Consider the following 285,615-nt stretch of genomic DNA (forward strand, 5'->3'; position numbering starts at 1 on the left):
GCAGCAGTCCTGAAGGGCTGGTGTCTGGGTGCATGCCCGACTTTCCAGCAGCCTGTCTGCTCCCTCCGCAGCACACACAGACTCTCCTTATTCTCCTGGCGGCTGGCCAGCAGCCTGCCTGTCTGCCTGGGTGACTGTCCCCACATCACTGCTCAGCTGCCCTCAACAAACCTTCAGTGCGGTTTTGTTCTTGTCTGTTTTCTGAGGCAGGGTTTCTCTGTGTAGCCGTGGCTGTCCTGGAACTCACTCAGTAGACCAGGAAGATCCACTTGGTGTCGGTGGTTTACCAAGCCAGGGGACACAGAAGCTGGCTTCTGAAAGGCACTCTGGACTCAGGCTCAGATGAGCATGGTTCTAAGCAAAGTCAGCCTCTTCAGCCCATCCCCAAACAGCCGCTCGCCTGGTGAGGGTGCCAACCTCTCACCGTCTTCACCGATGCCCCACATGGAATACATTAGCAGGAACAGACTCTGCTCCAAAGTCCCATGACTGTAGGAGCCTGCAGGTCCTCTCTGGTCTGCCAAGTTATCTCCCAGACTGTGGGCATAGAGTTCATCTCAGCCATCCGAATCTGTAGAGAGCTTTGCTGCCAGCCCGATCCCTTCCCCAAATCCCTGTGCAGAAATGTCTCCTGTCTTCTCTGACTTTTTTTTTTTTTTTTTTTGAGACAGGGTTTCTCTGTGTAGCCTTGGCTGTCCTGGACTAACTTTGTACACCAAGCTGGCCTCAAACTCACAGAAATCCGCCTCCGTAGTACTAGGATTAAAGCCATGTGCTACCATGCCCAGCTTTCTCTCAGTCTTTTTTGTTTGTTTGTTTTTGCTTTTGCTTTTTGAGACTGGGTTTCTCTCTGTGTGTAGTCCTGGCTGTCCTGGACTCGCTTTGTAGACCAGGCTGGGCTCGAACTCATAGAGATCTGCCTGCCTCTGCCTCCCAAGTGCTGGGATTAAAGGAGTGTGCCACCATGCCCGGCTTCCCAGTCTTCTTAAAAGAGGCCCTCTTGGCTTTTTTATCCTGCTCAGAGCCTGTTTCCTTCTCATCTCAGATTCCTTAGAGCTGGGGTGTTACCCACCTCACCCCACTCTAAATAGACTATAGTCCTTGAAGATGTGCCCTTCGTTGGTTTTCCCATTTCATGGTATTCTGGTGGAAACACAGCCATGACCGAATCAACTCCGTAGTCCTTTCATTTTCCATTGAGGAGGAACACAGGGATATTGATATTAGTAAAGTGTTTACAGACAGGCTGGAGACAGCTGTGATGAAGGGTGTGTGCTGCTATTCCACAGGACCAGTTTTCTCCCCACAATCACATGTGACAGCTCACACCTGACTGTAACTTGGGCTACAGGGGTTCTGCTGTTCTCTTTGGGCAACCGCATATACATATGCCCAGAGACATACACACATAAAAATATTTTTAAAAAATATTTCTGGGGCTGCAGAGATGGCCCAGAGGTTAAAAGCACTGATTGTTCTTCCAAAGGTCCTGAGCTCAATTCCCAGCAACCACATGGTGGCTCACAACCATCTATGATGAGATCTGGTGCCTTCTTCTGTTGTACAGGTGTACATGCAGGCAAAGCAATGTATAATAAATAAATAAATAAATCTTTAACAACTATGTCTTGGCTGAGCAGTGGTGGGACACACCTTTAATATTAGCACTCAGGAGGCAGAGGTTCAAAGGCAGGCTGATCTATGAGTTTAAGGGCAGCCTGGTCTACAGAGTTCCAAGAAAGCCAAAGTTACACAGAAAGACCCTGCCTGGAAAAACAAAAACAAGCCAGGCACAGTGGCATATGCCTGTAATCTCAGCACTCAGGGAGGCAGAGGCAGGTGGACCTCTATGAGTTTGAGGCCAGCCTGGTCTACAAAGGGAGTCCAGGACAGCCAAGGCTATGCAAAGAAACCCTGCCTCAGGAGAAAAAAAAGAAAGAAAGAAAAAGAAAACCAAAATTTCTTTAGGAAGCTGGAGATGGCTCAGCAGTTAAGAGTGCTTGCTTGTTGGGGTACGGTGTGCAGGTTTTCTCTGTATATTCAATGTTGATGCTGTACCGGCGAGAGCAGGGTATTGTCCAGACTTTGGTATTGCTATTCTTGTGGCTCATACCTGGATCATATTTTGTAAACACTCTTTCTCCCTCACCCACTGATTGGCTTAATGAGGGAAGGTGAGACTTCGGGGCTGAGAAAGGGTCTCTGAGAGAAGGATCAGATACGGGAGGGAACATTCTGGGGCTAAGCGTGAAGGCTAGGAATTGTCGGGTTAAAACAGCTGAGAATCTGCCCAGCTACCGTGCCTAAGCTTTTATAAATAATTATAAGTCTCCATGTCTTTATTCATCCCCTGGCTGGTCTAAGAAAGTCCCGCTACACTTGCTGCTCCGCCAAACAACAGGACATGTGCACCAGGAGCTGCAGCAGCCTTCTGCATTCCTGCTTCAACCAGACTCAGCCCAATCCCCAGCAGCCAGCACCCCAAGTCCTATCTCTATCAGACCCACTAACATAAACATTGTTCTGTGAGCCAGTGAGATGGCTACGTGATAAAGGGTGTCACAGCCAAGCCTAATCATTTGACTTCAACACCTGGAATCCATTCCTTAGATTCTGCAATGTAGAGCCAGGGACCTGACTCTCATAAGCTATTCTCTTATGTACACACACACATTTGCACACACACACACAAATATAAGATATAAAAATAAATATAGTCATAGCTGTTGTTTCATTTCTTACATGTTCAGTACAAAGCCAGGCATGGTGGCTTATGACCTCCTCCCAGCAAGCTGAGGCAGGAGGATTGCCATGAATTCAAGGCTAGCCTGGGCTACTTACCCAGTTCTGCCTAGAACAAACCTTATATACAATAAACCCCTGAGAACAGTGAGCCACGGATGACGGTGGCACAGCACGATCACAGACCACTTAACGACCCCACAGCCTTGCTGTGGTCCAGCCGCATCCACAGCATCCTTCGCCGTGAGCCAGGCATCACAGCACTGTGCTACCCGACCATGGACCGCTTTCGCCCTCTCAGGCGCACCTCATCTAACTTCTTCAGCACCGGACTGGACTTCTTGGACGAGGCGCCGTAGCTCTTCAGAAAGGCTTCGAACACAGGCTTGGTGTGGGGGTGGGTGCTGAGGAAGGCCTTCTCCAGGACGTAGAGGTCGACACCTTTGTCTTCCGCCAGTCCTGACACGAAGCTCAGGCCAAAGTCAATGAACACGATGTGCAGCTGCTCCGGGGGCCCTTTCAGGAGCATGTTGGAGGTGGTGAGGTCCCCGTGAATGAGGTTCTGGTCATGCATTCCAGCCAGAACCTGCCCGATTCTCCTGGCCAAGCCCAGGATGCCCTGTGGGTCCTTTTCAGTCTCCATAGTGGATTCAATATAATCCCGAACAGTCATGGAGTCTTGGATTTCTTCCATATACAAGCAGTTGGAAGCATAGTCCACAAAGAAGACAACCGGGGCAGCGATCCCTGCAAGGGACACCGCGTTAGTGCACACGCACTTTAGGAAGGCAGGTGATCCCTGCAATGGACACCCGCGTTAGTGCGTGTGTACTTTAGGAAGGCAGGCTTCACCTTTGGAGCAGGGTTTAGGAATACTGTGGGGAACGAGACAACTCATCCAGAAGCTTGCCCTGCTTAAGGCCTTCCAGACTATGGCCTGAGACCAGCCCAGGCTGAGTCTGGAACTGTCAAAGCTTGCTCCTTCTTTCTCAAGCCTCCTTAGGGCTGGAATTCATTGCTACCCCCTAAAAAACAAACAAAACAGGAAGCCAGAAGGAAAGCATCCTCCAGTGCGAGCAGTTTCTACCTGACAGGGATGCAGGCAGGAGGTTAAGCGTGTGTCATCCATCTCACAGACTCTAGGCTGCGTGGGTTCAAATCCCAGCTCCCTCCTTAGTGGCTGTGAAACTCAAGGTCCCACTAGGTATTCTATGCCTCAGTTTCCACAACTGTTAAAGTGGTAACAAAACCTCCAGTGAACTCCAGGAGTCTTTCCTGAATGTCAACCACGTTCCAGACAATTTCCTAGAAACTGGAGACCTGTCAATGAGATTCCAGGTAGCCACCATCGCTCTCTGATGAAACTTACAAAAGGTAGCTAGCCAGGTGGTAGTGGCGCATGCCTTTAATTCCAGCACTCAGGAGGCAGAGGCAGGAGAATCTCTGTGAGTTCGAGGCCAGCCTGGTCTACAGAGTAAGTTCCAGGAAAGCCAGGGCTACACAGAGAAGCCCTGTCTCCAAAAAACAAACAAACAAACAAACAAAACAAAATGAAAAACCTTACAAAGGGTGAAACTGAAGGAACCAGCCCCCTTAAGGACCCCCATTAAGGCCAAAGTCTGGGAAAATGTAAAAGTTGGCCTACTCAGTCCTCCCTTAAAGACCCCCATTAAGGCCAAAGCATGTAAATTTCTAGAGGGTCCAGCTTGAACCAAGGACAGACAGATATCAGATCACTGTGTGTATGTGTGTGGCAGGGACAGGAAAAACCTTGAAGAGTCCAACTTGACTCAAGGTTTCAGTCTTACAAAACAGAATATATGACTATGGCAGAAAACTATCAACTTGTTCGTTGCTGAGTTTTCCCAGCCTCCTGGCTCCTATCAACCACTAAGGAGAAACCTGCAGAAGTGTAAAAGGCCCGCAGTTCTGAGCTACAAAGCCACATCGGGCATTTTCCCTCTTTGGGTCTCAAGTTACTCTAGAGGACAGAGCTTTTTGGCGGGGGAACAAGTGTTGTTTATAATAATAATAATATATATATTATATAGTAATTATATTATATATAATAATTATATATTTATTATTTTTTTTTTTAAGCTGGGAGCATTGGCAGGCAGATCTCTGAGTTCGAGATCAGCCTGGTCTACTTCCAGGGAAGCCACAGCTACAATGAGACCCTGTCTCAAAACAAACAAACCGAGATAATGATGTCTGACGCGCATTGAATGTCATGTCAACATACAAACCTATGTATGTGCCTTCTCTAACAGTCACAGCATCCCTGAGAGGCAATCGCGACTATGATTTTCCATTATGAGGAGATTAAGGCAAGGCAATTCACCAAAGGGCCACGGGGGAGCAGCGCTCAGCGAAGATAAATCAAGAGAGCCTGGCTCCAGACACTTGCTTGTCGGGACACCTGCTGCTTTTAAAACTACCAAATGGAGAGAGGACTGCAGCGAGTGGAAAAGGCAGAAGTGGAGAAAGTGAGGCTCCCAGTGCAAGACGACAAGTTGAGAGACAGCTGCGGAGCCGTGCGGAATGGCGTCCCGCGCGACGCCGTGAGCGCTTCAACCTTGCCGTCCCGTCCCTCTGGAACTCGGAAGCCGGTCCGTCCGGTCCCGACCCGTCCGTCTTCCCGCGCCCCGTCCCGTCCCGTCCGCCTCACCCGCGCGGCGGCAGCGGAGCAGCGCGCGCGCCTCCTGCACCGTCCGCCGCCGGCCGAGTCGCGCCTCCAGCGCCGGGTGCCGGTAGCCCTTGGGGAAGCGGTGCTTCACCACGGCCGCGCGGCCCAGGAAGCGGCCGCGGAAGACGCGAGCCTCGGCGCCCTGCTGCACCAGCTCCAGGCCGCTCAGCAAGAGGCTGCGGCCTCCGGCTCCTGCTCGGCGGACGCGCCAGCCATGCCTTCCGCTCCTTTAGACTCTGCCAGGCGCTTCTGCTCGCTTCGGAAATCCTCTGGCCTCTTCCGGGAGGAACACCGCGCCCCCAGCACACTTCCGCTCTGCGGGAATGGCTGGGCCTGGCGTTTATAGACACCCAAATTAGCCCTCCCGTCAGCATCTCGTCCAACTCCTTGAGCGCTCATCAACTTCCGTTCAACAGCTTTTCTCTCTTTGGCTCTCTCTTGAAGCCCTTTGATGATGCTTAGGGTTTGGCATCCTTTTAAAATATTGGGGATGCTGTGCTCCTTTTTACTAGGATTCTTTCCTTTTTCTTTTTCTTTTTTATTTTGTTTTGTTTTTCGAGACAGGGTTTCCCCATGTAGCCTTGGCTGACCTAGACTTACTTTGTAGACCAGGCTGGCCTTGAACTTACAGCGATCCACCTGCCTGTGCCTCCTGAGTGCTGGGATTAAAGACATGCACCACCATGCCTGGCTCCTTTCCTTTTTCTTAAGACAGGGTCTCACTGTGTAGCTCAGGTTAGCTTTGAACTTGTGCTCCTCACTCATCAATCTCTGGAAACAAACTTTGTAATCTGAGCCGGAAGAACAGGTTAGGCAGAGTTTTCTACCCATCTATGTTAACTGGTGCAGCAGCCAGCACCATCTCTCATCTTCAGAATGAGGGTGACTGGTTCTGGTGGGTCGAGGGCTTGCTTATCAGAACTAAATAAGAGGCTGATTATGGGCTGGAGAGATGGCTCAGAGGTTAAAGGAACTGATTGCAATTCCGGAGATCCTGAGCTCTATTCCCAGCAACCACACGATGGGCCACAACCATCTATAATGAGATCTGATGCCTCCTCCTGGCCTGCAGGCAGAACACTGTATACATAATAATAAATAAATCTTAAAAAAGAAAGAAAGAAAGAAAACAATAAAAAAACAAAGCCAGGCATGGTAGCATACACCTTTAATCCCAGCACTCAGGAGGCAGAGGCAGGCGAATCGCTGTGAGTTCGAGGCCAGCCTGGTCTACAAAGCGAGTCCAGGACAGCCAAGAGTACATAGAGAACCCTGTCTCGAAAAATAATAAAATAAAATAAAAAGGCTACACACCCTGACCCTTACTTGACCCCAAGACCAAGAAATACCCGTCTATTCTTATGTGACTTCAAACTACAGGACGAAAGGTAAGTCACGTTGGCAGAGAGGTTTTATGTTTAGGTCAACCGGAAATAAAATGCTTTGGATTCCATCCAAGGTAGTAAGGATCAGATTTGACAGAAGGAGGCCTCCTACAGATCTTGGTTACAAACACAGCAACAAAGCAGGTAATTTGTATGGCTGTTCCTGTTACTTGGGAACAGCTTTGAAAGTGGCCGAGGGGGCTGGAGAGATGGCTCAGTGGTTAAGAGAGCCACCTGCTCTTCTAGAGGTCCTGAGTTCAATTCCCAGCAACCACATGGTGGCTCACAACCATCTATAATGTAATCTGATGCCCTCTTCTGCAGATAAAGCACTCATATGCAATAAATAAAATAAATCTTAAAAAAAAAAAAGAAAGTGGCTGAGACACAAATATCTTTGCATAGCTAACAAATCTTGTTGGCTACAGAATCCTCATGAGTGTTTAGCACATGCCATCCTTTCTTATGACATGGGTGGAGATCTATACTGCAGTCTGGTCACAGTCCAAACTAGCTTATATAGAAAGACAAATGTCAGCGGGGCGTGGTGGCGCACACCTTTAATCCCAGCACTAGGGAGGCAGAGGCAGGTGGATTGCTGTGAGTTCGAGGCCAGCCTGGTCTACAAAGTGAGACCAGAACAGCCAATGCTACACAGAGAAACCCTGTCTCAAAAAAACCAAAAGAAAGAAAGAAAAGAAAAAAGACAAATGTCTTTCTCCTGCTCATACAAAGGGGAAAAATTTCTTTAACATCTCTTCTCACTGTGATTCCATACATATGGAATTGTAGCACTATATATTACTTGTAAGAAATTATGTTGGGGGCTGGAGAGATGGCTTAACAGTTAAGAGCCAGAGGTCCTAAGTTCAATTCCCAGCAACCACATGGGAACAACCATCTATAATGTGATCCGATGCCCTCCTCTGACCTGCAGGTGTACATGCAGGCAGAACACTGTATATATAATAATAAAGAAATAAATCTTTTTTTAAAAAGTGAGCCAGGTGTGGTGGCGCTCTTCTTTAATCCCAGCACTCAGGAGGCAGAGGCAGGTGGAACACTGTGAGTTCGAGGCCACACTGGTCTACAAAGTGAGTCCAGGACAGCCAAGGCTACACAGAGAAACCCTGTCTCAAAAAACAAAAACAAAAACAAAACCCTCCCACCGGCTCACATGTTGGTCAGCACTGTTCTGAGAGGTTGCAGCACTCCTAGCACTGTGGCCTAGCTAGTGGAAGTCAGTGCAGTACAGCCAAGCTCTGCTTCTGAATTCTCCAGGATATGAGAGGAGCTCCTGACACATCGGACTGGCCCACTCCCACCATGCTGCTCCCCCCACTCCCACCCCTGCCTCACCCAACTTGGGTGCCTCCCCACCATGGTGGACTGTATCCCCTGAAACTATAAGCCCAAAATAAATCTTTCCTCTCTTAAGGTCCTTTCAGTAATTTGGTCACAGCCACAAAAATAACTAACACACTTTGCCCTGCAATAATGGATGTGCGGTGACTCTAGAAGCAGTTTGCCTGACATTAAGAGACAGCTGATGCTAGCCCCAGGACCTCTGTCCAGCAGCCATACTGCACCTATGAGTCCTGCCATTGAAACGCAAGTTGCTGTCAGAGGCAACAGCAAAGGCACCTGGGTCCCTGGCATCCTGGAAAGCCAGGCTGAGTCTGGGGAGTACCTTAGCTTTCACACGAGACAGGACCCAGCACTTTTTTTCCTTGTTTTTTTCCCCTTGCAGCTGACCAGTAGTGGACTTGCCCACAGGATCCCCTGGGCCCTGCCTTCCTGAGGAATGTCTCCACATGGCAAGGCAGCAGTCCTGAAGGGCTGGTGTCTGGGCGCATGCCCGACTTTCCAGCAGCCTGTCTGCTCCCTCCGCAGCACACACAGACTCTCCTTATTCTCCTGGCGGGCTGGCCAGCAGCCTGCCTGTCTGCCTGGGTGACTGCCCTTGCATCATTGCAACAGTTTGAAAATGGATTTAAAAAATCTCTCTCTCTCTCTCTCTTTTTAGATTTATTTATTTTATGTGTTTAGCTGTTTTGCCTGCATTTGTAAATGTGTCGCATGTCCTAAAGAGGTCAGGAGGGGGTGGGTATTGGAGACCTTAAAACTAGAGTTACAAATGGTTGGTAGCTGCAGGGTGGGTGCTGGGAACAGAGCGCAGGTCCTCTGCAAGAACACGTGCTCTTAACTGCTGAGCTGTGTCTTCAGTCCCCGATGCAGTGTTTTTGAAATGTGTGGTTAAGGCAAGCCTGAAATTTTTTTTTTTACGGGGGAGGGGGTGGGGTGGGTTGAGGCAAAAGCTTCATTAGGATGGGCTCCACCCAGTTAGGAGCATGAATGGATTTGGAGATCTTCCCCAAGGCAAGATAGGTCTGTTCTCTATCTATCCATCCAGCCATGTATGTATCTATCTGTCCATTTATCCACACATCTCCTTGTCCATTCACTCACCCACCCACCCATTGGTCCAAGTGTTTTTGGAGTGAGGGTAAGTGTACATGAGACATAAGAAAAGCTCTGGAAAAGGAGGCCCAAAAGTACGCATGAGCACTGCCAGAAGCACTGCCAGAGCTCCCCTTTGTCAGGGCTAGAATAGGAAAGGAAGCTATTACCCCACCAATTCCATTTTCTCCACCTCAACGCCATTTCCATGGTGTCCACCAGAGGGCACAAGCGCCACGGAGTTCCTGCCAGCTCCCTATCTGGTTTTATAAAAAGGGCTGAAGGTTCTGGCTTTATTCTCTTAGCGCCATCTAAGAACCAGAATGAAATCTGATATCACATCACGTGTGAGGAGAGGTGTGGTATTGACCTGTTCAGTGCACAGAACCACATCTCTCCTAGTGCCTGAGCCTACTCGTAGTCCAGGAAACGGACATTTAGTGATCCTGAGCCCCTACCCTTAGGTGAGGAGCCACGAAGTGTGATCCTGATACTGGTATTTTCTCTAGGATACCTGTGCTTCAACAGTGACCTGTTTCCCCCATCCTCAGGTCCCTGGAAAGCCAGAGGTTGATTCCCTCACCATGATGTCAGCCTCAGTTGTCTCCCACCGCATACCCCCAAGGGGACTTGCAAACTTGAGGGGAGGTACATGTCCCTTGGAATGTCAGCTGCACCAATGTGTCTTCCTTTTGTCCTCTTAGAGTGACTCCAAAGCCCCGCCAAGTCCCTCCTCCATCTGCACTGCAAGTGCAGCCTTGTTGAAGCCTTGTAAGCTCGTTGGACTGAAGGGAGAACGCCAAACCCCCACTGTCTTCACTGATGTCCCAAATGGAATACATTGTTGGCAACAGGCTGTTCTAGAAGTCCCAAGACCTTAGGAGCTGCAGGTCCTCTCTGGTCTGCTAAGTTATCTCCCAGACTGTGGGCACGGAGTTCATCTCTGCCATCCGAACCTGCAGGGAGCTTTGCTGCCAGCCGGATCCCTGGCCCCAACACTGCATGCAGAACTGTCTCCTGTCCTCTCTTGAAAGAGGCCCTGCTGGCTTTTTATCCCCACTCAGACACTGAAAAGGGCCTGAAGGCAAGAACTACTTCCTACATCTCACTTAGAGCTAGGGTGTCACCCACCTTGCCCCACTCTCAGTAGACTGTAGTCTGTGAAGATGTGCCTGCTGTTGTTTTTCCCACTTCATGGTACTTTAGGGAAGACACAGCCATGTGGCTGCAGTTTTATAAATGTCAAGTGCTGTTTCATATTTTCATTTTCCATTGGTGCAGTGATATTGGTGTGACTTAAAACATTCTATTGTAGAGGCTGGTGATGTGGCTCAGTTGGTGGAGCCCTTGTTCAGCATGCAGGAAGACCTGAGCTTGATCCCCCAAGTTCCCAGAAAACTAGTCTCGAAGGCACAGGCCTGGAATCCCAGTGCTGGACCTCGGAAGCAGGATCACCTTCTAGGTCATCTCTAGCTCCACAGAAAGCTTGAGGTGAGCCCGAGACGCGGAAGAGCCTGGTTACGAGGAGATTCTATTTAAATCATCTTTTGAGACAAGATCTCCCTCAGTCCTGACTTTCCTCAAGATATGTGTCCAAGGCTGGCCTTGAACTCCAGATCCCCCTGCCTCTGACTCCCAAATGCCCTGCTCTTACATATTCTTTTATTGTGAAGTACTAGTGCAAATATTTTCTTTCTTTTTTCTTTTTCTTTTCTTTTATTTTATTTATTTATTTATTTATTTTGAGATATGTTCTCCTGTAGCCCTGGCTGTCTTGGAACTCACATTGTAAGCCAGGCTAGCCTCAAACTCACAGAGATCCACCTGCTTCTGCCTTCTAAGTACTGGGATTAAAGATATGTACTACAATGTTCCAATAGTACAAATATCACTGTTTGTTTTGCCCTAAGCCTTTACTTACCCACATAAAAAGTAGGTTGGCCTTCCAGGCATGTGCTTTGTTTTTAGGACTTGCTATTAGCCTTGAGACATCCAAAAGGCTAGAGACTGTTGTTCCTTGAAGCCTAGCACAGACCACAAAGAAAAGCTGATGTTAGAATCCACTGGATTAGGGCTGGAGAGATGGATCAGCAGTTAAGGGCAATGGCTGTTCTTCCAAAGGACCCTGGTTCAATTCCCAGCACCCAGATGGCAGCTCACAAATGTCTGTAACTCCAGTTTTAGGGGCTCCAACACCGTCACACAGACATACTTGGAGGCAAAACACCAATATACCTAAAATAAAAACAGAATCCTAACTAAAAAAAAAAGAGAGCTGGGTGTGGTGGCACACACCTATAATCCCAGTACTCTGGGAGGCAGAGGCAGGCTGATCTCTGTGAGTTGGAGGCCAGCCTGGTCTACAAAGCAAGTCCAAGACAGCCAAGGCTATGCAGAGAAACCTTGCTCGAAAGACCAAAACATGTTGGCACACGCCTTTAATCCCAGCACTGGGGAGGCAGAGGTAGGTAGATCGCTGGAGTTTGAGGCCAGCCTGGTACAAAGCCAGTCCAAGAAAGCCAAGTCTACACAGAGAAACCCTGTTTTGAGAAACAAAAAAAAAAAAAATTACAAAAGACCAAAACATAAAAAAAAGTAAGTTGAAGACATCCAAAGTTGACTTCTTTTACACATAGGCAGAAGTACCTGCCTGTATACACACCACAGAACAACAACAACAATAATATAATATAGACAAACAAAAAATACCTGAAAAGCAAACCCTGCTGCTCACAGGTTCTAAAATCTTTGCCTGTTCCTTAGATAAAGTGTCCTCATGGCCTGGCTGGGCTGGCTTTCTGGGTCACTGTACGGCTGTTGGTGTCATCGTGTCTGCACAGCCCTGACTCTACCTACTGTCTAGGGAGATCCTGAGGTCTGAAGCTGGGGAAGAGGCTCCTCTTCTCAGATGTGCCCTGGGGACCCAGAGGACTTGGACTTATGGGGCTGGTGAAGTGCATGTCACCATGTTGGTGGTGGCACTGCACGCAGCCAGCCATTCCTCCTTCTCCTGTCTGTCCATTCACTCCCTCATTTGTTCCAGGAGGCATGGTGACACAGGGGACACAGGCAGAAGGGACCTCTCTGTGGCTACATGGCACTGTGTTTCCCTGGAGACTTTCAACTGTGTTTGGAGGTATCTCTGCTTGTCCTGACTGTGGCGGAGCCTGTTACAGCCGTCTAGCGGGGAGAGCCTGGCCTGCTGCTGACCTTCAATTAGCAGGATGCCTTCCCAGCAAGCATCGGTGGTGCCGTGGTGGTGGAGGAACTGTGTGGGGGAGCAGCTGTGCCCAGTAGACGGTGGCAGGACTTCACTGAGCCAAAGTGCAGTCTTGGGCACAGGTATGAAGACACAGTTTGCCTTGTTTGTGTCCAAGGATGGAGAAGACTACAAAGGGCACTTGGTTACCCTGGAGCTCAAGTTACATGTGACTGTGAGCTGCCCTACGTGGGTACTGAGAACCGAGCCCAGGTCCACTACAAAAGCACTAAGTGCTCTTAACAGCTGAACCATCTCTCCAGCCCTGATTAGAGTTAAAAGGGTAAGGGATCAGGATCTTTGGCCTAATGGATGTGGAGTGTTGGGGGAAGATGGACCTGTTGCAGAGATGGACAGTGTGGCTAGGAAACTATAGGGCCAAGAGAGTCTTGAACGGCTGGGTGTGGTGGCGCACGCCTTTAATTCCAGCATTTGGGAGGCAGAGGCAGGTGGATCGCTGTGAGTTCGAGGCCAGCCTGGTCTGCAAAGCGAGTCCAGGATAGCCAGGGATGTTACACAGAGAAACCCTGTCTCAAAAAACAAACAAACAAACACTAATTATTTTTTCCTTTTTAAACCATTGGGTTAGGTCTTCTGTCACTTGCAGTCAAAAGTCCTGGCTGTCAAACATGCATTTCCACGGCTGGGCGCTCTGTTTCACGTGTTACCAAGAGTTCATTTTGATTTGTTATCATCTCCCATGGAGCCAAATTCTAGTTAATGACCAGGTATCCGATCAGAGAAGCCGAATCCGGGTGGGTATTCCAGCAGGCAGGGTGTAATTCAGGGGTTGTCCCATGGGTGGCAGAAGTGAGGCAAACAGCTTCCCTACCAGCTGAATAGCCATAGTGGGAAGACACTGCTGCCCTCAGGTGGGGAAAGTTGGGGTAAGGTGGGTGTCAGAGACCACAGAGAAGTTGCAAAGCAGAGCTAATCTGGGGTCCTGTGATGGAAGCTGGAACTTGAAAGAGCCTAACAGAGAAGATGCATGGCTGAATGTGTGTCAGAGCTGTGACACAGCAGCTACTGAAGCACACACACACAATGCTCATATATGCACATGCACACACACAGATGCACACACAAACGCTCATATCTGCCTATGCACAGATGCATAAACACATGATGCACATTTATGTACACACATGTCTGTATGAAGAAGAAGAGTGTGTGTGTGTGTGTGTGTGTGTGTGCGTGTGTGTTTTGAGACAGAGTTTCTCTGTGTATCCCTGACTGTCCTGGAACTCACTCTGTAGACCAGGCTGGCCTTGAACTCAGAGATTTGCTTGCCTCTGCCTCCTGAGAACTGGGATTACAAGGCATGCACCATCACTGCCTTGCTTGAGTCAAATATTTATTTGTTTTTATGTTCATTGTTGTGTTGTTGTTGTTGCTGGTTTTGCCTGCATGTATGTCCCTGTGAGGGTTACAGATCCCCTGGAACTTGGGTCACAAAGGGTTGAGAGCTGCCATATGGGTGCTAGGAATTGAACCTGGGTCCTCTAGAAGAGCACCCAGGACTCTTAGTTGCTGAGCCATCTCTCTAGCACACCCCCCCAGGTTGTTGTTGTTGTTGTTTTTTTAGATGTATTTATTATGTATACAGTGCTCTGCCTGCATGTACATCTGCAGGCCAGAAGAGGGCGTCAGATCACATTATAGATGCTTGTGAGCCACCATGTGGTTGCTGGGAATTGAACTCAGGACCTCTGGAAGAACAGTCAGTGTTCTTAACCTCTGAGCCATCTCTCCAGCCGCCCCCCCCCCAAGGCTTTTTATTTTAGATGTATGTATGTATGATGTGTGTATGTATATGGGTGTTTTGTCTGCATGTACATCTGCACACCAGAAGAAGGACTTGGATCCCACAGGACTATAGTTATAGATGGTTGTGAGCCACCATGTAGGTGCTGGGGATTGAACTCAGGACCTCTGGGAGAGCATCCAGTGCTCTTAACTGCTGAGCCATCTCTCCAGAGAAGAGATGAGCACCCCCCGTAACCCCATCCTCTCTCTTCCTTCCACCACTGGCTAAGTACCCTCAAAACTATGGACTCTCCACTGGAGCTGTCTCCTCTTTGCTTTCTGTAAGCCCCGGGGGAGCTGGGAGCTGCTACTGCTCAAATTCAACTCTGGAAAGCATCTCTTCCTGAGGGATGCAGTGTTGCTGCTGGCGTTGGCCCTGCAGGATGGGCTGTGGGGCTGGACCAGCTGATGCATGCAGCATACACAGCTGTTAGTACACAGCAAATGCTCAATAAATGTGCCTCATGACTGCCGCCCACAGTAGCATTGCTGCCGTTTATGGGCCCACACTGACTGGGCCTTCATTAGATTTAGAGTCCAAATTCTCAACATGGGGAGAACCTCCTTTCAGAGCTGCTGTTGGTTGTCATGCACGGGGGCGGGGGGGGGGGGGGGAGGGGCCAGGGAGCTGCTGGTGTCTACAGGAACCAAGGATGTGGTGGCCAAATGCTCCAATCCAGGACAGCCACAGAAGGGGACTTGTCTGGTTTCTGAAGTGTCCACAGGTAACATAGTGTGGAGAGTGCTTTGGATACCAGCTCCAAACCCAAGGAACTTAAAAGGGAGTGAGCCACCCAGGATTACACTGTCACAGACCACACTCTTTCCAGGGCCCATCCCCTCCACTGTTTACGCACAACTTGGTCCTCAGCAGGCAGCCGCCCTCCCTGGAGAGAGCCCCCCTCTCCCCTGTCACAGCCGTCACTGACCACACTCAGCACTTCCTGTTCCTTCCCCGTCCTTTCAATTCCCCACTGACTTTTTCTGGGAAGCCTTTCTTTCTGTTTCTAGAATGGCAGGCTTGGAGGGTCCCTCCTCAAGCCGGGGGCCCTCTGCAGGGAGCTGAGTGCAAGCTCATATGATCAGTGCAACAACCCTGCAAGGGGTTGTAAAGATGGAGACTGGTCAAGGCTCAGAGAGGCAGAATGAATCCCCAGAGTCACACAGCAGAGGAGTGTTAAAAGTTGGGACTTCGAACCAAGGGCTGTGTGAACTGCAGGAGACTGCGGGCCATCCCACCTAGCCAGGAACCTTCTCACCTCTGAAACCCTCCTAGAAGATTTAGAAATAGAAATATGGCCGACCTCGTGTCCTTTACCAGCCACTGGACAGTACCAAGACTCACCTTCCCAGAGCAGCTGAGTTTGAGATGCTGGGACTGTTTGGGGGAAAGGGATCCCTGCTTAAAGGGGCTGGGATTGAAGCTGAAGGAGCTCAGAGGAACTGCCCTGGGAGTCTCTGTCAACCAGAGAGGGAGGGGCTTGCTGTCTGGCAGCGCTACCCTGGCATGGATGCAGCACCTGGCAATCAGGAATGATGCTCACCTTCTCCTAAAGGGAAGGGCAGCTTTGGAGAACACTAGCTGGGCCCCAGAGTGGTGGGAGCAACAGGCTGCCCTTACACGTTGGAGGAAGGAAGCAAATTCTTACCTAGCAGGCCTGTTCTGCTCAGGCCCCCAGGGGTGGCTGTGCTTCTCTCTCTCTCTCTCTCTCTCTCTCTCTCTCTCTCTCTCTCTCTCTCTCTCTCTCTCCCCTTCTCTATCTCTCTCTATCTCTCAGGGGATGTGTGGGTGTGTGGGTGGCAGTTCCGGGGATGGGCTAGCAGGGCCTGTGCAGAGCAAGGTTGAGAGTAGAAAGTCCCAGCGCCAAGAGAGGTTCTCAAGGCTCTTTCTCCCCTGGCCTGTGGCACAGTGCCACCCAAAGTGAGTGTTTGGGAGAGTTTGGGTAGAGGTGCCCTGGAGCTGTTGGACAGCCAACTTCTCTCCTGTTTCGGCCTTTTCCCTCCTTGGTCCAAATAGCTAGTGCAGATCTACCATAAAAAACACAAAAACTTGGGAGGCAAAGGCAGGTGGATCACTGTGAATTCAAGGCCAGCCTGGTCTAGAGAGGGAGTCCAGGGCAGCCAAGACTACACAGAGAAACCCTGTTTTGGAAAAACAAAACAAAACAAAACAAAAAACCACCACCAACAAGAAGAGACTTGATACCCTATGAGCATTTACCAGGGGGAGGAGGTCCCCCTCAGTCATAGTCATAGGGGAGGGGAGTAAAGGGAAAATGGGAGGGAGGGAGGAATGGGAGGATACAAGGGACGGGATAACAATTGAGATGTAATATGAATAAGTTAATAAAATATATTAAAAAACACACCCAACACCCCCCCCAAAAAAACAACCCCAAAACAACAACAACAAAAAAACCATCCCAGCTGCTTGTACTTTATACCTGGGTATACTGTAGTTTATCTGTCAGCTCCCGCTTTGGGGGTACCTAGCGTGTCTTCCGTTTATTGCCATCACAAAGTCACTATAAGCAGGACTTAAGTGTTCATGTTTCCCAGGGTGACAGGAGGTGAAGTAGCCCAAAAGTATTCGTCTTGGCTGCATTGCAAGTTTGACCTCAACCTGAGCTACATGAGACCCTGTTTGTTTGTTTGGTGGGTTTTTGGCTTTGGGGTGTTTGTTTGTTTGCTTGTTTGTTTTTGAGACAGGGTCTGACTAGGTAGTCTTGGCAGGCCTGGAACTCAATACGTAGACCAAATCCTATAGAGAACCACCTGCCTCTACCTCCTGAATAATTGAATTAAAAATGGGTGTGTTGGGGCTGAAGAGATGGCTCAGAGGTTAAGAGCAGTGGCTGCTCTTCCTAAGGTCCTGAGTTCAATTCCCAGAAACCACATAGTGGCTCACAACCTTCTATAATGAGATCTGGTGCCCTCTTCTGGCCTGCAGGTGAAACACTGTGTACACAATAATAAATAAATAAATATTTAAAAAAAAAAACTGTGTTGTCGTGCTTGCCTGGAATCTTGTCTTTAAGAAGAAACAAAGTCTTGGAGGTGGCTCAGTAGTGAAAAGCACTGGCTGCTCTTAGAGAGGACCTGGATTCCGTTCCCAGCACCAACACAGCGGCTCAAAACTGTAATTTTAGTCTGAAGGGATCTGACACCCTCTTCCTACCGCCACAAGCACCAGACCCACAGAGACATATATGCAGGCAAAACACCTGAATGCATAAAGTAAAGCTAAAAAAAATTTTTTAAGACTTATTTATTTATTACAGTATTCTGCCTGCAGGTCAGAAGAGGGCACCAGATCTCATTATAGATGGCTGTGAGCCACCATGTAGTTGCTGGGAATTAAACTCAGAACCTTTGGAAGAGCAGTCAGTGCTCTTAACCTCTGAGCCATCTTTCCAGCTCCCACCTCAGAGATTTTTTTTTTAAAGGAAGAAAGAAAGAGAAAGTAGAGTGAGGGGAGGAAAGACCACAGCTGAAGGGACTGCAGTTTTAATTTCATAAAACCAAAAATTTCCCACCAAGAGATGGTGTCAGCTTACTGGAGTTTACGGTCTTGTTTCCTGCCTGTCGCTGACGTGTGGCAACGTGAACTTCCACAATGTGGATTTCACAACCTTCAAGGCCGAGGCATCTCATGTGCCCTCAGCCATCTGCTCTCCCTCTCTGTGAGCTGCCTGGGTCTCTCCTTCGCATCCTGCCGTATCTGGGCGTTTGCTTCTTTATAACACGAATCTGCAGCTATTGCTTTCAAGCCAGCGGCAGACCATCCATGCCCCTCCAAACAAAGCCTGTGGTTCTGTCTGTGTTTGGGGGCGTTATTTTTTGTCTGCATTAGATGCTGAGTTTTTTTTTCCAGTTCTGTCACTGTCCAGTGTGGTTCTCTGGCTTTTCTCATTGCTATATGGGATGTATTTAGAACACGTTTTTAAGGAGACAGCTACAGATGGATCCTGGTCCCCTGCCATAGGGCTGCCTCCCCAGCCTTATTTATAAAGTCCCCCTGCCTCCTGACTTTAAGACAATATCTGACATAGCCTAGCCTGGGCGTGATCTCACTAAGTAGCTAAGGTTGGCCCTGAACTCCTGATTCTTCATCTTCCATTCCCATGTGCTGGGTTATTGCGGTGCATGCCACCAAACCTGGTTTTATGAAGCGTGGAAGGCTGAACCCAGGCAAAGCAGCACAGCAACTGAACCACGCTGCAGACCTATGAATACAATTCCCAACAACAGTTGCTGCCACTGTTAGCAGCGGTTAGCAGCGGACTACGGCAGCAGTGACTATGTGGGTTGAGCCTCCTGCATGCAAATGTCTCCCTGAGGGGCCAGACTTCATGTGAGGTATTGGTACAAAACGGCAAGATCTGTTAAAAGAGCCATACATACCTGTAGAAATCAAAATGGACGCACCCCAGGAAAGTACTAACATTTTAAATCAAGACCCTAGAGTGCTTTCCACATATTGCCTCTCAGGACTCAAAGATGGGATAATGGAGATGTGAAAGGGTTAATTTTCCAAAGGTTATACAGCAAATCAGTGACAGAGCTGGGACTTGAAATTAGGACTAGGGCTCCAAAATCCATGCTGTTTGTCATGTGACTTTGGGTAAATCACCTGCCTTCTCTCACGTTTTTTCTAGCTTCTGTGGCGATTTCTACTATACCTGTTGCCAACGCTTGTTTGTTTGTTTTGTTTTGTTTTGTTTTGTTTTGTTTAGACCAGGTCTGATGTGGCCCAGTCTGGCATTGAACTCACTGTGTAGACAAAGATGATACCGACCTCCTCCTGGTCCTCTTGCCTCCACCTCCCAAAAGCTGATTACAGCTGAGTGTTGCCACATCTGGCCTTGGGCTGTTTCTCATGTCTTGTCCACCCAGAGGTACCTGTGCATCTGTGTCTGGCTTTAAAAGCTCACCGAGGTTTCAGAGAGATGCTCCATCGAGGTTTCAGAGAGATGCTCCGCACCTAACAGATTTTGCGAACTGCACAGTGCTGTGCGCAGGGAGGCACAGTGAAGCAGTGACAAGCACCATGGGTCTTGGGTTGTAACCCAGCCCTGACATCCATTAGCTGGATAATTTTCCGGTTGCTCATTTAGCCGGTCTGTGTATCGGCTCCCTCCCCTATAAAATGAACCTGATAATAGCTCCTTCAACGGCTTCTGGGAAGTTCTGTGTTTAAAAGGTGTGTCCTTCACTTCTAGCCTTTACTCGTCTAAATGTGCACTGACCGCAGTGCAGCCCAGCGCAGCCTGGGGCAGAACCAAATAGCCAGCATCCGGGTCTGTCCCTGAAGTCCTGGCCCACAGTCTGTCCCTTTGGGGGATTGGTCTCAGCTGGGCTTAGCTTCCTGGATGTTCCATGGCAAGGCCCCAGGGAGACAGGCTGTAGGTCAAACAACCATTTCAGTACATGCTTCTGGGGGTCAGATCCGGCTGAGCAATGGCCAGCTGGGGGCCGTCGGCTCACAGAAGACAGGTCCTGAGCATGGGGAGTGGAACTGGCTTCTCTTTTCTGGTGTTGAGCAAGTGGCTTCAGTTTAGGGGGAAGGAAGTGAGAGGCTCTGTCTGGGCATGACCAGTGTCTGGAGGCTAAGCAAAAACTGCCATGCACCTGGCCAGACTCTAGAGGCTTCTGGAACTTCTGCCAACATGCATTTTCAGTAGCCGATTTTCTTTAGGCTCGTAGCAAGACTGGGCAGTCAGTCTAGAAAGTCCACACATGCCACCCCACTGCTGAAACCTAAACGTCAGAGAGATCCAGGACACCACGAGGATCACACAGTGACACAACGTAGTCACTGAAAGTCCGTGTGTAGGTGAAGGTCCACTCTGTATAGTGTATCCTTTTGTTAAAACATGGGCAGCTGGGGCTGGAGAGGTGGCTTCACCCTAAGAGCTCTCACTGCTGTTCCAGAGGACCTGGGTTCAATGCTCAGTACCCACAGGGTGGCTCACAAGCTCCTGCGACTCCAATTCCAGGCAATCTGGTGCCCTCCACAGGCATTTCATGTATGTGATGCCCACACATGCATGAAGGTGAAACACCCAGACACATAGAACAAAATAAATAGCGAATAACTTTTTAAAAAATGTGGACAGTTTCCTAGATGTACCTGCTATCCATCCTTGCACAGGGACCATGAGAGTCTTCTCTGAATTGTCCCAGTTTTAGTGTGCATGCTGCCAGAGTGAGCATCGGAGTTGTGACTTCTATGGGTTCCAACAAATGTATAATGGCAAGCTGCCACTGTCAGTGAGTGGCCGCACATATTTATCTTTCTGCTTTGGAATCCTCCACGCTGCCAGGCTCTCGTTTTTTTTGTGGCGGGTGGGGGTGGGGGTGGTGTTGGAGGTGGGGGTGGGGGTGGGGGTAAGGGCATAAATATCAAGCCAAAGAATATAACTGCTGGCTGAGTGGGATGGTACAGATATGCTTCATTATGTAAAAAGCTTCTAGTAAGGCGGTGGTGGCGCAGGCCTTTAATCCCAGCACTCGGGAGGCAGAGGCAGAGGCAGAGGCAGAGGCAGAGGCAGAGGCAGAGGCAGAGGCAGAGGCAGGCAGATCACTGTGAGTTCAAGGCCAGCCTGGTCTACCTAGTGAGTATAGGCCAACTAAGGCTACATAGAGAAACCCTGTTTTGAAAAAACAAACAAACAACCCCCAAACCAAAATCATCAAATGGGTTTCTTCAGTGGCTTTATGGTTCTGTATCCCGCCAGCAGGGAAAAACATTCCAGGGGCTCCACAGGCCCAGCAGCATTCAGTGGCATCAGACAGCATCTTCTAGCAAAAGCCACCCCACACTCATGCCTTTCTTCCCGACCGATTACCCATACCCTAAGTGGTAAGAATTTATTTATTCCAGAAATATTTACCATGCACTTGTGAGGAGACACAGCTACTGCTTCAGGGCCAGGAGAGCCAACGACACAGCACCACGTAGCTCCAAGAGCCGTATCCACTTGGTGCAGGTGGGCTACCATAGCCCTGATGACGTCGGATAAAGTCAGGCTCCTGGCTGTGAGGTCTGGATTTTATTCCGTTGTTTTTTCAGGGAACCAAAGTCAGGCCAGACAAGTTCATCAGCAGGGAGCTGTTCCCCTCAGCCCCTCCTCACCTTCTTGTGTGTTATTCAGTTCCCTGAAACCTCGCTGGGAGGTGCACCAGTTCACTGAATGCTTGACCTGGGAAGGGGCGGGGCTTCCGCTGACCCCCACCCCCGCGGCTCCACCCACAATTGTAGGAGCCTGTTATATAAGGTTATATTTGCGCTGGACCAGAAGCAGGGTCAGCCTATAAACCTCAACTTCTACCTCTATAGCCCAATTCTACTAGCGGGGCTCCATGTCAAAAAGGTTCTGCAACCTCCCAAAGCAGTGCCAGGAGATGGGGACCAAGTATTCAAACACATGAGCCTGTGTGTGTGAGGGCATTCCAGACTCAAATCCTAATGGGAAGGACTACTTAATTAACTCCACTTTATCTATTTATTTTTACTTATGTTTGTGTGTGCGCGCGCATGTGTGTCACATGAGTGCGGTTGCCTGTGGAGGCCAAAAAGAGGGCATCAGATTCCCTGGAGCTGGAATTACAGTCAGCTGGGAGCTGCCCTGTGTTGGTGCTGGGAACAGAGCTCAGGTCTTCTGTAGGAGCGAGCAGCGAGGCCTCTTAGCTGCTGAGCCATCTCCCGCCTCATCTCCATTCTATGGATGAGGTAACACACGCACAAAGAGGCTGAGGGAGTTGCCTGAGTTTGACCAACTGGTGAAAGTGGGCATGAGAGCCCAGCACAGGTGGACTGACTCTGTATCCTGTGGCTTTTTGTCCAGATGTGCAGTTAGGGCAGCGGGGCTTGCCTCGTGCTGTTCCAACAAAATTATCAATGGAAAATCCCTAGATCTTCTTCCTCCTGCTTTGGGAGATAATTGTTGTGGTCATTCCACATCAGGCTGCTTGAAACTTTGTGCATAGGAAGGTCTCACAGCTGCCTTATAGGAAATCCCAGCATCCAAAGAGGCTTTAAAACAAACAAACAAACACCCTGGCTGAGTACTTTTGAAAACATTCCATCCTGCAGCTCCCAATCAGAGACCCATGGGATTTATAAACACAGCAAACTGGTCAGAGAAGCTGTGCAGTTTTTGTGTGGTGTTGTTTTATTTTGTTTTGAGACAGGGATACACTATGTAGTCCTGGCTGTACTGGAACTCACTCTGTAGACTAGGCTGGCCAGCTATTCGATTCGATGGCTTCTGATTTCTGAGTGCTGGGATTAAAGGTGTATGTCACCACCGACTGGCTAAAGCTGGCTAAAGTTTAAACAACAACAAACCTTTCATCTTAGCACTCAGGAGACAGAGGCAGGCAGATCTTTTTGAGTTTGAGGCCAGCCTGGTCTACATAGTGAGTTTAAGGATAGCTAGGTCTATATGGTGAGACCGTCTCAGAACACATTCACACACACACACACACACACACACACACACACACACACACACTCACACACACAACTTGTCCATGAAGGTTTATGATATTACCCATTAGAGCCCCCAATTATAAACCACCCACATACGCATTACCTGACAGCTAAACAGTAGAAATATGAATATGAAGGACCACTTAGTTGTGAGAGGCAGGGAGCACTGGCCTACACTCTGAGGCATCAAACCTTGAAGGCATTATGCTAAGGAAGGAGGCAGCTGCACAAGGCCAGGATTCCAGAACTCTACAGAGAAAAAAAAATGCTGTGGGGGTGGGGTGGGGTGGAGAATGGAGAGTGGGGTTGTTGGGGGGGGGGATGCCCCAGCTGAGTGTGGAAAAGTGTGAGGTGCAGAGAGCTCCGGGGAGTGAGCATACAGACCGTACAGTGTTCTAAAATTGGGTCACGGGGAACCATCAAGTGGTGTGCCCTTTCCAAGAGTGAACTTAAAGGTATGCGTGGCATCTCCAGATAGAAGTTAAAAACACATCAATAAATAAGGAAAGTGGATTTTAAAAAGGCCTAAAATACGGGAGCGTAATCACGATGGAAACCTCTTGTCAGTTGAACTCAAATCAAGTTTATGAAAAGGAAGGTTTTAAAAGCAAAGAAATTGCTGCATAGTTGAACTTTTTATTGTAGAACAGAGTGAACTATACGACAAAATGAAGGCAAGGGCCAGGCGAGCCCGTGCCCTTCACTGCTCAGTCTGGTGGCCGCCGCTGCCCGCCCATCTGCTTCAGCTACGATCCCACCCACTCCCGCGAGCTGAATTTTTGAAGTAAATCCCAGTATGGCATCACCTCGTAATTGCAGACATGCTGCGTGAATGTCATGAATGTCACTCCCCAGTGCCACGTCTTCCTCACTCAGCCTCTCGGGGGTGGGGGTGGTAGGAGACGGGGTGGGCAGTTTCCTTCCCAACACTTGCTTTGGGGAAATGACACCTCTATCTTCCCCGTGTAATGGATTTGAGATATGTATCTCTTTGCCTTTGGTCGTTGGCAGCCAGATACCTTAAAGGTCCCCGGGGAAGACAGTCTTGTGAACCAGCTGAGATCCTGGGCTTCATCTCAGTTTTTCCTTTTGCAGTTAAGACTGAGTTCTGAGCAATTATAAGTACACACATGCATCGAAGTTTAGGGGCTAAAACAATTTAAGAAGGTCCTTTAAGGGGGGTTAGAGAGATGGCTCAGAGGTTAAGAGCACTGTCTGCTCTTCCAAAGGTCCTGAGTTCAATTCTCAGCAACCACATGGTGGGTCACAACCATCGATAATGAGATCTGGTGCCCTCTTCTGGTGTGCAGGGGTACATGCAGGGAGAACACTGTATAAATAATAAGAAACAAAGAAATCTTAAAGAAAGAAAGAAAAAAAAAAGAAAGTCCCTTTAAAAACTGGATGGTAAGGATCTGGTTTTCCTTGCTGCTTGAAAGGCAGCTGCAATTGCTGGAGCAGCCGTAGCCCTGTAGAGGTATGAGGTAGGACTTAATGGTGATGTCACCTTCTGAGAATAAGGGAAGGATTTAACCGTGTCCTCGACCTTGTGGTACTGCTGTGATTTCTCCCTCTAGATTTAATTTATGCAAGAGAAAAATGCACAACTGTGATGTTAAGGCCTCTTTGACTTCTGGTCTCTCTTAGCAACAGCTGAACATAGTAGCCCCAGCTCTCCTATTTTAACTTCTCCCACACATCGATTTCCCTCTCTCTATATGTGTGTGTATATATATATATACATATATATATTTTATAACCCATTTAAGCCTTTTATAGACTTAGAGTTAAACTAAATAATTTATTGAACAACTGCATTACACAATCAAGCCCTTGGCTTCTGGTTTCAAAGACTGACAGCAGAAAACGCTTCCAGACCGAGAGTGACAGTGTGCCCCGAGAGTCACAAAACTGGAGTTTGCAGGAGAAAGGAAATCCGTCGCTCATTACCCCAAGATGGGCACCACATGGGGATCCAATTTGCAACAGAGTGAGTTTTTAAAATTCAAAAAGCTGAACAAAGGCAGACCATATGTCCCATCATGGATGAGGGCAGCCAGCCAGTGGGCAGTAAAACAGAGACTGTCAGATCACCACTCAGTGTCTCGGTGACACCGAGGGGCCTCGGGGCTGGACATGGCTCTGTCACCACTGTGCATGATCAAGACTCTGGAGTCTTTAAGCATCACCGGAGAGTCCCACAGTGAACAGGGGTTCGTGACCAGCAGGAGCTACAGCACAGGAACAGTTGCTAGTTCAATGTTTCTATGTAAATGTGTTCATTCCTTCTGAGGACCTTGAGAGCTGGACCAGAGATGAATTTAAACACATGGGGGCTGGGGAGACAGCTCAGTCAGCAACACACTTGCCCTACAGCACAAGGTCTGGGGTTTCAGCCCCAGATCCCCTGGAGCTCATTGGACACGAAGTCTAGCTGAGTCAGTAAGTGACTTTATCTCAACAAATAAGGTGGAGAGCAGTTGAGGAAGAGACACTAAATTCTGCTTTCTATATGGATCAAACACAAACACACACACACATCTACACGCTCACACTTGCACACATAGGAATGTGTTCACACATATACAAACACACCCAGGTAGCATGGACAGGAAGACCAGGAGGCCTCTGCTGGGCCCTGTGTTAACCTGTTAGGCACTTCACCATTGGTTGGGCACATCTTGGAGAGCAGGGAGGTAGACGGCGGTTAGAACAGGGCTGAGTCAAGCCTCAGCCAGAGTCCACCATCATGAATATATCAGGATTCGAATAACCTGTGTGGTCACACTGTCATCAAGTGAGAATCAGCCCCAATCCCACAAGTGTCCAAACTTTTTGTTTTTCATAAGTAAATATTTTAAAAGTGGAAACAGATTTGAGTCTCTGTGTGGAAGATGAAATCATAAAATATTAATAATAATGACTTCCATTTGGGGGGAGGGGTGCTCCGGCTAAACACTTTGTAGTTCGTGGTCTCATGTAACCCTTGTTGGGCTGTCCTGGACAGGGTTCTCCTGGTTACAAAAGACTGAAACCCATCTCAAATTGACTTGAGGAAAGGAGGGACCCTACCAAGATGGAGAACAGAGGGCCAGTGAGACGGTGAAGGTGCTTGCCACGAAGACTGATGACTTGAGTCTGATCCATGGGACCCACAAATTGTTCCTTTAACCCCCATGTGTGCACTGTCCTTTGAACACACATAAATAAATAAATGTAATAATTTTTTTAAGAGAGACAACAGAGGCCGGGCGTGGTGGTACATGCCAGCACTCAGGAGGCAGAGGCAGAGGCAAGCGGATCTCTGTGAGTTCGAGGCCAGCCTGGTCTACAAAGTGAGTTCAGGACAGCCAAGGCTAACACAGAGAAACCCTGTCTCAGGAAAAAAAAAAAAAAAAGACAACAGAAAATTCCAGTAGGCTTCAGGCACAGTGGAGTCCATGGTCTCAAAGCTGTCACCAGAGTTCTCTTTCTTCCCCCCTGGCTCTGCCCCCTCCCCCCAGGTGGCTCTCTCCATGTGGCAAAGGCTTTCATCACCTTTCAGTGTTCTCAGCATAGAGAGTCTTTTGCTTATTTACTTATTGTTATTATTTTGAGACAGGGTCTCATGTAGCCCAGGCTAGCCTCAAACTGGCTATATAGCCAAGGATGACCTTGAATTTTTTTTTTACCTCCTGCTTCCTGAGATTACAGGTGTGTGCCACGGTGCCCCGTCTGCCTGGTGCTGGGGATTAAACGCGGGCCCTCTACCTACTGAAACACATCCCTGGGCCCAGAGCTTTTATTTTCCTAGTAATCCCAGCTCTGGCCTCCCCCGAACCAAACACAAGCCATTCAGAATACTTGTTGCTGTGTGTTCTCATTGGCCAGGCTTGGTCACGTGTTCATCTCTAGATCCGAAGTGTGTTAACACTTCCTGGAAGACAAGGTGGACAGGGGGCGGTGTGTCACTAAGTTGTTAGAAAACCTGGGAATTCTGGGAATGTGGGCAGACAAGTGAGTGAGATATTCCCATTTTATTAGGAAGCAAACCAACGGTCTGGCTTTGCCTGGCTGTTTGTGGGTCCGTGAGAACCACAGGCTGTAGCAGAGCGGTAAGGAGCAGAATGTGGGGGGCCAGGCCAGACAGGACCCGCTGGGGTAGGACTCTCAAAGGGAAGACTTCGGCAGAGCAGAACAGAGAAGTGGTTTGAATGTGATCTTTAAAAAGTTCTAAAGCAGCCGGGCGTGGTGGCGCACGCCTGTAATCCCAGCACTTGGGAGCTAGAGGCAGGCGGATCTCTGTGAGTTCGAGGCCAGCCTGGTCTACAAAGTGACTCCAGGACAGCCAAGGCTACACAGACAAACCCTGTCTCGAAAAAAAAAAAGTTCTAAACCAAGCTGGGCAGTGATGGCATGTCTTTAATCCCAGCACTCATTGAGAGACAGAGGCAGGCGGATCTCTCTGAGTTCGAGGCCAGCCTGGTCTACCACCGAGTGAGTCCAGGACAGCCAGGGCTACGGAGAGAAACCCTGTCTCGGAAAGCAACAACAACAAAAGTTCTAAACCAGGTATGGCAGCACAAGGTTGAAAACGGAGGCAGGAGGACCAGGAGTTTGAGGCCAGCTTGAGCTATGTGAGGAGTTGAAGGCCAGATTAGGCTACAGGAGACTGTCTCAAAGTACAAGGGCTGAGGAGATGGCTTACAAACCAGAGGACTGGACTTCCCACCTCAAGAACACATGCAATGCCAGTGGACATGGTGACTTCCTTATAACTCCAGTATCAGAAAGGGAAAGCAGAGACAGGATTCCCCAGCAATCTGCCTAGAAAGACTATCCCCATCAATGAGCTCTGTGTTTGATTGAGAGAACCTTTCTCAGTGAAACCCTTTCTCTTTCTTTTTTCTTTTTGTTTTTTGACACAGGGTTTCTCTGTGTAGCCTTGGCTGTCCTGGACCCCTTTTGTAGACCTTGAACTCACAAAGATCTGCCTGCCTCTGCCTTCCAAGTGCTGGGATTACAGGTGTACACCACCACACCTGGTGAGACCTTTTCTTTTTTTTCTTTTTCTTTTTTTTAATATAAATTCTATTTATTATTTTAACAGAACTCTCCTACAAACATCGTAAAGCACATACTTCTAGATACTTCAACATGTTCTTAAGACCTTTTCTTAAACTTGGACCTCAACATGCAAACTCACACACACATACACACACACTTATACACATATGAACATGCAAACACAAATGCACATATACACATGAAAGTAAGACAGAAAGAAAGGAAGAGGAAAAAAGGTAAATAAGCCCCCAAAAGGTTATTCTAGCTCAATTGTTCAGTAAAATGCTTTACACTGGACCTCTAAGCTTTTGTGTTTGTTCTAGTAGCGAGAGACATGAACAGAGGCTCAGAAAGACCTGCCCATCTGCTGCCCCTCCCACCATGGGTTGGTAAAAGCCCACATTACTCCAGCTGTAGCCAGGACAAGCCCTGCCCCCAAAACTATGGGAGGAAAGGAATTCTATCTGCTGTCCCTGCTAAGAGACCTCACTATCAACAGCCACATGGAAAGAGACTCTATTTGGGTGTGAGGCCAACATTACCAGCAGAGGGGAAAAAGCACAACTTGCTTAACTCCTGGACCCAGTCATGTCCGAAGTCCTTTCAGCTCTCACTTCTCAGTTTTGTGACTCAATATATTTCACTGTGTATATGTGTGTTTGGTGTACGCATGTACATGCATGTGTTTTTTGTGCATAGTGAATATGTGCATTTGTGTGTGTATCAGTGTAGAGGTCAGAGGTCAAAGCTGTGTGTCTCCCTCAGTTGCTCTCCACCTTCTTTTTCTGCAGCAGGGTCTCTCACTGAACCTGGAGCTCACTGGTTGGCTAGACTGGTTTGTCAGTGAGCACTAGGGATCCTCCTGTGCGCAATGCCCCCAGCACTGGAATTAAAGACACTCACTGCTACACCCAGGTTTATGTGGATGCTGGGTTTGAACTCAGGCTGTGCCATCCCTATTCCCCTCATTCTTCCTTCCTTCCTTTCCTTCCTTCTTGCTTTCTTTTTCTTTTTTGTTGCTTTTTTGAGACAGGGTTTCTCTGTGTAGCCTTGGCTGTCCTGGGACCAGGCTGGCCTTGAACTCAGTGACCCACCTGCCTCTGCCTCCCGAGTGCTGGGATTACAAGGCGTGCGCCACTACAGCCTTGCCTGCACCCCTCACTTTTCAATGCATTCTTTTTGAACTTTGTTTCTCCTACAATGGAAAGTCCTCAGTAAGATGATCTGGACAGCGGACCTCTCTCCCACCTTCCCTTCCCCAGTGTGTAGCCCAGGCTGCCTTCACACTCTTGACAATCCTCCTGCCTCTGCTGGCACGACAGGAGTATGACACCATGCCCAGCTCATCCACCCCTGTCTCCTGCTTAGTTCTGTGACGTGTCCTAGCCGCCGGAAAAATCGAATCAGGGTTCCCCTGAAAGAGGGAGTGGGGATTGAAAGTAGGGTACAGAGACGCGAGAAATAACGAATCAAGTCAGGAAATTTCTTTTTCTTCTTCTTCTTTTTTTTTAAAAGATTTATTTATTTATTATTTATTGTATATGAGCGTTTTATCTGCAGCAGAGGGCATTGGATCACACTATAGATGATTGTGGGCCACCATGTGATTGCTGGGAATTGAACTCAGGACCTCTGGAAAAGCAGGCGGTGCTCTAAACCACTGAGCCATCTCTCCAGCCCCCAAGTCAGGAAATTTCTGATCAAGATTCCCTTTAATGCAGACAAGTAAGACTTTATATAGCAAGACCACTAGGATCTATTCTGATCCCTCTCTCCCTAGCTCCCAAGGCAAGAACACAGTAGTCTGAGTAGCTCCCTGTAAGAACTTCCTATTTTGAGTAGCTCCCTGAAAGGACTTCCTTAACCCTCCAGGTGTTTTCTCAGTAGGGGCTTCCCTACTTCTTTCAAAGGTAAACAGTCCAAGGATGGCCTGGAACACAAAGACCTCCTCTGGCAAACCTCAGCAACTGGAAGGTCACAGCATGCAGCCTAAGCCCGGGATTTCTGACATGGCTCCCCACAGTTCTGGACTTGGAGACTGAGATGGTCTGGCTCCTAGGCAGCTTCAGCTGCGTGAGGGAGCGAGATAAAGAGCTCTTGTAAACAAAATACTTCTGTGCCCACTAGCCTTCCGTGTGTGTGTGTGTGTGTGTGTGTGTGTGTGTGTGTGTGTGTGTGTGTGTTTGCACAAGTGTGCACAGGTGTTGTCTGAGGTGGGTGTCCAGTAGCTTCCTTGGTTTCTTTATCTTATCTGCTGAGGCAGGCTCTCTGCTGGATGCAGAACTCAGGAATCACAAAGTAGCCAGTTTGCCCAGCGGTTGCATCGCCAGCTCCCTTGTGCTGGGGTTACAGGAGGATCACCGCACTCACCTGGCATTTCTTTACCTGGGTGCTGAGGAGCCAAACTCCAGTCTCCACACTTTTCCCTGCTGAACCATCATCTTCCTAGCCATAGGCCACAGATTCTTTATAGGAAAGACAGTACTTTATTTTCTAGACCTTCCTACGTGTACATACTCCGTTACAGAACTGTTTGGTGAGTGCTCCCCAAGCAATGCTCATCGCTTAGCCTGAAGACAAAATATCCAACAAGGTAATGTTAAAGACCCAGGTTGGGAGGGAGACCTGACTGCTTCCCAGTCTGCGGGCACACCTACCCCCCCCCCCCCCACACACACACACACTGAGCAGACCCCTGCTGACAGCCAGCCAGGAGCCAGAAAAGCGAAAATAAGGCAGGCTCTAATTCCTCTTGGTTCCCAGGAGGAGCTGGCTTAGTGAGATAAGCCCCTGGCAACCACAGCCATCTCTCAAGTTGCCTTGAGTTCCAGTTTGTCCTCTGCAGGGTGGATCCCACAGTCTCCAGAGGCCTCAGTGACATCCTTCCTACCCACCTGAGGAAGCAGGTTCCAACCTTAGTCTCCGTAGCAACCAGTGAAGGGTATCCTGCCTCCGGGTGAGGGATAAGATTACCGAATCTGTGGCCCATCTGCCATCTCTACCTCCCCAAAGGTGTGTCTTTGTGTGGAGAAAGAGTGAAAAGAGTCCCGAATGACTGACTTTAGTCCCCTGAGGTGAGCGGGCACAGGGGGTGGCCTTCTGCCATCTGCCCTCGCTGTTTCCCTCGGTTCCCTTTCTCAAGGAGGAGCACTACCCCAGTGCCCCAGGCCTCCAGGCCTCCAGGCTCCATCACCCTCAATGCACTGGCTCCCCACCCTTCCCCCACCCTTGCTCAGCCAAGTCTTCCCCAGAAGATCTAGTTTACCTGTCACCTTGTGAGGCCTTCCAAATCCCCACCTTCCCCCCTTCTTCCGCTGCCCGGCATCCTAACGTGGCACACTTTGCTCTGTGTTTAGGGCCTCTCAGGTTGTGTTACTACAGGTCCCGCCGCCGAGGAGGCTGGGAGGGCAAGCGCTCTAGCACTGAACTCTACCTCCAGCCCAAACCTTGAATTCTAGTTTTTGTTGTTTGTTTTCAGACTGATTTGCAGCTTTCCGGGAGCCTCCTGCGCCCACCTCCTGAAAGGTTTTTGGATGGCACCCAAAAGGGACACTGAGATGTGCTGGTTTAAAGCCTCAAGTCACGAGGAACTGAGTCAGGCCGTCTGGGCAATAACTCCTAGACATAAAGAGGTGCGTGGCAGCCCCCCCATCCTCTTCACCCGCAACCCAACCCCCACAATCTGCTTCACCTGTAGAAACAATCAAGTCACAAAAAAGCAGCTGTAACTTCCGGTAGCTCTCTATGCGCGCACACACACAACATGCCCCAGGCCCACCAACTGCCTCAACCTTCATCCTGAAGAAAGGTTGGGGCTCCATCACTGCTCCAGTAAAGCAGCCCCAGGCTGTTGAAAAGATGGAGGCTGTCTGCCTTTCTGTCTCATTTTTTTTCTTACAAGATGGTATGCTGGGGAGTAAGGAGTTCATTAGAAGCGTTAATACCAAGCTGGGCAGTGGTGGCGCATGCCTTTAATTCCAGCACTCCACAGGTAGAGGCAAGTGGATCTCTGAGTTCGAGGTCAGTCTGGTCTACAGGTAAGTACAAGACAGCCAGAACTACACACAGACAAACAAACAAACAAACAAACAAAAAAGTGTTAATGCGATGGACAAACAGACAGGCAACAGCATGACCCCAGCAGCAGAGACAGACAGCACAGCAATCTCTATAGAGCACAATCAGAGGCTGTGATAAGAAATGGGATCTGTTCTTATACCTTTTGGGATGGGGGTGGGGGGTGTCACAGCACAAGCTGGGCTCTCTGATTCCCAGGCAGGAGGCAAGGGAGTAGGTGGGAGCCACATGTGTGATTTCCAATACCCCTTTGTTGTGAGCCACTTCCCAGGTGAGAGAGGTCCTGGCTCAGGGAAGCCTATTAGCTGGGGACTCCCAGACAACATCTCAGCAGTGTGTCTGTGGGAAGGGAGGGGCCGCCGCACAGATTGTGTCCCAAGCACAGCTGAACCCCAACATCCACATTCTCTCCACCTTCCAAGCTCTAGGAAGACAGAAGTGAACCGTCGTACATACCGAACCGCTAAATTCTGAGTTCCCAATTTCATACCTGAGGTGACGCAATACAACCAGAGTCCCCGCACATGACTCACGGAGGCTGCCCTAGTCAGCCACGCATCCTCAGCGTGTCACTCAAAGAGACAAACAAGAGTGAAAAAAAAAAAAAAGGAGATGTGGTTTAGTGTTGGCCACATTTGGAAGAGGAGCAAATGAAGGGGTCAGGGACCCCACCCCCACCCCAAGTCTATCTTCTAGCTTGACACCAAGTTTATGTTTACGCTGAGGGCGGCCATAGCCAAGCAGTCTGATCAAAACTCTCTCATCACTGACCCACCACTGTCTCCTCTGCAAGGTGGCTTAATAAACTGTCTGAACTGTGTGCAAGCTCTTCCTGGGAGCAACCCCTCTAGCTGGCGGCCTTCTCCCCAGGGCAATTTTAATTCTTTGGGGTCCACCCTATTAATGGCTCCATAGCACAAGTCTCTTTCATCAGGACAGTGTCTCCCCTGCCAGGCAGGACACGGCCTTTTACCTTTTCTTTCTGTGCTTTAGAATTTCACATAGCTCAGGCTAGCCTCAAATGTGCTACGTAGCTGAGGATATCTTTTGGTTCCGTAATCCTCCTGCATCATTTCCTAAGTACTGGGATTCCAGCTGTACAACTAACTGTAAGCAAACCCTGGTGACTTCATCCTCCTGTATACAAAGGGACAAAGCAGCCTTCCTGTGGTCACATAAATGTGCCGTGACCCCGGGCATCAGCTGTGGCCAGCATTCTGCCTTCACCCTTTTGGAACTCAAGCCCCAGCCTGCTGCCTCGCTTCCTCCTCTGCCGCCCCTCCCCTCCCCAACCCATGCTCCTCCTGGCCCCTGCTGCTGTCCCTTCCTGTGGTGCTCAGTTCCTTCCCCCTCCCCCTCCCTTCCCCTTTCCCCCATCTCAAAGGTCTCTCATTAGCAGTCCTTTTTGTTAATCTAGATTTTCTCATTTTTCATCTACTTCACACTCAGCCTCAGGTTTTGCTCCCATCACAAAGTCCTCCCTGACCCCCCACCAGTCTAGATGACACCCCAGTTTTGTACTGACTCCTCCCTTTGTCCCTGATAAACATGGCTTTGGGCATCTTTCCCCACAGCCACCGCTTTCTAGGACGTGTGGCCTCCCCAGAGCCTGAGCAGGGACACAGTGATGCCTGAGTTTTTCTTGGGTCCCCAGTTTAGATGAACAGATAATGACACTTCCTGCCACTGCCCCACTGTAACCATCAGATCCTGCTTTGTCATCTGACCATTCGAAGGGAGCTCCTGATTTCCTCAGCTGTGGCAGGGTGTGAAGAGCGGCTTTCCCCCTCCCTGTCAGGTCTCCCAGAGCACCTAACAAAAGGCCTGATCATAGTAAACACACCCTTTCTCACCACAAACACACTGCCCTGTCCTACAGCATACATGTAAACACATACACATGCACGCACGCACGCACGCAAGCACGCATGCGAGCATGCTCCTGTCCCTTTTCTGGGGTCCTAAAGAAGGGATATGGAGCCATATTATGGTTTGAATGAATATGTCACCACTGGCTCTTGTGTTTATCCCAGTTTAGGGGAAGTTGTAGAACCTTCTGGAGCTGAGGCCTGATGGGGAGATAGGCAGCCATAGGGGTGGGACTAGCTCAGCATTTCCTAGCTGGCCCCATGTGGACAAGCTGTGAACCTGCTTCTTCAAGTTGCTTCTGCGTGGTCTTTGGAGGTATTTGGTTACACTGAAGAGATTAATGAGTAAATGCTGGTGTTGGTTCTGTGGTACAGGCAGCATCATTTTAACTGGAGGTAGTTTTGGGAAAGGCCAGTGTTTAAATCCTGTTTAGCTCCTGAAGAGACCGGCAAATGTTTTCACCCAGAGGCCTCATGTACGAGGGAGGAGCAGCACTGACTGACCGGGCATTAATACCTGCCACTCAGGGTGTGTGCCACAGGAGCTCACCAGGTAACAGCCTCAGCGTGGGGAACTCTTTAGTATGACGCACTCTGAACTGTAATAGGGCCCTAAGGTGGGGATGGGTGGTGGCTGCTGTGTGTGTGTGGGTTTAGGCCACCCACAGTCCCCAGTATTCCTTAGTGTCCCCAGTCACCAACACTTCTTGGTGTCCTCAAGACACCCAGTGTTTTTGTTGTCATGATCGTTTTGCTTGCTCAGGCTAAGTGAAGAGGAACACATAGTCGTCTCCAGAGTTGTTGGGCCCAAGCCTGTTTATTTGTTCCTTTCCCAAAGTGCCACACTGACTAAAGCTTTTTTCCATGCCCTTAACATGCTGCTTAAAGAGACAAGTTGCAGGGAAAGAAGGCTTATCCAGTGTGGCACATTGGGAAAGAAATAAAAAAGAGGTCCAGTGACCTGCCCCTCCCCCCAGTTCTTCCTTGGGGTCCCATTGTGAGGGTTAGGTGTATGTAATGGGCAAGAGTCTGCAGAGCTAAGGCCAAGGTCTGGCCCCGCCAATCAGGAGTCACCAAAGTTGGTTCCTGTCTGATCTATGGGAAGTATCATTCTGGAAGACAAGCTCCTCTGCCGGTGCGCACCTTCTCCCAAGTAAGACTCCTGGAGGAATTCAGGTTTCATGGAGTCCATGGTCTCCACAGTTCGATAGCCAAAGGGAAACACTCATCCCGTAGCATAAAGTGTCTCTTTAGGACATCTTCAGTCCCCCGGGATGGTTACACTGTCACACATGCCCCTAGCCAAGTGGTGCTTCTCTGCGTGGCGCAGCAATGTGGAACTCCATACTGCAACTGTGCACATCAGAGTGTTCCCACGGTGCCCCAGCTTTTCCTGAAAAAATGTCAGACTCTGCCCCTGTGGGTAGAGACCGAGCCCTAGATCTCGTTCCCTCTAGGCTTAGCGTGACTCTGCTGACCATACTCTGTGTGTTCAAGTTTGAAGCCGGAGTAGGCTGCAGTCTGAGACTCTTGTCCCCACTGTCCTGCTTGCTCGCTTTTGCCCATGAGTGGCTGGCTTGCACCGGGCCTCTTGCTCTCTCTGAGCCTCTCCTTAAGGGAGCAGTCTGAAGTGGAAGATCTCCCGGTGGCTCTGGGCACCACTTCTTCCTTACTCTTTTGTTGTTGTTGTTTTGTTTGTTTGGGTTTTTTTTTGTTTGTTTATTTTTCAAGACAGGGTTTCTCAGTGTAGCCTTGGCTGGGCTGGACTCACTTTGTAGACCAGGCTGGCCTTGAACTCACAGTGATCCACCTGCCTCTGCCTCCCGAGTGCTGGGATTACAGGTGTGCGCCACCACGCCCGGCTTTTTGTTTGTTTTCAAGACAGGGTTTCTCTGTGTAGCCTTGGCTGTCCTGGACTCACTTTGTAGACCAGGCTGGCCTCGAACTCACAGTGATCCGCTTGCTTCTGCCTCCTGAGTGCTGGGATTAAAGGCGTGCGCCACCCCTGCCCGGTCTTCCTTACTCTTGGAGTGGTTCTCCCATCATCATCTGGGCAGAGTCGCAGCGGGTGGGGGCGGGTGCAGAGCAGAACCCTGCATTCATGGTGGGCTGTGTGGGTGGCAGTGGGAGTTCCCTTTTCTTTCTTCTTAAATTTCCTTTTTTTTTTTTCTTCTTTTTTCTAACCAGAAGTTATTTTAAACCCTAAGTAGGGAGCTGCTAAAAGCCACCGCCTCGGGTCTCACGTGTTATACTTCTTGTGGAGAGAGTTCTCAAATCTTGCTTTTTGCTCTGCCCTCAGCCCAGGGAGAGGTCACACCCCCCCCCCCCATCTATCCCTTGCGTAGCACAGGGGGGCAGAGTCCACAGTTCTGGCCCTGGTCACCTTTGGCATGTGTGAGGGCTACAGTCACACACCTGGACATGAACTTGCCTGGAATGCACCTGGACACTTTCTTAGTGAGAGTTCTGGTTCTGTAGGCCTGGGAGTCACCCAGCTCCTATGTATGTGACCATCATGAGCAGTACAGCCTTGAACTTAGGGTGCAAGTCGCCATTAGCTCAGAAATCACAGCTGGAAAATTGCCTGGCAATCATTCACCAGACACTGCTCATTCCGATTTTGCTCTGATCTTTTAGCATAGATAATATACACTTTTTGTTTGTTTGTTTTTGTTTTTTGTTTTTTGTTTTTGGAGACAAGGTTTCTCAGTGTAACTTTGGCTGTTTAGGACTTACCTTGTAGACCAGGCTGGCCTCAAAGTCACATCAATCCACCTGCCTCTGCCTCTGGAGTGCTGGGATTAAAGGTGTGTCCCATTACACCTGGAAAATAATATGCTTTTTAAAAAACTGATTTTGAGCCGGGCGTGGTGGCACACGCCTGTAATCCCAGCACTTGGGGAGGCAGAGGCAGGCGGATTGCTGTGAGTTCAAGGCCAGCCTGGTCTACAAAGTGACTCCAGGACAGCCAAGGCTAACACAGAGAGACCCTGTCTCAAAAAACCAAAAACCAAAAAAACGTCTCACACACACCTCCTCAGTTTTGGTTGAAGCATTTGAGAATTGTGGGATTTTAATTTTCTGCTTTGCGCTCTTCTGTATTTTTCTAATCTATAGCTGGTGTCGTTTCTAGAAGAGAAAGTGATTTTTAAAAAATGACAAATCCTAGCTGAGTGTGGTGGTGTACAACTTTAGTCTCAGCACTTGGCTGGCAGAGCCAGGCCAATCTCTGAGTTTGAGGACAGCCTGGTCTATAGAGGTCCAGAACAGCCACGCCTACACAGAGAAACTTTGTTTCAACAAAACAACAAAGACAATAAACCCTAATTTATAATAGTGAAAGTTTGGAAGCACCCAAGATACCCTTCAGTAGGCGGATGAAGTTTGAAAAAACAAACAAACAAACCTGTTTCCTGCAGGAATTCAGTGAGGCAGGTCACAGACTATGCCAACATCAAGCATATCCTTGGGAGTCAGGCATCTGCAGGGAGGGAGGATGGGCAGGTAAAAGGACAGGGAACTGTTCTGAGTGACAGCACATTGGTGACAGCCATAGGCTGTGTGAGCAGAGGCAATGCAAGGTATCAGTGGTTAACTGTATGAAACCAGCCCATCCATGGTCCTGCAGGAAGTTTCCCTCGGAGAATTAGAAACACTTTCAATTTTTCTGGAGATCTAAATGGCACCTATAGACACAAAATGAACCTTTGGGCTTGCACTAACTTTTCTGCTTTTTTGGTTTTTTTTGAGACAAGGTTTCTCTTTGTTACCCTTGGCTGTCCTGGGCTCTTTGCAGACCAGGCTGGCCATGAACTCACAGCGATCCACCAGCCTCCGCCTCCAGAGTGCTGGGATTAAAGGTGTGCGCTGCCACGCCTGGCTCACACTAACTGTTTCTTAGAACCACTTACAGCAGACAGAGAGAGGTCTCCAATTCCTTTGATTCTTAGGAAGAACGAGCCACATACGCCATAGGATTGCCAGGGGCTCCGTGCAGAGCTGAGGCCTAGGGAGAGGAGGTGCTGTTTCTGAGCCAGGGGCTCTCTCAGCCTTCCCACCCTGCCATGGGGCCTCCACCTCTATCCTCTCTTTCTCTAATATGGGCTTACACGGTACCTGCCTCCTTGGGTTGATGTGAGGGTTAGACATAGTACGCCTGTCACATAGTAAGTGGTTAGTGAAAGCATTGGTGACCATCAAATTATAATGAAGAGAGAGAGGAGGATACAATGCCAGCCTCTCTGTGTTTTCTTTTTAGTGTTTTGGGGGAGAATTCTAAGGCTTTAGAAAGGACAATTTTCAGCCGGGCATGGTGGCACATGCCTTTAATCCGAGCACTCCGGAGGCAGATCTCTGTGAGTTCGAGGGCAGCCTGGTCTACAGTCCTGGAGTCCAGGACAGCCAGGGCTACACACATAGAAACCCTGTCTTGAAAAACCAACCAAACAACCAAACAACCAAAAGAAAGGACAGTTTTCTAAAAGTGAAGAAATGTTGTGTATGTGTAAGTGTGTGTGTGTGTGTGTGTGTGTGTGTGTGTGCGCACGCATGTGTGTTTCTGTGTGCAAGCCCATGGAAGTCAGAGGTAAATGTTTGGTATCTTTTCTTTTTTTAAAAATTTATTAATTTTTATTGTATGTGCATTGATGTTTTGCCTGCATGTATGTATGTGTGAGGGTGTCATCTTGGAGTTACAGACAGTTGTGAGCTGCCATGTGGGTGCTGGGAATTGAACCCGGGTCCTTTGGAAGAGCAGTCAGTGCTCTTAACCACTGAGCTGTCTCTCCAGCCCCATTGGTATCTTTCTTAGTTGCTTTCCATCTTGCTTCAAAGTCTCTCACTGAACCTGAGCTCAGGGATTAGCTACACTGGCTGGTCCATGAGCTCCAGGGAGCCTCGTGTGTCCACTTCCCCAGAGCTGGGAGTACATGGGAGCTGGGGCTAGAACTCAGGTCCTCAAGCTTGTGTGGCCAGTCCCTTATTGACTAAGGCACTTTGCAAGTCCCAGTAAAGTAGTTTGATTTTCTGATGGGGCTGGAAGGGAGATCATTGGTGGGAAGTCCCTAGGGCAAGGTCCAGGGGTTGGTCAGAGAACTCCTCCCCCATCTCCCCGGGTATTCCAACAAACATACAGAATAAAGTCAAACTGTGGGGTATCAAGTGGGGATCTCCCTGCTTGGAGGAGACTGTAAAGTCTATGAGAATGAAGCCTGAGGGGGGAAAAAAAAGAATGCTCTGAGCAGAAAACCCCAGGTGTTTCTAAAGAAATCTCCACTCATAAGACACTGACTGAGCTGTCAATGATGCTGGTGACATCATTTTGTCCAATGCAGAAATACTCAGCCACATATGAAATCCTGGCAGGGAAGGTCAGGTCTGTGTGGGAAGTTTCAGGCAGCTTTGGGACATGGGCCTCACCCAGCATTTCCAGATGGAGACTTCAAGCTATGCAACATCAGTGGCTGGGCCTTTCAGTGAGATGGCTCCCAGGCTTTATTTATTTATTTATTTATTTATTTATTTTTTTTATTTTTTTGGTATTTTGAGGCAGGGGTTCTCTGTGTTAGCCTTAGCTGTCCTGGACTCACTTTGTAGACCAGGCTGGCCTCGAACTCACAGCAATTCGCCTGCCTCTGCCTCCCGAGTGCTGGGATTAAAGGCATGAGCCACCTACGCCCCCTGGCTTCCCATGCTTTATTTAAGTCTAGAGACATGCCAGGGCCTTGATGGTTCTAAGTCCTGGGCAAGTTCTAAAGATGGGGAACTGAGGTTGGTGGAGACAGAGTGACCTGTGAAAGGTCTCTCACGGAATCCAGAGCTCTCTGATTCCCCCAGACTGCCTGGCCAGAGCCCAGAGCTCCTGCCTCTGCCTCCCAGCACTGGCATTAGAGGCACCCGTTCCGGCACTCACCTTTATTTAAGCTGTGCGATCTGACCTAGCATCCTCATGTTTGCATGGCAAGCACTTTGCCCACCAAGGCAATCTCCCAATCTTGCCTTTTTATGTTGGCAGTCCAGTGACATTAGGTGTTTGGCAGCACTGGGCAGTGTCCTCTTCCCCCATCATTCACTTTTAGAATGCCTCATCTTGCAAAACCAGAACTTTACATATTAACAGCCAGCTCCCTGCCCAGGCTGTTTATCTCCAGCCGTGTCTGCATCTGTCTGCCTGTGACAGCTTTGTTTCACTTAGCATCAGGCCTTGCAGGTTTATCCACACTGTAGCCTGTGGGAGAATTTTTCCTTTCATTTTTCAAGGATGACTAATATTCCTCCTATATAGAATATCCCAGTTTGTTGATGGACCCTTGGGTGGCTTCTCCCCTTTTGCCTCTGCTCTGAACACTAGGGTCCAAATCTTTGCTCAGATGCCTGATTTCAGTTCCTTTAGGTTTGCACCCGGGTGGCGTGTGCGTGTGCGTGTGCGTGTGCGTGTGCGTGTGCGTGTGCGTGTGTGTGTGTGTTGCTGGTCAGCTCTATATTTAAGTTTCTGAGGCCCTCTCTTGCAATTTGGCCCTGCAGTTGCATGCCCTTACCCCACCCCCACCCTGACCTCCTCCAACATTGCATGAGGGTTCCTCTTCCCCCACTCTGTGCCCCGGGGTTTCCTTGGGGTAGTTTCCCCCTGGTGTTCTTGGAGACAGAACCCAGGGCCTCCATATGCTAGGCTGGTGTCATACTGAACCATGCCCACCCGGATGCTGGGTTTTGCAGCAGGCAACATAACAGGTGAGAGAGAGATAAGTAAGTTGGGTTCTTCAGGAAGTAGTTCCTAGGGTTTGGGGGTGGGAGACATGCCTCACCCTGAAACCTGCTGGTGAGAGAAGCACACATTGGTTTTGCTTTTGTTTCTATCCTAAGCAACTGTATTGGCCTGCAAACACTCATTACAACAATTACCCACCACATTTTCTAATTTTTATTCTCGTCTGACCTAGAAAGTTAAGTTGCAACTGTACTTGGTACTATGAGGGAGCACACAGTAGGTGTGTATATCACACAGCATAAATGTGCATATCAGGAAGACTTCAGTTGCCTGAATCTAAGAAGGATCACACCAAGGAAGGTGCTGTGCGAACTGATGGTGCTGCTGCAAGAGTTGCCAGCTACCTTCAGCTTCTCTGCTGGAGCCTGTCTCTCACCTCAGAGACCAAGAGTGAAGACCGAAGGCTCTGGCACAGGGCTCTTGGGACAGGCTGATAAGATCTACAGGCCATGTGGCCTGAGTCCTTTCTGCTTTTGTATTCGAAGTGCAGTCAGAGTCACTCCCAAGGCTGGCTCTCCCTCTCTCTTGTTTTTTTAAGACAGGGCCCCAGGAAGCCTAGGGTGGCCTCTACCTCCCTGAGTGGCTGAGGATGATCCTGAACTCTGACCTCTGCCTCCCCAGAGCCTCAATTCCAGGCACACACCACCACACCCCGTCTCTGTGGTTCTGGGAATGGAACCAAAGGGCTTCATGCACCCTGGTGAGCATCCACCACAGAGCCACATCTTTGGCCCCTGTCCTCTCTCCTGTTCCCACCATCTGCTGGCGCCCTGCTATAGTGGATGTGGACTCTCAGAAGCCAAGGTGAGGAAGAGCTCCAGGAGTGTGAAGAGAGTGAGGAAGGCAGTGGGCTTGTGAAAGTCAGTGTGGAGTCACATGACAGCAGGAGGCCAGGAGGAGTCACAAACCACCAAGCCAAAGCAGGAACTTGGCAGAGGAAGTACCATGATGTGCAGACACTAGGGGGGCCATCGGGGAGCGAGCCTTGAAGTTCAATCTGTCCCTAATTCTGAAGCCAGGCTGTGTGGCCCTGGCCTGGGAATGGGCGCCGTGCATGCCACGTGCGTGCTAGGCCTTCAGGCCTGGCCTCTCTGATCTTGTGTTCAGATTCACCTCCCTGCCTGATGTGCTCTAGCCTCCCAGCACCGAGCTCTTCCCTACCACAGGACCTTTGCACTGGAACCATCTTCTAGCCTGGCTTTCAGTATGGCTACTATGTGTGTGACAATTGCGTTGTCACCTCCCCAGGGCCCTTCTTCAACCTCCACTAAGTTCTTCCAAACCTGTTTTATCTTTTTGTTTTGTTTTGTTTTTCGAGACAGGGTTTCTCTGTATAGCCTTGGCTTTGTAGACCAGGCTGGCCTCGAACTTACCCATAGCTCTGAAACACTCCTGCCTGTTTACTAACTCATACTTGTTTATGATATTTTCTTTTTTTAAAGTTTTATTTATTATTATTTATACAGTATTCTGCCCACACATGTGCCTGCCCACCACAAGAGGGCACCAGATCTCATTACAGGTGGTTGTGAGCGACCATGTGGTTGCTGGGAATTGAACTCGGGACCTTCGGAAGAACAGATGGTACTCTTAACCTCTGAGCCATCTCTCCAGCCCTATGATATTTTCTTTCTCCCTCCTTCCTTCTCTCTTTTCTTTCTTTTTTTTTTCTTTTTCTTTTTTTCAATCTGGGTCTCCTGTAGCCCAGCTTAACCTCAAACCCCAACTTGCTATGTGACTATGTGTCCAAGGCTGACCTTGAACTCCCAATTCTCTTGTCTCCATCTTCCAAGTGCTGGGATTACAGGTGTGTGTACCATTCCTGACTATGCTCATCGTCATTTTCTTCTAGAAAAATCAAGACTAGTCCCATTAACCCCAGGAATTTTAATGACTCTGGGCCCCTGTTTCCTCATCTGGGGTCAGGGCCATGAGTCCAGCTTCTTCTCTGCCTCCTAAATTAAACTGAGTAGAGACTCAAGCAAGTTAGATGGGGGCCTGGAGAGATGGCTCAGCGGAAGAGAGCACTGACTGCTTTTCCAGAGGACCCGGGTTCAATTCCCCGCACCCACATGGCAGTTCACAACTGTCTGTAACTTCATAATCGGACACCCTCACACAGACAAAACATCTATATACATAAAAAATGAATGAATAAATAAATAATAATTTTTAAAAAGGAAGTTAGGTGGGAATAGGGTGGGGGTGGAGGGGGGGTAGGGACGTGGCTCCAGGGGAGCCCACATGCCTGGCTCCTGTGAGGTCCTGGGTTCCATGGCAGCACCACAAAATCAAACCAAACCAAACCAAACAAGAGTGAGGATGACAATCTGAGAGGTTGAACCACAGCTCAGAGAGAATTTTCCCTGCTGGTATCTCCCAGACAGCCCATGGGGTGACTAGCCTCACCCTCTTACGCCCTAGGGAAATGGGAGGTTCTTAAAAACAAAGGCCCTTTTCCACCTGGGAAGAGAGTGGATCAATACTGTCACAGCCTCAGTCTGCTTTGGAAAACTTGGCTCTATCCAGAACTCTCTTTGTGACCTGAGGCGGGCCTCCTCCCAGCTCTGGGCTCTGCATTTTCCTGCCCTCAAATGAGAGGGTGAAAACACACACGTCTTCTCAGCCCTGGCATTTAGACTGACGTGGACTCACTTGCCAGAAGGGAGGAGAAACCGCGCTGTCCCAAAGTGCCCGGAGCACAGGCTGGCCAGTGCATTCCTTACTGACACTCCTCCAGGCCCAGCTCAGCCTCCCTGGGCACTTTCCCATTCATTAGCTTTGGAGGGAGAGCAGTTCAGCCGGCCTCTGTCCTCATTCCAGCCTGGTAAAGAGAGGTGAGAAGCCGGGCCGTTCTTGACTGTCTCTCTGTGCTCAGTTCCTCATTCAGATCCCTGGTTTCCACCTCCTGGCCTTTGCGTGACACCCATCAGTCTGCGATACTCTCTCCCAGGGTCCTCACACTACAAAGGTTCTCTTCTCAAACTTCTCCAGGAGGCCTCCTCTCTTACTCCTCTCTGCACACACATAGATGTGTCTAATAACTTTAATATATATATATATATATATATATATATATATATATATATGCTTTTTCTTTTTTAGCTTTATTTTTATGTGTGTGAGTATTCTGTCTGCGTGTACGCATGCGTACCACATGGGTGTGGTGCCCACAGAGGCCAGCATGGGCATCAGATCCTTTGGAACTGAAGTTACTAATGGTTGTGGGTGGCCATGTAGGTGCTGGGAATTGATCCTGAGTCCCCTGGAAGAGCAGCCAGTGCTCTTAACCACTGAGCTATCTCTCCAGCCCCTCTATTTTCAGATAGGGTCTCATGTAGCCCAGGCTTAACACAAACTCATTCTTTAAGCCGGGCGTGGTGGCACACATCTTTAATCCCAGCACTTGGAGGGAGGCAGAGTCAGGCGGATCTCTGTGAGTTCAAAGCCAGCCTGGTCTACAAAGTGAGTCTAGGACAGCCAAGGCTACACAGAGAAACCCTGTCTCAGGGGGAAAAAACCAAACCAAAAAACAAAACCTCATTATTTAGCCAAGGATGGCCTAGAGTAACTATTTGATCCTCCCTGTGCCCCGTCCCTAAAGCAGGAACACATCTACTGCTGTGCCTAGTTTATATGGTGCCAAGGATGGAACCTAGGGCTTCGTGCCGAGCAAGCATTCCACCAACTCCACTCCCACTCCTTATGTTTTTAGAGACTTTATTTGGAACAGGGTTTCCTGTAGCCCAGGTTGCTCTTAACTTGCTATGTAGCCGAGGGTGGCCTTGAACTCCTGATCCTCTGGTTTCCATCTCCCTTGTGCTGAGATCACAGACGTGTACCACCATGCCTGGCTGCTTAGTGTTAGACTTTTCTCTGTGCCATTTCAGTAGTAAGCGCTCTTTCTTACTCAGGGATCCATCTTCTCTAGCCTCCTGCTTCTCCAGGCTCTCCTCTACCACATCCGCTTTGTAGGACGACTTCTGTCTGTCTTGTCGTCCATGCTGTCCCCAGTCCTCAGCAGGCACCTAGCAGTTCCCAAGGGATGCAGAGGTGAAAGTGGCTTTGAAAGACACACCTCCAGGCCGGGGTAGGGGGTGGGGGTGGCGCATGCCTTTAATCCCAGCACTTGGGAGGCAGAGGCAGGTGGATCACTATGAGTTCGAGGCCAGCCTGGTCTACAAAGCGAGTCCAGGACAGCCAAGGCTACACAGAGAGATCTTGTCTTGAAAAAACAAAACAAGGGCCGGGTGTGGTGGCGCACGGCTTTAATCCCAGCACTTGGGAGGCAGAGGCTGGCAGATCGCTGTGAGTTCGAGACCAGCTTGATCTACAAAGCAAGTCCAGGACACTCAAGGCTACACAGAGAGACTCTGTCTCAGAAAAACCAGAACCAGAACCAAAACCAAAAAAATAAAAGAAAAGAAAAACCAAAACAAACAAACAAACAAAAAAAAACAGAAAAACAAAACAAAAAAGAAAAGAAAAGACATACCTTCTTTGTCCCTTCAGCCACTGGGTAGGCCCAGGGCCATGGTGGACCTCTTCTGTGTGACTCTTAGCAGAAACCAGGTTTTTTAAAGCAGAACAAAGTGAATTCCTTGTGATGAACAGCCGCATACGCATACTGTGTCCAGGGGGCTGCCTGCCTTCTCACAGAAACAGTGGGAAATGGATGAGGGGAACCAACCACGAAGAAGAGGTGCTCAGAAGATTGTTCAGTGGGTGGAGTGCCTGCTGCGCAAGTGAGTTTGAACCCCAGCGCCTATGTCAAACAGGGCACAGTGGTGCACACTTATAAACCCCAGCAGAGACAGGAGGCGTCTGGGGCTCACTGGTCCAGCCAGTCCAGCAGAATTAGTGAGCTTCAGGTTCAGTCGAGACCCTGCCTCAAACAAGAAGGTGCAGAGTGATGGAGAAAGATACCTGATGTCAACTTCTAGCCTCCACACAAGTACACACAGACACACAAAGAGTGGGTGGGGGGGGAGGAAGCGGAAGAGGAGAAGCAGAAGGAGGAGGAGGGACTTTATTTTTTTTCTGTCAAGTCTAGAAATCTCATTGTTCACCTCATTTAACCGAACCGGTGAGCAAAGCATTCGGGGCATCCTGGGGAAAGCCTGGGAGGACTTCAATGTTGTCATCCTTTCTAGGGCTGAGAAGGGGTTTTGGGGTAGGATTTGTCTGACCCTGAGCTGTGTAACTTCAGGTGAGGGGACATATCTGATATCCACCTGCATGTTAGTTAGGATGGGGGAAGGGTCACCGAGTCGAGCCTCTGTGGAGGTGAGGTTGGAGGCCAGCACGTGCAGTGCTTGGCATGTACTAGTTATTTTAGTGGCGCCCTTTTGGGCGTGTTGAGTATATCTCTCTGCCACTCCTTACACACAAGCCTGCATATACCCTGTGGGCTTCCTGGAAGAGGAGGTATGACTGCATCTGTCGGCTTTTCCTCCCCACCTCCAACACCGTGTTCTCGCCGTAGCCCCACACCCAGGTCAGGTGCTGCCGTCTGCCTGTGACTCAAGCCTGACAGCTGAGCAGATGGGAGAGCGGCGGCGGAGTTTGGCAGGGCTATGCTTCTCCAAGCAGCTGCCTCAAGCAAAGGTCAAGGCGTTGGGTTTCCGTCTTCTACACTTATCCTGAGGGCCCTGGGAGCCTGGGCTAGGGCCACCTCACCCCCACTCTTCCTTGTAGAGCGCTCACCTTATGCCCTGGGCAGATGGTGAGGGATTCTGTCACTCAGAGCTGCACTACTCGGTTGAAGCCGGGTTCATGACTGCTGCCTCCTGAGCCTGGGCTTGCTCTGTTGATTCACAAGGATCCGTGGTGGGTTTGCAGAGCTCAAGCTTGTGTGCTTCTCAAGCACAGGGGCAGACTGTCCTCAGATCTCACGCATGGACAGTGCACATAGGGGTGGCCATGGGCAATGACCTTCCTTGAGACGCGGCAGTCCAGCTGTGCTAGTGGTTACTCCTCACCAGACCATTATTTAGATGGGGTGATGTGGGGCTTGGTGATAAGGTGCAGGCCCGTGATGCCAACGCTTAGGAGGTTGAGGCAGGAGGATCAGGGATTCAAGGCCAGCTGCTAGCCAGTTGGAGGTCAGCTGGGCTACATGTGGTATGACTTTATTTGTATGCCGTTGTAATTAGGTTGATAATTTATCTTTATATGTGTGTGTGCATATGTGTGCGCATGCGTGTGTGTGTGTGAGTGTGTGTGTGTGTGTGTGTGTGTGTGTGTGTGTGTGTGTGTGTGTGTGATATAGTGATATAGCCCAGCTTATTCTAGAGTCCTGGCATGCTGGGATTACAGGCTTGCATTACCATACCTGATTTTTGTGGTGCTAAGGATCAGACTCAGGGATTTGTGACTGTCAGACAAGCACTCTACTGAAGAGCTGCATCCCCTGAGCCCTCATTTGTTTTTGAATAGGTGTGTTAGAGTCATAGAATTGAACATCTGAGTAAGTATGGTGGCTCCCTCTCTCCTGGCCACTCACACACTCCGTGCTCAGTGGCCCCTGTCTTCTGCTGGGTGACTCTGTTCTCCAAGTCCATGTGACCATGAGTGTCTCTTCCCTGCCTCTGTAACACTTACCATTCTGTTCCTCGTTGTTGTTGTTGTTTCACAGGTAGGCAGAACATTGTATATATAAAAATAAACAAATCTTTAAATATGTATGTGTGTGTGTGTGTGTGTGTGTGTGTGTCCCCTAATGATCATTCCATCCTGGTATATATAAACATTGGCCTGGATGCTCTTCAAGACCTGTAATGCTCTGAATTTGTGACTGGTCCCCCATGGATGGACACTTAGGTTATTTCCAATACTTGAAATTACAGGCTATAGTACAATGAATCGTTGGGGGTTGGGCTGGGGGTTGGCTCTAGAGTGTGGTTGTTCAAAATATCCCAGAACTATCATCTGGGAGAGTTACTAGCACCTCAGAGCTAATGGTTCTGCCCCGCCCCTAGATCTGCTGGAACCTCAGTGCTAATGGCTCTGCCCTGCCCCCAGATCTGCTGGGTTGGGTTTTCTTCTTTTCAAGACAGGGTCTCATGTAGCCCAGGCTGGCTTTCAACTTACTAGGTAGCTAAGGAGGACCTTGAATGCCTGATCTCCCTCCTGTCCTTACCTCCTGAATGCTAGTTCTTTATGTCCCACGGGCATGCCCAGTTTATGCAGTGCTAGGAGATGGGAGCCCAGAGCCTCATGCATGCTAGGCAAGTGCTCTGCCAACCTAGCGACATTCCTGGCCCCTGGAGTCTACATGTTAAAATGATGTCCAGAGGACCTGTATTCACACTGGGGTCGATGAGCTGAGAGCTAGGTGCATATACAAATTTGGCAGGTGCAGGCAAATTGATGCCAGAGCACATCAGTCAGTACACACTCCCATCACATTTTGAGAGAACCTTTTAAGACCTCCATACACAGCTTGGGCACTAGCTGGTGGCATTGCCTTGGGAGAGCAGGAAGCTTTAGGGGCAGGGTTTAGCTGAAGGAAAGAATGTGATGTGGAGGGGAGACTACCGGGCTGGGAGGCTCTCTGTCTCTCTGCCTCTCTGTCTCTGCCATCTCTCTCTCCCTCTCCTTCCCCCTCTCTCTCTTTACTCCCTGGCTTCAAGAATGGAAGCCCCTTCCTTTATGGACACACTCCTGCTGCTGTGATGCTCTTGGCCTTGGTGGGGGGGAGCCGATAACTGGGCTCCCATGCCTGCAGAGGTGGAGTCTGTGACTTACCTGGTCTCCAAAGGTCTTTTTTAATGTTCAGGAGGGCAATCCCACACAGCCTGGTGAGGTCTGCACAGCGATGAGAGATCTTGGGGGATCAAGGTTCTCACTGCATAGGTGAGAAAACGGTGCTCAGGGTGGACAACAGGTGGGTGGCCTCCAGTATTTATATATTTAAAGTAACCAGATCAGGCTGGAGAGATGGCTCAGCGGTTAAGAGCACTGCCTGCTCTTCCAAAGGACCCAGGTTCAATTCCCACATGGCAGCTCACAACTGTCTGTAACTCCAAGATCTGACACTCCCACATGAACGGACATAAATTAAAATTAAATAAAATATTAAAAAAATAAAGTAACCAGACCAATATTCATGACTAATAGGTAACCAGTTCAACGCAGGCTTAGGTCCCTAAGGGAGAGAAGGACAAACATGTGGCAAGCAAGTGACAGCCAGGTCATAGGTTAGGATAATGAGTTGGTTACTGGTCTCACGTGGTTCAGGGAACCAAGGGAAAGTCACAGTGGAGACAGGGCCAGAAAAGATGCTGGTTTGGTTTTGGTTCAGTCCAAGCAGGGATTTAAATCTAGGCTCAGCACACAATTCATGTGAGGTGCCATGTATCAAATATTTTGTATGTTGTATGTTGCCGGTACATGGTCTCTGCTCCAAATGCCCACTTGAACCCTTTTAGCGCAAAGACAGTCCCAGATGGTAGGTAAGCGAGGGACCATGTGCCAATAAAACTTTATTTATGGACACGGAAATTTGAATTTCATATTGTGTTCTCTTGTCACAGAACTCTTCTGAATTTTTCTTTCAGGCATCTGAAAATGTAGAAACCAGAAACCATTCTTAGCTCACAAGCTGCATAAAACTGGTGGTAGGGCTGCATTTGGCTGGTGGCCAAAGTTTGGGACCCCCAGAAGAAGAGGGCGTAGGAGTAGACAGGCAGGTCAGCATCAGGAAGGGAAGGGCAGGAAGGGTTAGGGTAGAAGGTGGGATCAAAAATGCCAGTCTTTTGGCCTCCACTCCAGCCCCACCCCAGTTCCTACTGACTCAGGAGATATCTCCCTTGAAATAAAAATTTCCCCTAACTACAGGCAGAGCTTTTTATCCTGAGCAACAAAGCCTCAGGGCTGGGGGATGGCTCTGTCAGTCAAGTGCTTCCTGAGCAGTCATGAGCACATGAGTGTGATTCCCGGAACCCTCAGAAATGCCAGGCTCACTGGGGAGCCTGAGGCGGACAGACAGACAAGACTCATGGGCTTGCTGGCCAGCTAATCTAGCCAAATGCAGCTCTAGGTTCAGTGAGAGGTATTTGCTGCCAAGCCTGTTGACCTGAGTTCAATCCCTGGAGAAAGATTAAGGAAGACATTTTACCTCTGGCTCCCATATATAAACACATATGCACATGTGTGCACATACTAACACACACGTGCACACATACCAACACTCACACAAACACAAGTACACACATGGGTATATACACTAGCACTCATGTGAACACACTAACAAACACCTGCACAGATACTAACTCACATGGGCACACTAACCCAGGTGCACACACACCTGTATGTACTAACACACATTTGCACACATAATCACCTTCACAGACACCTGCACAGTAATGCATACCCACACACACCTACACACATACATACACACAGTAAGCTATAGGGTTGCATGTCTAATATTCTTTCCCAAGTGTTTATAGGGTGGCCCACTCTGGGGTGGACACTGCTCCCAGCACCAGGGTTTCTCCCTAGTCATGCTAAGTTCAGAGGTAGGTAATGGAACAGTATGTCATAGCTGGAGAGACTATAACAGGAGGTAGTTTTCAATTGGTGTGGATACTCCCTTCCAATCACATGATGTTTCTGTGGGGACCTGGGGATCCTGGGCACCAAGTGATTACGCAAAAACAGTGGTTCTCAACCTGTGGGTCGAGACCCCCCATAGGGATGTTGAAAGACCCTCTCATAGGGGTTGCCTAAAACCATCAGAAAACACAGATGTTTACATTATGATTCATAACAGCAGCAACATTATAGTTCTGAAGAAGCAATGAAAATAATTTTATGGCTGGGGGTCACCACAAGAGGGATTGTGTTGAAGGGTTACAGCATTAAGAAGGTTGAGAACTTCACTTCTAAGTGTTTGCTCAAGGAAAATGAAAATTTAGCCAGTTGTGTTGGTACACACCTTTAATCCCCGGTGTTCAGGAGGCGGAGGTAAGTTGATCTCTGTGAGTTCAAGGCCAGCCTAGTCTACATAGTGAGTTCTAGCCAAGAGCTGCATAATGCAACTCTGCTTCAAAGCAAGTGAGCAAGCAAGCAAGCAAGCAAACAAACAAATAAATAGTAAAGAAAAAGAAAAGAGGGGCTGGAGAGATGGCTCAGTGGTTAAGAGCACTGACTACTTTTCCAAAGGATCTGGGTTCAATTCCCAGCACTCACATAGGAGCTTACAAATGTAACTCCAGTTCGGGGGGACCTGATACTCTCACACAGATATACATACAAGCAAAACACCAATGCATGTAAAGTAAAAATAAATAAATTATTAAAAAAGAAAAGAAAAGTAAGAAAGACAAACAAAACTCTCCATGCTGTGAATACCAAATACTTTACAAGTGTCTGGCCCAGCCCACAGTGGAAGCAAGCTAAAAGATCACCCCAGCGCAAATGGTTGACACTTGCTTGAAGGAATACAACTCAGTAGGAAAGAGGACTGAGCCCCACAACTGCAGAAAAAAGTACACGCATTGCTCTGCTACTCGGGAGTGAAAGAAACCAGATGGCGGAAAGTGCGTGCTGGGCCATGTGATTCCAATTATGTGACAGGCAGGACTAATCTATGGTGACAGATATCAGAAGGATGGATGCTTGTGGGGATTTAGACGGGGCTGGAAGGAGACTCCAGGGGGATTTCTTGGACAGTGGCAATAGTCTGAGCTTGCTCGGGGGGCCATACACACAAGGTCCCGGGAATCCGTCAACACTCTCTAACCACACCTGCAGACCTGCCCATGTCACTGTAAGTGAGCCTTACCTGTGTAACAAACCAGTGCAGCAGCTGCAGGGCTGGCAGAGGCGGCTCGGCAGAGGCAGCCTCGGCAGGCTGTGCATGCTGTAGGTGTGGGTCTTTCTTCTCCTTGCCTTTCTGGGTTTTGGAAGGATTCCGAAGCCGTGCACACGTGTGCCTCCAGAGACCAGGAAAAAAGCTTCTGAAGTCACGCAGCCCCCGTGTTTATGGAAAAGAACTCGTGGATGCTTTTCTGTATCTTTTGTTTAGTCTCTGCAGAAATAATTTTTCCCTCTTTCTTTCTTTCCTCTCCTTTTTGGTTTTGTTTGTTTGTTTGTTTGTTTGTTTGTTTGTTTGAAACCAGGTTTCTCTGTATTTGCCTTGGCTCCTGGAACTTGCTCTGTAGACCAGTCTGGCTTTGAACTCAGAGATCTGCCTGCCTCTGCCTTCTGAGTGCTGGGATTGAAGGCGTGCACCACCACCACTGCTTGGTTTTCTTTCTTTTAAGGAAATGAGAAAGAAGCTAGTGCGTGTTTAGGAGTCCTGGCTGCTCTTCCAGAGGACCTGAATTTGGCTCCAGCACCCACGTCAGGCAGCCCGGAAACCTCTCATCACTCAGCTCCAGGGGATTCCATACCACACACATACACATGCACACACGCGTGCACGCACTCTCGCAAGAGCTAGGCATGGTGGGTTTTGCCTGTAATCACAGCTCTTGGGAGGCCGAAGCAGGACTGCCGTGAGTCCAAGCCACACAGCGAGCTCTGGAATGTCTTGGAATACAGAAAGAGACTGTCTTTAAATTAAAATAAAACCGAAAGCCCAGAGACACAGCCCAGTGGCTAAGAGCGCTGCTTGGTCTACAACAGGAGTTCTCACCCTGAGGGTCACGACCCCTTCAACAAAATTCTAGCTCCAAAAATATTTACATTACAATTCATAACAGTAGCAAATTTATATAAAGTATTTGTAAGAAATTATTATGAAGTAGCAATTTGAATGATTTTATGATTGAGGTCACCACAATATGAGAAGCTGTATTAAAGAGTCACAGCACTAGGAAGGTTGAGAACCGCTGCTTTAGAGCTCCTGCCTCTGCCAGCCTCATCTCCAGCCCTGGAGGACAGGGCACTTTCCTTAAGTCCCTTACTGTCTTGTCACTACCAGGTCCCCTGGGCTGATGAGGAACTGAGAGGTGACCTGCAGCCCCCAGGGGGCAGGAAGATACCCAGGGGTATTTTCAGAAAAACCCCCACCATCCTGAAAAAGGTCAGACGCCTTGGTTTTTTCCCACAGGGTCACGGGGCTCCACCTGCAGCTATAAGGCGCGTGGGGCCAGCTTTGGCCCACTGCACAGAAGTTCTGCGGGAGCCCTGGAGTTTGGAAGTGTGGGCTGCAGAATGGCAAAGGGTAGGGAGAGCCCAGAGCTAGCCCCTGGCCCCCACTACGGGCACAGTGCCAGGGTGTTCTAGGAGGCAGGACGAGGCTCAGGTGACAGGAACAGTGGATATGCTGTAGGATGGGGGACAGCAGGGACACTTCCACATATAAGATGTTCAGGAAGGCCCAGAGGAGACCATAGAGACAGAAGCCACTTTGGAACTCCAGCCCCGCCCCCGCTCCCTCCCCCCCCCCTTGCAGAAGAAGGAATCAGAAGGGACAAAATATCCCCTATCACACCCCCACCACTGTTCCTTTTTGTTTGTTTGTTTTTGAGGCAGACTCCCACTGTGCAGTCCCCAGATGCCTGCCTCTGCCTACTCAGAGCTTGCATTAAAGGCATGTGCCACCATGCCTGCCTTGGTCCGTCACTTTAAATGCCCCTGCTTCAACCTCCTCCTGCTTGCTGGGATGACAAGCTCATTCCATCTTCCCATTCCACAGCTCACCTCCAGGTTGGGGAGGTCACAGGTGTCTCACTTCCAGCTTTTGTCCACAACGGGGGTGTGGGGGGGGGGACACACAACAGAGACGCAGTGGTCTTTTGTCGTGTGTCCCTGGTGGGGCATGAGGATGGAGGGTGGCTGGAGGAGCCTTCCTATGTGCCTTGCTTTTGCCTTGTGGAGATCTATGATATCTAGGCCACAGCTGGCTCCAGGAGGTTCTCAGCCCCTCACCCCCAGGGAACAGAGGGGTGCGAGGAGTTAGGGGACTTGCCTGTGAAGCAACCCTAGCCAGACTTTCTGTGTTAAGAGGGAGTTTCTGTGGACACCTGGTCCTGAACCCAGATACACACTGAGATGGGTCAATGAATGCCCTCCTCTGCCAGTCCTGGTTTGAGTTGCATTTTTGCCATCTCATCATTAGGATCTTAGAATACTGCAGAAGCTAAGCAGTAAGAAAGGTGAGGGTTCTGGATGTAGGCTGCCAAGTGTTGACCTTGGAGGTATCTTCCCACAGGATGATAGATCTTCTTGAGATCAGGCTGGTATGGGAGGCAGCCATCCATTCATTTATCCAACACACAGTTGCTGAGCACTGTTGGTCTGTGTTCTGATCCTGTAACAGAACACCAGAGACAGAGCAATCTACAAGTAACAGAGAAGCCAGGACAGTGGCCCATGCCTTTAAGACAGAGGCAAGCGGATCTCTGTGAGTTCAGGGCTAGCCTGGTCTACAAAAAACAAGTTCCTGGACAGCCATGGCTCTGTTACACAGAGAAACCCTGTCAGGAAAACTCAAAAAACAAACCAACCAAAAACCACCAACAGACAGTGCTGGCATCGAGAGAGGACTTCACCGCTGTGTCATCCCAGGAGATCAGGAAGGATTGAATGTGCTTTATGTCTCTCTCTCTCTCTCTCTCTCTCTCTCTCTCTCTCTCTCTCTCTCTCTCTCTCTCTGTGTGTGTGTGTGTGTGTGTGTGTGTGTGTGTGTGTGTGTGTGTGTGTGTGTGTCTGCCATGTGTGACAGATGCCCAGAGAGGTCAGAAGAGGGCAGCAGATCCCATCGAGCTGGCATTGCAGGTGGGTGTGATGTGCCTGACTCGAATGCTGGAAACTAAACTCAGGTCTTCTGCAAGAACAGCAAGCGCTCTGAGCTGCAGAGCCATCTCTCCAGGGCCTAGCACCTTCTGTTTTGAGGCAGCATCTCTCCTTGAACCTGGAGCTCACTGATTCTGCCAGATTAGCTGATCAGAAAGCTCCAGGGGTCCTTGTGTCTCGTTCACATAACTCTAGGGTTATAAATGTACATGGCCACACCTGCCTTTTTACATGGGTGTCAGGGGTCCCAAGTCAGATGCTCAGGCAAGGACATCACCCCTGAGCCATCTCCCCAGCCTGTTTTTGTTTTGTTTTTTGAGACAGGGTTTCTCTGTGTAGCCTTGGCTGTCCTGGACTCACTTTGTAGACCAGGCTTGCCTTGAATTCACAGCGATCCGCCTGCCTCTGTCTCCTAGTGCTGGGATTACAGGCTTGCACCACCATGCCCAGCTTGTTTTTGTTTTTTATTTGTTGGTTTATTTGGTTTTTGTTTTTTGTTTGTTTTGTTTTTGTTTTTTGTTTTGGAGAAAAAATGGATTTGAGCTCCTTAAGTAGCTAGATTGTCCTGCCTCCACTTCCTGGATACTAGGATTACAGGCCTGTGCTACCACCTGCCATTGAACTTTTATGACAAATCAGTCTATGGTCTAGGCCCCTCCCACAAGGACATTATCAGTCCATGCATGAGCACAGGGTTTTCTGGAAATGACCTCCTCTTACATTGTCATCGCCCTAGGGATAAAGATTCCAGCACAAGGCCTTTGAGAGACACACACAAGGCCGCAGGTCCCTTCAGGCCAAGTTCCGTGTTGGGGCTCAGATGCAGCCATGAACATGAACACCCCTAGCACATTTAGTCAGTGGCCTGCCCAGGAGACACAGCCTGCATCTGCTCCATTACTGTGATGATCAGTGCCCATTTATACACGCAGGAACACAGGCCCCAGACATGAAGTCACACAGCCAGCCAGAGGCCAAGTGCTGATCTGACTTCTGATTTCATCATTTCCAAGTCAGCTGTGTCTGCCACACCAGGCTGGATCGAGAAAACACAGCCACGTGGAAATGACCTCACAGTCCTCCTCCTCAAAGCCAGCTAGGAGTTGATTGGAAGGAGTCAGCCTGGACTGTGTCTGCAGAAAGGCGGCGGTGGCAGAACACACCAGGGCAGCTGTGTGGTCCGCAGGTCATATGATTCATAGGTCACAGTAGTTTCTGAGCCGGGCTTTAGGATCAGATTAATGAAGGTCAGGCATTTGAAGAAAGGAAAAACATGCACAAGAGAATGTAACATGGCTGCCTGTGCCGATATATGTCTCCACATCCTCCACCAGATACAAATTTTTGCCTCTCCTTTATTTATTGGATGCTGGTGGCATAGGCAGGGAAGTCTGGTTAGCAAGACTTGACAGCTTCTGTCGTTGCAGCTGAAATCGTTAGCTCCCTGCCAGCAGCACCCGGACCTCCAGGTCTGCAGGCAGGAGATAGACACACAAGGATGCATTTGAAAACACTCTCCTCCGGCAAAGAGCTGTGACTCACCCTCGTTTCTGCTGGGACAAATGAAAATGCCGGGAGTTTGGAGGATGGATTCGTCACTCGGAGCAGTTTCCCTTTGAGAACTCAGCCCCCTGTGGCTGCCCTCCTTCGTTAGTTTGAGGAATTTGGAAAGCAAAACCTTCAGCTGATGTGTGGTGGGGTTGGGCGTGGGGAGAGTGGGTCGTCTCCACGGAGCAAGAATGATTCTCTGTCGTGGGCTGGACTCTCCTGGTGCACAGAGGCTTGTTGTTTAGGTTGTGGACAGGGGACCTCTTCTAAATGAGATCCATTCATCCATTTACTCTCATTCATTCATTCATTCATTCATTCATTTATTCTATGATGGGCTAAGGAGGGTGTTGGGCTCTGTGTGGCTACTTTTTGTGTAGGTAACAACAACAACAACAACAACAACATCCAAAATGCTTAGTAGCAGCTAAGACCAGGAAAACATGGTCTCCATAAAGATATAAAGAGAGGAAGATATTCTCTCTCTCTCTCTCTCTCTCTCTCTCTCTCTCTCTCTCTCTCTCTCACGCACACACACACACACACACACACACACACAGAGCTTCGCAATCACAACTGGGCATTGTTTTTGTGAATAAAGCTTTATTGGAAGCTGGCCGTGCCCATTCATTTCCAATGGCCCTTAACGCGACAGAGCTAAGTTGTGGAGCAGAGGAGCAGAGACTGAAGACCCACGGAATGCGAACGGCCTGTTGTCTGCTGTTCATGGACGCTAGTGGCCTCCAATTCGCCATAGAGGAAATAAGAACGGTGTGGGTCAGAATGCCTGCCATCAATGGTCTCTCACCAACCACATGTCCACACAAGGCAACCTGAAAGCCGGAACCCTCCGGTGCTGTGGTCGGGTAGGTGTACTCTATACACAAAGAGGGCCACCTTGCTCGCCCGTGGATGGGCTAAAGGTACTTGCTCACTCATACACAGGAAAGCAGACATGGGGAGGCTACCTGGGGAGGCGATCTAATGAAGAACAGCAGATGTTGCTTCCAGCACTGGGGAGGGGAAGTGCAGAGCACAGCTCTCTGGTTGAGGGTGACCTGACCTACTGTGACCAAGGTAAGGCACCCACTGGCTTGTGACTGCCTCGCTCACCTCAGTGAGATCCTTTCAGACCAGGAGGCTGCTGCGGTCCCACCCTTGGCTTCTGGAGGTCACCAAAAGGGCAAGATGGAGAGTATGTGGGAAGGCTTCAGGGCCTTATCCTAGAGGGCCAGGCACATAGGTCACTACAGGCCTCCAGGAACTTAAAGGACAGGCCTGTGGCTCTGCCCACTTGCAAGGGACTCTGGGAGATGTAGTCCTTAGGTGTGCTAAACAAAATAATGGCTGTACCAGGTGTTTCAGGCCCACTATGGAACCCTAAATGATGCTCACAGACAGGAACAGAGGTGACAGACACACAAGAGAGAAGACACTAAGGAAGAAAAAGGAAAGGATCACGGTGCTGCATCTTTGACATAGAACAGAAACACATGAAAACGGCCCAGCATTAGGTCTTTCTCGCTTTTGTATTTTCCCTTATGTCTGTTTGAATACACATATATCTAAACAAATGTATGGCAGATGGGCAGAAAGAACATGCTTTAAATACACCCAAGTGGGTGTCTGTGGAGGAGATGGGACTTTGAGGAGTGGAGATGGGAAAAGGCAAAAATAGGACGTGAAAAACAAACCAATCCAAGGCTATAGTCCAAGCTGTGGTGGTGGGCTGGGGCAGCGCAGGGGTTCAGCAGATGTCCAATCAAAAGACAGAGAAGTCTGGCAGTGCTATTGAATTCCTTTGAGCTTAGCACTGGGGAGGCAGAGGCAGGTGGATCTCTGAGTTTGAGGCTAGCCTGGTCTACAAAGTGAGTTCTTGGACAGCCAGGGCTACACAAAGAAACCCTGTCTTGAAAAACAGAACATAAGAAAGCAAAAAAAAAAAAAAAAAAAAAAAAAAAAAAAAAAAAAAAGGCAGGGGAGAGGGCTAGGTGCAGCTCGGCGGTAGAGGCTTGCCTAGAATATAGGAAGGTCAAGGTTAATGAGGGGAGGGAGGAGCAATGAGATGAAGAATAAAAATTATGTCCATCATGGAAAACTTGAGAAATTGTATAAAGAAGAAACAAATATCCATAATCCACTCTACAGATGTGACTGCTCTTTAAAGAAAAACAAAACAAAACATTTTAGTGTGTGTGTGTGTGTGTGTGTGTGTGTGTGTGTGTGTGTGTGTGTGTGTGATAGCACACGTGTGGAGGTCAGAGGGCAACTTGTAGGGGTCAATTCTCTCCTTCTACCAAATGGGGCCTGAGGACAGAACTCAAACCATCAGGCTTGGCAGCAAACCCCCTTGCCCGCTGAACCATCTCATTCCCCACCTCTTGTTACTTATTTATTTATTTATTTATTTATTTATTTTAGCATTCCTCACTGTCTTTTCTACTTGGATATATAGTGTGTACAGACCAGTCTTCATACAATTTATTTATTACATATATTTTTCATTCTTTTCCCATTTTTCCATGTCTCACAACTGTTTTTCCCATTCCACTAGGTAATTCTTTGAGCAGATGGTCCAGTGGCTGAAGAGTTTCCATGCTGCGATTTACTGTACTGTGTTTAACTGTTTGCTGACTTGTGGGACTCAGGTTCTTTCTTATGTGGGTTAGCATAGGGGACACCATGATGAGCGGGCAGCCGCTTGCCTGGACCGGTAGTTATTTCTGCAGTGTATAGATAGCCGGAATGAAAATAATTTGGTTGGGCTGGAGAGATGGCTCAGAGGTGAAGAGCACTGGCTGCTCTTCCAAAGGTCCTGAGTTCAATTCCCAGCAACCACTTGGTGGCTCAAAACCATCTGTAATGAGATCTGGTGCCCTCTGTACATGCAGAAAGAACACTGTATACATAATAAATAAATAAATCTTAAAAAAATAATTTGGTTAAAGAGCAAGAATCCAAGGGTATATGTATTTATTTTTAAGGCTTTGGGGCATTTTTACATTAGGAAAGGGAAAAAGCGCCCTTCCTTCCTTCCTTCCTTCCTTCCTTCCTTCCTTCCTTCCTTCCTTTCTTTCTTTTTTTCCTAGACAGAGTTTCCTTGTGTAGCCCTGGCTTTCCTAGAACTCACTTTGTAGACCAGGCTGGCCTTGAACTCACAGAGATGCACCTGCCTCTGCCTCCCAAGTGCTGGGATTAAAGGCATGCACTGAGCCTGGCTGAGAACCCTTTCTTTAAATAAAAATGCTAAAAGGATATGGGGCTGGCAAAATGGCTCAGTGCGTAAATGAGCTTGTTGCTAAGCCTGCCCACCTGTGTGTGGTCTCTGGGACCCACGTGTGGAAGGACAGAAGTGGCTTCCAGAGTTGCCCTCTGACCTTCACACACACTGTGTTACACCCTCCTCCCAAAAATAAATGTAAAGAAAGAAAACAAAGAACACAAATGTAATGTATCATGGTAATGTGAATTCACATGAAGCGCACATGCACATCTCCAGCCCTGAGCCATGTCTCAGAGGCTCATCTGAATCCCAGACCTTTCCCAGCCTCAGACAAAAACCAAGCTCACTTTGCATGTCCTTGTACTTCTTGTCGATGGCCAGTCACTTGTCTGTTGCTGTGATAAAATTCCCTGACAAAAGCAAATTAAGGGAGAAATGTATGTTCTGCTTCATGGTTCAATGTATACTTTCTTTCTTTCTTTCTTTTTTTAAAATTTATTTTTTTTAAAGATGTATTTATTATTTATACAGCATTCTGCCTGCATGTGCACCTACCTGCCACAAGAAGGCACCGGATCACATTAGAGATGGTTGTGAGCCACCATGTGGGTGCTGGGAATTGAACTCAGGACCTCTGGGGGAACAGCCAGTGCTCTTAACCTCTGAGCCATCTCTCCAGCCCCACAAAGTATAGTTTCTTATGAAGGGGAAGTTAAGATGGCAGGAGCACAAAGCAGCTGGCTCCACCATCGTCATACAGAGATTAACGCAAACTGGTCCTTAGATGGCTCTCTGGATATTATTCTGTTCAGGGAACGGTCCCATCCATAATTAAGACAAATCTTCCAAAATCTGTTAATGTAATCAAAATACACCCCCGAGTCATGCCCAGAGGCCCACCAAGTTCAGGGTTAACACTGTCACACCCTCAGAATGTGTGCCCTTGGCCACCACAATCTTGCCATCTGCCTCTCAACTCTTCATGCATGTATTCACCTGTCACATGATTTTTTTCCTCTCTCTTAAGCTTTATTTCGGGGCCAGCAAGACGGCTTGGTGATCCGTGGGGCTCACTGGTGGAAAAAGAGAACGAACATCCGCAAGTCCTCTAATCTTCATGAGGCCTCCACGTTAAGTGCACCTGTGCTATCTTCTGGGAGCTATGTCACCCCCTTCATTAGCTTTGACCGTCACTCACCCTGTGCCTCCCTTGGGCCTCAGAATCGTGCGTGGGAGGTTTAAACGGATGTCTCTAATACTCAGGCTTCATCATCCCCATGACTGGATCAAAAACTGTCTGGCGTACTAGAGAGGTACACGCAGGAAGTGCCTGGGAGGATGGTTCCAGAAAGGGTTAATGGATACCTGCCCTCGAACTGGACCAAGTACAAAGGGGGTGAGCTTAATGCGCCCAAGTGCAAAGTGCGAGAAAGTCCACTTTGCACCAGCAATCCGGCCTTGGCTTTCCCGTGCCCACCTATGTGAGCAAACAGACTCGTGCACCATAGGCTGAGCTGCCCCTGCTGCGACGGATCAAATTCTTTTCGAACCCAGAGCCAAATAAAGCCTTCTTATCTGGTGTATTGTCAAAGCACAAAGCAGCTCACACAGAAAACGCTGTTGTAGAGTGAATGACCTGACCAACTGGTTTGGAAAAGAATGTGGACAAGTTTAGAACTGTAGGCTAGAGCGACCCTGGAGTCCTGTGTGCGGCCTCACGGGCCTTTCTGGCCTGAGTGCAGAAGACCAGAACGCTGATAGGAATGGGGATAGTACACACTGTCTTCATGTGGCCTCAGAGGGAAACAGACCCAGGAGGGATCCGGCTAGAGACCACACATACAGTAGTCCGACAAAGACTCTGGCTATGTTCTGGCCATGTCCTTAAAATCTGAGGAGGGTTGGTTTAAAAAGTAACAGGCTAATTCATTTGGTAGAGGAAACGTCAACACAGCAAAGCAGCCAGGCAGTGGTATGGTTATAGCTTATGGCTTTTAGTCAGATTTATAATGTTAAACAGAGTACAAGGTTCTTGGGAGGCAGAGGCAGGTGGATCGATGTGAGTTCGAGGCCAGCCTGGTCTTCAAAGCGAATCCAGGACAGCCACGGCTACACACAGAGACCCTGTCTTGAAAAACAAAAACAAAAACAAAACCCAAAACAAACAAACAAACAAAAAAACAAAACTAAAACTAACCAACCAAACAAAAAAACCCACCCAACCAAACAAAAACAACCCCCACCCCACCCCCCCAAAAAGTACAATGTGAAACAAAAGGAGATTTAAAAAATAAAAACAAAGTTTTGAAAACTTTGCTGAGTGGAGTTAGCAAGGTTGAGAAAACAGGACAAGGAACCCAGCTGTTACTGTTAAATGAGTGGTACACTTGAGGGGAAATCTCAAGTTCTGTACAGGAAAAGGTGCCTTCAGGTGAGCCGTTGCTCATCAGAAACATCCAGGACATAGCAATGCAAATTCATTTGAAAGGAGAGTCCCGGAGAAGAAAAGGCCTTCAGGGCATCCAGAGGAGAGCAGATGTTTAGGGAAGTGCCTTCCCAGGTTCAGTTGCAAAAGTCGTACAGACATGTAAACCGGGGGCCCCCAGGGAGGCTGGCATCAAGGTTCTGGAAAGTCACCGAGGGCCAGGCAATACACAGCAGGGCCAGAACTCCTGCAAGAATCCTCCAAGAAGCTCTGAAGGTGAGGGACCTTAGAGACAACTGAGGAACACTGTGGGCACAGAATGGAGCCAGCCCAACAGAGAGGCTGTGTGTTCTGCAGGTGGCAAAGCTGGACAGGCAAGTTACTCAAGCCCATTGGAGCCCAGTGGTTTGTTCCCTCATGAGCCTGAGGTGCCAGACATGGAGCTACAGGCTATTCGGTGTTTGTTCTCCTGGGCTTCCATCTTGTTTGTGCTGATCTTTCCTGGCTGTGCCCCCAACCCTCCATTTTGGAACAAGCGATGTTTACTCAGTGACATTGTATACTAGACATATGTTTCTTGCTTTTTTTTTTTTTAAACTTACAGGGGCTAACAAGAGTTTGCTTTTAGCCTCAGAAGGTTGGGGCTATTAAAGACTATGGGGATTTTGAAGTTGGACTGAGTATCTTTTGCACTGTGAGATGGCCATGACCCTGTGGGGTTCAGAGGTGGGAATTTATGGTTTAAAAATTATGAACTGGAGGTACTGTGAGTTCAAAGCCAGCCTGGTCTACAAAGTGAGTCCAGGACAGCCAAGGCTACACAGAGAATCCCTGTTTCGAAAAACCAAACCAAACCCAAACAAAACGAAACAAAAATTATGAGTTGGGCTGGTAAAATGACTCAGTGGGCAAAGTGCTTGGTGTGCAAGTTCACCCACCTAAATTGGATATGCCTAGGACCTACAGTGAAAATGGAGAAGTGACTCCTGAAAGTTGTGCTTTGACTTTCACATGTATACTATGGCAAGCTTACACACACACACACACACACACACACACACACACACACACACACACTATCTCCTCCTCCTCCTCCTAGTACTTTTAAGACATCCTGTGTTGAGTATTGAGTTTCTAAGGGATAGATAGACTTGTGAAGGTTGAGCGTCACTGTCAACTTGATTGTTTTACAAATGAGCACCGGTGAGGCTTACCTTTGGATACTCCTTTAAGGCTGTTTCCAGAGAAGGTTGACTGACAAAAGAATTCTCATGCTCAGATGTGCTACAGCATCTCATAAACTGTGGTCCTGGACTGGATAAAAAGGAGAAAAGGAGAAAGCCAGCCGAGCACCAGTGTCCCCTTTCTCTGCTTCTGAATCTGCCCAGATGTGAGCAAGCAACCTCATGTTCCATACATGTTTTCTCCAACTCCATCATGATGAACTGTGTCCCTTTAAAATGTGAGCCAAAATTAAACTGTCACTCCCTAAGCTGCCTCTGGTCAGGGTTTTGGTTGTGGCAATGAGGAAAGTTAACTTTTATGTTTTGGTTTGTTTGTTTTGTTTTCCTTTTCCTTTTCTTTTTTTTAAATTTTAATGTATGTGCATTGGTGTGAGGGTGTCAGACCTTGGAGTTACAGACAGTTGTGAGCTGCCATGTGGGTGCTGGGAATTGAACTCCGGGCCTTTGGAAGAGCAGGCAGTGCGCTTAAGCACTGAGCCATCTCTCTGGCCCCTGTTTTGTTTTTCAAGAGAGATCCGTTCTATCTGTACAGTCTTGGCTGTCTTGGAACTCCATCTGTAGACCAGGCTGGCCTCAAACTCACAGAGATCCACCTGCCTCTGCCTCCTGAGTGGTGGGATTAAAGGTGTGCAACCACCATTGCCAGGAAAGGAGCGTTAACCATTACAATATTGAAGATGTCCAAAACTGAATTCCCCAGCATCCTCTCTGTCTAAGCTCCCCCCACTGTAATTTTCTCTATTCCCATGTTAATCTTCCAGGGGTCCAGTCTGAAACCTTGGAGTCATATCAACTCTAATTTTCACCCCCAGATTCTCTCAGCAAATCCTGTCCACTCTTTGGAGCATTCCCAGATTCAAGCATTCCATTCCGTCCTCTCTGGTGTCACTCTTGTCCACTATTACCTCTTGCCTGGACTATCTTAGTGCCCTTCTCCCAGATCGCCCTCTTGTGATCTCAGTCTCCATCAGTCTATACCCAAGGAGCCACAGAGGGACCCTGTGAACTTAGGTCACATCATAACTCTCCTTTGTTGAGAAGTTCCGCGGCCTCCACCTCTCTCAGAGGAGAAGTCAAGGTCACTCTCACTCTATTGTGAGAGCTTGTCTGCAATACACTGTCCATTTGGGCATGTATGGAGGCCAAAAATGGATATAAAGATGTCTGCATTGTTTTCCACCTTACCTTTTGGGAAAGAGTCTTTCACTGAACTTGGAGCTGACATTCCAGGTAGTCAGCCTGGCCAGCCAGTCCCTGAGATCCACCTGTCTCTTCTTCCCAACGTTGGGTTACAGGTGTGCACCTCCATGTCTGGCTTTAACACAGATGCTGTGGATCTGAACTCAGGTCCCCCCAGTTGCTTAGCAAGCACTTTGCCAACCGAGGCAGCTTCCCAGCCCCAGATGTCCAAGTCTTTATGATCGTGCAGTGCTCATACCTGGCTCCTCTCCCACTCGTGGCTCCTCCTACAGTGATCCCTCTTGCAGTTCCCTGAACATGAGGGGCCAGCCTCCAGCCTCTACAACTGATGTTCTTGATGCTGGGCCGCAGGCAGCATCTACTCCTGCTTTACTGGCCTTTTCAGACATAAGAGTGGGCACCTTACTGAGGTTCATTGCTCTCTGTGCCAAACATTCCTGATGAGATTTCTCTCAAGCTGCAAACCAACTTCCTTCCTTCCTTCCTTCCTTTCTTCAATCATCCATCAATTCACCTGTCTGGCTAACATTGGCTTGCTGGTAATGTTCCTGCACAGAAGTCACGAGCTTCCCACAGGCCACTGGTGGCATCTAGGAGGTGAGAGGTGGTGTGGTATGGACGTGGGTTCAGACACCCGGTGGCCAAGTTCATGGAGGTAGGCACATGAGAGGCTTCTGGTTTCCTTCTTTGAGGACCAGACCCTCTTTCCCAGAATTTTGTGTTGATTGGTTTGAGGTATTCTGCTGGCTAGTTTGATACCCATGGCTACTGGGAGCTTGGGTCCCCAGTGCCTGCTTTAGGGTACTCTTGGCATGGCAGGTACATAAACTTCTGTTTAGTTTTATTTACTTTTTTGAAACAGGGTCCCACATTGCCTTGTACTTTCTATGCAATGAGGATAACTGCTGAGCCTCCTGCTTCCAACTCCCAAGGACAGGCCCACACCAGCGTGTCCATATATACGTGTATGTGTGTGTGTGTGTGTGTGTGCGCGTGCGCACACACACACACACACACACACACACACACACACACACACACACTTAAAGGAATGTTCCATCATGCCCAGCATAAGCTTCTTTTGAAAAAAAAAAAGTCTACTATTTGTGACTTTGCACATTAGCAAGCTTATACGAACCAACTGACACAGTGACCCAGTTCAGGCTTCTTCAAAGCCTCTTTTCTCACCTGTGAATCAGGGATGTTCCTGACAATAACCACACAAAGGGAAAGGGGGCAAATCGGATGCACGTCTTAGTAATGCCTGTTGCATAGTGCAGACCAGAAACACCAGTGATGAGGCTGGGGTCCCAGCCTGAATAAGGGGCTGGGGACAGTCTCAGCGCAGCCAAAAAGAAGGGGGGAGGGGGAAAAAGGTAACTCTGTCCCCAAACCACTCTCTTTTCAACAAAGGCTCCAGGAACTAGGTTTGCCTTCAAATTTTGGTAACCAGCTGCTGCAAAAGTGGTATTTGAAGAGGGTGTGGCTGTTTGTATGGAGAAAACTGTTGGCCTTTGTCAAAGTTGCCACGGGGCACTGATGGAAATCTGGGATTGGACTTGGCAGTCCTAATTTTCGAGCTTTAGATCCAGGAAACAAACTGGGGTGGGGTGGGGAGCCAGACTTGTAAATGTGTGGCCCTACATCTGTGGAAGCCATTGGCAGGCCCATTGCAGAATTCAAGATGCGAGCCCGTCAGCTTTGCTCTCTGGGAAAGTGGTATTCTGGGTATCAGCATCCCTGTGGGATGTCTGCACTGGGGGCAGGTAATGTGACTCAGTAGACAGAGTGCCTACTTAGCATGCACAAAGCCTCAGGTTCTAGCCTCAGCCCTGCCTAAAGCAGGTGCGGTGGTGCACACTTACGATCGTAGCGCTCGGGAAGTGGAGGCAGGAGGATCACAAGTTTAAGGTCATTCTTGTGTTCATAGTGAGTTTGAGGCTAGCCTGGGGTATTTGAGACCTAGTTTCAGAAACAAAAAAGAAGTGTGTGTGCGCGCGCGCGTGCGTGTGTGCACGTGTGTGTAGATGATGATGGTGGCCATGTGGTTCAAACTGGTTTGTTATTAATAACTGTGCTGATAGCTGGGCGTGGTGGCACACTCCTTTAATTCCAGCACTTGGGAGGCAGAGGCAGGTGGATCGCTGTGAGTTCGAGGCCAGCCTGGTCTACAAAGTGAGTCTAGGATAGCTAAGGCTACACAGAGAAACCCTGTCTCAAAAAACTAAAAACCAAAACAACAACAACAAAATTGTGCTGATACAGTAGGCGTGGCCTGGGGTTGACTCGTGCAAACCCCAGCTCCTGCTCACCAGGAATAGAGGAATCGGCTCATCTAAGGGTGGTGGTGGTAGGGGGAGCAATTGGAGAAGTGAACTCATGTCAATTAAAGTGTTGCAGCTACAGATCAAGGCAACTGCACTCAATTAGCTTAAGTAACAAAGACATTAAGTTTTTAAAAAAATATAATACAAGTGGTCCAGAGGCTGCATTTCTGTAGTCTGTTAATTCAGGAAGTCAGCGACATCGAAGATAAGAGGTACTTTCCCATCTGTCATTTCGCATCTGACCAGTGCACATTCAGCAGCGGTCTTCCTCGAGGTCTCCAGAGGGCTGCCATTCCTCCAGGCACCATGGCCTCACTCAATTAGAGCAGTTTGGAGTTAAGGGATGATCCGGCAGCGATGTAAGCACTTTGGATACCAGGCATCTTAATCTACACAACGGCCCTGTGAGGTAAGACACTCCTATTGGCCCAGACTGGAGCCTCGAAGCTCAAAGACAGTAAGACATTTGCATGGCCATGTTCTGAGTAAGCCTTAGGAACAAAGCTCTGGGCCTTTTCTGAGAAAACAATGTCCTTTAAGCCCTTGCTAGCCTGTGTTTTCTTCTCCTATGGCAAATCAGTCCTAACAGTCACGGACACCCCAATCAGCCCATGAGTGGAATCAGTAAAAGTCCACACTGACTGCATGCTCAAAGCCACCTCCTTGTATTAACTCCCGCATGGGTGACCGGTGCACTGGTACTCACAGAAAAGCCAGCATGGGCCTAGGTGTGGATACACACACTGTAACCCCAGCACTATGGGGGCTGGGGCAGGAAGGTGAGGAGTTCAGGGGTGTCCTGGGGTACATGAGACCCTGTCTCAAAAATTCCAACAAAGCAATAAAAAACATCTACAAGAAACTCAGACATGTGTGCTAGGCAGTGTCACTGTCCCAGGGTGGGGAAGACACAGAGACATATCTCAGAAGTCTGAGAGGGAGGAAGAGGATGTGAGAAAGGAGTGAAAGGTACCACTTGTGTGTGCATTTGATGCTACCCTTGGTCACAGGTGGAGAAGGAGATTGTCACTCACCGAGCATCTACTGTATACCAGCTGCCTGTGTGGTGTGTTTCAATGGTTCTCTGGCTACCTTAGGAGACACTGACAGCTCATGATTGCAGATGGGGTGCCCCTGGCACTCTGTGGGTAACTGTGCACTGCTATGCTCCTACAACAGAGAACTACCCTAATCCCAAATGTCACTCATCCTGGGTTTGCTCCCTCAGACTCTCATCTTACAGATTAAAAAAACAGAGCTTCCCAGAGGTGAGGTGCCTTGGCCAAGGTCACCCAGCCAGCTGGATTTGAGTGGCACAATGATGCTGCCACCAGCTAGGGAGTAAGCAACGATTTCAAGACAGGGGCCACTGAAACTCAGAAAGGTGCTGGATGCTTCTATGGACAGAAGCAGGGTTATGCCAGGGCAGCTCAGGAATGACAGGCTAACGACCTTTCAGAGACATTGCTCCATGACCCACAGCTGACAGGCTCAGTGCTTCACATCCATCTATCCAGGATGCCATGCTCATGCCAAGGCCCACGTCAAATGTCACAGGGCCCAAAGGCTCTAAAAGAACAAGGTCACGAGTGGCAGCAGCTACCACACTCTCTTCTATCCTTGGGCAAATGATAGTTTTACTCCAAGGCCCCAGAGAACTCTTCTAGGCATCTTGAAGGGAAGTAAATAGGTTAATATGCTCCTAATGCTCCTGCCCCAGAGATGATGACAGTCCAGAGGGACAGTTATGTGAAATTCCACAGGAGACAATAGATCAGCTACCTGCCAGGTAGGGACTGAACGTGTGGTTTAGACAGGGGCCAGGTCACGACGCCAGCTGACAAACGCAGGCATAATTAAGAGTGGAGATAGACTTTTTGGCTGTTAAAATCACTTCCCAGGAAGTACAGTCCAGCCTTATGCTGGTCCCTAAAAGCAAGGCATTATTGTTCTTCTCTTTGTATTGAGGCAAACGGAAGAGCTTTAGATGGGGGACACCAACCATGGTCACCAGTGACGGGTTGAACGCCAGTAGCTGACTCGGGGTCCCAGTGACTCTTGAGGGTCCACATTCTCTGTAAGGGAAATGAGCACGTGAGCTGAGCGTTTGCAAGATCAAGGTCACACGGAGCAGCTGGCTGGTAGCAGGGTCCCCATCTTGGCCGCATCTAAGGTGGGGACCGGGCTTCCTGCAGCGCTCACCCAAGTGGGCACCTTTGCTTGGGTATGGAGAGCGCCAGGGCAGCAGGCGCAGAGCTCCGACGAGAGAGAAACAGAAGAGCGGAAAAAGATGCAGTCAGAGTTCTCCTTTCAAGGTCGCGGCAGGCCCAGGACGCAAGTGGCCAGGTCAGTAGGGCGTCCCTGGAAGAGCGTGGTGGTCGCTGGTCCGATCCCTACGGATCACCCACAGAGTGTTCCCTAAGCGTGGGTGGCGCGAGGACCTATGAGTGCACTCACGGAGCTGCTGAGTAGGACTTAGCAGAGCCACGACCGGTGCGCCCAGAGCGATGCGTCTACAGCCCCGAACTCTTGCTGCCCCGAATTCTGGCTGTGCCGTGAGCGCTTGAATCTGCTCTTAGCCGACGCTCCCTGGCAGAGGGATGGAGGCTCCGCCCAATCCCCATTAGGCTCCGCCCAGTCCTCCACCAACCTCCGCCCCAGCTCCAGCCAGTCTCCATTAGTCTCCGCCCAGTTTCCTCACAAGGTCCCGCCCTCGTCCCGTCTATTTTCAACAAAGCCATCCCCCACGCCCACTCTCTGACTGACCCCGCCTCTTCCCCCTCCTAGCCCCACCCCAGTCTCCTCCACCAAGGCCCCGCCCCTCTCCGCCATGGCTCCGCCCAGGTCCCGCCTCCGCTCCTCCTGCCGGGGGCCCGCTGAGCGGCGCCTGTCCGGGATGAGGAGCCCGGACGCCTGAGCCGCGTCGCGACCTCGGCGCGGGAAGTTCGGGCGCCGCGCGGCGATGGAGGCGCCCGGCAGCGGTAGCGGAGACGGCGGCGGGGACCCAGGCGGAGACGGTGCGCAGCCCGACGCTCGCGGCCCCAGCTCCGGGCCGTGCGCGGCCGCCCGCGAGTCGGAGCGCCAGCTGCGCCTCCGTCTGTGCGTCCTCAACGAGATCCTGGGCACCGAACGCGACTACGTGGGCACCTTGCGTTTCCTGCAGTCGGTGAGCTCCCGCCACCTGTGGCCGGCCGGCCCGCGCTGCGCTTTTGTCTGTGAAGCTCCTCGCCTTGTGCATAGTTTGAAAATGATTACATCCGCGCGGCCGCTGCCCGGGGCCCCGCTGGTGGCCGGTGTAGGGAGAAAAGCCGGGACAGGGGCTCTGAACACTCTTAGTTGCCCCAGGGCCCTCTGCGCTCCTCAGCCGTGTCCCCAGCTCGAAATGCGGAGACACAGCCTTAGATTGCAAAACAGCATCGGAGTGCGCCCATGTACCACGCACCTTACATGGGTCTCAGCAGGCTGAGCCGTTACCCGGCTCATCAGTACCGCGCTTATATTTTCCGATCCTTAAGACCCGGGAAGAGTTCGCCTCGAGAAAGGATAAGTCCCTTGCTCTGGATAGCACAGCTGGCTACGTAGGGCTGGATGCAGGGCTGTGTGACCCAGGGCAGCACCGCGGGGGCTTTAAACCACGGTGCGTAAGCTGCCCTGGTGTTTCTAATGAGAATGAGGAAGGGGCCACTTCCCTACCCTCCTAGGAAGTGAGAAAACAGGAGGGGGTGGGATGGGTTGGTTTGGGAGACCTGAGGGCTTTAATCTCCGTGCCTCCTGCTGGGGCCGCTTTAACTCTTGGGTTGGAGGAAGTCTTAACCTTGCTTCAGGAAGGGCGCGCGCGCGCGCGCGCGCGTGTGTGTGTGTGTGTGTGTGTGTGTGTGTGTGTGTGTGTGTGTTGTTTCAGAGACCCCTGAACCACACTGTAGCTCCCTACTTCTGGGAGAAGAGACATTCTGGGGGTACAGGGGAGTCTGTGTGAGGTGGGGGGGGGGCAGATTCCTACTCAGGGAGGAGGGAGTACAAAATGTGTAGAGGCATTGAAAGCCATTTGGCCCAGGGATCTTTCTGGAAAGGATAAGACAGGGTTGGCTTTCTTTCCCATTTCTTCCTTTCACAGGAGAGAGAGAAAGGGTGGGGGGGGTAAGGAGAGAGAAGAGAGAGAAATCGCCTAGCTTGAAGCTGACAGTTCCTAAATGAAAGATGCAGCCACTCTGGCATTGCTGAGCAATGCCAGATTCTAGGGAACTCCTGACTTCCCCCTCTCAGAGCCTTAAAAAGAAACAGGAAATGTAAACCAGTTTTTATATTAATGGGGAAAAATACACCCCCCTCCCATCTGCACCCCTGGTTGTTGTGCTGGGTCAGCTGCGGTTTTAAACTGTCCATATGCAGAGTCTGGGGAGCTAGGATAATGGAAATTGACTGGAGTCCACATTCTTAGAAGTAAAACGGAAAAAAAAAAGTTTTCTCTGGCTTTCATGTCATTTCCAGGACACCTGTCATTTGTGGACAGCCATTCATGTGTAAGACTGGTGCTTTCAGAGATGAGCCAGGCTGGCTTTGATGTGTCTTGAAGCACACGGGGCCACCTCTGCTGACCTCAGTTTCCCCACCTGTACAAGAGTAGGGAACCCTAGGCCGCTTTTTCTGCGTTGCCCTCACTTGAGTCCCCAGGCCAGTGGCAGAAGTGGAGGACTGATTGTGTAACCTGAGTAGCATGCCCTGCCCTGTGAGCCCCGGAGGCCACCTCTGGCCTCTGGGGAATGGCCCTCGGGCAACCCGAGACCATTTAGTCCTGGAAGCCTGGAGTGAGAGCTGCAGGCTCATCTCTGCCACCAAGGCTTGCCTGCCTGCAGCAGGCGCAGAGAGAGAGACTGGCAGCTCTCCTGGGGCTCTCTCTCTCTACCTCAACTTGTCAGCTTTTGTGCACCCTGACTGAAGGGTTCCCGTTCACCTGGCTCTTAGGGAGGAGCCCGTGTAGTTTACAACGGCAAGATGGGTTCTTTAAAAAGTCCAGACTTAGGGCTGCTGGGATGGCTCAGAGAGTTCAAGGCACTTCACTTGTCCCTAAGCCTGAGGACCTGAGTTTGATCCCTGAGACCACACCATGGTATAATATCGGCCCCCAAATAAACAAATAGTAAAACAATAGCTTCAAATTCAGAACCAGACTGTGTGGTGTGAGGCCTTTGCATCTGTGGCTTTAGGCAAGCCGGCTTGATCTCTTTGGTTGTGGATTCTCGTGTAAAATGGAAGAGGACAACAGATCTTGTTCTGTGTGTTTGTAACTTATCTAGAGCCCTCTAAGCGTTGCCTGCAGGCACTAGCTCTGCAAATATCAACTGGAATTATGAGTTATGTGACAAGTAATCTTAGAAGTGGGTAGGGTGGTAGGCTCAGCTTCCACAGAGCAGGGTGGTCACAGGGGGCTGCCTGGAGGAAGTGAGGTCTGAGTCTTCAGCAAGAGAAAGCCTGGGGACTTTCAGCGAGTTCCCCTTTGACCTCTGAACTCCAGCCACAGAAACTAATGGGTCTGTTTTGATCCCCTTCTGGGGCTTTGGGGCTCCTTCAGTGTGTCCACACTGGATTTGGGCTGAGCCCTTCCTCATCTCCTAGGGAGTTCCTAGGACCTCTGTTTAAGAAGCAGAAAGAGGCAGGGATGTTTTGTGAAGATGTTGACACATCTTAGGCCGCTATAGAGGTTGAGTGACCATGCTAGGGGTGGTGAGGTGTGGTGTGGCCAGATCTTGGCTGGGAACCTTGGGTCTCAGCTGTGAGGTCTTGGGCTGTCTTGGGCAGTGCCAGTGGGGACAGTAACATGACAGGTATCACCATGTAGGAGCTGACCCTTGTCATTTACTGTCCAGCATTTTACGTGTGGCAGCCACTTAACCCAACTTGAGAAGGGGGCTCTTGGCATGCCCCTGGCAGATGAGGAAACTTGAGGCGGCAGGTTGAAAAGAGCTCCCTGGTAGCTCGTGTCCTCTTTTGCTCTGAGTCTGTTGATGATGAAGGTGGGGCTCTCGAGTTAGGCCAGACATGGGTTTTCCTCCATAGACCAACTTGTGCCATGCCTCAGTTTGCACATCTGTACTGTGGGTGTAGCATAGCACCTATTTGATAGGGCTGTCATGAAACTGGAATGGACCTAGTTAGCTCCTACTGCCTGATACACAGTAGCTGGTTGGAGACTGACGATGGTGTTCTGGGGCAAGAGTTGGGGTAGGTGGGCTGAGGTAGATGTGATGTCCCTTTAGGGCTTAGAATCTTCTCAAAGGAAGAAGCTGAGTGAGTCTTCACCCCCTGTGCCTTGGCTGGATTGGCTAGAGTCTTGGCAAGGAGGCAGACACTGCACAGTGGGCAGAGAGATCTGGTGGGGTCCATCAGCCCTATTCCAAGGACTCCCCTTGGCTAAGGACAGAGATCTGCCATTACTAGGCACCCAGAGGGTCTTCTCAGAACTGCCCTGGCTGGGGTCCTTGAAAGGAGCTAGGATTGTGGGCACAAAGCTCCCAGAATGCATCTGGTGGTTCTGCTTTTTGGGGGAGGAGACTAAAAGATTTTCTCTCTGGAGCCTGCTCACCAAAACAAGAAATTGTGGTTTGCATAGTCACTGCTTGGTGTTTTTTTTTTTTTTAAAGCTCTTGTTTTCCTAGCCTTACCCTAGGGAGAAGGGCTTGGGCTGGGGGTACAGGGCACATTTTGGGTTCTGCAGTCATCCAGTCAGAACAAGTACCTAGTGGCTTTGGGCCTCTTCAAGTGCCTATGTTTGGAAAAGTAGGGTGCTGGGAAGTGTGTGCAGAGCAGTTCTGCTTTGGGCATGTAAACAGTAATTGTGGGGCTGGGGAAACAGCTCAGTGGAGAAAGCACTTGCCTTGCAAGTGTGAGGACCAGGGTTCAGCTCTCTAGAACCCACATAAAAGCTAGGCAGGTGTGCTGGTGGAGGTGTGATCCTTGGGGGCAGTGTGACTAACCAGAGGGAAGGCTGGGGGCTCGATCAGAGACCCTGCCTCGGCGGTCTATAAGGAGGAGAGAGATCAAGGAACACAACTGGCATCAACTTTGGGTCTCTATATTCTTGTGCACACATGTGGATGCAAACTGGGCATGGTGGCGCACGCCTTTAATCCCAGTACTCAGGAGGCAGAGGCAGGAGGATCGATATGAGTTCAAGGCCAGCCTAGTCTACAAAGTGAGTCCAGGACAGCCAAGGCTACACTGAGAAGCCATGTGTCAAAAAACAAACAAACAAACAAAAAACAAAAAAAAAATTGCATGCACATATACACATACATGTGCACCTGCACACACATAGGACAGAGAGCCTGAACCAGAAGTCAATGAAAACTTTAAAAAATTTAGTTTATAAGTTTATCATATTTATTTATTTTTTTATTTGTACGTGTGTATGTACACATGTGCATGCATGTGTGCACACACATATGTGCTACAGTGCATGTGTGAAGGCCAGGGGACAGTGTGAAGCAATCTGTTTTCTCCCCCCTACCATGTTAATCCAGGGATCAAACTCAGGCCATTAGTCCTGGAAGCCTATCCTTGCCCACTGAACCATCTTGCCAGCTCCCCAATTTAAATTAATTTATTTGTGTTTGAGAAAATATCTTATGTAGCCCAAGCTGACAGTGGAGGCTGACTTTGTCACGTAACGAAACTTCCTGGAGAGGAAACGTGCTCATCTACTCATTCCAGATAGGGAGCCCACAACAGACCAAAGTATGGACACCACCAAAGTCCAACTTGGTGAACCAGTAAGCTTTACTGGGGTTACTTACAGGAATATGGGTGAAGGGTGATTTATAAGAGCAGAAATGACTCAAAGACAGCTGCATCACCAAGGCACACCCCAGCATGAGTGACAGCTCCCAAAAGCCGGGAAACCTGGAGTGCACTGCATGGCCTGCAGGCAGCACAGCAGATGGGGGGCTGTCCCTCTAAGTACCTCAGTTGGTCTAACCCTCTTCCAGCAGGTTGGCTGGTTTCTGTTTCTTCCAGGCAGCTTGTCTGACAGGAAGCTAGTGGGCCTAGTGAGTCTGCTCAGTTTCGGGGAGTTCCTGAAGCGACTTTGTTGTTGTTTACCTCCCTGCTAAGCTAAGGAGCTCCCCATGCTGAATGGGATGTTTTCATCTTGGAGGAGACTGTTACACAACACTCCACCCCTTCCTCTTGTTCTTACGTCCTTCCTGCCCCAGCTCCCGGCCATGATCCCTGTGCCTCTGAGAGGGGTGACTATGGATGTCCACCTACGACTTAGAAATAGGCCCCCATGCCCCAGGAACGTCACTTGTTCTCAGGAGCCTTACCAGTGGGTATGAGTTGGGCTGATAACAGGTGACCCATGGGTGTAAGCACATGTTTAGAAGGCTCATCACATCCATCTAGTAAAACCATAGAAGTTGCTCAGCCAGTGGGACTTAGCGCCTCCAAGAGACAGATTTGGGGCTGGCTTACAGTACCACATATAAACTCTTTCTTGTGGAGTTGGCCTTAAGTCCATTTGGAAGGCTGGACTCGCCGCGACAGCTGAGCCACCACTGCACAAGCAGGTACAGCCTGCCTGGCCTGTCAGTATTTTAGCTCGCAGGGTCCGTAGCCAGGCAGGAGTGTTGATCGCAGTTCTTCTCCAGCAGCAACTTGCAGGGCCACCTCTGGTATTATAAAACATCATCTAGGGGCTGGAGAGATGGCTCAGTGGTTAAGAGCACTGACTGCTATTCCAGAGGACTGGGGTTCAAATCCCAGCACCCACATGGCAGCTCAGAACTCTCTGTGGCTCCCAAGATCTGACATCTCCACACAGACGTACATGCAGGCAAAACACCAATGCACATAAAATAAAGGTGACTAAGGAAATAACTAAATAAAGCCATCTGGTAGGCAGGGAGTTTCCACCTCAGCTCCAGCTTAGTCTCTTCATTTCTTACAGTCATAGCACGGGCATGTGGCGTCTTCAGCAATAGGGTCTTACCTTCTAGTTTTGGCATACAACCAACAGCAGTAGCAGTGACCTTTATGGTTTGTGGGGCCTTTGGGACTTCCCTGGCCGACAGCCTATAGGGAGGCAGCTCGCCCTTTGGACTAGGGGCTTCATTTAGTAGCCTTATGGCCTCTGGAAGTGCCCTTTTGGAATTTTTTTTTCCCCTTTCAATGAACCCAACCCCAGTAAGGTTTTTGAGGTCAGTGGAAGTACTGTTGGCTTTCCCAATCAGCAAAACACTCAGAGGCTTTGCAGCATTACGTCGTCTATATAACAAAAACCTTTTCCAGATGATGGACAGGACAAGGCAACATCCCAAGCTGCCATCTCATAACAAATTGTGGGGCCATTACCAAGATGGCCTTGGTGAAGCTCTCCGGAAGTCTGTTGTCATCTGCTCTCACTGCCGGGTCATCCCAGAGGTTCACACCTGAGATACTAAAGGCGAACATAAGCAAGGTCTAATATAGCATGGGAGGGTTCCATTAAATTGGCATCAGTTGCTTCCTCCGCAGCCCGCGCTTGGGTACAAAGCGTGGAGAGGTGGATAACTTAATTAGCTCCCTGTAATCCTTAAGTCATTCTCTCTGAGCCATTGTGTTTCCATATCCCGGAGCTCTTCCACAGAGCCTCTGCGTTTCTGCACACCTGATGAGCTCAGTGAGCCTGACTTTAAATCTGCTCAGCTCTACTCAGGACAGAGAGGGAATGAGGCCCTGTTCTTCCCAGTGGCACCTGCTGGCTTTCTGCGTCAGAGCTGCCCAGAGTTGGCAATGTGGATGTAGCTGTGTCTGTTGGTACTCCATCTACTGTACCTGGTTGTTGGGGGATTTCCTGACTGGGAAGAACATCTCCACCCCTAGTATAAATATACCTAGGTAAATATACCCTTCTTAGACTGGGGCAGGGGGCGGATAATTACCCACCCTTGGGACAGGCATGATCGTCTTCACCTGTGTTGTTCTAGAACATGTCTTCTGTGAACTGCTCTTCGGGCTTTTTTTTTTCCCTCTTAAAGATTTATTTATTGTTTATACAGTATTCTGCCTTCACGTGAGCCAGCAGGCCAGAAGAGGGCACCACATCTCTTTATCGATGTTTAGGAACCACCATGTGGTTGCTGGGAATTGAACTCAAGACCTTTGGAAGAACAGCCAGGCTGTTAACCTTTGAGCCATCTCTCCAGCCCTGCCCCTTGGGCTTTAAAGCCGCCCAGAAGCCCCTTAGCATGCAGTTTGCCTTTATACCAGTTCTTCCCTTAGAATTCCAGTTTGATACAAATCTTGCCACATTTGTCTTCCAGTAACCCAGACAGACCTCTTCCTCTGCTTTACTTTTTACTGTCCCTAGGATGCTCTCTCTTCATCACTTAGTGAGCTCTCATGCTGGTCTAGTCCCTGAGATCTGCCAAAAGCCTTTCCTACTTTAGAGAGATCTTGCCCCACGGGGCTGGAGAGGTGGCTCAGAGGTTAAGGGCACTGACTGCTCTTCCAAAGGTGCTGAGTTCAGTTCCCATCAATCACGCAGTGACTCACAGCCATCCATAATGTATGATCTGATGCCCTCTTCTGGCCTGCAGGCATACATGCAGGCAGAGCACTGTATACATAATAAATAAATCTTCAAACAAACAAACAAAGATCTCGCTCCACTGAAGGACTCTGCAAAGCCTAATGCTTGCTCCATACCAGTTCAAGGTCCCTGCTGGGTTAGTCTTTCTTTAACTTCTCTGAACACACTTCTATCTGACTCAGTGAACTGGGGATCAAACACAGCTCCTCTTATTCCTAATCCTCTCAATAGCGCCTGCCCGATGCCTCCTCTATGGTCCCTCTGCTGGGGGACCTCAGACGGAGATAACCAAGTGCTCATAGTGGCTCTGGTAAACCAGTCCGTCAGGGACTGGTTTCCTTGATGCTGTCTCAGGTCATGCAGCCTTTGCCTTAAGGTGGGATGAGAGGTCACATCACTCACTCAGTTTTCCTGTGTCTACAGCAGCCGGACCGGTTCCATCTGCTCTCATGTGTGAGGCCCAAAGCCTCATAAGCCACAAGCTCTTTCACTGCTTGCTTAAAAGTCTTCCCTAATTCCAGCAGTTTAAGTGACGAGTATTTTCTGATCATGTTTTTTTTCATTGGACCATGGTTAAATGCCCCTATCTGCATTCTGTATTACAGATTTTTTTTTATTTTTCTACTAAAGGTTGGACTTGAAGATATATTTGATTGCTTCTACCATCTCCTTTCTCATCCTCTTGTTAACCTAATTCAGTTGCCAAAGCAGAGGCTAACGTGGCTAGCCACATCTCCCTTCCTTGTTGCAGTTGCTCCTTTATACAAACAAGCTCCTTCTCAGCTTCCATATCAGCCTCAAGGCATGCATTTCTAACAGTACACATCAGAGGCCAGGCAAATAGTCTCAACTTTTATGCACTATGCAAAGACTGCAAGATTTCTTCTAAGCTTTTAACTGTGTTGAGTTCATATGGTGGACCCCACTCATCAGGCAGTTGCGCTTCTCCGTACCACACAGACTAAGACTGCCATCCTCAGCTTCCTCCCACAGACACTACCAATCCTGATGGCTCAGCCTGAGTTGCATGTGTCACTACCAAGGACCATGCAACTGTTGTCATAGCACAGAGGCACACTAACCTCCACCGTACAGGAGAGGATGACTCTATTGGGGTTCCCCCTCAGGGATCTGAGCCTCAGTTGCGTCCCTTACTGTCCGCAGTCAGGATGATGCACTCACTCCTCCTCAACTCATCTTTGGTTCAGTCATGTCCCTGTTTGGGCACCAATTATGTTGTGTGACAAGATTTTTTCCTGGGGTGCTGAAACACATTCATCTACTCACCCCACAAAGGGAACCCAAGATAGACCAAAGTATGGACACCACCAAAGTCCAACTTGGTGAACCAATGAGTTTTATTGGGGTTACTCAATGCATATGAGTGAAGGGTGACTTAGAGGAGCAGAAATGACGCAAAGACAGTTGCATCCCCAAAGCCTGCCCCAGCATGGGTGACAGTTGACAAAAGCTGGGAACCTGGAGTGCACTGCAAGCTTGTTGGCAGCTAGCTCCACAGGTTGGAGAGTGTCCTTTCCGGGTGCCTCGGATGCCCTGAATCTCTTTCAGAAGAAAGAAGAAGCTGGTTTCTGCTTCTTCCAGGCAGCTGGTCTGGTCTCAGAGTCTTCTTTGCAGCTGGCTCTGCTTACTCTGGCAAGGAGGGGCCTAGTAAGTTGGCTCAGTTTCAGGGAGTTCTTGAAGCTACCTTTTTTTTTGTTATCTCCCTGCTTAAGGAGCTCCTCTGAAGGATGGAATGGTTTAATCTGGGAGGGGACTGCTATGCTATTTCTGGTCCTCCTCTCTCCTGTTCTGAGTGCTGAGATTACAGGCATATGCTACTGCAACCCATTTATATACTGCTGGGGATCGAACTCTGGACTTCTTGTATGTCAGGCAAGTACACTACCAATTAAATTACTCAATTGCTTGTATATTGGGGATGAGACCCAAAGGTCTTGCACTTGGTAGAAAGCTCAGCAAACTTTCTACCACCGAACCATATCTCTGACCTTGTTGAGAACCCTAGGGATAACATCTCAGGCGTCAAGGTTCGGTAGCCCCATTTTTTTCCCATGGTCGTGGCAAGCGGAGCCCTGGACAGACGGGAATGTGGGCACTGACTACATTTCTCAGAGCGCAGGTATTTATGAGATGCCTGCTGCCCCTTCCAGACTGTGAGCCGGGCTCTGGGAGTGCAGCTGCCAACAGGGCACATGCGGCTCTTGTCCTTCAGAGGACGGCTGCGCCTAGGAATGAATGGCTTTTTCTCAGACACAGGAAACTCATTCACCATTATCCTCACGCTCTTGTCCCGGTAGCCACGGATCCTGTCACTCCAGGAGAGATGGATGGTGCTGCTGTTCCTGGCCTGGGCGACCTCAGGGCAGGGCCACTAGGCAATGCTCCCTTGACCAGGCCAAGGAGCCAGGCCCTGCTGGGCTGTGTGCCTCTCTCAGGCTTTTCCCTCTGAAGGGTGTCTTTGGAACAGTGGAGCCCAGCCAGCATCAGATAGCATTTGTTGATTGCTTTTTGTTTTCCTGGAAGGCAGCTCTCTGGGTAGAATCATGACAGAGGGGACTTACCGTGATCCAAGTGTGTGGTGTCCCCTGGACTCACTACCTAGCCGTGAGCCAGGGTAGAGTGGGCCCTCAGCCTGGTCTTCAGAAGGCTCTGCCAGCTAGAGAGTGAGCTGTGGGGCATGGGCTGAGCTTTTTGTTTATAGGTGAGAAGCTATGCTCTGTGCTCCATGTGAGGGCCAGTGGCCCTGGGGTTAACCAGGGTTCTAGCCTCAGAGCTCTGGGGGACTGTCAACTCAGAATCCAAGGTTCCAGGAAAGGTCCAAGAGGAGCCATCTGTTGACAGGGCACTCCGGGCTGGAGTCCTACACAGTGGGGCCACTCTGCATTGTGGGACAATTGTTAGTGTCATCTGTCATGAGCTAGATGCTAGGAACAGCCACTGCCCAGTGGGGACTGACTATCAGGAAAGTCTCAGAGCTCTCCAGATGTCTCATGAGGGGGCGGTGTGAACAGAGCCTCCTGATAAGAACCACTGGGCTGGGCTCTCCCTGGCTTCCAGCTTTGGCTTCCAACCTTTGGGTGCTCACGCACACCAGTAGCAGTATGGTAACTGATGGCACATGTATCGTGTGTGTGTGTGTGTGTGTGTGTGTGTGTGTGTGTGTGTGTAGGTAAGGACTTAGTGTGTTACGATTCTCACCCAGCGGTGTGGCCCCTGTGTTCTCTCTCTCTCTTTATGGATAAGAGCGCCCACTCAGGGTCTAGGCTCACCTTTTGACTCTGCTCCTGTGACCTTGAGCCTAACCCTGCACCACGGTTTGCCCATCTATGAAGTGTGCCTTCTTGCAGTGCATCAGTGATTTGCCCTCCGGAAGGTGCCCAGTGCTCGCTGAGTTTACACTGCAGGCTCCCTGTTGTCCATGGAAGTTGGGGGGTGGGGAGGGACCTTCAGCATAGGAAGTTTCGTGTGCTTCCTTTACTCTCCTTTGTCTTGTGGCTGGCACTCAGTATGTCTGTCCATGGCCTGGCTTCTTCCCTAACGTGGGTGGGACTGATAGGGATCCCTTGACTCCTGGCTGAGGGTGCCAGGCTGTTGCAGACTGGTGTTGGCAGGTGGCTGTCAGCCTTAGGGCCTGGGTTGTCTTCTACTGTTTGAAGGACCAATATGGAGGGCAGAGAAGAACGCTTCTACTGAGAGCTTTTCTTCATGAATTCACTTCCCATTTAGCCAGTGGACACAAAGTATGTACTAGGTTCCATGTCTGATGCTGGGTCTTGGTGTGTGCCTGGGACATGATGAACAGGCTGCTGTCTCACAGAGTCCTCAAACACCACAGAAAGAGAACACTTGAAAATGATGAGTTGTTAGAGTAATGACAAGAGGCCCTACTGTGTGCCAGGCACTACAGGATTATCACTGGCTCTTTGCATATACTCCTGTCGACACCACCACACTATACACACACACACACACACACACACACACACACATATTTTTTTTTCCCCCTCTGTTTTTCAAGACAGGTTTTTTTTTTTTGGTGTGTGTAGCTCTGGCCAACCTGAACCAAGCTGGCCTTGAGATCTGCCTGCTCCTGCCTCCTGAGTTCTGGGATTAAAGGCGAGTGCCACCATCACCTGGCTCAACCACACTTATTTTGCATCTGAGTCAATGATAGTGTTCCGTGGGGGTGTGGTAGAAGGCAGCTTGTGTGGAGGTCTGTGGAGCCTCTTCCCTCCTTTGTGGGTAGGAGGGAGGTGACACACTTGGCCCCCTCCAGGCACACCCCTTCTGCCCTCAGGCTGCTGTATGTCCCAAGGTGGTTCTCTTGGCCAGGTCTCAGCTTCCTTGAGGGTCTGGCCAGGTCACAGGGGTTGTGAAGGGGGCACAGGGGGGAGGAGTTTGGGCCTTTTGAAGCCAGCACGAAGATGAGGTGTGCTGGTGGCTTGCCTTCTGAGCCTCTTAAACCAGAATATGATGTGTGTGATGGGCCCAGCTTTCCTGTGACAGAGGAACACAGCCTTGTTTTCTGCTCAGGAAGTTAGTTGCCTGATTTAAAAAACAAAACAAAACGGTCTAGTGGCACCTCGGACCCCACCCTGCGCTCAGCCGTCCTAGTGTCATAGCAGGTTCTTTGTGTTTGTCTTGAGGTTTGCCCCCCTCCCCCACTCCTTCACTGCTGTGTGAACCCCTGGGCTGGTGGTGTTCAGACCCACTTCAGGGGAGGGACTCTGGGGACAGGAGGCTTGTCCAGAACCTCAGGTGGCTTCTCGGCACCAAGGTATCATCCTGCAAGGGCTGCTGTGTGGTCTCAGCCCTCCTCTTTCTCAAGCTGTTCTCTTTAATTGAGATATGATTCAGGTGCCATTGCCCTCCCTCGCCCTCCCTCGCCCTCCCTCGCCCTCCCCGCCCCAAGTGTGCAGCTTGTGGTTTTGAGCTTGTCGGCGAAGTTGTGCAATTCTCATCTTAGCCCTATCACCTCCTCACATCTCATCCGTCCTTTCTGAAGTGCACCGTGTGTACCACCCTTGGGGCCTTTGCACTTGCTCTATGTGGTATACTTTCCTCCTAGGCCCCTCCCCCGACCCAGGCTCACTCCTTCACTTCTTTCAGGCCTTTGCTCAACCCCCTCATCTCCCCTAGGTCTTGTCTGACCTCTCACCACCCCACCTCACCGCTTCTTGTCTCTTCTTTCCCCTGTGTGATTTCCCCAGTGGCTGACACTTCTGGTATTCTATTTAACGAGTGATGTCTTTCCCTTTCCCCAGAATGTCAGCTGGACCCAGATGGGAGTATTTCTGTTTCATTCACTCCTTTCTCTCTCCTTCAAGACCGCCACCTGGTGCAGAGTAGATACTCATTAAAGTTTTGTTGAATGGAAAGCCTTGCCTCTACGCACACACACACACACACACACACACACACACACACACACACACACACACGCCTGCGCTGTTACATAATATGGTGGGTTTGGATTATATAACTGCTGGTATTTTTGTGTAGACTTTGGGAACCTGAGATTAGAACAGTCTAGTGTTTTCTAACGTAGCCAAAGTTATGTGTGGGTGGGTGTGGGCAGAGGGGATTTGGTGCACGAGAACGTTCTACTGTATGGCATCCTGCTTAAGAGATCCTAAGGTCTGGGCCAGTCCGTCATAGTCAGACTTATCCCTGCCTCTGGGGTTGTGTGGACTTAGGGCAAGGAGCCATCCCTCTCTGGGCCTTGGTTCCCTTGCCTGTGAAATCGTTCAGGATGCTCAGTTCTGTGCCTGGAGGTGGTTCTTTCCTCTGGATTATGTTTTCTGTTGCCTCTGTTTCCCTCCTCTTTGCAGGAGGACAGAGGCTTGAGGAAAGCAGGACCCATGCTAAGTTGGTGGTTTATGGCCCTCAGCACTTGGCTCTCTGAGAACAGGTACCTGGCTGGCATAGCTGCCCACGGAATGAGAAGCTGTTCCCCAGTTGTTGCTCCAAGGGACCCCCAAGACTGATGAAAAGAGGAGTATTTTCCTCAGACACACAGCAAAACTGCTCCCCTTCCCATGCTGTTGTGGTCGGGGCTGGAGCGCTGCTGTTGGCTGCTGAGAGCTGAGGTCACTTGTCAGGTCCTGCAGATGCTCGGTCTGTTGTTGTTAATGAGTTACAGTAAGTTCAGCGGCTTACAACCACCCCTGTGTATTTCTTAGGGTTTCAGTGGGTCAGAGGCTGGTCGGATGCATCATACTGAAGCTGCAGTACAGGTGTCAGCCGGGGCTGGGATGTCATCTGAGGATGGGGAGGGAGGGGCTTAGCTTCGTCAGTATTACTATTGTTATTTTCCTGTGTGAGGAGATGGCAGTGCACACAGGGTTTTGGATGTGACAGGCAAGCTGTCTACCACTGAGCTCAGCCGTGTACCTATTGGCTGAATCTAGGCAAGGGCTCTACCATGTGTTAGGGATTTTAGGCGAGTATTGCTGAACCACACCTTGAGGCTATCCCTGGGAGGGTTCGAGGCTAGCTTTCCCTTGCTATGCCATGCCCCTAGGCTGTGCTCTGTGTTAGTCCGTAGGCAGAATTCATGTTTCTGTTTTATAGACCTGACATTCCCCTTTCCCCGCTGGCTGCGGTGACCATCATCACGTTTTTTTTTCTCCCGGTATAACCCGGCCTCTGTAACATGGTACTGAATATTCAGTGTCTTCTGTAATATTGATTGATTGGGTTGTAGGGCTGTAGAGATGAGCCCTGCCCATGGTACCCTTCCACTGGGGACTTTAAGCTCAGACCTGAGGGTAGTGGGGTGGCTGCCTGACTGTCCCCTTACCCTCAGATGCCATCTGCTCTTCCTCTGTGGATTGATAAGAGCTGAGGAAGCTATTCCAGTTGCATTGGTTTCTCCATATTGGGGCTTTTCCAGGCAACTTAACCCGCAGTGACTTCTGATTGAACTCAGTGCTCAGAGTGTACACTGGGGATTCTGAACCATTTGTACTGAAATGAAACTTGCTCCGTGACCCAGCCTAGGCACTGACTGATTAATCAACTCTTCCAGATGCATCAGAAAAGAACATATGTTCTGCCATGTTGAGCTGATGGTCTGAGGATGAGGTAGTGTTCTGGGTTTTTGCAGCCTTCCTGGTTTCAGTACCTCAGGCTCCGTTGATCACCGAGAAGGGTGTGGTCACCATTGAGGATGGACATGTGTCTTTCAGTTTTCACCACGTGCATTTTGTTCTGTGCTATGTGACTTTGCTGTTCTGTCTTCCTGAGGAGGTGATGACCCCTTTGTCATCATGGAACACATCTCTTTCCCCCTCCACACTCCTTATTTGGAAGCCTATTCTGTCTGTTACCACGGGCTACCACTTTTTCTTTGATTTCTACACCCTGTCCCAGTCTCTTTGTGTCTTGTTATCCCCAGTATATTTCTTTCTTCCTTCCTTTCTTTCTTTCTTTCTTTCTTTTTGAAGTTTTTCGAGACAGGGTTCCTCTGTGTAGCCTTGGCTGTCCTGGAGTCGCTTTGTAGACCAGGCTGGCCTTGAACTCACATCGATCCGTCTGCCTCTGCCTTCCAATACATTTCTAACAGGCACCGTACAGTTAGGCCTGGTTTTTCAAATCCATTCCAACAGCCACTGCTTTTTAATTATACAGTTTAGCTCACATATGTTTATTTTGATGATTGACATGGTTGATTTTAGACCCAGTGTCTTGACTCATCCTTCTGGTTTGAAAAAGGGTTCCCAGCCGTGCATGGTGCTGCACACCTTTAATCCCACCACTTGGGGAGGTAGAGGCAGGCTGATTGTTGTGAGTTTGAGGCCAGCGTGGTCTACAAAGGAAGTCCAGGACAGCCAAGGCTATGCAGAGAAAACCTGTCTTGAAAAACCAACCAACCAACCAACCAACCAACCAACCAACCAAAAAACCCAACCTGCTGGAAGTAGAAGGAATGGAAAGTGGAGGTGAATTGAATCTTAGCACCTCAGTGTGGTGAAAAAAAGGATCTACTCTACTTCTTTCTTCATTCACCCTGCTCTGGCCCCAGCAGCTTCCTTTCTGCTTATGACCTCCTGAGTCTTGCTGAGTCCTTACGACCAGCCCGAGTCTTTTTCTTTTGTTGTTCTTTCTGCATGGAGCACTGCCACCCGCTCTGCCTCAAGGGTCCCTACCAGGCTCATTTTCTGATGCCCCTTTATTGTTTTCTTCAGATTACTGCATTTCTAGGGACCCACATAGCCAGGAGTCACCTGTGTGTTCATGCTTCAGACTCTCCACATCCTGTCTACTGCGGCATGTCATTCATTGGCACATCCCTGGTGTCGGGCGCATGACAGGGACCTGTTGGTAGTAGAGGAAGGAGTGGATGCGTGAGAAGGGCACAAATGGCACACAGTGTGAAAGAAGCCTTCCCGCCTGTGATTTGTGTGAGTGTGCACGCTGCGGGAGGAGTCCCCCACCCGGCTCCTTGGTTTCTCACTTCACCACACCTGGCTGTCAGAAGGTTCAGGAGCCCTGTGCAGCCCTGGCCGCCAGCTGAGGTTAGCAGCTGTGGATGGGGTGGCTCATAGAGTCACGGAGGAGTACCACAGCAGAGGCATGCTCCCCACATCCGCACAGCGTGCCTGGCGGCACGTTCCATTTGCTATGCGCACAGGTGTTAGCACTTGAGCCAGGTGTGCCGTGTCTCCACACAGGGTCCCAACGCTTCTTTATTCTTCCTGCCAGCCCCACCCCCAGCACACACATCCTTATTATTGCTTGGTCACTCTCCATTGGGGAGTGACTGTGGACTTGAAATATATAAGCCTGAGTTCCCCAAACAGGAATATTCCCAGGTAACTACAGCTCAGTACCCAGTCAGGAAATTTAATCTAAATTCCCCTCATTTCCCCAGTGCCCCTTTTGCCCATTTTCCCTGTTCTGGTAGCTTTAATTGTCAATTTGACACAACCTGAAAATTACCTGGGATAGATTCTCAGTTTAGAAATTGCCCTAGATCAGATTGGCTGTGGGTGTGTCTGTGGGCATTGTGTTGTTAATTGACATAAGAGGGCCTAGGCCACTTCGGGCAACACCATGCCCTAGGCAGGTGGTCCTGCGCTGGGTAAGACAGCTAGGTGAGGATAAACCTGTCTGCCAGCCAGCTAGCAGAATGCCCCTCCCCCACCCAACCCCATGGGTCCTGCCCTGCTTCTTTGGCTGTGAGTTCCCTGGTCAGAGGTAGTGCTGTGTGGAATAGCAAGCAGGCCTGCATGCACATTCCTGTTCCTGACCGTGACCAGGAATGTAAGTCACATAAACCCCCTGTCCTCAGCAACGGAGATGAAGCTAGGATACCTCCCTTTGCACTCCACGTCTAGGATGCTGTTTCTTCCTCTCCCTTTGGGGGCGAGTGCTCTGCATCTGAGCTCCACTTTGGCGACTCAGGGGCCCTTCTTATAAAACTCACTGAGATTTGTCCCTGACTGCCTCTGTGACCTGTGGACCATTAGCTCTTGTGCCTCAGTTTCCTCAGCTGTAAAATGAGCCTCTGGTTCTGCCTCTTAGGGTCCTTCATATTAGTCACGCTTACTTTTTTTTTTTTTTTGAGCACCTGCTGTGTGCCTGGTGATGTCTTAGACACTGGCTGCATCATTGTAGGATGGATAGACAGATTCCTGGCCCCTTGGTGTTTCCCTTCTGGTCTCTAAGAGGATGATGTGGCTCACTCTGTTCTTCCCCTTCTTCTTCTTCTTCTTCTTCTTCTTCTTCTTCTTCTTCTTCTTCTTCTTCCTCCTCTTCCTCTTCCTCTTCTTCTTTTTAAAGATTTATTATTGTGTATACAGTGTTGTCTGCTTGTAGGCCAGAAGAGGGCATCAGGTTACGTTAGAGATGGTTGTGACCCACCATGTGGTTGCTGGGACTTGAACTCAGGACCTTTGGAAGAGCAGGTGGTGTTCTTAAGCACTGAGCCATCTCTCCAGCCCCTTCCCCTTCTTCTTATGTCCAGTCATTCATACATGTTGGTGTGTCTTGCCTCTTCTGTCCTAGACGAAATTTTGTGTGTTGCTACGAAGAACTCTTCATCCCCAGGGCCCTTGATGGCACCTAATGAAAGACAGAGGACTGTGGGTCCTCACTGTCCAGTTTAGGCTCTGGCCGCTTACTGGCTGTGTGACCAGTTGTTGCTGTTTCACCTGGTTCTGATGATGCCGAGGACTGATGGGGGTGGGGCAGACCAGGGAGGACCTGCAAGTCTCTTAGCAATAGTGTGCCCACACAGTAAGCATTCTGTATGTTAGCTGTAAATCATAATAAAATGATTATGCTGGTATATAATACCATGCTAATGAAGTTTGTATTATTATTCAGCCATTCTTCTTACACTGGGCATGTGGGCAGTTTTCGTTTATTCAGAGCCAGCAGCTGTATGTATCTTTGTTTAAGTGCAGGAGTGCGGTCGCATGTCTGTGAGCATGCATGTGTGCGTAGACCAGAAGATGGTGGGTATCTCAGGTATTTTCCAGGCTAGGCAGACTATCCAATGGGCTTTAGGGATCCTCCTCTCTCTCTCTTCCAGTGCTAGAAGGCAAAATTGGTCACCACACCTTTCTCCCTTTTTCTCTCTCTCTCTCTCTCTTTCTTTCTTTCTTTTCTTTCTTTCTTTCTGAGACAGGGTCTCTCTACGTAGCCCTGGCTGTCTTGGAACTCACTAGGTAGACCAGGCTGGCCTCTGACTCAGGGATCTGCCTGCCTGTACCTTCTGAATACTTGGATTAATGGTGTGTGCCATCACTGTCTAGCCTCACATCTAGCTTTTAAAACATGGGTCTTGGGGGTTAAGCTCAGGCCCTGGTGCTTACAAGGCAAGCTTGTTATCAACCAGGCCACCTCTCCAGCCCATGCCAGCTCTTTGACAGTTTAACAGGACAACTCTTGCATACTATGCATTGGCACTGGAACACTGGATTCTTAGAATGAGATCAGGGCCCGCTGAGGCGGACACAGCACCTTATCTATGATTTCATCTTTTCTAGGAAGGGAAACGGAGGTACAGAGCTGCTCAGTGACCGAGGGTTACCATGTGAGTTGGTGGCTGAGATGGAACTGAAACTCATGTTTCCTGACTCTCATGATGACAGTCTGCTTTAACCCTGTTGCCAAGTGCCTTTGAGTACCAAGGGGGGTGGGGCAGGAGTCGGGGATGACTGAACCTTCTGGCTGAGTTGGAGCCACTGTGTGTTTGGGAAACACAGTGTCTTTGATTTTAGTGACTATGGTGGGAGGCTGGGCTGTGTGTTTCTTGTAGGAAGTCACTGTTGGGTTGACATTGTGGGTCAGGTCTCAATGTAACTAAGGAGCTGTGATCAAATTAGAGGTCCCCCTTGTCCCCCATCCTTCATGGGGTTCTTCAGGCCAGATCAGGTTCTTTTGACCTGCACAGTGTTTTAGATTTTTTTTTTTCTTGCCAACATTGAAAAAAAATTATATTGAACCAGGCAGTGGCAGTGCACACCTTTAGTACTTGGGAGGCAGAGGCAGGCTGATCTGTGTGTTCAAGGCCAGTCTGGTCTACAGAGTGAGTTTCAGGACAGCCAGGGCTACACAGAGAAATTCCATCTCAAAAAACAAGCAAACAAACAAACAAACAAAAAAGTTTCCTTTTTGATTAAAAAAAAATCTATTTTTATGGCTCAGGTTCCTGCAGGCAGCGCTGGGCACAGGCTTTAGTTTGCCACAATCTTCACTTTTCCCTCTTGCTCTCCCAGCACTTAACAATATCTCTTTTGGTTGTTACTGCATTTACCCTGCTTTTTGTTTTTTTGTTTTTTAATCGAATCATTAAGAGGATAAAGGAACAGTTCTTCCAACTTTCTTCTGTGAGACACAGGAGGAATGGATGTTCCTGAGGAGAGGCAGGTTGTTTTGAGGGACCATTCCTTGGTCTCCTCTGTTCCTGGTGGGCCAGGGGCATTTGAGGTAGAGGTGCCTGTCAGCTCTTGGGTGGTGGTTCTCGGTCCCTGAATGGAGAAGAGAGAGAAGGTTGTCTCCAGAGGGGCGGGTGCTGTGGCCCAGCCTCTACTACTGCGGCCTGTGGGCAGCCTCTTGTGCAGTGTCAGCTGTGGCACAGGATGCTCTCACCTCCGTTGGCCTACTTACTGTGCTGTGTTCGCTGGGGAGGTCCCGATAGAGACTCTGGTGAGGAAGCGAGGGTTCCCCTCAGGTGTTGTCATTCTTTCTAAAGGGCCCCCGCTGCCCTTGGCACTCCCTAGTTCAGTGCTTTTGGAACAATAGCCACCAGCAGGAGCTGTCTGTGTGTCTGTCTTTGGTGGCAAGGGACAGGCAAGCCTATCCCAGCTGTCTTCAATAAGAGCAAGAACTGGGGGCTGGCAAGATGGCTTAGCAGGTAAAGGCGCCTGCTGCCAAGCCTGCTGACTTGATTTATTGGATTTACATATTGGAAGGAGAGAACCTGCTCCTGCAAGGGTGTGCAAGGCACGCGCGCGCGCGCACACACACACACACCCTCATTCACACCCTCACTCACTCTAAATGTAATTACAAATACTAAGCAGGGTGTGGTGGTATACACTTTTAATCATAATGTTCTGGAAGTAGAGGCAGGTAGATCTCTGTGAGTTTGAGGCCAGCCTAATGTACAGAGTGAGTTCTAGGATAATCAGGGCTACGTAGAACCGACCACAGACAGACAGACAGCAATAACAAAAACCAGGAACTGAGAGGCCTGAGTTATAGAAGGGTTCATCTTGTCCTGGGTGTTAGGATTCTGCTTCAGTCCACCTACCTGTGATGTCATTGCCTATCTCCCACTGGGTGTGGCCTTACCTTAGATTATAAAAGGGCAAACCCTCCTTGTGGCTCTCTCTCATCTCTCTTCTTCCTACCTTTCTCTCTCTCTTCCTCTCTTCCTCTGTCTTTGTCTCTCTGGGGTACCCCTCCCCCTTCCTTCTCTCTCCATGCTCATATAGTAAACTCCATATAATATATTATCTGTTGCCTGGCATCTTAGTTTTTAAATTTCATAAAACTGGATGAGCTCTAATTTGCTACTGCAGCATCCTGTGCCCATGTCTGATGCTTCACTGTGACTCAGATGAAGACCACCCATTGGAGGCGGGGGAGGGGCAGTTCCTCAAAAGAAGATTCCGGAGCACTGGGACCAGAGAGGGTCCGGGTGCTGAGGCTGCTAGCCGAGCCTGGAAGTCCTTGCCTCTCTGGAGCTCTCTTGCTGTCTGCCTACTTATTTTCAAACCCATAGTCCTTTCCAACCGTTGTGGGTCTTTCCATGGATCTCATAAGCACCTGTGGTCACAGGTCTGACATGCTGTGCTCCAAGCACAGTGGCCTCCCAGGAACCAAGCGGGAAAATGTTTCCCTGTCACCTAATCGTAAACGAAAGGATTTGTAACCTGTCCAGAGTCACAGGCTCATTAGCTGCTGTGTGACCCAGGTCCCATCAGCCCTGTTTGCGAATGGCGTGTCAGTGGTGTTACATTCTTGGGTTGGAGGGGGATGAAGTGTGAAGATGGCTTCCAGTGCCTGGCCCAGCCTGAGCTCACAGCCAGTGTTTGTGGAGCGAACTAGCAAAATCAGCAGGGGCTTGGAGCCTTCTCCAGGCCTGCTGAGAAGTCCAGGCCTGAGGTCAGCCCCAGTGGGAAGCATCCTGTTCTGTCCTCCCCTCCCCTCCCCACACACAGAGATCTGAATGAACAGAACCCAGAATGTTCCGGCAGTGCTGGCTCCCTCTCTAAGTGACAAAAGCATCTTTGTCCTGCCCGGGTGTGAAATCATTCCAGTGGGGCGGGAGGGGGGGGCATGAAGACAGAGTAGACTCTGGAGCCAGCTTGCCAGGGCGGGAGGGGGCTGGGCTAAGGTGTCCTGTCTCATGCGGGCCCCTGTAGCGGTGCAGCGGATTCCCTACCTACCCCTGCTTTTATCTGGGCCCCAGTGCTTTTTTGGGGGGGGTGGGGCGGAGGAGAGGATAGACCCTAAGTGTTTGCATATGCTAGACAAGAGCTCCCTCACTGAGCTGCCTTCTCTTAGCAGTGCCTCCTCCCCCTTTATTTATTTATTGTTTTGAGAGTCTTGCTGTGTCGCCCAGGCTGGCCTCAAGCCCTTTCACTGCCTTAGCCTGCTGGAGTTAGGACTGCAGGTGTGCGCCTCAGTGCCCAGCCAGCATGCTCTAGACTGGCTTGTCGTGGAATGAGGATGATGCGGAGCTGCCATTCTGCCGAGGAGCCACGTGTCAGCGTCAACCTTCTGTCCTTCATACTTCATGCGTTCACTGCAGCTGTGATACCAGGCTGGCATGGCTGCAGGGGACAGGCGGAGCAGCACAAGTGTTAAAATAGCTTGGCAGTGGCTTTAAAACATCTCAGCACCCTTGGCTCTGTTCCCTTGGGAATCTCTCAAATAAAATCAAGGGGAAAAAAAACCCCCCAAAGCATGTGAGTCTGGTGAGGTGGCTCAGTGGGTAGGAGCACTTGCTTTGAAAACACAAAGACCTGATTTTGAACCCCCTATATTCATGTGAAAAGCTAGCCAGGCTTCAGGAGGCAGAGGCAAGTGGATCTCTATGAGTTCAAGGCCACCTGGTCTACAAAGAGAGTTCTAGGACAGCCAAGGATGTTAACACAGAGAAACCCTGTCTTGAAAAACAAAAAACAAACAAACAAACAAACAAAACAAAACAAAAAAAAGAAAGAAAGCACACACAAAAAGGCTGTCTGGGTGAACGTGTCAGTCAGCTTTCTGTTGCTGTGACAAAGCACCAGAGAGAGTCAGTTTTAAGGAAGCAAGGTGCATTTTTGGGTCATGATCTCTGAGGTCTCAGTGTTTGGTTGGTCCATTTGCCTTTGGGCCTGTGATAAGGCAGTCACCATGGCTGTGGGAACAGGTGGATGAAGGCTGCTTACTTGAGGGTGGCCAGGAAGCACAGAGGGAGAGAGAGGGAGGGGCTTGGGCCCTAATCTCTTTGCAGTGAAGTCTCCAGAGAGCTGACTTCCCTCTGCTGGGCCATGCCTCCAGCAGCACCCAGGGTGGTGACTGAAGCTTTTGAGAGGGATGGGCTTGAGGCCTAACCTACAGTCAGAGATGACATGTGCTTTGGTCATCCGGGAGCTGGAGGAGATGGAGCAGCAGCAGACTGTTCTTGAAAAGAACACTGTAAGCCATAACAATGCGGAGAAAGCTACTGTAGGACGGGCACCAGGGTGCCGCCGTAGGTGGCCTCAGGCCGAGAACGGGGAGAGGTTTGTCTTCATCTTTGCACTGCTACATTAATTATAGTTAAGACATTTTCAAACGAGTGCAGAATCATTAATAATAACTTAAGCTATCGCAGCACATAAGAGCTTGGAGAAAGCTACTGTAGGCTGTGTACCAGGGTCTTCTTTGAAATGCTGAGGCCTGAGGCAGGCTTGGATTTCCTGCACTGCTGTTTGGCACACATGTGCTTCAGCAGGTGATGGTAGTGTGCGGGGGTCCTAGTCTTACAGGGTCAGGGATCTGTTGTGTGCCGAGATCGAGGCTATCCTCACCCTGTCGCGGGCTCTGCTGGGTACCTTCTGTTGTTCTTGCTCCCATCTCTGTACTGTACCCAGTGTGGCCCTTTATTCTTCTGGCCCTGCCTCAGCACAGCTTAGCTCCATCTTCTGCCCCACTCTGCTGGGATGTTGCTGCTGCCCGGGATGGCCTTTTCTCTGTCCCACCCGTGTGCGGAGGGATTGGCCCACTGGGTTCTCATCCACTCTGCGTGTTTCCAAGGAGCTGTTCCCACACCCTGGACATCTGTGGCCCTCCTTGTTCCCGCCCCATCACTCCATTCCTATGGAACCTTTTGTCTGGTACACCTTGGCCTTGGCATTGCAGATGTTGAGCCCAGAGCCTGGCTCATAGTGGGTCTTAAGGGTGCTTCATGGTCCCTTGTTAGAGAACTTTGCAGACTGAAGGCCCAAAGTATGGAAACTTGTTTCATCCAGCAATGTGACTTGGGAGCAAGGCATATCTGTCTATCTGTCTATCTGGCATCTATGTGTCCATCTATCTGTCAGTCACTTATCCTTTGGGTTCTCATGGTTATTGTTGACAGAGCTATCTCTCCGACTCCTGTTTATCATTTTGAGCCTTAGCTTTATTCTTCGTAAAGTGGGAGCAACAATAATTACTCTCCCTCCTCTGATCGTTGTCTACCTTCCGCCTGGACCAGGGCAGCATTGCAGCAGCTGTCCACTCTGCTGCTGGGCGGGTGGCAGGTGACTCATTAATGATAGGCATTACTAAGGATAACAAGCCAAACCTGTAGTTTAGAATAAACAGGACAAACAGAAACAAGCCAAAAAAACCAGGAGAAAAAGAAAGGCCCTTTAGAGAATACCCAGAATACAGCCCTGGGTTCTATAAACCACTGATGGGCCTCTGTAACCATGGTGACGAGCGAGTGCACAACTGTTCCCAAGTGAGACCTGTTTCGCCTACCAAGGGACATACAGAGATGCTGTGGCACTGGGCTGTCAGGACTGGGTACTTCTGGTGGGTAGCACAGGGATGGTGGGAGGTATCAGGCTGGGGAGATGGCTCAGCAGGTAAAATGCTTGCTGAGCAAGCATGAAAACCAGAATTCAGATCCCTAGAACCTACAAAACCCCCAGGGAGATGCAATGGCTACCTGTAAACACAGAGACAAGATCCCGGGACAAGTGGACTGGCTAGACTCAGGCTGGTGGGCTCTGGCTTCATTGAGACCTTGCCTTGGAGGATCGAGTGGAGCAATAGAAGCAGAGTCGATAACCAACTTCTGTCTCTTTGCTGGTTAATTTTATGTTAGCCTAATCCAAGCTAGAATCATTCGAGAATAAGAACTCTCAATTGAGAAAATGCCCAAAAAAGATTGGTCTGTGGGATGTTTTCTCAGTTGATAATTGATGTGGGAAGGCCAAGCTCACTGGAGATACAAGAAAGCAGGCTGAGCAAGTCATGGGGAGCAAGTCAGTAAGCAGCACCCCTCCATGGCCTCTGCTTCGGTTCCTGCCTTGAGTTCCTGACCTGAGTTCCCTCAGTGATGGATTCTGATGTGGATGTGTAAGCCAAATAAATGCTTCCCCGTGGTTTTTATCACAGCAGCAGAAGCAAACTAAGACAGCAGGTGTGTGCACATGCATTCATGTTTATCCCACATATAAATATGTGTGCTAACAGACAGACACCTGATGGACCCACAGGGAAGGGTCTGGTCAACAAGGCTGGCTCTTTTTGTTTGTTTGAGACAAGGTCGTGCCCTGGTCTACAAAACGAGTCCAGGACAGCCAAGGCTACACAGAGAAACCCTGTCTCGAAAAACAAAAACAAAAACAAAAACAAAAACAAAAAAAAGAAAAGAAAAGAGACGAGGTCATGCTATGTGGCGTTGGTGGCCTGGAACTCACTATATAGACCAGGCTGGCCTTGAACGCATAGAGATTAGCCTACCAGGATTAAAGGTGTGTGCCACCATATTCTTACCAGTACATGTGGTTAGAACTGAGAGATGTCACTTGCCTCAGGTGACAGTTGATAACTAGGGTACTTTAGTGTGGAGCAACTCCCTATGGATGAGGTGATAGGGACCGGCAAGGTATCACAGCCCATTACAGGCTTCTGTTATCTAGGCGTAGCTGGGACTTGAACCTGGGTGCAGTGCTCAAATGCTGAGCCCTGAGTCAGAAGTGCAGCAGCCAGGAGCTTGTGGTGTGTGACAGAGTGCTCAGAGAAGATGACAGTGACATTCTGTGTAAGTCCCTGTCTGTCCTGGCTGTACAGGTTCCTGCTAGTCACCACAGTGCCCCCACCAAGACACCTTCCCACCCTGCACTGTCAGGTCTTTGATAGCCTTGGAAGGTGGCGGGAAGAGTCTCTGCTGCTCCAGGCAGATAGCAGCACAGTGTCTGCAGTCCCTACCAGCCCAGCTAGCCACTCCCTGGTCCTAGTTTCTGTCCTGGTCCTCTGCACTAGGGCTGGGAGAGAGCTGATGGCCACCCTGCTTCTCTCTCCAGTGCAAATCGCACGTCTGTAGAAAGTCACTGTGTGGGAGCAGGGTCCTGACATCCCTCCCTCAGCACAGGAGGCTGGGAGTTGTGAAAGTCTAGTGACGGGGAGATAGGATGACGCTTTCTCTCAGGTCCTCATCGCTTTTACATTCTGTGGCTGGTGTTGTCCTTGGTTAACCTTTCCCCAGATTTACATCTTCCCACACTGACTTCTGTGCCGACCTGGGCCGCTCTATTTAGATGACACCAGACAGGTCTGTTTGGGTGTCCAGCAGACACCGAGAGCCACCGTTTCCCCCACTCTCCTTGTAGCCCCACTAGCCTCGGTATGGTTTGCCGCCTCTCTGGCATCTCTGTCCATTCTTCCTCTCCAGCCTGTCCCAGCCTGCCTTTTCACCTCCACAGCAGCCACAGGCTGGCCTCACCTCACCTCTTTCCCTCTTGCCTCAGCCATACCCCATGGCTATGGCCTTAGCCTTCTTTGTCTTCACCAGGAAGGTGGCAGTAGCCTTCACCTGGCTTCTGTTCCCAGCCCTAACACTTAGCTCTCTCCAGGGACTCACTCAGCATGGAGTCCTGGTCTTGTTGCAACCCTGGTTGCTCTACCGGTCACTTCTATTCTGTTTCCACTGCTCTGACCTCATCTGCACGAATGGCTGACATCTCCTCCCTCAGCGCCTTAGCTCATCCTTGGTCTGAAATGCTCCTCAGGTACCCACACATTCTTCGCCTTCAGGTTTTTGCCAGGCATCTTACCTGTGGGTATCCTGCTCTCAGAAGCCCCGGGGGGTGGGGTACCCTGGCCCTGGCCTGTCTGATGTGTTAGCTTCTCCGTGTCCTCTTCAGACTCACTCCCCGACCTTTCTGACGCATTAGCGCCTCTGTGTTCTGTCTTTACTCTTTCAGGCACTTCTGCTTGTTGTGTAGGTGGAACCAAAGCTTCTGGAGTTCAGAGGTCTCGTGTCCCGTGTCCCCCCCCCCCCCCCCCCCCCCGTCATTGTCACCTGTCCCTTTCCATGATCAGAGGTGATCCATGGTGTGTGTCTTGTCTAGAAGAGACAGGGCATGCAGGCTATTATGACACCTTGCGGTGGTAAATGCTTGAATGGGTATCCAAAGAGAGACTGTTTGCAGAAATCCCAACTCAGTCTTCCAATAAAAGAAGGTTTCATGTGTCCACTTGACTCACACTTGGGCCTCAGGCACAGCTGGATCCAGGAGCTCCTTTGCCTGCTCCCTGTGTCCCTCCATGATAGAACCGTTTTGTTGTGTGTGTGCGTGTGTGCATGCGTGTGCTGTGTAGCACTGTGCTGATTGGCCAGGCTGGGCCACCTACCTCTCCCAATACTCCTCCCAAACTGGTTGTACCAGGATAGTACTTAAGGCTCCACTTTCAGAAACTGGGAACACTGGGGGCTCTGGAAAGGGGTTTGAAATGGGTAATGTTGCTAATGGGGGAGGGGAGTTATGGGCTTTGATGACAGGCAGCTTCGCCTGTCTCCCACCCCTACCTCAGTCTTGTTGGGTCCCCTTCCTTCATCATGAGGGGGCTCCAGATGGCTTGGCTCACAGGGAGTCTGTCACTCCCATTACTGTTGGCGGGTGTCCCCCCACCCCCCTTTTCTGCATATGTCACCTCTGGGCCTCGAGGATCTTGTTTCAGGACTGAAAGAGAGGATGCTCTGGAGGGCCTGACTGGTCCCCATTCTTTCTGGCAGGTTGGAGGGGCTGTTCTGTGGAAGTGTGGGGCTAAAGCTGGTCTCACCAGGGCAACTGGAGCCTGTTGGTTCCCAGGGGGTGCCCCAAAGACCAGCCATGCCTGTCTTCCTCAAGCTGGGGCCCATGCTGGGGCACCTCAGTTTTACTCTCTGTACTAGTGTGGGTTCTGGACCACCTGTGTATCTAACAGGGTTTAGGAGATAAGGACAGACAAGATGCTGCTGGTCTGAGATACACTCCTGTTCTCAGGGAAGCCCTCCTTCGTTCTCTCTGTTCCCGCTTCAGCTTGTTAGAGCACCCGTGATACCCTCTCAGGACCCCTGTCTTCTCTCAGAGTCCTGTCACAGAGGAGCCTCCTGAAGTCTAAGTGTTTTAAGTACAGCAATCTTGGTTTCTCTGTCCTGATTTTAAGACTCAAGATTTCCATATCTAGGGTGGAGGAGATGGCTCAGTGGGTGAGAGTGCTTGCACAGGGACCTGTGTTTGAGTCTCACACACCCACATAAAAAGCCAGGCACGGCTGCATATGTCCCTGTAACCCCAGTGCCGTGGATGGTAGAGCTGGAACTTGTCGGTTGCCAGCTTAACTTCAGGTTCAGTGAGAGACAAATTTGGCTTTGGGTCCAACTCTGGGAAGTTGTGTAACGCAGAACATATTACTTAGCCTCTCTGTGCCTTGGTTTCTTTACCCATAAACGGGGACTGACAGGAGGATCAGTGTGTGGTTTCTGTAAGATGATGGCATGGGGGGTTTGGTGGGATAGTTTTGTTCTAGTTGCCCTGGTGAGGCCTGCTTTAGCCCCACCTCCATTCCTCTGTTGGCTAGACCCCTGAGTCAGGCTGGCTCCTCCTCTACCACATCAAAGTGCAAGCCCCCTTTTGTGGGACTTGGCCCCTGGCCTAGAGGCAGACTAGAGGGGAATGCTGTCTGTGGCTGGAGGTGTCCAGCAGGAGCCAGGCCTCAGCAAGGTACAGTTTAGGGCATGGTCCCCCACCCCTCCCAGAAGGGCTAGACAAGGCCCACCTCTCTCACCCCCTCTGCTCCTCTCTAAAGTAGAGCTCCGCCTATAGGCACATAGGGTGCCAGGGCCCCCTCTGTATTTGGGTACACGCTAGGGAAAGTGTGGTCCTTAGACTGAAAAGCTCCAGTTCGAGCAGGTGGTACTGCTGTGTGCAGACTCCAGGGCAGTGCCACTGCAGCTCGGAGTGTCTCCTGGGATCTGCAGGAGCTGCCCTGGCTCGGGAGTGTACAGGGCAGAGGAACTTACAGATCTCTCCATTTGTTTTGTCAGATGATTGTGATATGAGGTAGCTCCATGCAGCCAGCCCCTGGGAACTGGGTACAGGTTCTTGAGAAATCTGTGGAATAAAATATATATGGAGTAGTTACTGCTTTCCACAGCGACTTGTTTCTGTTGACAGAAGGGTCCTGAATGAAGGTGAGGAAGTTCCCAGGCAGTCCCTGAAAACAAAGAATTGTTTCCAGTTCCCTAATTCTGGCAAGTGCTAGTCAATCACCTGCTGGGAGCCTAGGTGTTTTCTGCCCCTGCTGGCCCCAGGTGTGCTTTGGGGACTGGTAGCCCCACCCTTAAGCGCCTCCTCAGGGGACATTGTAGTTTGCAGGTGGTCAGGCCAAGAGGGCTTAAGTCTGAGATGAGGCCAGTGATTTGGCCAGCAGCTCAGGGCCTGCCGTGGAGTTGGAACAGGACTTCTGGTGAAGTGGGGGTGAGAACAGATGCTGTGAGGGCTTTAAGCAGGTAGAAGGGTGGGGGCGGTCTACCTTGTGCGTCTCTGTAGTCCCCTTGGGTCAAGTGAGGAGCCCGAACTAGAAAAACAACAAGGCTATTGGGGTGCTGTCAGTCAGAATCTAGCATGGGCTGGTGGCACCTTGAACCAGGTGTCTTGGCGACCAGGAGACCAAGCAAAGCTGGTCACGGCGGTAACGGGTTTGGGGAGGTGGGCAGATTGGAAGGGAAAAAGAAGGGTAGGGGTGAGGCCTGTCTGTGGAGGACAGTTACCTGGAAGACTTTCTGAAGATGGAGACTTTCAAGATGTGTGTGTGTGTGTGTGTGTGTGTGTGTGTGTGTGTGTGTGTGTGTGTGGTCAGGCTTGAGGACATTCTGGAGCCGGGGAACCCAGAAGTCAGGGTGGAGGTGCGCCTGGGAAGGATGGGAGAATGGCTTACTGCTCTAAGGGCTGCTAAACTGAACAGGAGCTGATCCAAGGCTTTGGTTACCTACCTGCTGAGGTGGGAGCCAGGAGGTGGCCTAGGGAAGGGGAACCTGGGTGAGAAGTCTTGCTGTTGGGAGCCGTGACTGCCTAGTTTCCCTAGGGGTCAGCGGGGTCAGCGGGGTTACGGTGAGGAGTGAAGGAAGCATGCAAGGCTCAGAGCACAGGCCATCCTTGAGGCACCTATGATCTGGGATGAGGAGGACAGGATGGCTTGGCTTGCGAGGTGAGAAAACTGCCTGGGGACAAAGTGGGGTGTTGGGGTGGCTGTTTTCTCATCTCTGGGCAAAGATCATAGCACAGAGGGGCTGGGAACAGAGGCCATGCTGTGCCGCTCTTTTTGGGGGGATGGGGCCCAGGAGAGGGAGTTGGGTCAGCTGTGTGAGCTACTTAATACCCATGAACTTGCAATTAAATGCGGAAGTAGGAGACAAGAAGGGCGGTAAAAGGGAATATTGTTCCCAGCTCCCTGGGGAAGTGGCCAGCCTCCAACATGAATGGGCTTCAGTGTCCTGGGGGGCTGGGGTACCCCCTCTGCCCGTCATTTGGCTCTTTGTCCTGTTGTGTTGGATCCAACCACAAAGGCCAGTTTGATTCTCACTTGTTGCTTTCTTGGGGAGCAGTAGGGGGCTTCGTCCCCAGTGGAGACCTCTCTCTGGGAAGGGGGAGTGATGGAATTTGGGGGCTGTCCATATATCCTGTCCACTCTGATCAGCTGCCTTTTCTCCATAGCATTTAAATGTTTGGCTCCTTTAATAAAATCTTATGTGCAAAATGTAGTGTTAAGTAAGGCTTGTAGACTTTTGACACAATGTCTAAATAACTGGTTCCCAGTTCTGGGAGGGAGGGTCACCAGCCAATAGGCTAGCCCTTCTCTTTCTTCCTCCAGTACTCACAATTCTGATTTGTTGTTTTAGAGTCCCTCAAGACAGCATCTCGTGTAGCCCAGGATGGCCTTGAATTTACCACGTAGCCAAGGATTACCTTGAACACTTGATCCTCCTGCTGGGATTCTAGGTTGTAGGTTATGCACCTGCTTGGCAGGGTGCTGGGGACCTCCTGGATGTTGGGCAGGGTGAGGGGAAGCCTCTACCGATTGAGTCACAGCCCCAGTCCTGATTTCTGCCATCGAGTATTAATGGGATCGCAGCTACCTGTGTTCCCTTGTCCCAAGACTGGCCCTCTGCCTGGGCAGGTTGTCTTCCTTGACAAGTGCGCAGCTGTGGGAGGGATGCACATGGAGTGGTGAGGATGGGAGGGACATCTGCCAGCTAACTAACTGTCTCAGCCAAACCAGCCCTGGTGATCAGTGGGGTGACAGATGTCACCACCAGATGACCCTCACATCCCCTCTGTGTCTTTTAACTGAAAAATTATCATAACCATTTTTATATAAGATACACTTGTATATAAAGCTAGATAGGGTATAAAAGACACCTTCCACGTGGCTCTCTCTCTACTTCTCTACCTCTCTCTACCTCTCTCTCTCTACCTTCTCCCTTTCCTCTCCTCCCATGCTTATCTAATGAATTCTGTATAACATTAAAAAAAAAACAAACAAACTAGATAGGGTAGCTGGGCATGGTGTACTCCTAGCACTTGGCAGGCTGAAGCCTGAGGATTACCGTGGGTTTCAGGCCAGTTTGGTATATACAGTGAAACCCTGGCTCCAAAACACCAGTTAGTCTGGGAGATGGCCCAGAAAATCAAAGGCATAAACCTGAAGACCTGAGTTCAATCCATCAGACCTGCAGGGACATGGGCACTCCCTGACAACAACCCCCAGCCCCCCCATACCCCTCCCAGGCACAGACACAGACATACACATACACCTCACAAAAGCAAAATAAAAAAAATAACCAAAATTAGCTGGGCCTAACATTCTAGGTAATGTTGAGGCAGGATGTCAGACGTCAGACGCCCACACCATGTGTCAGAAGGTGACCAGTGAGTGAGGGTCAGGAGATGGGAAATTCACAGCTGTGGAACCACCCGACACCTGATGGTATTTTACAATGACAGTGGGTGTGGGAGGGTTTCCGGTTCCTCAGGGATGGCACCCAAGAGTTCTTATGATTAACTTGTAGAGTTGCTGCTGAACCACCTGTGAGACGCTGCTGCCCATGTTATTTTTCCATTGCACATAGGGAAACTGAGGCACAAAGATATTAAGTTCTTTGCCAGGAAGTCACAGAGCTCAGAGGTTTAAGAATCCTCTGTCAGCCGGGTGTGGTGGCACACGCCTATAATCCTAGCACTTGGGAGGCAGAGGCAGGCGGATCTCTGAGTTTGAGGCTAGCCTGGTCTACAAAGTGAGTCCAGGACAGCCAAGGCTACACAGAGAAACCCTGTCTGAAGAACCAAAAAGGGGGAAAAAAATCCTCTATCATGCTGCCTCTAGGCAAGTGGTTCTCAACCTGTGGGTCAAAATCCCTTTGTAGGGGGAAGGAGGGTGGTGGTGCCTATCAGAGATCCTGTAAATCAGATATTCCATATATCAGATATTATGTTGTGATTCATAACAGTAGCAAAATTACAGTTATGAGGTAGCAATGAAATAACTTTATGGTTGGGGGAGTCGCCACAACATGATGAACTGTATTAAAGGATCACAGTGTTAGGAAGGTTGAGAGCCACTGCTGTAGGTCCACTGATTGTCCTGTCCTGGGGAGCTCTGACCGTCTCCTATCAGGTGAACATTGCGGGTTGTGGGCAGCGAGAAGTCAGAGCCAGAGCTTAAGGTTTGTGCCAGTTGCAACCAGGGCTTAGAAACCATTAGTTTTGTAGTTTGTCTTTTGACTGTGTGTTTTTGGTAACTCATTTTTATTGCATTTTACGAAAGTACCAGTCTCAAATGGGTTAGGTGTTAAAAGAGAGAAAGCTGTTCTTTTGGGAGCTAGCTTGTCTCAGGAAGAGTGTACCTGAAACAGATCGGTAGCCAAGTTGGTTGTGTCCCTCCCACGCCTGCTCTTTGTCCCCCAGAAGCTGGGACAGCTGAGGGCCTCCATCTACTGAACAGATGGAGAAGATCGAGGCTCAGGCAGGTGAGGTCCTGACACATGGAGCAGGTGCCTGGACAGAGCTGAACCTGCATGCCCTCCTGAAAGGCTGCCTGCCCATCAGCCATGCTGAACTCCTGTCCAGTACAGAGAGCTGGGCTTCCCCAGGGACCACCAGCAGCTGGGGCCCCTCTTGGGGGCCCTGTCCTAGCCTCTCCTCAGTCCCTGTCTTTGTCTCTGTGGCCATGGCAACCTGGCCGGCTGCTTGGCACTTTCAGACCCAGCCCCCAGCCTGGAGCAGCTTCCTCCTCCCACGGAGCTGGCCTGGGAGCTCTGGCCTGGGAGCCACCTCCCACCCTCACTGCTAGGGGCTGCTGGATAGGGCTTCCACCTTCTGGTCTCTCCCTTTTCTCTGAGGTTGCTTCTTGATTTCAGTCTCTGGCTGGTCTGTTTCCCTCCCCTTCCTTTTTTGCATGGCCTCCTCTGCTCTGGGTCTCTGCCAGCCTACACTGGACTTCCTTACCCACTGCCCCTCTCAGTGCCTCCCCATCTCTGGCTGGGTCCCAATATTTCACACATGGCTCCTGCATCTGAGGATGGGCCCGCTCAGAGACTTGCCTGTCTGACATCCAAGCCCCTTTCTCTGCTCAGAGGCAGGCCCTTGCTTTAGAGCCACTCATCTGTAGCCCTGCGCCAGTGCAGGGATCCCCAGCCATCCTTAAGGGGAAGGGGTGTCTCTTGGGAGTCCTCTTGCCCCATGGAGGCTCTTTCTGGTGAGTGAGGGACACACTGGGCTTTGAGAAGATTCTCTAGTCCGGAAGGGCCCTTGGCAAGTAAGAATTACCTCATGGGAAAGCCCTGGGCAGACCCTTGTGGGGGTGGGGGGGGCTGCAGAATCTGTGTTCTGACATCTGACCCAATCTTAAATCTCTTAGGAAAGCCTACATGCTTTCTTCCCATCTGCCTTGACAAGGACAGTCCCCACTGTGAGTCGTTAAGGTCATTTATGGATGGCCGCAGCTGTTCTGTAGCTACGAATAAGTAATGTATCCACCTAGAGTGCTGCTCTTTGGAGACCTTGGTGAGATTGCGCTTAAGAGGTGCCCCAGTGTGGCCTTTGACCCACACTTGAGACAAAGTGACCCGCCTGAGCAAGGGTCATAGACCCTGATGCCCACAGCTCAGCAGGTCAGGTATCCAGGTTGAGGAAAAAAAAAATCATATGACCCTGTCCTCTCACCTTTGCCCCACTTCCAGTGTTAGAGTGGCTATGGAAAATACTCGTTTCCCCTTAAAATCTCTGAGCCTTGATTTCCTAATGTGTAAAACAGGGGTTATAGGACACTTGTCTCCCAGATGTGCCCGTGACGGTCTTCACCTTGTTTGCGACCAGGTTTCTTGTTCACCGCTGTCTAGGGCTTCAGGAATTCTGTCTCCATGTAGGAGTATCAGGATTATGGGTGTGCACTTCTGTGTCTGGCTTAAGAGTGTTCTCGGGATTTGAACCCACATCTTCATACTTACCTGGCAAGTACTTTACCCACTGAGCCACCTTCTCAGCCCATTTTTATTGAGAATAGAATCCACATAGCATGAAGTTGACCCTTTCTGTGTAACTCACTCTATCTAGTAGATTTTCCTTTTCGTAGTTCCACAGAGTGTGCCACAGCCACCCTGCTTTTTAATCTGAGAACATTAAAATTTTCTTTTGTATTTATTAACCTGTTTATTTTTTGTTTATGTGAGGGCACATGTCACAGTGCATGTGTGGCGATCAGAGAACAGCGTAAAGGCATACTGTTCTCCTACCATGTGGGTAATGGGGATTAAACTCAGGTGGCCAGGCCTGGTGGCAAGCACCTTTATCTGCTGAACCATTTTATAGGCCCATAATCCCAGATCACCACCCCCACTCCCCCTCAGGCAGGGTTTCTCTGTGTAGCCCTGGCTGTCCTGGAACTCACTCCTCACTCTGAATATCCAACTGGCCTTGAACTCACGGAGATCCTGCCTCAGCCTCCCAAGTACTGGGATTAAAGGTGTGTGTCACCGCTGTCCGGATCAATCCCAGAACATTTAATCACTTTGGAAATCTACCTAAAGCCTATTATGGCCATTCCGTTCTTCTCCTCACCCATGGAAACCACAGACCTAATTTTTTTCTATCTGGCTGGAACATCACATGTTAATGATATCTCACAAGATGTGGTCCTTTGTGTCTGGCTTTTTTTCCACTTATAATGTGTTTAGAGGTCATTACAGCAAGGGTCGGAGTTTCATTTCTTTTTCCTGGCTCAGTCATATTCCAGTGTATGGATGTACCATATCTTGTTAGTTCATTCAGTTGTTGATATTTGGGTTTCCACTGTTGTGAGAAATTCTGCTGTGAGCGTTTGTGTGTGGAATTTACACACCGGTGTTTCCGTTGTTCTGAGTACACATGCCGGTGTGGTCTGGAGGTTTTTGGGTGGACTGAGTTTGGATAGTGTGTTTGTCAAATGAGATAGGTGCTAGCTGGGTGTTAGCTCTTGATATGGTAGAGGAGTTGAGCCTTGGCTTGGACACTGGGGAGACCAGAGTTCTCTTTAACACTGTGTGCTTACTGGGCACAGCCACCAGTCCTGTGGGCTGACCACTGTTTTGTAGATGAGGAAACTGAGGTTTAGAAGCATGAAGTGACTTGCCCAAAGTCTCATGGCCAAGAGACAGCAGAGCTTAGTTAGACCCAAGTGAGGCCTGGCAGCCTTGTTGCAGAGCCTGTGTCCCCAATGCACGTGCATCTGGGGCTTCTGGAGACCGGTGAGTGTGCGTTCTCGCAGTGGAATGAGGAGCTGCTTCAAGACGGAACCACAGTTCCCAGCCATGGTTACAGCCACCGTTCACAAGCTTAGCATTGCAAGAGATTTCCAACAGCCAGAAATGCAACTTTTTGGTATGAAATCATTTGCTTTTTAAAAGCTGGCAAGTCAGTCACATTTGCAACAAACAATTCAGGAGCCAAACACAACACATCTGTGATCCACACAGGCTGCCAGCTCACACTCTGCCCTCTGGCGACTTGCTGGCAAGAGGGAGGTGCTCTGCTAGGCGAGGATCTTGACTGAATCAGGGACTCTTCTTTTGAGGGTGCAGCATAATTCTAGCTTGAGCCTGTTCCTGTTCTGTTCTAAGGTGACCCTCACTGAGTGAGGTCATTTGGGGATCCGTCGTCACCTCTTCAGGTCCTAAAATCATGAATGCTTCCTGTATGACATCAGCGGTATGATTCTGGTGCCTCAGTGTCCCCATCTGTTGAGTGGTACCCCTCTGGAGTTGTGTGGCACGCAGAGAGAGCTCGGAGGCATTGGCCATGGCTGTTAGTATGCCTGTGCACAGGCTGCCTACCATCAGGGAGAAGGGGGTGCCAAGGTGGCTAGTCCCACGTGCACTGTCTTTCTGTGCAGAAGTGGGGTTCCTGCGTGCACGTGGCACTGCACAGTCAGAGCCTGCTAGGGCGGGAGCTGTTAGCTGCATGTGTGTCTCCTGTGTATGAGTGTCTGATTATTCGTGTAGATGCTCCGGCTCCACACCCACTCCCCCTAGCTTGCTTTCCCACATCTCCAGAAATAAATGTACCTTGGGATTCTTGGGCAGAGACTACAGGTCCCTGGGCACTCAGGGATGTTTCAGCTGGGTGATGAGGGGACAGGGGAGGTGGCGGGACGAGGAATTAAGTACCTGAGCTAGGCTGGTTGGGCAATGTTTATGTGACCTCAGGGTTCAGTTGTGAATATTGGGAGTGCCCCCAGCTGGTGGAGTGGCTGTAGGAAAGGTGCTGGGCTCTGGTTGGATGAAGGGAAATCAGTTTTCCCTAGTTCTGCCAGACAGGCCCCAGAGCCTTTCTCCGCTACCCACATCATCTGGTTTTTTTGTTTTGTTTTGTTTTGTTTTGTTTTTTGAGACAGGGCTTCTCTGTGTAGCCTTGGCTGTCATGGACTCGCTTTGTAGACCAAGTTGGCCTTGTACTCACAAAGATTCACCTGCCTTTGCTTCCCAGAGTGCTGGGATTACAGGTGTGGGCCACTGCGGTTGGCTTTGCCTACACCTTCTGTTTCTTTTCCCCAGTATACGGCAGGCATCTCATTTAGGCCCAAGCTCTGTGGAGTCTGAGACAGAGCAAAGTGGCAAGAGTCAGTGCAGCAGAGGCTTGCCTACCTTCTCAGCCTCCCCACTCTCCTCCCCAGTTCCCGCCCTCTGTCCTAGGCTCTTACATTACCTTGCCACTCTCTCCCCTCTTTCCATGAGCACCCTTCGCCACAGAGACCTTTTGTTCCCCGCTTTCTCCCTCTTTCCACAGAGCTTCTGGAGGATATCAATTCAGTGTTGCTGCCCCGCCCCCAAGCCCCCATTGAGGGTTGAATCCAGGGCCTTGCCGTGCCCCAGTCCCCCCTTTACTTTTTATTTTGAAGTAGGATCTCACTAAGTTGCCCACACTGACCCTGAGCTCATTCTGGAGGCTGACCTTTTACTATCCTCCTGCCTCAGCCTGGAGTAGCTGGGACGACAGGCCGAGCCAATGAGCTGTTCCTGTTGCTTCTGAGCAGGCATGTCTAGCCTGGGGCTTTCTCCTGTCCCCGTCCCAGGCTGGCTTCGGCCATCATCGGTCATCAGATCATCATGACATGAGTCGGGTGTGAGGGCTGTGTGTTGTTGGTCCTCAGCATTGTGTACTTCAGTGCTTTCACTCCTGCCTTGCTGGCAAGGACCCTGAGGCAGAGGCTTTGTATCATGTCCTCACAGAGTCCCTCAGTGAGGAAAAGGCTGAACTAGGTAGACGCCCACTCAGGTCCCAGGGCCTGTGCGTGTGGCTACAGCACTGTGCGGCCCCTTTGCTGTTGGGCTTGTGAGTGCTGGCTGTGTGCTGGGCCCATGTTTCGCCTCTATTCTCCACCTTCTTCACTTTGCTACTTTTCCATTATTCAGATCCCTGCCCACCCATCCATCTATCCACTTGTATGTCCATCTACCCACCCACCCTTCCATCCACTTGTATATCCATCCATCCGTTCACACACTCGCTCATCCATCCACACATCTCCCCACTCACCTCTCTGTCTACTTGTATGTCTGCCCACCCCCCCATCCACTTGTATGCCCATTCAGCCATCCACGCACCCATCCACTTGTATGCCCATTCAGCCACCCACGCACCCGTCCACATATCCTTCCACACGTCTCATCCATCCACTCATCTACCTTCCATCCATCCTGACACTCATCTGTCGACCCACTCCATCCACCCTTTACTCACGTACACATTTATTTACCCATCCGCTGTCCATTCATCTGTCCTCCACCCGTGCAATCGGTGTTTTCTCAGTCTACTCACTGTCGTATCAGCCCTGTGATTTTTCATGACATCCGCTTATCCACCCTTTTATTTACTCTGATATTTTTACTGAATCTGAACTCCCTCTGCTTTGAAACCTTTATCCCATCTTAACAATATTCATGAGCCTCTGGATTTAGTGTGATAGTCATCGATGCTGATGAATTTGCAAGCATTGCTGCCGGGTTGTCCCTTCCCAGCATTGCAGGGCCCACTGCTAAGGAAGCAAGACTGCCAGCCCTGCGCCAGGTCCAGGTGCCCTGACTGCGCCCCCCCCCCCAGTGTGGGTCTCCCCCATGAGAGCACGCATGGCTAGGGTAACCCTGTGCCTTGTGCACAGCTCTCATTACAGGACCCTGCAAGGGTACCATAGAACTCTCTGGCCCGAGGGTGACATTGAACCAAAATAGGATTTTGTTTTTTGATTGCCAAATAGTTTTCAAGTTCCTGGTGGAGGTGAGTGCTGGCTCTCTTGGGAAACAGAGTTCTCACCCCTGGTTCTCTTTGAGGAGCTTTGGATGGGAGGTAGGCAGAGACTGAAGAAGTGAGGCAGGACTCACTTCAGACTGACTAGGGCTAGCAATACTTGAAGCCCTGAGTGTGGGTTATAGCATCAGAGGTGGATCCTTATGGACTGCCTTAGCCTGGGATGTCAGGGCAGGCCTCCCAAGGGCTAGCTTTGTCAGTGAGCAATGGGAAAAGAGCAGCCATGTGGTGCCAGTATAGGGGGTATGGCGAGTGCATAGGCCCTGGGGTGCAAGGTGGGTGAGAGTGAGGAGGCTGCAGGGCCTGACAAGTATGTGGTAGAGTCAAGTGGGGACGTGTGGTGATGTGGGAACTGTGGCTTATATATATATATATATTTTTTTTTTCTCTAGATATGTGGAAAGCTAGCCCCTGCGGTATGTGTGTGTTGAGCAGAGGGAGGGGAGTTTGTTTTGAAAAGACTTCTGGTACTATGTAGATGGGCGGGTAGGTTGTGAGGGGAGGTACTGCACAAAGCCAGGTAGAAGGTGAGGTTATGGTTTCAGAGGAGGCAGTAAGTAAACCTGGCTGTTCCCTGGGGGGTGTGGAATTGGAGCTGAAGGATGGTTGGATGTCAGGGAGGTACAAGAGTTGAGAGAATCAGTCTTGTGACCTCTATCCTTGTCCCACTCTGAGGATGAGCACTGTCCTTTCTATCCTATCCCTACCCCCCAGGGTCGGGCTCTGTGAGCTGAGCTTCGGGCTGTGTCCCAGGTGGAGGTAGGCTTTTGCAGCTCCAGCTCCAGGCAGGAGGCCTCCCTAGGTGGCCATGCCACCTGCCTTCCTGGAGCTATGCACCATGGGTCATGGTTGGTCAACAGAGCTACTTCTGAATACTGGGCTTACCCTGGTCCTGTTTCTCTTGAGGATCAGAATTATCTACTGAGACAGATGCATGCGTGAAGGAGGCTGAGTTAGAGGAGCCTTGAGTGGATCAAGACACGACAGCAATTTCACCCATCCATCCATCCATCCATCCATCCATCCATCCATCCCTCAAATTTGTTCACTCTTGTACTTGTTCAGTCATTCATTTTCACATTCATTCTCTTATGCATTTACTCAGTAATTTACTCATTCATTCATGCGCTCATGCATTTGTTCATTCACTCACCCACTTTTCCTTCATTTGCCTACTCGTTCATCTCCGTACTCACACATTCATTCATGCATTTGCTTACTTACTCATTCATGAATATGTTTTGAGCACCTACCTTCAGGTGCCGTGGTCACAAGGTGCTGTGACAGTGGCCAAGCCTGAAGGTCCTGGGTGAGGACAGACAACAAACAAGTAAGACAACATACAGAAAGGCAGTTGGTGGGATGAGGGGCACAGAGAGGAGTGAGCTGTGCTCTCTCAGCCGAGGGAGGTGTGGCTGTAAGAGAGTGATGTTGGGATAGAGTGTGTAAGAAGATTGGGGCTGGCGCCAAGCTCACGTCTGAGGGGGGAAGCGTTACAGGTGGTGGAAGAGATGAGTGCATAGACTGGTGATGGTCGTTCTGTTTGATTGAAACCAGCGTGGAGGCTGGGGAGGCTGGGGAGGCTGGGGAGGCTGGTGCCGTGTCGTGGCAAGGGCACGGGAGGTGAAAACATGGCGTTTGAGCCCCAGTGGGGTGGAAGATGATGGGGTAGATGGAGTGAAGAGGGATGCTGTATGACAGAGGCTAAAAGCCTGAACTTGACTCTGTCACCATGCTGCAGGAGAGGCGACATTCTAAACTGAGACACTTCTGATACCAGGGTATTCAAACATAGGCCCTGAAGAATTAAAATCCCCCCAGGAATCTCACGCTGGGAGAAGGGACAGGCTGAAGACCTGGTGATAGCCAGAGGAGAAACTTGCCTCTTGGGAGAGAGCATTTCAAAGCCAAGACAAAGATGTGTCAGTGCTGGGCAGGATCACGCGTCCACCACCATTGCTTAGTTGTGTAGATCTCTTGTCTTTAAACCCAAAATGAATAAATCCTTTCTTGTCTTTTCACCATTACTTATGTCTGCTAGGGACCAGTGACTGAGCCTAGCTTGTTGGGGTTTCTGGAGCCTAAAATTCTGGCTACAACTAAATAGCAGAGAAGCAGTTCCTGGGCAAGAGCTGAAGAGCTTGGGGGTACTGAGGTTGGAGCCGGTTGAACGGGGAACAAGTAGTAAGGGGGTGCACCTGTGTGGGGCCTCACAAGTACCAGCTGCATCAGCATTGTAGGTAGCTGACTGGTGGACTAGCCACGGTTGGGTGTGTGATCCTGGGCAGGCCATGTTTCTGTTTCTTATGGCTTCCCTGCCTGTAGCATGAAGGAAATGACATGCTCACCTTTGGGAATGGCCTGTAAAATGAGGTGCCTCCTGAGGACACTTGGGGTGTGGCTGATGTTTATTCTGAGAGCCCAGGAAGCTCTTGACGGTATTGTGGTCATAGGCAGAATCATCAACACTGTCAGTTTCAACAGCATCAGCATCATCAACATTAGCACCACCTCATCCTCATCCTCATCCTCATCCATCCTCATCCTCATAGTCATCATCACCGTCATCACCATTGCTTGTAAAATGAACTTTTATCGGACTGTTACAATTGTTGTCTAGAAGTGTACTCCCTCCGTCTGCTAACCTAGGCTTAGTCCTGGAAGCTTCTATCTTCCGTTCAATCTAACCTAGGCCTAGAACGTTTTCAGCCTCTGAGACTGCTTAATGAGCTTACCCTTTATTGTTCTTTCTGAGCTCTGGGCTGGCTGGTTTAACTCAGCTGTTCTGGCTCAAAGTCTTCTCCCAGCTGACTTATTCAATCTGGCTTCTCTCCCGTCCTCGAGTCTCTCTAACTCCAGCAATCTTTTCTAATCTCCTGACTCCTTCTCATTCTCTGACTCCCGTCTCCACCTGTCTCTCATTCAACATCTCTCTGTAAAACGCTCCTGGTAAAATGCCTGCTCTCTTTCTAATTCTCTGTTGCTCCCTTAAGCAGCTTCTCTGTCCTCCCTGTTCTCATTGAGAGTTGGGCCGATCCCATTCTGTCAAATCTTTCTCTGATTCGTCACTTTTTCTGCCACTCAAACATCACTTCCAAACATGGGTGCTTTCTTCTACAGACTGATTTACCTCCATTGACTGGGATTAAAGGCATTTACCACATAACTGGACTGAAGTTCTTCTTTACATGAAACTTGCTCTATATCAGGCTGTCTTTGAACTCAGATCTGCTTGCCTCTGTCTCCTGGATTAAAGTACTTTTTGTGCTCCAACCAGCTCACACAGACCTAGAAGGTCTCTGGATGTGACGTGTTGCCAGAGCAGCCATGTTCTGAATTAAAATTCCTCTACAATTGTTATTACTACCACCACTACCACCACCACCACCATTTCCTCCTCCTCCTCCTCTTCCTCCTCTTCCTCCTCTTCCTCCTCTTCCTCCTCCTCCACCACCACCACCACCACCACCACCACCATTACTACCATTACCACCAGCAGCAGCAGCAGTGGCAGCGGTGGCAGCAGCAGCGGTAGCAGCAGCAGCAGTAGCAGTATCATCAGTCCAAGTCACACCATCCTCCGTACCAGCCCTGCTGAGTGGAGCAGTGTAGGCCTGGAGCTCATTGGTCCAGCGCAGAGTGGGTGGAGGTCTAAAGGAGCAGTTCCATGAGACTGTGGGCAGTGGACCCTTACCCATGCTGAATGCAGGGGTGATTGAAGGGTGGGCACAGCTGGACTTCAGGCGCCAGTGTCAGGACCCCATTGAATCCTTGGCTGGTGGCTTTCTGTGTGAGGGACTGATGACAATCCAGACGACAGCAGCTGAAACAGAGGGGACTTGGTATCCCTGAAGCTAGAACATGAACTGCAGCTGTGCAGGATCTGGGGGTGCTGGGTGGTTCCCGTGGCAGCATGAGGAGACTCACCCTGGAGGAGGAATAGACATGTGTGATGAAAGGTGGGGTGCCTTCTCTCATAGCCAGGCTGGGGCTTCTGGGACCTAGGATTCTTTGGGTCTAAGCCCTGAGGTAGCAGCTAAGACTCCAAAGGACACTTGAGGGTGGCCTTCATGGTGTTTCCTTGGGTGAACTTGCATCACATGCATCACATATGTCCTGTGCCTTGAAGAAAGCTCTTTGGGCTCAGGTGTTGGGTTCTTGGCTCCCAGAAACTTTCCCACAGCCTCTCAGATACAGGAAGTTGACCAGAAGTTCTGTTTGGGTTTCTTCTCCTTTGGTACTGGCTTCAGGTGTGTCCGACATCAAGCCTACAGCAGTTTACAAGGAATGCACCCCCCGCCCTTCCAAATAACCCACAGCCTCCACTGTTTCTACTTTTCTTTGCCTTTTTTTTTTAATGGCATTGCTAAGTTTTGAAAACAAAGAAAATAACCATAGCCGTATTTCCTGTCCCCAGCATCTGGTGGCCACTTGTCATCTGTGATGTCTGGGAAAAGATGTGTTTTGATCCTTCTTCGAAATTGGGCTGTAGAAATGTACCATTGGGTGTCGCCTTGCTGGGCCTTTTTCCTTATTAAAATATTTGCATCTGAATAAATTAATAAAAAAACATTTGCAAGTAGCTCTCCTTTAGGGGCCTTTTCAGGGCTTCTCCCAGCTTCCATATCTGCCTATAAAATCCTTACAATTATACCCCCCCCCCCCTTTGAGGTAGAGTCGCTAGCCCAGGCTGATGTCAAGCTTGCTTTGTAGCTAAGGCTGTACCCTGACCACCTGACCCTCTGGCTGCCCCCTCCTGTCTATGTGGTGCCTCCTGCATGATGGCGGGTACCCTTTCCACCGAGCCAAATCCTCAGCCCCCACCCCCACTCTCCACCCCCATCCCCCATTATAAGAAGGTTAATATTCTCTCTGTCTCTGTCTCTGTCTCTCTCTGCAAGGTTCTCTGTAGCCCTGCAGAGGCTTGGCTGTATTGAAGCTTCTCTGTAGACCAGGCTGGCCTCGAACTCACAGAGGTCCGCCTGCCTCTGCCTCGCATGTGCAGGGATTAAAGGTGTGCGCCATCACCACCAGGCAGTTTGTTCTCTGGTATAAATTTTGTACTTTGGAGCAGTAAGAAGAGGAAGTGGCTAGAAGGTGCAGGGCCTGAGAATCATAGCCATGGCTGCCAGCGGCCCTCAAGCATCCTCAGTGCTTTAATCTGAGATGCTCTGCATCCGTTGTTTTATTTTCAAACTTTTCCCATGTGCGCGTGCGTGCGTGCGTATGTGTGTGTGTATGTGCGTGCGTGTGTGTGTGTGTGTGTGTGTGTGTGCGCGTGCGTGTGTGCGGGCGCGCGCGCAGGAGTCAGCTCCCCCCCTCCACTCTGTGGGATGGGGGTGGTGTTGTTGAAGTCATGTCAGTCTTAGCAGCAAGTGCCTTTACCTACTGAGGCATCTCACCAGCCCTTCAAACACTTGTGAGATAAAAATCATTACAATGTGTGGACCAATGCCCCTGGACACACAGAACCGGCCTTCGCTGGACTGGAAGACTGTTAATGTTCACAAGGTTACAAATGGTGGAGGAGTGGGGCTTAGAAGCGGACAGGAGCACTGGAGTCGGTCTCCAGGGTGAATGGGAAGGAAGAATGTACCCAGACTCCTCAGGGAGGGTCCAGGGCTGAAATGGCAGCACAAGCCCTGCCATCCGTCACCATGGTGAGGAAGGAGACCATGGGAATGGCCTTCTGCCAGCCCTGTGTAGCTTTTTGCTGGGTATTTCTGGACCCCAGTGAGGCCCAGGGAGTGAGGAGGCCTCAGAGGCTGTCAGCATCCAGTACACAATTAGCTGCTGAGGTCTTAAGTATACTGTGGGAGAGGGGCAGGAAAGGTCAGGGTCATCAGCCAGAGCTACTCCCCGCTCCCGCTACAGTGACCTGCCTTTCTGCCCCTCACCTGTCCATTTCCCTGTCCCTATCTTCCCCCTCTTCTCCCTCACACCTCTCTCCTCTTCCTCCCCAGCCTCACTTCTCTGCCAGACCTTCATCATTTGTTACACCTTGGGCCCCAGGTGCTGAGGGGTCTGCAGGAGGAATCTGCTTAGAGTGGCTTTGGGTGGTCATTGCTCATTGGTCCTTGCGAAGGGTCCAACCTCTAACTCTGCCACCTCCAGTGTGGCCCCAGGCTCCTTCCTGGGAGAGTTACTTGTAAGCCTTTGCTCCTGAGTCCCACCTGGCCCCTCCCTCCTGCCCCTCCGTTTGTTTGGAGCAGCCTTGTCCCCAGGGCCCCTTAGTCCCAGCTGCTGTAGCTCCCACCACCTGCCCTGTCAGGCCTCTCTCTTCACAGTCGGCTCTGTCCTCAGAAAGCTTCATTCTTCCTGTTCTCTCTCTCAATTCCTGTTTTTCCTGTTGATGCATTAGATTGGAAAAGTCTGAGGATGGGCTGTGGAGCTAGTGCAGTGGGTAAGAGCCTGGGAACCTGCGCTCAAATCCCAAGGGCTGCTGTAAACACCAGCCGCTGTGAGTGTCTGTGGAAGCTGCCGGGAGGGGCAGCTAACCTGGCATACACAACCGCAAACCAGCGGAGGCCTGTCTCAAACAAAGTGGAGAGTGAGGGCTGACACTTGAGGTCCTACAGACACAGACACACTGACAACACAGACACAGACACAGACAGACAGACAGACAGATGCCCGCGAGTGGGCTCGAGATGTCTGTTGTCCAATGAGGAGAAGGAGTTGGTTGGTGAACTTGAGGATTAACTCTGAGCAATGAAAGCTGAGAGAAGCCAGCCAGGGGAATGGCTGGGTTCCGGGGAGGGAGAGAGCTTCAGAAGCCTGAGCTGAATGCCCTGGCTTGTGCTCTGAGGGCCTGGGTGAGGGTGGTGAGTTTGGAGCACCTTGAAAGCAGGTTCTTTGGCAGAGCAGGTAGTGGTGCAGGTCTCTGGAGAGTTTTGCCTTTTCTTGTCACCAGACACAGGGATAGGGACAGGGTCTGCGTGGTTTTGCTTGCTGCTACCTTCAGCTGCCTGGTTGCAGGAGGCCTAGGCAAGGAGTTGATTGACAATCAAAGCAGTCATCACGTTGAGAATTCCCCTGAGATGGATTTACGTATCCTAACATCTGAGTGTACACCTAATGGCTTTGCAGGCAGGGAGCTGAGAGCGGGCCACTCAGCCGAGGCTGGGAAGGGATAAGCTTCTCTGCTGAGGTCCACACTTCAGACTCTTCTTCCGGTGGATTCCCAGTGCCTGAGGGAAGTCAGGTTTTTGTCTCCAGGGGAGGGGCTTCTGAGGAAGGAGTGCTTGAGGTCTGGGTGGGGCCTAGCAAGTTGGATGGGGGAGGGCTCCCGTGAGGCCCAAGTCCTAAGAACAGCAGGGTCTCTTGCTGCCATTAGTGGTGTCTAGGAGGAGGTGGCACTTTTGCATAGAATTAGTGGAGAATCAGTGCTGATTAGTGTCCCTTGGGGATGTGCAATCTCTCCAACCTCTCCTATGACATTGCAGGAGAGCGTGAGGCAGCACAGGAATGGAAATTGCCCTTCACAGTGCCTTGATAAGAGTCATTGCAAGAAGGTCTTTCCTTTTAATATATCTGTCTGCCTGTCTGCTTGCCTGCCTTGCCTATCTGTCTGTCTGTCTATCTATCTATCTATCTATCTATCTATCTATCTATCTACTATCTATTTGTGAATGCGCACTTGAATCATTGCTTGTGTTTGGAGTCAGAGAGCAGCTTCCACCACTGAGTCCGAGGACCAAACTCAGGTTGCTAGGCTTGGCAGCAAGCGCTTTTCCCCACTAGGCCATCTCACTGGCCTGTAGTGAGGGGTTTCATGGTCATTTCCTCAAGGGCTTTTTGTCTGTCCCAGTCATCCCAATTTTACCTGCTGAGCTATCTCTCCAGTCCCCCACAACTTCTTTTGAAGCAGTCTAGAGACAAGTTGGGAAGCCAGATTCTGTGCATGGGGTGGAAGAGTCCCCAGCTGGCCACTGGACTCGTCAGTCCAGCACCACCCCTGTCCTTGCCTTCCTTCCACCTTTGTCACAAACATACCTAGATTCTGTGTGCCCTAGTGGAGGACACAGATTTGCAAACAGTATTCACAGCTGCTAGCCACATTGCTCCCTTCCTGCTGGGATTGTCTTCAGGGTAGTCAGCTGGCTTCTCCAGCAAACGTGACTTTAATTCACTGAAAGCTCTTGGACTTCTGTCAGCAGGAAGGGACGCTGGTGCGAGCAAGTGACTTGGTCTCAAGCTGGAGCTTTCACCATCCTTTTCGCCACACCTGCTGGGAAAGTGGGAAAATGCAGCCTTACTGGCAGCCCCTTGCAGAAACTCAACCTGTTGCTCTGCTGATTGGAGGGAACCGGTGAATTCAACAGCCACTGGGTTGAGAGCCATCAGGGGTAGAAATGGCTTATGTTTGATAAAGTGTGGGCAATTTTCAGAGTCATCCCCCACCCCATCCCCATTTTCTCTGTGAGGCCCTGGCTGTCCTACACTCACTTTGTAGACCAGGCTGGCCTCAAACTCACAGAGATCCGCTTGCCTCTGCCTCCTAGGATTACAGGCGTGTGCCCCCACGCCCCGCTCACCCAAGGCTCTTATGGAGCCTGAGCTGGTGCCTGTGTGTTGGATTTAGTGGTGAGTGCCAGGAGTTGTCCTTTTCCAGTCACATGCCTGCCCCAGAGGGCTTACTGAGGGTTGAATTTGTCACCCTGGAGGAAGGTCTGAGTCAGCTGGAGCCTTTGTTCCAGAGTGGCTGAGTTCCTGGAGTCTCTTTTATTCTTGGATGAAGGATGTTTTTCCAAGTGAGGCAGTGTGGGGAGGGATGGACTGGTCCATGGAAGGACAACATGGCAGCTGGGTTGCAACAGGCCAGAACATGATTCATCCCTCCCTACCTCCCTCTTTTCCTCTCTCTTTCCCCTCTCTCTTGTCTTTGTCTTGGGCACATCTGAGGCCTCAAACTTGCCCTTTAGGCAATCCTCAGCACCCTTCTTCCTAGCCTGCCCCTCTCCGCACAGGTAACTCCTTTCTCACCCTTGCTCACAGCAGGAATTTGGCGTCACTCTGGCTCCCCAGCTTCTGGCCATGAATCCACTAGATCTCCACCCTTGTCACAGACAGCTCCACCTTCAGGCCTGCCTTCCCTAGCCCTTGTTGGACAAGAATGCGTCAACCTTGTATGCTCTTCTGGGCTGGTTCGTGTTTTCCTGACTCTAGCATCTGGACTTTTTGCCTTGGCCCAAGGGCTCTTTGGGTTTTACTCACTGTTTCTCCTCTCACTTCCCTTCCATGTTTCTTTGTTAGGTACACCTGCCCTAGTGATGTAACCAGCTCATCCCTGAGGTGCTTAGCAACCAAGATCAAGGCGACCCGTGTGCTCTTGGCTTACCGGGTGCTCCTGCATAGCACACAGGGGTACTTGTGCTTATGTTTATCTTTACTTACTACTGCATCTGTGTATCTAGAAAAGCCCAGAATGAGATATTTTAAACATAGTTAACATTTACAATGTACAAATAGTAGGGATGTCTTTTTGGGTTAAATTGTGTGTGTGTGTGTGTGTGTGTGTGTGTGTGTGTGTGTGTGTGTGTGTGTGTATGTCTGTATGTGTGTGTGTATCACATGCAGGGGGCTATTACCCACAGCAGCTCATGTACAGAGCAACTCTGCCCTCCACACACCTTCTGTTGCCTCTGGGGAGCCATGCCTCTGGTCTGTTACCACCCCCACAGCCACTCATCTATTTCCTGTGCCCTGTAGTTTGGTCTTTTCTAGAACATATATGCTTCACTGTAGAGGATGTTGAGTTGGGAAAAAGAGCCTATACACAGGGGGCTCGTGTGGTATACGGGCTTCTGAGTCTCAGTAAAGCATTTTGGGTTCAGCCAGCGTCTCTGTGTGTCAAGAGTGTTCCTTTTAGAGCTGACAGCATCTTATGGTTCAATGTGTTTACTTTCTCGATCCGTCCAAGGGTACAGCGTCTTCCTCCATCACTGGCTGACTTGAATATCCTTGGCTAAGTGTGTATGCACAGCTCACAAGTGGACACGAGTTCACATTTATCCAGAATAAACACCAGGGTGCAGCTATTGGGCTGTGTGAAGAAAGCGTGCTTAGCAGCTTGTGAAGCTGCAGGTGGCTTTGCAAAGGTACTGCGTCACTTTAATTTCCCACTAGCAGGATCTGAGAGGATGGTGGTTCACATCCTTGACACCACTTGGCATTGTCAGTTTGCCTTTTAAGCCGTTCTGACAGACGTGTAGAAGCACCAGGTTGTGCTTCTCCCTTGGCCGCTCCCTCACTGATGGTGTCTAGTGCTTTTCATGTGCCTGATTTCTACTCACGTATCTTTTTTACAATTTTCCTGTTGTGAGGTGAGAGCCTTGACCTCCAGGCCTGATATGCATGTCTGCTGCCATCTTGGAGTCAGAGTAGCTGGTGCTGGTGAGCTAGCCCAGTGGGCAAAGGCACTTGTCCCCAAGCCTCCAGACTTGAGGTCAGTCCCAGACTCCTGCAAGCTGTCCTCTGACCTCCACAGCTGCACCTTTGCGTTCATGCTCCCCACAAGTAAAACATATCAATGGGGGGGGGGGGGAAGAAGCTCTAATAGCTGTGACTGCTTGCGCAAGGCCATGGTGAGATCAGAGAGGGTCACTAGACCCACCTGCAAGATTCTAGCCACGGCCCCGTCCTGCCTCCTTCTGATGCATGTGGTCTTGGGGTGCTACAGTGCACAGAGATAGGAGGGTGGCTGGGATGAGGACTGTTGTGGTACAGTTTCTGTGAGTTGTCATGGGATGGGGCTTTTGCATTATATGGGTGTTGGAGGTCACCGTGCTCTTGGACCAAACCCTGATAAACTCATTGGTTCACCACGCAGGGCCTAGGTTGTGAGGTGTTCCTTTGGCCTGTGGCTGCCTATCTGGAGTGGTAGAGATTTCTGTGTGTAACCCCAGGAGAAGTCACATAAGAAACTAGTTTAAAAGCTGGGTTGTTTGATTTCTTGTTGGGGGTAGGGTTATAGTCTGCAGACAAGTCCCTTGCCAGAATGTCATTTATGCATATTTGCCCCCAATGCCTAGCTTATTTTTCCATTGTCTTAGCTGTGCCTTCTGCATAGCAGAAAACAGTTTCTGTGCTGATTTAGCACTTGTCTTCCTCTGTGCTTCTGAATGTCACTTACAAGTGACGTTGATGCCACTTTGCTTAACCTCAAGCCACAAAGATATTTTCCATTTGTTTTCCTCCTCAAGTTTCATAGTTTTAAAATTTGCATTTAAATGTGTGATTGAATGTGTGTGGTGTGTATGTATGTAGTGTGTAGTATGTGTGTGCCATGTGTGGTATGTGTACATGTATGTGGGGGTATGCTTGCCTCTGCATTACCTAAGGAAGACAGAGATCAACATTGACTATCTTAGTTTATCTCTTTCCACTTTATTTTTTAAGAGAGAATCTCTCCCTGAACGCAAATCTTGCCATTTTGGCTAGCTGCTTGGTCCTCGAGATCCCAGGACCTGCTTATCTATGCACCACGGTGCTAGAGTTACAGGCATGGGCCACCAGGCCTGCCTCTTCACCTGAGAGCTGTGGATCTGAACTCAGGTCCTCACGCTGTGTGGCAAACGCTTTGCTCACTGAGTCATGGCCCTAGCCCGTGTGGTCCCTCAGGTTTCTTTTGTGAAGCATGTCGTTGGGGGAGGTTCATTACGCCGCACCTCGTGTCTGTTTGCTGGGGTACTGTTTGTTAAAGACCACCTTTGTCTCTTGGCTTCCCTCCACGTCTCTGCTTTAGCTGCATCCTGCCCTTGTGAGAGGCCGCGTGCATGTCGGCTCGTTTCCACAGACCCACGCCCTTCCCCTGGTACCGTGTGCCGTCATAATTATTATGACTCCGCAGTCATTCTGAAGATTGGGCCGTGGGAGTTCCCAGTGTTCTGTCTCAAAATCATTTCAGCTTTTCTAGTTTCTTTGCCTTTTCTTAGATATTTTTATAATATAAACTAGCAAGGGGTTTTTGGAAGTTGGAGAATCCTGTGAAGAAGCTGCCCTTCTGCATCTTTTTGCCTGATGGACTGGAGAGCTGTTGGCCACCCTTTCAGCCCAGTGTCTGCTGTCTCCACTGTCCTCCTTCTTGTCTTCAGCCTGGCTGGCCTCTTCCGGTCCCTAATCACATGCCTTCTACCAGAGTTGGCGTCTAAGTCCTGGGGACTCTTGGGTGTCTTGGCTGTGGGACCTGGAATGTGAACAGCCAAGAGGAAGAGGAGGACGATGGGAGCTGCCATTGTCAAGCAGGACTTACCTGTGGCATTGCTTAGCCCCTGGTGGAAGGCCTATCTGTGGGTCTTTGGCATAGAGTACTAACGCTACCGTGTCTGTACCACAGGAAGTTGTTGGTAGAGTTTAATGTGACATTGGCTCTCAGCATCTACAGCCTGTGTTTGCTGGCTTTGGGTTTTTTTTCTTTTTTTTCTTTTTTTGGTGTGTGTGTGTGTGTGTGTGTGTGTGTGTGTGTGTGTGTGTGTGTGTACTACTAGGGAGATGAAACATTGTCCCTGGGTTGGATATGTTGGTCTTTATTCCAGAGAGGGAATTATTGGGGGACCATGCAGGCCCAATACTGCACAGCTCCGAGATGAGGCATGCAACTCAGGCTGGTCCCATGCTCTGTGCCCTGCATTTCAGGACCTGTTGTGCTTGTGAGGCCCTGTGAGCCCTGTTGCCTTAGAGTTGAGTCTGTGAACCCCTTCCCGTGCCCTCCAAAAGCCGCATGTGGCCTCTGGGCCCCCAGCTGCAGTTGCCATGGAGTCCAGTTGTCATCCCATCACACCGTTGCTAGGCAGGTGTCTGGTTGCCGGGTGCCACCTCCTTAGACCCCTTGGCTGCCAGATAGCCTGTATGGGGCTGCTGCAGAGTGGGGCCCACACGGGGCCCACATGGTTGTCTTAGTAGATGCTGTAGCCTGGGAAGCTTTTGGGTGGTGATGTCTGAGCAGCCCTGAGCTTGGGGTCTGAATGGCCCAGCTCCAGCGCTGCTCATTAGACACCCCCATCCAAGCAAGGATGGACAGTCTTCATTTCATAGATGGAGACAAGGAAGGCTCATGGGGTGGGGGAGGAGGACTGGGTCCCTGTTTACTGCTGTGGAACCATTGGTTCTGCCCAAGGTGGGAGGTACGCTCTGCCTTGAACACTGAGAACTCTGAGTAGGGTTGGGGGCATTTTTTTTTCCTGCTGGGGGCCTCTCCATGCCATTTGGAACATAGCCTCCTTCCTTAGGGCTGTTTAGAATAGAGTTATTTTTCCTCCCCACATGGTCTGGCATCTGCTTTCATCCCTGAACTGGATTCCTGATGCTCTCTGCTGCCCCTCGGTCCTGCTTGCCAGCCCTGCTCACAAGCAGGTCCTTCCCACAGGGCCTCGGTACATGTTCTCCTGCTGCCTGGCCTGGGCTTCCCAGTGCTCTGCTGGATTTCTTTCCCTTCTTTGGTCTCTTTGGGGTCCTTCCTGGTCACAGCACTGAAAGCAGCGTTTCTTCCATTCTGTCCCTCTTCTGCTTTGTACCTGTCCACAGAGTGGAAGTTTTGCATCTTGCTCAATTTCTGTCCCCAGGGCTGAGACCACAGTGCCAACCTCTTGAGTAGTAGCAGGAGGTTGCACATTTCCCTTGAGCCCTACTCTGACCCTCATGGGAAATCCCAGCAGGGCAGCCTGTACTGGGACCTGGGCTAGCCTATCCTTTTAGCCCATTGGCTAAACTTGCTCCTGGAGCTCTAGCTTCCGTGTGAGGCTGGGTGTGGGAAGAAATGATATTGGCCTAAATACCCTCTGTTTGGGGCAGGAGCTAAGCCAGACAAGGCTAGCTTTCAGGGTCCCTTAGCATAGAAGAGACAGCTCTGGGATTCGAACCTAGTTCTATGCTATGCAGTGCTCTGAAGCCTGGAAGCTACCTGCCTTTATTTTTGGGCCTCATCCATGCTGGATGGAGCACACGGAGTGGCACAATGGGGAAGGCAGAGAACAACCCCTAGAAGCAGTTCTTACCCCCATCCCCACCCCCACTCCACGCTTACCCAGTCTACCTTTTGGTCTCCTGGCTTCAGCGGCCAGCTGGCTCCTCCACACAGCCTGCCCTGATGGTGCCTCCTGAGTCCCCTTGCTCAAACCTCTTCTAAGCATGCTTGTAGCCAAATCGATCTTGTGCAAGCATTTGCTGACAGGGGGCCTGTCTCCACCGCCAGACAGAAAAATGCCTCAGATTGGACTCTCCTACCACATACCCTCCAAACCACAGCCTGTCCTGGTTTTGTAAAAGTGACTGCAACCTAACTGCGTTGGAGGCCAGAGGCCAGGAGCCAGCCTTCGTGCCCCTTTCCTCTCCCACATTCCACCGTGGTAAATCACACGGGCTCTGTTCTTTAGTCTATTATCGTCTCCCACCTCCTTGCCACTCAGCCTGGTCCCTTCCCTGCCTAGAACTCTCTGTGACTCCCACCTTACCGAGAAGAAAGTCAAAGGCCCTTTGTTGGCCCACGAGGTGCTGCGCACTGGGCTCCTGCTGGGTTTCTGGGTTCATTTCTTGCCCTGTTGCTCTGCCTCACTGTACTTTCACCGCGGGCGGGCTGCCGCTGCCTCTGTGCCTTTGCACCTGCTGCTTGTCCCGTGTCAGGCGCAGTCTCCCTCGATGCCCACAGGCTGACTCTTCAGCTTCATTTAGGTTCCAGCTTGGAGGCTCCTGTTTTTGTTTTCTCATTGTTCCTGCTTAGCCACATCACGTCAAGGTCACATCCAGGGCCTCTCTCAAGTCCTCTGTCACTTTCCACACTAGCTTTTCACACAGAGTCTCTCACTGAACCCGGAGTTTGTTCTTTCAGTTAGCCTGGCTGGCTTAGCAAATCCTTGGGATCTTCCTGTTTCTCCTGGGGTTACACAGACTCTTACAGAATCCAGCTTTTTAAGTGGGCCCTGGGGATTTGAACTCAGGCCCTTACTTTTCCTACTGAGCCACCTGCCCAACCTTTAATTATACTTTTTAAATGGAAAAAGAGAATTCTGGGTGGTGGGAGCATACACCTTTAATCCCAACACTTGGGAGGCAGACATAGTGGAACTCTGGGTTTGAGGCCACCCTGGCCTTAATAGTGAGTTTCAGGACAGACAGAGCTCCACAGAGAAACCCTACCTCAAAAAACAAAAACAAAACAATGATAACAACAACAAAACCCAAAACCAAAACAAACAAAAAATAAAAAGGAAGGAAGAAAAGAGAATACTTATCTTTCATAGAATTCCAGGAACTGCTAGAGCTAATGTTATTTTATGATAAGCCTTTAAGGTTATGATAAGGTTTAAGGTTCAGCCATATCAGCATACGCCATTAATCCCAGGACTCAGATGGAAAAGGCAAGGGGATCTCCTTGAGTTCAAGGCCAGCTTGGTCTACATAGTGAGTTCGAGACCAGCCATGGAAACAATAATAATAGCAAACCCCAAATCAAAGCGGAACCCCTACTGGGGTTCACCTCCCTGGGTGTGGAGGGTACAGCAGTATACGGTCAGACCAAAGCCTTCCTCCTCACTGCAATGGGGAGTAAGACGTGACAATACTGAGAAGAGTGCAAGGGCTTAGCAGGTGATGGTTGGAAGGCATGGTAGGAAGATGGAGAAGGGTCTCTGGTGAGCCGATACCTGAGCTAGAACTAGCCGGGCGTGGTGGCACACGCCTTTAATCCCAGCACTCGGGAGGTAGAGGCAGGCGGATCTCTGTGAGTTCGAGGCCAGCCCAGTCTACAAAAAGAGTCCAGGACAGCCAAGGCTGTTACACAAAAGAAACTCTGTCTTGAAAAATAAAAACAAAAACCTGAGCAGGAACTAAGATGGGTGCCTAGAATCGGACAGAGGGGCTAGCCAGTACAGAAGCCCTGGGATGGTGTCTGCCACATATGTTCCATGGTGGCGAGAGGTGGGGGGAGGGGAGCGCTTGCTCGCAGAGGCTTGAGAGGCTGTGGCCATTGCTGAGGGGAAGCGACACAGAGCAGCAGTGTTTTTGTTCTGTGTGGGTGCGTCTCATAGGAAGCTAGCACAGGTGAGCCTGGTAATACTATTAATGTAAAGCATATGTGTGTGGCCGTGTGGTGAGTGGAGATATAAATCCTAGCCAGAGGACACTCTGTCATGGCCAACACTGGTCTCATCCTGTGGGGAATTCCCATCTCTGCCTTCACCTCACTGGCGTACCAGCCTTTTCCTTGTTTGCTGGCCAATATTATTTATCTATTTATTTTCTGAGCCATGGTTTCTCTGTGTATCCCTGACTGGCCTGGAACTTGCTCTGTAGACCAGGCTGGCCAGGTTCTCCATGTAAGAATGTGCTTTAAGATAAGAGAAGTTTGAGCCAGGTGGTGGTGGCATGCACATTTGATACCAGCACTTGAGAGGCAGAGGCAGGATCTGTGAGTTCAAGGTTAGCAAGCTCTACAGAGTTTCAGGACAGTCAGGGCTACACAGAGAAATCCTGTCTTGAGAAACAAAAAAACAAAACAAAAGCAAAAACAAAAACAAAACCAAACCAAGAAAATATAACAAAACAATACAAAAGGTTTGACTCTTGGTCTTGAACAAGTTGTATTTAAACTCAAACCCTGTCACAGAATGTCATTTTACTGGGCAGAAGGGATCCTACTAAAGCCAAAATGGGCTGAGAATAAAGAAAAGTAGGCCTCAACAAAAGCCTCAAACTAACAAAGATCCACCTGCATCTGCCTCCCAAGTGCTGGGATTAAAAGCCTGCACCACAACCATCTCCCACCCAACTCCATGCTCTTCCTTCCCCATGACTGTAACGTCACCATAAAGTTCATGCTTACGACATATTTGCACAGCACTAGAGGTCAGAAGTCTGAACTGTGCCCTGGGAGCTGAAGTCAAGTTGTCACTAGGGACAGTTCTCCTGGAGCCTCTGGGGTAGGAGGGCGCCCGTGACCTGCCTTTCCAGGGTCTAGAAGCTGCTCACAGTCCACAGTTTGTGTCTTTAGGCCAAATCCGCATCTGACCTTTGATCTCCTGCCTGCCTCATTCCTCCAGGTCCTTGGATGACCTTGGGCCCACAGACAGTCCAGGTGCACTCTATATTTCAAGGTCATTTCCTCCGTCTCACCGTCAGCCTGCCTCACTGGTCCAAGTGGGCTTTCCCGAGGCCTCCATGATGGCAGCAGTCTCTGGGCCCCTCGATCCCCTCTGAAAGGTGTCCTTCCTTCACTTGGTTGTAGAAGGTTAGGCTGGTGTAGACCCTGGGGGCAAAGAACCTGTTACAGAGCCTGGGGAAATAGCTTTTATATGCCGTTATCACGAGGAGTTAGGAGTGGGAAGTGAGTGACAGTTGGGACATGAGACTGGGCCAGAGTGGATGCTGCAGAAAGCCACTGCCTGGATGTTGGACAGTCCAGAGGTTGGATCTCAGCTCCGTCCACTAGGCAGGATGCTCTAGAACTGTGGCCTCAGTTATTGCGAGCCTCACTCTTTTTCTGTGCAGTGGGGTGAGGGGAAGAAGGTAGTGCCAAGGAAGCCTCGGCAGCTTTGCTCACGGGAGAGCGGCAGCAGAGAAACCCCGTGGGTCTGTTCCTGAGACCCGCCCTGTGTCCAGGAGCTTTGGCTGCCTTGGAATCCCCTCCTCAGGGTCACAGCTGCTGCTGCACAGGACAAACAAGAAAGCCTCCAGCCCCATGGGCCACTGCCTAACTCCTGTCCGGCTTGGAGCACCACTTTCTTTTGTGCCTTGTTTCCTGGTTTTCCCCAGTACCTTCTAGAGTGAGGGGCTGGACTAAAGCCTGTCCAGGGACAATTGCTTGGGGAGATGTCGGGGAGGGAGAGCTAACCCTTGGACCTGGGTGTGTGTGGGGGTCCCAGAGCTATTGTCTCAGATGTCAAGTGTCAGCACCATTGAGAATAGCACATCCCATCCATTGTCCCAAAGTGCAGGAGTGGTGGGACCCAGGAGGCCAGCTGCCCCGCCCCGCGCTCTGGGGCCCTTGAGTGACTGGCTCTGCTTTGTCCTTGCATTCTGGCAGGAAATGCCACCTAAATCAGGCCTGTTCCCAGACATTGCTGCCTTGTGGGCTTGTCACTTTTGCTCCCAGCCACCTGCCATGCAGGCTTCTATGGCCAAGGCGGAGGCTCTCAGGACACTTTTTCCCACTTTGTCTTCTCCAGGCAGGGTGCCCGGCTTTTGTTTTTGACAATGTCGTACTATATTCTGCATCTCACACTTCCCTGGACTCAAGGGGAGTATGCTGCTCCTGGGTTTGAGCAGTCAGAGTTGGTCATCATCAACCGTGCCAGATGCAAGGATATTTTGTCTCCTAAAAAGCAGCCACTCAATGGCGCTACTTCCCAGAGGTGGGAGCTGAGATGGAGAGAGGGCACTGTTCCTTGTTCCCATTCCTCAGAGAAGGGAAGCATGGCCCAGAAAGGCTGTTGAGACACACAGCAGGCTGAGGCACAACTAGCACCGGAAGCCCAGATGCACATTTTAGTGGCAGTTATGTTAGCTGGGTCAGCTGGCCGTGACTCGTACCTAGGCAATATCTGGAGGCAGCTTTGGCTGTCTAGTTAGAGGGAGGAAGCTATGGAAGCTACCAGATGGCCTCCATTGCAGAGATCTACCCAGCTGTTTATCAGGGCAGTGTGCCCCACGCATGGGTTCCACCCCTTTCTTTGCAGAAACTCCAAACAATCAAATGTCAAGGGATCTGTGGTGGAGAACCCCTGTCTTAATCCAACTGTGGTGACCCTATTGTTCACAGGAAAAAGAAACTGAAGAGCTCAAAGGAAAAGGGAGGAGCTGGGGTCTGAGTAGGAGGGACTTCATGGTAGGTTAGGGATCTAGGGGGATAACAGCGAGGAAACTCAGCAGGCACATGTCTGCCCTGGGTGTGGGTTTGGGAAGCTGTGTCCGTGTGCAAGAGAGGGTCTTACTGCTGTAGGCAGGAAAGGGAAGGCAGTAGTGAGTGTGCTGGATGGGAAAATAGAGCTTGCCCTGGGGGAAGGTGGTAGCTGCAGGGGCCCTGGAGCTACCTACAGCTTTATGGGCACTTAAAGATCTATGTGCCCATTTTCCCAAAAGAAGCTGGGGGGTATCTGATATTCAAACGCAGGCACAAAGCCCTCTGCAGGCCCAACAGAATGGTACGGGTTGCTGTAGGATGGCTGGTGTGTGGTAGAGCAGGTGTTGAGTGGGCCTTGGGTGAGGACTGGCAGGGGAGGGATGGGTGGGGCGATGTGGGAGAGGTTGCTTCCCCTCTGTGGCCTCCCCTCCTCCACAGTTGCGTGGCTCACAACAGGTTGTAGCAACTCAGGGTTTTGCCTCAAGTTCCTCTTTGGTGGGGCAGAGTGGGCGTCTCTCCTCAGGGCTTCGAGGGGCTGAGAGATAACAGGGCTGCGTGATCAACTGACAGGTCTGACACAAGTGCTAAGGGTTTCACCCTAGGCTCTTATACAACACAGCAGCCTAAATGGACAAACCAGTGGATTGCTAGGTGTAGGGCCGTCCACCATCGTGGCTGTAGAGGAAGTAAAACAGTGGAGGGGCTTTAGACACGACTGTAGGAAGCCCAAGGCCCCTGCCTAGAAGCCCTTTCCCCCAGATCCTTACAGAGCTCCTCATCCCTCAGACACCAGCCTCTCACACAGCTTGTCCCAACCGCTCCCTTCGTATGTCCTCTGAGCAACTGTCTGTCTGCTCGCACAGCCAACCTACTGGTTCCAGGAAGTTGTTGTGTAGTGAGCAGGTCACCTTTGCTAAAGAGACAACGTTGACTCAGAGGTGCTGGGTGATTCCCAAGGCCAGGGTGGTGGTGGGGGATAGGGCAGTAGGGGCAGTCTGCTGGGCATAGGCAGGGCTGCAGGGTGTGGCAGATGGCTTTCTTGCTGATGACAGGCCACACTGTCCTCTGTCATTGCAGGAGACTCGGGGAGACAAATGTATCTAAGTTCAGGTTGAAAAACACAGACTATAAAAGGTACCAATAGTCCAGGCCTAGTGGTAAGGGCCTGTCATCCTTGTTATTTGAGAGGCTGAGGCAGGAGGATCGCAATTTCTAAGTCCAGCACCCCAGCCCGTGGAATGGTGCCTGCCCCCTACATTCAGGACTGGTCTTCCCACCTCAGCCTGACCTAAGTAAGCCCTCAACTGGGCATGCTTAGGGACCTGTCTCCTAAGGTGATCTTGTCAAGTTGATAGTCAACAGTAGAGTAGCCATTACATCGTCACGAGATGAAGACCTGATGGAGAGCTGGGGGTGTAGCTCAGGGGTAGAGTGCTTGCCTAGTGCGATGAGGTCCTGGGCTCAGTCTCCAGTCCTGCAAACAAGTACCCAGAGGATGGGGTGCGTGTGTCCGTGCAGGTGGCGTGGTCACACTGGGTGTCTAGCTCCGTAATGGTGGCTGACAGATGTCTGAAGCTTTCTCAGGACACACAGAGGCAGAGCCTGTCCACACTCAATTCCTGCTCCCTGTTGACCCTGTAATCTGCAGATGGGGCTGTGGGCCGCGCCCCCCCCCCCCCCCCCACTCTCCCATTGTCTTGTACATTTTATGTGCCTGCTACACTCCTGTGTGTCATGCCCCGGCCTCTGAAGTGCTCCCTGCAGCTAGAGCACTCATTCTTTCCCTGATTTATAGAGGAGGAAACTAAGGCCTGGGGTGGGGGTGGGGCGGGGAGAGTCACTGGCAAAGCTAGACCTTTGCAGCTCGTTTTGCACTGCTCAGCATTTGTTCCTGGCCCTGCCTGGCCCCATTCACGCACGTGTAAGGCTCTGGCAGTTTATTGAGCCGAAAATGAGCCGAGACCCTGTGAGCTCCCCTGCCCTCGGTCATTGTCCTGGCTAAGGGATCATCACTGACTTTTCTCCAGGTTATTAAATGGACTTCTGTGGCATGAAGTCCGTACTGCTTAGCTGTCTTGGGCTGGAGTGGGGGAAGGAGGCACTGCTATCTGGAGTGATGGGATAGCAGATCACTGGTGGAAGTAATATCTCTGTGCTATGCGTGAAGTCCCTGATCCTCCTAGGATCCAAACCAGGATTGTGAGTGGGTGGTAAATAGGACTGGGACCTTTGCGGGGTTCATTGGGTGTTTGGAGGGGGGGAACCTCCCCATGATTGACTGAGGGGGTCTGTAGGGAGCGGGCCGAGGCAGCCTTCTGCTGACTATTGTTAAAGGGATAGTTTATTCTGACTTTGCCTACAGGGTACTGTTGGTCTGTGATCCCTGCTCAGACCCTTAGCCAGCCGATCACAGTGGGGACCGGGTTCCATGGGCATCTTGTTTTCTATGTTGTGATATGGGGTGCCCCCCACCAGCCCTCTCAGGTTTCACCATATGTTGATGAGGTCACCGCAGCTGAGGTGTGGGTGTCCTTGGGGACGGCAGTCCCTGTCTCCCAGTAGCTCAAATTGCCATTGTCTGTCTCGAGGACTGAGTGCAAGGCTCCGCTCTGTTCTGTATCTCCAGGGAGAGATGTAACCTCCTTGGGCGGTGACCATGGTTCCAGACAGATGGTATGGGTCCCCAGGCAACTGCTGGCTGCTGCTGGCTACTTTGAAAGCCAGGGCCATCTGTGGCCTGCAGTTACACACTGGAAATGCTTGTTTGGGCTGGGTTCTCACGACCATGCTGGACCACCACATCCTAGCCCTGTGGCTCTGAATGAACGCTTTATAGCTGGGCACCCCCAGTTTCCCTGTTCTGTAAAATGGGCACATAGGAGAGGGCTTTCCTCCTGGAGCCGAACTCCTCCTGGAGTTCAGAGATAGGTTGCTAGTGATGGCACATGCATGCAGTCCCAGCCATTCTGAGGGATGTCTCCCATTCACTTGACCATGGGGGTGTCTTTTTTTTTTTTTAAAGATTTATTTATTTATTATGTATAAAGTGTTCTGTCTATATGTGTGCCTTCACACCAGAAGAGGGCACCAGACCTCACTATAGATGGTTGTGGGCCACCATGTGGTTGCTGGGAATTGAACTCAGGACCTTTGGAAGAGCAGACAGTGCTCTTAGCCTCTGAGCCATCTTTCCAGCCCAAAGAGTTAGCAGGGAATTGAACCCTGGACCTTTAGGCTCAAAGTCTAAAGGCTTATCAGTTGAGCTATCCAGTCATTTTTTGAGCTATCCAGTCATTCTGACCATGGGAGTGTCTTTTCTTTTCTTTCTTTCTTTTTTTTTGGCTTTTTGAGACAGAGTTTCTCTGTGTGTAGTCTTGGCTGTCCTGGATTCACTTTGTTGACCAGGCTGGCCTTGAACTCACAGAGATCTGCCTGCCTCCGCCTCCCTGAGTGCCGTGATTACAAGCATGCACGGCTCCCCAGTGTCTTAAAGGCAGGATAGTGAGTGACAAGGCCTTGGTGGAGATAGGCTTTGAGGAGGCCATGAGGCTGGGGCTGAGTGGTTGTCATGGGAGCAGAAGATCCCATTCTCCCAGGGTTACACGTCAGGCTTCTGTCTGGATTGTGATGGGAGCCTCCTCCGAGAAAGGCTCTTTTGGCCCTGCAGCTGTGGGAGCCATCACTCTCATGCCTATCTTCTCGTTGGGTCCTCGCTCTGGGGACCTTGAAGACACATGCATTGTGTGTCCCAACAGTATGTGGAGCCACTGTCCCTGTTCAGGCTTTTGCTCTGTGGTTTTGGTTCGGGCAAGCTGCGGTCTCTTCATCTCCAGGACTCAGGCTACCTCATCTGTAGAGCTGACAGACAGGAAAGCCTCCCTTGTCATCTGAAGCCTTGGTGCGTGAACCATTGAGAGCCTGTGAGCCCCCTTCGGGGTGTGGGGGTCAGGGGAGCTCTCTCCCACAGCTTAAACTTGGCTCAGTCGAGCTGTAGGTTTATTGGACCCTCATTAGTCAGGAGTCTGTGTCCTTAATCTTCATTTAGCCATTTTACCCTGGAGCAGTTTGCACACCTGAGTCAGCAGCCTCTCTGTCCCTGAGGGGACTCACACACGTAAGTTATTCAGAGAAGTGGCCTAGCTGGGAGTAGGCATACCAGAAAGCATGGGAGTGTGGGGGGAGACAGCCACTTGCGTTGTGGGGTGAGTCACTTGGTGGTCCACCCAAGCCTCATGCCATGTGGGGAGATGGGAGCATATGTTCTGGTCAGTAGGACCAGAGGTGGAGGCTCTGGGAAGCAGGGCTCTTGATGTACAAATATTCAAAGTCCCCAGAACTGTGGCTGAGCAGGAAAAAATAGGTGTGATTGATTAGTGATGTCTGCTACAGCAGCAGGAGGGCAGGACGTAGACTGTGGGCTTCTGTCTCCAGCAAGCTTCTATTCTACCATCTCCCACTTCCCTGGAGAGTGTGCCCTGGTTGGGTTCTTTATGTCTGTGGGTCAGCTCCTTCCAGGTATGGCTAAGGCTTGCTCCCAGCATGCTCCGCACACTGAGGAGGCCTCTGCAGAGGTGAGCTGCCTTGCTGCTCCGGGATTTATAGTCACACAGTCCCATGACCAACACAGACTCATGCCTGTGCATGCTGCTGGGACCCTGTATTCTCAGCCATTTGACTGCAGCTCAGACCAGGATATATACTGTTCCCAGTGCCCCAAGTCTCTAAACATAGCTGGTCAGCCTGTTCCACCACTCCTGGCTCCATCGTTGGCCTTTGAGGAGCCCTGCATGGCTAGAGTTTTCCTAGGCTGTGTAGTGACGAGCCTGCATCCTTGATGTATATAGTAATTGCTGTTGTTATTGGGAAGAAAGGGCTGGATGGATGCTGAGGGACCGGGTGGTCCAGCAGTAGACAGGGCCCTGGGGAGCCATAGGGAGCATCTTAGGATGGTGTCTTGTTTCAGGGAGGTCCCCAAGATGTGAACTGCAGCCATTTAAGTGTTCCACTGCCATCAGGCCTTGGGCAGAGTCATTCAGAGGGTCCCTCAGCAGCCCCACCAGTACAGAGGATGCCAGCATCACCTGAAGGGTGGCGGTGCTGGGTTGCTGTGCCTGGGCCTAGAGCGCCTGCTGGCCCATTCTTTCCAGGTCACGAGCTGTTCTTGGTGCCCAGTGCCCATCATGTTGGCTTGTGTGCACGTCCTCTGTGGGTGGCCAGAGCCTCCCATTGTCTCAGCACAATAGCAGTAGCCCAGCTCGTGTGAAGAAACCGGGGCAGGAAGCTGCATCTAGGTCAGCCCAGTGGCACTCATGCTTCCTGCCCGCCCGCCTGGGCGCCTGTGCTGGGCGGGCATACCTTTGTCTGCCTGGGTGGCTGGAGACTGGCTTCCCGAGGCACCCCAGGTCTGGCAGCTGCACCCTTTAGGAACCTCTGCCCGCCCTCAACTGTTCCGACTATATCATTTCAAAAAGCACGTTCAACTGTTTGAGGCACTTGAGTTGAAGCTCCAGCCTTGTGTCAGGCCCCTTATGCTTGCCTTTGATTTCTGAGTGTGTACTGTGGGCCAGGCACTCCTCTTTGCCATGTGGGTCAAACTGTGAGAAAAGATGTGAAGTCCCTGCCTTCCTGACCTACCATCTCTTTATCCTATTATAACACACACACACACACACACACACACACACACACACACACACACACACAGTACAATACATACTGACACACACACATACGCACACTGAGCACTCTGACACAATATTCTCATACACATATACACAACACATACACACACACACACACACACACACACACACACACACTGATCCTCATATTTGGGGAAATTAAACTAATATTCAGAGAAGCTGGTTCACTTTCCTGAGATCACACAGCAGGATGGAGGAAGATCTGTGGTTTAAGCCAAAACCTCGTGGTTTTTATACCTGACCTCTGTAAAGGTTAAGATTCCTAGCCCCACTCCTGTTTTATTGTGGCCAGTTTGACTCTTAAACACACTGCTGTATGTTATTTGAGCTCAAGCTTTTAATAGTCCAAGGTGAGGAGTAATGACTGCAGAAGGCCAGGAGGGCTTCTTGGAGGAGGTGATTAGTGCTAAAGCCCGATGGGTAAGACGGGGCTCAGGACCGAGTTGGAGGGGAAATACACCAGCAGGACGAACAGGCTTGAGAGTGTGGCTCCAGTGTGGGAGGATGGAGTGCCACAGAAGATCTGGACTTTAAAAAAACATAGGAGTCTTAGTTGCTTTTCTCATTGCTGAGACGTAAGACTTGACCAGAACAACTTAAGGAGTTTGCTTTGGCTCCCAGTTCAGGAGCACACAGTCCATCATGGTGGGTGGGGGGTGTTGGTGTGGCACGGTGGGAGGAGCATAAGGACTGGTCACACTGCACCTGTTGTGAGGAGGCAGAGAGAGATGAATGCTGTTGCTCAGCTCCCTTTCTGGTGGTTACTCAGTCTGGCACCCCAGCCCATGGATGGTGTTACCCTCACTGAGGGTCGTGAGTATGGCTCCTTGGTGGTTTTTAAGTCAAGGTCTTAAGCTTCATAGGTGGGAGTCACAGAGGGTTAAGCTGATCTTTGACTACATCTGGTCTGTACATTTAAAGGGACCTTGAGGGGCAAGAAGCCCAAACCCCCTAAAGGCAGAGGTGTCACTGACCAGGCGGGCTGGGACTCTGATGGACCATGAGGGTCATGTGGCCCTGGTAGATGGGCTTCTTGATTTCTGTACTCCCTGGAGCCAGGCGGAACTGTAAACCCAGGCTCATCAGTAAACTGATGGCATTTAAAGTCCAGCTTTACCCATGGCCCCCTTGGCTTGTGGGTGGAATCAAAGGTACCTTCCACATGTGGCCTGTCCACGTCCACCAGCCTGTGCTGCGGCATGAAAGCCCTGCTTACAAGGACATTATGGGTGTCATTCCAGGTGACAGAAAAGGATCTGACAGAGTTGAAGGGCCAGCCACTCCTCGGCTGCCTGTTTCTGCCTCCCCTGAGACTAGCACATTCCCTGCCACCTCCCTGGCATATCTCCTTAGACAAGCGTGGTGGGATGGGACACACTCTCAATTAACCCAAGGCAGGGAGACCGCACGCTTGTCTGGCCCAGTCCCGTTGGGCCCTCGCTATAACCAGATGTGACAGGTTGATAGCTAACTGGGTCCCCTGGGCTGGAACAAGCCTATGAACTCATTTTCCCAGGGGTCTATGTGACCACTGCCCGGTCAGCCTGGGCCAGGCCTCATGTCCTGAGCCAGAAGTCTTTTAGGGGGACTGGCCTCAGTTTCCCTTAGGTGCTTGCATGGGTCTCTTTCTTTTCATATCCTTCCCATCCTTGACCACCCTGTGGCCTCCACAGTAGCATCACCTCTGCGCGTGCTCTCTCTCTCTAGCTCTAAGCCTGACTCCTCGCCCTGTGGTCTCTCCACTCTTACAGTAGACCTATGACATCTACTTCCTCCCAATCACAGGGCCTTTCTCTTACACTCCAAAAGACACCTCTGTAATGCTAGTTCTTGGGATGTGGAGGCAGGAGGATTGAGTTTTAGGTCAAAATATAAGGAAGAATGGAAGGGAGAGAGGGAGGGAAGGAGAGTGAATTGGGAGACATGTAAAAACTCCTAATTTTGTTTTTTGTGTTTGTTTTTTTTTTTCCTCAAAAAAGGAGGGTTGGTCTTGAGATGCATGCAGCCCAGTGGTAGGGTGCCTGTCTAGCCTGGACTGTCATCTCAGCACCAGCCCCTCCCAACCCCGTCATCACATCTGTAACACTGGCCAGCCACCTTCTCACCTGGCCCCATGTGCAGCGGACAGGCAGTGCCTCTGTACCCACATGAGTGCCCAGTTGGCTTGGAGTATCCTGTGTGCTGCAGTTTTAGTGTGCTAAAGAGAAGAAACAATGAGCATAGTGTGTGTGCACACTTGTACATGTGGCCTTCTGCGATACCAGGAGCTGAAGTTACCCTGGGGGACAGTGAGGGCCTCAGTGGCTAGGGCTGGGGTATAAAAGAGATGCGTCATGTTCTTGACGTTTTATATATATATATATATATATATATATATATATATATTTTCTTTTGAGTCATATAAATGTCTTAAAGCATAAAAAGGAAAACACCACAGAAAGGTTGTCATTGTTGAGCGCTCTGTGAGGTATTTGGGTAAAGAAGCAAGTATGAGTGTGTTTCTTTGGGCTGTTGGTTTCTGTGGGGTGTGGGCTTTGTGTTGTTATACAGCATTGCTGATAAGGTAGATACTCAGTAAGCCTTTGGCTGACCAGCAGGGGGGGGGGGAGAGAGAGAGAGAGAGAGAGAGAGAGAGAGAGAGAGAGAGAGAGAGAGAGAGTGTGTGTGTGTGTGTGTACATGGTTTTCCTGGGCTGCCCAGGAAAGTAGCCTTTCAGCAGAGGAGCTTTTTAAGTCCTTGTCCCTATACCTGGACTGTGCCACCTCGCAGGTCCTGGGCAGCATTTGAACACATGTCCCTCTGGCAGGAGCATCCAGGATCGGAGATGTAGCCACTCATCCCCACTTGCTTTTGTCTTCACAGGCATTCCTGCAGCGGATCCGGCAGAATGTGGCAGACTCTGTGGAGAAGGGTCTCACAGAGGAAAATGTCAAGGTGAGGACTGGGCCCTTGTTGCTGCTGCTGCTGCTGCTATTGCTGGCCTTACTCCTTCCAGGCGACTCCACTCACTGACACCTCACTCCTGGCCTGCTCTCAGCAGCCCTGGAACAAACGACTCCACTGAGAGTGGGGAGGGTGCACCCCAGGTTCTGTTCTCCAGTTCAGACTCAGTGTGCCTCCTTGTCCAGCTTGGTGCGTCTGAAAAATCCCTTCCCAAGTGTCCTGGGAGTCTGGTGCCTCCTGCTACCCTCGTACTCCTGCAGTGGACAGGGGCTATCAAGACAGGCCCGGGAGTCTTTGGGCCAGCTTCGTTCTGGCTGTGGCGCTGGGGAGTCTGGGCAGTATCAATGGGCCGTCTGTGTGCCTCTGAGGCCCGTCCTGGCCAGCACTCTGACCTCAATTTCTAGAAACCTTTTTATTTTGTGTCGTGAATGGCCTGGTTCAGGGGGAGGTGGATACAAGGGGACATGTGCATCTGAAGTAGCCAGCATTTACCATAGATATGGCCAAGGATGACCCTGGCTTGATGTCCTGGCTCTTGCCAGTCACATAAATGTTGGTAATTCTAAACCTGCTCTTTTGCTCTACTGCAAGGCAATGCCACTGCACAGCTGGTCCTGGGGAGTGGGATGGCAGAGATGGGGAAGGTATGTCTGTTTGCTGGGACCTATGTGCTTCCTTCCTTCCTTCACTCCTTCATTCGTTTCTTCATTCATTCAACAGGTATTCACTGAGCACCTACAGTTTATTATATTGATTTATCACACATTGTTTAGAGCTTGGAAGCAGTTATTATCACTTAAAATTGAGCCTTGTTAGTTTTTAAGAAATTGCCTTTTGTCAGATCTTAACCTCCACCCAACAAGGGATACAAGTCCTGAGGGCTTGCCTGTACCACACCTGGGTCCAGCAGTGAAGGCAGGGAGCTTCATACCCAGCACGCTCACTGCTCCTCTCAGCCAGCCCTCCCCAGCACAGCTGTGAGGCTCCCACTGCCGTTGATTGGCCTTTCCTTTCCTTTCCTTTCCTTTCCTTTCCTTTCCTTTCCTTTCCTTTCCTTTCCTTTCCTCTCCTCCCCTCTCCTCTCCTCTCTCCTCCCCTGTCCTCCCCCCTCCTCTCCCCTCCCTTGTCCTCCTCTGCCCTCCCCTGCCCTCCCCTCCCCTGCCCTCCTCTGCCCTCTCCTGTCCTCTCCTGTCCTCCCCTGCCCTCCCCTCCCTTCCCCTGTCCTTTCTCCTTTCCTTTTCTTGACAGGATTTCTCTGTGTAACCCTAGATGTCTTGGAACTCACTCTGTAGACCAGGCTGGCTTTGAACTCAAGAGATCCACCTGCCCCTGCCTACCATTTGCAGTTTTCAAAGGTCTGCACTGCCTCCCCAACCCTATTTCTTCTGCCTGTTCTTAAACTTCTGTGATAGTGTCTTCTGTGTCTGGTGTCTTTTACCATCGTACATCTGTGGGATTTGTTGGTATTGCAGTGTGTAGTCCTGGCCCATGCTTTTCCCTGGCTCTGTAATATTCCACACTGTGACCATGGCAATCTAGTCTCCTAGTAATTAATCTTTGAGCTGTTTCCTCACTGGGTCTATTACCATTTCTGTGTATGTCTTTTGAGCAGGCATTTCTGGTTTCTTTTGGGTATACACTCAAGGGACAGACAGGTTTTTTTTTTGTTTGTCTTTTAAATTTTTATTATTTATTATTTATTTTTTTTGCAGCCCTTTCACAAAGTAAATATAACAGCAAGGTCTAGAATGTTACCGTCAACATAACCAGGTTCAACTATGTGAACTTAATGGCCATAGGGAAAGCAAATGATGGTCACATGATTCTCCTGGCCTTCTCTGTGTGGCAAGCAGCCCCCACTGGGGTGGAGGAGGGAGTAGGCTTTTGGCTGCTCTAGGCATGGCAGAAACGGAGGTGTAGGCTCTGGTCCCCTGGTCCTCCCCTTCCACCATGCACTATTGTGGGAGCAGAGCCATGTGAACGCACTTGTTGGTGCATGCTGCCCTGAGGCTAGATATGTCTGAAGCTTGCAAGTATGGCAGTGTTTGCATACAGAGAGTGACGCTCTGGCACTGCCATGGCTAGCTGGCTGGCTGGGATGTCAACTCTTGTTCTCTGAACCTCCGGTTCAGCTGCTGATAGGATTGTAGCCCACAGCAGCTGCCTGGCCCAGGGGAACCTCACCCTTTGATGCCTGCTCATGCACCTTGGGGTATAGGCTGTTCTGGGGAGGACCCTGCTCCCTCCGAGCCCTGCTTGACTCTGGCCTCTTGGTTCCTTCTAGATCCTCTTTTCTAACATCGAGGACATCTTGGAGGTCCATAAGGACTTTCTGGCTGCTCTGGAGTACTGCTTGCACCCCGAGCCTCAATCTCAGCACGAACTTGGGAATGTTTTCTTGAAATTTGTGAGTATGGGGTCTGGGGAGATGGGTCAGTGGGTAAGAATGCTTGTCTTTTAATTGTAGGACCTGAGTTTGAGCAGGGCCTCCGCGTGCCCATTCCTGTGGTCTAGCTCTCTCAGCTACCTCCCAAGAGTCTATGGGGCATGGACTTGGGCAGAGTTCCCTGTCCTCAGCCTGCTGGGCCTCATTCTAGGTCTTGGGGACTTACTATGACACTCTGGGCCTCGGTAGCTGCTGATCTTCTTTCCCGGGTGAAGAGTTTGGAAACTGTCTCCTGAGCTGCTAGAGACCCTTTGGAAGTACAAACTTGGTTGCTTCTCCCTTCTTCTAGAACTCTACATGGCTCCACTTCCCCATAATAAAACCCCCACATCGCTGCAGGCCTGCCACTTCCTGGAACCTAATCCCTCACCCAGTCACGCCAGTCTCTTTGTTGATCTAGAACAGTGGTTCTCTACCTGTGGGTTATGACCCCCTTTGGGGATCAAATGACCCTTTCATAGAGGTCACCTAAGAACATCGGAAAACACATGTTTACATTGAAGTTTGTAACAGTAGCAAAATTACAGTTAGGAAGTTGCAACGAAAATAATTTTATGGTTGAGGGGGGTCACCACAGCATGAAGAACGGTATTAAAGGGTCGCAGCGTTAGGTTGAGACCCTAGAACATTTTAAGCTGTCCCCTTGGCAGGCCCCCTTTTATAGTACTGGTCACACAGGAGTAGAGATCTTATGGCTCACTTCATGTACTGTCCTTATAGGGCAGGTAAGATGGCTCAGTAAGTAAAAACACTTGCTGCCGAGCCTGGTAACCACCATTTGATCCCTGTGTGGGAGAAGGAGAAACCTGACTCAAGTAAATTGTTTTCTGAGCTCCACATACATGCCATGACACAGATTGACACATATAGACACATCATCATCATCATCATCATCATTTTGAGTCAGGGTCTCACTGTGTAGCTCTGGCTGCCTGGAACTTGCTGTGTAGCTCGGGCTGGCTCTGAACTCAGAGATCTGTCCAATCCTGAGTGCCAGGATTAAAGGTGGGGCCACCACACCCTGCCATAAATAAAATAAAATAAAATTTAAAAAAACCAAGGAGAACAGGAATAAGAGACAAGCCCAAGTTCACCTTCCTGATACATGGACCAGCAGACAGAGGAAGCGCCAACCCAAGGCTGTCTCCCTGTGAGTGACAACAGAACTGGATTGTGAACAGTGACCCAGCCAGTAGCTGCCTCTGTGGCTGCCTGCTGGGGTTACTGCAGAAATCCTTTAAAATTGGTTCATTTAAATTCCTTGAGTAAATATACTTAGTAGGGTGCGTGGTGTCCTTGCTGCAGGGGGCAGTGGGTGGCTGTTGTTGCAGACCGGAGGTACTTAGGTGACAGCCTGCGTAGTTGAGGCAGGCCAAGGCCACCCCATGATTCTTGTGTTGGGTGCAGGTCCGTAAACTCAGTCTCTGAGAGGCTGAGGGAGGCTGAGGTAGGGGGAGCGGGCAGTTCTAGGCCAGCCTGGGCTATTTAGGCTGTGTCTCAGAAAATGGAGAAAAAAAAATAGAGACAACGGGATGGAGGAGACGCTGACATTACCTGCACACCTGGCTGAACCCCTCCTTGGGGCCGTGCCAGCAGCTGAGAAAGCTGCTGCCTCCAGGCTGTTCAACGTGAGTCAGTGTTTTTAATTTCAAATCATGTTTCAATTTAAAACGTAGCACTGTCACCCTCTCTGCCCCCATGCGCCGGGAGGGAGGGGGTGAGTCATGATGCCTTGGGACTTTTACAGTAGCTGGAGGCAGGTGTGCAGGTGGCTTCATGGGGGCAGCAGATGAAGTTGATCAAGTGTCACACCTGTCTAGACCTAAGCTGGCCCCATCTGAGAGGGTGTCAGAATCAGGGCAGCCTTGGGGGCTGTGCACAGTGGCAGTGAAGGGGTCCCACTGGCGGGCAGGCAGTCATTCTCTTAGACCTGGGACTCTGAGAGGGGATTTGGTTGTCAGGGTTAGGGGACTGCACCATGCTGTGACTGGTGGACCCACAGGGTCAGCGTGGCATCCACTCTAGCCCCAAAGGCTGCATCTAGTTTTGTTCCTCATCCTTACCTCCTTGGGAACCCAAGGGAGCATCTAGGCTGCAGAGTAGGAATTGACCAGGGCACAGATCTTCCTGCCACCTACTCAGTCCTTAGAAAGAACTGGAGTCCTCCAAGCCAACCACTGTGTATTGAATTTACATCGACAGCACTGAGTGACCCGTTCCTCTGTGCAGGGTGCTGTTCTGAGTGCTCCATGCATACCAGCTTGCTAAAATTGCAGGATTGCTAAGGAGGTGCCACACACCTGTATTCTCAGCACTGGGAAAGCTGACGCATGTGGATTGCCTCAAGTGTGTAGCCAGCCTGGAGTATGAAGTGAGTTTAAGGCTAGCCTGGGCTAAAGAGTGGGACCCCTGTCTCAAAACTTCACAGTAGTCTTTGAAGGTGGTTTCTGCCATTACCTATTTTATAGATGGAGAAACAGAGACCCAGAAAGACCGAGTTATAGTTTACGTTTAGGTAACTTGTCAGTGTCAGACCTGGGATTAGGCCTGAGACATTCTGATGCTGGGATCTGCCACTGTTGAAAGTGACACTGACTCCTGAAACACATGTAGAAATCTGAGTGCCAGGCACAGCAGTGTGAGCTTGTGGCACCAGGCAGGGCAGAGCTGCTCCCTTCTGCTGGCATCCTGTTAGGCAGGCGGTATGAAGAGTGACAGAGATACTTTCACATGGATGTGAGATGCAGACGTCATTGAGTGACTAGGATGTTTCTAGGAACTGCTCAGGGTCTGAGTTGCTGGATGTAGCAAACAGGAACATAGGACATAGGGTGGCTGGCTTTTCAGGTAAGGGTCCAGGTCTCTTGAGTGTCACATGCAGTATTGGGGACATGCACTATATAATGGCCAGTTGTGCATGTGAAATTGGAGTTCAGCTGGGCATATCCTAAGTATCACTCTTCTGGGTTGAGGTAGTGTGGCCTTGAGGAAGGTGTTCTGGTTGGTCAAGGGCAGAGGGAGGCCCTAAGGCTGTGTGGAGAGGTGGGACAACATGGACCACGCCCGGTGGAGCTTTTAACCAAGCCCAGGATGGTGTGTTTTGTTTTGAGAGTTGTGGTCGGCTGAGGGGTGGTGAGTTTGAATCCGGTGGACCCGTTCTGCCTACAGAATGTATGAACAGGTGACAGGTGGAGGACCCTTGCAGGAGGAGCCTGTCTCTTCCCTTCCGTTTCAGGGTCCGTCTGTATGACCCAGCTGCTTCCTGCCCTTGTCCTGTCCTAGGTCTTCCTGGCTGTGGTTTGGAGCTGATGGTATCTTCTCCTGGATGTTCTCACAGCTGTGACAATCTGCATGGCTCCCCTGGTAGCTGGATCTTTCTCTTAGCTCACTGCTGTATGTCCCCACCCACCACATCTGTGTGTACAGCCATGTGTATGTCTGTTCCTTCCCGGCAGACACCTACCTCCTTTGCCCATCGAGAAGAAACAAGCTACACACGGGGACTCGATGCTGCCAGAGCAGGGCTTTGGCATCTGCAGACCAAGGCCTGAACAGTGGCTGGGCAGCGAGTAGTGACTCAACTGCTGGGACTTAGGAGGGGAGTGTGCTTGTCTCAGTCAGTGTTCTATTGCTCTGAAGAGATGCCATGACCACAGTAACTCTTATAAAAGAAAGTGTTTAATTGGGGCTTGCACATGGTTTCAAAGGTTGCATCTATTTTCTCCTTGGCGGGGAGCATGGCAGCATGCAGGCTGCGGGCACACATGGTGCTGGAGAAGTAGCTGAGGGTTCTACATGCAGATCTGCAGGCAGCAGGAAGAGAGTAACACAGGGACTGGCTTGGGCTTTTGAAACCTCAGTGCCCACCCCCAGCAACACATTTCCTCCAGCGAGGCCACGCCCCCTAATCCTTTCAAGTAGTGCCACTCAGTGTGACTAAGTATTCGATGATGATGATGATGATGATGATGATGATGATTTTGGTTTTTTTGAGACAGAGTTTCTCTGTGTAGCCTTGACAGAGTTTCTCTGTGTAGCCTTGACTGTCCTGGACTTGCTTTGTGGAGCAGGCTGGCCTCGAACTCACAGCGATCAGCCTGCCTCTGCTTACGTATTCGATTCTTATGAGCCCATGGGGGGCTGTTCTTACTCTAACCACCACAGTGCTACTTGCTATTCCTGGCTGCTCTAGGCAGCAAGTTTGAGCCCTGCTCTTCTGGAAGGTTGAGGAAGGGGTCACCTTGTAGACTGTCAGAGATAGGGTATCCTATCCCTTACTTCCCTCTCTGCACCCATGGCAGACATTACTAATCAATCAGTGTCCTGTCTCTGAGTCCTTAGAAGTCCTCAGTGCTTGCCAGCAAGCTCCAGATTCATTGCCATTGACTGTGGTTGGCGTGTGGGAAGGGCCAGACCTTCTCTTGTCTTCTGGCCTGACTCCTTGTCGGGTAGATGGAGGTAGACAGGGAAGTGTCACTTCGTTATGTTGAGCCTGTGCGGCCCATAGAGATACTGACAGACAAAAGCAAGGGTCAGGAAGGTGTAATGTGAAATGTCCTCCACAGGATCATATGTTTAAATACTTGGTCTCCAGCTGGTGTTTGGTACATGAGGTAGGCCTTATGTCTCTCCCAGAACACTATTGTTAGATATTAAAAATGAGATGGCTTGCAACAGATATGAATATGGAGAGATTACCTGAGGAGAAAGGGAATAGAGAAGAGTTGGGACCTGACTGGGTCACGAGGGTAGAGAGACAGTGACAGTGAGAGACAGAAAAGGGGGCGCCCTTAGAGAAAGTGCAAGAGTAAGAGAGACAGAGTAAAAGAGCGAGGGATGGTGGGTTTGTCCTTTTTATCCTGGACCCACACCTGGTAGGGGGCAAGTGATGGTGTCAGAGGTTGCTAAGCAACCTGAAGGCAGGCTTGTGAAGCGGCTTATATGCTGACATTGAAAAAATGAGGATGCTGGTTGGATTATTTTTCATGCAAGGTGAATTAAAGTATATAAATGTCGGTTCATTGGAAGCTCTTGGCTGCCGTGTAGGGGGTGGGGGTGGGGGTGGGGTGGAGAGAAACAGCAACAAAATGTCCAGATTGTATGGGGAAGGGAAGGGAAGAGCCCCTGTCCTTGAAAGTTCAGGGTATGCCAGCCATGTCCTGCAGCAGATGGGGACTGGAGAATGCTGGGAGAATCTGGAGTGGTCTGTCCAGGGTCTGAAGCACATCATTCCAGCCTTTTGTTGATAATAAATGGATAAGAGATGAAGAAATTAATCATCTTTAGCTGCTTCCTGCTGACACTGGGGTGGTGCTAGGTGGTCAAAAGGCTGAAATGTTGGCCAAGTCCAGGAAGAACAGGCTGTTGTGTTTGCTGTCCGACGTCTGAGAACATCTATGGGTAGGAGGGGCAATGCAGGTCCAGCTGGCGCAGTCTGTGAGGCTGGACTGGAGCACCTGTGGGTAGCTGCTTTGGCACTGTCTTGGATGTAGGAAACCTGGAAGGATGCTGGAACATATGTATGAGCAGAAGACGAAGTTAGTAGGCTAGGAAGAAAATTCCCTTTTGGTGTACATTTGAAACTTTTGGGAGAGCGAGCAGAGACAGAAGTTTTGGAGCAAGGAAGAGAAAAAACTTGAACATGGGGAACTTCCTTCCACTTTACCCGATTGTTGGCAGTAACTAAAAAGGTCTCATTTTTGGATCCGTCCAAGTTTGGTTGCAGAGGCGTGTAACAGCCCTTCATGAGGGCTCAGGGATTTGAAATTCTGCAGAAGGCATCCCAGAGCATCCTGGAGGGATGGCGAATGGACTGTTCCCATGGGGAGAATAGAAGTCAGTGACCCACTGGGATGTCCACCAGGGCAAGGTTTGACTGAATGAAATTGGTGGAATCTGTTCCAGCAGCTCGTCAGCGCTGGTCAGAGACGCAGTGCTAGGATTTCAAACATGAGTGAGACGGGGAGGGAGATGGAACTGTGCTGGTAGAGGGAGATCTCACCAGTGGAGAAGGTCCTGGATGAAAGGGTTAAATGTAGGTTGGCAAGAATGACAGGAAGCATTTATGTCAACCAAAAGGGAAGACTCAACAATCAACCAGTGTTGCGTTCAGGAATGTAGCCATCGGGTAGTTAGGGAGGGGAGTCCCCAAACCAGGGAAAGGGGGAGGAATCCCGCCCTCTGAAATAGGCTGTTCCCCTCAGCTTACACATGCCAGTCTATCCTGGTGTCAGGAACCTGTTAGTCATAGAACCCAAGGTTTAGGCGGAGCTGCCTGGCTAGCATCACTGCTGCCTCTCATGACGCTACGGGGTTACTTAGAACTTAGCGTGTGGACTACGGCTTGACCCTGGACATTGCCCCAAGCTACCATCCCTGTCCCGTGCTATGACCTTGAGAAAGGGCTGGCAAGGGAGGGCTATGAGCTTTTAGGTTCTGGTTCTGCCCCATCAGGCCCTGTGTGATGATTTTTTTTTTCTTGCTTTTTGGGCGGATGGGTTAGTACTGACCTGGTAAGGTTATGGGGAGGTGACTGTCCACACTCGTCGAGAGAGCAGAGTGGCCTTAACCCAGCGCTTGGCGCATCCCTCTGGCTGTGGGTGCTGACCCTCAGGATGTGTGCTCAGATCGGTGGAGGCCGGCGTGAGTGTGGCAAGCTGGGTCTCCTGTTGGTCTTGAAACCCCCGTCCTTCCTTCATTTCCCTCTTCTGTCTCCCTCCCAGGCGTCTGTGGAGGAAATGGTCCCCCCTCTTGCTCCTCTGGCTTCCTCTTTCCTGTCCCCTCTGTAGGAAGCATGGACAGTGGGGCTCCTTTAGAAACAGGATGAGCCACTTGCCTTGCAGACCCACCTCTTCCTTCCTTAGTTTCCTAGGGTCTCTGGTCCATCCTCTACCTGAGGTCTAGGCTCTGCAGGCCTCCATCCCCCAGGGGCCTCCCCAGGACATCCTTGTTTGGGGTTTGGCTGGTTCTGTGACCCTTTTGGGGTGAAGAATGCTTAGCTCAAAGATTCCTGTTAAAAGGGCTGTGTTGTGTCCAGGTCTGGGAAAATGACTGATGGGTAGGGACTCTCGTGACCTCTGGACTGGAAGGAGTCCCAACTTTGGGCTCGGGGTCACTTAGAGGTCAACAGAGTTAGCCTTCTGCTGTAATAACTCCGACATTTATTAGGACCACCTTGCTATTGAGGACACTGAGACAAGGGGCCCTTCAGGTTCACAGTGAGAAAAGAAGAGCTCATGTCCAGGCCTGGGGTCCCTTGCTTAGTCCATGCCCTGGACCCCTGAGATGTGTTGCACCTATTCCCAGACGGTCATTCAGGCTTCTAGAAACACGTGAGGCAACTGGACCGGGTCCCAAAGTAAGCTAGAGCTACCTCATCTGGAGGCCTGAACCTGAAGACCCTAGGCTGTCCCATCCTCCTGCCTCGGCCTATGTCCTGCATCTCACAGCTCTGCTCTTGTCTCGCAGAAGGACAAATTCTGTGTGTATGAGGAGTACTGCAGCAACCATGAGAAGGCCCTGCGGCTGTTGGTGGAGCTCAACAAGGTCCCTGCTGTGCGTGCCTTCCTCCTGGTGAGTGCCTCCCAACCCCCTTACTTGCTCTGTCCATCCCCAGTCTGCCTGAACTGCCCACAACTCCCATCTGGGAATTCCTGGGATAATTACAAAAACAGGCAATGGCTAGATTAGAGTCAACTGCCAACTTCTGGTCTGAAGTGATGTAAGGGATCAAGGTGGGTTCTGGGGATCGAACTCAGGTCTTCAGGCTTGTACACCAAGCGCTCTCACCTGTCGAGCCATTTTGCTTGTCCTGCCTCCCACTTACTGACACAGGATCTTACTCTGTCGCCCACACTATTATATCGCCTGCCTCAGCCACCATAGTGTTGGGATAAGAGATACATACCACAATGCTTGGTAAAAGGTAGGCTTTATTCTGGTTAGCCCTGTGACCAGCTAAAGAAGACATTAGCCGCCCCGCATCTTTGCCAACAGTAGATTTGGGGACTTCACGATGCCAAATATCTCTCTGTGCTTGGAAAGGGAGCTTGTCATCCAAGCCGTTGTGGCGCACACCTTTACTTCTAGGGAGGCAGAGGCAGGTGGATCTCTCCAGGCCAGCCTGGTCTATAGAGCAAGTTCCGGGACAGCCAGAGCTACAGAGAGAAACCCCGTCTTGAAAGCAAAAAGTAAACAAATAAACAATAGAAAAAGAAAAAGGGTGCTCATCAGGGCAGCAGTCCTACACTCTGACCTCCGAGTACCTGCACATTTGGCCAGGGACACCCTGTGCTGCCATTTCCCCATGGGAGTACAGAGCTCAGCGCATAGAGTCAACAGCTGGGTGGTATGGTGGAGGAGCTGGAGCCAGGCTCTGGGGATCTAAACTGCACCACAGGTCCCCCGAGCCATCATCTCCTCCTCTGTGCACAAGCCCCCTGCCAAGCATCCCCAGGCCTTTGATGTGAACACTGCCCATGTTTCCCCTCGGTGGTCAGTTCATACTGCCTCCAGGGCCAGTGAGCATCTAGGGAAACGAATTGGCCGACTTTTCCATTTTTGTCTCTAGTCCTTCAAGCTTTTTTGTCCAGTCCTTCCTTCCCTACTCTAGACCTCTGAACTTTGCTTTTTGCTCTTGTGTTCATAAAACAGTATTGGGCAGAACAGAGACAGGGAGTTCGCTCTCCACCCTGGTCTGTGTCTTTCAGCAACATTGTCCTACTCTAGTCCCTGCTACTCAGGCTCCACCCTTGGAGGATGTTTCCTGCCTCTGAAGGGGTCCTGGGAGGCAGGAAGAAGCCAGGAAAGTGAAGGGGGCATTGTAAAGGAAGAGGCCCCCCCCTTCCTTCTCAGGCAGCTTTCCTGGTGGGCGAGGCTGCCACGCTCTGGCAGCAGCTGCCCGGGGGCTGTGTAGACAGGGAGGAGTGTGGGGTGTTGTACATGTGCCATCTGTCTCCTTCCTCGCTGGCATCTCACAGCTTCTGGCCACCTGCAAAAGAGCTGTCATGGTGTTATGGGAGGTGACTGCATTGGGAACAGACAAGCTGGCTCTCTGAGAAGCTGTGCATTTGCGGAGGGACTTGGCGATTTTGACTTTCTATGTTTTTGTTCCTATTAAATGGTTGGCTCATGAATTCAGTCAGTGGCTTTGTGTTGAGAGCCTGTCATCTTGAGGGGAGCAGTGTTGGGCAGGCACAGTAGTGGACAGGGGAGATGTCCCTGTTTTCACAGAGATAGCCCAGCCAGGGAATCCTAAACGGTGTATTATGTAGCCTTAAGTTCCCTGAAGGAGATGTTGTGCCGAGGAGGGAAGGGTGCGTGCAGGAGGGGAGGGTGCGTGCAGGAGGGAAGGGTGCGTGCAGGAGGGAAGGGGTGGCTGCCGTTTTAGTTTTGTCTTTAAGATAATGGCATCCATGGTGACAGTGAAGCCGAGTTGCAGATACGGTGGGAGAGAGGCAGGGGTTGTCACCAGAGAATATTCCACACAGAGGAACTGCAGTGCAAAGGCCCCATGGTAGGTGTGTGAGGAATTGCACCCTTAGAGCTTTCCATGGAAGCCATCCTCCTCCTTTCAGCCCTAGCTGGTCCTTTTCTTGAGCCCCTCACACCATTCCCACCACTCTCTTCCGTGGTCTCCCTGTGTCCCCTCCTCTTGTGAGGAGGCACTAGGTAACCAGTCATACCTGTGGAGATCCTGTGTCCAAATAAGGTCACATTCTGGTATCTGGATGGATGTGGCATTTTTTGGGGGGAACATCACTCATGTCACCTCAAGGCTACTGCAACAATCAGGGTAGAGGCACCAGTGTCTGGGACAGGGCTTGGTCAGGTGTCTGTGGAGAATGAAAGCCTGGGAGCTGCTCTCAGGTTGTCAGTGAGGCAGTGAGCCCCAAGACAGCACGAGCGCTGGTCCTATTCTGGTTTCCTTTTCTGTCAGGACAAAATACTCCGACAGAGGCAGCTTTAAGGGGGAGGAAGATATACCTCAGCTGACAGTTCCAGATTCCAGTCCCATCACTGTGGGGAAGTCAAGGAGGAAGTGGAAGCAGCTGGTGCCATTATAGCCCCAGTCAAGAGCAGAGAAAGAACAAATGAACACAGCGCCAAGCTCACATCCTCCACTCTTACATGGTCTGGAGCACAGCCTAGAGACTGGTGCTGCCCACACTGGGCTGGGTCTTTTCATGTCAATTAGCATAGCCAAAACAATGCCCTACAGATATGCCGGTAGGCCTGCCTGATCTAGGCAGTCTTCATAGGTGGCTCTAGGCTGCGCCAGGTGGACAATTAAAAGTATCACAGGACTCCCAGCAATTGGTGAACTGAGGTAGTTTTGCCCTCAGGTGGTGAGGGAGCAGGCAGGCCAGGTGAGCAGGAATGTCCGTTCACGTGAGAGGTGAGGCATACTGGGGAGCCTGGAGCCTGGAGTGCATGGAAATGAAGGAAAAAGAGGGCTGGGGATGTAGCTCAGTTGGTAGAGTGCTTGCCCAGCATGCACTAAACCCTGGATTCCATACCTAGCACTATGTACATTGGGCATAATTTTGCACACTTGTAATCCCAGGACTCAGGAGGTAGAGGTAGGATTAGAGGCTCAAGGCCATCCTTTCTTAACAATGAGTTCACGGCTAGCCTTCAGTACATGAGACCTTATCTCCAAAAAAAAAAAAGGAAAAGTGAGACAAAATCTGAGTTTTGGAGCGATGGGACAGGTGGTGGCTATGGCCATCCTGTTTGAGTCTGAAGGATTTGTGGCCCTTTCTTTCTAGCCTCCTGGCTTCTGGGAATTTTTTCTCTTATCCTTGGTCTCTGTTCTCCTTTTCCTGGAGCTGACTTCACCCAAGCAGCTTGTGGTGAGCGCTGGCTTAGAGTACAAAGGCACAGTGTGGGATCTGGCATCACCCAGCTGCCGAAGCCGGGACCCCTCGTCTGTGCCAGGGACGGATGGAGAGGCTGAGGACACGTAGCAGCCACAGCCGGGACCTAAGGTGCAGAATTGCACTTCTCAGAGAAGGTAGCCTGTGATGGTGCCCGTAGGGCAGCTGGGCATCCCTGATTCTCTGTCCAACTCTGGGTGCCATGGTTTCCCTATGGGAAATGGGAGACAGCTGGCACAGTCATTCCTGAGGCTGTGTGCACGTATCTCTAGGACATGCTGGGATCATGGTGTACTGTGAGGGTGTCCTGTTTCCCAAGAGTCCAGGTTCATTTCTGTCCGCAGAGGGGCAAGGCTGAGGTGTCGGCTGTGCTGTCCTTCCTTTGTCTGCCGACTCATCTACGTGTGTATACATTGTACCCTGTGGGCCTTAGGCACTAGAACCGCCCACCTCGGACAGTACATTTATGCTTCCCTCATCTACAATGTGAGTTCTCATGTCGAAGGCCCTCAAAAGGGGGAGGACATTGCCTGTGACATGGAATAAATGGCCTACTGTGTTAGCAACTAGGTGGAGGGAGTCTTGACAGGGACTGGGGAGATAGTAAAGGAAGTCAGACCTCTGCATCCATGTGAAAAGCCAGGTGCGGTGGTACACATCTGTCACCCCCGGGGACTTGGAGGCAGGTGGATCCCTGAGTTTCACTGGCCAGCCTAGACAAACCAGTGAGCTCTAGGCTCAGTGAGAGACTTTGCCTCAAAAAATAAGGTGGAAGCCAGGTGTGGCGCACACATCTTTGATGCCAGTACTCAGGAGGCAGAGGCAGGTAGATCTCTGAGAGTTCAAGGCCAGCCTGGCCTACATAGTGAGTGCCAGGACAATCAGAGTTATATTATAGTGAGATCCTGCCTCAAATAAGTAAATAGAATAGAAGGTGACAGCTTGATATTGACTTTTGGCCTCCATACACACACGCAGGGATGTGCACACCTATAATCCCTATCTGTGTGTACAGGTTAGGGAGCTAAGGACTAGACACCCCAAACTCCAGTGCCTGAGCTGTGAATTGAAATAGTAACATTTTTCCAGGTCTTAGCTGGTTGAGGGTCAGACTCTGGGCTGTCATCATATATGCAGATCATGATTTAAAAAAAAAATTATCGCTGAGGCAGGAGAAGGCTTTGTGGGCTGGGCCCAGAATGAGCAGAAGCAAGGGTGCTGCTTGGCAGCAGGGTGGCGGCTGCTGGTGCTGCTGGTGCTGGTGCTGCTGCTGCTGCTGGTGCTGGTGCTGCTGCTGCTGCTGCTGGTGCTGCTGCTGGTTTTGAGGTCATCAGTCCAGACTGAGCTGGGTGTGTACGGTAACCGTTGTAGAGTCCTGGTTCTGGAGTCTACCAGCTTATAGGTGTTCCCAGGCCACCACCGTGACCCCATTTTAGAGGTAAGAGTCTCAGTTCCCAGCCTATTGGAATCAGGGCTATCTCTGCTTAATCTTGCTTTGTTCCTTATAAATAGCCATTTTAGGGGCTGGAGGCATCGTTCAGAATTCATGTTGGTCTTCTAGGGGTACAGCTCTCTGTAATTCTAGGTCCAGGGGATCTGAGGCTCTGGCCACCACGGACATCTACATGGAATACACTCATGCAGACACACATACATGTACATGAAAAGACAAACAAACAAAAAACTCCCAACACCTGCGTTTCTTTTTCATGCCTTTAAAAAGTTTATAAATGGGGTTGTCCTGTATATGACTTTCTGGTTTTCTTTCTTGTTCCAGTAGGTTTGGGGGTTTATCTGTGTTGTGATGCATGGCCCTGATTATCCCATGTTCCCTGATGTTTGGGGTACTGTTGTATGAATCTGCTACAAATCAGTGTAAACAAAAGTACAGATGCCTTCTTTCTCAAGCAGGGCGCTTCTCAGGTTTGGCTAGCTGAAATAAGGCAGTCTGACTGTCCTGTTTCTCCCTGTCTTCTCCTCTCTCTCTGTCTCTTTCTCTCTCTGTGTATGTATATATATATGTATGCTGTGTGTGTGTGTGAAGTTTCTTTAGACCAGAATGGCAAAATTGTCTATAGTCAATGTTTTTGGATTTGCAGCCCTATGATCCACCTTAACTGCTGAGGTACTATGTGTGGTGTGGCCCTATGAAGCAACACCTGACTGTAGCATGCAGCCCCATAAGAACTCCTGCAGGGTTCTAAAATTTGCCTCTCCTAAGATCGCTGAGCTTCCTCTGAGTGCCTGTCTACACCACATTCCAAGAGTTCCCATATTCCCGTGTGGTCCTTGGTCCATGTTAATGATGGTCTCTTGTACCTTTATAGAGTTGCATGCTTCTGGGAGGCCGGAAGACCACGGACATCCCTCTGGAGGGCTACCTGCTGTCCCCCATCCAGAGGATCTGCAAGTACCCACTCCTGCTCAAGGTGAGACTAACTTGGTCCTCCTGTCCCCAGGCAAAAGTGACGCATCCTGCCAGGCTGCCACTGACAAGAGAAGCTGTTAGTTTTTAGGAGCTGTGGCATCTCGTGGCAGGGCTGGTCCAGGGCCAGGCCAGACTCATACCAGCTCCTGCCTCTTTCTCTGCTGTTCTCTGTGCTTCCACAACTAGCATCATCTCTTGTGGGGCAGCAGATGGCTGGAGGCATCTGGACTCACACTGTCAAGTTTAAAGTCAGCAGGAGACAGTGAGTGTCTCTCTTGGAGTTCTGATGGACAGCCTGAGAGCCACTCTGGCTGTAGCCAGCCATCTGTGGCCACGGGAATGGTATAGTCCAAATGGTTTGGAAATGAGTCATGGGGTTTGAGAGTAGGCAATCATAGGAAACTTTGGTTTGGACCACTGATCATCTTCCAACCTGCTTAGATCATTGCTTTTCCCTTGAGCCTGTCACTAACCACTGGGTAGTGCTATGCTCTGATTGGCTGAAATGGGCGGCCATGTTCTCTTCTGCTCCAATGACAGTGTGCAGAACAGGACTGTGTTCTGATTGGCTGAGGTCTGAGTCAGGTGCTTTGCTTTGGAACCAATTATTTTTTACTCAGACTTGAACCTTAAGCCAGTTACTGGAATCCATATGCCACAGCCCCAAGGAGGGACAGACAGGCTGGCACCAAAGCCTGGCCTCTTCTTGGCGGGCATGCAATGACTTGGCACAACCATCCATGCACCTGCTGTCACCTTCCCTTTTAGCCACCTTGGCCTGGCCTTGACTGAGCAGTGCAGGGCAGATCTGACCCTAGACAGCTTCGTCCTCAGCTTCAGAAACGACAGTTGGGCAGGTCCCAAGCTGCATGCATGGCTCTGCCCCCATCTGCTGCTTGGTCTTGCTTTCCCAGCCCTTACAAATGATGGCTATTGGCTGATGCTGGCCGACCCTGGCTTTGTCCTGAGGCCTGTCTGAAAGCTGGTTCTTGGGCCCCTTGCTGGTAGGCTAATCTTAACTGCTGGTGTCTTATTCATGAACCCACACACAGGGATTACCTATTTCCTTGTTCCATGAACCAGAGGGAGGGTAAGAAAGGTGCTGGGGAAACCGTGACCTTCACATTATATTGGACAAAGTGGGCGACCTTAAGCATATGAGCTGACAAGACCCTGGAGGTGGTGGTGCTGTTGGGGTACATATGTGTGGACACCAGAGGCCAACCTGGGTATGTTCTTTAGGAACTGTCTGCCTGTTTTTGAGGTAGAGCGTCCTACTGGGATCCAGGATGCTCTGTTGGGCTAGACTGGCTGGCTGTTGAGCTCTAGGAACCCGTCTCTCCTTTCCCATCACTATGGTTGCAGCCATGTGTCACCATGCTGGGCTTTTATGTGAGAGCTAAAGCTCGAACTCAGGGCACTGTGCTTGCACGGCAGGACTGGACTATCTCCCTGGCCCAGCCCGGGACACTATGCTCTAATAGGAAGCTGAGGCACTGAGTCCACAGGAAGCTCAACTGTGCCCTCCTGTGGCTTTGGTGACCACTCAGGCAGTGGACAGTCTGGGCTCAAAAGCTGCAGGTGGCTGTGGACCTGGAACCTGAGCAGCTGTCCTTCGGAGATGCTTCTAGATCTACTCACCCCCTGTTTTGCATTCACACCAGTTCCCTAGTACTCAGGCAGACATAGCTTGTGGGGTTTAGGGAGAGGATTGGTGAGACCAGGGTTTGGTGGCCAGATCAGGCAAGTAGTTTCTTTGTGCAACTGGTGAGCTAGGAATGGGCTTGCAGTTTTGCAAAGCTTTCAAACAGAAAAACAAACAAACAGAAACCCCAAAACCAGACCAAACAAACTGGAGTGTGCTCGAGGAGCTGCTGCTGCTGGTGGCGCAGCTGGTGTGTCCTCCCTGGCCGTGCCAGGCACCTCGCTGGACTTGCTTTAGCTCTGGGCTTTGTATCCATGGCCGCCTATGTGTGATTTGCAGGGGTGCAGTTTATTAGCCTCAGCTCTTGAGTAAGCCATGCCACTGTTTGTGTCTCAGTTTCTCCTTTGTGGTACAGAACTTGTGACAGTGGTTCTTCTGGGATTGTTACGAAGCGAGCACACACTCCCTGCAGCTTAGTCAGGGGAGCAGTTGAGACTGTCAGACACAGAGAAGGGAAATATGTGGCTGCCGCAGGACCATGGGAGCCACTGCTGACCAGTGTCATTCTAGAGTCTTACTGGCTCCAAAATCATGCATCTGTTAAAGAAGCGTGTTTGGGAGCTCAGTCGCCCCTATGCTTGGGGGTGAAGTCTGCAGCCCTTGTCAGTTCCCTAAATGAGGCCTGAGGACCTTGATGCCTTCACGGCCCAGTGGCCAGACTGCTTTTCTGGGTTCTAAGCCTTGAACATCTGACCTTTGAGAAAAAAAAAATCCTCACTTGCAGCCCCAGAGATGAGCCAAACTGTTAACCCCTTGGTTTCTGGGTTTTGACCAAGTCTGGGGTCACAGGAACTTGCAGAGAAACAGATTCCATGACACGAGGGAGTAGCTTCAAAGCCTGGCGGACCTGACGCCTCTTCCCTGTCTCCAGGGTTTGGGCTTTAGTGCCATAGGGCTCCTCTCCTAGGAAGGTGGAAGCAGCTGGGGCAAACCACTGGCTGCCTCTGCAGGAAGCACCCACAGGAAGTGGTGGCAGTCTGGCCTTGCCCTTTCAACAGCTGTGCACATTGCTGCTTTCTCCTCTTTCTCCAGCTGTGTGTACTGGGAGCCTGGAGACTGCTGGGGACCAGCCAACAGGGCTTGAGATTCTTGTGGGGACATGCATGCTCCGACAGACAACTGCTCAGTGTCCCTGCCTTGGCGCCTGCCACTGGAACATTTGTATCAGCGAGCAGCAGGGGCCTTTTTTTTTTTTTTACATCCTCCTGGGGGGCCCTCCTTTGCTCACAGTTTCCAGGACATTCTAAAAGATGACCCTGTGAGCTCAGCAGCTGACTCTGACCCCAGCCTGTCCCCTCAGCCATGCAAGCATGCTCCCCAGATGTTCTCAGTTCTATGAGCCTCCTTGTTGCCCACACTGAATTCCCAATGGTACAGGCTGTAGGGTTGGGGAGCCCGGGGGGTGGGGGAGGATAGGCAAGAGTGAAAGCCTTTTGGGAACAGCCCCAAAAGCTGAACTTGAACACTGCCTAAGAATAGCCGGAACATTCTATTTTGGCTCTTCAGCTTGGGCTCAGGATAGACAGTTGGCATTTTCAAGCTTTATTGAGTTTTCCATCAATGTTTCCAGGGAGATGATTCAGAATTGGGGTGACGCCTTGAGATGTAGCAAGCAGGTCCCTAATGGGAGCCTGGCTGATATTGTTGGCCCTTTTGGTTGTCTGCTGATGCTATCCGGCCCTTGCTGTGGCTCTGCTCTATCCTGGCTACTGGTACAGCCTTGGAGCAACAGACTCCCACCTGAGCCTTGAGTCTCCCAGATCTCGGTGGGTCTACAAGGATCTTGGAGCCATAGATCTCATCCCTGCACATAATGGCTTTTTTCACTTGGCATCATGCACATCGTGTCGTGGCCTGGGTTCATACTTCATTCCCTTTTCATGACTGAGTAATATTCCCTGTAAGTTGAGCTTATTGTCCGTTCATTGGCTGGTGGACATTTAGGAGTGACGCTGCTGTGACCATCTACAGCTCTTAACACCCACTCCCTCCCCCGCTGCATGCTGGCTCTCATCTTCCTCAGAATGGCTCCCCTCCTAGCTAGCCGCCTACCTCTTGTTTCCATTGCAGGAATCATCCACTTCACCCTGGTGGTTTCTCAGGCCAAACCTTGGGTCATCTATGTTCCCCGCTCTTCCTCCCTCCACTCGGGTTGGTGAAGAAGCCCTGTTGGCTTCACCGCGGAGCCTGCCTGGGGCTGGCTGCTTGCTGAAACTGCCTTCTGCCTCTCCCGAGGCTGCCACAGCTCCAGCAGGTTTCACTGCCCTCACCTTCAGCCTCTGCTGTGGGCCTTAGCTCCCCGGCCCTCCTACACTGGAAACAACTTCCTGTGCTCTCCTGCAGCATCTTCCCTGGGGGCGTGCTCAGCTCACCCTTTCCAGACTCCCGCTTCATTCTGCTTCTGCCTTCTTTCAGCTGTGTGACCAGAGAGTTTGCTGTCTGTGTTTTCTTCCCCAGTGGGGGTGGTGTTTACCACCCTGCTTTGCTGGGTGTGGATTGGACAGTGTGTGGGGGACCTGTGCTAACACCTGCCTGTGCCACAGTCACACCCGGAGAGTATTCTCTGATGCTGTGGTGGAGGAGGCTGGTATGGGATTTTTTCCCCCCCACCCAGCTCCTGCTGGATACCTCTTTGAGGTGTGACTGAAGCACTGTGTCTCAGTTTCCTAGTGCTGGTAGTGTGCTAGTCGTAGTTATTGTAAAGAGGGTGTATAACGAGCGAGCGGAGATCCTTCAGTTAATGAGCTATTTTGACTGACACAGGTCTGCTTCACCCTTCTGAATCACTCATTTTGGCCTGTGTCTCACCTCAGAGTTGAGCTGTCTTTGTCCTTAGGTTTAAGAAGCTCTGAGAAGCACTAGAAAGGCCATGTTTACAGTCTGGTCTGATGATATTATCGTAGCTCAGCTGCTTCTGTTTATTCTGTGTATTGATGTGAACTGTCAGTGTGTGTGTGTGTGTGTGTCTGCCTCTCTGTCTTTCCTGGGAACTGAACCCAGGGCCACCCATATGCTAGATAAGCACCTGGTTACTGAGTTATACCCGACCCTCTTTTATTTTGAGACATGGTCTCAGCAAAGTTGACCGGGTTGGCCTTGAACTCTCCATCTTCCTTCCTCAGCCTCCCAAGTAGCTGGGCCTGTCCTGTCCTCTCCTGTCCTGTCTTCTGTTCATCCCTTTGCTGTTGTTTCTTTTCATCTCTCTCTCTAGGATGGTTTTCATGCTGCTGTTGGGGCTCAGTCCCTTTTGTTTCCTGATCCCCCTTTTCTCCTGCTGCAGCTGTCTGAGGGAGTGTCGCCAGTGTCTGACAGTTTCCCTGTTGTCTCTGGAGCACCTTCTCTGTAGAACCTGGGGATGTCACCATTGTGGTAGAGCCTCCAGTCCTCTAACTGGTGGAATCTAGAGGGTTGTGGAGATCTCCTGACCATGTCCTGCAGATCTGGGCATGTATGCAACAGGCCCCCAAATGAATTAAGGTAGCGTAGACCTTAGCATAGCTGGTGAGGGCTATGGCCCGTGCTCCTGCTAAGGTGTAGCCACCTTGTACCCTGGCCAGTGGCCACTGTTATGTGGAGACCCAGGCTAGTGCAGGCAAAGCCACAGCTATGCTGTCTGGAGGCTGGCTTGGGAGGATGCTGGGGAAGATCAGCTGTGCGTCTGCTCTGACCTGACAATCAGCACTGGACCTGAGCAGCCAGCATCCCTTGTTCCTGCAACAGTAGGCCCAACCAGCATCGACATCACTATTTCTGTCTCTTCGCTCATCTTGGAGGCTTGGGTCTCTGGATCCCCACACGGAAGAATTGCTTAAGATATTTGCATGGAGTTTGCATATAGATTGTCTGTGTCAAGACTTTCTCTGCTGTGGTGGGCATCTTTTCAAGTTCTTCTAGAAGTTTTTCACTTCTTGTTTTCTTTTCCCATTTTTCTTTTTTTGGTGTGTGTATATGGTGTGTGTGTCTGTGTGTGTGTTATTATGTACTCATTAGTGTGAGTGTGTGCATGTATGTGTTCACATGTGTGTGCCTGGAGGCCAGAGGTCAGTGTCTAATGTCTTCATCTGTTGGTCTCCATTTTTATTTTGTAGACCCAGCTGGCCTCAAACTTATAGATCTGTGTGCCTCTGCCTTCCAAGTGCTGAGAATTAAAACATGCACCAACACGCTGGCTCTGATTGTTTTTTACTAAGTGTGAGGATCCTAGCTTAGATCCCACCTTTGAAATGGAGCCATTTCCCTAGCTCCTCCTTTTCTTTGTCTTTACTCACTGCTCTATTGCTGTGAACAGACACCATGACCAAGGCAACTTATAAAAGAAAGCATTTAACTAGGGGCTTGATGTCATCTTCTGAGGGTTAGTCCATCATCACCATGGTGGACAGTGTGGTGACAAGGGGGGGGGGGGGGAGAGAGAGAGAGAGAGAGAGAGAGAGAGAGAGAGAGAGAGAGAGGAGAGACAGACAGACTGACAGACAGACTCCAGTGGTCCATGTCCCCAGTGATTTCTACAATAAAGCCACACCTACTAATCCTTCCCAAACAGTTCTACTCCCTGATGACTAAGCATTCAAACACAGGAGCCAAATGGGGGCCACCATCACTCAAGCCACCATAACCCCTAGATGTTCTCCACTTGCACTCCACTGTTGTCCTCAGCATTACCAGAGGGGACACCTAATGCACTGTTTGGAGTGGGCCATGCCCTGTGAACTAGGTAGAGAATCCTGGTGCAGAGGTGTTTGCAAACAGAGCTCGTGTAGGAAGGCCTGATCTATACTCAGCCCTAGAAAGTGGAGGTGTTGCTTTGTGTCGTCTAGCCTGTGGTTGGTACCCTTTCCTTTCTAGGCCCCCCCTTATCTATGTGTAGATGGTGGCATGGCTTTCTAGCCTTGTGTTGGCTTTCAGGCATCTGCCAACGCCAGGGTACAGGCAGCGATAGGTTTCCTCTCCCAGAGTCAAATGCAGCTTTGTCTTTACGCTATAGTTTGATGGCTCCATCCCACTAGTGACTGAAAACCTAATTTATCGTTTTATGTCAGTAACCACCTCCACACTTTGAAAGCCTAACTTAAACTTGCTTTTTCAGAAGACTGGAAAACAGCCAGGGCTCCCGGCAGGGCTGGCTTTAGCCACAACATACTCTGGGGCTGCTGCAAGACATCCTCAGGCCAGTGTCTCCAGCTGTTCCTTCAGCTCAGTGGGCTCTTTCCTCAGGTGGCTCTGCCTCAGGCACCAGCAGCCTGAGGCTCACATCCTCAGGGAAAAGAGGTCTTATCCTTCTGATCCTCCCAGCTGGAATCCCAGCCAAAGGCCTTGCTTCCTGAGGTGGAGGCTTTGATGTGGACACACACTGGGAGCCTGGAGAGGGTCAGGAATAGTGGGCCTTCCCATAAGTCCTTTGGACTCCAAGGACATTGAGCAAACGAGCAGGTGCTTGTCACCTTTGCTTGTTGCCTGGCTGGGTCTGGTGTTAGAAGCTCATGTTCTGGGTTGTACTATGCAGCCGTGGTGTGGCAGGGCCACTCCTATTTTGGGGACAGGATGGAGGTGCTCAGAGTTGTACCTGTGGGCATCGTCTTGGTACAAGTGATTACAAGGGGTGGCTTGCAGACGCCTAGGCCCTCTGCCCTATTTCCTCTCTTCCAGGAACCCCAGGCCGCTTGTTAAACCACACGGGCTGGAACGGATGCTGGGGAGGGCCGCAGCCTGGCTTGTGTGGTGGCCCATTACCCTCCCTCACCTGGGGCCAGCCTCTTCCAAACACTTTTTGTAAGAGCGAAATAGGAGGAGGCCTATAACCATAGCTGGCATCTACCATGCCCCACTTCCTGTCTGTGGTCTTGGACAAGAGAGGTCCTGCTGAGCGTGCCTCAGTTTCTTTATCGGGATGGAAATGCTTGGTTACACTGGGTGCAGAGTCAGCACTCTTCACTACTGCTGTTGCTTTACCCCCATCTGAACAACCCTTGTTGTTATTCTTACTGTATAGAGACATTGTTTCCATGGAAACAATGGTAACAGCAATAAACACATTGTGCTCACTTTGTCTGCCAAGCAGCTCACATTCACTTCTGCATCTGCTGGTGGGTCAGCAGGGATGTTACCTGGTTTCTCTGTGAGCACCTTCTGCGCCAGAGAGATCAGTTCACTTGTTAAGGTCACGCAGCAGAGAAGGGTGGAAGTGGGCTGCGACCATCGCTTGGCAGCAGGTCCTGGAAACTGTTTGGGTAGCATGATGTACATGAGACCCGGATCTATTGATGCTTCTGGTGATGGGGTGCTCACTCCTTTATAAGGCAGACCTCTTTCTCATGGAAAGTTCTGGCAATCGTAAGGATGCAATTGCTCCTCCCAGCCACTGTCCTCAGCATCTGCCTACTTGGCCCTCTGAACTCCAGCGAGGCCCAGTAGATTTTTTTGTCATAGCCCTTCCAAGATGCTTAGCAGACAGATCTTGAGTTCCTTTCAGAAATACCTCTTTGGGTCCTGTACATTTACACAGGTGTGTCACTTTAGATGTGGGTCCCTGGGTTTTCAGGATGGGACTCTGACTCCTTGGAACTTGGTTCTGTTCTGACTTAACCCAGAGCAACCCGAGTTCAGCTGAGTTCTGAACTGGGCAGGGAATTTTCACCTTTTACTGCATAGGTCATAGGCTTCGGGGATCAAACACAGGTGGCTGGGTGTGGAAGCGGCCTCCTGTGTCTGACGAGCCTTCTCGCTGGTTTGCTTCACCTATTTTATTTTTAAAGCATTATATTCTCTGTCTCTTTGTTTCTCTGTCTGTCTGTCTGTCTCTGTCTCTCTGTCTTTCTGTCTCTGTGTGTGTGTGTGTGTGTGTGTGTGTGTGTGTGTGTGCGTGCGCACGTGCATGCAAGTGTGGTTGCCAGAGGGGCCAGATTCCTGGGAGCTGGATTTACAGGTATTTGAGCCATCTGGTGTGGGTGCTGGGAACTGAACTTTGGTTCTTTGGAAGAACACCAAGTGTTAATTGTGTTCTCTCCACCCCCCTTCACCTATTTTAAAATTACCTTGTTATTTATCTATTTGGTGTGTGTGTGTGTGTGTGTGTGTGTGTGTGTGTGTTTGTGTGTATGTGTGTATGTAATGTACAGTGTATGTATGGAGGAGGTCAAAGGATGCCCCTTGCTGTCTGTTATCCGGTACCCTCCATATTTTGTTTGAGATATGGCTCTCATTGGTCTTTAGCGTGTAAGCTGGGCTGGAGGCCTGCAAGCTCCCAGGGAGCCACCGGTCTCCACTGCTCATCTCACCATTTCTGGACTGATAGGTGCACACCACCACGCCTTGCTTTTTAGGTGGGCTCTGGGGATCCCGACGCAGGTATGTCCTCATGTTTGCAAGTCAAGTGCTTCACCAACCTCCCCAGCCTCGGATTGTCTTTTTGCTGTTTGGTTGTGGTGTGTGAGTGTGCCCCAGTGCACATTGCCTGACCTAGGTGACAGGGGCTCCCGTCTCTGTTCTCTTCTCCCACTTGGAATCCAGTGCACTGGGTTTTTGGCTCAGTAGAGGAGGCTGCACAGGGATGTGTAGCTGTCCTGCGCCGGTGTTCAGAAGGCTTCCCTGCCCCAGGAGTGCGCAGTGAGGTTGACAGTGAACAGACTGCACCTGTGGGTTTCTCTCCTGCCACTCAGTTCTTGTCCACTGCACTCTTGCCTGCTCTTACACGGTGTGGTATTGCCCTGTAAGAGTCTGAATAGAGTGCCTGGAGGAAGCCATGTGTGCAAAGGCTCGGGGTAGGGTTGTCTCTTGGTTCTTGGAACTTGGTGGAGTGGAGCCAACGCTCCCCTGTGACACCAAAATCTCCACTTCCTCCTGCAGCTTGCGCCAGTTACAAGTCTGGCCTTGGTTTCTGTTCCCACCTTCGTTGCTGACCTCAGGCAGAAATAGACGTAGGGGCAGGCGGCTGGGAAAGGGAACTGAGCTCTCCTCCTTTTGACTGGGTGCTGGGCATGGGCTGCCGGTAGGGACCCCTCTGAGGAGCGGCTGCACTTCTAGCTCAGGCTGCAATGAGTGGGAGACAGCTGCTGTTTTGGGAGCAAGCTGCTGGCCATTCTGGCCTCCTGGGATTTTGCTGGCCTGACCGAAGTGCAGCTGGTTTCTGGTTAGTTCTGTGATATCTTGTCTGTAGACAAGCTGGTGGCCTGAGTTCAGTTCCCAGCCCTGCCTCCCGATGGCTTTGGCGGCTGTAGTCTTCTCTGTTAAATAGTCTGGAACCTGTCTCTCAAGCCCAGCTAGGGGACTATGGGGGTAATGCTGAAACTGAGGAAGGACCAGCCCAAGCCCATCCAGTTAGTGCGCAGAGCCACTCTGGCACGTGGTGCCGGAGAGGAGGGGACTTTAACTGTGAATACAGGGAAGAGAGAAGTGCAAGGTGACAGAGCCTGGGCTGTCTGGTTTAGGAGATTTCTCTGATGTTCTCCTGATGCCCTGGCTGAGGAAGGCCAGGGCCTGACACAGACACTGCCACCTCAGCATTGTCACCACCTTGCCTCAATAACCACACCTGGTTGAGATCAGCCAGGAGGCCAGTTGGTAGAGTGTCGCCTAGAATGCAAGAAGCCCTGGCTTCCACCCTTAGCACAGCATAAACTGGGCATGGTGGTACACACCTTCAGCCCCAGCTCTCAGGATGCAGAAACAGGAGTATGAGGAGTTTAAGAGCCTTTGACTACATAGTGAGCTTGAAGCTAGCCTGGTCTACATGAGGCACTGACCACCAGCCTTGATAATGTCCCTTTGTATGTCTGAGACAAGGCTCAGCTGATGGCACCTGATGGCTGGATGCTTATGCCCTCTGTCCTGTGTCCTCTGAGGGAGAGGCCTAGGCCTAGTCATTTATTTATCTCTCAGTCCTGAAGACTGAACCCAGGGTGAGCCTGGAGCACATAAGGCAAATGGTCATCACACATCACATGAGCCTTGGGAGGCGGCTTCCCCCCACCCATTTCACTAAGAAACCTCTGTGACCTGCCCATTTCCCTGTTCTATCTTTTGGTCTCCTCATCTTCCCCGAACCCTCAGTCACCTGCACATGCCCTTTGCACCTGCTCTTCCTGCTGTCAGCCGCATCGTTCCCTCAGCGTGTCCCCAGTCTCCCTGTCTGAAGCTCGTATGCTGACGTCTATTCCAGCTCCTCCCCGGGTTGCTTACTGCTGGCTGTTGTAATAGAGACTTGGGGGTTTTTGTTTTTGTTTTGTTTTGTTTGTCTTTTTGGTCTCTATCTTTTGTATTAGGCTATTGATACCCACCAGGCAAGGTGTTTTTGTCTGTTTTCTTGTATACTAACTCTAGTTTCAGGCCATTCAGATGATACCCACAGAATTAGTGAACAGCGAATGTCGCAGATAACCTTTCTTGTCCATGGAATGAAATATCTGACCAACCAACATAAGGAAGGAAGGGGTTATTATGGTTCATGATTTTAGGGTACAGACCACCAGGAGCAGGGAGGGGCGTAGCTGGTCTCTTCCTGTCTAGTCAGGGAGCTGACAGAAGGGAATTCTGGGGCTCAGCTCCCATTTTCGTATTTGTTCTGTCTGGAAGCCCAGCCTGTGGGATGGCATCACCCATATTTTGGGCTGGCCTACCCTGTTACTCCTCTCTGGAAACACCTTTATAGACACCCTGAGGTGCCTCTTCTAGGTGACCCTAAATCTGGTTAGCTCACTATGAAGACTGACACTCAGCAAGTGTGACACAAAGCAAGTGTGAGCTTTGCTCCCCAGCTCCTGGGCACACTGGTTCGGCATGCTTTCACCTCTGGCCAGGGTATACCTGAATTAATTACCCTCTTTTCTGTCCTTTCCCACACTAGGAGCTGGCCAAGAGGACCCCCGGCAAGCACCCTGACCACCCCGCAGTACAGAGTGCCCTGCAGGCCATGAAGACTGTTTGCTCCAACATCAATGAGACCAAGAGGCAGATGGAGAAGCTGGAGGCCCTGGAGCAGCTGCAGTCTCACATTGAGGGCTGGGAGGTGTGTGGTCAGGCTCCAGGAGGGCCCCCGGCTGACGGGGCTGATCCCCCAGTTACAGCTGCAGATCATAGCCTGGTGCATGTGTTTCCTTGCAAATGACCTGGTAGATTTTCATTGAAACATAAATCCCAGATTTCAAATTTCTGTAGAAAAATGGGTAACACTGCTGTGTCTCACAGTTCCTCCCATTGAGACTCCCATTTCCTTAGCCCCATCACCAGGGGCCACATTCCCGTTGTTTATGTATTTTTTTTTTTAACGTATTCATTAATTTATTTTTTAATGTTTTTTTTAATGTATTCATTAATTTATTTTCCTGTTACTGTGACAAATTCCTGACAAAAGCCACTGAAGGGAGGAAGGGCTTGTTTTGGTTCACAGTTGGAGGGTGCACAGTCTGTCACGGTGTAGAAATCACTGGTGCAGGAGCTTCACACAGCTGGTGACGTCACACCCATGGGAAGCAGGCAGAAATGATATCGTTTTCTGCTTCTTTGCACTCAGTTTGGGTACCAGCTCAGGTGATGATACTGCCCTTGTTTAAGGTGGATCTTCCCACCTCAGTAAACAGTATAGAAACTTCTTCACAGCTGGAAGCCTAGAAGGTGCTTCTAGACCTTGTCACACCACCCAGGTCAGCATTCTGGTTTGATACATCCTTGCCAGGAAGGTGACTTTGGTTGGGTACCTGTTTTTAACGCCTCTGACCCTCAGTATTCTCTCCTTTGCCTGCATCAGTAGGAGCAACATTTTACTGCGCTCAGGATTGTTAGTGGGGAATAGGTCCAGAGTGTATGTAACTGACTTTCTTTATCACACTTATTTGTGTGTGTATGCATGTGTGTGAGCACAGTGTGCTACACAGAATGCATGTAGAGGTCAGAGGACAACTTGTGGGAGTCGACTCTTTTTCCTTCCACTTTGTGGAACCTGGGCCTTGAACTCAGGCTGTCTGGCTTGGCAGCAAGCCTTCTTAGCCACGGACCCATCTCTTCAGCCTGTAACCAATTGACTTTCTTAACCCTCACCTCCTCCGTACCCTATTGAAAATTTCCCATGTGTCTACAGAAAGACAACGGAAAATACAACAAATATGAAAGGCCAGCTCAGCTGGAGTGCGAGATTTAAGAGCTGAGATGAAAGGTTCTGGGACAGACATTGCTGTCTTAGACTCCCTCCCCCCCCCCACCCTGCCAGGCCCTGGGTGGCCCTGGATGTCTGGGACTTAATATTCTTGTCTTGTACTCTTCCACCCTGGATTGAGGACCCAGCTGCAGAGAAGACTGGGCCTTTGTTCAGAGAGTAGGGGGTGACATGTCCCCTGTACTCTCCTTTGCTGGCCATCTTCCCTGGGAGAGCCCTAGTTCCCAGAGTCCCTTGCAGATGAACTCTGGAATGGGCATTGAGGTTTGGCCCTGATCAAGTTGGAAGGTGGGAGAGATAAGGTTCCCATTTGTGTTGGGGAGGGGCTGCCACAAGAGGGCCTGGTTTTTGGTGGCCATGGCATTAGAACCTCCGCTCCCATCCCCCTTCCTCCAGCTTCCTGGGCACGGAGGTTTCAGTCGTTGGCCTGAGTTGGTAGGTTGGTGAGTTCAGTAGGCAAGGTGGCATCTGGCTCCTTTGTCTGTAGGAGCCACTCATGGCTTTGCTTGATGTATGGGCCATGTGGCCTGCCTTCCTACTGTGTCACAGGCCACTGTCCTCAGCTCCCTGCAGCGTCTAGACACACACTGGCATGTACTGGTTGCCACAGGGCTGAGGGGGTGACTCCAAGTGGGAGCGTCACATTGCAGCTGGCTTGTAGGCAGTGTAGATGAGGATGTGTGGCCAGTGGCCAGCCAGACTAGGTAGGTGGCTTTGCTCCAACAGGCCTGTTTCCTTCCTGTGCCTGGGACATGTGCACCACCAGCACCCTTGCCTACTTGGATGGCTCTTTCGCCTGTGGAAGGAGATAAGGGAGGGAGGAGAGGGGCTAGGAATGGTCTTCGAGGCAGTGACACATCACCTGTTCCTTGGTGTGATCTGGTCACTAAGCCCATACTTGCACTGAAGGAGCTGGGGAATGTAGTTCATTGGTCAGGCAGCCAGGGTCTGCGAAACTCCCTAAGATGAACTGAGGGGAGCAAGGATCCAGGCTACCTCAGTGGGTACTGTGAGCTTGCCATGATTCTGTCTAGCTCCCTCTCCTCAACTTGTGGGGTCTGTGTGGCCTGGCGTGGCCCTCTCAGGACTCCAGACAGACCCACTAGGTGCTGGCTCTGAGGATTCCCTGTCTGTGGATCCCCTCCTTAACACCTTTCCTGATTCTCTGTCCCAAACTTATTGCTGCTCAGTGCACTCTCTTGTGTTAGCCGTTCCAACATGTGGCACTGATCCCACAGTCCTTGGTGATGCCCAAGGCTGTCCATCTGTGCACCTACAGCCTTGGCTGGACCCAGCACTCCCTTAGTCCTGCCTAACATTCCCACATGGCATCTGTTGAGCCCCTACCGCATCCCAGGGAAGGTCGTCAGGTGCAGGAAATCTCAAAGCATCCCACAGAAGTGCTGGACCTGTGGGGGAAAGACAGACAGTAGGACACCCAGACAAAACTCAACCCCCATAGGGCTAGAAGCTGCTTTTAGCCCTCTGAACCTGCTTTTAGCCACACGAATCGGTGTGACAGCTCCCTGCACCCCTAAGTGTCTCCTGTAAAAGGGCGTGCAGCCCACTGATGGAGGTGGCCCACACAGCCATCCATCAAATTGTGTTGATTTCTGTCTGCTGAGAGATCCGCCTGTGGAGGCTGAGAGGGACTTAGGGCTGTGGAGAAAAGTGTGCCTGGTGGTTAGCGGTGTCAGTTTGACAGGGTCTAGAATCACCTAGGAGACAGGGATAGCTCCTAGCCTCCCATCTGTGAACAGTTATCAGCCTCTGGGCATGCCCCTAAGGTTGCCCTGGATTAGCTGATGTGGAGCGATCCATCTATGCAGTGTATCAGGACCTTTCCCCAGTTGGGAACCTTAGCTGTGCAGATGGAGAAAGAGAGCTAAGCAGCAGCCTGCACCATGGCTCTCTGCTTTCTGAATGTGGATGTGATACAACCAACCACTTCAGACTCCTGCTCTATGGCCACCCAGTCATGCCGGACAGTAGCCGTGAACTATGCAGCTGGAATAAGCCCTTTCTCCCTTGATTTGGTGTTTTTCCTGGGCAGCAAGGGAAGAAACTAAGAGGTGTGTTCCCAGCTGCTCATTCCTGCCCTCTGTTTCCTCCCCAGGGCTCCAACCTCACAGACATCTGCACCCAGCTCCTCCTTCAGGGCACCCTGCTGAAGATCTCTGCAGGCAACATCCAGGAGAGAGCATTCTTTCTCTTTGACAACCTACTTGTCTACTGCAAGCGGAAATCCAGGTGAGCTGCTGGGGCGGGGCTGGCTGCCATGGGGACCCACTGGGGCAGGCCGATGCTAAATCCCCCTTCCTCCAGGTGACACCTCGGGCTTGTCATGTTCCTCTCCGGGCTTTGCTTTTGCTTCTGAGTGTTCAGGGAGATATTTTACATCAATGTAGAGTATAAGCTGTACATGTTAATTAAAGTTTTTGAAGAAAGATAAAGAGAAACAGGTGAACTGGATTTTAGTGATGAATTCAACCTAAGACACATGTTATATCTAATTATAATTAGATGTGACTGTGAATAAGTTTTAGGAAGTAATAAGGAGGTAATTTGCCGTATGCGTTTTAACATTCAGCCTTTGAAGTGGTTCATGAATTAGCTTTATGCCACAGAGGGCCCCAGGCATGTTTTCCTTGTGACCTGGGAACACTGCATAGTTCTAGACGGTCCTGGAAGTCCACAACATCCTGAGGTGCTTGCATAGAGGAGGGAGTGGAGGAGGGAGTGGAGGAGGGAGTGGAGGAGAGTGGAGGAGAGTGGAGGAGGGAGTGGAGGAGGGAGTGGAGGAGGGAGTGGAGGAGGGAGTGGAGGAGGGAGTGGAGGAGGGATCTCTTGAGCCTGAAGTTGAGTGAGTGAAGTTGGGAGGGGATAAAAGAGGGAGGTTGGAGCCAGGCAGTGATAGCACACGCCTTCTATCCCAGCACTCGGGAGGCAGAGGCAGGTGGATCTCTGTGAGTTCGAGGACAGCCTGGTCTACAAAGTGAATCCAGGACAGCCAAGGCTAACACAGAGAAACACTGTCTCGAAAAAACAAACAAACAAACAAACAAGTAAGCAAAATAACCCCCCCAAAAAACAACAAAAAAAGAGGGAGGTTGGAAAGGCTGAAGCTGGAAGGGTAATAGATGAGGAATTCGTTGAGCTTAGGATGAGGGACGGAGAAGATGAGGGTGTAGCCAAGGCTGGAGACGAGAAAGGGAGGTTAGAGGTTAGGAGGTGGTTGGCTAGAGTGTGGGTGCTGAGCTGAGGGGAGATAGGCTGTAGGGTGGGTGCAAGTTTGTTTGATAGATGTTGACGTGGGGCCTGAACATCAAGTTTGTTGGTGGCTGGGTCGATGGCTGGGTGGCTCCCTAACAGGGAAGGTATGAGGAGGTTGGGGCCTGGTGGATAGTGGTCAGCGTGGGGGCTGATCACTGCCAGGGTCGTTGACTGTGGTGTTCAAGGGGGCATGGTGGCCAAAGCCATCCACAGGGGATGGGTGGTCGTTCCACATGCCCTGTGCGGCCTCAGTTTCCTATCTGCAGCAGGAGCTGCATCTGTGCTCTGTATGTTTAATTCAGAGTTTGACCACTTCACTAACTCCACAACGCCTCCCGCCTGTGCCTCAGTTTCCTTGTTTGTAAAATAGGGGATGCTACTGAATGTGACCCTGCACTCACTCTTGGGTTTCTGGTACCACCCACTGGTGGGCAGCCCTAGGACACCGGGCCCCTCATACTGTCCCATCTTCTCTGTTCTGGGGGTTGGTCCTTCTCAGCACAGGCCTCAGTCTCCCTTTGTGTCATCTCCCAGTGTAGACATGTTCTGCCTCTTCTCTGGGTGTTTCCCTGCTTGTTCTGTAAGGATCATCTCTGTTGCTGTCTTATGTCTCCTGTCCTGCTGAGGCCAGCCCAGAGGCCTCCTTTGACACTTCTAAGGGTGCTATGAAATATCACCCCCAGCCTTTCACCGTCCTGGCTGCTAGAGGCAGGCACTTTTCCCAGAGCACTAGGGTTTGGGAAACAGAATGTCCCTTCACAACTCTGGACAACTCCCAGCCCCTGATTTCCTTGCAAGGCCCTTCTTTGTCTGCGCCACCTGTCCTGGGAGGAACAGCAGTGATTTCCACCATCTTGGTGTCTGCGGGGACTGTCTCTGGCCTTCCTGTGACCACACTAAGTTCTATGAAGGCCGCTCCCTCCTTAGTGACATCTGGGGCTGGCCCAAGAGAAAGGGCACACTCATCTCCTGAGAGGACCAGGCAGGAGGCCAGGGTCCCGCCTTTAGATTAACAGCCAGAAGGCTGAGTGCCCTGTGGGCAGGGTCAGGTGCCACTGGATGGAGCCTGACTGACTGGAGTGGCCACAGGAGGTACCTGATGTGGCTGGGCAGCTGCTGGCTGTCTTGGTCCTAGTCTGGGTGGAGCATTCTGTGACATAGGCTGTTCATGTTAAGTTAAAAGCACAGGGCCTCCCTTTGGCCACCAAAGGAGGAAGGAGTGGTCTACAGTGGGGGAAACTGAGGCCCAGAGGAGCTGAGTCTCATACCCCACTGCTACCCACTCTGTTCTGAGAGGCCACACTGCTGCTGTGTGGCCCAGTGCTGTATTCATGTCTGTTACATGGGGCTGAAGCACTGTTGTCCTGTGGATGTGTTTCACAGAGTGAACATGTGTCCAGGCTCCACTGTGAAGTGGCTGGGATGGTGCCAGGCTCATGCTGAATGTTAGGGTTAGGGCTAGGTCTCTTCTCTATGACCACATTCCTGTCCCAAACTTTTATTTCCTCAGTTCTTCCTCATTGCCAGTAAGTGACATCACAAGTTCTGTCAGTTGGGGTTCTCTGAGAAACAGACCTGGCAAGATGTATATGTGTGTACACGTTCACCTGCGTGCCGACAGACAGACAGAAACACCTGCTCACGCACACAAGCAGATAACCATGTAGAAATTGATGCATGTCCATACACATGTACACCCATGCATTTCCACGTATTTTTGTACCTGCATAGATACACACACACACACACACACACACACACACACACACACACACACGCATATATGGCATGCACATGATCGTACACATACGTACACACATACATTTCCACACCTCACCCTACCTGCACACACAGGTACGCACACAGGAATACACACATACCTACCTACATGCACACACATGCACACCCATGTGCACATGGAAGCAGGAAGATGAACTGGGGTTCATCGTGCATATATACAAATAGACACATGCTTGTAAATTTGTAATACAGCAGAGTTCAGCCAGCAGTGCTTGACGAAGCACACAGTCCCTTTCTCTTATAGAGTCTGTCCCTCGTCGCAGGCCCATGGAGCCTGTGTCCGGCAGTCACACACATCCCCTGCTGCTCCAGCCCTACATTCCCTGGGAGGTCTGGCCACCTTGTGGTCCAGGATCCTCAACTTGTTCTGTGCACATACCGTCTTGTTTACCCAGCTGTGGTACGTTCACTTCAGGTGGAGAAGAGGGCTGTCACAGTCCTCGCAGGCTCGGGGTAAAGGCAGTCCCCCTGCTGGGTCAAGGAGCCTCAAAGGGCCTTTGCTGTGACTGGTGTCTCTTCTGTGCTCTCTACTGCTTCCCCCAACAGAAGACAAGGTTCCCAAGATTTATGTGCTTTCCCGTGAGCCGGCACCCAGCAGAGTGGCTGGCACCTAACGGCCATTTCTGAGTACTTGCTAAATGTGTGGGCCCTCACTTGGCACCCTGTCCACAGGAAGCCCTGGCCAGACGTTTTTTGTTTGGGAGAACATAGCAAAATAATATTAATTTATATATTTATTCACTTTATATCCAGGTTATAGCCCCCTCCCTGGTCTCTTCCAAGTCCCACTGTCCCTCCTCCATGTCCCCTCCCCTATTCCTCAGAAAAGGCGAGCCCCCGCCCCCCGCTCACCCACCCCAGCTCATCAAGTTAACCAGGTATCTTAAAGGGCATATTTCTTCAGTTATGCAAACTAAACAGTCCAAGGGTAAGGCACCAGGGTGCTGGTGCTCAGCAAGGCTTCCTTCTGCTCTCCGAAGTGTCCTGGCGTGGTGGAGGGGTTGAGGTACCTCTTTAAGGCCTTTTTGTAAAAGACACTAATCCCATTTGTGAGACCACCAGCCTCTGTGATCTGACCACTTTCAAGGCCCAACCCCCTAACTCTTAACATCAGGGTTTAGAAGGCAGTGGATGATGAGAAGTCAGACTGCAGCAGCGACTGAGTGTATGGGCAACAGGGTTCCCTCAGGCGAAAGTGTGAGTGGGACGGGCGGGGCGATGGCTGCGGGAGGGGATGGATGACGTAGGTGGGGTGTCAGGTGGTGGGGAGTTGGGCTGGAAGGTAGGTAGATGAATGAATGGGTGTGTGGATGAATGGGAGGGCTAGAGCATAGATAGGCTGCTAATGAGATGGATGAATGAAGGAATGAGTTTGTGGGTAAATGGATGGACGGACGGGTGGGATTTAGATGCGTGGGTAGATTATAGATACATGGTTTGTAGATGGATGGGTGATGGATGGTTGGGTGGGTGAGTCAGTAGATGGCTGATGGATCATGGGTAAGTGGAGTTTGTACGCACGCGTGTGTGTATGCGTGCATGTGCATGTGTGACGGCTATATGAATAGTGGAGGTATGGATAGTAGGTATGTGGATGGTAGATGTATGTATTGCATGTAGGTGGACGGATGGTGGGCGGATAGACGGACGGTGGGCGGATGGACGGACGGTGGGCGGATGGACGGACGGTGGGCGGATGGACGGATGGTAGATAGATAGGTAGATGATGGATGACTGCCTTCCATCATTCTCGTTTCAATTTAGGAGGTACCATCTGTTATATGGGTACCAGGGGCACCCCTCCTGCTTCCTAGCCCAGTGTGCTGGGTTTCTGTTCTTCCTGTTGGTCTCCCATGAGGTCCCTGTTAACTGAAGAGCTGACCTGTGAGGTCGACAAAGTTATTGGCCTATTTTCCTGATGAGAAACCATGACTAGCAGAGAAGAGACTCGTCCGAGCCACCTGTCTACCAGCAGACCCCCGCCCCCATGTTCCTTACCTTAGCCCACAGCTCCTCTTTGCCCCTGGGCACCCCTCTGTGTTGCTGCCCCTTGTAGGGAATGCTGACTTCCCGTTGTCTTTCAGGGTCACTGGGAGCAAGAAATCGACCAAGAGGACCAAGTCTATCAATGGCTCCCTATACATCTTCAGGGGCCGGATCAACACTGAAGTCATGGAAGTGGAGAATGTGGAGGATGGCACAGGTGGGCCCTGCCTCTCTCTGTTGACCTTCTCCCTCCCTCCCTGGCTCTCTGTGTGTCATGTGGAACATTTCTTGTATAGCTGAATGTAACTTTAAAATGTAGCCCTGGAGCTGAGGACTCAGAACAGTGCCACCCCCCCCCCCCCCCACCAAGTGGCTACTAAATACATTAATTTTTTTTCTCATTTTATTCTTATAGACAGTTGCGAGCTGCCATGTGGGTGCTGGGAACTGAACCCTGGTCATACAGAACAGCAGCCATTGCTTTTAACTGCTGAGCCATTTTTCCAGCCCCATACCATCTGCACTTTTCTATTGCAGTCCATTTTATTTTATTTTTTCCTGTTTAAAACTACTTTACCACATTGTGTATGGTGGTGCATACCATTAATCCCAGCGCTTGAGAAGTAGAGGCAGCTTGATTTCTGTTAGTTTGAGACTGGTCTTATTTGCATAATGAGTTCTAGGCCAGTCAGGTCTATAGTGTGAGACACTGTCTAAAAATAAAATACCATCTCCTTAGTTTTTCTTTCAATTTCTCTGGTTTTTAGAGTCATGTATATCAGTGTGGCTTTAGATGTGTGTGGCTATGTGAACATGGTTTTTTATGCTTATAGTTAGGTGGTCCTAGTGCCCTGGCTGTGTTTACACTGCTCTTGTACTCAGCTTACTGACCCTGGGATCCATCCATGCCTCACATGGCTCTGGGTAGAGTCTAGTTGCTGTGGCTGGAGAGTTTTTTCTGTATGAACAACCCACAGGCAGGCGGCCAGGCTTAGGACAGTTTCTGCTATTCGCTGCTGGGACCAGGGATCTCTCTAGATGCTCCGTGAGCCTGTCTGTGGAAGCCTATTCTAATGTGGTTTTGAGCCCTGACACATATGCAGGCCCTGCCTTAGATTCAGGGTGTGGTGGGATCCCATATTCCTAGGTGCTGTTTCCCCATTATGTTTTCACAGAGGGTTGGTTGCCTTCCTGAGGTCTGAGCAAGCCTCTCCTGCCATTACTACATTTGTGCCTACGTAAGAGGTCAGGACACCTGTGTTACTATGATGTTGGAAGGTGTCTGTGCAGGGCTTCCTTGCCCATGATAAAGAAGCCAGGAGGGAGCACTTGTTGGGGGGGTTTAGCTCCCCAAGCCTGGCTATTTTGTGAGCTATTGAGAATTCCATAGCTGTCTGTGTACTGACCGACGTTTGCCCTACTGCCCCTGACCAGCCGATTATCATAGCAACGGCTACACTGTCACAAATGGCTGGAAGATCCACAACACGGCCAAGAACAAGTGGTTTGTGTGTATGGCCAAGACGGCGGAGGAGAAGCAGAAGTGGCTGGACGCCCTAATCCGAGAGCGAGAACAGCGCGAGAGTGAGTGCCTGGACGGGCCCTGGGCTGCTGAGGAGGACGGCGGGGATCTTCCAGGGGGAGGACTGTGTCTAGGGCAGGGACCTGCGTCCCTTGGAGAAGAGTTGGGGTTACACATAGCAGAGGTCTTGACAGGTGGAGACCTCTGTGATTGTGTTGGGACCTGGAGGGACCAGTCAGTTGTACCACAGTCCCCAGGTGGCTTACGGCTCATCCTGAGCATCTGGAAACAGCATGTTCTTTCCCCTGTTGCTCAGGTGCTTGCCCAAGTTTCTGTTTGCTGGTCCCTTGAAAAGGAATCTGAAAAAAAAAAAAGAAAGAAAGAAAGAAAGAAAGAAAGAAAGAAAAGAAAGAAAAGGAATCTGGGGGCTGGTCCTAGGGTGCCTGTTAGTCATGGAACACAGTCACCAAGGTGGTTCACAGAAAGACAGCTCAGGGGTTGAGGTGAGAGACCAGGGATGGATGGGCTCTGAGCTGTGTCTATGCCCTGAGCCTCTGTACAGAGCCTGCCAGACTGGGAACTTGAGGGCCTTGGGTGTGCTTGGGCCAAGTTACTTCAGACACCTGAGCCTCGGTAGACTCTTTCTTGCTGCCCAAGGCCTTGGATTTGGCCAGCCTTGCGAACTCAACATGCGTTTCTACTTCCCACTCCTGGTTTGACACAGGAGTAAACTGGGCCTCAGTTTCCCCCAAAGCACATCCTGTTGACCCTGAAACCTCAGCTGGTAAATGCATCATAGACACTTCACGTTTGCCATGGCTCCAGTCACCCTCTGAGTCTGCCTTTCTCTGCACCCACCTGGTGCTAAATCACACCCTTGGCGCCACCCCTGAACCCCTCACTGCCGCTCTCCGTTCAGGAGGTCATCACGGTCCTGCAAGCCTGCCCTTTAAACACATGGTCCAGGCCATCTGCCTCTCTCCCCACCTTACACCACCCAAGTCACTGTTCCCGGCAGTGTCTCTAGTTTTCTAGAGAAAGTGGAGCCTTTCGGTAGCAGTTCCCCATCTAAAATATCAAGGCAGAATGTATTAAAATGCAGGAGGCCAGATAAGCTCTGGCTTTGGCCTTTGGATAGGTAAGGGCTCAACCTCTGAAACTGCTCAGGGCGGGGTCGGTAGTAGGGGCAGGGAGTTGGCCTGACTGGGTGGGACTGATCTGTACTTCTGTGGTTAGAATCAAGAGAGGTGGTTAGCACTGTGTGTGTGTCATTAAGAGGTGTGTGTGGTCGAGGGGGGCCTTGTCCTTAGAAGTGAATGCTGTCTCAAGTTCAACCTCAGGGCTGGGCACCCAGGGACGGGCTCACACTGTGGTCTTTGGTCAAGGAGCCCAGATCGGGATCCGAAGCCAAACATCTTGGGGCAAAAACTTGGTACCACCTCTTCTGTTCAGGCAACATGCATCCCCTGGGCCCTGGCTTCTCGTTTATAAAATGGGAATCCCGTGGCTCTTCTTCTGAAGGGCGTGGGGCATGTATCTGGGGCTGTGAAGCACCTGTGTGCTGTTGCTGTTATTGTCTGGATGGCATGGGGGTCCGAGAGAGCACATGAGTCCAGATACGGATGGGGCCCAGCGTATATGGCATGGCAGGTCAGAGCTATGTGTGTGCAGTGTGGAGGGATAGAACAAGGCTTTGGAGTTTGGCTCTGAATTAAGGTACCACCAGTTACCCCAGGACTTAGCCTCCATGGGTCCCCCACTCAGTCCTTTTGAGCAGTCTCTGGCAAGTGTGTGTGTGTGTGTGTGTGTGTGTGTGTGTGTGTGTGTGTGTGTGTGTATGTGGCATTGACCAGGGGTCAGGAAAGTGCTCTGTGGCTGTGCTAGGGTGAGGGTGGGAGGCGTGGATGCCAGAAACCCCAGACTGTCTCCTGTACCTGCCACGGCAACCATGTCCCCACGCAGGCCTGAAGCTGGGCATGGAGCGAGACGCGTACGTCATGATTGCAGAGAAGGGGGAGAAGCTGTACCATATGATGATGAGCAAGAAGGTGAACTTGATCAAAGACCGACGACGGAAGCTCAGCACGGTGCCCAAGTGCTTCCTTGGCAAGTGAGTGGCTTCTGCATCCCAATCCCAGGTGGCCGCCTTCCCTGCCCTTCCTGCCCTGCCTCTGCTTTGCCCCACCCTGCCCCACACCCCCTTTCTCTTGCCTGGCACCTCCTTGCACAGCCACCCAATGCCCCTCAGGCCCGTGGAGCGGGCTCAGATGAGGGTCGAGGCTGGCACGGTTCTGCCGCAGGTCTTCCCTTCTGCGTTCGCTCCTGACCCACACTGTGTAATTTGCTTCCTGTGATGAACTGATAGGAGCTGGGATCTTCCTGACTGGGTGGGCTGGCCACATTCTGCCCATCTCTGTTCTGTTCTGCCATGGAAGGCAGAGGTGGCTGGTGCTGTACTTAGAAGATGAGGGAGATGAGTTAGGTCTGAGGCAGGCTGGAGCCTGGTGGCCAGCACAGTCCGGAGGAGGCTGGAAATAATGTTGTCTTGGGAGAAAAAGACTAGATTGGGGACTGATGTGTGAGACAGGCATTTAGATGGCCTGTGGGCCACCATGTGCACAGAGGAGTCTGGGCCAGTATTGTGGGGGAGGGGACAAGCAGAGGCTCTGTGGCCCGTTGCTAGAGAGGTGGGTGCCCCTGGGTAGGGAATTCTCAGAATCAAGGTGATGACGTGGAAGGCAGGAGGCAGGATGTCAGGAAACTGGTTTTAGATGTTTGAAAGCACAAAGCCCTGCTGTGTATTCATCTCTATCATGGGGATTGGCTGCCCATGGGAGGCTGTGGAGCTAGGAGATAGCCCAGGGTAGGCCCTGAGGCCCGGTGTTAAACAGTCCAGGGATGGGTTTGGGAGGGGGCAGGGGTGAGGGAGGTGGGGGGGCTGTGGGAATGGGGAAACCAGGGTATTTGTACTGTTCCATCCATTGTCCTTAGGGGTCAGCAGTCCTGGCTCTGCCTCTCTGAGGCTCTGTGGAAAGGAGAGAACTGGGCCCAGGAGGGCTGTGGGAGCTAGTTTGAGAGGCTAGAAAGGCTGTTTTCATTGCTAATCCCTGATTCCACTGCAAAGGAACCTTTTCTCTAGCAGCTCCTCCCCCTTCCGCCTGGGGGCGTGTACCGGAGAGCCCTCCTGCCAGCCCAGCGGATGGGATGGCCTGTCTGTGATTAAGGCTTCTGAGGCTGGCTCCTCAGGAAGGATTAGAGGAGATCCTCTTGCTGCCCGTCTGTACTCCAGCCAGCAGCACAGCTCATGTAGCCACGGGGCCCGGAGGACCTGACTTCTTCAGGCTTGGCTTTCCTCACCACCCCTCCCCTGCCAATGTGCAGCTCCAGGAGCCTTCTGTAACAAGAAGTGGCTGGGACGCAGTTCCTTCCGGCCCTTAATCTGATCTATGGCATCCGCATTTGGCTGTAGCTTTTAATCTCACACACCACCATGAAGCAGGTCACTGCCATTGTCCCCATATTAAAGATGAGGAAACTGAGGCACAGAGAGGACAGGGTTCTGTGCAGTCACATTGAGGCAGTGGGGAGGCAGGACTCAGGACAGTGTGACTCCAGAGCTGGTGTTCTCTTTCGCTGCCTCGGTGCCTGGCTCATTTTAATCTCGCTCTAGCATTTTCACTGTTCCTCAGTTCCTGCTTTTTCCTCACCTGTCTGGTACTGGACAGGGACTCCCTGGTTGCCGAGTGTCGTGTTTATTTTCATAACATTTTAAGGCTGAGCTTTGAGTCAGACTGGGACCCCCATGTCATATTCCCCTACCTTCTTTCGCATGATGTTGGGCCCTGAGTTATGTCCCTGGGTCTCAATTAATAATAATTAAGGAAGGAGAAAGGGTGGAGGGCCCTATTGGAATGCAGCACGAATGCAGAGGTGCTCAGCATGGTGCTCGCAGAGCGGTGAGGACTTTTGCTGGGCCATGCGGTCAGGTGTAAAGTGGCCAGTTTGTGGCCCACTCAGAAACAAATAGACTTTACATTTCAGTCTTAAATTAAAATCTGTGTACTGTGGGAGAGCATACTCTCTGTCTCTGTCTGTCTCTGTGTGTGTGTATGTGTGTGTGTCTGTGAACCTACCTTCCAGCATCCTCAGATTAGCCAAAGAGACAAAAATTCCTTCCTTCCTTCCTTCCTTCCTTCCTTCCTTCCTTCCTTCCTGTTGCCAGCAGACAGCGGGGAAGTGAACAGACAAACTTCCTGCCCACAGGGAGATGACTGCTCCTACAGGAATCAGTCGGTAGGCAAGGGGACAGTTTAAGGAAGGACCCACTGGGCCTCTGAATGCTGCAAGGCAGTTGTGGAGTGTGGCGAAGGGGAGAGCTGTGGAATTGATTCAGCCAGGATGGGTAAGATAGTCCTCTTATCAGAGATTATGTTTTAATCAAGACCTGAATGAGATGCATCAGCCACAGGAAGACCTGAGGAACAGCATGCCTGGCTAGGGCACAGCAGATTCAGGAGTCTGGTGGCTTCTGTGAGCCATGGCACTGGAGTGGTAGGAGTCCTGAGTCGGCAAGTGTTATTAACACAGGGTCCAGAAGTTAGTGGTGCTGCATCTGGCGGCGCTGGGTCAGGGGTCAGGCTTTAGGTGCTCTGGGAGGCTCAGTAGGGGTGAGAGATGGGTTGTCAGAGCTCGCGACCACTCAGGACAAGGTATGTCAGGCAGTTTGGGAAAGTTTCCTGGAAGGTAAAAAGCATTTGCTGCCACCCTTGATGGTGATTAGAGAGAGGGCTTGTTAATATCTGCACATTCGGAGCTCCGGAGTAGGAGGCTTTGCTGCAGCAGCTCTGTGTGCACAGTCGCATGCAACAGAGATCAGACCAGCTACAGAGGCACACACCTGCAATCCTGGTGCTCATGAAGCCGAGGTATGAGCAGTAAGTGTTCAAGGTAGGCCTGTGAGACATAGCAAGATGTTGTCTCAAAGAGTAACCAGTCAACCACAGAAGATGCATAAAGACTTGTCAGAGGCTGGGAGGTGGCTCAGTGTGCAAGCAGGAGGACCTGAGCTCAGATACCCAACACCCATGTAAACTCTAAATCACCATGGACATTGGCAGGGACTTTGTACATGGGGCTCACAGATTGCGTATCAGTCTCCTGGCACTGGTGGTCTTGGCTCATGCAGGTGACAGGCAGAAAGATGTTTGTTCTGGGGACTGTGTGGTACATGGAACACCCAATCAGGTGGCAAGAGTGGCTGAGATGTGCCCAGGCAGCCTCTGTACCCAGCCTTGGCCTTGACGTGCAGCACTGACCAACAATGTCTATTGGGCAGGAAAAAGGGATAAAGGAAGCTGGCATGGCCTAGCTGTCAGTGGACTCCATTTGGTCTCACCCACACTTTGTCTCAGTGCCTCCCACTGCTATAGGAACATCTTCCTGGAAGCTTGGGCCTTGTTGTCCTTCATAACCCAACCCAGAGCTACTGTCAAATCTTAGCTTTCTTCTGTGCACTCTGATGTCCAGCTTGGCACAGCCCTCCTCCACCTGAGACCCTGCTGGTCCAGTACAAGTAGAAGCCTGGGGCCAGGGTTCAGAAAATTGCGTGTTAGACACCAGCATTTTAGCAACTGGGAGCTTCCTAGGAAATATCAAGTTTCTTCCTCTCTCTTGAAGAGCTGGGGGCCCACAGGGCCGTGGTGGGCTCTTTGAGCAATGGCTTCCACTTTGACTGGCTTGGCACACTCGCCACCTGGCCAGCACCCCTTGCTCAGTGTTCAAGGTTCCTGCGTCAGAAGAGATTAACTTTATCTGGCTTCCCTCCTGGGTCCCAGCTTAAAGTTTCACAGGATTAAGAAGTCCACCCACTACTTCCAGGCGTCCCTAAGCAAACCAGTTGCCAGCTGCTCCCTGTCAAGCTGCATCTGGCTGCCTCTTGTTCCCCAGATAGGGACTGTTTTTGCTTTACTTTGCCCCACAAGCTAAAGACCTTCCCAAAGGGTAGCAAGATCCAGCGTGGGATTCAACTGCTCTCTTCTGTTCCTTGTCTGTTTTCTACCCCTGCAGCCACTCTGGGATACTTCCTATTCCCACTCCGGCCACAGGTTGATCCCTGCCAGAGGTGGCCCTGGATGGGACAGCTGGTGAGCAGCCTTACGCTGGGTCTCCGGCCTTCAGCCTCTGAGAATGGGCACATCAACATCTGTTTGCCTTTTGGGGTTGCTGGCAGTTTCCGCCTTGCCTGGAGAGTTGGGACTCTGAGAACAATGGAGTGTGGGGGTGTGGGGAGTGTGGGGGTGTGGGGGTTAAGGGGACACAGAACCTGGAAAGTTCCCACACAGGGTGCCAGAAATGTACCTGTTTCTTTCCCACCTCCCTGGGCATCTCGTGGACTTTCTGAATACCTCACAAGGCTGCTACCTACAGAAGGGCAGGCCCTTCCTTTGCCAGCACAAAAAGCTAAAAATAGCATCCCCCTGCTGTAACTGGAGGTGGGACAGCTGGTTTCCATAAAGGGGGCTGGGCACTGCTGGCTACGCTGGTGGGCGCTGCCTGCTCCAGGCTCACCCTCTTCCGCTGACTCCAGTGGGCTGAAATCTGTGCTCAGCTCAAGAGGCCACAGAGGCTGGGACCTCAGAGGCCTGGCTGAGTCTGACCCCTGGGCCATCACTTGGAGCCAGAAAAAGCTGCCTGTTGTCTCATTTGTGCCCCTAACCTCCCTGCCAACCCCAGAACCTCCCTTCTTGTTCATTCCTCACTTGTTGAGTGGAGGACTCTCGAGCCTCAAAGTGTAGCATGGAAAGAGCCATGAGTAAGGCCAGCACCTGTCATCCACGGGCTACATTCTGGGTGTCTTTGTGGAGAGGGGGCTCATAAACACACACATGAATCTGTGAGCCCATCACTGCAGAGTGCTTGGGGCAAAAAGGAAGCATAATTGGGATGGGCAGGCTGTTGGGCGGGGGCCTCCCTGGGCGTGGTATGGATGGTTGCCCCTTGGGAGAGGTGGCATGGAAAGAAGAGCCAGGGAAAGCCATTGCTAGGTAGATGGGAAAGCGATTGCAAAGGCCCAAGGGCATGATGGAGTCTAGGGTGGTGGTGGTGGTGGCGCTGGTGACGCTGGTGACGGTGGTGGTGGTGCTGGTGCTGCTGCTGCTGCTATGATTTGAGAAGAGAGCAAGGGATCTAAAGCACAGAGTATGGGGATTCAGCAGAGAAGACTGGTCTGGGGATGGTGTTCTAGGCGTGGAGTTGGGAGTGGCTGATGAAGGTACATATTTCTGGGTAGATGTGTGGGATAGTTGAGGCAGAGTTTAATTTCCTTCTGAGTAATGGGGATGCCTATCGGAGCATTGTGAGGACAGAGAGGATGAGATGTGAGCCACTTGGGCCTCCCTGACTCTCCAGTCCACTTTCCGGGCTTGGGATTGTCCCCTGCTTATTGTGTGTCTCATCTACATACATACACAGACACATATATACATACATGCATACATACACACACATCTAGTATTTAGACCCCCCATCTAGCTACCCATATCCTAACTCCACCATGCTCCCAGCATCCCCCACAACCTCCACATCTGCCCGTCCATCCAGCATTGATTGATCTCTCTGATGGTACATCCATCTGTCCATTCTTTACATTTACCTAAATGCCACACAACCCAGCATACATCCATTGGCTTATGCCTCCATCCACAGATGCAACATGGAGTTGTCTACCCACTTGTACTTACCCACCACCTGTCTATCATCTGTTCTCTATCCATCATCCATCCACTCATCATCTATCCATCCATCCATAGCCTACCTACTCATCTGTCATCCTTCCATCCATCCATCCATCCATCCATTATTCATTCATTGACCATCTGTCTATCCTTTCACCTTTCTATCTACGCATCTCTCTACCCACTGGCACATCATCCTCTCACCCACTGATCTGTCTATCAGCCATTCATTCCCACACTCATTCCTCCATCTACCAAGCATCTACCATGCATCTAAACATGCATCCATCTGCTCATCCATTCATCTGCCTGCCATTTATCCATTTATCTTCCTGCCGCTCATCCATTCATCTGTTTGCCACCCATCCATTCTTCTGCCTGCCACCCATCCACTCATCCATCCACTCACCCAACTTCCATTCCTGGGTGGATGAGGCAGACCTGTGATCCGTTTTAGCCACCTGAAAGGCACAAACAAGCCTTGTCACGATTTCTTAGGCTATGGCTGCTGGGCCTGTCATTACTGTGGTGGTCAGGGCTAGGCCAGCATGGTTCTGGTTCCAGGGCTGGGGACCATCTCATCGCATCTTTCGTTTCTGGCAGTGAGTTTGTCTCCTGGCTCCTGGAAATTGGTGAGATCAGCAAGACAGAAGAAGGGGTCAATTTGGGCCAAGCCCTGTTGGAGAACGGTATCATCCACCATGGTGAGTGGAAGCAGGTGTGGCATGGGAGTGGGGGCAGGTGTGTGGCATGGTGAGTGGAAGCAGGTGTGTGGCATGGGAGTGAGAGCAGGTGTGTGGCATGGGAGTGGGAGCAGGTGTGTGGCATGGGAGTGGGAGCAGGTGTGGCATGGGAGTGGAAGCAGGTGTGTGGCATGGGAGTGGGAGCAGGTGTGGCATGGGAGTGGAAGCAGGTGTGTGGCATGGGAGTGGGAGCAGGTGTGGCATGGGAGTGAGAGCAGGTGTGTGGCATGGGAGTGGGAGCAGGTGTGGCATGGGAGTGGGAGCAGGTGTGTGGCATGGGAGTGGAAGCAGGTGTGGCATGGGGGTGGGAGCAGGTGTGGCATGGGAGTGGAAGCAGGTGTGTGGCATGGGAGTGGAAGCAGGTGTGTGGCATGGGAGTGGAAGCAGGTGTGGCATGGGGGTGGGAGCAGGTGTGGCATGGGAGTGGAAGCAGGTGTGTGGCATGGGAGTGGGAGCAGGTGTGGCATGGGAGTGAGAGCAGGTGTGTGGCATGGGAGTGGGAGCAGGTGTGGCATGGGAGTGGGAGCAGGTGTGTGGCATGGGAGTGGAAGCAGGTGTGGCATGGGGGTGGGAGCAGGTGTGGCATGGGAGTGGAAGCAGGTGTGTGGCATGGGAGTGGAAGCAGGTGTGTGGCATGGGAGTGGAAGCAGGTGTGGCATGGTGAGTGGAAGCAGGTGTGTGGCATGGGTGTGGGAGCAGGTGTGTGGCATGGGAGTGGGAGCAGGTGTGTTGCATAGTGAGTGGAAGCAGGTGTGTGGCATGGGAGTGGGAGCAGGTGTGGCATGGGTGTGGGAGCAGGTGTGTGGCATGGGAGTGGAAGCAGGTGTGTGACATGGTGAGTGGGAGCAGGTGTGTGGCATGGGAGTGGGAGCAGGTGTGGCATGGGTGTGGGAGCAGGTGTGTTGCATGGTGAGTGGGAGCAGGTGTGTGGCATGGGAGTGGGAGCAGGTGTGGCATGGGAGTGGGAACAGGTGTGTGGCATGGGAGTGGGAGCAGGTGTGGCATGGGAGTGGAAGCAGGTGTGTGGCATGGGAGTGGAAGCAGGTGTGGCATGGGAGTGGGACAGGTGTGTGGCATGGTGAGTGGAAGCAGGTGTGTGGCATGGGAGTGGGAGCAGGTGTGTGGCATGGGAGTGGGAGCAGGTGTGGCATGGGAGTGAGAGCAGGTGTGTGGCATGGGAGTGGGAGCAGGTGTGGCATGGGAGTGGGAGCAGGTGTGTGGCATGGGAGTGGAAGCAGGTGTGGCATGGGGGTGGGAGCAGGTGTGGCATGGGAGTGGAAGCAGGTGTGTGGCATGGGAGTGGAAGCAGGTGTGTGGCATGGGAGTGGAAGCAGGTGTGGCATGGTGAGTGGAAGCAGGTGTGTGGCATGGGTGTGGGAGCAGGTGTGTGGCATGGGAGTGGGAGCAGGTGTGTTGCATAGTGAGTGGAAGCAGGTGTGTGGCATGGGAGTGGGAGCAGGTGTGGCATGGGTGTGGGAGCAGGTGTGTGGCATGGGAGTGGAAGCAGGTGTGTGACATGGTGAGTGGGAGCAGGTGTGTGGCATGGGAGTGGGAGCAGGTGTGGCATGGGTGTGGGAGCAGGTGTGTTGCATGGTGAGTGGGAGCAGGTGTGTGGCATGGGAGTGGGAGCAGGTGTGGCATGGGAGTGGGAACAGGTGTGTGGCATGGGAGTGGGAGCAGGTGTGGCATGGGAGTGGAAGCAGGTGTGTGGCATGGGAGTGGAAGCAGGTGTGGCATGGGAGTGGGACAGGTGTGTGGCATGGTGAGTGGAAGCAGGTGTGTGGCATGGGAGTGGGAGCAGGTGTGTGGCATGGGAGTGGGAGCAGGTGTGGCATGGGAGTGAGAGCAGGTGTGTGGCATGGGAGTGGGAGCAGGTGTGGCATGGGAGTGGGAGCAGGTGTGTGGCATGGGAGTGGAAGCAGGTGTGGCATGGGAGTGGAAGCAGGTGTGGCATGGGGGTGGGAGCAGGTGTGGCATGGGAGTGGAAGCAGGTGTGTGGCATGGGAGTGGAAGCAGGTGTGTGGCATGGGAGTGGAAGCAGGTGTGGCATGGGGGTGGGAGCAGGTGTGGCATGGGAGTGGAAGCAGGTGTGTGGCATGGGAGTGGAAGCAGGTGTGTGGCATGGGAGTGGAAGCAGGTGTGGCATGGTGAGTGGAAGCAGGTGTGTGGCATGGGTGTGGGAGCAGGTGTGTGGCATGGGAGTGGGAGCAGGTGTGTTGCATAGTGAGTGGAAGCAGGTGTGTGGCATGGGAGTGGGAGCAGGTGTGGCATGGGTGTGGGAGCAGGTGTGTGGCATGGGAGTGGAAGCAGGTGTGTGACATGGTGAGTGGGAGCAGGTGTGTGGCATGGGAGTGGGAGCAGGTGTGTTGCATGGTGAGTGGGACAGGTGTGTGGCATGGTGAGTGGAAGCAGGTGTGTGGCATGGGAGTGGGAGCAGGTGTGTGGCATGGGAGTGGGAGCAGGTGTGGCATGGGAGTGAGAGCAGGTGTGTGGCATGGGAGTGGGAGCAGGTGTGGCATGGGAGTGGGAGCAGGTGTGTGGCATGGGAGTGGAAGCAGGTGTGGCATGGGGGTGGGAGCAGGTGTGGCATGGGAGTGGAAGCAGGTGTGTGGCATGGGAGTGGAAGCAGGTGTGTGGCATGGGAGTGGAAGCAGGTGTGTGGCATGGGAGTGGAAGCAGGTGTGTGGCATGGGAGTGGAAGCAGGTGTGGCATGGGAGTGGAAGCAGGTGTGTGGCATGGGAGTGGAAGCAGGTGTGTGGCATGGGAGTGGAAGCAGGTGTGGCATGGTGAGTGGAAGCAGGTGTGTGGCATGGGTGTGGGAGCAGGTGTGTGGCATGGGAGTGGGAGCAGGTGTGGCATGGGAGTGGGAGCAGGTGTGTGGCATGGGAGTGGAAGCAGGTGTGTGACATGGTGAGTGGGAGCAGGTGTGTGGCATGGGAGTGGGAGCAGGTGTGGCATGGGTGTGGGAGCAGGTGTGTTGCATGGTGAGTGGGAGCAGGTGTGTGGCATGGGAGTGGGAGCAGGTGTGGCATGGGAGTGGGAGCAGGTGTGTTGCATAGTGAGTGGAAGCAGGTGTGTGGCATGGGAGTGGGAGCAGGTGTGGCATGGGTGTGGGAGCAGGTGTGTGGCATGGGAGTGGGAGCAGGTGTGGCATGGGAGTGGGAGCAGGTGTGTGGCATGGGAGTGGAAGCAGGTGTGTGACATGGTGAGTGGGAGCAGGTGTGTGGCATGGGAGTGGGAGCAGGTGTGGCATGGGTGTGGGAGCAGGTGTGTTGCATGGTGAGTGGGAGCAGGTGTGTGGCATGGGAGTGGGAGCAGGTGTGGCATGGGAGTGGGAACAGGTGTGTGGCATGGGAGTGGGAGCAGGTGTGGCATGGGAGTGGAAGCAGGTGTGTGGCATGGGAGTGGAAGCAGGTGTGGCATGGGAGTGGGACAGGTGTGTGGCATGGTGAGTGGAAGCAGGTGTGTGGCATGGGAGTGGGAGCAGGTGTGTGGCATGGGAGTGGGAGCAGGTGTGGCATGGGAGTGAGAGCAGGTGTGTGGCATGGGAGTGGGAGCAGGTGTGGCATGGGAGTGGGAGCAGGTGTGTGGCATGGGAGTGGGAGCAGGTGTGGCATGGGGGTGGGAGCAGGTGTGGCATGGGAGTGGAAGCAGGTGTGTGGCATGGGAGTGGAAGCAGGTGTGTGGCATGGGAGTGGAAGCAGGTGTGGCATGGGGGTGGGAGCAGGTGTGGCATGGGAGTGGAAGCAGGTGTGTGGCATGGGAGTGGGAGCAGGTGTGGCATGGGAGTGAGAGCAGGTGTGTGGCATGGGAGTGGGAGCAGGTGTGGCATGGGAGTGGGAGCAGGTGTGTGGCATGGGAGTGGAAGCAGGTGTGGCATGGGGGTGGGAGCAGGTGTGGCATGGGAGTGGAAGCAGGTGTGTGGCATGGGAGTGGAAGCAGGTGTGTGGCATGGGAGTGGAAGCAGGTGTGGCATGGGGGTGGGAGCAGGTGTGGCATGGGAGTGGAAGCAGGTGTGTGGCATGGGAGTGGAAGCAGGTGTGTGGCATGGGAGTGGAAGCAGGTGTGGCATGGTGAGTGGAAGCAGGTGTGTGGCATGGGTGTGGGAGCAGGTGTGTGGCATGGGAGTGGGAGCAGGTGTGTTGCATAGTGAGTGGAAGCAGGTGTGTGGCATGGGAGTGGGAGCAGGTGTGGCATGGGTGTGGGAGCAGGTGTGTGGCATGGGAGTGGAAGCAGGTGTGTGACATGGTGAGTGGGAGCAGGTGTGTGGCATGGGAGTGGGAGCAGGTGTGGCATGGGTGTGGGAGCAGGTGTGTTGCATGGTGAGTGGGAGCAGGTGTGTGGCATGGGAGTGGGAGCAGGTGTGGCATGGGAGTGGGAACAGGTGTGTGGCATGGGAGTGGGAGCAGGTGTGGCATGGGAGTGGAAGCAGGTGTGTGGCATGGGAGTGGAAGCAGGTGTGGCATGGGAGTGGGACAGGTGTGTGGCATGGTGAGTGGAAGCAGGTGTGTGGCTTGGGAGTGGGAGCAGGTGTGTGGCATGGGAGTGGGAGCAGGTGTGGCATGGGAGTGGGAGCAGGTATGGCATGGGAGTGTGTGGCATGGGTGTGGGAGCAGGTGTGTGGCATGGGAGTGGGAGCAGGTGTGTGGTATGGGAGTGGGAGCAGGTGTGTGGCATGGGAATGGGAACAGGTGTGTGGCATGGGAGTGGGAGCAGGTGTGGCATGGGTGTGGGAGCAGGTGTGTGGCATGGGAGTGGAAGGAGGTGTGGCATGGGAGTGGGAGCAGGTGTGTGGCATGGGTGTGGGAGCAGGTGTGTGGCATGGAAGTGGGAGCAGGTGTGTGGCATGGGAGTGGGAGCAGGTGTGTGGCATGGGAGTGGAAGCAGGTGTGTGGCATGGTGAGTGGAAGCAGGTGTGTGGCATGGGAGTGGGAGCAGGTGTGGAATGGGTGTGGGAGCAGGTGTGGCATGGGTGTGGGAGCAGGTGTGTGGCATGGGAGTGGAAGGAGGTGTGGCATGGGAGTGGGAGCAGGTGTGGAATGGGTGTGGGAGCAGGTGTGGCATGGGTGTGGGAGCAGGTGTGTGGCATGGGAGTGGAAGGAGGTGTGGCATGGGAGTGGGAGCAGGTGTGTGGCATGGGTGTGGGAGCAGGTGTGTGGCATGGAAGTGGGAGCAGGTGTGTGGCATGGGAGTGGGAGCAGGTGTGTGGCATGGGAGTGGAAGCAGGTGTGTGGCATGGGAGTGGAAGCAGGTGTGTGGCATGGGAGTGGGAGCAGGTGTGGCATGGGAGTGGGAGCAGGTATGGCATGGGAGTGTGTGGCATGGGTGTGGGAGCAGGTGTGTGGCATGGGAGTGGGAGCAGGTGTGTGGCATGGGAGTGGGAGCAGGTGTGTGGCATGGGAGTGGGAGCAGGTGTGGCATGGGAGTGGGAGCAGGTGTGTGGCATGGTGAGTGGAAGCAGGTGTGTGGCATGGGAGTGGGAGCAGGTGTGGCATGGGAGTAGGAGCAGGTGTGTTGCATGGTGAGTGGAAGCAGGTGTGTGGCATGGGAGTGGGAGCAGGTGTGGCATGGGTGTGGGAGCAGGTGTGTGGCATGGGAGTGGAAGCAGGTGTGTGACATGGTGAGTGGGAGCAGGTGTGTGGCATGGGAGTGGGAGCAGGTGTGGCATGGGAGTGGGAGCAGGTATGGCATGGGAGTGTGTGGCATGGGTGTGGGAGCAGGTGTGTGGCATGGGAGTGGAAGCAGGTGTGTGGCATGGGAGTGGGAGCAGGTGTGTGGCATGGGAGTGGAAGCAGGTGTGTGGCATGGTGAGTGGAAGCAGGTGTGTGGCATGGGAGTGGGAGCAGCTGTGGCATGGGAGTGGGAGCAGGTGTGTGGCATGGTGAGTGGAAGCAGGTGTGTGGCATGGGAGTGGGAGCAGGTGTGGCATGGGAGTGGGAGCAGGTGTGTTGCATGGTGAGTGGAAGCAGGTGTGTGGCATGGGAGTGGGAGCAGGTGTGGCATGGGTGTGGGAGCAGGTGTGGCATGGGAGTGGGAGCAGGTGTGTGGCATGGGAGTGGAAGCAGGTGTGTGGCATGGTGAGTGGAAGCAGGTGTGTGGCATGGGAGTGGGAGCAAGTGTGTGGCATGGGAGTGGGAGCAGGTGTGTGGCATGGTGAGTGGAAGCAGGTGTGTGGCATGGGAGTGGGAGCAGGTGTGTGGCATGGGAGTGGAAGCAGGTGTGGCATGGGAGTGGGAACAGGTGTGGCATGGGAGTGGGAGCAGGTGTGGCATGGGAGTGGGAGCAGGTGTGTGGCATGGGAGTGGGAGCAGGTGTGGCATGGGTGTGGGAGCAGGTGTGGCATGGCAGTGGGAGCAGGTGTGTGACATGGTGAGTGGGAGCAGGTATGGCATGGGAGTGGGAGCAGGTGTGTTGCATGGTGAGTGGAAGCAGGTGTGTGGCATGATGAGTGGGAGCAGGTGTGGCATGGGAGTGGGAGCAGGTGTGTGACATGGTGAGTGGGAGCAGGTGTGGCATGGGAGTGGGAGCAGGTGTGTGACATGGTGAGTGGGAGCAGGTGTGGCATGGCAGTGGGAGCAGGTGTGTGACATGGTGAGTGGGAGCAGGTATGGCATGGGAGTGGGAGCAGGTGTGTTGCATGGTGAGTGGAAGCAGGTGTGTGGCATGATGAGTGGGAGCAGGTGTGGCATGGGAGTGGGAGCAGGTGTGGCATGGGTGTGGGAGCAGGTGTGGCATGGCAGTGGGAGCAGGTGTGTGACATGGTGAGTGGGAGCAGGTATGGCATGGGAGTGGGAGCAGGTGTGTTGCATGGTGAGTGGAAGCAGGTGTGTGGCATGATGAGTGGGAGCAGGTGTGGCATGGGAGTGGGAGCAGGTGTGTGACATGGTGAGTGGGAGCAGGTGTGGCATGGGAGTGGGAGCAGGTGTGTGACATGGTGAGTGGGAGCAGGTATGGCATGGGAGTGGGAGCAGGTATGGCATGGGAGTGGGAGCAGGTGTGGCATGGGAGTGGGAGCAGGTGTGTGGCATGGTGAATGGAAGCAGGTGTGTGGCATGGGAGTGGGAGCAGGTGTGGCATGGGAGTGGGAGCAGGTGTGTGGCATGGGTGTGGGAGCAGGTGTGTGGCATGGGAGTGGGAGCAGGTGTGGCATGGGAGTGGGAGCAGGTGTGTGGCATGGTGAGTGGAAGCAGGTGTGTGGCATGGGAGTGGGAGCAGGTGTGGCATGGGTGTGGGAGCAGGTGTGGCATGGGAGTGGGAGCAGGTGTGTGACATGGTGAGTGGGAGCAGGTGTGGCATGGGAGTGGGAGCAGGTGTGTGACATGGTGAGTGGGAGCAGGTGTGTGGCATGATGAGTAGGAGCAGGTGTGGCATGGGAGTGGGAGCAGGTGTGGCATGGTGAGTGGGAGCAGGTGTGGCATGGGTGTGGGAGCAGGTGTGTGGCATGATGAGTGGAAGCAGGTGTGTGACATGGTGAGTGGGAGCAGGTGTGGCATGGTAGGCTGAATGTCGTGACACTGCCCTCTCCCAGAAATCTGCTCCTACACTTTCAAGCTGCTGGCCTGGTCCCTTTCACAGTGACCCAGGACTGTGGCTGCCTCATAACACTTCTCCCGGGTGCCAGAATCAGTATTCACATGGGCACCAGCATGGGAAGACTTGTAGGAAAGCAGGTGGCCAGGGAGTAGAGTTTTCTATTTGCCCTTTCAGAAAGAGCAAGCTCTCCATTTAAGCATTAGCTAATTTGTAGTTATTTGTCGCATGTTTCTTACAGCAGACATGGCCTGCATAGCTGTGAGGAGGGCAGGTAAAAAGTCTTGTCCTCACAAAAGTTGACCTTGTGCTTGGAAGGGAGCTGAAAAAAGTAGTAGATAGTGTCAGTGGTGCTGGGGAGAGCAGGGAGTGGCGATCAGTGTGGAGGAGGTCAGTTCTGACCTGGGGGTTTGGGGAGGCCTCCCCTACAAGTGAGGGAGGCAGGTGGGTGTTATGGCCAAGTGCCCAGGGAGGGTGCTGAGTACTAGGAAGGCAGTGCGGCTGCCTCCTGGGTGGACAGGGAGTGAGATCAGACAGCTTGGAGCTGGGCTTGGCTGTAGGGTCTGAGAGCTCAAGGGAGTCACTGTAGAGTGGCTATAGAGACTATGGCCTTGGCTGTGCAGAGAAAGGACCTGCCACACTGAGCCGTGGCCCACAGAGCCAGCCAGGAGCTACTGAGTGTCCCTGGGGGAGAAAAGGGAGGGAAAAGTCTTTGTTTTTTGAGCTTTGGATTTTTGGCTGGAGGATCTGCTTCTGGGTCTGAGTCTCCAACAGAATTGAGAGGTAGCTGTCAAGATCACAGCGGGCTGGTCTCTACCCTGCAGTGCTTGGTTCCCATTGTTTCCAAGGATGGGCCAAATCAGAGCTACCCACAGATGGCTAGCTAGGTTGCCAGGCTCTGCCAGGTCTTCACAGGCCGTGGACCTCACATCCCTCGATGTACTGTGGGACCAAAGGGTGGAAGCAGAGGGCATTCCCAGACTCACCAGTCCCTGGATCCTTTCAGTCTCTGACAAGCACCAGTTCAAGAACGAGCAGGTGATGTATCGCTTCCGCTACGACGATGGCACCTACAAGGCCCGCAGCGAGCTGGAGGACATCATGTCTAAGGTAGGACGTCCTCCTTCAACCTATGGCCCCAATCCAGCTGGGCCCTCCATCCCTGCAGCCTCCCAGCGGTCCAGAGGGTGTGGCTGATTCAGACCTTGCTCTTGCTTGTAGGGCGTGAGACTCTACTGCCGGCTGCACAGCCTCTACGCCCCCGTGATCAAGTGAGTCCCCCTGACCCCCATGGCATCCCCACCCACATCCTGACCTCTCTGAGTCTCTCTCTCCTTCTCCATCAGACAGAGTTAATATCCGACCATCCGGACAGTCTGTCAGGATGAAGTGAGCAAATTTGTGGGAAGTGCTGCAGCATTTTGAGGGACAGGATAGCCAGGCCATCGTTGGGGCCTCCTGCTGGTTTCCAGCTGTGTGACATTGGACAGTCACTCAACCTTTCTCTTCCTCACTAGTTCTGTCTGAGGCAGGTGATAAAGTAGGATGTACCCAGGGCTTTTGTGCTCACGGCTGTTATGCGGTGCTTGCTCCTGTGTACCCTCAGCTCCCATGTTGTGTTCCCCCTCCCCCACCCCCACCCCAGTGCCGCCCTGTCAGGAGGGCTTCCCTCATGCCTTTTACATTTTATTTTTCCTGGGATGGGACAAGCACTCCACCACTGAGCTCTATCTCAAGTCCGCCTTGGCCACTCCCTACCACCCCACCCAGGAGCTCTCCATATTTCCTGTCTGAGCCATGCTTTTTGGTGCTCTGTGCCTGCATTGTCCCTCTGTCTCTATGAGGTTTTCAAATGCTCCAGGCTATGGAGCCTGAAATTTTTTTTATTATTTATTTATTTATTTTGAGACAGGGTTTCTCTGTGTAGCCATGGCTGTCCTGGACTCACTTTGTAGACCAGGCTGGCCTTGAACTCACATTGATCCACCTACCTCTGCCTCCTGAGTGCTGGGATTAAAGGCATGCCCCACCACGCCAGGCGGAATCTGAATTTTAATCCAGTTGAATGGAACTTTGATTTTGATTCTATTGGTGGCTTACGTATGACTTCGAATGGCTTTGTGGAAAGGCATTGGCCTCCAGTGGAGCCAACACTGGATCAGTGTTTGTTGAATGACTGTTTCTGTTCTAGCCAAAAGTGCCTAGCAGCAGCTTGCACCTCCTGGTGCTTCTGGTGCCCTGAGGGTTAAAGTCATGGAAAGCACGCTCCCAGGCTCCGGGCAGCATAAAACCAAGTATGTCAGGCTCTATAATGTAGCTTGTAGTCAGTTGTGGAGGGACCAGGACAGGGCTGCATGACTCTTGTCTCAGGGACTTCATCCAGCCTGTTTGTGGTCTGTGAGGTCAGGCCCTGGGAACTGTTCACCCTAGGCACTGCCTCCTCAGTCACCCTGACTTGCTGCTCTGTGCCAGTTCTAGGAGGTAGTGACAGAGGAGGCCAGCCTCCTCCTGGGCCCTGTGGCCTCTTTCCTGTTTGTTCCCTAGTGGCTTTCCCTGGGCCTTCCAGCTTTTTTTAGGTAGTGGTGGGGATCTACCTAGGGTCCTGGCTTAGGTGAGACAGGTGCTTACACCTGACCCCTCCCAATCCTGAACTACACGTCAGTGGCTCCACCCAGGCCTGTAGGTCTCTGTCAGCTTAAAGCTGAGCTTTTTTGCAGCTTGGCTGTTCAGGCCCACTACCCAAAGGCAGGCAAGGTGGAGTGCATACCTCACCTCTCCTTAGAGACTCCGGGATCCTCTGCTGTGGACTGTGGATATCTGGCTAAGAAAGGTCCTGACTGTGGGGGACATCTGGCTCTGTGGGATCCCTATGGTCCCCAGCGTAGCATTAACACCCCATGACAACCCTTTTCTACATGCATGCGAAGCTGCCTCAAGAGGCATGGCTGCAGGAAGCAGTTCCTTGTGCTGGAGAGTGTCCGCAGCCTGCGGCTTCTCCTTTCGCTGCTGGTGGGGCAGCTGGCCCATAAGTCAGGAGAGGGTCTGTGCCCGTGTCTGTTGAGGCTCTTCCAGTTGGAACACACTTCAGGAAGCTACTCTTCCCCTCACCCGCCCCATGCCACTACTCATGGTCCACCTCTTCCCCAGGGACCGGGATTACCACTTGAAGACCTACAAGTCCGTGGTCCCCGGGAGCAAGCTGGTGGACTGGCTGCTGGCACAGGTGAGCATGAGCGGCCCACGCTCTGTGTGGCTTGAGAGAGTAGTCATGGAGCTGGGGACAGCAGTATAGCTGGGGACAGACGCAGCTCCTCTCTGCCCTCTGTCTACAGTGCGACCCCACAGCGCGGCCTCACAGAAAAGGAATCTGTAGTAGCTGTCCCTTTTACATAGTGTGGCATCCTTAGACGTTCCTGACGCCCAGGGCTGGTGTTTACACCCAGCCTTCTGCCTTTCTGACTCTCTACTGTATAATCTTCTGATTGGTTGCTTCAAAGGCAAGCAGTGGGGAAGGTGGAACCTTTTTATTTCATGTAACATCAAGGGAGGAAATGCCTCAAGTTCTCTCCTGTCTGTAGTTTTCCCCTTCAGGTGTCATTGGTTGGGTGAGCTGGTCTGAATGGACGAGACCAGGAGTGTTGAGAGGGGCCCCAGATGTCTTAGGATCCACCCCCGGGTGCCTGGAGATGGGCGCCCATGCTTGGTGATGTGTTAGAGTCGAGACTCTGAAGGTCAGGTGTACCCAGCTAGGGAAACTGTGAACTCTCAGACAATGGCGTGTTGTCTTATTTGACCCTCAGGACAAGCTAAGATGATGTGGTTATTGTCCCAGTGTCATGGGTGGGAAGCCTGAGGCTTAAGGCATACAATTTGGTCAGGGTGCACAGCCAGCTAGGGAGTGCTGTGGAGGGGGGGGATTGGGACGCTTTGATAACAACCCAGCTGTGGCCTAATGGCAACCAGGGAAAACACGTGTTCTGCCCTTCTTCCTCCATGCCTCCTGGACCTCAGGGACAGTGCTAGCAACTGGGACAGAGAAGGTGGGTGGTTGGGGTGCCCTGAGAATGCTTTGCATCAGTTACCAGGGCCCAACAGATGGTGTTGCTGAGAGACTGGGCACATTAGCCATAGGAGGGGCCGCATGAACCATTCAGGGAGGGGACACATATAAATGCAGTGTGGCAGAGCCACAGCCTGGGGCCAGTGACTACTCCTTGGAATCTCAGTTTTTCTACCTGTGATGTGGTAGCTGGGTAAAGCCCAACTCAAAAGGCCTTCTTGTCATCGGGAAGCCTGGGTCAGCCCTGTTCCTGTGCCTCAGTTTCCCCTGCTGCCAAGGAATCAGTCAGTGGAGCAGTAGAGAGTTAGGCATGGTGGGCAGAGGTATCCCATGTTTTACCTGTGGCCTCCAGTCACTCATACCCTTCCTGCGTGCATCCAGTCCTGCTTTGCTTCCACTGGTCCCCCGGGAAGTCAGGTGGCAAGATGGTGGTGGCTTTCTTGTGCTCCTGTGTGCCAGGCAGGGGTGTGCACACCCTCCACCCCCAACCCCACCCCAGGGACTTGTTAAGGGGATGCCATGACTCCCAAGTTAGAGATGGAAGCAACCAGAGGAATTAGAGGGCACTGTCCAAACTGCCTCCCTTCCCTCTCCTGACTTGTCCTCCTCTGGGCCACTCTGGTCTGTCACTGTGACCCTGGGCTTGCCCTGTGTCCTCAGGAGCCTTCTTGGCCACTGCCTTGGCTCTCTGGGGCTAAGACAGACAGGCTAGGCTGGTTCTGAGCGCATTGCAAGCCAAGTGGAATCTAGACACCGGCTGGTCCTCTTAGACCAAGTGCCCAGTCAAGGCCACTTAGACTGGCAGTCACTTCCCTCCATTTCTGTGGCTAGGGGCAGCTGCCCTGGCTGTGTGGAGTGCCCCTCCCTGTTGTCCTCACTCCACTTGTGTCATCCCCCTGCCTCTGGCCTAGGGTCCCTTAGGAGCTGTTTGTCTTCTTTGTGATCTTCAACTAGTAATACAATGAGCACTAATGCCAAAAATTCCTCAGCCCCTCCCTAGCGTCCCCAACCTGCCTCACAGCCCCTGCCAGAATCCCTACACCTGGTCCTGTGCCTGGCCTCCTGGCTGCTGGAAAAGCAATCAGGCCCCTTTGGCTGGGAGTACCTTCCTCCACCCTCCAGCAGGAGGGCCAGGCCCGGCTGGTAGGCGTCTGGCAGCCTTTCCCCTCAGTGTACTGTCAGGGCTGTAGGCAGGGCTGGCTGCCTGTGTGTCTGGGAGCTTGGCCCCTGGATGTTGTGAGGTGTCTTCATCACAGCCCTTGATCCAGCCAGCAGCTGTGACTGAGCCTGCCAGCCCTGCTCCCTCCTGGAGGTTTTAGCCTCTCTTAACCTGGCTAGCAGGGAGAATTTGGGGTTCCAAGTCTGTTGTGATACCTGGTGGCTGTCCTCCAGGCAGGCTGAGGCAGGGGGATTCCAGAGTTAAAGCTCTCCTGCGCTGCAGATTCCTTGGGCTACAAGCAACACAGAAATGCTGCTTTGGGATGGGAGAAGGTGACTTGGTGGGAGAAGGTGGGAACCCTGAAGCCAGGCCCCTAAGAGAGCAAACAGCAGGAGTTAGGTCTGGTCCTCATCCTCGAGATCAGCCAAGTCCCAACGTGAAAGATGACTGTGTCAGAGGCTACAGATCCAGAACCAGGTGGATTTTAGGACAGTTAGTGGCCTCAGTGGCACCTACAAGGGTCAGATCTCTGCCATCCTGCCATCATCCTCTCTCAGGTCAGGCCACCACAGCCGCACCATCACTTCCTCACATGACTTTGTCCCTGGTGGGAGGGGCAGTGGTGTGTCCCCTTCCTGAGGTTTGCAGATGACCCCTGCAGGATTTCCAGGCACCATGGACTTTATTTCTAACTCTAGGGACATGTCTACAGATGCACAGAGCCAGAACAATCTGGGATTTGTGTCTCTCGGGAGAGCAGCACAGAGGCTGGTGGCCCAGAGCAACTAGGGCAGTCTCATGAGGTCTTTGAGAACCACACTTTCTGAGTCTTTCCGCACTGCCGCTGTTACAGTGTTTTACCCTGAGGTCGCATTGTGGTCTGGAATGGTTGCAGAAGCACCAGGCATCACACCTTTGTTCCAGGCAGGCAGTGAGTCGGGAAGAAAGGGACAACCAGCGGGCACAGGAGGTTTGCCGCGGTGCTCTTACTGCAGGGTTCTGCTTGTGTCTCATTGTTTACCTTAACTGCTAGGGTTGTTGTGAAATGAGGGGAGAGTATTAGGGAGGGATCAGGAAAGAACTGTTGCTAAGTGACCAGCATCACCTAAAAGAATAACTCCCCTGTTAGGAGTTGATTAGAAATAGTTCCAAACGTGTTTGGAGACCTTGGTACACAGTATGAAAATCTCTGCCCTCATGGAGCCTGTGTATCTTGGGTGGTAGCCTGTCACGGGCAGCACTTAGCTGATTTAGTGCTGGTTCCCCTCACAGCGCCCGCTTCTGTTCCGTTTCAGGGGGACTGTCAGACACGGGAGGAGGCAGTGGCGCTTGGTGTGGGCCTGTGCAACAACGGTTTCATGCACCACGGTAAGTGCCAGGGCCTAGATTTTTGCTTAGGGCCTGGACAGCCAGCTTTCCATATGCGGTGTCAGCATTGATGGCTTATGCTTTGGCCTCCCCTGCCCCCAGGTAGCATGGTGCCCCCATGTGTGTCCCCTCACCCTTGGTGGCCCCTCTCCCCTCTTGAAGAAACTGTGTTCTGCCTTCTAGTTCTGACTCCTTCCCAGCGAGTGGCCACTGTGTGTCTGACGTGGTGCCCCATTGTAGCACAGTTGGGCTTAAGGCTCAGGGTCTGGCATATGTACGTGTACACCCCCTTGTATATCAGGGAGACCCTACACATCTTGTGCATGCTGATGAGCAGGCGCTGGGACGGGGTGCTGAGGCCTGGACACAGATACAGGCTGCAAGAGTGTGGGCTGGTGTCAGGAGACTGGTGCTGGCAGTCCCCAGGTCATCTCCCTGCCCAGGTCTCTGCTTTACTCTTAAGAGTTAGTGGACTTGTTCTGAAAAGGGCCAAGCAGCTGCTACAACACTGGAATAGTATGCTAGGTGCCAATAAAATTGTATTTAGGAATATTGGCTGGGGTCCATAGCATTCTGAAGGCTATTTGCCTGTCTGTGTCCATGGCTCGGCTCTAGGCTCATGTTAGCTAATTCCTTCTAGACTTAGCTTCCCTGTGGCCTCAATTTCTCTCGTTTCTCCAGAGGCCTTGTTGTCTTTTCCCCTTTACTTCCGATTTCCTCACAAGAAGGAACGAGGCTTGCCTAGCCGTTGGGCCTGTCTCCTGTCTAGAAGCCATTTGTACCCTGCGATAGCACTGGCCCTGCCGCCTGCCCTCTGTAGGAGCCTCTCATTTGTGGGTGAGGATAATTGTGGTCCCCTCAGCCTTGTTCCCGGAAGGCAGCTATCTGGGGAGACTGCACAAGGAGGGGGACTTGGGCAGCCGTGATGCCCTCAGGGCCCTTCGGGGAGGGAAATTGCAGGCTGCATAGCTCCCCCGCACCTTACCACAAACTTAAATATCTGCTAAAATAGGAAAGGGCCAAAAGTTGGGGTGTGGCTGTGGCAAAGGGCAGGGTTTGCACAGAGCGAAGGGGGAGAAGGCACCTCTTGCCACGTCTGAACTGAGCCTCTGGCCTCAGGGTGTCTGCTGGGAAGGTCTTAGGCAGACAGGGAAACCGAGGCTTGCCGTTGCCCTGTAGAGCCACCTCAGGGACCAGTGCTCTTGTTCTTCGGCTGGAGAAGAAAACGAAAGTGCAAAGAGGTTAAAGTATTAGATGGGGGCATTTGAACCCAGGGCTATACGAACCTCTCAAAGCTGGACCAGCAGCAGCCTTGGCTGGGAGAGGGAAGTGGGGCCTTGCCTGGCTGGCCTGATGACTCAGGAGTCTCACCCTGTGTCTGCTGGGCCATCACTGCTCTGGAATCTTCTAATCCCGTGTTTACAATGGGAGCTAAATAAGCAGGATGCTTGGAGCCTGGCTGCCCTGCTCTGATGAAAGTAGCAATTTGTGTGTCTGTTTGTTCCAAAGAGGTAATGGAGGTTGCCCAGAAACACACTCACAACCAGGTGGTTTCCATGCAGGAGGAAGAGAGTGGGGTCTGGAGAGCTCCAGGCTAAAGCACCCAGCTATCTCATCCTGGGGCCTCACTGGTCTTACACAGTCATCAAATCTGCGCTTTGATATGCCTTTCTTTTATTCTTTCTTTTCTTTCATTTGAAAAAGATTTTTTTTGGTGTGTGTGTGTGTGTGTGTGTGTGTGTGTGTGTGTGTGCGCGCGCTTGCGCTTGTCCACACACATGCGTGAGTATAGTTGCCCATGGAGGCCAGAAAGGGCATCAGACCCTTGGAGCTGGAGTTGGAGTTGCAGGTGATTGTGAACTGCCCAACATGGGTGCTGGGAAACGGCCTGGGTGTACATGTGTGTGTATGTTTGTGGGTGCACTCACTCATGTGAAGGCCAGAGGTGGACATTGGGTATCTTCCTCAGTCATTTTCCACTTTTTAAAATGTCCGTTAGTGTTTTTACTACATGTGTGAGGGTGTTAGAAGCCTTGGACCTGGAGTCACAGACAAGTGTGAGCTGCCATGTGGGTGCTGGGAATCGAACCTGGGTCCTGTGGAAGGGCAGTCAGTGCTCTTAACCACTGAGCCATCTCTCCAGCTCCCCAATTTAATTTTTGAGACAGGGTATCTGACTGGGTAGGTCAGATGACCAGCCAGCTCTGAAGATCTGCTAGTCTCTGTCTCCCCAGAGCTGGGGTTACAGACATGTGCTGCACCTGGCATTTATATGGTGTCTGTGGATCCGAACTCAGGACTTGATGCTTGAATGGCAGGCACTTTACCCACTGAGCCATGTCAGGTTTTTGAAGGAATCAGATAGCTAACCCTACGTGTGGCGTTCACACATGTTAGCACTGGCACACAATTCTGCTTCCTGGCTACACTCTCTCAGCCAGGCCACACTTGTCCAGGGGCTGCTTCTAGCCTGTGGCCATGGGTTGGCAAAGGCAGCCGAGCCACTGTCATCCGACCATGTGCTGCCTCTCCGTGGCTTACAGTTCTTGAGAAGAGTGAATTCAAAGATGAGTCACAGTACTTCCGCTTCCACGCTGATGAAGAGATGGAGGGGACCAGCAGCAAGAACAAACAGCTTCGCAACGACTTCAAGCTGGTGGAGAACATTCTAGCAAAGCGGCTGCTGGTAAGAGCACATTAAGGGCTGCTTCTTCCCTGACTCTCCTGTGGCCTCTGAGTGGGCAGCTTCAGACAGTGGCCAGAGCAGGGAGGGCATGCAGCTCTGAGCGGGAGTCTCACAGAAGCCAGGCCACAGTGCCAGCCAGGACTCCATTCCCCATGATGCAGTGGGGTTGCAGGAGCCCCTGCCCCACACCCATAGCTTAGCAGTGCTTTGCCAGTCACTTCTTCAGTACTGTAGGTCTCAGGAATCTTTGTCCTACCCACATTCAGGAGACTTGGATGTCAGGAATGTTGGCATCCTAGCCCACGTAGCCCGACTTAGGCCGGGCGGATGGTGAGTTAGCTGGAGGAAGTCTGCCCATAGCCACTCCAGTCTCCATATGGCACTTCTGGGGACAGAGGTTCCCTCTGGTGTCCCTAAAGCCCTCCAGTATACCTCACCACAAGTGGACAAAATAGTCTGTCCTGAGTGACTCTTCCTGCCTCTCCAGCTTCGTCTCCTGGGCGGTGCTTTTGTCAGTCTACCTGAGCCACCCCGATCACTTTCACCTTGGGGCCATCACTTGGGGCCTTCTCACATGCTGAGCCTGTTGCCTGGAGTGATGTCCCCGTCACACTGTAGACTGTCTCTTTCACACACAGACAGCAGTACAAGTGGGGCTGCTCGGTAGTGTTCCCAGTACCCGTGGAGTGCCTACTGGCTGAGTGTGGGTATACATGTTCCAAACCCCAATCCTGGCCGACCTAGTCTAGAGAAAGTGTCCCTTCCAGTTCCCTTTTACCCCGGTTTCCTGGTGTTTCTCACTAAGACCCTGTTCCTTCCGTCAAAGGGTTACTACACATTGGCTGTGAGGGCCATCAGAGAGACTGTCTCTGGGCTGTGGCGATGGGAGATGGGCTGTGAAAAGCAAGCAGATAGGTGCTCAGCACCGGCCTTGGGGAGGAGAGAGCAACGCGTCCACACTTGACATAATTATGTTTTTGACCTACTATGTGTCTCACTACACTCTGATTTCACTCAGTTCTTGTGGTGGACAGTGCAGCCCTCAAACTACTTATAGGTTCCTAGTACTTGGGGAGCAGGTGGTGTTGCTCCCCTCTGTCTTCCCTAAGTGCATCTCCCACTTGCAGATCCCACCGCAGGAAGATGACTATGGCTTCGATCTTGAGGAGAAGAACAAGGCCGTGGTGGTGAAGTCTGTGCAGAGGGGCTCGCTGGCAGAGGTGAGACCCACAGATGGGCCAGTGCCCAGCTGGGCGTGTCTCCAAGTCTTTTGTGGTGGGCCCCCTCCCCCTGGGGGAATGAGGCGGCCTTCCTGGCATGTTTCACCAGCGCCACCTGCTGGGCTTCTGGGGATGTGCAGGGAAAACAGGAAGAAAAAAACAAAACAAAACAAAACAAAACAAAAAAACGGTTTCTTACTGTCTGTCTCCTAAGCCCCAGTTTATGGCATCTTGTGGCCTACTGGGATGCAAGGAGGAGGCTTGAATTCTATTGATTTTTTTTCTACATTCTTGTTCACATTCTTGTGGTCACAAAGTCGCCACCCCATTGACCTTTGTGCTCTCACAAAGGCTGGCGCTGGCCATTTCTTCTCAAGGGTATGGCCACCCATCCTTGCCTCCTCGGGACTTTCCTTTACAGCTCAGAGCCGGGAGACCTGGGTTCACCTATCTCTCAGCCTCCTGATGCTTCTAGAACATTCCAACTTCCTCAGTGAAGACGGAGGAAGCCAGTGACACATGTGCTTGTCCCTCCAGATGGCTGGCCTGCAGGTGGGGAGGAAGATCTACTCCATCAACGAGGACCTGGTCTTCCTGCGGCCCTTCTCTGAGGTGGAGACTATCCTTAACCAGTCCTTTTGCTCCCGACGCCCACTGCGCCTCCTGGTGGCCACCAAGGCTAAAGAGTGAGTAATGTGACCGTAAGGCCAACTCAGCAAATCACCCTTTGTTAGACTAATAGGGTGTCCCAAGTGCTTACTGTGCAGGGTTGCAAGTGATGTCTCTGGCTTGGGGACCCAGTCCCCACAGTTCCCACCTTCCATAGATTCAGATGAAGTCGGGGAGCGAACAGGGGACAGGCGTACATCGGACAGGCGTGAGGTGTGTGCTGAGCTGGTGGTGGTGGTCAGTCAGGTGGGAGTGGATATGGGGTTGGAGAAGGAAGTCAGAGTGCGCAGAGAATCGGTGGCCAGAGCGACACCACTGGGGATAGAGCGATGACAGGCTTAAGGGGTTTCTGAAGGGCTCTAAAGGATGCAAAGACCCCAGGATACATTGTTTAAGGCATGTGGGAGCAACAGAGGCAGTGAGGAGTTGGAGCAGGTGGGAGAGAGGCGAAGGACCCGTGTGGGGATGGCTGCTTCCCTGGGGCCGCAGGTGGCAGCTTGCAGGGTCAGGGTGGGCCAGGCCTCGGTGTAGGTGCAGTGGGCAATCCTTCTATTTTAAGATTAAGTGTTTGGGGCTGGAGAGATGGCTCAGAGGTTAAGAGTGCACTGTCTGCTCTTCCCAAGGTCCTGAATTCAATTCCCAGCAACCACATGGTGGCTCACAACCATCTATAATGAGATCTGGTGCCCTCTTCTGGCATGCAGGTGTACATGCAGATAGAGTACTTAAATACATAAAATGAATAAATCTTAAAAAAGAAAAAAGATTAAGTATTTGGTGCCATTAGTCTCTGTTAACTTGAGGCAAATGTTGGCTGCAAGCTGTAGAGAGTTTTCAGTGGTTCTCAACCCTGTGGGTCATGACCCTTTTGAGGGGGTCAAATGACCCTTTCACTGGGGTCACCTAAGACCATTGGAAAACACAGATATTTGCATTATGATGCATAACAGTAGCAAAAGTACAGTTATGAAGTAGCAACAAAAATAATTTTATGGTCGCAGGTCACCACAGCATGAACTGTATTAAAGGGTCGCAGCTTCAGGAAGGTCAAGAACCACCGGTTTAGACTCTATTTCTTTTTCTTTTGTTTGTTTGTTTGTTTTGTTTTGATTTTGTTTTCTGTGACAGGGTTTCTCTGTGTAGCCTTGGCTGTCCTGGACTCACTTTGTAGACCAGGCTGGCCATGAATTTACAGCGATCTGCCTGCCTCTGCCTCCCGAGTGCTGGGATTAAAGGCCTGTGCCACCATGCCTGGCTTTAGACTCTATTTCTATCAGAAGAGGAGATTTAGGGAAAAAGTGACAGGCAAGGTTTGGCTGCTAGGTGCCAGAGACAGAAGTCCCTAGGGCTTAAGACTTTGAGCATAGGCCCTCAGAGTGGTTCTGCCAGCTCAAAATGAATGACACCTGCCACTCCCTCTGCCAGTGCCTGCCCTTGATTCCTGTACCCCTAACCCCGTCCCCCAAGCGGGTACCTCTCTTTGATATCTGCCACCCCCAGCTGGTGAGTCTCCTTAACACTGCCACCCCCCAGCTGGTGACTCTCCTTAACACTGCCACCCCCAGCTGGTGCCTCCCCTCGGGGTCTGCCAACCCCAGCTGGTGCCTCCCCTTGGTGTCTGCCACCCCCAGCTGGTGCTGCCCCTCTCTGCTTTGGTGCCTGGCCTTTGGCTCTTCACCAGGTGCTGTAGGGACCCTGTTGACTGTGATTCTAGGTGCCATCTCTTTCAGAGCTGATTCCCAAGAATTCTTGGAGGCAGGGCAGAGTGGAGGTGGAAAGGGACTCCTGGGGGAGTGGAAGCCACACACTCCCTTTCTCATGGTCTGACCCTGACCCTGTGCCTGCCAGGACCATCAAAATCCCTGACCACCCAGAGGCTCTGTCCTTCCAGATTCGAGGAGCAGCGCCACCGTGTGTCTTTGCTGTGGGCAGAGGTGAGCTGGCTCTGGTGTGCAGAGCCTCTTAGGGTGCCTTGTGTGCACAAGGAGGCACATGCTCAGTGCTAGTGCAGCCCTGCACCTGTTGCTCTAGCCGAGGCCTGCAAAGGGCAGCTGTAAGTGGGAGGGGGAACAACTAGATGTGGGCTGCACTGGGACTGAGACAGGGGTGGGGGTGGGGGTGGGGGTGGGGAAGGCCCAAGTTATCCAGATGGGCTGGATGTCCCCTTGCCAGCAGACATGGAACCCAAAAGCACCAGAACTCTGAATTTGGGGGCCGGCCCTACAAAATCACTTCTGTGCCACTTGGGCTCATGGGCAACCAGTCTGAAGCCTCCATGGTCTATGCTGCTTTTCTAGGGGGTGGGGTGGGATGGGGCAGGGCTGCTGTTTAAGGCCCTGCTCTGTTTGTCTATGCAGCCAAGAACACCCGTGGTATTGGGCTTCCCCACATCCTTCCTGACCTCCCCTTTAACATTTGCACTTTATTATAGAGTTGTACTTACATTTATTTTATTTTTTAAAATTATATTTATTTTTATCTGTGAGTATTTTTGCCTGCATATATGTCCATGTACCTTGCGTGTTTGGGTTATCTGCAGAAGTCGGAGGAGGGCATTGTATATCCTGGAAATGGAGATAGAGACAGTTGTGAGCTGCCTCGTGGGTGCTAGGAGTGGAACTCGGGTTCTCTGGTAACCGCTGAGTCAACACTCCTGCCCTGAAGCTATATCTTTTAATGTCTACCAATTAACAAAACATGCATGTCCATGAAGGCAACTGGAATTGTTCAGTGGGTTGCATTACATATGTCTTTCTGGGGTTTTTTTTTTTTTTTTTTGAGATAGGCTTTCTCTGTGTAGCCTTGGCTGTCCTGGACTCATTTGTAGACCAGGCTGGCCTTGACTTACAGAGATCCACCTGCCTCTGCCTCCCAGAGTGCTGGGATTCCAGGTGTGCGCCAGCTTTTAAAGGGTAGTTCTTAGCGGCAACAGTTTCTTCCCTCTCTGGGTGACACCTGGCATGGTCTATAGGCAGTTTTGGGTTGTCACCGTGAGGGAAGGTGTGCCATAGCATCTAGTGGACAGACATGATGTTGCTGGTACCTGTAAGATACTGTAGGACTGTAGAAAATGCCTGAGTTGGTAGACGTAGAAAGAGAAGTTTGGGCTGGAGGGATGGCTCAGAAGTTAAGGGCACTGATTGCTCCTCCAGAGGTCCTGAGCTCAATTCCAACAACCACATGGTGGCTCACAACCATCTATAATGTGACCAGATGCCCTCTTCTGGCCTGCAGATGTACATGCATGCAGAGTACCATATACATAATAATAAATAAATCTTTTTAAAAAAAAAAAAAGAAAGAGGAAAAGTTCGTTGTGGCTCAGGGTTCTGAAGCCAACGGGCACTGTTGCTTTGGCCTTTGGAGAAAGCTTCATCGCAGAAGCATCCGGCAGAGCGAAGCCACCCAGGCATGCCTGGAAAGAGGGGAAAGAATAAGAGGCTAGGAGCTCAGTCCTTTTCAAAGGCACACTACCAGTGACTGGCATCTCCCTCCCCCAACTTCTCAGTTTCCATGGCCTCTCAGCAACACCAACCCAGGGGTCCAGCCACCGGTATGGCTTGGCTGTGTGTGTGAGACCTTGGCTAGAGCCTTAGGCAGACAGCGGGAATAAGACAGGAGCCAACCGTTTGTCGAGCATTTAGTAAGTGCCAGCCATTTCCCATATCCAAACTTCCAGAGTCTCTCCAGAGTCCTTAGATGCTCACAAGCTTCATGGACAAGGACATTAAAGCCCAGCGAGGTGATGTAGTGCATTTTAGGCCAGAAGGCAGATGTCGTTGGAAGCACCTAAGACTGGGGCTTGCACTGGCCAAGGTCCTCAAGGCCTGCACATCTCTTAGGGTAGAGGCAGCTGGCTTTTTGTTTCTGTTTCTAGACCTGTGAGTTAACCCACAGGAACCCAGGGTCAAGACCCACTGTTTGGGCCTTGTGGTAGAGGTGAGAGAGAGGGACTCAAGTTGGGCAGCTGTATTGTGCCCTGGGTTTTCTGAACCCATGCCCTGATTGGTGTCTTTCTGCCACCTGGCTTTAGTCCATCACTATGAGGCCATGCAGGGTTCTGAGGGGTCTGAGACACCACATTGGGCTAATTGCCTCTGCAGTGGGGACACTGCAGCTGTCAGTGGCAGCTCTCCGGTTGACAGGTGGAAGGAGGGACAATTCTGGATGCAGCCATTAGCAGGCTGAGGCAACCAGAGCCCAGCTCCTCTGCCTGGCTCTGGCTTCAAGTGCTCCTGTCCCCTAGGCTCTGAGGCTGTGGCTGCTGGGCTCTGTGCTGGCCAATGCATCCTGAAAGTCAATGGCAACAGCGTGGCGAATGATGGTGCCCTCGAAGTCCTCGAGCACTTCCAGGCTTTCCGCAACCGCCGGGAGGAGGCCCTGGTGAGCACTTGGGAGGGTAGGCGCCACCATCTTGGAGGCCTCTTAGGAACTCTGAGCTGAGCAGGAACCCTCCCCCCCCCCCCAGCCTAGGTTTTCTTGCTGAGCTGGGTGGGAAAAGGCCCCTTTACAAATGGGAATGTTGTGACTGCAGTGTGTACTATAGACTGTGTGCAACAAGCTCCCATGCTCCCATCTGGAGCCCATGCTCCATGCTGAGGAGTGAGTGTGGCCAGTGGTCCCTCGGGTTCCAGAGAGACGTTTCGGAGGTCTCTTCAGAGGTGGCCTCATGGATGGGACTTAGAGCACCGCCTGTGTTGGCCCATCCTTCCTTTATGGGCACTGTGAAGCTAGATTTTTGATAGCGGCTCTTTGCAGGGTCTGTACCGGTGGGTCTACCACAGCCATGAGGATGCCCAGCAGGCACGGGCCAGCCAGGGTGCCCCTGATGATGACCTCCAGGAAGATGACCAGCCTGACTCAGGTAAGGGACAGGGAATGTGAGGCGCATCAGTGTGAGGCTCCCATGATGGCTGGCCCTCTGTGTCGCCACGTCTCCATCCCAGGTGGTTGTCAGGACTGTCCACCTCCTTGGTACTGTAACTTCCATCTTGGCAATGCAGAACTCTTGTCTTCAGTTGCTCACCTTGGAGGCCTCGCAGCCCAGAAATGAGTCTCACTGGACTGTGTTTCTTTCTGGGGAGTCCACTGACTTGCCTCCGCTTCTAGAAGCTTCCCACACTCCTCAGTTCCTGGTTCTCTTGCTGGCTGATAGCCCAGAGCAGTTGGCCCAAGTCTTCCCAGCTCACCGTCTTTGTGACCTGGTCTCCATCTGCCCACAAAGGACTCTTACGATTCTGTTCCTGTTTACTTTTCATTGACTCATCGAGTTAGTTGTGTGATAGCGGCCCACATTCTCCCTGGCCGACAGTGTGACAGACTCGTGGGTTATGGCATCAGAAGAGTGTGTCTTCTGTGGGTCACTGTTCTATCACAACATGCCACGGTCCCCTCTGGGACCTTTGGTCCCTTATCAGTCGGCTCACTTCCTCTGCTCGCTGTTGACAGGCATCACAAACTTGCTGTGGCCCAGATTGAAGATGATTCTTCCCCAGAGCCTACCCCTGGTCTCTCTCTATCCTTCCAGATTCTCAGGCCTCTTTTTAGTCTTTCCTCACTCCCTATTCCTGCAACACCTGTCCACTCACCCACTCACTCACTCACCCACTCACTCACTCACTCACTCACTCACTCACTCACCCACTCACTCACCCACTCACTCCCTCCCTCCTTCTTTTCCTCCCACATCCACGGTCTGACTGGTCCCCATCATCTTTATTGATACCAGTTCAGTTTGCAACTGAATTTTGTTTTGTTTTGTTTTTCCAGGCAGGGTCTCTCTGTGTAGCCTTGGCTGTCCTGGACTTGCTTTGTAGACCAGGCTAGCCTTGAACTCACAGTGATCTGGCTGCCTCTGCCTCCTGAGTGTTGGGATTAAAAGCATGTGCCACCATGCCTGGCCCTCAACTGGATTTTTTTAAAAGCAGGATCATTGCAGCAACTTTTTCACTGTCCTTCTCCTGGTTGATTCCCCACCCCAGGCCACACACACTTCTCTGAGGAAATGAGAACAGAGCCTTCTGGTGGCCCTCTCAGGGAGGAGAAGAAATTACAACCACAGCCTTCAAAGCCGGGGTTCTGGGCCAGCCTGGCGGCCAGGATCACCTCTCTCCCCTTTCCTACTTGCCCTCTGTTTGCCATCTACCCCAGCTTCTCACTGTGTCACTGCCTGGGCCACTGCCCTCCCTTCACTCAGCTGTCTGCTCAGCTGTCCCCTCTTCAGAGGTCACCCCGAGTGCCCTAAATACACAAGTCCTTCCCGGACCTGGATCACAGAAGAACGTTTGGGCTCAGCAAACTGAAATCTGAGTAGGGCCAAGCAAGCTTCAGGGCTGGCACAGTCCAGTGCCCCTCACTTCTCAGCCTTGCAGCTGCCTCTTTACAAGGTGGCCCTGGCCACAGTGGATCTACTTGAGAAAGAGACTGTCTCCTCCCATCTGTGGATCCAGTGGGGGTTCAGACTGGTGGTTTCCGGCTGTCTGTGAAACTGAAGGGGACAGGGTGGGGGTCAACCTCCACTAGGAGTGTAGCACTAGGGTCAGCTCCAGGAGGGGCTCCTCTGTAGGTGGGACCGTGTGTCAGCAAGCGAGTCGAGCTGTGTGTGTGTTCCCGCCGTGGCCTGCTCAGGGGTACTGGCGGCAACCTTGTGCCTAGGGCACAGTGCTGTTCTCAGTGTGGTTTGCCCCTCTGGCTTCCAGCCCTGCCCCTACTGTCCCTGGGTCCCCAGCTGAGCCTGCATGAGGACAGCGCTGTGGTCAGCCTGACGCTGGACAATGTGCATTTGGAGCACGGCGTGGTTTACGAGTATACGAGCACGGCGGGAGCCAAATGCCATGTGCTGGAGAAGATCGTGGAGCCGAGAGGCTGCTTCCGCCTGGCTGCCAAGGTATCACCCTGCTCCTGAGTCCCATGCTAGCCATCCCTACCCTACCCTATGCCGTGCCCAGCCCCACCCCCAGCCCTGCTCTGGCAGGCCCTGGCAGGCTCCTATCTGCCTCAAGGTCAGATTCCTTTGCCCCGGAGTCCTTACCTCAGTAGTCATCAGCTATGGGACTGGGGAAGATGGGTGTGTGGCACAGCCCCAATCTCTTAGGGTGTCTACAGGAAAGGACTCAATGTCCCCATGGTACACAGGCATGCTCAGTGGCTGTCCTTCCTCCCACAGATCCTTGAGGCCTTTGCTGCGGATGACAGCATCTTCGTGCAGAACTGTGGGCGGCTCATGGCCATGAGTAGCGCCATCATCACCATGTCCCACTATGAGTTCCATAACATCTGCGACACCAAGCTGGAGAGCATCAGTCAGAGGATTGCTTGCTACCAGGAGGTACTTGGTGCCTACGCTCTGCTTACGGCTTCTCAGCTGAGTTCCATCTGAGTGAGACTAAACCTCATGGGCTCAGTTGCTGGCCTGGCCACACACAGGTGGACTTGAGGCCCAGTCGTATCTAGGTGCTTAAGCAGCCCAGCTTCGTTCTGAGGCTGGACCTTCACCTAGGGTGACCAGATGGCCTTGTGGCTCCAGCTGTAGCATCTGCTGTGAAGATGGGCTCCCAGGGTGCTGCAGGCTCTGCGAGTGCCCCTTGCCTTTCCCTGCCCCACGCACTTTAGAATGAGGAGGCGACTATGCCTGAACCCTGTAACTGAGGACCAGGAGATACGGTTTTTAAGATGCTACGGCAGCTAAAATAGAGAAAAGAGTACACGTCAGTGCTCAGTGTCCCGGGTTCTGCTAGGCTGTCCCGCTGAGAGGCACTCAGAGGACCTGCTCCATTCGCAGCTATTACTGTTTTCTCCGATTTGGGAATGTCGGGGCTAGGCTAGGACAGAGTGGCTCCAGGGGTATTCAAGGACCCGCTGATGCCACCTCACACTCCCTTGTCCCCACCTCTCAGTTTGCAGTCCAGCTGAAGAGCAGGGTCAGCCCCCCCTTCAAGCAGGCACCCCTGGAGCCCCACCCGCTGTGTGGCCTGGACTTCTGCCCCACCAACTGTCACATCAACCTCATGGAAGTGTCCTACCCCAAGACCACCCCTTCGGTGGGCAGGTCCTTCAGCATCCGCTTCGGACGCAAACCCTCCCTCATCGGCCTTGACCCAGAACAAGGTACCTACGTGTTTCTATTAGAAATTGTATTAGAGCTCACCTTACAGAAAAATGTCCAAGGCCACCCACCTCCAGGGCGGGGTTAGTGGCCAATTAGTCATCAGGGATGCAGGCTCCTATCTTTCTGTATATTACCATCTTTAGTTTGAGCCTTTCACCTTCATGATGTCTCTCATGTATAATATGGCTGCCAGAGTACCTGCCGTCATGTCTGCACTCTAGGTAGGAGAAAAGACCTCAGCAGTTCAAATGTATTGTCAACAAAGGCAGCTCTCTTCTTGTGTGACCTAGTGCTCTAAGGGTGTCAAAAGGTCAAAGTTGCTGTTTGTACCCCTCTGTCCAGAGGTGTAGGCAGGGTCCCCTATGTCTAAGTCTGGGCCTGTTTCTGAGTAAGCTCCCCTACCTTTGCTGCAGGCCACCTGAACCCCATGGCCTACACCCAGCACTGTATCACCACTATGGCTGCCCCATCCTGGAAGTGCTCATCCGCTGGAGACGGCGACTCCCAAGGCCAGGGTCTCAATGACAGCAGCTTTGGGTCAGCCAGTGGTGCCCCCAGCCAGCAAGACCGGGGCCTGAGCTTCCTGCTCAAACAGGAAGACCGTGAGATACAGGACGCGTACCTGCAGCTCTTCACTAAGCTAGACGTGGCCCTCAAGGAGATGAAGCAGTATGTCACCCAGATCAATAGGTGAGGCCTGGTCCCGGGGTCCTCTCTGGAGTCTGGACGTTACTGTTCACTGTGGCCATCCCGAGCGCCACAGGTCCTGTGCAGCCTCCCCGGGCTCTCCCCACCAGGTGCCTCGAGCATCTGTGACCACAGAAAGTGCCTTCTTCCCTAAGGAGAGCCAGCTGTAAGGAAGGGAGAGGGGCAGCCAGTGTCCTCATGAGGTTAAAGCCTGTGACACTGCAGCAAAGTGGGCTGCTGAAAAGGTGTCCCTGTTAACTACAGGACACTGTGGTGTATGAGCAGCCGCCAGCTCTGGGCAGGGGTAGCTCCCAGTCACTGCTCAGCCTCAGGAGCGGGGACAGAAGTCGGTTAAACATCACCTTAAGTTGCTTTTGGCTAAAGTCAGGGACAAGCAGTTCTGTATAGCATGTAACAAGTATGTGGCCAGGCTGTGGATGCAGGGGAGAAAGGAGGAGCAGGAAGAAGAAGAGGAGCAGGTAGAGGAAGGGAGTGGAGGAGGGGCAGTGGGAAGGGGTGGGGGCAGGAGGAGCAGCAGCAGGAAGGGGAGGAAGTAGAAGAGGGGGAGGGGGAGAAACATGTTCAGTGTCTGCATCAATGTAGGGACCTGCTTTCTTTTTCTTTTTTAAAAATGTATTTATCTTTATTTTGTATGCATTGGTGTCTTGCTTGCATATTTATCTGTGTGAGGGTGTTGGATCCCCTGGATCTGGAGCTTCAGACAGTTGTGAGTTGCCATGTAGGTGATGGGAATTGAACTCAGGACCTCTGGAAGAGCCGCCAATGAGTGCTCTTAACCGCTGAGCCATCTCTCTAGGCCCCCAGGACCTGCTTTGTATTTGCTACTTGGAAGGAACACTTTGGAACCAATCAGGGCCATTTGCGCGTGGCCTGGTACCAGATAATGCTAAGGGGAATTAATTTTGCTTGGTGTAGTATTATCCAGTTGACAGCCCAGACTGTCTCCAGACAGTGGGCACATTCATTTAAAATTCTTGCAGACTTAATGGCCTGCCACTCACAGGGACTAGGCGATACCCTGTGTCTTTTATATATTTCATCTTCACAGCATCCTGCTGTTTGGATTCTGATATTAGCCCCTTCCCAGAGGAGGAAACAGAGCCTCAGAAGGCAATAACATGACTCTAACCTAGGAAATGTCAGTGTGAGAGGGCCAGTAGGGCCCCAACTAACTGCACAGCCTGTGCTTTCTTGCTTGCTTCCCCCCCCCCCCCCCCGAGATAAGGTTTCTCTATATAGCCTTGGCTGTTTTGGACTCGCTTTATGTAGTCCAGGCTGGCCTTGAACTCACAGAGATCCACCTGTCTCTGTCTCCCAAGTGCTGGGATTAAAGGCGTGCGCCCACTGCCCGGCCTGTTTTACTTTTAAAATGAAGTGTTATTGTGGAAATACTTGTCAATGGTGTGCTGCAGTTAGTAGCAGTTGGTGGCTGTGACTCAGGTGCTCCAGCCTGCGGACTCTGGGTTCTTGTTTACTTTTACTTATTTTGTTCTTTTGAGACAAAGTCTCATGTAGCTGAGGCTGGCCTTGAACTCTTGATGCTATACTCCAGCCTCCAGAATGCTAGGACTACTACAGGTGTGAGCTTCCATTCCTAGTCTAAGGCAGTGGTTCTCAACTTCCCTAATGCTGCAACCCTTTAATACAGTTCCTCATGTTGTGGTGACCCCCAACCGTAAAGTTAATAAACATCTGATATACAACCCCTGTGAAAGGTATTTTGATGTGCAAAGGGGTCGTGACCCACAGGTTGAGGACCACTAGTCTAAGGGTTTATCCTCTGAGCTATACTACATTCGCAGCCTTTGAGGTGTTTATAGCTGAGTCCGGCAGGAGGTAGCATTTGGGGTCAGTGGAGTTGCTGGTAGAACTTCAAGGGAGGGAGAACGCTGTTGGGTAGCTTCCTTTGTCTCTGTGGAGTCAGCCAGGTCTTTGCTGAGCCCCGTGTGGTGGTGCCTTGCCGGCCTGTGTCCTCACCTTCAAAGCCTTCCCCCTTGCTCTGGCAGGCTCCTCTCTACCATCACAGAGCCCACTTCGGGGGGACCCTGTGACCCACCCTTGGTGGAGGAGACCTCAGCTTCCCCACCGGTCAGCGAGGAGAGCGAAGTAGACAGGACCGACCATGGCGGCATCAAGAAGGTGTGCTTCAAGGTGTCAGAGGACGAGCAGGAAGACTCGGGCCACGACACCATGAGCTATCGCGACTCCTACAGGTGTGTGCGACCCAAAGGAGGCCACCAGACCTGTGGGAAAGTCAAGACTGGGACATTTCCCAAGATGCAGGGGGTGGAGTCAGTCTATGGGGCTAACTGTGTGTTTAGAGGTGGGAGGTGCATGGTCAGGGGGGATCTGAGGCTCTCAGAGAACACTCCGGAATGCCTGCTTGGCTCCCTTTCCCTGAGCTCTGAGCCTGGCACATGGACTGTACTCACTCTGCGTTACTTCATACACAGGCTGGAAGAGAGTCTGGGTTCTGTGGCCTGTGGGCGCTTCTGTAGATCCATGGAATCAGACATTTTCTTGTTTTCCTGCCTCTGGGGTTAGATTTACGCTGACAGTACCAGCAGGGTATTAATCAGTGACCAGACAAAACCAGGGCTTCCTGTGCTGTGACGGGTGACCCTCATTACCACAGAGAAGTGTGGGGTACCCAGTGGAAAAACCACACAGTGTCTGACTCTTGGGGTCCGTATCTATCTTGCCCTGCAGTGTGTGGGCAAAGGCTGAAGCCACAGGATTGAGGGGTTGATGTTGCCAGTCCGCCTCATGTCAGCACCCTCCCTTGTTCCCCAGATCTGCCTGGTCCCCATGGCCACTTTAAACGGTGTCTCTATGGCAGCATTTTGTGGTTGCTTTGGCACTCTGTGTCCTTGGGGCACCATCTCAGACTCCCCCCACCTCTCGGTTTTCATTTTATGTGTGATTTTCCTTTGTCAAAAAGCTGTTGGAGCAGTGTTTGCAAGGTGGCCTCTTGTTCCTTCATCCTGCTCAGTTCTTTTTGGTCAAGTATGGTGTGGGCAGGTGTGTGGGCTCGCGAGAGCCGTGAGGTGCTCAGAAACCTGGGTGACACTAAGACACCTCAGTGAAGAAAGCCCCATCTATGTTTCTGAGCTGGGACCTGAACGAGTTTCTGACCCTACATGGGACACCAGCCAAGCTGTGCTGGCCTTACGCTGCTAGCCGGGCATCTGTCCCAGGCTAGGTGTTTTGTCTCCATCACAGGTTGTGGGTCCTAGGAGCTGGGATGAGGGTGACTCAGGGTGTTTCTTGTCCTCTTGCAGTGAGTGTAACAGCAATCGTGACTCCGTCCTGTCATACACCAGCGTGAGAAGCAACAGTTCCTACCTGGGCAGTGATGAGATGGGCTCAGGTGAGCACGCTCATGAGAGCGTGGCCTTGGACGAAGAGGCTTTGCTGGCAAGGATGTGAGGGAGAGGTTATAGTGGAGACCCAGGGGGGCTGTTCTGTATTTTATCACACTCCACAGTGTCATGGAATGGGACAAGTTTCCCAGAAATTATTTACTGTATACCTAACAGCAGCCAGGTCCCAGTGATGCAGCCGCCAGTGAAATGAAGAGTCAGGGACATGGAACAAGTGAACACACGTGTGTGCACACGCGCGCACGCGCGCGCGCACACACACACACACACACACACACACGAACTGCCGTGTATGCTGGGTGCCTGGGGGAGACCTGATCTCATTCAAGCCATGCAAGCTGATAGAATTCCCTAAAAAATAAGCACCATTCTGGCTGAAATCCAAACAGCACAGAAAGTTCAAAGAACTGTGTGGAGGTCTATCTTCTCCTCCTGTGCCCATCCGTGGCCTTTGCTCCTTGGGGGGGCCACTAGTGAGTGGGTCCCTGAAGGTGAGCAGGTGATAGGTGAATAGACCAACATTAGCCTTGCCTTATGAGCTAGGTGGTACTATAATGCTGGGAGCTTTGAGCCAAAGCCAGGCACTTGCTGATCTTTTTTTTTTAAGTCTATTTGCTGACTGAACACAACAATAACAGCAACAAACAAAAAACAAAAATAGTAACAAAACACTGAGTGTTGTGGGTGTAGCTTAGTGGTGGAACACTTGCCCAGCATGTGCAGGTTGCTACTTCCATCCCCAGCCCTAGAACAACCCCCCCCCCAAAAAAAAAAGAAGGAAAATTTCATTTTGTGACCACACAGTACATTACTGAAACCTCCCTCGAGGGTTTGAGAACCTGTCCCCCACGAGCTCTCAGCTTCCTGGGTCTCAGGCTGCCGCATCTGATCTCACTTTCCTGTGTGTCCATTAAAGTCATCACATGAAAATGTCCTCTTAGTTCTGCATCAGTTTACTAGGAGGAGGAGGAGGGGAGCGGAGGCCAGGGCAGGTCTTACACCTTGCGTGGCATGTGAGCTGTGTGGTAGACGGGAAGGCTGTCCTGTGAGCACCGCGGAGCGGGCTCCTGTGAGGGAAGCTGGGTTGAAGGTGGCGTTGGTAGCTCGTGCCTGTAATCCTAGCACTCAGGAAGGCTGAGGTAGAAGGGTTGCTGGAAATTTGAGGCTAGCCTGGCCTACACACTGAGTGAAGGGGCCAGGCGGGGTGTACAGAGTGAGACCATCTTGAAAAATCAAGAAAGGGGGCCAGTGAGATGTCTCAGTGGGTGAATGTATGTGCTGTCCAATCTGACAACCCATGTTTGGTTTCTTGGACCCATGTGATGAGAGGAGAAAACTGACTCCCACAAGTTGTCCTCTGACCTCCACAGGAGCTCCACAGCCACCCCCTGCAACATAAATAGATGTAATTTTTGAAGTAATTTTTGAAAAAGGAAGAAAATCCGGGGAAGGCAGGACTGGCTGTGTGATGGGTGGGGGAGCTGCATCCGTCCCTCTCTGTGGCTTTCAGAATAGATGCCGTCACCTGCCGCCAATCCGCACGGCTTCAGTGCCCATGACCTGAGTTGCAGTTGATAAAACTGAGGCTCACAGGGGTGAAGGGCACTGTCCAGACCCTTGGCTAGGGCCTAGACATGTCAAATCCACAGCCCCCCAAGTGTCTGTGCTCTGTAGCCATGGTAACTCATCAGGACAGGTCGAGGTGGGGCGGCACACCTGATGCCTGTGCTTCCTTCTTTGTGCCAGGGGACGAGCTGCCTTGTGACATGCGCATCCCATCTGACAAGCAGGACAAGCTTCATGGCTGTCTGGAGCATCTTTTTAACCAGGTAGACTCTTTGCCCACTGTGCCTCGGATCACCCTCAGCACCCTGGGGTAGGGCGGCACGCCGTGGGTGGCAGACCCCTACTGTGTTCACAGGAGCTTCTTGTCCCTAGGTGGACTCAATCCATGCTCTGCTCAAGGGGCCTGTGATGAACAGGGCATTTGAAGAGACCAGGCATTTCCCCATGGAGCACAGCTGGCAAGGTGAGGGGACTTCGATGGACATGGCTGTCTGCTGGGCTCTGTCCCTCATCTGTGTGACAGCTTTGGGGGGTGGGGATCTTCATCCTGCCAGTTCCAACCTGTGGGCCAGAGCCGGGCCACTCCTGTGTTTGTTCAGATGTAGCTGGATTTTTTTTTTTTCCCCTCAGCCTGTGGGGTGAGGGGTTAGGGGTGGGGCGTGGCCTCAGTCCTCCTGCTGTCCTCACTGAGCTTTGTTCACAGAATCCTCCCACATCACAATGTTAATCATTTTCATTTGTGGTCCGTTTTATTGTTGATGTAACTTAAAAACTAAACAAAACTCTCCCTATTAGAAATTTAGTTTCACAAGTAGCATTTTAAGCTCCATATAGTTGAAAAACACATATAACTTTTCACTAGTCAGTGATAAACCAAAGCCACAAATATGGCGGAAACAACCCCCAAAATGTTCCCCGCACACAGTTGTTCCTGGTGCCTGCTCAGAGCTTCCTAGAGAGGGAGAGAAGGACTGAGGATGAGGAGGGGGAAAGGTGAGCATCCCAAGCCCTCCCACTCACACACTCAGGCCATGTAGCTGTTTCTCTCGCTCTCCATTCACCCTGCATCCACTCACCTACCCTCCATCTGCACACATCTCCCGACTCACCACCCACCCCTCCATCCATCCGTCATCACCCCCTTCTATCCACTTGCTTACCCAACATTCCCTCACATCCACCTACCAGCCTACCCTCCCTCCCTCATCATCCATGCTCCACCCATCTGCCTACCGACACATCCACCTGTCTACCTGTACACAGTCACCTACCACCCACCCACCCATCCATCTATCCACCCACCCATCCATCTATCCACCCACCCATCCATCTATCCACCCACCCATCCATCTATCCACCCACCCATCCATCTATACACATTACCTATTCTGTCAACCCACCGTCCTCTACCCTCCACCTATGCACTTGTATCTTCCCTTCACCACCTACCTACATCCTCCTACCTATTCATTCTCCACCACCCACATCCACCACCCACATCCACCACCCACATCCACCATCCACATCCACCACTCACATCCACCATCCACCATCCACATCCACCACCCACATCCACCATCTACCACCCACATCCACCATCCACCACCCACATCCACCATCCACATCCACCATCCACATCCACCACCCACATCCACCACTCACATCCACCATCTACCACCCACATCCACCATCCACATCCACCATCCACCACCCACATCCACCATCCACCACCCACATCCACCACCACATCCACCATCCACCACCTACATCCACCATCCACCACCCACATCCACCATCCACATCCATCACCCACATCCACCACTCACATCCACCATCTACCACCCACATCCACCATCCACATCCACCACCCACCACCCACATCCACCATCCACATCCACCATCCACCACCCACATCCACCATCCACCACCCCACATCCACCATCCACCACCCACATCCACCATCCACACCACCATCCACATCCACCATCCCACCCCACATCCCCACCCACCACTCCACATCCACCATCCACCACCCACACCACCACACATCCACCACCCACCACCCACATCCACCATCCACCATCCACATCCACCACCCACATCCACCATCCACCATCCACATCCACCATCCACCATCCACATCCACCATCCCCACATCACCATCCAACATCCACCATCCACCACCCACATCCACCATCCATCCACCATCCACCACCCACATCCACCATCCACATCCACCATCCACCACCCACATCCACCATCCCATCCACCATCCACCAACCACATCCACCATCCACCATCCACCACCCACATCCACCATCCACCACCCACCATCCACATCCACCATCCACCACCCACATCCACCACCCACATCCACCATCCACCACCCACATCCACCATCCACCACCCACATCCACCATCCACATCCACCATCCACCACCCACATCCACCACCCACATCCACCATCCACCACCACATCCACCATCCACCACCCACATCCACCACCCACATCCACCACCCACATCCACCATCCACCACCCACATCCACCATCCACCACACCACATCCACCATCCACATCCACCATCCACATCCACCATCCACCACCCACATCCACCATCCACCACCCACATCCACCATCCACCACCCACATCCACCACCCACATCCACCATCCACCACCCACATCCACCATCCACCCCCACATCCACCATCCACCATCCACATCCACCATCCACATCCACCATCCACCACCCACATCCACCATCCACCACCCACATCCACCATCCACATCCACCATCCACCACCCACATCCACCATCCACATCACCATCTCCACCATCCACATCCACCATCCACCACCCACATCCACCATCCACCACCCACCATCCACATCCACCATCCACCACCCACATCCACCACCCACCACCCACATCCACCATCCACCATCCACATCCACCATCCACCACCCACATCCACCACCCACCACCCACATCCACCATCCACCATCCACATCCACCACCCACAATCCACCATCCCACCACCCACATCCACCACCCACATCCACCACCCACATCCACCATCCACCACCCACATCCACCATCCACATCCACCATCCACCACCCACATCCACCACCCACATCCACCATCCACCACCCACCATCCACCACCCACATCCACCATCCACCACCCACATCCACCACCCACATCCACCACCCACATCCACCACCCACATCCACCATCCACCACCCACCATCCACCATCCACATCCACCATCCACCACCCACATCCACCATCCACCCACCCACCATCCACATCCACCATCCACCACCCACATCCACCACCCACATCCACCATCCACCATCCACATCCACCATCCACCACCCACATCCACCACCCACCACCCACATCCACCATCCACACCCACCACCCACATCCACCATCCACATCCACCATCCACATCCACCATCCACCATCCACATCCACCATCCACCACCCACATCCACCATCCACATCCACCATCCACATCCTACATCCACCATCCACATCCACCATCCACCACCCACATCACCATCCACCACCCACCATCCACATCCACCATCCACATCCACCCATCCACCATCCACATCCACCATCCACCACCCACATCCACCACCCACATCCACCACCCACATCCACCATCCACATCCACATCCACCATCCACATCCACCATCCACCACCCACATCCACCATCCACCACCCACCATCCACATCCACCATCCACATCCACCATCCACCATCCACATCCACCATCCCACCACCCACATCCACCACCCACATCCACCACCATCCACATCCACCATCCACCCATCCACCACCCACATCCACCATCCACATCCACCATCCACCATCCACCATCCACCACCCACATCCACCATCCACCACCCACCATTCACATCCACCATCCACCACCCACATCCACCACCCACATCCACCATCCACCACCCACATCCACCATCCACCCACCCACATCCACCATCCACATCCACCATCCACCACCCACATCCACCACCCACATCCACCATCCACCACCCACATCCACCATCCACCACCACCCCCCACCATCCACCACCCACATCCCCCACCCACATCCACCATCCACCACCCACATCCACCATCCACCACCCACATCCACCATCCACATCCACCATCCACATCCACCATCCACCACCCACATCCACCATCCACCACCCACATCCACCATCCACCACCCACATCCACCACCCACATCCACCACCCACATCCACCATCCACCACCCACATCCACCATCCACCACCCACATCCACCATCCACCATCCACATCCACCATCCACCACCCACATCCACCATCCACCACCCACATCCACCATCCACCACCCACATCCACCATCCACATCCACCATCCACCACCCACATCCACCATCCACATCCACCATCCACCATCCACCATCCACCATCCACCACCCACATCCACCATCCACCACCCACCATCCACATCCACCATCCACCACCCACATCCACCACCCACCATCCACCATCCACCATCCACCATCCACATCCACCATCCACCACCCACATCCACCATCCACCACCCACATCCACCAGCCACCATCCACATCCACCACCCACATCCACCATCCACCCACCCACCATCCACCATCCACATCCACCACCCACATCCACCATCCACCACCCACATCCACCATCCACATCCACCATCCACCACCCACCATCCACCACCCACATCCACCATCCACCATCCCACCATCCACCACCCACATCCACCATCCACCACCCACATCCACCACCCACATCCACCACCCACATCCACCACCCACATCCACCATCCACCACCCACCATCCACCATCCACATCCACCATCCACCACCCACATCCACCATCCACCACCCACCATCCACATCCACCATCCACCACCCACATCCACCACCCACATCCACCACCCACATCCACCACCCACATCCACCATCCACCACCCACATCCACCACCTACCATCCACATCCACCATCCACCACCCACATCCACCATCCACCACCCACATCCACCATCCACCACCCACCACCCACCACCCACATCCACCATCCACATCCACCATCCACATCCACCATCCACCATCCACATCCACCACCCACATCCACCACCCACATCCACCACCCACATCCACCATCCACATCCACCATCCACATCCACATCCACCATCCACATCCACCATCCACCACCCACATCCACCATCCACCACCCACCATCCACATCCACCATCCACCACCCACATCCACCATCCACATCCACCATCCACCACCCACATCCACCATCCACCACCCACCATCCACATCCACCATCCACCACCCACATCCACCACCCACATCCACCACCCACATCCACCACCCACCATCCACCATCCACCACCCACATCCACCACCCACCACCCACATCCACCATCCACCACCCACCACCCACATCCACCATCCACCATCCACCATCCACATCCACCACCCACCATCCACATCCACCATCCACCACCCACATCCACCACCCACATCCACCACCCACATCCACCATCCACATCCACCATCCACATCCACATCCACCATCCACATCCACCATCCACCACCCACATCCACCACCCACATCCACCACCCACATCCACCATCCACCACCCACATCCACCATCCACCACCCACATCCACCATCCACATCCACCATCCACCATCCACCATCCACCACCCACACTCCACCATCCACACCCACATCCACCATCCACCACCCACATCCACCATCCACCACCCACATCCACCATCCACCATCCACATCCACCATCCACCACCCACATCCACCACCCACATCCACCACCCACATCCACCATCCACCACCCACATCCACCATCCACCACCCACATCCACCATCCACATCCACCATCCACATCCACCATCCACCACCCACATCCACCATCCACCACCCACATCCACCATCCACCACCCACATCCACCACCCACATCCACCACCCACATCCACCATCCACCACCCACATCCACCATCCACCACCCACATCCACCATCCACCATCCACATCCACCATCCACCACCCACATCCACCATCCACCACCCACATCCACCATCCACCACCCACATCCACCATCCACATCCACCATCCACCACCCACATCCACCATCCACATCCACCATCCACCATCCACATCCACCATCCACCACCCACATCCACCATCCACCACCCACCATCCACATCCACCATCCACCACCCACATCCACCACCCACCACCCACATCCACCCATCCACCACCCACATCCACCATCCACCACCCACATCCACATCCACCACCCACATCCACCATCCACCATCCACATCCACCACCCACATCCACCATCCACCACCCACATCCACCATCCACATCCACCACCCACCATCCACCATCCACCACCCACATCCACCATCCACATCCACCATCCACCACCCACATCCACCACCCACATCCACCATCCACCACCCACCATCCACCACCCACATCCACCATCCACCACCCACATCCACCACCCACATCCACCACCCACATCCACCACCCACATCCACCATCCACCACCCACCATCCACCATCCACATCCACCATCCACCACCCACATCCACCATCCACCACCCACCATCCACATCCACCACCCACCACCCACATCCACCATCCACCACCCACCACCCACCACCCACATCCACCATCCACATCCACCATCCACATCCACCACCCACATCCACCATCCACCACCCACATCCACCATCTACCATCCACATCCACCATCCACCACCCACATCCACCACCCACCACCCACATCCACCATCCACCACCCACCACCCACCACCCACATCCACCATCCACATCCACCATCCACATCCACCATCCACCATCCACATCCACCACCCACATCCACCACCCACATCCACCACCCACATCCACCATCCACATCCACCATCCACATCCACCATCCACATCCACCATCCACCACCCACATCCACCATCCACCACCCACCATCCACATCCACCATCCACCATCCACATCCACCATCCACCACCCACATCCACCATCCACCACCCACCATCCACATCCACCATCCACCACCCACATCCACCACCCACATCCACCACCCACATCCACCACCCACATCCACCATCCACCACCCACATCCACCACCCACCACCCACATCCACCATCCACCACCCACCACCCACATCCACCATCCACATCCACCATCCACATCCACCATCCACCATCCACATCCACCATCCACCACCCACATCCACCACCCACATCCACCACCCACATCCACCATCCACATCCACCATCCACATCCACATCCACCATCCACATCCACCATCCACCATCCACATCCACCATCCACCACCCACATCCACCACCCACATCCACCATCCACCATCCACATCCACCATCCACCACCCACATCCACCATCCACCACCCACCATCCACATCCACCACCCACCACCCACATCCACCATCCACCACCCACCACCCACCACCCACATCCACCATCCACATCCACCATCCACATCCACCACCCACATCCACCATCCACCACCCACATCCACCATCTACCATCCACATCCACCATCCACCACCCACATCCACCACCCACCACCCACATCCACCATCCACCACCCACCACCCACCACCCACATCCACCATCCACATCCACCATCCACATCCACCATCCACCATCCACATCCACCACCCACATCCACCACCCACATCCACCACCCACATCCACCATCCACATCCACCATCCACATCCACATCCACCATCCACATCCACCATCCACCACCCACATCCACCATCCCACCACCCACCATCCACATCCACCATCCACCATCCACATCCACCATCCACCACCCACATCCACCATCCACCACCCACCATCCACATCCACCATCCACCACCCACATCCACCACCCACATCCACCACCCACATCACACCCACATCCACCATCCACCACCCACATCCACCACCCACCACCCACATCCACCATCCACCACCCACCACCCACATCCACCATCCACATCCCACCATCCACATCCACCATCCACATCCACCATCCACCACCCACATCCACCACCCACATCCACCACCCACATCCACCATCCACATCCACCATCCACATCCACATCCACCATCCACATCCACCATCCACCATCCACATCCACCATCCACCACCCACATCCACCACCCACATCCACCATCCACCATCCACATCCACCATCCACCACCCACATCCACCACCCACATCCACCATCCACCATCCACCATCCACCATCCACCCACCCATGTTCACCATCTACCCACAAACCCACATTTGCTTCTCCATCCACCCATCTGCCTGCTCATCAAGAAAGGTACCAGTAACTGGTTCCAGCTCATTCCAGGCCTGCTCTGGACACTGATCTTGAGATGAGTCAGTGCTTTCCTGACCTCTGGGGTTACCATTGTGTATAGGAGACAGGATTCAGATAGGCAGCCATCTTCCCCTGGGTGAGAAGTGACAAAGAATCAGGGGACTCTTGGACTGTCTCAGGAGCACCTCTCCAGTGATGCGCTCCTGAAGGCAGAGGGGGCAGAGAGGGAACAACCATAGGGTCTCAGAAACCTGAACTTGTAAATGGATAGGGTGGACTGCCTGCCTGACCTTTGACTGGTCCTGCCCAGGGCAGATGCACAGTCTGGTAGCCTCACTGCCTGCCTGCCTGACCTTGGGTAGGTCTCTCCCTGCTCCAAGCCTGTGTTTCTGCTTTTATGTAGGGAAAGGCTGCTGGGCTACCACTCATCTGCTGGCTCGGTTGGTGGTGGCTATGAGGGTAATATCTGAGGAGCCTGTGGCAACAGCTTCTGGCTCTAGGAGAGCCGGGCACGATTGATTAGTAATGTCTGTGCTGGGTTGGCTACAGCTGTGGGGAGACTGAATAACGGTGTCTGTTGTGTGTGCGCTGCTATGATGCCCTGGTCCTGTCAGGTTCCTTGATGTAGGGTAGTGAGCTTTGTTACCTGGTGACAGGACACAGGTATCTGTGCCACCATTCTCCGTCCCTCTCCTGACCGCACACCCTCTTGCCACTTTGCTGCCCCAGAGTTCAAGCAGAAAGAAGAATGCACGGTCCGTGGACGGAACTTGATCCAGATCAGCATCCAGGAGGACCCCTGGAACCTGCCCAGCTCCATCAGGACCCTGGTGGACAACATCCAGAGATATGTGGAAGGTCAGTCGGTCGGTTGGTCTGGTGTCACAAATGTTGGTGGCCTTTGGTTCAGAGTATAGATTGTGGTGTTGTCTGGAATGGGCCATCTATGTAGCCCTGTCCTCAAGTCTAGGGAGGGACAGAGCAGCAGAGCCATTTCCTAGTCAGTGTCCGGACCTGGTGAGGCCCCGGGCTGTCTGTGTGGCTGGAGGAGCCTAGGACATGGGCCATTCCTACTGAGGGTTCTTGCTGTCAGGAGGCTGGCCTCATTCCTTCTCAGCTTCTAAACCTGGATTCCATCTGGGCCCTTGTCCTCGAGGTCACAGACTGGAGCTCACTGGTCTGAGCTGTCAACAGTATGGGAATGTCCTGACACCTTAGTGGCCAGCTGCCCTGTGGCCACCCACCTTTGAGTGGGGACAGACAGTAGGTGCTTATACTTGTGTCTGCCCCACATAGCTCATTTACCTAGTTGAGTTTTCGGGTACCTTAGTCAGGGACTCTGGGCTAGAGGGGCCCCGGCCAGGGCCAGGAGCACAAGGAAGGAATTACAGAGACACTGCCATCTCAGGCCAGGCTACCCTGGTTCCAGGTGACAAGCTATGTGCCTGACTACCAGTGACCACCTGGTTAAGGGTCAGGGTTTACGTGCTCTGAGATAGGCGTGGACACGGCAGGCAGCTGTCACATTCCTGCCCGTCTCAGGATGAGATTTTTCTCTCTCAAGCTTGAGATTTCCAGGGTTTGAACGTACTCTGCCTCGTCAGTTCCATGCCAGTTCCTCTGGTGGCATGGTCCACGCCACCCACAGGGACTCTGAAACTTACCCAGCATGCATTGTTGCTCCTGAGCACAGCAGAAGCACCACCACATCTGTGAAGGGCCCGAGCCCACGTGCTGCAGGCACTGTTGTGCTGCTGCCTCTGCCAGCCCTGCTCAGCATCCTCTTCCTCTCTCCTTCCTCTTTCCAGATGGAAAGAACCAGCTGCTCCTGGCTCTACTGAAATGCACAGGTGAGAACAGGGCTCTGAAGAGGCCACTGCAAGTCACAGCAGGTGCTGTGACCACAGGCTGAGGAAATGTCCTGCTGGTCAATGGCGTCTCACTGGGGCCCTCAGCATCTGCCCTGGGAAGGCAGCCTTTGCTCCTAGCCTCACCAGGAACTGCTTGAACCTCACTGCTTCCTCTGGGGCCAGGCGGGGGCCTAGTCGCAGGAGCCCTATTCAGTGCTACATACTAGGCCTGGTGGGTGTTGGCAGGGATACTGGCAGAAGATGGAGGGTGAGGAAGATAGACCCTGAGTTAGTAGAGCCTAGCCCTGGAGGAGTGGAGGGTACAGCTGCAGGAGGCCTCATGAATGTGTGTGTGCATGCGCATGTGTGCGCTTGCATGTCCATGTCCCAGATGTGCCTTCTCTCATCCAGGTGACCAGGTCCTTCATCCATCTGTCATGCCAGTTGGGGGCAAGACGAGGGAGAAGAGGCAGAGGAGAACATTCTTAGGACTGACTGGTCTTGAATATGCAGTTTAGTGCTGCTAGTGTTCATGTGGCCGAGGCTGAGAGGTCCTCTGCCTCATGTCAGGAGAGATGGAGCAGGGTTTGGACATGGCCTTGGGAAGGACCACACATTTGCTTTTTCAGGAAGCAGACACTTAGCTAGTGGGATAGATTTGGGGTGGATCTGTCTGCTTTGGAAGAATTTATTTTTGTGGAACTGGCTTTTGGCAACTGAATTGTCTATTCAGAATTCCCCATGGGTCCCCCTGTGTGTGTGCTGGGTCCTGGGTGTGGGTGTTGAGGGTGGAGATGCTGTTGGCAGAGCACCACCCACCCAGAGACTCCTGCACATCCCACAGACACAGAGCTGCAGCTACGCCGGGATGCGATCTTCTGTCAGGCCCTGGTGGCCGCTGTGTGCACCTTCTCAGAGCAGCTGATGGCTGCCCTCGACTACCGCTACAACAACAATGGTGAATATGACGAGAGCAGCCGAGATGCCAGCCGCAAGTGGCTGGAGCAGGTGGCGGCCACGGGCGTCCTGCTGCACTGTCAGTCTCTGCTGGCACCAGCCACTGTGGTAAGTGGCCAGGGTAGGTGGCATCAGGGGAGGGACACTGTTATGGGCACTCTCTGCTCCTGTTCACCCAGGGGTTCATATGGTAGTGCTTTGCTGAGCATTTACTGTTATAGGTGGGAATTTGTGGATGAACAGTAGTCCCTATGCCTATGCGCCGTGTGTCCTGGGGAAGGGAGACAGACACACAGAAAAGGACTAGCCCAGAGCACAGTCCCATTGTTCTGAGCCACAAGCAGGCGTCTTGTGACAGTCTGAGTTGTGGCAGCTGAGTAGTCCAGGGAGGGGAGAAAATATTACTCTCATCTATTTCGTGTGTAGAGGACAGGGGTGCTGGCTCAGCATCCAATAGAAAAGCTCCAGAGACTGCCACAGGTGGCCCACGGGCAGCACAGCCTCAGAGCACCCCCTGCCGGCCACTGATGAGCACTGCAGCTGGTCTTCCGAGATCTGCCTGTTGGCCAGAAATTATTTCCCACTCTCCCACCTCCCACGCCTCCCAATATGCCAACCTCACTAACCTCGTCTCAGGATGGACCACTAGACCCAGCTTATTCACTGATGGCACCAGCACAGATCTGGTCGCTGGGTCTGTAGCTCACTTTTAGCCAGAGAGGTAGACTGAGAGGGGGGAGGGAGGCATCAAGCAGAAAGGTAACTCTGGAAAGACCTAGGCCTTGTAGTTTCTCTGGAGGGAGGAGTAGTCAAGGCTAGACTTTCTGGGAAGGCTGCTTTCGAGCTGTGACCTCTGTCAGCCAGCTTAGAGTGATCTGAGGAAGAGTGTGCAAGAAGGAACAGCACGTGCAAAGGCCTTGGGCAGAGGCCTGTGTAGCCAGTGGGGGCAGGCAGGGAAATCAGGGTTGGTGGGGTGGTGGGCAGGTGAAAGGCAACTCAAAAGCTACAGGGCAGGGGGCTCATGTAACTCAGCCGAAGTTTTAAAAGGAAGCGTGGAGCCCTGGGGAGAGCAGATTAGGGAACTGGATGGGGAAGGAATCCTCTGAGATACCCTGGTGAGGCGTGGCCATGACTGGAATTGAGTGTTGGCTAGGAGGCTGGAGGGAGGCTAACTTAGTGTGTCCTGGCAGTTGCCTATCAGGCTTGGGCACGGCTGCTGGATGGGGCTGTGCAGGCTTGAGGACGGGGCCGAGAAAGGAAGTGCAGATGCTCAGGCTGTGTTTTGGATGGTACTTGGTTTGGCTTTACTGGGGCAGAGCTGAGTTCTGACCCATAAGGGGCATAGGACAGGCAGCGCGATGAACCATGATGTTACATGTAGAGCCACACCCAGGCAACCCACAGGCCACCCAGCCTTATGGGCGAGAAGCAGGGCATCTCGGGACAGGGTGGCATCTGGGTCCCCCTCACCACATGCTCTCCCTGCAGAAGGAGGAACGGACGGCGCTGGAGGACATCTGGGTGACACTGTCAGAGCTGGACAACGTCACATTCTCCTTTAAGCAGCTGGATGAGAATTCTGTGGCCAGTGAGTGAGCCCTCCCTTCCTGCTCAGCCTTCCCCCCCCAGGCTGCTCAGAGCCATGCTGGCTCTCTCCTGCTGCAGGCAGGTCCAAACGGCCAGTCTCCCGTGCTCCAAACTTTACACCCCAGTGCCTCTCAGAGCACATGGAAACAGGAGGGGTGCATTAGCCACAGAAGACCTGGCCAACCCTTAGGCTGACAGCATCTACCTGCGTGCAGGCTGAGATGGGCTCAGGGAGAAGCCATGATTGATTAGTGATGCCTGCCTGGTATGCCTAGGGCTCTGAGTCACATTTGCCAGCCATGGCTCTTCCTTAGGGCTGCTGATGAGCTGCAGGGTCCATTTTTTAAAAAAAAAACAGCTTTGGCCAGGTAGAGGGGCTCTGAGCTGCCAGACAAGAGAGTCACAGGATGGGTTGGGGGAGGCTCTCCCCAGGAGGCAGAGTCAATGTCAGGGCCAAGAGTAAAGCGGTGGGGAGCCAGGGGCTGTGGGAGCAGGTGTAGGGAAGGGGTAAATCATCATAGGCTGGCTGAGCGACGGGGATGGTGTGGGGTTGAGGCTCTCCCTCTGGGATGTGTGAGCAGGAAGGCCTCAGATGTCATTCTGTGGAAACATAGAGATGTCTCAGCATGCCATCCCAAAGCTGGAAAGACAAGAGGGTCTGAGGCTATCCTCTGACTCAAGAGGGCTAGAGGTATAAGGTTAGCCCCTGCAGTGCCACTCTGGGCCCTGAGGAAGGAGGCCCTACACTGCTCTGGTGCGGCTGTGCCCAGGCTCCTCACTAAGGAGGCCACCCTGCTCTGTCTCACCCTCCACAGACACCAACGTCTTCTATCACATCGAGGGCAGCCGGCAGGCGCTGAAGGTAATCTTCTTCCTGGATGGCTTCCACTTCTCCAGGCTGCCCTCTCGCCTGGAGGGCGGGGCCAGCCTCAGACTGCACACAGTGCTCTTCACAAAAGGTGAGCAGCTAGGTAGAGGGGAGGGGCGGAGGTGAGACCACGGAGCCTGATTGGGGCCCAGTACCAACCTTCCCTTTCCTTCCCTGCCAGCTCTGGAGACTGTGGAAGGGCCACCCCCCCCAGGTAGCCAGGCTGCAGAAGACCTACAGCAGGAGATCAACATGCAGTCCCTAGAGAAGGTGCAACAGTATTACAGAAAGCTCAGGTAGCTGCCCTGGGTTGGCGGGGTAGTGGGCGTGGCTGGGGCGGGTTGCCTGCAGGGTGAGGATGCATCTTGCAAACACACTGTACGGTGGAGGCCAGAGGTCACTGCTAACCCATTGTACAACTGAGTATACTGAGGCCCATGCAGCCTGCCCCAGGTCACCCAGCCAATGAGCCCAGCCCAGTCTCTTTGGCCTATTCCTCCCTGTGCAGGGAAGAACTGAGTAAGGAGTTCTGGGGTCTTTTGGCTCCTCGCACTGGATCCTGCTCTGAGAACCACTTCCAGAGAGAAGTGGGGAGAAGGCAGGAGACAGAACGTTGTCCTGGGGAAGCACGGCTGGGCCCAGGAAAGGGCAGGGGACAGAACATTGTCTGGGGGAGCTGCAGCTGGGCCTAGGAAAGCAGCTGAGATCTGACATAACCACTACAGCCACCTCCAGCCGTGCCTCCCCCCTGGCCATACCCTCCAACACACCCACAGTCTCGCCTTCACCGGACCCCCAAACAGACCCCCAGCCTTGGCCTCACTTAAGTTCCGTCTCATTGCTCTCCCTGCAGTACGAAGAGGCGATGAATAGGGACCAAGGTTCCCGTGGAGAGGGGCGTTCTCTTCCCAGGTCCTCTCTGACCATTTGCAAATTGGAAAATGAAGTTCCTGTGAATTTACTAGGCAATAAGACCCAGCACATGATTGACAATTGTCATTGCCATCTGTCTGTCCCTTGTCTGATTAGCCGCCTGTTCCATTTGCTCAGAGAGTTCATGGAGACTTTCCGTGGGTCCTGCACTGCCCTGGGACTCGGGAAACAGTCCTGTTCTTCACGAACACTTGTTCTGTCAAGGCTGGGCTGACAAATATGGCCACCCCTTGTGTATAAATAAAGTTTTATTCACATACAGCCAAGACAAGTTCTTCCTGAAATTTTTGTAGCTTTTTTTCCCCCTCCCTCTATGTGTATGACAGACAGAAGAAGATCAGGGCTCTCTGTTAAAAGGGTTGATGCCTTCTGGTTGGCCCTGTATAGGATTTAGAGAGTGACAAGCTGGTAAACCCACAACAGCTTTGTGCCAGTTGCTCAATATTCAGAGGAGAGAGCAGGAATGGGGATGGAGGAGCAGGGCGCGGGCAGAGGTGGAAGCCCCGGGGACCCTGTCTTCCTTCCCTGGGGCTACGGGAGGAGCAGGACAGTGGGCACACGCAGCCCCTCAGAGGTACTCAGTGACTTCCGTCAGAGAGTCTGGGCAGGATACAGGCCTGTAGGGGCTGGGACCTGGGGCAGGGGCAGGGCAGAGTGCTAGTGTGTGTGTGTGTGTGTGTGTGTGTGTGTGTGTGTGTGTGTGTGTGTGTGTTTTGGCAAGATCCTCATCCCCATCTCCCCATCTGTTTCCTCCAGGGCATTCTACCTGGAGCGGTCTAACCTCCCCACAGATGCGGGTACCACAGCTGTGAAGATTGACCAGGTGTGCTGCTGTTCGTGGAAGCTTGGGTGGGGTGGGGACACGAGGGCCAGGGTCACTGCAGGCTGAGTCAGCCCTAACCAGAATGAGGCCCAGAAGCCCCCTGCAGCCCCTGCCAGCTTGCTTCCTCCTCCCAGGACTTCTTAGGTGACATGCTCTTGCTGGCCTTTCCTCCTTGGGGTCTCCCTCAGGAACACTTTCTTTGTCACATTTCCTGAGCTGAGATTCCCCCCCCCCCGCCCCCCCCCCCAGGATCAGAGTGGTGAGTGCCACACCAGGTGTGGATTCACACGGTGTCCCTTTTGCCTCATGTCATCGTCAGGCACTTAGAAATCAGATTTCTCTATTAAAACAAGAGGCTTCAGCCAGGCGTGGTGGCTCACACCTTTAATCCCAGCACTTGGGAGGCAGAGGCAGGTGGATCGCTGTGGATTCAAAGCCAGCCTGGTCTACAGAGTAAGTCCAGGACAGTAAGGCTACACAGAGAAACCCTGTCTCAAAAAGCCAAAAACAAAACAAAACAAAACAAAAAACCCACCAAAAACCTAAAACTAGAGGCCTGGCCATTTCTTCGCCTTCTGGCTAAGAGCAAGTATCTTGTCTGTTCTTACCAGCTTCGTGCCTTGTCGGTCCTCTAAGGACAATAGCAACAAAATAGAGGCTTCCAGCTGCTCACAAGAAATGGAATGCTCTGGGACCCAGTGTGTCAGGATGGATCTGAGTGGTTTCTGTCCCTCTGCCTCTCACCCACAATGCATCTTTCTCAGCCTCCTGGTTCCCTAGGTCCAGGCAGGCCTTGAGGAACTGGCCATGGGGCCCACAGGCTGTGAGCCCTGAGGAGTGTGGGCACCATCTTTGGGGATTTTGTAGTCTGTTAGGTACAGACCAGGGTGTCATAATGGTCCATGGTTGAGGGAGACAGCATAAGGAAAGGCTTATCATGGGGAGAGGCTGCTTAAACTAGTTGTGACAGGATTAGGGGGGACAAAAGAGGTTGCCCACTGAGGCTTAGGTGGGGCTGGGCTTGGCAGGGGAAGAGCCCTGTTGGAGGGTCACTTGAAACAGGAACTGCTGAATGTCAACTTAGAGGGTAGTGAGAGCTGCAGGTGGTCCTTGAGCTCTGAGAAGGGTACTGGGAAGGCAGCTGTGTCACTGCTGGATTAGAAGGATGACAGAGAAGGCCAGTGGAGGCCTCAGGGCCACAGGCCTCTCCTGGACACGTGCCACATCTCTTGCAGCTGATACGGCCCATCAATGCTCTGGATGAGCTCTATCGCCTCATGAAGTTATTCGTTCACCCCAAAGCCGGTGCTGCTGGAAGCCTCGGTGCCGGCCTCATCCCCATCTCCTCTGAGCTCTGCTATCGCCTGGGGGCGTGTCAGATCACCATGTGTGGCACCGGCATGCAGCGGTGAGCCTGAGCCAAGGCCGGATAGGACCTAGCTGGGCTGGGTAGGCTCTGGGATTTTGGGGGCTCGCCCACAGAGGTGGGAGGGCTGGGTTCAAATCTGAGCACTTCAGTGTCCATGGTCTGGGCCTCGGCCTACCTGTCTTTGAAGTGGGTTGGCCTGGGTCAGTGAGCCTGAGATGGTTGTGCACTGTCCTGATCCTAGCCAAGTCAGAAGGGAGACACTCACCCTGAGCAGGCCGTCTGCCAGTGGCTTGTAACTATCGAGCTACTGCAAATCTATCCCAGAGTTCTGAGCTGGGGCCGTTCTCCTCTTCTGGGGTTGCCCAGCAATGTCTGGATTCATCTGTGGTCTTCAAGACTGTGGGGAGGAAGGGAAGGGAGGAGGGGAAAACAGCAGGTGGAAGCCAGAGAAACTGCTGTGTGTGTCTTACAGTGCCGGGATGGCATACTGCGGCAGGGGAGGTGTGGTCCGTTACAATTAGGGAAACTGAGATACAGGGCACAGGGTGACTGCATGGAGGTGCAGATTATGAATCCAAGAGATCTGTCCACCAATCCGGTCACAGGAGTGGACATAAGGCACACACACCTCTGTGCTCCTCTCTGAGCCCCTGAGAGCCTCCAAGGGCCATCCCTCATTCAGGTGTTTACCACAGCCTCTGCCTGGGGCTCCGGCCTCTCATGGAAAGCTCCAGGAAGCCCCTAGATCATGGTACTGCCTCAGGGGTTGTGGGTAGCATGCACTGAGGGGGTGATGGCTGCCAGGAGGCTTAGTGGGGAGTGTCCAGGGAACCTCCCTGAGAGGAAGCGGATATCTGAGGGGAGTGGGAGGAAGAGAGGCCGTGGTGCACAGGAAGTGGTCCTTGCTTACTTCTTCACCCACTGCAGGAGCACCCTGAGCGTGTCCCTGGAACAGGCAGCCATCCTGGCACGGAGTCACGGGCTGCTGCCCAAGTGTGTCATGCAGGCCACAGACATCATGCGTAAGCAGGTGAGGCCGCCCACAGTGGGCATCGTGGCCAGGCCCCGTGGGGTGGAGTTCAGCTCGGGACTGGCCCTCCTCAGCCCCGGACACCTTGCTCAGTCTCAACTGTTCACATTTGTTACCCAGCCTGCTCCCTGCTCCCCGCACCCCTCACCTTGAGCTCTACAGGACCTAGGCCTGACACCGTTTTCCTTCTAGGGCCCCCGAGTGGAGATTCTGGCCAAAAACCTTCGCGTTAAGGATCCAATGCCGCAAGGTGCACCACGGTGAGTGGCCACCCACCACCCCCTCCCAGCCCCGTGCTTTCTCCAGGAAGGCCAAAACCTGCTGCTTGGCATCAGACTTCTGATCTCACACCAAACTGAGTCCTGTGGGGCCACCGCTCACCATGGCAACTCTGAGAGGCACAACCATGGCTTGGCCTGCTGCCTGATTTCCTAGCCAGATCCTGAGTGGTGTTTGGGCCCCCTCCCCCACCCCTTTCAGTCCTGTGGTGGCAGCCTTCTGTCATCTTTAGCTACTATCTCCTACAGGCCCTGAAGGGGCTGTGACTTCTCAGGCTCTGCCCTCTTTGTTTTGAAGTGGTGGCTTCAGGTAGCATCTCTTAGGGACAGTTTCCCACAGAGTCCCGGTATGGCCCTGGTCAGGGTCTTGGTGTGCTGCTGTCCGCTTCCTGCAGCCTGTTTATGTTCTTTGGTCTGCCATGTTTTCTCGCTCGCAACTCTTCTTTATGCTTTTATGGTGCCATCTACCCTCTGGTGAACCCAGCTGCACCCCTGCAGCAGCCCTCTGGTGAACCCAGCTGCACCCCTGCAGCAGCCCTCTGGTGAACCCAGCTGAGATCCAGCTGAGGTCCTGCTGAGATCTCCATTGGCAGAGGGCCACACAGAGGCCTAGAGATATTCAGTGTCGTGCCCAAGGTCACAACTAAAGCAGAGCTGGCATGCTGACCCGACAGTCTAGGCTTAGACACTTAACTCACCACCGTGCCATAGTATGGCCTTGCGCACTCCAGTTCACCACAGTGGCCTCCCTATCCATCTGGTCCCCCTACCCCTCTCCTTGAAGCCCAGCACACACGCCTCCAGCCTCCACTGAAGGGATCCGGCAGTGTCCTTCCTCCACTCCTTCTAAAGCCAAGGAGCCATCAAGGCTACAAGCAGACAGGCTCAAATCTGTGTGAGATGTGGAGAAACTTAGGTCTGCCGCCCACTGCCTGTTCACTGTGTGCGCCCAAATACACACACCATTTGGAAACACCCCGCCTGCCTCTGCATTACTGGTTCTCACCCTTCCTAATGCTGTGCCCTTTAATACAGTTCCTCATGCTGTGCTGACCCCAACCAATGCATTATTTTGTTGATACTTCATAACTGTAATTTTGCTGTTATGAATCATAATGTAAATATCTAACATGTAGGATAGGTGATAATCGGCCCCCAAAGGGGTCGTGACCCATGGTTGGGAACCACTGGTCTAAAGGAGCAGCATCTGCCTCTTGAGAAGGGTACAAGATGGCAAGGACAGCTTCAGTACTTACCAGTCTGTGTATTTTTCCACATGTGAATGACCTGTCCCAATAAAAAGGTAAATAGCCACGTGTGGCGGCCACACAGCCCCTCCTCACGCTTGCCACCTCTCCCCACCAGGCTGTACCGCCTTTGCCAGCCTCCAGTGGATGGAGACCTCTGAACACCAACATGTCCCCTGCTCGGCCACTGCCTCTGCACCTGCAGTGTGGGAGGACACGGACGGGCCACCAGGTGACCTGAGGCTTCTGCCACAGCTGTGTCAAGATCTACCCAGCTGAGCCTGCTGCCAGCGTCCAGGACAAGCCTCTGTGCACATACTCTCCCTGCTGGGCTGGCGGGTTCTCCATGCGTATGCCTAAGGCCTGAGGGCTGCTTGGGGCCCCGGAGCTCACGAATGTAGCTGGGGCCTGGATGCCTGCACTCACCCAGGTCCCCTACACAGGGAAAGGTCACTGGGTCCGGTAGGTGGAGGCCGATGGACCCTGCTCTTCAGATGGCAAAGCTGCACTTTGAACCTGGGTTCTTCCCGGGGCCACATTCCAGGAGACCGTGCCTGTCTCCTGTCCTGGCTGAAGCTTCCAGACATGCCCCCCTGCCCCTTACTAACCGGCTCAGCAGACTCTGGACAGCCTGGCCTCTGCCAGGAGAGGACGCTGGGCTGAGCAGCCATCACCTCGTGGACACTTGAGAGCCCTACTGGCTTCCAACATGACCCACCACCATCGGAATTTGAGCTGCCAGCTCTGGGCACCAGATTGGCTCTGATGTTAATTTATATGATGTGACATCTCTGTGGTTTATATATATATTTTTCCTTACTGTTACTGTTAGTATTGTCAAGAGTTTTTCCCTCCCCTTAAGGATTTATGATTATGTCTTTGACACTTTAAATTTCAGAGAAAAGTTTATTGCCTAATGGGACCAATATAAAGTAGTATCAACTTTATTCAGTTCTACTAAAAAAACGAAAGAAACTAAATTATTGAAAGAGTTTAAGACGTCATTATTTCCATTTAAAAAATCTTATGGTCGTGAGATGTGGCTTACGGGGTCCACTGCTTCCCTCCCCTGCCTTGGCACCCCAACATCTGGACACGGTGGACTTTGTTGTTTGAATGGCTGGACCAGGGTTTGAGAGGTGGCACGTTGTGTCATTTGTTTGATGTTGCCGTCTCAGAGCACCAGAAAGGTAGGAGCCTGTTGCTCTACCTTCTGAATAGGGGGCTGCATGTGGGGACCTCCTAGGTTCTTTGTCTGCTCCCCAACATATCTACAGGGAAAGGCTAGCATGTAGGCGGGAAGGGGCGGTGCCTCCTCACCCCTGGCTGGCTGTAAGGCTGGGCTACGGGGTTTGGTCTCCTCGCTCCCTAGGAGCCACCTTTCTCTTGACACGGAGTCATCTTTGTTGATGTGTTTTGTTTGTCCAGAGAACCAGGGCCGTATGTTAACCCTGCTGACGGGAGTGGGGGAAGGGCCCCGAGGGCCAGGGCATCGTGCCTGGTTTATTTTAAATGTACAGATTCTTTTCCTTAAATTCATGATAGGTTTTTTTTATTATTATTAAAAGTCAGTATATAATACAGATAAGGTGTGGTCTGCTTGTTTGATGGTGAGTGGTATAGGACTGGTTCCAGCTAAGACACCTACGTGAAGCTGGCTTAGATTCTGGCTGTTGCTTGTCCCTGAGCCAACAACCTTATTAACCACCGTGCCTCGGTTCCCTCCCGTGCAACAGCTAACAGGTTTAATATTGAACTCCAACCTGACTTTGTACAGTGGGAAAATGTGGTTGTTATTTTTCTAGACATTTCCTGCCCTGTCCTGGGTGTTTTCCATGTGTTCAGGGGCCAGGACAAATCCGCAGAGCACCACAGAGCTATTGTCTGCCCGGTGTCTTAGACCATCGCGTCTGAGCAGAAGTGGAATTTAAATCCTCAATCACAGCTTGGAGAGGCAGCTCAGGAGTAAGAGCACTGGCTGTTCTCTCAGAGGACCACCATGGCAGCTCACAACCATTTGTAACTCCAGCTCCAGGGACACCCTTTTCTGGCCTCTGGACACCAGGCACACACGTGGTAAACCCATGTACACTGCAAACAAAGACACTCACAGACACAAAAATAAATACACCTGTAAAAATGCAGTGAGGCTTGGACTCCAAGCTGACCACAAACATGCCAGGCATAACAGATTAGACGTAGGCCAACCAGAACATCCCTGCTGCGTGTGGGCCTGGGCCCAGGTGAGTCCCATGCTGTTGGTGGTATTTTATCTGCTTAGTCTAAGGTCATCTTCACGAGTTGCCAGGATTTGTAGGTCCAGCCAAGTCTGTTGCTTCTTAGGCTTTGGCCATCCCTGGGTGACCTTCCTTCCTTCCCTTTTCTTTTTCTTCCCTCTTCTTCCTCTTCTCTTTCCCCATTTCCCACACATTGGAGAACACTGACACCCCTGTCCATTTCTCATGAATCTGCACCTGTCCCCGGTCTATTCTGAAGGCCACTGGGAACGTGAAATGGCACACCTGACACCACTGGATGCAGCCGCCCGGGTTTCTGACTGGTGGGACTTAGCAGGCTGGGAGCGCCTATCTTGTGACTTTGGAGGTCAACACCCTTACCTGTCTCCCTGACCCTGCAGTCCCGGTGCTTGCTGGGAGGGTTGTCACCACTTCTCTGAGAGGCCCAGTTCCTTTCTTCAAGCAATGGAGACACTGATTCGCCCTGAGCTAACTTTCTGAAGGCATGCAGAGCCCAGTCTGTCCAGCAGGGGGCACCAGAGACTGCAGAATGCCCAGAGGTTGCCATTGTCTGGTTGGGTCTTTAATAGCGGCTTCCTTCATAATAGGGAGTCTGCCACAGGTGCCCATGTTGGGGACAGTGCCTGCCTAGAGATGTGGCTGAGGCTGTTTGGATAAGGGAAGCAACCGCCAGGCTGAACTCCATATAAGCATCTTTTCACTGATTCCTCTCTATTTCTCTCTCTCTCCCTCTCCCTTTCTTTTCCTCTCTCTCCCTCCTTTTCTGATTCTCTTTGTCCTGTGGTGGGTCTTTGGGTGTCAGTATGTTTTTCTGTTTTCTCCTCTCCCAATCCCTTCTCTCCTTTGCTTTTTGTCTTTTTTCATTTGGGTCTGGAGAACACCTAGACCTTTGTCAACTACAGAGGTGCTTTTGAGGGATGTGACCGTTGACCCAATCCTTCCCCCCTGGAACCACTTAGAACTGTATCCGCCAGGTGGCAGTGTGGGCCAAGCTGTCTCAAGAGGGATCCCCTGGCTGCTCCAGTGTTAGAGGCCAGGCAGTGGGGTAGTTGGGGAGAGGGGTGTTCAGGAGTGATTTGAAGGTAGAGACTGCCCATGAGGCATGTGACACAGTGTGTCCCTGTCTCTCTCTCTGCACCTGCCCTCCACTTGTGGCGAGAGAGCATGGCCAGTCTCTCAGAGGGAACCTTGGCCTCTCCAGTCAGCCCAGTTGTCCGGCGTCTTTGAAGGGCCAGTTGTGACATGCTGAGTTATGCCATGACACTGTGTAGCAGGCATGCTGCTCGGGGGCTTGAAAGACACTCTTAACCACCCCACAGAGAAAAAAAAATGGGCTCAGTTGGCTTAAGGGACAAATGCCACGTGAGCTTGAACAGCACAGTGAGAGTGAACTGGTGCAGCTCCAAGTCAGAGGCAGGGGCATTGCATATGACCAACGGGAAGCACCAGCACCATTGAGTCTCACTGAGTTCCTCCAGATACGTCATGGGAGAGCCTGGCTTTAAGCCTGGAACCAGAACAGGACAGAGGAGAATGGGAGAAGAAAGACCTGAATGGTTCACTTTGCAAAGGAAAGGGGCCGTGCTCATCAGCAGAAACAGAAGGTGCACCCTTCCAGGGTGATGGTTAATCTTAGTATCAAATTGATTGGATCTAGGATCAACGAAGAGTCTGCCTTTGGGTGGGTCTGTGAGGGTAGTCCCGGAAGGACAAACCGAGATGAGGGAAGACGGGGCCTGTCCCCCAGCATGGATGGTCTGGATATGAAGAGTCCCGAGGGAAAAATAAACTTCTTGTCTTAGGTTTATGATGCTGTGACGAGACACCATGGCCAAAAAATTAAGTTGGGGAGGAAAGGGTTTATTTAGCTTACATTTCTATGTTGCTGTTCATCAACAACTGAAGTCAGGACAGGAACTCAAACAGGGCAGGAACCTGGAGGCAGGAGCTGATGCGGAGGCCATGGAGGGGTGCTGCTTACTGGCTTGCTTCCCATGGCTTGCCCTTCCTTCTCCTTCTCTAAGGAGGACTTTACTATCACCACACATCCTCTGTTGCAGCTGACCTGTCCCCATAACTGAGGCCCAGAAGAAGGAGTCAAAGGGCCTAAGGGTACAAGGAGATGGGGGCAAGGGGACACCTTCTTCCAGGAAGCAGATGAGGTAGACCCAGGACCCTGCTGGAGCCCGGGAGACACCAGGATGTGAGCATAAGCTGAACACCCATTTGTACTGGCCATGGTGTTCATGGATGGGGCACATCCCCTCAATAAATGTTCATGATTACCCTATAGGGGCCCTGTGGAGGCAGTGACAGAACTCAGCCCTGACCTCCATGGCTAAGGAGCCTTAGAGTTAAGAGCTGAGCCCCCCGGTGTCTGGGTACAGAGCCTGAATCCTAACCCATCTCTGTCAGCCAGAGCAGAATGGATGGTCCAAGGTGACCCAGGACATCTCATATTTCAACATGAAGACAGGCAGAGCCTGGCTGTGGAGAGCAAGGCTGTCTGACATGCTCCGGTGACACTTCTTCACCCTGGTGGCGCTCAGGAAATGAGAACCAGGCAACCTCAGGAAACAGGACCCCAAGTACTCAGCAGGTCAGGGAGGGGTGACAGAGGGCTGGCCTCTGCTGAAGCCCAGGAGCGCCGCACTGGACTTTCCAGGCTCAGGGTGTCTGGGCCAGCATCTTGACTTCTGTGTGCCTTGCTTTTCCCTGAAGTGCTCTTCCTGTTGGGTCTGTGGCTGGAGGTCTGTACTGTGGCTGCAGGAGTCATTCAGAAGTGACTAAAGTCTGATCATCAGGTGTGTGGGAAGAGGCCCACCTGGGCAGGCCTCGCACAGGGGAGGCCCTGCTGACCTCCTACGTGATGTTTATGCATAGAGCTGATTATCTGTTCTCTCTCTCTCTCTCTCTCTCTCTCTCTCTCTCTCTCTCTCTCTCTCTCTCTCTCTCTCTCTCTCTCTCTCTCTTTCGCAGTGAGACACTGTGTGGGGTGGATCATTGGGTCAGTGGGATTGCTTCACCTAGGGTCTGCTGTTCTTAGGCCAAAGACACAGTGTGGAGGAGGCCAAGTCAGACACAGGAGCTGAAATGTTCTGGGCCACACAGAACCAGGGCCAATGGGCATTGCCTCAGTGTGGGAGCTCAGGATTACAGTCCTGTGAAGTCTGATGCTGCTCTCCCTGTGTGGCACCTCCAGGCTGCATGTGATGACTTGAGTTGAAGCCTGGCATGAAGCAGAAGGTCCTGGGTTCGAATTCCACCCTTGATCTTGGCTGGCTGAAGGGAACTCAGGAGTTGGCCAACTGAGAGAGGAGGCCCAGCCTGAGGTACCGACAATGTCACAGGTGCAGCACGCTCCTGCCCAGTTGCTCCTGTGGCCTGGCCACCGTGGACAGGGAGAACTTCGGGGGAGAGCAGGGCAGTTGCCCAGGACCCTCATGGGCATTGTGGTGGCTGGCTTCTGCTCCGGCTTGCACACTGGCCACTCTGCTCTCCTTTTCAGGGCATGGCATCACCAGGACACCTCCGGGAGCCTCATGCCTCCTCCCAGCGGCTTCTTCCAGATCTCCTGAACAAGGGATGACAACCCAGGACTTTTCCTTGTCAGAAGGGAGAGAAAACTGGGCTCTTTTGATTAGCGAGAATCAGGTTCAGTCTAAATAGAGCTCCAGAAGATTCTGTCTGCTGCAGGAAGAGGAGGGACCCTGAGCACCTCACCGCAGTTAGCGAGTAATGGCCTCACCATGGACTCGTGTGCATGTGTGTGCATGTGCATGTGCATGTGCATGTGTGTTCCATCCATACTGCAACTCCACAAAGTTTTGTCTACACAAGGAGGGCTCTGTGCTCATCATAGGAGCTAGTATATAATGACCTCACTGGAACACAGGGACAAGCGTGTGGTGAAAGGGTGTGTGTGCGCGCATGTCCATGCACTGCTGCATCTTGGGTATCTGTGCATATTCCTGTCTGCACATGCTTTACACGCTTTCATAGCTCACTCCAGTGCCTCAGTATCCCCTGGCCCTCAGAGGTGTGATGCTTCTGGGGATGTGGCGTGGCAGGGCTGTCTCAAGCTCCTGCCATCCCGCCATCCCCACAGCGATGGAGGGGATCCCCTGGGATTGTGAGCTAGCGTAAACCCTTTCTGTCCCCAAGTGGCCGGTAGTCAGGGCGTTTGATCACAGCAGCAGAAATGAAACAAGGACAAAGGTCATCGCTGCCAGGGCCAGATCAAAGCAATGTCCAGCCCAGAACTCTCCAGTATCTGCCAAGGGGATAAATTGATGGAACAACTGCTCACTCTGTGGGCAGGGAGGTGGCAAGCTGGCCTCGCAAGCACAAGGATCCCCAGCACCACTGTAAACAAAAAAAATCCCCCCAACCCCCCAAAACCCCATGGGTGCCATGGTGGGTGGAGACTGGTGGATCTCCTCAGCTCAGTGGCCAGGCAGTCCGACTGAACTGGTGAGCTCCAGGCTCAGTGACAGAGCCTGAGTCAAAAAATAAAGGTGGAAAGTAATAGAGGTGGATACTCGGACATCAACTTCCGGCTTCCACATGTGCATACACACACGCATGTACCTGCATGTGCACCATACACATATGAACAAGTACTCAGAAATACATGCATTACTATACTCACGCATACATATGCACCTATCCTCCATACAGACAGATGCGTCACACACACACACACACACACACACGCACGCACGCACGCACGCACGCGCGTGCTCACACACACACACACACACACACACACACACACACACGCACTCACACACACACACACGCACTCACACACACACACACACACACACACACACACACACGCACTCACACACACACACACACACACACACGCACTCACACACACACACACACACACACACACACACGCACTCACACACACACACACACACACACGCACTCACACACACACACACACACACACACGCACTCACACACACACACACGCACTCACACACACACACACACACACACACACGCACTCACACACACACACACACACACACACACACACGCACTCACACACACACACACACACACACACGCACTCACACACACACACACACACACACACACAGAAAGCTGACTCTGACACCAAAAGCAGATTCAGCTCAAACTTAACCATCTCTCTCAAAGCCTCTCGCCTCCGAGGGCTGATGGAGAATTTATTTATTCTGATGAATATGTATTACTTCTTCCTGGACAAGCTATGCATGTTTTAATAAGGAGTGTCTAGAGACACAGATTTTAAATCCAGGGACATCACCCCAATAATGAGAATGTAAGGTGATGATGAGGGTGGCGGGATACTTAGGGCCCCTGGAGGCATTGAATTGCAGACCGGCTAAGGCTGCCCCGGGTCCAGGGGAGGGGTGCTTGATGCTGGGCTGGCGAGGAGTTGGACATGTCCTCCTCTTCCTGCTTAAGCAACACGAAGCTGCTGTTAAGTTGATCTGATATGAGAAGGCGAATCTCCAGGACCTTGGCCCGCATGTATGCAGTGCGCATGGGTGAAGGGTCTCCGCCCTCCAACGACCTGACGTCATCCTACCATCACTCTGGTAGTGGATTTGATACTTCCTTATGGGCCTTTTCAGAGGATCATGGGAAGAAATACCCCAAAATGGCTAGCCAAGGTTTACCTTACTACCTGAACATGACACCCACTTCATAAATATTCATGAAAACATTCTTAGAATGTGTAACACTGAACCTTGGGGCAGCCACTCCAGTGCCTCTTTGTAGTGTTTGCTTTGATACATAAATGTCTGCTCCAACTCCCCTCCCCTCTGTTTTTCAGGACAGGGTTTCTCTGTGTAGCCTTGGCTGTCCTGGACTCACTTTGTAGACCAGGCTGGGCTCAAACTCACAGAGATCCGCCTGCCTCTGCCTCCTGAGTGCTGGGATTAAAGGTGTGCGCCACCAAGCCCCGCTCCTGTCTGTGTCCCTTGACTAAAGCAGAAGATTTCCTTTACACTCCTGAGGGCAGCACAGGGTTGGTGAGCTCTGCTCAGCCACCTCGCCTGAGTCTGCCACTGGGCAAGTCACCTCTGTAGTTGGGACTGCCATGGACACCTCACAGGGATGTCACGGCCCTAGGTCTGTTACTTTGTAAGTGCCAAGTCTTGACCCAGCAAACTGTGGGGATTATGGAAGTGAGCTAGGGCCCTTACCTGCCACTGAGGGGATGTTCTTTGATTAGAATAGAAGGGAATTCCAGGATAAGGACAGTGGACTTGACACACGCAGGAGCCTGCAGCTCATCCGAGAGAGCTGGCTCTGGTCCAGGGCAGCTGGTTCTCAGATTGGCTGATCTGTGCAGGCTTGAGTGGGGTTAATTCCCTAGCTCCGGCCACCTTGCTCCTGTAGCAGTACCTGGAGACAGACAGGGACCGGCAGGCCTCCGCCCATAACCACTGTAAGCAAGCCAGGGCACCCCGCAGAGCCCCCACTGCTGTCTTCCACTGCCTCGTCTTCCATAACCACGTGGGTTCTTTTCCCTGTGGCTTGAAGAGAAAGTAGAATTGTGATTTGTCAGCTCTTGGAGACGATGAGTATGGTATGTCTCTGTGTGTGTGTGTGTGTGTGTGTGTGTGTGTATGATGTGTCTGTGTGTATCTTTCCATGTGTGTATCTGTGTGTGTCTGCATATGCGTGTGTGTGCGCGCGTGCACACGTGTGTGCACGCGTGTGCCATGAGGAGCTCAGAGGACAACTTGGAGGGGTTACTTCTGTCCTTCCACTGTGAGGGTCTCAAGGCACAAACTCAGGTTGTCAGGGTTGGCATCAGGACCTGAACCGTCTGGCTAACCCTGAGGATGCTATTTTATTGTATTTTTAAAAAACTTTTGTAATTATATTTACGTACAGAAAACTTAGCAGTGTACATTTAACCGAGTTTAGCGGTGAGTTCTTTAGCCTTTGCCTTTTCCAGCTAGGCAATGCGAGCCACAGATTTAGGACCTAGGACGTTGCTTCCCCAGTGTGCTTAGCAGAGCACCCTTGTCTTCTGAGTTAACCTGTGTGAAGGCAACAGTGGTGCGAGTCCTCCGGTGGACCAGCCGCCCCAGCCTGGCCTTTCCCTTGAGGATGCAGTAGGGGACCCCATCTTTCAACACAGGGCAGATAGGAAAACCACCAACTCAATGGGGTCTACGTCACGGGAAATCACCACCAGCTGAGCCTTCTTGTTCTCCACCAAGGCAGTGACTGTACTGACCCCTGCTCGAAGGACAGGTGGTCTCTTAGTTGGGTCCTCCCCTCTCCCAGCAGCTTGCTTCTCAGCATGCGCCAGTAGCCTTAGCTTCTTTTCCTGCTTTGTCTCTGACCTGTACTTGTGGCCAAGCTTAAACAACTGGGTAGCTGTCTGCTGGTCCAGGGCTTGGGTGAGCTGGTTACTGGCAGGAGAGACTTTGAGACCCTTATAGAGGATGCAGCCTGATGTAGCGGGGCCATTTAACAAAGCGAGTGACATCTCTTTGGGGCTGAATATCCTGCCTGATGCCAAAGTTCTTGCGCCTTTTCTCAAACAAAGGATTGACCTCTTTTTGGCCTCTTGTTTCTTCACGATGGCGGGGGCCAGGGCCACCTTCTTCCCCGTGGCCTTCGCCCCCTGGACATCTAGGTGGGCTAGAGAAGAGAGGAGGAGGAAGAGGAGGAAGAGGAGGAGGAGGAGGAGGATATTTTATACTCAAAGGCTGCCTCTATTTTCCTTCCTTCTGTGTCTTCTCTTCCTTTGGAACTTACTACTCAGGGTCAGCAGGGCCTAAGACTCTGTCTGCTACTGCTCATTTGCATGTTGAATGATGATGTATTTCATTGCGAATGATCGTCCTTTTATTTCCTTCTTGTGGTCCACTTAGGGCGCCCTAATGAGCTTTTAAGTGGGTGTGCCATGCTATAGGTTAATTATTTAAGGCCTTCATTTCAGGGCACTGGAGAAAGTTGTTAAGCACACTTCTCTGGATGTGGTGGGGTCAGACAACTTGGATACTCTTTGGCTTGAGCCCACCAGCATCCATGTCCCGGGGGCTAGGGAGCCTAAGCTCTCAACGGCATGCAAGGCTGCTTTGGCGCTGAGCCAGAACCGAAGGGTGGGCGGGGCAACTGACTTAGCACTGATGGGCATCGTACTGCAACACACCCAGCTCTCCGACAGTTATCCGTACTGCCCGTGAGTCAGAGTGGGTGCTGGGGAAGAAGCTGCCTCCATAGCTAAACCAGCAGGGCAGGGCTGGGTGGTGACACCGCCCGTGGCTGCTGACTGCTGACTTCCGGAACAGCATTGATTTACAGCAGAAATCTGCCGGTAGAGGTGACCGTCAAGACAGAGGGAGGGCAACATGTGACCAGCACCAACTGAGACAAATGGTTCTAAAAGAGCCTTCTGGAAGCAAGAGCTACCTGAATTCATGCCACGATCTAGCCACTATTATTGCTGCGAAGCGACACCATGACTGCGGCAACTCTTACAAAGGAAAACATTTCGTTGGGGCTGACTTAGGGTTCCAAGGTTTAGTCCGTTGTCTTCATGGTGGGAAGCATGGCGGCGTGCAGGCAGACATAGTGCCGGAGAAGTAGCAGGAGTTCTACATCCACAGGCAGCAGGAAGAGAGTGACATTGGACACTGGTTGAGCTTTTGACACCTGAAAGCCCACCCCCCAGTGACACACTTCCTCCAGTAAGGCCACGCCTACTCCAACAAGGCCACACCTCCTGATCCCTCTCAAATAGGGCCACTCCCTATGGACCAAGCATTCAAATATATAAGCCTGTGGGGGGCCATTCTTATTCAGCCACGTAGCATCTGCTGCATCCAAGTGTGGTGGTGTAGGCTATTAGCTTGTCACCTGGTCCTGGCCTCTAGCTAAGCAGGTCGTGTCAAGCCCAAGACTGTGTCTGTGGGGACAGACACAGCCGAGTGATGTTTCAGTGACGTTTAATGGAGTGAAAGGCTTTACTTCAAAATGGATACAAAGGAGGGGCTGGAAAGATGGCTTGGAGATGAAGAGCTCTCTGCGGTGCAGAGGACCCAGGTTCGGCTCTCTGCGCCCACACAGTGGCTCACATCTGCCTATAGCTCCAGTTCTAGAGAAGCTGATGCCCTCTTCCGGTCTCTGAAGGCCTTGCACGCGTGTAGTGCACATACTCAAGAAGGCACACACACACATACATAAAATAAATGAATGAGCAAATCTGAAAACAAAACAGGTGCAGGAGAGATAGTTCAATGGTTAAGGGCACTGACTGCTCTTCCAGAGGACCCGGGTTTAATTCCCAGCACCCACATGGCAGCTGACAGCGGTCTGTAACTCTCAGACTCAGGAACTCCAACGCCCTCTTCTGGTCCCACATGGTATACACACATGCATAAGTACAATACAAAAAAATTAAAAATAAAACTTTTGCAGGATATTCGATCCCACATTGAGCTGAAAGTTATTTAAGACAGTTTGGAGAAGGAGGAAAGGTTTTTGTTTTGTTTTGTTTTTTCCCTTCTGCCATGTAAGCTGAGTAGGAAGGTCATTTGGGTGTTTTCTCTGCCTCTCTGTGCTAGTAGGCTTTCGTCCTACTGAGTTTTTATGGGTAAAATAGAATGATTAAGATTTTCTTCCTTTAAAACAACATAAAACAAAAGGGGACAAACACTACATGCCTGTCTCTTAACCTTACAGTATATTTAGTCATACAAGGAATATTTACTGTGCACCTACTAGGTACACACTCCACCATGTGCACTAGAAATCATGTGAACATAGGAAATGGACCAGGAGTCAAGTAGAAGCAGCCACCTCTTGTCTCCCTACAAGGTAAAGGCGAGGCTTCCTTGTAAGAAACTCTGTCCCCTCTTCCAGCCCTACCCACTTGTCTTTGGTCACAGACACATGCACCATGGACAGGGACAGTCTCTGACTTTGGGGGAGTAGAGACTGCACTGAAATGGTTGCAGCACTTTGCAGTCTACAGTGGGGAAGTCTGGGGAGCTTGTGTGGGAATGACAAAGGACAGTGTGTCTCAGGTGACCGAGGATGTGTTTATCTGGGGTACCTGCTAGGGGCTCTGGTTTCAGGTTTTCGAAAATCACATTTAATTACGTGTGTGTGTTTGTGGGTGCAGGCATCACTGCTGGTGTGTGGAAGTCAGTTCTCTCCTCCCACCATGCGGACCCTGGGCATCAAACTCAGGTCATTAGGCTTGGCAGTGTGGGCCTTTACCAGCCAAGTCATCTCAATGGCCCAGATAGCCTGAATCTAACGGTCATTTCACGAAGGGGAAAGTGTCTCTGTCTACTTGCTTGGTGGCCTGCTCCAGTCAGCTGGAATCACAGTGTTTCTCAACTCATGTAAAGGAAGACATCTAAAGGTATCAGAGACAGAGTGCATCAGACAACTTGCTCCCAGCCTGCCCTGTGCCCCAGCGGAGATGCCCAGTGCCCCCACAGAGATGCCCAGTGCCCCCATGGAGATACCTCCCCACACCGCATCTAACTTGTGTGTTTGGATTGTGGAGAGGCATAGGGTTCACAGAGACTCATTTTAAATCCAGTCGGGTGGTGAAGTCACATAGTACCACCATCCCACGTGTGTTATTTTTACCAATCAACACACCCACTCACACCTCACAGGCCCCTGTGGCATCGTCCTCTCTGGACCAGCTTATAAATCTAAGTGTTTCGTGTCCGCTCATGGTGCCAGAGGTACGGTACAAGCCCACACTCTTGCCTCAGCCTGTGCTGCCTCTCAGATGTCAGAGGCTTCCTTTTTCTATCCCATGAGCACCATGCTGGCCCACCGTGTCGATGACATGGGGCTGCTTAGAGCCCAAGGATGCAAGATGCAAGCACACAGTGTGTCTCATTGAGACAAAGGTGGGCCCTCATCCACGTGCTCAGACAGCTATCCCCCATGGCCAGACTGAGGGCTTGTAAATGGAGTTGCACAGAACATAGCCATGCTCCCGAGTCTGGAAATTGGTTTTGACTGCCCTCATACAATGCAGAGAGGGGCTTGCAAGCTATGTGTTTGGGAACACTATCGACACTTTTAGAGGAAATGTGCCAACCCCTGAACTGCAGAGGTGCTGCAGATACAGCTACTGGGCTTTATGCTACTGAGTGGGGGTGGGGCTGACACATCTCATAGCTGGGCTTGGGGATGTGGGGGTGTCTGAGGGGCTGCTGTGGTGTTGATGGGACTAGCAGAAACAGGAAGAGGCAGACAGAAAGCTTGAGTCCTGTCTGCCTTCTCCAGATCCACAGTCTTCCTCCGGGCTCCTGTTGGCAATACCAGCAGGAAGTACATGGCAGAGGCCAAGGAGAGGTCTCAGTGGAAGGTGACTGTGACTGCAGAGACCCTGATCTTACCATAAGGCAGTACAGAGCAGGAGCCCCCAGCTGATGGGTGTTAGTAGAAACACTAGCAAATCCATCTTCCCCCTGTTTGGTCCCACTCTAGGGGACGAGGGATGGAAGATGAAGTGTGTGTCTTAGTTTCTAAGGTAGGACTCAGCTTTGGCATCTGGGCAATGTCATGCAACAATAACAACAGAGCTAATGAACCGATGCCCATCATCAGAACCCGGCGCGGTCATGGCTGGCGCCTCTGGTCGCCGGGGCGGAATGCTCATGGCACTAACAGGCGCGGGCATCTGGAGTGGCTTGTTAAAAGGCCTGCACACACCTGCACACTGTCACAGTGATGGGTCTGAGCCTGTAATCTGGCTAACGTTACCATGACCCTGTCCAGGCACCACCATGGATGCTGTCATGTGGGGGCTCACCCGGTCAGCGTTCATAGCACCTGCTTCCTAGAATGAAGCCCCAGGACCTGGCGCACTGAACTTGTCCAACAGAGATTCCATCTGGGGCTGTCTTTAGCCCTTGATGTTTGGAAGGTTTTGTTTTCCCCAACAGGAAGTGAGGGAACAAAGATGGGGGGGGGGGGCAAAGGGAGGTTCGCCTACGCAATGTCACAGACTGCACGCAGCTGTTTTCAAAACCAGCCTCTCAGGCATGCTCTTGTTTCCACCACTTGTCCTCTGTTTGTGGCCTCTTGTCTCCGGTTGGCTTCTCTAAGCCTCTTTTAGCCAGTTCAGGGAGGGCCAGCCCCTCTCCCAGACAGCACAGTGGCTCCCAATGGCAATCTACTAGCCTCTTCATGTCGATAATAGCCCCAAAGAGATAAATCCAGCAATATGTGTGTGATCAGCAATCTCATTGTCCCCCGCAAGACACAAATTTATGGGGCATCCACACTCGGGGGGTCATCATTCCCAATAGTTTATAGTATCGAAGCCTCCTTTATTTCTCCCAGTAAATCTAATTTATATGGCTGATCGGATCGAGCCGAGCTGTTCCAGGCATTGGAAGGCTGTGAATCATTCACAAGGCTTTAGGAAACTTGGGGAGATTAAGGTTTTGCATAATGCAAATCAGGAAGGAAAGATGTTTGCTCTGCCTCCGCTGTGGATGCAATTAGCGCAATGAACACCAAAAGAGATTCATTTTCCTGGGACGCAGAAAGGTCCGCTTGGTATGCAGGAAAGCACCGTTATTTGCAACACAAGAGCCCAGAGCCAAGGCTAGCCAAGCACCAGTGACTGTTTGATTTGCAATTTTAAAGAATTTAAGGATGAATAAAACATCGGGTTAATTTTCAAAAGGCTGTTGTCATATGGGCCTAAGATCTGAGCATTTGCTGGCCTCAAAAGTCAAGACAGCACTTGAAGTGTGTTCTGGGCCGTGGTTATGGAATCCTGTTTGCACCTGGAATCCTCTCCCACCTAGCTTTGGCCCCTCCCGCTATAAGTCCCAACTTAAGGGTCCCAGGTTTTTCCGGAAACACCCCTTGTATACCCCAGCTGACCTGCCCCAGCTCCTTTGACTCCAGGTAACAGTGAGCACTGACTGACTGTCTTCTGTGAGCCAGGCATGTGGTGCACTTGGAGGGTGGAGATGATGCCCTTGACCTCTTGGAGCTGAGGCGTTCTAGGGAGCAGTCAAAGGTGTTGTCAATGCATCAGGAGGCACTAGAAGCCACGACAGTTAGTGGAAAGGGTAGGAAAGGACAGGAGTGCGTGCATGCGTGCGTGCCTGCCTGTGTGCGTGCGTCTGGTAGCTTTAGACGGAGTGGTTGAGGACATGCACCGGACCCTCATAGAGGTGTGGGCAGATGTGAGGCATCTCTGGAAGAGCAAAGCAGGCACGAGGGACCAGTCCTGCAGCTGGAAAAAAAACAGGGAGGTGGGGGACGAGTACCAATGTGCAGGGCCACGGTTGTATACGCCTCGTACATTCCGGCAGCCACCCAAGCATCCATGCATGCGTGCATCCACCCTGCCATGCATACATGCCTGTATCTACCATCCACCCACGTCCCGACCATTCACTCATTGGGCATGAATGTTGTTCGCAGCTGGACAGTGAGTCAGGCCTCACTGTAGCAACTATGAGAGTCCTGCAGGGGCTACGGTTGGTGAGGCTCTCTGCTTCTTAAGGCTCATGTTCTGCTGGGAACATGGAAACTAAGAAACTCTCCAGGAAGGAAGGAGATTTCCCAGTGTTGAGGGGATGTTTGAGAGGGTGATGTGTTGAGGAAGGAGCCAGGCAGGCACCAGGACCTCCTCATAGAGCGGGAAGATAGCCGCAATTCTGCTAGGGAAGATGGCGGGCTGGGAACAGAGGCATAGTGGGAGGTGACGGCAAAGGCTGTTTGACCATGGCTGTTTCAGCTGCCAGGTGTGGATGTGACCTCAGGTCACAGTGCCTGGGGAAGCGATGTGATGGGCATCTGCCTGGCCAGCTCCCCCCTCCCCCGCCCCATTTTCATGTGAAAGGCACACAGGACCTGACTGGGGCTGGGGCACCATCTGCTCTGGAGGCTTTGTGCCGAGAGCTGCCACCCCAGGGAGGCCCAGCCACACAGCAGGACTAGCTGGCAGGCAAACTGAGGGTGGGCTGGGGTCCCCTGTCTCCATCTGTGTGCAGTCCTTCCCAGGGGGCTCAGGGCTCAGCACATCTCAGAACCAGGCCAAAGTCCACCGCAGGGGCTTGGCGGCGGTGCTTGGCTTCTCAACTGCCAGGACTGAGTAGCGCCTGCAGGAAACAGCCAGGCTCCGAGGCTGTGCTCTGAGAGGCTCCCTTCCCTTCTTATCCTGGCCTGGGTGGACTCCCTGCAGACATGACCAGGAGGGGACATAGAAGGAATTCTGACGATGGATGTGGACACTGGCCCCTTAGAGCTGTGGTAGACGTGTCTGTACATGTACAAAGAGACAGGGCCGTGTCCTCCACCCTACCCGCCTTTTCTTTATGACACTTACAACCCAGCAAAGCAGGTATTTTTCCCTCGACCCTTGTCTTGCCTTGCATGTAGATCGTGGATCCTGGAGGGCTGGCTCGGTCCATTTTGCACTCAGTTGCTGGAGGTGCGCTGCTTTCAGGCCACTTGCTTGTCTTGACTGCTCACCTGTGAGGCGGGGCTGGAAGGCTCTGGTGTAACCTCTGCCCAAGGATCTCGCTGCTTTGGTGGCAGTGGTCCTGCTGAGGCCCACCCTGTGCACCAAGGGCCTGGCAACTCAAGAGCTTCCACTCTGTCACTTTGTCCTGACTCTCTCTGACATGACAAGAGGTGATGGGGAGTTTTCCACTTCAACCTTAGGGGAGGATGGGACCTCTAGATCCTTTGCCTGCTGTGTGCCACCTAGAGCGGCTGGGCCAGGCCAACTTCAGGGGACACAGGGAGGAAGCAGCCCTTGTGGTTTCTGCAGCCCAGAGTGGCCAAGTAGGTCCTTTCTGGGGCTGGTCTGGCCTATAGGGCCTCAGGGTCACAGTGGGTACAGCAGTGTTCTCTCTCTCTCTCTCTCTCTCTCTCTCTCTCTCTCTCTCTCTCCCTCCCTCCCTCTTCTTGGTTCTCCAAATTAATGGCCCTTTTTACTTTAGTTGTTGTAATATATGCATATACATACACAACATGAATGTGTGTCATATATCTGTGTCTATATCTCTCATTATATATATATATATATATATATTTCTAAATACATAAATACAACCCTCTCAGTCTGTATGTCTTTAGGGCTAACCCTTTGGTACTGAGCCACTTGGTGTTCTTCCCTGGGGAATCCTGCTCTCAGCATTTCTCAGTTGTCTGTAGTTCTTTGTGTAAGGCTGAGGCCTTTCCCTCGGTCCCCTTAGCATTGGCTCAGGTCATAGTTAGGCAGTCATGTTGGTGTGAGACTTTATGGGTGTATCTTCTCTGACATTTCTAGGAAATACATTCTCACAGCCAACTTCCTGTTCCCCTGGCTCTAACATTCTTTTCGCCCCCTTCCACAACGTTCACTGAATCAAAGGTGCAGGACTTATGTTGTAGCTGTACGAGTTGGACCTGGGTTCCACAGCTCTTTATTTTAATTGGCTGTGGTTTTTCTGTAATGCTCTCTATCTGTTGCAAAGAGAAGCTTCCTTGATGAGGGGGCAGGACCACACTTACCCACAGATGTTTTAGTTGCCTTTCTATTGCTGTGAAGAGACACCATGACCAAGGCAACTTATAAAAGAAAACATCTTTTGGGAGGGGGGCTTACAGTTCCAGAGCGTTTGCTTCCATTGTCATCACAGTGGGGATCATGGTGGCAGGCAGGGGGGGGGGAGGCAGGCAGAGAGGGAGGGAGGGATGGAGGGAGGGAGGGAGGGAGGCAGGCAGGGAAAGAGAGAGGGAGAGAGGGAGAGAGGGAGGGAGGGAGGGAAGCAGGCAGGGAATGAGTGAGTGAGTGAGTGAGTGAGTCAGGCAGGCAGGCAGAGAAGGAGGGAGGGAGGGAAGGACAGAGGGAGGAAGGCAGGCAGGGAGAGAGGGAAGGAGGGAGGCAGGGAGGCAGGGAGGTGGGAGGGAGGGAGGGACCATGGTGCTGGACAGTAGCTGAGAACTTACACTGGTCCACAAGCACAGGGCAGAGGCAGAGCTAACTGGGACTGGAGAGGGATTTTGAAACCTCAAAGCTCACTCCCACGGACACACCTCCTCCAACATGGCCATACTTCTTAATGCTTCCCAGTTTCACCACCTGGGGACCAAGCGTTTAAACACATGAGCCTATGGGGGCCATTCAAACTACCGCAGTGGGTACAAAGACAAACACTTGGAATGTGGCCGCATGGTGAGCAATGCCTTGGGGAACTGTGAGAGAAGCTCCAGGAAAAAAGGCAGAGGGCTTTTTACTTCAGGTGCGTTTTATTCCCTGGATTGTTCTTGGATGTGACTCTGTGCCTCCTGTGTTAAACTATTACATTCAGTTTACAGGATGTTTATTTTTGTTGCATGTCAGATCATAGCTACAGAACCCAACATGGCTAGTGCACCCTCAATCTGGATGGAGCCTTCTGCTTTGCTCTCATGCTCTCCCAGAGCTATGGCGCACACCAGGCAATTGTGTTTAAATTGCTCTGTCCTGAGAAAGCTCTGGGAAAGGGCTGCTCTGTCAATATTTAGTGTGTGCTTGCTAGTGCTTATTTACATGTTTTCCCATCATGTTTTTTCTGAACTCAAACAACCTTCCCCGGGTCATTGCTTTCTTTGTTACATTTGTGTATAGAAGTCCACTGAAACTAAAATAAACTTGTCTAGAGCATCCGACTGTAGTTCCCCGTCCCCACCCATTCTTTCAGGTCCTCAGATGCCAGGTCTCGCAGACACAGATCTGCGTAGGTTGGCAAAAAGCCAACAGTGCTGGTTTAGTAAAGTGATGCTTGTAGGTCCTCGTTAAAGACCCAAGACTTCACTAGCCCTGCGTAGTTGACTTGGTTTCCAGGACCAAGCATTTATCCTCCCTCTTGTTGAGCTGGTCCTAAACTGATGATGGAGCTGTTGGATACCACCAAGATACACATGCCACTGCTGCACCCTCAGAACTAGAGAGCTGGGCTGGTGGTTGTGGTTCATAGGAGTTACAGTTGGGTAAAACTGTTGACTGTCTCCCTCCTTCTGGTGCCATGAAAGCCAGTCCTCAGGGAGGAGGCTCTGGTCCTCTGAGGCCCGTGTCTGAAGTATATGATGTCCCCAGCAATAGGAACTTACCTTCCTCCTCTGAGAGGTAACCGGGGACAATAGCAATAGCCTATAATGTTTTGGGGGTCTCTTGGACAATCCTGACCAACAACTCAAAAGAGGGCTTCTCGTGCTTGGTGTTAAGGTTTTTGTTAGATGGTCTACGGCTCTTGTGGGAGCATTGTCAGCCAGGAATGCGGTTTTCTCTTTTCTGGCTTACATCAGAGAGCTCAAATGCCTGGGAAGCCTGTTGTTCCGCACAGAGACACCTGGCTGCTCTGGCTTAGTGTCTGTTCAAGGTAGACGTGGGAGCCTCCCTTGTTCCTTATACCACCTGGATATCCTGGAGTGGTGCCTAGTGTTTGATTGCTAGCTAGGCCTCCTGAGGGAGAGATGAACCTGTTTTTTAGGATCCCAAGTGCGGGGATTGGAATGGTCTTGTGAGAGAACAGGTGAGGTTAATCCCCTAGAAGACCAACCACCTCGTGCGGGAGCTTGATTGTTGTCAGCTGAAAAGATCCTGTGAACAGACTCTGGGAGGAGATATTATAAATGAGCCCAGAACTGGAGGCGGGGTTTTGGAGACTTGGGATAGTTTTGGCTGTTCATCGCTGCACTTTGAGATGCTCCTAGAGAGAGCTGCTCGAGGGAAGGCTTCGGGGGCTCTGGGCTCCTGCTGAGGTTCTGGGTTCTGGTTACTCCAGGTTCCAGCAGAAGAAATCTTGCTGATTACGCCAGGAGAACCGTTCCTCAGAACTGATATCCTTGCGGTTTTTGTTGTTGTGTTCCTTAATCCTCATTTCCTATTGCTTTGCTTAGTCAGGTTATACGTGACATGTGCTTGGTTAATAAGTTGTAATAAAATATATTGGTTAAAAGAATTAAAACTACAGCCTCCCAAGCTAGAGGCACTTCCTGAGTCACTGTGGACACCTCTATGGTGAGGCTTTGTCCTTTGTTCCTATGGCAGAGGACTCTGAACACATGAGTTAGGCCTTGTCACCTTGCTATCTACTGCAGCCCTGTCTCTGAGGTGAAACCATAGCCCTGGCCTTCGCTGCTTGAGCCACACATCTTTCTTGGTCTGTACCTACCTTGTTCTGTGACTATCAGTGTTGTCTGGGTGACCCACACCATGGGCTCCTTGCTTCTGGCTTTGTGCACCCAGTAGAGGCCCTTGAAGGAGGTCACAGGTACAGTTGTTGGGTTGTCAGTTCTTAAGTTTTCTTCCTTTGGGGGTCACTTGGAGCTGAACCCCAAAAGAAGTCTTTCTGTTCTCCTGTCATGTAAGCTTTTCCTGGGGACAAACAAATGTCCACTCATGCCAGAGAGCCAACTAAAGTAACAAATGAACCAAAATCCAACTTGGCGAGACAGCGTTTTGTCGGGCTTCCTTACAGCAGAATGGATGAGAGGTTATGGGGGTGTGGGGTACCCCAAAACAGAAAAGCACCAAAAAGTTTCACCCCAGCCGAGATGCAGCGTCTCCACAGCTTCCCTGTAACTTCAGTGACTCAGCTGTACGTAGTGTCTGCACTCCATCACTTCCTGAGGCCACAAGGCCGTGTGTTCCAGGGACAGAATTGTACATAACTGGCAGGCAGGTGCAGGAGGGAAGTAGCTGGAATTTTAGGGGAGGGTCAGACGACCCTCCTGAACCCTTTCTTTGTTGACAGGCCTTGGTCCTGAGGATCTCCTGTACGCAGTCCTAACTACTTTTGCTCAGAGCCAGTGTCCACAGCCCCATTAGGGAAACGCTATCACATCCTGGGGCCTTTGTACCTGCTGCTTCCTCTGCAAAGAGCTCCTCCCCCAGCTCCTTCCCCAGCTCCTCCCCCTGCAGGCTCCTCCCATCTTGAGACAGATAGTGTAGCCAAGACAGACTGAGGCAGCAAAGCGAAGGTTGGGACAAGAGAACCAGACCCTGGACATATGGACCTGGGGGAAAGGCCAGGTTGGTGGCTGCCACTTTGAGGAGGAGACTGAAATGTCTCAAGGTCACTGTCACCCTCTCAGAAGCCCATATTCCTTCCTATCTGTGAGGTGCCTGCTTTCCCTGCTGCTCAACTCCATCAAGGCTCCATCACAGGGCACAGCTCCTGGCTTGCTCAACCTCTGCCTGGCTGGCACACGAGCTGCTGAACCCTAAGACTGGGACACAGAGCTGAATCATGTCCCGTAGATACTGACTGAGCGAACACAAGAGCTGTGTGCCCCGGGTCACACAGTCTGCTCCCACATGTCCGACCTGGTCCTCACAGGAAATGGGACTCCTCCAGCAGCACAGGTTCCAGGGGGAGCTTCAAAGGTGTGTCCCTCGGCTGCCAGCTGCCTCTGCAGACTCAGAACCTGCTGCTTGTCTAGAGGAGCCCTCTCCCACCCACCCTCTTCTCCAGGCCTTCACTCTGTCTCCAAGGCTCCATCCTCCCCTCTTAATTGCCCCCTGAGTCTGTGGAGACACAGCAAGAAAAACCACAGGATGGAGCAGCTTTGGAGTGGAGCCCTGTCCTCCAGGGAGCGATGTCAAAGGGCTTCCCTGGAAGGTTCCACCCTGCCTCTGATCTGGAGACTTCCCTTGCTCTCCAGGTCCCATCCCATCTGGTCCTGCTGCCTCCCTATGGCGGGCCAGCAGTATGCTGCCCACCTCCCCCACGGGCTAGGGCTGCCTTCTGGGAGGCTCCCCCAACCCTTCCCAAGGACTTGGTGTCAGGCAATCGCAGATAGAACATAAGTGTCACCGCATGCCATAAAAAGCCAAGATAGAACTTTAAAGCTCTGTAAATATTTAAAAGTAATGCAATTAAACTCTGACGCTCTTAAGATGGCAGTAAATTCCAGGCTGCATGGTGAAAAGTAAAAATGTATGCACTGGACATTAAGAAAGGCCTGCTTAGCCCATAAAACTGAAATAAAGCTAACACACACACACACACACACACACACACACACACACTGTGGGAGGCATCAGCTATTCTGTTGGTCTAGCTCTGTTGGTCTTGGGATCCAGGAGTCTGTTTTGTATAGTGTGTGTGTGTGTGTATGTGTGTGTGTGTGTGTGTGTGTGTGTGTGTGTGTGTGTGTGTCCCAGTCTGTGATCTGGAGCTGACAGGAAGGTGTGTGACGGTAGTGAGCTCAGGGCTCTTCTGTTGTTCATCCCGGAAGCTTAAGTTGGAAACCATAGCTAGGCCTCTTTTCTTGAGGGAGCACCAACCTGTAGCTCAGCCTGGGACCTGAGGAGGAAGGAGACAGGAAGAGGAGGGAGGGGAGGGGCTGCTCTGGGCTGCATTTTCACATTTGGATGTGTTACCTGCCTGGGAAGCCATCTGCCCGCGAAGGAGAATGGAAATTGCCATTTATTTTAGAACATGGCTTCGTATCAAATCATTTCCCCCCCTAACTTGCAAAGGATGCAAACCCGATTCAAACTGACTTAATCCAATACGGGAAGTTATCAAGTTATCGAGCAGCAATCCCCCCACACCCCACCCCCCACCCCGGCCACCCTGCATCCTTAATTCTAGCCTGCCATCCAGCAGTGAGCTAGTGCAATGGAGAGGTTCCAGCCACACCCAAGCAACTCATGCAAGGCTGCTCTGAGCCTTGGCTCAGGCCACCTGCCGACCCAGACCAGGGGAGGGGGAGGGGCGGGACGGGGGGGGGGAGGAGCGGGAGGGGGGAGCGGGGCGGGCGTGCCCCGCGGGGCGGCGGTGTGTGAGCTTTCAGTTATCTGCCCAGTAACAAGAGTGGGTAACTAAAGCTGAAGAGTCAAAAGGGGACAAAACAGGAGACAGGAGGGTTGACGGAGTAGCGGAGAGGGGGCTGAGAGACAGGCATGGGGGTGGCGCGAGGGGAGGACTCTGGAGGGCCTGCGGCAGCGACAGCCTATAAGTCACTCACAGAAAGAACCCGGTAAGAACTGGTTAGAATGAATGAAGGAACCAGCAATGACTGGCATTCGTGTTGTCGTTTGGATGAAAACGGCCCCCACGGGCTCATAGGGAGTGGCACTGTGAGGAGGTGTGGCCTTGTTGGAGGGGGCTGTTGCTGTGGGGCGGGCTTTGAGGGCTCAGATGCTCAGGCCAGGCCCAGTGTTCTCTCTTCTCCAGCCTCCATGCAGCCATGCCTCTCACCACGACGGTAATGGGCTAAGCCTCGAAGATGTCAGCCGGCACCAATGAAGTCCTTTCCTTTATAAGAGGTACTGTGATCATGGTGTTTCTTCACAGCAATAGAAACCCTAAGATGGTAGGGAAAGAGCCTCTAAACTGTCAGGAAAGCGGGGTGTCTGTCTCCTCCCCCTCCCCCCACCCCGGGCTGCTCTCTAGGGCTCTCTGAGCCTGGTGCTGACCTCCAGTTCCACGTGCCTTTCCTCACGGCCTGGATTCTACTGTTTCCTTCTTCACAGGCCCTAAAGTCGGGGGTCGCTGGCTCTGTCTCCTGCCCTCTCTGCTCCCTGGATCTTGTGGGCCGTCATTTTGTTCACCTCATTTCTTGTCCTAATATTATTCTGAAAGTCTGCTGCTAGGTTTCTCAAACCTAAGACCTGGACACCATAAATCCCGCACTTAGCTGTTTGAATCTCTATTGTAACACAGATAAGATTCAAATTGCACAGCCAAGTCTTGGGGCAGGGTTAAGACAGACTGGGGTGCAGGGCTGAGACTGGGGTGCAGGGCTGAGACTGGGGTACAGGGCTGAGACTGGGGTGCAGGGCTGAGACTGGGGTGCAGGGCTGAGACTGGGGTGCAGGACTGAGACTAGGGTCAGTGCTGAGACTGGGGTGCAGGGCTGAGACGGGTGCAGGGCTGAGACTGGGGTGCAGGGCTGAGACTGGGGTGCAGGAGCCAAGACTGGGGTGCAGGAGCCAAGACTGGGGTGCAGGGCTGAGACTGGAGTGCAAGGCCGAGACTGGGGTTTTCCTGCAGTCCCCTATCCAGGAGCCCAGATGTAAGCTTTGGCCCACAAACCCTGAAGTCCCTGCTCTGTTTTTACGGCCGTGGGTTGAGGTGACTGATGTCATGCTGTCCCCTCTCCCTGTGGTGGTTGGGATAGAGTCCTGGGAGCTTGCCGGCCATCTCTCAAGCTGATGCCTAGTCCTATTTTGCCCATTTCCCCAAGCTCCTGGGGCTGCACTCGTAAAAGCAGCTCTATCCACGTAGAGGGCACAAGGTCTTCGTGCTCAGGGACAAGCACTAGGGAAACCAGGACTGTTCAACATGCAGCTTGCCTCTTCAACAGAAGGGATCGGTGGGCCTGTCTTCCACCCAGAAGGCTGAGAGTGGATAATAAATAGCCTGGTGATCAGTGCTATCTGTAGGGCAGGCCACACCCAAATCCCCTAGAAAATTTATCCCAGACTCTCCCTCCCTAGATCTTTATCTTGAGCATTGTTTCTCACTCAATCGAGCCCACCCATAGAGGAGGCATCACAAGTACCGGGCGGCCTGCTGACCTCTACACTGTCGGTATGACGGAGATCCTAGGTTCTTACGCTAAGGAACCCATCCTTATGGTAGAGGTCACTTGTACTTTGCAAAGGAGTTTCGATGTAGTCACGCCTTCAGCTTTGCCGTGCACATGGGATTGAGATATTTGTCACCAGGACAACTTTTTTTTCCAAAACTGTACTGCACTTAAATATATCTACAGTACACTAGCCAGGGTCAGGCTCTAGAAGTTTGAACCAACCCCTGCTAATTCCTGCCGAGCCTGACTTCCTTCTTGCCTCCTGCAGATGGTGTTTCTGCTGGCTGTAGGGTTTGCAGGGACTCACACACACCCAGGCCACTTCCCATCCATTTTCCTTCTTGTTTTCAAATCAACTGTAGTATTTTATAGGTTACAGAGAGTGTCACAAGTCCCCAGGGCTGTTTCCATTGCCTGCCATGGACCATGTAAACTATAGTTCTGTCGCTTTCCACACAGTGGGGTTTTGTTTGCAGCCTCGGGTGGTCCTGGGCACACTGGGATAAGGCCAGCCATCCTGGGTTAGGGTCAGTTAGTCCTGGGTCAGAGCTGTGTGGCCTTGGGGGGAAAAAACCCTCTTTGCTCTTCAGGACTGTCACCTGCATAATGGAAATAATAGGACTTGACTCTGTGGGTCGTGAGGTAGAGAGAAAACTAACTGCCATAGAGTGGGCCTTTGAAACCTCAAAGCCCACCTTCAGTGACATACCTCTTCCAACAAGGCCACCCCTCCCAGCTCTTCCCAAACAGTTCTACCCACCGGGAACCAGGCATTCGAGCACATGAGTCTGGGAGTTGGGGAGGGCGTTCTCATTAAAACCACCACAGAATCGCACATTGAACTGGCTGACTCCGGAGTCATTGATTCAGAAGCCTGCACTGTGGTTTGGTCACGCAGCTGTCCACCTCTTCCCTCAAGGCCCCAGGCTCTGCAGAATCCCCTGGCTGACTCTGCTGCATGCCCGTCAATGCTTCAGATGAGGAGCGCCTGCCCCGAGATTAAAGCACATTGATTAGATGTCAGGGCCAGGGTGACAAGGCATCTTCAACGTGGCGCTTTGAAATTCTGCTCTCCTTGCCTTGGGAATTGGACTGAACTTTGCACGTGATCCCTGCCAGTGGGGTGAACTGGCTCCCTACTTCGATCCACATTTCTGCAGCTCTGCCCCAGGTTCCCTAACCCTGACCCTGACAAGGTGCTTTACAGCCCGCCAGGACCCAAAGAGCACAGGGCGTCTCCCACTCCATGCATATTTATGGAGCGCTGCGAGCCAAGCCCTGTCTCCAGGAATGCCAGTGAAGGACACTGAGAAAAATCACCTGTGGCTTACAGCCCACTGAGGAAGAGGCTAAGGAGGAAGGAAGAGAGGAAAGATGGGAGGGAGGGAAAGAGACAAGAAAGGAGAGAAAATGGAGGAGGGAGGAAGGAAGGAAAGAAGGAAGAAAGGAAAATGGAAGGAGAGAAAAGGAAGGAAGAAGAAAGGAGGGAGAAATGAAAGAAGGAAGGAAGGAAAGAGAAGAAGGAATGAAAAGAGGGAAAAGGAGACAAGAGGAAGGAGGGAAGAAGGAAAAGAAGAAAGATGGACGGAGGAGAGAGGAAGAAACAGACTTAACGAGAAGCAGAGAGGAGCCCTAAGGGCACCCGGGCTCCTTGTTTCTTTATCCCCTAGGGCCTCGGTTCCTCAGCGTACCATCCTGCTGCTGTTGGTCCCCAGAGACTATGCCCAGAGCAGGCTGTGCTAATTGATATAAATGACCTGCCTCTCACTGTCGCGTCAGCTCAGCGCACTTTCATATTAATTGGGCTGGAGGAGGAAAATTAAGTGCTTCAGCTTGCTATCGTTCAAGATGAGAAATGTGGGAGCCAAATACCGAGAGAGAAAGGGGGGGGGTTGGGGGTGAGTAGTCAGAGCCCCTAGGGGAGGGCGTAGAGGCTTCCCTAGGCAGCCTGGCAGCCCTTCCCTGTAGGCATCACTCCCTGATGCCCAGCCAGGCATAGGCACTGCTCCCTGACCGCTGGGACAGACAGGCCTAAAGTCACTGGAAAGGACTGGGAAGCCAAGCCTGAGAGCCTGAAACAGAAGGGAGCACGCCACCCGGTGTGCAAAGTCCGGCGATGGGGCCACCACATAGGTCAGGCTGCACCCAGGACACAGCCAGCTTCTCTCAGCCTAGCAGCTGCTCTCTCTCCTTCCTTGATGGGGAAGGACCCTGCCAGAGCTGCCACCCCCCAGAGCTCCTTGGGCTGCCCCATGGTTATCAGGGTTCCCCTGATTAGATCCACCTGTTCTCATATGTTCCTCAAACACAGGGCCAGGGCTGCTCCTTGGGGGGCTTTGGCAGGCTGGGCCTTAGAACAAGAAGATGAAGCTACACGGCGCTCAGCCCTACTGTGGAGCCCAGCTGGCCCACTGTGTCTACCCACAGCCTATGACCCAAATGTGGAAAGCAATCAGTGCCATGTCCAGAAGAGAGAGGGAGAGAATATTATGGGTCACCTGTCGCACTAGCAAAGGCCCTTGGTGTAGAACAGACAGTGGCCCATGTCCCTAGCCTAGGACAGCTACGTTCTAGCTTAGGAGGGTTGATATAACTAGTTTTCAGTTACTGTTGCAAGACCCCTGGCAGAGTAACTTAAGACAAACAGGACTTGGCTTGGAGAGATGTCTCAGAGGTTAAGAGCACCGTCTGCTCTTGCAGAGGTCCTGAGTTCAATTCCCAGCAACCACCATCTATAATGTGATCTGATGCTCTCTTCTGTCATGCAGGCATATACGCAGGTAGAGATCACTGTATACATAATAAGTAAATACATCTTAAAAATAAAAAAGACAAACAGAACTTATTCTGCCCCACAGAGACTCAGTCCTTACGTGTGCAGAGGACACAGAGGACAGCGAAGAAGAAGCTGTCCTTTCCATAGCTTTCCCTGAGCGGCCGCCCAGATGACCAGGGGTGAACTCAGCTTGGTTGGTAGGCATGCTCTAATGTACACGAAGAGGGGTTGTACTAGTCTGTGCAGTTCAGCTTAGTGGTAAGGGCTTTGGGCTCCGCTGGCTCCAGGGGTGCCAACAACTGAACTGCTGCTGTCTCTGCTTCCTGGCTGGTCCTCACTCAGCCAGGTGGCCTCTGGGGTGCGGCTAAGATGAGGACCAGTGGCTCAACTCATCTGACCCTTGTTTTCCCAAACGCACAGGTTGAGTGACTTGGACTATGAATGACAGAAGCAGAAGATAAGGACTGGTTCTGTTTGTTTTTCTGTTTTCCGCTTGGAGCCTCAGTTTTCTCAGCTGTCAAATGGGTGCTTGCCCTTGCCTTGCAAGGTGTTCTTGAAAATCATGGAGACCAATTTAGACTGGCTTCACGGGGCGGGCATGGGGCCTGAGGGGTGGGGGGCAGGGTCTGGGTTCCTTGAAAGCCGCGGCTGTCTCCTGACTGTCTTTGAGTCTAGGAAGCAACTTTACACAAAGGCCAACTTTTCTAATTTCCTTTCTGTTGCTGTGATGAGACACTCTGGCCAAAAGGAACTTAGGGGAGGACAGGGTTTATTTGGCATATGCTTCCAGGTCACAGTTCATCACTGGAGGAAGTCAGGGCAGGAACTGAAGGAGAAGCCATGGAGAAGTGCTGCTTGCTGACTTGCGCTCAATGGGCTCTCGCTCTCTTTTTATCAATGAGACTAAGAGACTCAGGGAGGGAACCCCAAGTCGCTCAGTAACAAGCTTGTTCTCTCGCAGCAGCTTGGGGAGGTACAGAGTAAACCAGGCCCCGTTGTAGCCATGATTCAACCTTCCCACTGCCACGGGGAGTGGGCTAGAGTCACCTCGACCCCTAGCTCTGGGACATGGTGGGCGTGGACACCTTCCATCCAAAGCACAAGGAATAAATGTGACACATGGTAGTCTCCTGGGAGACAGGATTCTCAGCTTCTCAAAGTGGGCATCCACGAGTAGTGATGCTGTCACTGGACATGGCCACCGATGTCCTCCTGCAGCTTTGGCCAAGAGACTGGAGCCGGCTCCTGAGGAAATCTCAGCGTCCCACCAAGCCCAGACCAGCACAGGGAAACCCATCCGAGATGGGAGGCGAGTGTTTCCCACGTGTCCGTGGATGTTCCCGCACACTAAGCCGGCCACCTGAACCGTAGACTGTGAGTGACAGACACACGTGTGCACACACAGGCCTGTATCCTCACACCGGCTCAGGGCTGCCCTCCCACTCAGGATTTCTATAGTGAACTCACCTTTCGATGGTTTAGAGACAGAAAGTGCTATTTGCATTGCAGAAGCCTTAAGTTAGCGGGAAAAGACAAAAGTGTGACAAAACAAAATCGACACGATGGTCCAGAATCAACCTCATGCCCAGTCCTGCACACTGGAGGAGATACAAGGCTGGCTCAGGGAAAGCAGGGAGGGAGGATTCCTCATATGCAAGTGTCCAAAGTGTCCTCAGCGGAGCCACCACCCCACAGTGCTAAATTCCATGCGATTGGCCGCCAGACTGCCAGGAACTCCCTGTTATGTGCCTGACCCCCTCTATTGCTCTGTTGTCGTGGGAGGGCTTTGGTTCAGCTTATACCCACCCCCCGCCCCCCCGAGGGTGAGGGAGGGGAGGAGCTAGTCCCAGGGGATGGCCTTCACCACAAACTACAGAGGGAGAAGCCCAGGAAGTTACCCATGGAAAGCAAATGTCGCATGGGCTGTGTCATCCTTGAGACAGAGCTCCAGAGCAGCCGTGGGAAGTGGCAGGGGCACCCCATGGGGGAAAAGGCAGAGGACAGATGGGAAGGCGGAGGGGGGGGTGGTGGTGTCCTGACAGACAAAAACTCAAAACCCGGATTCAAACGTGCTGAATTGTAGGAGAAAACTGACCAACAGCCAGAGCGGGGCTGGTTTTGTCCAAGGTCATGGTCTGTGTGCTCAAGGTCACCTGGTTTGGAGCAGGTGAAATCCAAGGTGACATACTAGAGCAGCCGAAACTATGTCTTACATAAAGAGATATAGACCCCCTTTCATGGCACCAGAGATTTTTTTTCTAACTTCACCTTCAAAGTCTGTGGAGGGGCTTCAGGGCCTAAAGGCTGAGTGGCTTTTCTATCCTTTCTCCTAGATAAAATTTCCTGAGGAGAGAAAAATGTGTGTGTGTGTGCATATGTGTCCATGTGTGTGTGTGTAGAGTTAATAGATAAATTTAAATTCAAGATCCTCAGTTAAATTTAAATTTCAGATAAACAACAAATTAATTTATTTTAGTATAACTCTGTCCCAAGCAATATTCGGTACATATTTACATAAAGATTTAATTTTTTTGTTGATCTGAAATTTACTTTTTTTCTAATCCTAGGAAGAGTGCTTATGTGTATGTTTAAGGGCAAAAGGGATTTGAAAGTGAATCTGTTACCATATGCTCAACTCCTTTGGGCTCCAACTGTAGAGGCCCTGCTTACCCAAACTGAACCCTGCAAACAAGATTCTATACCATTCTGTCCCCAAGAAGGAAGCACAATCCAATCATGGGGGCCACAGCCAGCTGTGTTCCCAAGGGAATAGGGGCTGGGCTGGGATGCTGTCACCTGGTCATGTGGCTTCCTCTGGTTTGCTGCTGTTGGAATATCAAACGTGGGGATAGCAGCACATGTTCATCCTCTCCTGGGGTGGGGGGAGGGGCAGATATAGCTCGCGAGTGCCAGTGCAAGTGTGTGTGTGGTCACTGAAGGCAGGGTGTGAGTGAAATCCTTATACACAAGTTCATTCATCAGCTCAGACACCTGAGTCTGCAGAGTGCCTTTTGGCTCTGCCTTTCTATAATTCCCAGCAATCCTCATGGACCTCATGGCCCCAGACATGATGGGTAGCTTGAATTGTCATCTTGACACAACTGAATTACCTGGGGAAAGTCTCAATGCTCTGTTGTCTATATTGGGCTGGCCTGTAGGAGATTATTTTTAATTAAGTTAATTAATGTGTGAAGACCCAGCCCACTGTGGGTGGTACCATTCCCTAGGCAGGGGTCCTGAGCTGTAGATGAGTACAGAATTGGAGCTGAGCACAAGCAAGTTAGCACATATGCATTCACTCTCTCTGCCCCTGACCGGTGGATGTAATATGACTTAACTGTTTGAAGCTGCTTACTTAGCTTTCCCACAATACTGGCCTGTAGCCTGGAATTTTCAGCTGAAATAAGCTCCTTTCTCCCCTAATTTGCTTTTTTATTAGGGCGTTTTGTCACAGGGACAGAAATGAAACCAGAACACGGGGGCACCTGGGGACAGGGCCTCACTTGGAGTCTCAGTGTCTGCTGGAGACATGAGAGTCCTCGGAGCTGAGCTGTCCTCAGCTCAGGAAGCCACTTGGCTCAGGTCTGGTGGAGGTGTTGATGCTCCACAGTCCCCAGGACCATCATCTCCAGGCCCTGCTGCTCCTCATGGCACCATCTGCGGGAGCCGTTCTCTTCTGGTGTCCCGCATGCTTTAAGACGTTTCCCGCCGTGACCGTGTGCGGCTGGACAGCCAGTCCTCCACGCTCCTCAGGCTGCCCCAATGCCTTCCCATGGTGGACGACGAACACAGGACGCAAGCGGCTTTCTTCTGCCTTCCCCAACCTTCTCAGTAGCGGTTCATGGAGAAGATCACCGAGAGCGTCTTCTGGTGTTTTCTCATCTGAGTGGTTTTAGCCTGGCCACTTTCTGGCTGTGTTTGAGGCCGATGAGATTTCACGAGGCTGTAAAAGTCAAGCTTTGAATGTATTTCTATCAGGTCACTGTGGGAAGGAGACACATTAAAAGCAAAGGAAATAATGAGGGAGGAGTCCGGACACTCCGAGGCCAAGGGTCGCCAACCTGGGCTGTCGGTGTCTCTCACAGCTAACTGGAGTTGCTGCAGCCACCCTTGAGGGGAGGGTTATTCACGGACTAGACAGCAGAATTCCTGGTTCCTCCGCATAACACAGCCTCGCAGCCAACACTGCCCGAGTCTTCACTTAAACCCACGCTGTCTTGTTGGTGGAACACAATTACATTAGGGGAAAATTGTTTGTACATCTTGAGATATTACGATTATGAAAACAGCTACATAAACCCCTGTTAAGTTAGAAGAAAGTTAATTGTGTTTTGTGTTGCCTCCTGGGCCAGTGTGGTGTGGATTTATTTCAGCAAAATATAGCCGAATAATCTTGAGGCCCAAAACACATTTTCTCCCTTAATTACAAATAATTGTACAAAATGATTTACACTTGTGCACAGTGCCTAGAAAAAGGATATTTGGGGATAAAGGACGAGGATGGGAGGTGGGAGAGCCACTGGCAGGCACAATGGTCAACTTGGGGCTGACGCTATTAGAATCCTGAGCAGTGACATGAGGGACCACCTCCACCTCAGAACAGAAGGCTCTTGACCTAGCCTTGTCAGTTGTGAGTGAGAGAGGAGGCCCAGCACATGGTGACACAGACGAGCGGGTGGTCAGTGTGGTGTTGAGTGGGTACATGCTGTGGTGCTCTGTGGCTGGGGCAGAGCTGTGAGTCTTCAGAGCAAGGGCATTTTCTCAAGGGGAGAATCAGGGTCCATTGAGTCACAAATGCAACCTCACCTGGAGCTCCTGAGCCAGACTGCTTGCCAAGCAATGTGACCCTGAGTTTGCTCCCTAGTAGCTCATAAACTGGGCGTGGTGGTGCAAACCTGTAATCCCAGCACTAGCGTGGTGCAAGCCTGCAATCCGAGCACTAGGGAGATGCAAGCCAGCAATCCCAGAACTAGGGTGGTGGAAGCCAGCAATCCTAGCACTAGGGTGGTGCAAGCCTGCAATCCCAGCATTAGGGAGGTGCAAGCCTGCAATCCCAGCACCAGGGTGGTGCAAGCCTGCAATCCCAGCACCAGGGTGATGAGAGCCTGCAATCCCAGCACTAGGGAGGCGCAAGCCTGCAATCCCAGCACTAGGGAGGTGCAAGCCTGCAATCCCAGCACTAGGGAGGTGCAAGCCTGCAATCCCAGCACTAGGGAGGTGCAAGCCTGCAATCCCAGCACTAGGGAGGTGCAAGCCTGCAATCCCAGCACTAGGGAAGTGCAAGCCTGCAATCCCAGCACTAGGGTGGTACAAGCCTGCAATCCCAGCACTAGGGTGGTGCAAGCCTGCAATCCCAGCACTAGGGTGGTGCAAGCCTGCAATCCCAGCACCAGGGTGGTGGAAGCCTGCAATCCCAGCACTAGGGTGGTGCAAGCCTGCAATCCCAGCACCAGGGTGGTGCAAGCCTGCAATCCCAGCACCAGGGTGGTGCAAGCCTGCAATCCCAGCACCAGGGTGGTGGAAGCCAGCAATCCTAGCACTAGGGTGGTGCAAGCCTGCAATCCCAGCACCAGGGCGGTGCAAGCCTGCAATCCCAGCACCAGGGCGGTGCAAGCCTGCAATCCCAGCACTAGGGCGGTGCAAGCCTGCAATCCCAGCACTAGGGTGGTGCAAGCCTGCAATCCCAGCACTAGGGAGGTGGAAGCCTGCAATCCCAGCACTAGGGAGGTGGAAGCCTGCAATCCCAGCACTAGGGTGGTGCAAGCCTGCAATCCCAGCACTAGGGTGGTGCAAGCCTGCAATCCCAGCACTAGGGAGGTGCAAGCCTGCAATCTCAGCACTAGGGAGGTGGTGGCAGGAAGATCAGAATTTCAAAGGCATCATTGGATATAGAGGAGTTTGAGGGTGTCCTCAAATAAGCAAACAAATATGTGTGAGCTGAGCTATGGTGATTAAACAAGAGAAATGCAAGAGCACCCTGGGTTAGACCCCGGTTTTCTCCTGGCCTCTGCTCCCACAGGCTAGAGACTCCTGAGCTGACCCCTTGGGTCTTAGGTTCCTCATCTTTTTGTTTGCTTGTTTGTTTATTTGTTGTTGTTGTTTTAAAGATTTAATTATTACGTATACAATGCTATGTCTGTATTACAGCAACACTCCAGTAGAGGGCACCAGATCTCATTATAGATGGTTGTGAACCACCATGTGGTTGCTGGGAACTGAACTCAGGGCCTCTGGAAGAGCAGCCAGTGCTCTTAACCTCTGAACCATCTCTCCAAGCCTGTTTATTTGTTTTTGAGACAGGATCTCACTGTATAGCCCTGGCTGTCCTGGAACTCACTATGTAGATCAGGCTGGCCTCGAACTCGGGGATCCCTCTGCCTCTGTCGCCCGAGTGCTGGGATAAAGGCGTGCTCAGTTTCCTCATCTTAAGAATGGGATGCTATTAAAAACAATATGGAGTGTCACATGCACGAGATGAAAGAGAGTCTGAAAGAGAAGCCCAAGCTCTAGAGTCCTCCTGGGTCTCTTCAGAGCGGTGTGCCCCCAAGGAGGACATGCCAAGAGGAAGGAAGGGACCCTGCAAACGGTGTCTAACATCAGACTGTCGGAATATGGCCTTCTGGGTCTCAGAAGCCGAAGCTGTAGCTTCTTCATCCTAAGAAAGGGCAAGGGCTGAGGGTGTGGCATTCATCTGCTTTAGAGGGGGATCTACTGTCACTGAGCCCTGCCCTGGAGGCAAAAGCTGGGCAAAGGTGTTCTGTGGGGGGCGAGCACAGCAGCTACGTTGTACATTGTCAGCTGTGGTGTTTTCCATGGGAGGCTTATTCACTTACTCATTGACACATTTGGCTGTCCTGCCCCATTTCAGAGGATCAACTACAGTTCTCTAGACACTGGGGACCGGCCAGGCCATTCTTCAATGAAGCATCGTGAGTCCAGAATGACTAAAAAGTCTCTCGAGACATTGCCAATGTCTCCAAAGGACATCACCACTCCTGGCTGGGAACCACAGAGATAAGGTTTGATACTGAAACAGATGTGGCTGAAATAGTCTCCAGGGACCCATCACCATGAAGCTGCTGGTCCTGGAAGGGTCTGGGTACCTAGGGCAAGAAGGAGAAGGCACTCGTTACCCACATGAGCATAGTTCCGTAGACTTCTTAGGCACATGTGCACATGGGACACAAGCACACACTGCCACCCTCCTCAGCACCACACTGAGCGGGTGACAACAAAGAGTGGGATTGTTGTGATAAATGTGATCCCGTGGTTTTTTTGGGGGGGGCTCTGGAACTTGTTTTGGGGACAGGTATGGAAAGAGAAGCTTCAGGAATGTTTAAGCAGAGCACAGTAGGCTGTTGTGGTGGGAATGTGGAAGGGGGTGCTGTTGAGAGGAATGAGGGCAGTAAAGGCTTCAGAGAGGAGCAAGGACCCCATGGACCAGAGGCTATGAATATTGGGGGCGGGGCTCCTCATGGCTCCAAGCTCCCAGAATAATGACTCATGAGACTCAAAATATATTTACAAATACCTAGGCCAAATAGCTAGGCTCTTCTCTGACTAGCTCATAACTTAAAATAACCCATTTATACTAATCTACATACTGCCACGTGGCTGATTACCTCTGCTCAGGTACCATCTCCTCACATCTTGCCAGGACAGTCTCCCTCGCCTGGCTCTATCCCAGAATCCCTTCTGCTTGCCCGATGTCCCACCTTCTCTTTCCTGCCTCACCTATAGGCAATTGGCTTTTTTGTTGATGCTCCTGTACTGACACAAGAGATTCCTTCTCCATGTGAGGGATATATTCTGGTGAAAAATGGCTGCATTTTTTCTTGAAAACTTGAGTGAAGCTAACTTCCAAAGGGTGGAATAGGTTACTTAGGGGAGGGCATTTCAAAACAGTGAAACATCCAGGTGGTGGCATGGTTACTGCTCCCAGCTCTTTGCCACGTCCATAGTGAGAGGACGAGAAAAGCATGAAAAATGTGCATTTTGGTGAGGAATGGAGGGTGAGTTTACAAGTGCTCACCAGGATAGTATAGATAAAAGTATCTTTAGTTATTAAAGAGATTTAATGACAATGAAGAAAACCCTCTTAGCTTTCTGTGGGACAATAGGAAAGAAGCGGCCTGCTGAAGGTTCCAGTTCGTGAAAATTCAAATATTTCAAAGAGGCGGGGACTAAACTGACAATGCCGCTGAAGGAGTCCCAGTGGTTGGGAACAACCGAATGAGGAAGTGTTTTCCCAGATTTGGCTGCCGAAGTGCATACAAAATATGACAATGTGGTAGAAGGTGGTCGGATTACACCTTGAACTGGTGTTAGAACTTGGTGGCGTTGTCTACTTGCAGCTAATCTTGTGGGCATGTAGAATGGAAAAGGTATAGGGTTGTAGATGCTAAGGTCAGGCAACCTGTGGCAGGGTGGAAGTCCTTACAAGGAGTCCCTGGGAGACTGTTTCTCAAGCCTGTGAGAGTGAAGTGTAGGGCGTAGTGGAGGGGCCAGGCTATCGCAGAGCTCAGGACGGTGGCTGGCTGCCCATAGCAGGCTGCAGGCACAGTGGAGCCAAGAGGGAGGCCACCTGTCTTGCAGAACAGAGGGCAGGGTTTCCCACGCGGAGCCTGAGTGACGCCACCACAAGCCCTAGATCCTGGCTGTGGAGCTGAGGGCTTGTCCCTGCTGGGCTCCGGTCCAACCTTCCATTGCTTTCCGTTCCTCCCTCCTGAGTAGGAGTGTTTATTCCATATCGTGGTTCTGGGTGTCAGGCTGATGACGGGTAGACTTAGAACGGTTACTCTTTGCTCTCAACTGCGCTGGGCTTGGACTCACTTAGGAGACACACCTCTGGGTAAATCTGTGAGGACGTTTCCAGAGAGGTCTAGTTAGGAAGGAAGACCCATCTTGACTGTGCGTGGCGGGGGCAGGGGGAACCGTCTCATGGGCTGGGGTCACAGACTGTAAGAAGGAGAGGAAACAGAAGGAGATAGCTGGGTAAGAAGCCCATAGCCTCCATCCTTTGCTCAAGTTAGGACATTTCTTAAGCGTCATCTTTCTTTACTTTTTCTTTTAACTATGCTAAGAAGAGACTTTTTCATTTCCTAGTACGAGCCACCTACACGGCAGTTGGTAAGGCTGTTTCTAATGTGTAGCAGGTGGCTTTTCTGCTCTGACTTCATGGCACCAATATTGGCAGACCACACATATGTAAAAGTGTATAGTTTGCTAAGTTTTTTTAAGGGTATATTTATTTGTTTACTTACTCATTTGCTTGTTGTGCATGTACAGGCCAAGGCGCACGTGTGGAAGTCAGAGAGCAGCTGTTTAAACTCGGGTCATCAGGCTTGGCAGCAAGCACCTTTAGCCACGCAGCCATCCCTGTGGTCCTAATTTGATAAGTTGTTTCACACATGTGCAGTCTTAACACCATGACCTTGGCAATCAAGATAGTGAGCATCTCCATTGGGCCAGCAAGATCACTTGGTGGCTAAGGTTTCCTGTCCTTAAGCCTGGTGACCTCCGGACCCACATGGCAGCAGGAGACACTTGACTCCCAAGGGTCGCTCTCTAACATCTGCACGCACATGCTGTATCCTAAGAAATGAGGACAATAGGAACCAGCTCATGAGGCTTCGGAGTGGGGCAACGACAGTGGAGAACAGTCTGGTGGCCATGTGTGTTATATTCTAGGGAACAATACCTGTATCCTGCCCATATCCTGACAAATCCTGGGAGGCTGAGTCCCCGAGAGTGGAGGTTACTGTGTCCTTGGACTTGGAGACCGGAAGGAGGAGCTTTGCGGGGAAGACAACGGTCCATGTGTGGCCTTCCTGGAAACAGGTTCCCACTCAGCCAAGCAGGTTGTGAATCTTGAAGTCCCTTGTCTCCTGCTTGCCCAGTGCTAAAAATAGCCTGGCCTACTGATGGATGCATCTGTGGATGGAGAAGAGGTGTATTTTTAGCAGGTGGCAAATAGGCACCAGAGTCCAGATCAGCACTTCCTGCAGAGGTCAGAGCCTCCAGTCACACTCTGAGCAGCTGCCCAGGATCCCTTCAGCTCCACAGTGTTGCAGGTGCCTGGGTAGGAAGACCCCAGGCTCCCTGGACATTGACCCCATGGCTGTCTTGGATGTGGCCTTAACCCTATTTCACCTGTCCATCTGCAGAGCCCTTGGTCCCTCAGAGCCAGGTGCCTTCCTCACCCTCATAGATGATTCAGAGACAGTGAGATTGCAGTCGAGTGCTATGGACCACTTTGTTGACCCCCACTCTGTCCAGGGCCTGAGCTCTCCTCAGAGGCTGCCACTTACCCCTTAGTGGTGGCCCAGGAGCCTGGGGTAAAGACTACATTTCCCAGGATGCCTTGTAGTCCAAACAAGACCAATCAAGTATGAGCATTGATCTATTGCTGTGTATATTGGCTGGAAAGAAATCAGCTTTCTTAGCTGTTTTAATGGGAAGGTAACTGGTTGGCCTCAGCTGGTCTTATAACTCAGGACTCTTTCTTTCTTTCTTTCTTTCTTTCTTTCTTTCTTTCTTTCTTTCTTTCTTTCTTTCTTTCTTTTCCCCCTCAGGCTAAATTGCAGGAAAACTCATCGCCATGAGCCAAGGCAAAACGGGATATTTTGTTCCAAGAACTGGTTAGTTCCTGCAAGGGAGTGCTTCTCATAGGACTCAAGGAGATGTCAGGGGCCACAGGGGAGCGCATTTGAAAGTGTGGGAAGTGTAAACAAAGTGTGCTATCTTTTCTATCAAAGGGTTAAGTAAGAAAAAACTCCCTAAAAACTGTAAAGAAGCCATTGGGCAGAAATCCAAATTCCTCAGGTCAGCGCTTTTCAATTCTCCCTAGAAACTTCGCTCCCTAGAAACTGCCTTTCACTCCGCAATAGCCAATCACATGAGTGTAAGCTGAGCTCCGACCACTCAGAGTGAGGCACAGGACTCTCAGTTAGGATGCTTGCTTCATGTAGCAGAAACCCTTCAAGGGAAGTAAAACTTTGCCTTGCTAAATACTTTGGATTGTGTGGTCGATGTTTTGTTTTGTTTTTGTTTTTGTTTTTGTTTATTTTTTGAGACCCCCCAGAACTATGTCTTACATAAGGTAAATATTACTCTATATTGGAGACTCCACACAATTGTGTCTTGCTTGGTGCTACATTCAGTCAGTGGAAACGCTGATACTTGGAGGTTTGAATTTGGTGGAAGTTTATCCAGATGGTGGTCGGGTGGGCAGCCATTGGTTAGAACCGAACTCAAAAACTCATAGAAGGCTGGGAACGTTCCTTGTCTGTTTATCCACGACCAGGGACCAGCCTCACTTGGTTGTGCCTGGGGTTTCACAGTCCAACCATTTAGGTCACACACAGTTCTGCTGTGAGAGGACCCAAGATCCAGTAAGTGAGGGGCTGGTCTGCGGGAAGTCATTCTGAGTGCATCTCCCCCTCCCCCCCCCCCGTGGGCAAGGGTCTTTCTGCTTGTTTCTGTTTTCCCAGATTGCTCCCCCAAGATGTCTGTGGTGGTCCTGCCTTGAGGTGACCTTGGAGCAACTCAGGAGTGAGATTTCACAGATGCCCTGGTTCCCAGGTCATTTCTGCCAACTCTGATATCAGAAAGCGTTGCTTAGCAACCTCATCTCTTCGCCCTGTGTCCTCCAGACCTCACCTTCTCATCCCAGCCCTCAATGTAGGCCTGATCTCCTGGGTTTATTTCAATTTTGAGCCACGTGTTCTAAGCACTGTGGCTTCTTGAGGCCATTTTTGCCCCCTGGGCTGCAAATGTCTCGTCTTCTGAGCATCCTGCATCTGGTTATAAAGGTGAAGTTTTTCTCTATCTGTATTGCCACCTTCCTGAGACAGCTTCCTGGCTGATGGCTCTGTGCTGGGACTCACAGAGCCTTCCTCAAGCTTTCCAGACCCCATCTCATTATGCTGCCTGGGGCTCATGACAGGGGTCTGTCCTCCCGTTCGATAGCTAAGGCTGCTAGACGTTCCATCAGGAGATTAGACTTGGTGGTCAGTGAGGTGGCTGGGGCGCATGTCCCCTCCCACAGCTCACTCTGACAAGTTAAATTTGGCCTCCTTCCTCATATCCACCCTTCCCGTTTGGTCATTTTCTCCTGACACGGGCTTTCTGGAAGGTCCAAAGAGTAAAAATAGTCTAAGGCTTTGGTCGGGCTGCATGGTCTCTGTTTTGGGCCATTCCTTGTGCAGTTGTAGTTGGTGTCAGTCAAAGCCAGAGAGGAGACAGGAGCAGACAGGGTGGTGCACTCATCTCAGACAAATTTTTCTGGCTTGTTGGCTCGTTGCAGTTTGCTTCTTTGTTGCTGTGATAAACACCATAACCCAAAGCAGCTTGGGAAGGGAAGAGTTTATTTCAGCTTACACTTCTAGGTAACAGACCGTCACTGAGGGAAGTCAGGGCAAGATCATGGAGGAATGCTGCCTCCTGGCTTGCTAAGTTACCTTTGTTATATAGCTCAGGCTCCCCAGTACAGGAATGTTAATTCCGAACAAAGCTGTTCTGGCGAGAGATCACATCCAAAAACCTTCTAGGTCTGTGTGATCTGGGTGGAATACAAACACACATTTAATTCAGGAGACAGAGGCAAATAGACCTGAGTTCAAGGCCAGCCTGGTTAAAAAAAACAACAACTTAGGTCCAGGCATGGTGATACATGACTTTAATTCCAAAACAATAGTAAAGTTAGTTTATAGAAGGAAGGATCCATGTTGGAAAGTGACGTCTAATTGAGTGGCAGAAAATGTGACAAATCAGAGATTTGACAGAATAGGATCTGCCCAATTCTCTCGAGAAGAGAGAGGAAAGGGAAGCTACTTAAGAAGCAGATTTACAGAGAGAGGAGGCAGTTTTACCAGGACAGCGATAGAGAGATGGGTTGCAGAGAGAGAGAACTCAGGTGAAGACAGAACAGGCCAGAATATGAGACAAAGCCAGAAGATCAGAGCAGATTGCTGAGTTTGTTTGAGGCCAAGCAGAGCAATTCTGGAACGAAAGAGAAGCCAGATTAAACAAGTCAGCTGGGAGAAGAGTTTGAGCCAGAATAGCTGAGTTGAACCAGCCAGCCCTGAGCTCAGAAAGAACAAGAAAGAGTGAGCTTATTAAGCAGTAAGTCTCAGAGGCTGAAAACATGCTAGGCCCAGGTTAGATTATAGGGGGTGCTAGAAGTTTCCAGGACTATGCCTAAGGCCAGCAGAAGGAGGTCGTAAGCCTCCCAGACAACAACGCAGTCAGGAGAATAAATGATACGTTTACACCCCCTTGCCTACAGGTGATACCGCCCACAGTGGCCCGGGTCCTCCTTCGTCAGTTAGCAATTAAGAAAATCCCTTAGACATGGCCACAGGCCAATCTGATCTGGACAAGTCTTCAGTTGAGGTTCCCTGTTCCCAGGCGACACTAGGCTTGTGTCAAAGTGACAGCTGAAGCTGACTACGATACTCTTGACTTTACTTTCCAGTTTTCTTCAAATAAACAAGCATTAAGCCGCTTTCATTTAAAGGGGAAAACTGTCTTCAGGGTGAGCTGGAGAGGGCATGTGGGGGAGGGCAGGGATGTGAGAGTGGGAGGGTGAAAGAGGGTGGGGATGTGGGTGGGTGAGAATGGAGGGGGCAGCAGCATCCCCTGCCTTGAAGGGAGCTCACCCTAGAGCAGTGGGTCCTCAACCTTCCTAACACTGCAACCCTGTAACACAGTTCTTCATGTTGTGGTGACCGCAACCACAAAGTCCTTTCCATCGCTACTTCACAGCTGTCATTTTGCCACTGTGATGGATCGCAATGTGAATACTTGATATGTAGGATGGTCTTAGGCTGTCCCTGTGGAAGGAAAGGGGTCACGACCCACAGGAGGCAAGCACCATCAGCCGACACACAGGGCTGCAGCCTGCCTCCAGCCCACCCTGCTCTTTTCTTTGTTCACGGTGATGCTATCCTAGTTTAGCAGGTGCTAAAGACATATTAGCACTAAATTAACATGTTTTCTTAGCTGTCAGTGAAAGAACCAGGGAAGGACCAGGGAAGGACGCAGTGAGCGCGGTTCGCACGCGTTCATCCTGTGGTTCCATCTCAGCCCTAGGATATTTCAGCTTTAAGTGGGAAAATGCAAGTGGGGAAGGGTGTGGGAGAAAGCCTTGCACTTTGGAGCAGTGGGGTGGGGTGGGGATGGGGTGGGAGGTGGGGGTTGGAGGAGTCAGGCAGAGAGTGAATGGGCTACAGAGGCCACTTCTGAAAGTTATCTGTCAGAGAAACCGCACTGGAGATCAGGAAGTGTCTCCCAGCTGGGGGGATGTAGCTCAGGCAGAGTGCGCCTGCCTAGCAAGCAAGAAGCCCTGGCTCCCAGAGCCGGCAGGATGCGCTAGCACACACCTGTAACCCAGCACTCTGGAGGCAGAGGCAGGAAGATCGGGAGTTCCATGTCGTCCCATAGCTCATACGGAGTCTGAGGCCAGCCTGAGTTACATGAGACTCCGTCTCAAACAAAGAATCCAAAAGCCACAAAAATCCGCGAGTCATGTCAGTTTCCCTTTGCCGTCTTTCCCTCCTCCCACTCTGTGTCTCTTCCCTTTACTTTCTTCAGTTCTGCCCCCGCCCCCCTCTCTCTGCTTCTGTAAAAAAAAAAAATATTTTGGTTATCTTTTACTTTGGCAAACATTTCCTCATTCTTCCCTGGGAACAGCCAAGCAAAGAATTAATTTAGATTTGTGCGACACTGGGCCTCTCATTAAATGACTGCCACTATCTCTTGGAAGCCCTGGTGACTGGTTTAATGATCTCTCTCCTTACATCCTTAAAAAAAAAAAAGTGTGGCGTGCCTCCAGCTCCGTCTCCATCCTGCTGGCAGCTTTAGGCTCTCTTATCTTCGCCTGCACTCTGCACTCATCCCTATAACCCCACTCCTTACTCACTGTCCCCACCCCTGGCCCTGGCTCCTTTTCTGTCTGTCCCTCTTGGTTGGCACTTCCCATTTCCCCCTATTCTAATAAAAGCCTTATTTTATCCAGGATTGAATTTTACACTGAAAAGAGACAGTGATCACTGTGCTCTATGAAAGCCGTTGCTGGAGGTTTCCACGGAGCCCAGGGAGCCGGCAGGACTGGAGACTCCTGCACAGCTGGTGAAAGGGAGACAGCCATTCAATTCACCGAGGTGACTGTGGAAGGGAGGAGCTTATCTCTTGAGCGTTGGCTTTCGATGAAGTGTGACGGAAGATGAGGATTACACTGGGCCTTCAGCCTCTTGGCAAATCGAGCACCGGGAAGGGGTTTACAATTTGTTTTTTTTGCAGCAAGCTGGAAGAAAATGAACAGTTCCACACCAGCAAGTCTTGGAAAGGGTGCTCCTCACAGACGTTGGGTTTTTCCCTTCCCCCCTCCGTCTAAGAGGGTCTCATACAGGCCAGACTAGTCCCAAACTATGCAGCCAAGGGTGGCCTTGCGCTCCTGAACCTCCTGCTTCCACCTCGTGAGTGTTGGGATTACTGGCATGTACCAAAATGACCAGTTTACAAGGGCTGGGGATTGAACCCAGGGTCTGGTGTACGCCAGGCTAGCACACACACCATTTAAGATCCACCCCCCAGAACATACACTCTGATGTCCTGAGGGCTTGGCCCTGCAGGAATGTCAGCAGGCTGGGACACTGGGCTGGGGCAGGCAGAGGCTGCAGAGACATGAGGCTTAGCATTGGGCCTTCCATGCCAGCTAGGCTAGGGAGAGAGTGGGACTTGCTTGGAGGGAGGTTTGTGTACTCCAATAAACAGGAGTGCTGATGGAGGCTGGCGGTCATCTCTTCTCCTTCTTGCCACGAGCCAAGCATCTAAGCAGCGACAGGGAAGAATAGATGACGGGCTGCCAAGGGAGCTGGCACGGGGGTGGGCGTGGAGGAGAACACTTTCATAGCGGGTTCTGTTGATTTAGAAACACAATTCAGAACAAACCACAATTTGTTTTCATATTCTAATATCTGAAGTCGGACTGCATCTCCATGGTGATGTGCAGGAGTTCACTGTTGATGTGGTTCGTAGGATGTGCAAGGAGCCAATCTTACTGCTCAGGGCTTCTTGAGTGAGTTCCTTGTGGAGCTACCTTTTTTGCTTGAGAAATTTTTATGCGTATTTTTTTTATAGGAACACAGATAAAGCCTTTACTTCTAATAAAATAATAAGGAAATTAATTTTAGGCCATTCCTTTGATATACATGTGATTTTTTTCATTTATTAAAGATGCAAGGAAATTTACATACCAAGAAGATGGATATGCCTGTCTTTTTTAATATAATGCAATCCTAAGATATACTAATTTGATACTTACTTATGTGGAATGCTGGTGGGAAGATATCAAAGTCCTTGCTTTTGGTAATGAAATGATTATGTTTCTGTAAGAGCAGAAAGCTTTGTACATATGTTAGATAAAAACACTACAATTCATAACACGCAGTGGCCTCAAAGCTGAGCAGAGTAGCTTCAGGCAGTGCTGGCGTCCGTCTCACGGCATGAGCTCCATGCAAAGTGCACGTGTGTGGTCAGCCTGCTTGCTGCAGAGCCAGCACGAGAGCTGATGCCAGCCTGCACAGTCATATGCTGGCAGGACTCCACACGGGCCTGATTTTGGATTCATCTCTGGTTATTACACATAGAAACCTCTTATTGCTACAAAGTTTTCACCAGCTGTGTGCTCAGATCTAGGACCACAGGTAGGGAAACAGGTTTCCAGCATCACTTGAAGAGGCTTTGTCCTAGCCAGTGGCGCTTAGATTTGATGGAATTCTCTAGAATTTCTGGTGGTAACACCTGTTGTCAAGAGGAGAAAAAAGCACTAGTCCCTTATCCGTGGGACTTCTACTTCTGGATCACCAGTGAGTTCTAAGGCCAAACCCTAAATATGCAATGTCTTTCCCCACACAGACACACCTACAAAAAAAAAGTCTGTTTTACAGATTAAGATGGCAAGAGGCTAACCACAATAATGAATAATTATGCCAGTGTGTCACTGTGGGGATGTTAAGTAGGCAAAGTAAAGGTACATGAACATAAGCACTGGGGTACTGTGTTAGGTACTTTTCTCACCACTGTGACAAACTCTCTGACAAAAATGACTCAAGAGAGGGTTAAAAAGTTAACTCACAGTTCTGGAGTTCAGTCCACCTGAGTGAGGAAGCCATAGCTGCAGGGACCTGAGGAAGTTTGGTTACATTGCATGCACAGCCAGGAAGGAAACAGAGAGAGAGAGAGAGAGAGAGAGAGAGAGAGAGAGAGAGAGAGAGAGAGAGAGAGAGAATGCTGGTACTCAGCCTGTTTTCTCCTTCTATTCCATCTGGAATTTCAGCTCATATTCAGGATAGGTCTTTGGTCCTTATGAAAAAGTGTCCTCACAGACATTCCTGGAGGCATTGTTCCCATGGTGGTTTTAAATCCTGTCAACCACGTAATCAAGATTAGCCATTATGGCCACCGTGGCAGCTGATGTTTCTGATAACCCAGATGATCACCAGGTTCCAGTGAGATGGATAGAGTATACCATGTGGACACAGTGCACAGAGGCTGATCCCCTATCCTAGATGATGGAGTAAGACTGACACAGGCTGGGGTACCAAATGGGACAAAGTGCAGGAAACATCCAACTCAGCCAGGAAGGAGGGTTAAAGGGAGGTAAGGGATGATTAAAGACAGAAAGACAGGCTCACTGGTGTTGTGGGTGTGGCCTGACGTCTGGTACTCAGGTGGGAGGGTTCACAATTCCGAGGGATGGGAAGGTATCCCAGCTCTGAGGTGGGACAGTGTCCCAAGGGTATCCTGAGGCATGGGAGCCCACGAACCTCATAGCTCTGAGAGGAGGCTTCCTCAACAGAGACTTGCTGCTCCCAGGGGAGAGTCGCCCCAAACTCTGAGGAGCTGAGCACTGCTCCTTCTTCATTTCTTCTTCTGACAAGTGAGTCATAGCAGACAGTAAATCTCTTAAAAGAGACTTATTGAACGAACAAATCCAGGAGCAGCTGCCTCTGCTCCCAGGGAAAGACAGCAGGGAACTGGGCAGACACAGCCTTTATATAGAGTTTCTTAGGGGGCGGAGCTTTCTGGGGCAGGGATTTCCAGAGTGTGGATTGGTGGGGCAACTGGGGGTAGTTCAGGGATTGGTGAAGTTTTGTTCAGACATCTCATCCCAAATTAGCATAATCTGGGATGAGTCCTACTGAGGCTCTGGAGATGGCAGTTATGAAGCTGGGCTGCTGGAGCTTTCTCAGGCAGAGGTCTGGCCACTTTTCTGCCTTGAGGAGTAATGACGTTTACAAGGTGTCCAAAATTTACAAAGAGTCCTCTGTGAAGGCAGTAGGCTGAAGCAGGAAAGGTTGTCATCATCGTGGACAGTTCTCATGGCGGCGGCAGCAGGCATTCTGAGACAAGAAAGGTGCCTGGTTTTCATCGAGCAGTCGGCTGAAGCAGGAATAGTCACCATGGACAGCTCCCATGGAGGCGTCAGGAAAGATGTACCAGCTAAGGCAGGTAGAGCCAGTCACCATGGACAGCTCCCATGGAGGTGTCAGGAAAGGTGTACCAGCTAAGGCAGGTAGAGTCAGTCACCATGGACAGCTCCCGCGGAGGCGCTGACAGGAATCACCATTTTGCCTCCTATCTCCACAGTCCCTGGGTGGGAAGGAGGGGCTGACTGCCCTGAGGAAGGAAGGAGAACTGACAGTTAGTTAGCCACTTTAAATTTTAGTGGCCCGCTCAAGGGCTAGACATAGCTCTTTGGTGGTGGTGATACAGTCAAAGAACTGGGGGCAGGACAGGGGGCTCCCCACAGCTTGGGGAAGGTATACCTTTCACAAGGTTGGGGGGCAGTAGGTAGCTGAAGCAGCAGGCCACTACAGCTTGGGTATGGGCCTCTGCAGCTTGGGGATGGAATGCCACTGCTTTGGGGGCAGACTGCTATTGCTGTCCCAGGCTGAGGCTTGAGGCAGGGCACCAGGGCTTTCGAAGGAGGAAGTGTGGTCGTGGTGTCAGGTTCAGTGTGGTGGCATGTCATGGCTGTGGGACTTCTCCATTGTGGTGGCAGTGATAGTGGTGGCTTTGACATCAGTGGAGAAATCTCTATGATAGGAGTCAATTATGCCCAGGAACCAACCCCAGCTGACGGCAGCTAGAGGGGCTGCGGGATACTACAATACTCTTAAAACCTGAGCTGAAAGGACTGCAGGCAGGGGAGCGGCAGGATGTCTTTCCAAACCTTTGTCAATTTCCCAGCGGAATGGAGAGTGCTTGGATCTGCAGGGGTGAATGATCACAGCATTCCACTGTCTACGGGGCAGACTGCAGTGGCGGGTCGCCTAGGGCAGAGCACCTTGCTGGCGTGCGGGACTTCACTGCAGGAGAAGGTACCCTTGGAGGTGCTGCTGCTGGGCGAAGCACTTACACCAGGGCCTGTGATAGGAGTGTGTCTGTGTGCTGGGCCTACACCAGCTGAAGGATGGCATGTGTGGCCACAGAGACAGCACCTCCTTTCTGCTAGTTCCTGGGCTGCAGAAGGCAAACCCCAAAACCTGTTAACTCCCAGGCCCTTCTAAATGGGAGCAGTGAGGAAAGACTGCTGCCGCCACTGTGACTCTGACCAGTGCAAGTTCTAAGCTTTAATGCTAACAGCCTGGCAAACCATTAGAACAATGGAACATTCTAGAAGGGTGTTTTAGGTCCTGGTAATTTTTGCGTGTGTTTCTGTCATCCCTGATTTGTCATTTCTAGAGACAGTTACTGAGATGTCCTCAAGATGTGAGGACAGTTGAATTGGTTGATTTTGAATGAGTGTCAGGTAAGTGGGGTTGCCTCTGGGGAGTGGAGGCTGAACTCCCCTCCCCCAGCCCCCCTTCCTTCCAGTGCTACATTGGAGGCCAGAGGCCAGGATCTCTGCAGGTGGCGGGTCAGGATGTTAGTGACTCCCTTCTCTCCTCTAGCAGATCTCAGAGGTCAGGAGAGTCCACTCTGCAGGACACGCCGAGGGCAAGTCCAGAGGGCAACGAGATCACACAGCATCCTGGCTACCAACTGCTCCAACAAGGCCAATTTTCTCACTGCCCTTTTCAGACTTGCACTGGGTTCCTTTTCCAACCCATGGGAGATGGATGGTTTCATTACTTGCGGCGCTCGGCAATAAATCTCGCAGTTGCAGTGGAGGCGAGCCTTCCCCTTACTTTACCTCCTCTGTCCTGTGATTCACCAAGCTTAATCTTTCCTTTAGCTCTGGAGCTGGGGGCTGGGGAGGGTCAGAGGCCTGCGGACTGAGGGGCTGCCACTCCTCAGAGGCTAAGGAGAAGGGACTGTCTGTGGACAGGGTCACGGCTCAAGGTGGGCTGGAGCAATGGCAGCCTCAGTGTAAGGGAAAGGGCTGTAAAGGGACCTTGGGGGTCCTCCATGCCTGGTCTGTTTGCTAAGAAAATCTCCCAGAGAAAAAGGGGAGAGAGCTGAACGTCAGACAGAAAAGAAACAGCCAGAAAGTTCTCCGCCAGGGGAGTGTTGAAGAAGCTAATTCACGACGAAATGTGTTCTTGTTTGTGTACAATTAATTTTCCTCCCAAATGAGGAGCTTTGTCTCTCACTCTGTGTCTCAATAGCAACCGAGTAATTAAGGCAGCACGTGCGTCTCTCCTCAGAAAGGGGCAGCTTGGTGCTAACACGGTGGGAAGCAAACACTGCTTCCTTGCTTCCTGGGTCTAAGAAGAGAAAAACAAAGAGCCAAAGAAAATAGCTTCAAATAGAGACTTGGCTCCTGCAGGGATGATGTCATTTGGAAAATGTGAGCTGGACGGCTCTATGAATGAAGGGGCCACAGGAACCCTAGCTGCAGGCGCTAGGGCAGGGAGGGAGGTTGGGAGGCAGGAGGCTGCCCCAGGGCCAGAGGGATCCAGGTCCTGACTCAGAGCCCTGCAGAGGCCAGGCGGCAGGTGTGCAGAGGCCAGGCTTTCAATACACGATTATTTGCATAGAAAACACTCAAAACCAGCCTCTCATTCTTCTTGAACTATCTTTTATTTGGCTGATTTCTATACAGAGATATGTGTTTATCATGTTAAAAAGCCCGGACACTAGAAAGGTGCATCTATGAAAGTGTTTCCAGAGGGGTCTAATGGAGGGGGAACACCCACCCTTAGTGTAGACACCAACATCTCATAGGCTCCTCCCCCCACGTTGGAATAAAAGGAATAAGGGAGGAAATCTGAGAACGGGGCCTCCTCCTCCCCCCTCCCCCTCCCCCTCCCCCTCCCCCTCCCCTTCCCCCTTCCCTCTCCTTTCCTGTCACTCTCCTGCCCCTTCTCTGCCTTTCTTCACTCCTCTCTCTCCTCCCTGGCTACCATGATGTGAACTGCTGTCTTCTGTCATGCCCTTCCCACCAATGATCTCAAACCTCTGACTCCCGAGACAAAGCAATCATTTTGTCTGCTAGGTTGTTTCCTCCTTCCCTCCTTTTCCTCATATACTTTCTATTTGGGTAAGAGCAACCCCCTAGCTCTTCACTCTCTCTAGGTATTATCCTCTGGAGTTCTGAAAAACAAAACAAAACAAACAAAATATCAAAGACCAGTTCCTCTTGTCAGCATTAGCTAGGTTTTCTCAGATTAGGCAAAAGGCTGCCATAGTTGGCCCACGGTCTGCCCACACTGCTGTCCTTTCTGTGTGGATCAAGCTCTGTTTTCAATTTGGTTTTCCCAAATTCTTGGTCCATGTGTTCAGAGCAGTGCAGTGAGTGTCATGTGACCTTTCTGGAGGACTACTATGACTCACCTAGAGCATCTGTGTACATAAACATGTGTGTACATCTGCACAAGTATGTGTGTGCTTACATGTATATAGGGAGTTCAAGGCCAGCCTGGGCTGCATGAGACTCCATCTCCAGAAGAAAAAAAAAATTAGAATTACTTTTTTTTCTCTCATTCTTCACTGAGTCTTTGTCTTCTTCTGTCTCGGGGGTGGGTCTCCAGCGCGGGAAGCTGGAATGTGCTCTTCTGGGAGCTGTCTATATCTGGTATTAGCTTCCTTTCTCTTCAGTTCCTAAGATAACTTGGTATACTACAGAAGTACACAGTTAACTACGCCGGTAAGTAAACAGGGAGGCAAAATGACACACTAAGGCTGTCGAGTTTGCTCAGTGGGGAATGGTGTTTGCCACCAACCCTGGTGGCTAGAGTTCGAATTCTGTGACTGTATGGTGGAAGGAACGACCTGACTCCTGAAGACTGTCCTCTGACCTCTACCTGCATATGAGTGCATGTACACACACACACACACACGCTCTCTCTCTCTCTCTCTCTCTCACACACACACACTAAACATTTAAGAGAAAAATAAATAGACACATTAACTGAACACGTTTTTCTTTTAAAGTGATGAGTTAACTAAAAGTAAGTGAACACGCATCAAGGATGCCCATGAATAATTAAGGGGCAGCGCATGGTGGCCGCATTTCAAGGAGGCTCATTCCTCAGCCTGTCACCATCCCTGGGCTGCACGGCAAGACCTGCTGAAGATTCCCTTAATTAAAGTTTATTTGTGAAGACGATGACGATGACTAGCCACATCTATTTCCTTGGCCTTCATTCTTACAAACCCAGTGATGTTGCCTCTGAGGAATGTTTTTCTACTCAAAAGAGCTGGATTGTCGCAGGCTTGCCTCTCTCCACCAAGGAGGAGCTGTCACCTGAGCCTCCTCAGGTCATCCATCGTCCTTGAAGGAAACGTCCTGAGGCATTGTCGGAAAATTATGGCTCCTGAGAAAGAATAAAGCACATAGTTCCTTGCCAGGACGAGCTTCCCCTGCAGTGTCTAGAGCCTGTCCATTGCCAGTGCTGATGGCCCTGTCCCCAGTGTGGCCCTTTCTTTCTGTCGCTGTGCCATTGACACCTCTCTGGTGTCTCTGAGGTCCTGGAAGGCCTCACGGCTTGGCCTCTTCCTTATGTGTAACTTGACAGCATTCCTGCCATGCTGGCCACATGCCCCCACTGTAGGGAATGATGCTCTCAAGTTCAAGGTCCCTGGCACGTAAACAGCACAATTTCAGGCTCACAGACGTCCTCTCCCTCCTGCATCAACTGAGCGTCAGGAAAATCAGAGCTTGGTGCTGCTGGTAAAGGAGCGGGTGGTGTGTGAGCCTGTCTGCAGCGCCAGGCACGGATCTGTGTCCCTGTGCATAAGAAGCCACTTAAGAGTGCCAGGCAAGCAGAGCCTGCCCTTCCTCCTGCCTTTGACCTTGACTCAGCTTTTGTGGAGTCTTGTGGGGCTGACAAGGCAGAGCCCATGTAGTCAGGCCAGCATCACCGAAGGGGAGTATGGAGACGGTGTGGCCCCTCCTCCTCCTCAACAGGGTATTTTCTGTTGTCAGTGTGAGTGCTGACCAGGGACCCACCAGATCAGTGTTAACCAAGAGAGCTGGGTGAGGGCCCTGGGGACTTGGGTCAGAGACTTCAATCAGGAGATGAAGTCCACACAATCCACTCTGTGTCCCATGAATGGGCACCAGGTCATGTAAGCGTTAGTGAAAATGGTGACCGAGACATCACCAAAAGACCTGGAGCCCAGGCACCTGCTCCTGTCCCCATCTGCCACACGTTCCGGGCTAACCCCTGCTCTCTTGGTGCCTCGGTTTCTTCATTGATAAATATGTAGTCTTGGTGACAGTTCTTGGTGTCACCTAGCACAAGATAAAGGAGATGGAGTCCCTGGTGTCCCTGGAGGAGACCCTTATTCCAGGGTGCCCGAGGTGGGTGCCGGGGACAACTGAGCCTCTGGGTTAGCAGCAAACAATCCCAGGTGCAGGGCACAGAGCTGCCGAGCCTCGCTTTGTCATTTCTAAGTCCACTGGTCATTTATGCTGAGACCCTTGGGGACCCATGGGTCACAGTCAGATAGTTAATGGCTGGTGCAGGCTCCAGCCTGTCTTCTTTCCAAACTGATGCCAGCTTCGCTCAGATTTTGGAAGAACCAAGCTGTTCCACGCCAGCAAACCCAGCGTTCTCACTTGCCATTGGAGTGACTTGCAAATGAGTCAGGTCTAGTCAATGAGGTGTAGTGAGGGTGGTTTTGGGTCTCGTTTAAAGAGATGTGGGAGGCTGCAGGGTGTGGTGCAGCCTGCACCTTTAATCCAGCACTAGGGAGGCAGAGGCAGGGGGATCTCTGTGAGTGCCCAGCTAGCCTGGCCTACGTAGTGAGTTCCAGGCCATACAGGGCTCCATAGTTAGATCCTGTCTCAAAGAGAGGTGGTGGGGTGGGGTAGGGGGACACATATTTTCATCCTCTTCATGGTTCTGAGAGGATGTGACATCCAGTGGCAGAACAACAAAACTACCCTATAGAAAGGAAGAGAGAAGAAGGTTCCATCGGGACCGTGTTCTGGGATGGCCAATCCTGGACTGCCACACAAGTTACTACTTCTGTGAGCAAGACAGACCGTTTTTTCCCCCCAAACCTCAGCAGATCACAGCGTGCTTCCACCTAGGAGTCACAGAGGAAGGGTCACAGGGGCCTGGCTGGGCACGTGGTAACGGGCAAGTGGTGCCTTGAACTAATTCTTTAAGGCGTCAGGGAGGGGGGTGGGGAGGCTGTGGCAGTGGGGGGAAGGGGTGCACATTTGCTGGTGGCCTTTCCTGCCTTTTCATCCCTGCCTCACTCTCCGGGGTGTTATCCGCCTCTGTCCCCCCAGTAAGTTGTGGAGTTTATAAGAAGTGTTTGGAGAAGTTATTCATGATTGCAAGATTAAATTCCACGAGTTTCTCAGCCGGTTTTAGCCAGAGTCCCAGTGATTAAAGGAAGAGCCCCAATCACAATAGGCTTGAGTGAGGACACAAAACAAGCAAGGGAGACTACAAAGACTTCGCCTCACGGAAGGCTTCAAAGGCCACATCCAGGCGCTCACACACCATCTGGGACTAAGTGTATCGGCCTCTTTCCTTAGGCGTGTTGACTTTCAGGCTGGCTCGCTCTCTCTAGCGCCCCCTATGCTCTGGAGGACTCAACGCAGCTGCTGGGGGTGGGGTGGGGCTACCTCTGGAAAAACCCTTCCTCAGGGTTTAAGAGTGGGCCACTGGGAGTCTCCTCCATCTCTCCAGAGTAGCTCTCCTCCTTCCTGGAAGGGGATAGAGAGACTTTTAGAAGCATGGCGAGAGTTGCTGTCCTCTAGGGTTTTTTGTTTGTTTGTTTGTTTTTTTAAAATCAAAGAATACCTTAGCATGAGAAGGGGTAGGCTAACCCCACAAGGCCGCAACCCATGAGCACTCATGTGCATGCTGTTTCTAGCGTGCAGAGGTGAGCACACTGGCCCCTACCCCTACCACTGCAGCGCAGGCTGTGGCCCAGTTC

At 51.7% G+C, this 285,615-nt stretch overlaps 2 protein-coding genes across 3 annotated transcripts; one reads left to right on the forward strand and one right to left on the reverse strand.

Moving 5' to 3' along the window:
- Positions 1 to 2,712: 2,712 nt before the first annotated feature.
- On the reverse strand, positions 2,713 to 5,722 carry LOC311594797 (EKC/KEOPS complex subunit Tp53rkb-like). 2 transcript variants are annotated; one of them, XM_084776825.1, is made up of 2 exons: positions 5,414 to 5,722; positions 2,713 to 3,489 (listed from the first exon to the last, which is right to left on the reverse strand). In XM_084776825.1, the coding sequence occupies exon 2, from the start codon at positions 3,434 to 3,436 to the stop codon at positions 3,011 to 3,013; it is 426 nt and encodes a 141-aa protein (XP_084632951.1). In that variant the 5' UTR covers positions 3,437 to 3,489; positions 5,414 to 5,722; the 3' UTR covers positions 2,713 to 3,010. The 2 variants fall into 2 exon arrangements, with proteins under 2 accessions (XP_084632951.1, XP_084632952.1); XM_084776826.1 differs by lacking the exon at positions 5,414 to 5,722 and adding an exon at positions 4,992 to 5,401.
- Positions 5,723 to 69,175: 63,453 nt separating this feature from the next.
- PREX1 (phosphatidylinositol-3,4,5-trisphosphate dependent Rac exchange factor 1) lies at positions 69,176 to 234,268 on the forward strand. The gene is made up of 40 exons (XM_084775034.1): positions 69,176 to 69,480; positions 135,102 to 135,173; positions 137,467 to 137,589; positions 145,096 to 145,200; positions 150,833 to 150,934; positions 162,477 to 162,638; positions 165,898 to 166,031; positions 170,939 to 171,057; positions 172,275 to 172,424; positions 174,325 to 174,472; positions 180,699 to 180,799; positions 189,376 to 189,479; positions 189,591 to 189,640; positions 191,517 to 191,592; positions 194,884 to 194,956; positions 197,500 to 197,642; positions 198,770 to 198,862; positions 199,400 to 199,548; positions 201,380 to 201,465; positions 203,778 to 203,914; positions 204,290 to 204,395; positions 206,230 to 206,417; positions 206,697 to 206,858; positions 207,427 to 207,637; positions 208,052 to 208,328; positions 210,353 to 210,559; positions 211,628 to 211,716; positions 213,476 to 213,558; positions 213,668 to 213,758; positions 222,468 to 222,596; positions 223,547 to 223,588; positions 224,433 to 224,653; positions 226,034 to 226,133; positions 226,948 to 227,091; positions 227,182 to 227,296; positions 228,690 to 228,756; positions 229,992 to 230,164; positions 231,053 to 231,155; positions 231,348 to 231,415; positions 232,799 to 234,268. The coding sequence occupies exons 1-40, from the start codon at positions 69,277 to 69,279 to the stop codon at positions 232,839 to 232,841; spliced, it is 4,950 nt and encodes a 1,649-aa protein (XP_084631160.1). The 5' UTR covers positions 69,176 to 69,276; the 3' UTR covers positions 232,842 to 234,268.
- The last annotated feature ends 51,347 nt before the right edge of the window (positions 234,269 to 285,615 follow it).

This window comes from Acomys minous, assembly GCF_964271855.1.
Source record: "Acomys minous genome assembly, chromosome: 3".
NCBI classification, from domain to species: Eukaryota; Metazoa; Chordata; class Mammalia; order Rodentia; family Muridae; genus Acomys; species Acomys minous.

Coding starts and splice junctions, on each gene's coding strand:
- PREX1 (XM_084775034.1), top strand. CDS start 69,277: ATGGAGGCGCCCGGCAGCGGTAGCGGAGACGGCGGCGGGGACCCAGGC. Junction 137,590..145,095: donor GGAATGTTTTCTTGAAATTT/GTGAGTATGGGG, acceptor CTTGTCTCGCAG/AAGGACAAATTCTGTGTGTA. Junction 227,092..227,181: donor CACAGTGCTCTTCACAAAAG/GTGAGCAGCTAG, acceptor CTTCCCTGCCAG/CTCTGGAGACTGTGGAAGGG.
- LOC311594797 (XM_084776825.1), bottom strand. CDS start 3,436: ATGGAAGAAATCCAAGACTCCATGACTGTTCGGGATTATATTGAATCC.